General features: G+C 45.7%; 4 protein-coding genes and 3 long non-coding RNA genes across 19 annotated transcripts; 5 read left to right on the top strand and 2 right to left on the bottom strand.

The window, feature by feature from the left end:
- The first annotated feature begins 49,777 nt into the window (after window positions 1-49,777).
- GGTA1 (glycoprotein alpha-galactosyltransferase 1 (inactive)) lies at window positions 49,778-107,068 on the top strand. Of its 5 annotated transcripts, none has more exons than XM_019453972.2 (8): window positions 49,788-50,185; window positions 78,973-79,089; window positions 85,563-85,651; window positions 90,195-90,230; window positions 92,690-92,755; window positions 93,300-93,398; window positions 99,964-100,101; window positions 104,007-107,068. In XM_019453972.2, the coding sequence occupies exons 3-8, from the start codon at window positions 85,572-85,574 to the stop codon at window positions 104,698-104,700; spliced, it is 1,113 nt and encodes a 370-aa protein (XP_019309517.1). In that variant the 5' UTR covers window positions 49,788-50,185; window positions 78,973-79,089; window positions 85,563-85,571; the 3' UTR covers window positions 104,701-107,068. The 5 variants fall into 5 exon arrangements, with proteins under 5 accessions (XP_019309518.1, XP_019309517.1, XP_019309513.1 ...); XM_019453968.2 differs by lacking the exon at window positions 49,788-50,185 and adding an exon at window positions 51,077-51,202; XM_019453973.2 differs by lacking the exon at window positions 90,195-90,230 and having other exon boundaries at window positions 49,778-50,185.
- On the bottom strand, window positions 101,675-174,422 carry LOC109269872 (uncharacterized). 2 transcript variants are annotated; one of them, XR_002081297.2, is made up of 6 exons: window positions 170,123-174,422; window positions 169,481-169,569; window positions 146,000-146,087; window positions 120,890-121,012; window positions 119,209-119,325; window positions 101,675-103,904 (listed from the first exon to the last, which is right to left on the bottom strand). It is a non-coding gene; the product is annotated as an uncharacterized LOC109269872 (long non-coding RNA). The 2 variants fall into 2 exon arrangements; XR_002081298.2 differs by lacking the exon at window positions 146,000-146,087 and having other exon boundaries at window positions 170,123-174,420.
- On the top strand, window positions 118,670-134,147 carry LOC109269869 (N-acetyllactosaminide alpha-1,3-galactosyltransferase-like). Of its 3 annotated transcripts, XM_019453974.2 has the most exons (6): window positions 118,670-118,898; window positions 119,608-119,693; window positions 120,787-120,819; window positions 123,449-123,502; window positions 130,535-130,669; window positions 133,143-134,147. In XM_019453974.2, exons 1-6 carry the CDS (start codon window positions 118,878-118,880, stop codon window positions 133,834-133,836), a joined length of 1,023 nt encoding a protein of 340 aa, XP_019309519.1. In that variant the 5' UTR covers window positions 118,670-118,877; the 3' UTR covers window positions 133,837-134,147. The 3 variants fall into 3 exon arrangements, with proteins under 3 accessions (XP_019309519.1, XP_019309520.1, XP_019309521.1); XM_019453975.2 differs by lacking the exon at window positions 120,787-120,819; XM_019453976.2 differs by lacking the exons at window positions 118,670-118,898; window positions 119,608-119,693; window positions 120,787-120,819 and adding an exon at window positions 121,009-121,864.
- LOC109269871 (glycosyltransferase 6 domain-containing protein 1-like) lies at window positions 137,068-161,938 on the top strand. 2 transcript variants are annotated; one of them, XM_053908247.1, is made up of 7 exons: window positions 137,068-137,456; window positions 138,347-138,481; window positions 145,725-145,804; window positions 146,969-147,004; window positions 150,476-150,520; window positions 160,502-160,639; window positions 161,072-161,938. In XM_053908247.1, the coding sequence occupies exons 3-7, from the start codon at window positions 145,731-145,733 to the stop codon at window positions 161,736-161,738; spliced, it is 960 nt and encodes a 319-aa protein (XP_053764222.1). In that variant the 5' UTR covers window positions 137,068-137,456; window positions 138,347-138,481; window positions 145,725-145,730; the 3' UTR covers window positions 161,739-161,938. The 2 variants fall into 2 exon arrangements, with proteins under 2 accessions (XP_053764222.1, XP_019309523.1); XM_019453978.2 differs by lacking the exons at window positions 137,068-137,456; window positions 138,347-138,481 and adding an exon at window positions 144,450-144,701.
- A 20,591-nt stretch (window positions 174,423-195,013) lies between the features above and the next one.
- LOC109269877 (uncharacterized) lies at window positions 195,014-199,235 on the bottom strand. 5 transcript variants are annotated; one of them, XR_008424329.1, is made up of 4 exons: window positions 199,064-199,235; window positions 198,569-198,632; window positions 196,555-196,648; window positions 195,014-196,214 (listed from the first exon to the last, which is right to left on the bottom strand). It is a non-coding gene; the product is annotated as an uncharacterized LOC109269877 (long non-coding RNA). The 5 variants fall into 5 exon arrangements; XR_008424330.1 differs by lacking the exon at window positions 199,064-199,235 and adding an exon at window positions 198,871-199,056; XR_008424328.1 differs by lacking the exon at window positions 198,569-198,632 and having other exon boundaries at window positions 196,555-196,661.
- Window positions 199,236-199,547: 312 nt separating this feature from the next.
- Window positions 199,548-230,940, top strand: STOM (stomatin). Its single transcript, XM_019453984.2, has 7 exons — window positions 199,548-199,689; window positions 212,695-212,798; window positions 214,596-214,668; window positions 215,725-215,807; window positions 220,051-220,254; window positions 221,243-221,377; window positions 228,847-230,940. The coding sequence occupies exons 1-7, from the start codon at window positions 199,629-199,631 to the stop codon at window positions 229,039-229,041; spliced, it is 855 nt and encodes a 284-aa protein (XP_019309529.1). The 5' UTR covers window positions 199,548-199,628; the 3' UTR covers window positions 229,042-230,940.
- On the top strand, window positions 201,466-204,590 carry LOC128778640 (uncharacterized). Its single transcript, XR_008424331.1, has 2 exons — window positions 201,466-202,728; window positions 204,307-204,590. It is a non-coding gene; the product is annotated as an uncharacterized LOC128778640 (long non-coding RNA).
- Window positions 230,941-233,026: the final 2,086 nt, after the last annotated feature.

The following is a 233,026-nucleotide window of genomic DNA, read 5'->3' as shown; positions in this document are numbered from 1 at the left end:
CGCCAGGTTTGGCGACACAGTGCGGCCCCGGGCAGAGACAGGAAAGCCCAGGTAGCCGTGGGAGCCCTAAGGAAGGGAACTGGATCTGGGAGGGCTTCCTGGAGGAAGGGGTGCCTCGGCAGGAACTTGAGTGACACAGACACGTTTGCCAGGGAGAAAGCGGATGTCCAGGCTGAGGAGTCAGCACAAGGTCAAGGGGAGAGAGTAGTCAGCTTATTTGGGGAACTAAAGTAAGAAAGTCTGGCTGTAACGCGAGTGTGGGAGGGGTGAGGGCCAGATGGGGAGGGAGTGCTGTCCTCGCAGGACCCTGGAGAGATCAGCAAAGCAGCTGGTGGGGTCCTTGATTAGAGACCAGGCTTTCGGGATGGGTGAGTGGTGGGGACGCGGCTGGGGGAGTGAGGAAGCAGCAGGAGAAGCGATCTGGAGAAGGATGATGAATTCAGATGAGTTTAGGGCGCTGAGGGCGGTCAGGGGGGATTCCGACATCAGTGTGGCACGTGGGCCGGACCTCGGGGTCTGGGGGGGACCGCATGTGCAGGGGGGATGGTGGGAGAGCTGGGTGGAGCTGAGCCACTCACCCACCTCCTTCTCTGGTGCAGCTCGAGGCCAGCCTGTGGCCAGCTACCAGCTGCGGGCTGGGGAGGGGCGCTGGCAGCCTCCGGCCATTGCGGTCTGTCTTGCCAGGCAGCAGGAGCCCGAAGCCCAGTGGTTCCCCTAAATGGGCTGTTGTCACCGTGCCCGTCCCTCCCATCTCCGTCCCATCCACAGCCCACAGAGTGCCTTTGCCACACTCTCAGGCACCTCCAAAGGAAGGGGCGCCCACCATTCCATGCGTGCTCACGAACATTCAAGGAGCAGTGATTCATGGAGCACCTCGCAGATGCCGTCCTGACCTTGGGAGAGCAATGATGACCGAGGTTGACAGCCTTCTGCCCTCAAGGGGCTCACCATCCACTAGGGGAGGCAAACAATAGATGTATATAATTAGAGTCAAGTGTAGTGTTTGGAGAGAGAAGCCTGGGGGGCCATTTGGGATCTGAGGGGCTTCTAGGAGGGGGTCCAGAGGATGATGAGTCAGAGTTAGACAAGACGAAATGGGGGTGGAAAAGTATTTGAGTGAAGGGGAACAGCACGCCGAAGGCTCAGAGGTGAGAGAGCATGCCAGGGAGGAGGGAATGAAAAGATTGAGGGTAGTGGAGCACGGGGCACCTCCAGATGGTGGGGGTTTGAGGGATATGGTGGTGGTAAAGAACCTCAGGAGTCAGGCTTAGGAGCTGGGACTTTCTCCTGAGGGCAATGGGGAGCCATGGAGTGTCTTAAACAGGCGGTGACATGCTCAGATTTACACATGGGAGAATTCAGAGACAGAGATCTGAGACACCCAATCTGAGCTCAGAGAGACCCAGGGTCGTCTCATCCAAGGCAAGATCCCCTCCACCCTCTCCTAGCTCCCTTGACAGGGGAGATGGGTCAGTATGGCTTGCACACCTCCAGGGGCCTAGAACTCACTACCTCTGGAGATAGGCCCCAACGACGATTTAACAAGCCCTGTGAGGGCCCCACAGGCGTGCTCTGGGAACCCAGTCTTGTCACTGGGATACGCGAGGGCATTTAACACGCGCGGCGAGGTGGCTTGGGCGGCACCGCGGCGTGGATAATGGCCTGGCAGCTGGCGCTGGAATGCTCCTGAGCCACCTACGGGGGCGACTGACTTGTTGCGTGCGCTCCGGATGCCACCTGGTAAGGCTGTCGGCGGGATGCTGAAGAAATAAATCTGTTCATGAAGATGCGCCGCCCCCTCCCCACCGCGGCATCACCCCACTCCCTCCCATCACCACCCCCGCCCCTGCCGGGAGCCGCTGAGCCTGCCCCGCAGCGCCACCGTGTGGGTGAGACGGGTCACGACAGAAGGCCGGTCACTCAACTCCAGGTACTAACCGCCGGGCCAGGGACGGAAACCAGCATTGTAACTGGCCTTTCCAGGCTGCAAGGCACGGCGGGTCCTAGTCTCATTACATTTTTTAAACTTATCTTTCAGAATGGAAATATATTTTCAGACTGTTTGTAATTATTTAAGTAATATATGCTTACTGAAAAAAAATATGTGCAAATTCCATACATTGTATATAAGGCAGCGTTCAAGCTCCCGCCCCTACAGACCCTCGCTGATTGCATTTTGGCCAACAAGCTTCGAGATTTTCCTCTACAGGAAAAATACACGTATAGATTTCTGTTCATCCTACCTGCTTCCTGTTTCCTTTCTGTTTTCTATGTATACATGTACAAATGAGATCGTATCATACGTGCCTCGTGTTCTGACAGTTGCTTTGTTTTTCAAATTTATTTGTATTAACCGTAGAGACAAAAAAAATATTTACCTAATATATGTAAAGCACGTGAATCAGGTTGAAGTGACACTATGTGCCCCCACCCAATTTAAGAACATTTTTATGACCTCTGGATTTTCCTGTGTATGTTACTTTATTTTTCAGTTAAAAACAGATTTTTCTCTCCTTTCTCACCTAACTCTGGATGGATTTGGTGTGGGTTTTTTTTATTAATACGTGTTATCTCTTTATTAGCTTTCCATTCTCTTAGTGCTTACCCTAGAGAGGACAATACGTATCTTTGACTTATTAAAGTCTAGTACAAATTAGTATTCTTACCACTTGCGGGAAAATGCAGGAAACTTAGGCCACTTAAAACTCCATTTACCCCCTCCTGACTTATATGCTACCGTCATCTGGTGCCATCTGGTATTTTAATTCTTTAAATATTCAAACTCCACAAGAGGATATTATTATTGTTTTATACAGACAATATTTGTTTAGATTAACCACATATTTTCTCTCTCCTTTGGCCTTCATTTCTTCCTGCATCTCCAAGTTTTCATCTGGGATCCATTTTCTCCCGCCTGAAAACCATCTTTTCCTAATTCCTTTTAGGAATTAGGGGGTGAGCTGGCGACGAATTATTACAGTTGTTATTTGCCTGGACTACCTCTGTCTCACTTTCATTTTCAAAGGGTATTTTTTTTTTGCTGAGTATATAGTTTCAGGTTGGCAGGAGAGAGCAAGAAAAAGGGAAAAGTAACAAACAGAAAACAAACCGGAAGATGGGAAACCAAAAGCCAAATATGTCAGCAATTATATTAAATGTAAGCAGATTAAATACTTCAGTTGAAAGATGAGCATGAATACATTGGATAAAAAGTGAATAAAATTCAATCATATGATGCTTATAAAATAGACATGTCCAATATAAGAATATAGAAATGAAGAGTGTAGAAGGATGGAAAGTTATAACATAAAATACCAAAAGTAAACTGGTGTAGTTACCTTAATATCAGCAAAAGTAGAGTTTACAGTGAAAAAAAGCAATGCTAAAGATTAAAAGAGCTATTCACAATGGGGAAAAAAAGGTCTAATTTATCAAGCAGATACAAAAATTCTAAACTTGTATGCAACTAATAAGGTAGCCTCAAAATATATAAAGCAAAATTCAAGAAAACTGAAAGGAGAAGCGGACAAATCCACAACCCCTGTTTCAGTATTTGATAGCACAGGCAGATAAAAAATTAGTAAAAACTTCAAATACCTACAGGAACATTATGGGGTGATACTTCATTCCTTTTACTGCATCCTATCAGGTGGCTCAGGATTCTTGTTTGTCTCATTTCTGATAGCTTGATTAAGATGGTGTCTGCTAGGGGGCACCTGGGTGGCTCAGTCGGCTGAGCGTCTGACTTTGGCTCAGGTCATGATCTCATAGTTTGTGAGTTCGAGCCCCACATCGGGCTCTGTGCTGACAGCTTGGAGCCTGGAGCCTGCTTCGGATTCTGTGTCTTTCTCTCTCTCTGCCCATCCCTCACTAGTACTCTGTCTCTCTCTCTCTCTCTCTCAAAAATAAATAAAAGCATTACAAATTTTTTTTTTAAAAAGATGGTGTCTGTTAGGCTTCCCCACTGTAAAATTACTCTTTTCCCATTTTTATTCATGGGCATTTTGGGGGGGAGTTACCTTGAAACTCTTTATCAAACTTCCATTTATTTATTGCTATCAGTGGAGACTCATGGATTCCTGGTTTATTCAGCAGGTTCTATCAATATGACCAATATCGGTTTATTACTGTCAATATTTTGATGCTCAGATATTTTCAGATGTGGCCAGGGGGGTGCTCCTTTTGGTCCATTCCCTCATTCTTTGCGCACTTGCTTATTTTTGGGTACAGTATGATGTTTCAGTTTCATTTTGTATTTTCTCTGCCCTGAAATCAGTCATTTTCTTAAGGAATCTTGATTCTTTTTAGTGGGATATTTAAAAACCCACTAAGTGTGCCCACCACTTTTGGAGTGTCACTGTTCTGAGGTCCTCTGAGTGGACAGAGTTGGGAGAATATGTGTGTTTATACATGTGTATATACACATCCCTACACACACACACATTCACCTGTATATCTATTCAACATCTATGTATAGATATGGACAACCAAGAGGTCTAATTTCTATCCAACAGCTCAAGGCTCACTCCAATTTTCTCCCTTTCTGTATTTGAAATTCCTTTTTCCTATGGTGAGAAATCTGGCTTCCATTATTTTGTAATATCTTCATTTCTCTCTGTGTATCTGGTCAATCCCTATCTATTAGCTTTCTGTGTTGTTGCTGTGTAACAAATTATCCCAAAACTTTGTGACTTAAAACAACAAAAGCCACTTAGGATTCCACTGTTCCTGTGGGCCAGGAATTTGGGAGCAGCTTAGCTGGGGATTCTGGCTTGGGGGTCTCACCTGACTATGCAATCAGGTCTCAGCCAGGCTGTAGTCTGGGGCTGGAGGATTTGCTTCTGTGATGGCTCACTCACTCCACAACCCTTCTTTCAGTAATTGACAGAATAAGATTTTAAAAAATTAGTGAAAGCTTCAAGTTTGTGCAGGCTGCTGGCAGGAGGGCTCAGTTTAGTATCATGCAGGCTTCTCCACAGAGCTGCTCGAGTATGGAGCTGGCTTCCCCAGAGTGAGTGATCCAAGAGAGAGTAAGGGGGACACAAGCATTTACTCCAGAGCAATGGGCTTTTATTGATTATTTTTTAATGTTTACTTTTGAGGGAGAAAGAGCACGAGTGGGGAAGGAGCAGAGACAGAGGGGGACAGAGGATCCGAAGTGGGGTCTGCACTGACCATGGCGAGCTCGATGTGGGGCTCAAACTCACAAACGGTGAGATCATGACCTAAGCCGAAGGCGGACGCTCAACCTACTGAGCCACCCAGGTGCCCCAGCAATGGGGTTTTAGGTCCCTCCCAGGCCTGGGTTCTTGGATCTCCTCCCTCAGGACTCCCAGCCTTCTCCGTCTTCCCCAGCGGAGCCAGAAGTGGGGAGGGCCCACATGCCCATGACACTCAAAGGGCCTTGATGTTCATTTACTTTTTTATTCCAAGTCAGTCTTCCCACTAAATTGTGAGCTCGTGGGCCTGGGTCTGCATCCCTGGGGTCTGGCAGGGGGCCAAGCACGGAGCGGATGCTCAGTAGGTATGAGTGGATGGGAAGGATGAGCGAATGCCTTGGGGTGGAGGCCAGGCAAGGGGTGTCCAAGACCTTGACCTTGGTAGGCTGCACCCTCCCTCTCCACCCCCACCCAGGTGGAAAGAATTCAAACCTCAGTAAATGCCTGCCTCTCTCTCAGCTTCAGCCGCCCTTAAAGGGGTAACCGGAACTGCTTTCCAAAGCTGTTGTGAAGGGCAACAGGCAGGGGCTGGAGCAGAAAAGGGTGGGGTAAGAGTGGGCCCTGTGTGTGAGCAGACACTCATTGGGGTCACGTTCTCCAGGGCCTAAAGACCCAGAGCCAGGGTGGGGGCTGGGGGGCGGAACAGACTCCCTCTCCCTCTCCAGCTGAGGGAGCCTTGGCCATGGAGTTAAAAGAGCCCTTGGAAGCATCCTTGCAGAGTCTTTAGGGAGGAAAGCAGAGAGTTGCCATGGAAACCATCCCACAACAACCCACTCCACTTGGAGCTCATGAAGGTTCCCTGAATAAGAATTCTTATCTCAGGGTGCCTGGCGGACTGTCAACTCTTGATCTTGGGGTCCAGGCCCCGTGTTGAGTGTAGACCTTACTTAAAAAAAAATAATTCTCATCTTTTTTAGGTTGCTGCCTTTTACACACATCTGCACCTTACGGTGTGTGCACTGGCTGGCGTGTTTGTGTGTTTGCTTTGTGTGTCTGTGTGCGGCCCCTCACTGCACACGTTACCTCAGTAAGCCTGGCTTTCTCTTCTCCGGGCCTTTGCACATGCCACTTCTTCTGTCTGGAACACCCTTTCCCTTCCCCACCATCCCCTTTGCCTGGAGTTCTCTTGCCCCTTCACTGCCCGCCCCCACCCATGTCTGGCCAGGAGCCCTTCTGGTGTTCCCACAACCCCCACCCTGGGTTTTTTTCTCCCCCAGCACTGGTCACGTGGGGCTGTAATCTGTGGTTTTTGTGTCCATCCATGAGTTCCTCAAGTGCAGGACTGGGCCCAGAAAGTGTTTGCTGAAGGAAGGAAGGAAGGAAGGAAGGAAGGAAGGAAGGAAGGAAGGAAGGAAGGAAGGAAAAAAAGAAGGAAGGAAAGAAGGAAAGAAGGAAGGAAAGAAGGAAGGAAGGAAGGAAGGAAGGAAGGAAGGAAGGAAGGAAGGAAGGAAGGAGTGAATGAACACATAAACAGCCACTCCCGCAGAAGGGCTTGGAACACTGGCAAATCTTACCTGCTCAACTCAAATGAACAGTCAGGGTTGCTGGCTGGCTCAGCTGGAAGAAGAGCTTGCAACTCTGGGTCTTGGGGTTGTGAGTTCAAGCCCCACGCTGGGTGTAGAGATTACTTAAAAATAAAATCTTAAGAAAAAAAAAAAGAAGAACTTTCATCAGAGTTGACAGGTCTTAGAGATAAATTCAAGAGCCAGCAGCCTGGGCACACCCTCAAGCTTGTTAGAAATGCAGCTTCCCGGGCCCCACCCCAGATCCAGTGATTCAGAATCTGCCTTTTAAAGATTCCCAGATGACTCACACACACGTTAAAAGTTGATAGGTGTGCTCTTGTGAATCCCACCTCCAATTTTATGGACTAGGAAAATGGGAGGTTACCGATGTAACTGAGAGAAACTGAGACCTACAGAGGGGAGGGGCCTTGCAAGGCAGTGGCGGCGATGGGACTTCAAGCTAGGTGGCCTTGTCCCAGGTGTCAGGCTCCTGTCCCCCCCATCCCCCACTTCAGCCCATCCGTCTTGAAAACATCACCTTTCTGGCTGGGTGGGCCTCAGATTCTAGACCCTTCCCTTTTGGCCTCTTGAGGTGTTTGCAAGGAGCTCGTGCTCCCCCTAATGGTAGCTGGCCAGAGCGGCCAAGGAGGCTTGGCTCCGGGTTCAACTCTAAGAAATGGAGACAGAGGTTATGAGGGTATATTATGTGCCAGGCTCTGTGCTAAGTGTTCTTTTTTTTTTTTTTTATAAGATAACATTTTTTTCACTTAAAACTTGTTTTAAATTTACCATTTTAACCATTTGCAAGTGTACAATTCAGGGGCATTAAGTATATTCACAACGTTGTGCAATCATCACCACGATGCACTTCCAGAATTTTTCATCATCTCAAACAGAAACTCTTCTCACGCAATGTAAGTCTCCATTTCTCTCTCCCCCTCCACCCCTGATAAACTCTATTCTACTCTCTGTCTCAATCAGTTTGCCGATTCTAGGGACCTCATAGACGTGGAATCATACACTATTTGTCCTTTTGTGTCGGGCTTATTTCACTTGACGTGATGACTCCAAGGTTCACCCAGGTTGTCACACGTCAAAATTTTATTCCATTTTAATGAAGGCTGAACAGTACCCCCTTGTATAGATACAGCACATTTTGTCTATACGTTCATCTGCTGGGGGACCCTTGGGTTATTTCCGATTATTGTGAATAATGCTACTGTGAACTTTGCGATTCTTTGGGGTGCCCCCCTACGAGTGGAATTGCTGAGTCATGTGGAAATTCTGTTTACCTTTTTGAGGAACTACCAGACTGTTTTCCACACCTGCTTGTGCTGAGTATTCTTAGCGCCTTATCTCACGAAGCTCTGGCAGCACAACCTGGGAGGCTGGCCCTGCCACTGGCCCTTGGTCACAGGGGAGGACACTGAGATCCAGACAGATGAAGCGAAGTGTCCCATGTCCCTCAGCTAATAAGTGCAGAGCCACAATTAAAGCCCGGACTGGATGGAGCACGACGTTTCATGAGGTGGTTCGTGGGGAAGCTGTCACACAGAACATCACTCAACTTCACTCTGTCTTCTTCCCCTGGGACCCCTCACTCAGCCAGAGAGCGACTCATTCCCATTCAGTACCAAAGTCATGCTTCTCCTGAGCGATTGGTTTGTCTTCATTCATAGACTTTGGGGTTTTCTAAGTGGCTGGGATTTCCTTTTGTGCCACCTGCTAGGAAGCTCAGAGCCAAGGTGTGGCCCTCCATGAGTATAGTATGGGGGAACCCAGCCCTCTCATAGCAAAAGCGCTTCCTACCATGTATCCCAAAAGTTAGAAACTCAACTAACAGAAAATATCTTTAATGCTTATTCCCTGAAGACTATTCTGCCTTTGTTATTTGGTCAAGAATACTGTCTTTTCAAGTGCATACCTGGATTTTTTTCATGTGAATACCTCATTTTATGTACCGTAACTCTCCTTGTTTTCAAAATGTATACCTTGAATCACTTCTCAAATCTACATTATAAGGGTCTCTCTCCCCTGTGCAGCCCAACAGGATTTCTGGAAGGGTGTGTGTGTGTGTGTGTGTGCACGCAAAATCATGCACTGTACCCAGGTGTAAGGAACCTGTAAACTAATGGGATGGGAACAAAGAGGAGTTATCACTCAGCCATGGCTGGTGGATGCTTCCTGCATTTCTCTGTGCTTTCAGGAGATGACAAAAGCCACCTTCCAAATTTTCTGAGCCTGTGTCTTATTTCCAGAACAGTAGATCCTTATGGTCTGTATTTTAACTTCACTCCTGCCTCCCCCGTGTTCCCATCCTTGTGTTTCTTTCTTCTTTTCCCACACCCTTATTTTCTGCTCTGATGGTGCCTTATGCATCCTTGGAAGTTGCCCCAGATCTTTTCTGCAACAAGGCGGAGAGGAAATCAACCAGCAGACGGCCTACCTGCTTTAGGGCTGCTGGATTCCTGGGCCTGGCTCCTTGTTCTTCCGGCACTAGCCAGAAGGTGGCACCAGGGTGCTCCCAAACTTCATACCAGGGTCAGGGCCTGGCAACCTCAGGTATAGGGTTGACAGTGGAAGCCTTGGGGACTGTAGAGGGAAGGGGCTGGGGAAGAAGAGAGCTGAGAAGCAGCAGCATCAGCACCCCAGCACCCTAGCAGGCTGGGGTAATCTTCGGGCCTCCCAGGCTAATTATGTCAGGGAAGTATTTCAAGTCAATGTCGGGGGAGAATGAAAGAATAGATGGGAATGTGCTCAGTGCCTGGAACACAGTAGGTGCTCAGCACATGTTCAGACCCTCCTGGATGAATGGGTAGCTTTGCTCCTTAAAGGACCAACCCAGGACCGTGCTGCCACCCTGTATTTGTCCCTTGGGATTGGGAGCCCCTCTCTCTGCGGGACAGACCCCTCCTTCCATGGTGAAACTCAGGGGGTGGAGAGAGATGCTAAGAATAGCTGTAGCCTGCCCCACTTCCCCTTGTCCTGGTTCTTCTCCCAGAAGAGGAAGCCAGCGGGAAGGGCACTGTGCCAGCAGCCTGCGCGTCCCCAGCAATGAGCCTCAGGGGAAGGAAAGAACAACAGACAGAATTTGAAAACTCGAGTTTACAACCGGGACTTTGGCGTCGGTCGGAGCCCAGACCAGAGCTGGCATCCAGATGTTGCTGCTAACTGACTTTCTGGCCTGGGGCAAATGACTTAATCTCTCCACGCCTCAGTTTCCTCACCTGTAAAATGGAGAGAGCAATAGTTGTGATGATTCGGTGAATTAGTGTAAGTAAGGGGCTCGGCCTGGCACCTAGGCCACCGGTCTGGTCAATGCTGCCTGTCACTGTGGCCGCTTTTCAAGGAGTGACCCTAGGCAACTCGGAGAAATGGGGCTGTGGGGCGTCTGGGGGGTTCAGTCGGTTAAATGTCCAACTCTTGATTTCGGCTCGGGTTGTGATCTCACGGTTTGTGGGTTCGAGCCCCACATTAGGCTCTGCACTGACCGTGTGGAGTCTGCTTAATAAATAAATAAACTTAAAAAAAAAAAAACAACAACACAGAAAAATGAGACTGTAGATCACTCCCTGTGTTGTTGGGAGAACGAAGGGAGCCAGCGTGTATATATGGCCCCTTGGACAGTGGCCAGTACCCAGAAGATGCCCTGTCACTGTGGCCTGGATTGGAATCCCAAGAATCCAGGAAGAAAAGCAAGCACGCATTCTAATCCTTACTAAATGTCCCCTCTTAAGTGTGTGCCTTAGGTCTGCTTGCATGCTTCCAGTGGTGGAAGGCTCACCACCTCTGAGGAAGCTCTGCCTCCTCTATCTCGGTTACGCTCTGGCCATGACAACGCCCTTCTTTCTGTAGGGCTGGACCCATCTCCCAGTAGTTTTCCAGCCAGGAGTTGAACGTATTCCAGACCCTGATCTCCGGGGGCCAACGCTAACCCTTCACTTCCCTTCCCCATGACTTCTGCTAAATGGATTAGTCCGCCAGCCTTTACAAAATTAGATTCTGGATCTGGCAAGCAGGAGAGGGGGTGGGGTGCAGCTGAAGCCTTCCTGTAGTTTAGGAGGGCAATTAACCGCTTCCACGCCAGGCCTGGATCCTCGTGTGCAGAGTTGGTGACCGACGTGAGAGGCTGCTTCTGCTGGGACTAGAGACGTCCACAGTCAGCGTTCGTGTTCACGGAGCCATTGTGCGTGTTGCTGTGGCCGCCCGACGCCCAGGGCAGCACCCACTGGCTGCAGATGGGGAAACTGAGGCTCAGAGGACAAGTGGTCAGCCTGGGAGCTCTGTCTGTGGATGAGTTTATTTGTTTGCTCAAATGTGCTCCGAGCCCTCACTCTATACCAGGCCCTGTGCTGGGTACTAGGGATACGCACAAGACCAAGATGATTTTGTGCGAGGCTAGTGTAAGGATAAATAGAGAGGGAGATACAGACAGGCAAATAATTTCTTCTTTCTGGAAGCTAGAAAGCTGCCTTCATCCATCCGTCTGTCTGTCTGTCTCTCCATTCATTCAGCCATTCATCACAAACGTGCATTGAGTGCCTAGGACCGGGGGTTCCCAGAAAGATGACCCAGTAACAGATAGACACATCAGCTGCTTCTGCCACTTAGCATCCTGTCTTCTTGGGACGACAGTTCCCTGATTTGCCTTTGGGGGACTTTGTGCCCCAGCTGATGGGTTTCATAGTAGCAAACCCCATTTCCCATCTCGGGGGTGAAGCACATGATCTGGGCTAAACCCATCAGTGCCGTCCATGATTCCGGCCACGATGATCAGCTGAGGGATGGACCCGTGACCTAGGTCAGGACAATCAGGACCAACAGGGCTCTATCCCAGGACGCTGGTTTGAGACAAGGGGAAAGAGCACTGTCCCTCCCGCTGGACTTGGTGTTGAGGTCGTGGGGGCTGCTGGGGGTCACCTCAGGGAGCTGGAGAATGGGGCCGACTCCGGTAAAGCAGATAGAGGCCACAACTCTGGGGATATTGTTTGAGTCCTGAATCCACTTATGCTGAAGCCAGACATACACATGACGTGAGCCGGTTTTCATTTAAGCCAGTCTGGGTTCTATATCATTTACAGAAGAAGAGGCTTCCTGATTCAGGCACAGTTGTCCTCCGAGATGACCCTGGGAGGGCATCATTGTCCTCACTCTCTGTGGCCATGTCTCCACCTCGTCTCCCCAACAGCTCCTGGCTCTGACCACCCCTCCACCCCCTGCTGGCTCCCCAAGATGAAGGACACCCTCTCTCAGCCAGCCTCCAGGAGCTAGGGTTCTCAGCCAAGTTCAGTTCTCCTTGGGGCCCTCATGGCACCTTAGTTCCATCCTCTGCTCTCACCTCTGCCCCCAGGCTGGGAACAAACCCCTCGTCACTGAAGAATTCTTTTTTGGGCTGTTCCCCTGAGGATCCTGCCTGTGAAGATGCTTTCTGTGCTGGAAAATGGTCCCTCTGTCCTCACATGTCCCTCTCTCTCTCTCTCTCTCTCTCTCTCTCTCTCAGTCATCCCACCCTCTCAACCCCTTGCAAACTTTGCCTCCTAAATATCCCCAGGCTCCCCCCACTCTTGCTGCTGCAGCTGCCTGTGCTCAGACCCCAAGCCCTGTCGCCCGGACCTTCCATCGGCCTCCTCCTACAGGCATCCTGGCTTCCAGACACTGTCATGAATAGATGTCCATCGTTTGGGGACTTAGTCACTTCAGAGACCAGTCTTCGCATCTCTCACTTAGGGTAAGGCATGGTGACTACACTCCTGGTGATTGGCGTTCTGGGAGCCGGCAGGAGGAGAGCACTAGAAGTCTCATTGTTCAGGACGGATGCCCCTTAATCCCTGGGCTCAGTCTTATTCTCTGCTGTGCCTGGTACTTATGAGTCTTTGTGGTTCAAATCCTCCCAGGAAGAACAGACGCTCTTGCCCCCGTGGCTACAGCCATCTATGAAACCTGGGAACAGCTGCTCTGTGTCCGGACTTCCAACCACAGCTGGTCCCTCCAGGACCTGGGCCTCTCGGATTCTTCAGGACAAACTGGCTCCGTCACGCGGGCACTTTAGACTGTAGTCCCAAATGCCCTCGCCGCTTCTCGGTTAGCCTGCCATCTCCCAACGTGTTGTCCAAATCTTTTTTTCTGCTGGTGCCTCCTGTCCCGGCTTCTTTGCCATCGCAGGTGGGTTAGAGCTGCTTTATTCCTTCATCGTGGGTTTGGTGGGGGGCTGAGCGGGGACAGGACACCCATGGCTGCGGCCAATCCACCACGTCCAAGTTCGGGAGAGTTACCTCTGCTTCCCACTCTCTCCTGAACCTTCCCCACTGGCTTCTCCCAGCACCATTCCACTGAAACATTGTTCGTCAGGTCACTGGCAGCCAAACACTGGACGTGTCGGTAAGCACGTCACACGTCGAGGGCCACACAGTGTCCTAAAGACCCATCCTGTGTTTCTCCAACCCCTGGCCTTGGCCTCTGGGTCTAAGTTGCCAGCTTCTCTTCTTTCCATGTTCTCTGACCTGTTATATTTCCCAGGGTTCCAGCCTCCGTCTCCCTCTCTTCCCACCTTGGACAGGCTCCCTGATCGTGTTCCGCCCTTCCTATAGCCTCAGTGGTCTCACGCCAAAAGCTGGTCTATGCCAACCTCCAGCCCCGGCCCCCTACCTGAATTCCAGACCCCTAACTCCAGCGGCCTCCTGGACACCTCTTCTAGAAGGACCCTCAGGCCACTCGGGCTCCCCGCATTCAAAGCTCCTCCCAAAAGCGCCCCTCCTTCTACGGTCCCAGCCCAGGAAAGGTCACCACCATCTGTCTAGTTGCCCTGACATGTGGATGTCAACCTTGACTGCCCCATTTTCTCAATTTCCACACTCGGTTGATCACCAAGGCCCCTTGACTTGACCTCTGTGATAAATCCCCATCTGCCTATCCCCTCTTCATCCCCACAGCTTCTCTCTTGGCAGGCGTCCTTGCCTTCAGTCTGGTCCCCTTCAGGCCACATGCTGCCAGTCTCCTTAGAAGGCGAAGCTCATCACATCACCCCCTCCTGAAGAGCCTCTGATGGCTCCCCACTACCTAGGAATTAAGTCCAAATGCACCCATCCCTCCAAGGCTAGAGATGCCAGATTTAGCCAATAAAAATACAGAATGTTCAGTTAAATTGAATTTTCAGATAAGCAATTTTATATATATATATAAAATTCACTTCCTGCTATGCTGTGTTTCACATGTGACACTCAGGAGACACTGAACTGCTTGAAAGTGAACTTCCCCAAATGGGTTACACCTGTTCTTATCAACAGACTCCCTTTACCTGTGCCCAGAGGCTCCGGTGTTTCCCTGGATGCCAGGGATGTGTTTGCCCCCTGGATTGTCATTCAGTTTGCTCTTTGTCTCTCTCCCCTGCAGGCAAGGACTGGCCAGCAGCCTTCCTGGGCCCACATCTGGCCCGGCCCACACGGCCCCAACCAGCTGGATGCTCCCAAGGGCCCAGAGCCTTGGCCAAGCCTCAGCTTTCTTCTTGCTATCTTGGCCTGGGTCCTAGCCTGATGGTTCACACTCTCTGCTCGCCTCAGTTCCCACGAAAAGTGGCCTCCACCCCTAGCCCCCTGCCCAGGCCAGATTACAAAATGCTGAGACAATGGAGGCTCCAAGCCAAATTTCCAAGAGGCCTGCTGTTAAATCCCCCACAGCATCTGCCTATATATCTGGGGACAGATGCTGGCAGCCGAGGCCACAGCCTGACTCTCTCACACTGGTTATGCCTTGGGCCCTCGTGGGAGGTGGAGGGGAGGGAACTTAGACCTGAAGTCAGGACACTTGGGTTTGAATCCCAGCCCCGCATCTTTCTAGCGGCCTGGAGACCGGGCAAATGAGGACCCCCTTGAGTCTCAGTTTTCTCGTCTGTAAAATGGGGCCAATAATGCTTATCTCACAGGATAGGCTGTCAAGGAAGAGAGGCTGACACGTACAAGGACATAGAGCAACAAACAGGATGCTAGCTCTGACCTCTTGCCTTTCTCAAGGCTGGTGGGAGCCGTACCGGGGTAGGCTTCTTCTCCCAGAATCAGTCACCTGCCCTCCCCGGTGCAGCTTTATTCAGAGAAGAGGGGAGGAGCGTTATCAGACCCCGCCCTCCACGCCCAGCACGGGCTCTGGACCGCAGCTCCGCTGGGAAAACTTCCCCCAAATCAACGGTCCAGGTGAAAGCCGTAGAACAAGACAAAGCTAGCTGAAGGCGAGAGTGAGAGGGGGTGGGGGAGAGCTAAGGATGGAGGACAAGGCAGTGGGCCTGCCCCCTCCTCAAGGCCGTCCCCTCCTGCCTCTCCCCTGCCCAAACACCCTTCAGACCCCAGCTGGACGGGCACTGCAGCAGGAGAGGCTTTGCTGGCCCAGCCTCCACCTGCGTAGGTCAGGTTCCCTCGTAGACCTTCCTGGGGCGCTTCTCAGCCCTCGTCACCATTTAGATGGTTTACTTCCCGATGCCCGTATTTACGTCCCAAACTGAGATGCAGAGACAAAAAGAACGCAAAAATTTTTAAAAAGGAACAACATATGAAAAACAACGGGACAATTGAAAGGTGCAACATACATATGTGTCATGGGAATACCGAAGGAGAAGAAACAGGAAGGAGCAGAAGACATTTTGGAAGCAACAATGGCCGAGAATTTTCCCAAATTAATGACAGCGTCTCCCTGCCTCACTCTCCAAATTGCAAGTGCCCCAAGGGCAGGAGTCTGTCAGCTTGCTAATAACAATAACCGGAAGTGTCTAGGATGACAGTTACTAAATGTTTAAGACAATCACGTATATATCTGCACACACACACAGACTTCCGTTCCAGTTCCAACACGCGAACAGCCCAGAAGTCATCCCTTCCCCTCCTCGCATTAAGAAAAAGCCGGAACAAACTGCAAATCTCAGATCCATCAGAGAGCTGAGGTCACAGGGCAAACCCTAAACACTGGAGAGACAAGGGGTGCAGAGAATCACACGCAGATTAGCTTCTCAGGGGAGCAGAAACCACTGCGGACACTGGAGCCGTAACTGGCAGGAACACTTCTGGGTAACTGTTGCTGGCTGGATGCTCAGTGTAGACCAAGTGGAGAGTTAAAAACTCCTAGGGGCCCAGTCTTTTTTTTTTTTTTTTTTAATATATTTTAAAGTTTATTTATTTATTTTGAGAGAGAGAGAGAGAGAGAGGCAGAGAGAGAGAGACAGAGAGAGACAGAGAGAGAGGGGCGGGGGGAGAGACAGAATCCCAAGCAGGCTCCGCACTGTCAGCAAAGAGCCCTGATGCGGGGCTTGAACCCACGAACCGTGAGATCATGACCTGGTCCGAGATCAAGAGCCAGATGCTCAACTGACAGCACCACCCAGGTGACTAGGGCCCCGGTCTTCAAGTCCTCACGTGTTTGTGCATTTTAGCTCCAGGACTTGACCAGGGGCTCACAGTGAAGAATGGAGAGAAATCCCCCCATGCCTCTAGCAGAGTGCAACAGAAGAGTAACCATTTTGAAATCCATCCAAACGGCTGTCTGTAACAAAGGCCTGCCCCCAAGGAAAACTGCTTTACCAGAGTCTTATCTGATGTGGGCAAAGGGCAATTGGACAACTCCAGCCTCTTCCAGCCTTCCGGTCGCACATGGGAAGGGTAGGGGCAGCTAAGAAATGTTTCTGAAGGTCACAGTTCCTCAGCAGGGACTCAGGCCCGCTAAAACAAAACAAAGCAAAACAAAAAGCAAATGAGATTTGGGGCGCCTGGGTGGCTCAGTCGGTTGAGCGTCCGACTTCGGCTCAGGTCACGATCTCGCGGTCCATGAGTTCGAGCCCCGCGTCGGGCTCTGGGCTGATGGCTCAGAGCCTGGAGCCTGCTTCCGATTCTGTGTCTCCCTCTCTCTCTGCCCCTCCCCCATTCATGCTCTGTCTCTCTCTGTCTCAAAAATAAATAAACTTAAAAAAAAAAAAAAAACTTAAAAAAAAAAAAAAGCAAATGAGATTCAATCATGTAAGATTATAGAATGCTTCCCCTCCCCAACACCTTCCCAACCCATCAACGGGTATAGTCACAGTAGACCACAGGCTAGGAAGCTATAAGATAAAGACACTATTTAAGAAAGACTTCTCTCTTAAGGGGGACACCTGGCTGATTCAGTCAGTAGAGCATGTGACTTTTGATCTCGGGGTTTGGGGTTGGAGCCCCACACTGGGCGTACAGATTACTTAAAAATAAAATCTTCTAAAAAGAAAAGAGAGTGGGGCGCCTGGGTGGCTCAGTCGGCTAAGCGTCCGACTTCAGCTCAGGTCATGATCTCGAGGTCCGTGAGTTCAAGCCCCGCGTCGGGCTCTGTGCTGACCACTCAGAGCCTGGAGCCTGTTTCAGATTCTGTGTCTCCCTCTCTCTGACCCTCCCCCATTCATGCTCTGTCTCTTTCTGTCTCAAAAATAAATAAATGTTAAAAAAAAATTTAAAAAAAAAAAAAAAGAAAAGAGAAAGAAAGACGTCGTAAGGAAAACCAAAGACAACTGGAGAGAAAAGAGCAAGGACCTGGAAAAAAAAAAACCCCAAAGCCTCTGGCCCCTATAGCTACAACAAACATCAAAGACAACCCTGCTCCTAGCCAGCTTGACATTGAACCTCACCCTAAAAGCCTGATTAGCTCAGTTTCTAGTACCAGATACATCAGAGTCGGCTTTCAACCAAAAGTTACAAGGCATCCTAAAGACAAAAAAAAAAAAAAAGTGTGAAGAGACAAATCAGGCATCAGAAGAACACTCAGATATGATACAGATTTTAGAATTATCAGATAAAGAATGTGAAATAACTGTGAATAATATGTTCAGGGCCCTAATGGAAAAAGTGTCCAGCATGCGAGAACAGATGGGCAATAGCACAGAGATAGATAGAAACTCTAAGGAAAAATCAAAAGAAAATGCTAGAAATCAAAAACACTGTAACCAAAAATGAAGACTGCCTTTGACGGTCTCATTAGCGGACGAGACACAGCCACGGAAGGAGTCAGTGAGCTCAAAGACAGGTCAGTGGCACCATCCCAAACGGAAATGCAAAGAGTAAAGAGAATGGAAACAGACCAGGAACAGATTGTCAAACACTGTGGGACAATTAAAACGGTATAACATATGTGTTATACCTGGAAAGAACACTGAAAAGAGGACTGGAAAGAGGGGAAAGAGGGGAAGCAGCAGAAGAAAATTTGGAAGTAGCAATGGCTGAGAATTTTCCCAGTTAATGACATGCCCTAAACCACAGATCCGGGAAGCTCGGAGAACATTGATCAGATAAATGCCAAAAAACCAAAACAAAAACGAAAAACAACAACAACAACAAAACCCCCAACAACAACAACGAACAAACAAAAACAAAAACATGACAGCAGAAACCTAGAGACAAGAGAAAATCTTAGAAAGCGGCCAGAGGCCAGAAATGAAAACCACCTTACTTACCTACGGAGCAACAACGATGAGAATTATACCCAATTACAGTGGACTTCTTGTCAGAAACCACACAAGAGAGAAGAGGTCGGAGTGAAATAGTTACAATGTTGAAAGAAAGCAGACACCCACCCCCCAACTAGAGTTCTGTCCACAGGGAGACTATCCTTTAGAAGGGAAAGAGAAATAAAGGTTTTCTCAGACTGACAAAACGGGGAATTTGTCGCCAGTATACCTGCTTTGCAAGAAACGGTACGGCAAGTTCTTCAGAGAGAAGGTTGATGATGCAAGTGAAACTTGAATCTGTATAAAGACAGAAGGTCAGGGAAGGTGTTGTGTCATCTTTTATGGGGTCAGCCAGGTGTGGCTGCAAGAGGAGACACAGGAGAAGTCAAAAGAGCAAAGTTCATTACATTCTCAGATGCTAGAGACAGGAGACACAGAGCACATGGCTCGCAGGGCCCCTTGGGAGGGACACCAGCATGGTCAGGTGGGAGAAGGCAAGTGAGGGCAGTGCTCCGTGCATGGCCTTCATCGGGGGGTTCCACGGGCGGAGTGAGCAGCTTATGATTGACTGGTTCGAATAATTGGGGGAGGGGGCTTCAGGCTGAAGGGATGGCCTTTAATTGCCTGGCATCTGGCCCTGGGATGATTAAAGCAGAGGAGTGTTGTCTCCTCGGGTATATGGGGGAGACAGGGAGGGGGCTCTCCGAATTCCAGTGTTGTAGGGTAACTTCACTGCCCTGTGTTATTGGAAAGCCGATTTAGATTAATTGTGAATGTATGTTGCAATCTCTAGGGTAGCCGCCAAAGAAATTATTTTTTAAAGTATAACTGATAGGCTAAGAGAAGATGGACAATGGAAGCATAATAAATGCTCAATTAAAACTAGAGAAGTAAGGGCATCTGGGTAGCTCAGTCAGTTAAGCGTCTAACTTCAGCTCAGGTCATGATCTCGCAGTTGGTGAGTTCAAGCCCCGTGTCAAGCTCTGTGCTGACAGCTCAGAGCCTGGAGCCTGCTTCGGATTCTGTGTTCCCCCCCCCCCCCCCTGCCCCTCTACCATTCACGCTCTTGTCTCTCTTTCTCTCAAAAATAAATAAGCATTAAAAAAAATTTGTAAACTAGAGAAGTAATGTATATACATATATATACAAAGAATATATATACTTGTATATTATACAAATAACATATATACAAAGAAATGTAAAGAAGAAAATTAAAATAGCCTATAATCCTATCTTCAGGCAATCAATGTTGAAATCATATTTAAAAAATCAGCTTAGAAAATGCAAACAGTGTGGACAGGGGCAGAATGAAAACCAAGCTCTCTCTCTTCGATGATCTCTGTTCCATTGTTAGTTTCATCATGATTCTTTCCGGGGATGGGGAAGGGAGGAAAGGCTTTATGCACATCAATAAATATTGCTTACTGATGACCTCTCTTGTTTACAGTTTTTCACTGCTGCAAATAACGCTGCAGAGAACATTCTTCTTGATCTCTTTAAAAACGGTTTTTTTGGGGCGCCTGGGTGGCTCAGTCGGTTAAGCGTCCGACTTCAGCTCAGGTCACAATCTCACGGTCCGTGACTTCGAGCCCCGCGTCGGGCTCTGGGCTGATGGCTCAGAGCCTGGAGCCTGCTTCTGATTCTGTGTCTCCCTCTCTCTCTGCCCCTCCCCTGTTCATGCCCTGTCTCTCTCTGTCTCAAAAATAAATAAACGTTAAAAACGGTTTCTTTTGCAATAAGTGTAGACTTACAGAAAAGTTGCCAAAAAATAGTCCGGTCTTCACGGAGCTTCCCCTAATCTTACAGGGTCATAGTCCAATTACCCAACTTAGGAAATTAACATCACACACGCAGTACAACCCACAGTTTTCCCATCAATGTCTTTTCTCTAGTAGGATCCAACCCAAGATCCCACATGGCATTTAGTTGTCCTGCCTCCTTGGTCTCCTCCCATCTGTGACAATACCTCAGTCTTTGTCTTTCATGACCTTGACACCTTTGCAGAGTTTTAGCCAGTGATTTTGTAGAATGTACCTCCATGTGTATTTATTTGATGTTCCGTCATGATTAAATTGTGAGGTTTTTTTTGGCAAGACTACCACGGGAGCGATGCTGGGTCCTTCTCAGTGCCTCATATCAGAAAGTTCATCATGTCCCTATTACTGGTGATGTCAGTTTTGCTCACTTGAGTCAGGAGGCATCTGTCGTGTTTCTCCCCCATAAAATTACTATTTATCATTTGTGATTAGTAAGTGTCTTGTGGAGAGATACTTTAATAGGATGCAAATGTATATTTATACACACACACATGCACACACACATTGATGCCTCTGATTCCAATCCAACACCACAAAATTCATTTCAGCCTTTCTTCTCTACTTGTTTCTGTCTCTTTCCTCCATTAGCGTGAAGCCTGGCCCCACGACGCATTGCCTCACTCGCTCAATCCCAGTATATGCATAAAGCAGTTTCAGAATGGCTAACCCACACTGCTGTGAAAAAATAGATTTACTAACGTGAATACAATCTTGGTGCACCGTTCTCTGTGTTTCGTCTCACAGACAGTATGTCTATATCCGGTCAGAATCACCGGTTTCCAAAGTGGCTAAAGTTCATACTTTTCGTCCACATGGCTTCCAGTGTGGTGGCATTATTCATGTGTCATACTGTTAGGTTCATCTGTTGGCACCGCATTTGGGGGTCCCCCCTCCATCCTGGTTGCTTTTATTTAGTCAGTTTGGGGAGTTGTGGAACATTACCGTGGCCCTAAGAGGCAGAACTATACAAAATAGACACAGAGAAATGACACTCGCCCTTATCTCTCCCAAACTGTTTTCCTTTCCCCTTCTTTCCACCCTATCTTCACCTACGCCCTGCAGATAACCAATCCCATTAGGGCTCGTTTAGCCTTACTGTGTTTCTTTTGCTCCAATGAATAGATGCATGTGTATTTTCTTATGCTCCCTAAAAAAAAAAAAAAAATACATTTATCTTAAAAACATTTGGCAAAAGTTTCTTTGAGGGAAATTCCAAGCATGAGATTTCTGGCGTGGGCTGTATTTGTTTCTTGGATTATGCAAATTGCTTCCACACATAGAGTAGGTGCTCAGTAAATAGCCGAGGGATGAATGAATTCTTGGCTTGAGACTAACTCGGGGTGTGATGGGGGCGGGGAGTCACTTGAGTTGTCTAAACTTCATGAGCAAGAGAAGGCTCTTCCAGCCCGGATGCTGGAAGACACATAACAAAGGCAGCGAGTTATATGTGCGTTTGACCTTCTCCCTCGTCACCGTCCAGGATTCCTTCCCCTTCTTGCTACCTACGTCTCCCTTCCATGTCCACAAACAACAATAAGCAAACACAGCAACAACAATAATGGCCACAACCACTCACCAGTCACTTGCCATGCGCATTAGCTCATTGTCCTTACAAAACCACCTGCCGTGGGAACCTTTATCTTTCTTACTTTACGGATGAACTAGTCTGGGAAGCCTGGTTGTTGCCCAAGGCTGCGAGGTCCTAAACTGTGAAGCAAGATTGGAACTCGGGGCTGTGTAACATCTGAGTCTCCACATGGCTATGCACTTGGCAGAACTTTCTCCCTGCTCCCCTGGTCTGCTCCTGTGAGCCTGGTTGTGAATGGATTGTTGACCACATCTCCAATGTCCAGTATATCCCATAGCTGTTTTATGTTCAAATCGGTCAAAGCCTCTCTCCCTCAGGACTTCAGCACTGTCATGTGCTCCGTGACTTTCCACAGAGCATCTGGGGGATGCTGAGTTGCCCAAACTTAGGCAAGCATGGAACCGTTTTTTTTCTTGCACCATCTGCTAACACCCCATGTATTAATTCTTTGGGCCATACCTGAATGTTGCCCTTGGGTTTTCAGGGACAGTGTGACCCAGAGGGTTTTTCTTTTGAGGGGTAATTACATCTTCCTGGGAGGCTTGCAGCCTGGAAACCATCCACGGGCCAAAAGGGTGACTCTGGCAGTGGGGACTTCAGAGCCTGGGAGGGCTACCAGGAGAGTAGGCAATGGCATAGGAGCTGCCTGGCCCCTGCAGGTCAAAGTCAGTCAATGCCACTTCTTTCGCTTCGTGTGGCTGATTCTGGTTGGAGAGGCAAGATCATGCTCGTCCTGTTTTACATGACATGGGTGGAGTTTGGCCTCAGCTGCTTTTGCTCTGATTCCCCTGCAATCAGAAAATGTCCCCTGCACAGCATTATGGGAACCATACCAAAGGCCCCAGAGATAAGGATACTCTATAAGAACACCTCTTTTTTTTTTTTTTTTTTTTAATGTTTCTTTATTTTAGAGAGAGAGAGGCAGACACAGCGTGAGTCGGGGAGGGACAGAGAGAGAGAGGGAGAGACAGAATCTGAAGCAGACTCCAGGCTCTGAGCTGTCAGCACAGAGCCCGATGTGGGGCTCGAACTCACAAACCACGAGATCATGACCTGAGCTGAAGTCGGACGCCCAACCAACTGAGCCACCCAGGTGTCCCTAAGAACACCTCTTTTGGGGGCACCTGGGTGGCTTAGTCAGTTAAGTGTCCAACTCTTGATTTTGGCTCAGGTCATGGTCTCATGGTGTGTGGGATCCAGCCCTGCGTCAGGCTTTGTATTGACAGCTCAGAACCTGCCTGGGATCCTCATTCTCTCTCTCTCTCTCTCTCTCAAAAATATATAAATAAACATTTTTTAAAAAGGACGCCTTTTTTTTTTTTAAACGTTTATTTATTTTTGAGACAGAGAGAGACAGAGCATGAACAGGGGAGGGGCAGAGAGAGAGGGAGTCACAGAATCTGAAACAGGCTCCAGGCTCTGAGCTGTCAGCACAGAGCCCAATGCGGGGCTCGAACTCAACGACCGTGAGATCATGACCTGAGCCGAAGTCGGACGCTTAACCGACCAAGCCACCCAGGTGCCCCAAGGACGCCTTTTTTTATGAGAAATGCTGCCCAGGGCTGTTACCTCACACAATTCCAAGAGGCACTGTTCTTAGAATTTGTGAAATACCAGATATGCTCCTTCCCTGGATTCCATGCTAGTAGAGTCCCCTGAAATTGTGCAACTGAGTGATACTGATGTTGCCTCTTTCCATTTCCTAAGCCAAAAATTAAGGCTTCGTTCTGCTGAAAATAAGGCAAAGGGTGAGTTTTAAGCAACATTATGCTTCCGAATTCTTGAAATTCCAACATTTCCCAAAATGTCCTTTTTAAAAAAATGTACATTTTAAAGTTGGATTCTTTAAAATTTATTTTGAGATAGAGAGTGCGGGAGGGGCAGAGAGAGAGAGGGAGAGAGAAAATCCCAAGCAGGCTCAGCTCTGTCAGCACAGAGCCCGACGTGGGCCTTGAACTCACCAACCGAGAGATCATGATCTAAGCCAAAATCAAGGGTCGAATGCTTAACCGGCTGAGCCACCAAGGTGCCCCCCAATAAATTATTTTTAAAAATGAGAACGAAAGTCCCAATCAGATATTTTCAGGAAATTCCAGGTTAAGTAAAATGTAGCAGGTTCTTCTGCTCCAGGACTTGTCAGAGCCTTTAATATACTGAAGGCTCCGTAAATCTAAGAGGCAGAAATGAGCTGTGGCCGTGTTTCAAATTTCTTTCACTATAGAATTTCCTTTTTCCCTTTTGTTGAAAGTAATGTCTCAGGAAACACCCTTTGGGAAACTGGCACAAAAGAGTGTGTCCCCCTCCCCCACCTCCCCGCCCCCAGAGCCAACTTTCCCCAAGGATGTATAGACAACAGCTTGGTCCCCATCCTGTCCCTCCCAGCTTAAATCACTGTTCCATCCCTGAGACTGTGGGGATCCCGGTGCAGCTCGGGCCACCAGCCTGTGGGCCCTGGAATGAACTGTGGTATTTGTTGAAGCCCTAAGATGTATGGTTGCTGAGCCCTGGAATGCTACTTGGCACCTCTCATCTTTCTCCATCCCCGGCAACCTCCTGTATTTTTGCTCAGGCTTTAGCATTACACAGAAGTAGCTTCCCCCTTTGAATCTGCCACTTCCCCATGCTGTGAATCCGGATGAGTTATAAGACCCCTTTTTGGGTTAACTAAGCCCTCATCGTAAGGAAGTTACAAGACGTAGACGAGATGAAGTAGGTAATGAGCTTAGCCCAGGGCCAGGCACATAGTAGGTCTTCATGCTCTCTGGTGAGCTGATCCCAGCTGTGCTGCTAACTGTGTGAACTTGTGCAATAGACTTCTTGACCCCGAACTGCAGTTTTCCAGTTCCCAAAGTAAGAATAATCATGCATATTTCAGCCAGTCATTGGGAAATGGAAGAAGATAATGCATGAAAATGCTCTCTGGGAGCCGAGAAGCCCTATGTAGTTACAGTAACCATGGTAACAACAAGTTAGCGAAATGTAAAGCGAGGCGCCAGCCACCAGGAACCCATTCTCAATCCCTGAGGAATTCTGTGTAGTTGGTAGCAATTCCTACAGGATTGACAACCATTCATCCCACAGATATTTTGGGCGGCTAACTCTATGCCAGATTCCAAGCTCAGCCTGGGGATACCTATCAAGAGCTGGGAAGGGGTATGACATTTTGTCCTACTTGTTAACTAATTTGGATGCTGGCAGGAAACACGGGACTCTAGGGTCAGAGACAAAGGACTTCCATTATTCGCGGGACCCGCATCAGGATATTCGTACCAATTCCTTTTCCCCCTGAGTCCCATGGCGGGTAGGGTCGCCCAGCTTAGAGAACAAACACGTAGGGCACCCAGTGAAAGTTGAATTTCAGAGAAGCAACCAATGCTTTTTTGTGTATGTCTCAAATAGTGCATGGGACATACTTATATCTAAAAAGTATTCATTGTTCTCCTGACATCCAAGTGTAACCGGGTGTCCTATATTTTAATAGGAGATTAATAGGGTCCATCTGGATGCCTCACAGGCAGTGGGTGGTAATACAAGAGACGATCCCTGAACGGAGAGAAACTGAAGTTTTTATAAAGGGCAGTAAGCATGCCTGCCTTTTGATTCAGAGGAAAGTCCATCTGCCAAGGCTGTTCGATATACAAACATCCTTGGAAAAATGGTCTAAACAAGGGGCAGTCAGGGTCTCCGCTTGCAAGACTTGAAAATGACTCCCGGCAATATCCTGGTGAACAGGTGGAGGGGAGAGGAGAGGGCCCTGATTTCTGTCCCCTGGAGTCTAATCAGTGGGGGTGAGTTGCATCCGTGTCCCGCCCCCAACCCCCTCCCCCTCCCCCTCCCCATTAGAGTCCACCTCCTTTGCGGGGAGGGGATTGTATGGCAACCCAGGTGCAATTCTGCCAACACAAGAGACGGATGAGAATACATACCTTCCCCCTTGCGGTTCATTCGGCAAATGTTTCTCTGGTGCCTACCATGGTCCAGGCACCAGGCCTGGCACCGACGCTGCAGCAGGGGAGACCACAGACCTAGTCCTTGCCCTCGTGAGGCTGGTAGTCTGATGGATTTGTCCCAGAGAAAAACGACTGCTCCTTTCTGTAAAGAAAAGGCTCCAGTTGTGACGCCCCCACCAGGTTCTCTGCCTGGAGGCCTCAGCTGCAGCCACATGGTCTACCTGTCCCCCTCTGTCTGCCTCGTGTCTCTACTCTCCTGCCTTTGCTCCAACTGTGGGGGCGGCCTGGCAGCGCCTCCCCCCTCCCCACCCCTTTCCTCCTGCTCATACCCCACTTTTCCTTAGAAAATTTTGGCTCCCATCCTGCCCCCTCCAGAAACCTTTCTAGGAACGTCACCTCCTTTTCTTCACACTCCTGCTGTAGGTTTCAGCCTCACTCTGAGCACCAGTGACAACCAGCTTTATATTCGAAGTATGGGAACAGACCACCCAGGGTCTGGATGCTGGGGTCAGACTACCCGGGTTTCAGGCCAGGCACGGCCACTTTATTTATTTATTTATTTATTTATTTATTTATTAAAAAACTTTTTTTACACTTATTTATTTTTGAGACACAGAGAGAGACAAAGTGTGAGCAGGGGAGGGGCAGAGAGAGCGGGAGACACAGAATCAGAAGCAGGCTCCAGGCTCTGAGCTGTCAGCACAGAGCCCGACGCGGGGCTCGAACCCACGAACAGTGAGATCAGAACCTGAGCCGAAGTCGGACGCTTAACCCACTGAGCCACCCAGGTGCCCCCAGGCGTGGCCACTTTAAAGCTGAGGGATGCTGGGGAAAATCACTCGGTCTCTCTGGGCTCTGGTGTTCTCATTTGTCAAGAGGTGTCACAGAGAGGACTGAATGAGATAATTCGGGGAAAGGGCCCGTCACGGAGCAAAGGCTTACTTTTTAAGTCACAGTGAGCACGACCGTGACAGTTTGCTCTCCTATTCTATTTCTGCTGATTTCCGCCAACGGCCCTACTGGGTCAGTATCATAATCCCCATTGTGTAGATGTGGAAACTGAGACTCAGAGAGGTGACGCACTTTGCCCAAGCCGTGCTAGTAAGTGAAAGAGCTGGGCCTCAGCTCCTGGCTGGCCCGACTCCAGGGCCTGTGTTCTTCCAACAGAAGACCTATGCGGCCTGGGAGCCAAGTTCCCCGGGAACGCTGGCTGTGCCTTCCGGGAGGCCGGGAATCACGGGAGGTGCCGATTTTCCATTCCGAGCTTCTTTGTACAGCACTTGGGTTGTCTCTCCCAGCATCTTTGCATGCTGCTGCTCGTCATTTCGCACTGGACGGGAACGAGCTTGTCTGCAAGGAGAGTGCGCCTGGTGGATGTTTAAGCCCTGGGTCATCTTGGCGATGTTAGTCGCGCACACACCCCTCTCCCCCATCCCAGGACTTTCCCTTAATAATGAGCCTTCACCAAACAGGGAAGCTCATTTCCTTCCACTGTTGCTCTGCCTCCCCTCCCCCCCGCTCCCACCGCCTGCTCAGTGTTCGGGGCCCAGGATGCTCTTCCGGGGGGCCCAGGCCTGCCCTGGGCTCCTACTCACCTGGGCTGCTTTGCTCGCGGACAGTCAGACAGTCCCCGAGGTTCCTGAGATGCCAGGAGGTGCTGAGAGCCTCAGCTTGGAGCAGCACTGGGCAGAGGAAAGGTTGCTTGGCTTGGGCCGGTGGACCCAGCCTGCCCCTGGTCCCCCAGCTGTCACCAGAGACCAGTGGCCCTCTCTTCTGCTAAGTTCTGGTGACACGTAGGGACTCTTCCACCTCTGACCGCAAATCCGTACCCCATCTCTGTTCTTCAAGCTCAGTTGCACCCCCTCTGAACGGAAGTCTGGATCACACTCGTGGGGAGGGGACTCCCGGATGCAGCTGGGTGTCTTGCTCCTGCTGCCGGTGAAGCCGTGGTCACTGCCACATGGTGCTGCTTGGGTGCTGGTCCTCGACGTCTGTCTGCTGTACCTGGCTCGTGTCGCCCAGTTTCTGGCCCAGGCCGCCCTGACCCTCCCAAAGACAGGGTGCAACTCCCTCCCCACTGGGCCGAGTTCAGCCGCCAGTGCTCCTCAGAGCCTCAGCATCCACACCACACAAGGCCTCGGGGGCAGCGGGAGGGGCAGCGAGGGGACCTTCAGGGGCCTTCTCAGAGGCAGGGTGCTATCCGTTTCTAGGGTGCCATCCAGCAGTCTAGAAACATTACAGGCATGCTCTGCCCCTTTCTCTTTCGTGGGGCTTCGCGACTTCTCAGGGAGGCCAAGAACTTAGAAATGCACAGGCTGGTCTACCGTCCCTGATGGGGAGGCTGCTCAGGCCTCCCAGAGGGTGAGAACCACTTTCATTCGTTCCGGAGCCAAACAATCTGTGCTCCCGCCACACACACTAGCTCCCCCCAACTCGGTGAAGGAGATTTCTTCCCCTGGCTTCCAGAAAACAGAACTCAAGTTAAGCTCCCTCTGGACCGTTTTCTCATGCCAATGACACTATCCACTAGCCCAAAGCAGCCCCCCAACGTGCCTGAGAGGTGGGGTTTATGGATCTATTTTAGGGATAGACAGCTCTTCCGATGAACATCATCATGATCAGAACGGCTGTCACTTGTGGAGTGCACACAAACCACTTGAGATATGGAACCCACCTACCCGTTGGCATTGCCCGTCCCAGAGAGCTGCTGAAACGCGTCCGGCACCCTCCACCCTGATTTCATAGTCCCTGGAATTCTAAAGCCTTCTGCAAGTTTATCGCTTTGGGTCAGCTATAAATTTCTTTAATAATCAGACCCAGAATGCAATGACCTAACACAATAGAAGTTTGTTTTTCTCTCCTGATAAGATCTAGGAGGTCCCAGGTTGGTTGGAGCGGGGGTGGGGCCCAGGCCTACGGCAGATCTGCCATTGTCAACACACGGCCCCCACGGCCTAAGGCAGGAAGGAGAGGCAGGGAGGGGCTGGAGCGGGAGGTTTTCTGGGCCAGGCCTGGAAGTGGCACTAATCGCTTCCATACACAAGCCCCTGGCCCCAGCTCCATAGTTAGGCCACACCTAACAGCAAGGGAGGCTGGGGAAGACCGCAGAGCTGTGAGCCCAGGAAGCGGGGGGGGGGGGGCGGCTTCGCACCGATAGCTGGTGATCTCTGTCAAACCAAACTTTCTCAAACCCTTGGCTTTGTCTCCCTTATGTGTGGTCTCTGTTTCTCATTGCCTTGACTTGGACGGGAAATTTAGCTCTCTTCGATTTACACACACGCGCACACACACACACAGAGTTTGGATAAGCACTGTGGGACTGGCAGACGTTCCTGATGATTTGAGGACGCAGAAGGGATGGGGCAGTGTTATAGCTTCTGGGGAAGAGGGGCAGGCAGTGCTCTCTTTTAGTGCCCCACGGCTGCCTGGAGGTCTAGCTGGTGCCCCATCCCTGGTGCTGGCTCTTTCCATCATACTGGCTCTTCTGCCTGCCCCTTCCTTTCCTTTATCTCACCCCATCTCTTTCTTTTCCTTCTTTAAAAAGTTTACTTTTAAGTCTAGTATGATTAACACACAGTGTTATATCAGATTCAGGTGCACAATATAGGGATTCAATTCTTTACACGACGCAACGCTCATCACGGTAAGTGTGCCCTTAATCCCCATTGCCTGTGTCACCCATCCACCCACCCACCTCCCTTCTGCTAACCCTCAGTTTGTTCTCTATAGGTAAGAGTCTGTTTCTCCGTTTGTCTCTTTTTTCCTTTGTGTCACTTGTTTTGTTTCTTAAATTCCACATATGAGTGGAGTCATACGATATTTGTCTTTCTCCGACTAAGTTATTTCAATTTGCATTATACCCTCTAGGTCCATCCATGTTGTACAAATGGCAAGATTTCATTCTTTTCATGGCTGAGTAGTATTCCCTTATATCAGTATCTGTATCTATATCTACATCTATCTCACATCTTCTTTATCCATTCATCTACTGATGGATACTTGGGTTACTTCCATATCTTGGCTATTGTAAATAATGCTGCAATAAACATAGGGATGCATGTATCTTTTCGAATTAGTGGTTATGTATTCTTTTTTTTTAAGTTTATTTATTTATTCGAGAGAGAGAGAGAGAGAGTGAGCAGGGGAAGGGGCAGAGAGAGAGGGAGACAGAGGACACAAAGCAGGCTCTGTGCTGACAGCAGAGAGCCCAAAGTCAGACTTGAACTCATGAATCACGAGATCATGACCTGAGCTGAAGTTGGAAGCTTAACCGACTGAGCCACCCGGGGGCCCCAGTGTTTTTGTGTTCTTTGGGTAAATACCCAGGAATGGAATTACTGGGTCATATGGTACTTCTATCTTTAATTTTTTTAATGTTTATTTTTTTTGAGAGAGAGAACGTGTGAGGGTGCATGTGCGTATGGGCAGGGGAGCGGCAGAGAGAGAGAGAGGGAGACAGAGAATCCCAAGTAGGCTCCGTGCTGTCAGCACAGGGCCGGATGAGGGCCTCAAACCCATGAACCATGAGATGGTGACCAGAGCTGAAACCAAGAGTCAGATGCTTAACCGACTGAGCCACCCAGGTGTCCTCCTATTTTTAATATCCGAAGAAACTCCATTCTGTTTTCCACACCTCCCGCCCCATTGCTTATTCTCCCTTTCAAGAGCTCCCTGCCCCCCACAGAGCCTGGCAGTGTGCCACGCTGGAGAGGTCCCACTGTGCCACACCCAGCCGGTGTTGATAAGCCAAGAAGCTGATCAAGGTGTTTAGGTCGAACAAAGACAGTCCCCAGCTGTTAAGATGAGAGGCGCCAGCTGTTAGAACTACTTTCTTTGTTCGTGTTCTTAGTAACTCTGGGAGTAGGCATGGCTACCCCACTTTCTGCGGGAGAAAACTGGCACTAAAGAGAAGGAAAAACTTGCTGAATTGCACAGCCGGTAATTCACAGAATCTTGGTTCGAGAACCCTAGGCTGCAGCCCTAGGTGCAGCTGGAGAAGGGTGTTGACGTTCTCAGGAGCTCTGCAGGGTTCCAGGGCTGTGACTTTCTTCTTCTTTGACCTGGAAGTTCTCTCCTTATTTTACAGATGAAGAAAAGGAGCAAGAGGGACAGAGAAGCTAACTGCCTCAAGTTGGCAGTGTGCCAGGCCACTGTCCCCTGCCCAAGTGGTCTCCCCACTTGGGAGCAGAAGCCTAGAAACCAGGGGCTTAGTTCCAGCTCTGCTCCTGATGACTCTGTGACCTTGGATAAATCCTTTCCCAGGGCTGAACCAATGGGTTGGATGGAACAATTCCTTCCAATGCTGATGGCTAGGAGGCTGGACTTTGATCTTCACCTAGCCTGCTGGTGCTCTTTTAGCCATCGCTGGAGGGCAGGATCCAGGGAGGATTCCCACCACCGCCCCCCCCCCCCATCCCAGTCCTGAGCCCCCCAGCCCCTGCAGACTCCGTGCGTCTGTTTTGACTCCCTGTCCACAGATTCCTGGTGGATTTTGCGGGAAGGGAGACATATTTCCTGCTACCCCCTTCCCCACATCTCCCCCAACCACAGTCTACACACAACTAGCAAACATCAAACTACAATGGCCCGAAATTGCTTTCCAGACAACCAAGAGGGCTGAGTTTCCGAGAAAGGAAGAGTTTGGATGACAAAGCCAATCCCAAAACTCTCCTCTTGTTCTGCTCTTGGGGTGACACAAGGTCAGTGCTTCAGGGTGGCCCCTCCCCAGGGCGTTCCCTCTCTCACCTTTGAACAGCCGGACCACTTTCTCCTGGAGTGACCAGCTCATCCTCATTTGGCCGGGACGACCCCGGTTCTCAGCGGAAAGCCCAGCACTCCAGGAACGCACCTTGGTTCCACGCAAACGGGGCCAGTTGGTCACCCCGCTCTCACCATACTTTTAGGATTTTCTACCTTAACGGTTGCTCGGTGATTAAGAATTTTGGCTCTGGAGTCAGATAGTTGGGCCCTGCCTCTGCCCCTTGTGGTCTGTGCAGCACTGAGCAGGTGACCACTCCTTCTGGAGTCTGTTTCCGCGGCTGTAACGTGGAGACAATAAAAACATTTTGCCTCAGAGGATTGGTGTGAAGATTGACTGAGGTACGCTTAGTGTTATCTCGTCCCTTGGGTCACGGAGATGACACAGATCCAGGCTCACGTGCGAGAACAGCTCTCTGAAACGTGATGGGTTAACGGTCCAATGGAGGTTGGTTCTGACAGGTGCCAGCCGCGCAAGGAGGGGCTGAATGCGGGCGCTCGGGGATGATAAGGGACACTTGAGGGATGGACAGCCATTTGTATGGAGCCCTGGCAGATGAGTAGGAGTTATTCAGGAGGAGAATGAGGAAGCACATTCTAGGCAAAGGAAACAGACTGGGGAAGTATGTGGCTGGTCAAATTCAGCTGAGTTGGAACTACGTCTTCTGGAATTTCCTCTGGGTTGGGCTTGGCCATGAGAAAAATCTGCATGAGGTTTGGAAAGTAGAAGTGAACGCGGCCGTGTCGTGCTTCCGCTTAGACCATCAGTGGAGGTACTTGTAGCCCATCCATGTTGGGATAGATGTGCTGGCTCTTCGTGTCTGTGTCTGGCGGGGGGAGGGGGGGATGTGACAACAGCCTGCACCTGCTCCAGCTCTCGCTGGATCTTCTCCTTCAGTTTCCTTATCTCTTGGGCCAATTTCACCGACAGAGTCTCCAGCTTCTCCCCGCAGGTCAATCCCAGGATGGAAGCTGGAGACGTGGGCACAATGAGAAACCGGTGCGGGTTCCAGTTTGTTCTCATGGGCTCCAGCGTGGCCTGGCTCTCCCCAGCTCCTGGCCACTTTCCTTCTCCATTGCCTGCCCTGCTGGCCTCAGACCTGGCACCGGATGGGGAGGCCACAGCTGTGCATGAGCGGTTCACGCGGCTGCTATGCTCCTGTAATTGCATAAGGTCGACTCCCTATCATACATCCCCATTCTCTACCACTCCTAGTGGTTCTGTTTCTCCAAAGAACCCCAGCGGATGCCCTGACTCCTCGTGTGTGACTGGGGACTGGAGAACTGGGAACGTGGGGGTGTGTGATGAAACATGAGGATAGAGAGGTGGGCTGGGACCCCAGGAGCTGAAAGTCATGAATGTCCAGCCAAGGGCTTACAATTCATCCTGGCATTAATGAGGAGCCAGGGAAGGTTTCTGAGCAGGGAGGAGACACGGCCAGGTCCCAGATGGTTTTTCCTTCCCCAACGCTCTGGATTCCTATGATTATGTGTTTATTATGAGCCTAGCCCCAGGCTGGGTCCTGGGAGAGATACAGAGAGTCAAACATGGATCCTGCCTTCCAGGGGTCCATGAGCACATATGAGTTAAGTCTCTCACGTAAAGAAGGGACTCCAAGGCAGAGACTGTAAGAACCACAGAAAGAGAGCTGGCAAAACACTGCATTTCCTCAGATGGAATATGACTTTCTTAAACCACGTTTCTTCTATACTTCCCGCACTCGGGGCTGAGTATATAGCCCTCACTTTTTGGATTGACGATTTTTTTTTTAAGTTTATTTATTTTGAGATAGACAGAGAGAGTGGAGGAGAGGCAGAGAGAGAGGGAGAGAATCCCAAGCAGGCTCTGCACCATCAGCACAGAGCCCGATGTGGGGCTCGAACTCACAAACTGTGAGATCACGACCTGAGCTGACATCAAGAGTCTGACACTTAACCGACTGAGCCACCCAGGCGCCCCTTGGATTGACTATTTTCAAGTCAGTGCTAATCTCTCTTCATCAGAAGGAGATGGAAAACTCTTAGGGGCTTATACCAAACAAACGGAAGTTTCAAAAACTGTCTTTTCTCCTCTTGTCTTCATTTACCCAAAAGTGTGGGCTCATCCAGTTATTAGCAGGGGATAGGACAGGGACACCATCATCCCTGTGTCCCAGGTGTCCTAGCTGTTCAGAGTTGAGATTCTGACACCTTTGTACCTGTGCCCCATCCAGCCTTGTGCTATTTACACCCATGGATTTACACGAGGGCTGAGGAGGTACCTGGGAGGAGACCCGTGGCCACAATCAAGGCTCAGCCACCATCAGTTGCACGGTGGCAGAGTAGGGTGGAGGAGGAGGGAGGGACCAGTGGGTCAGGTGCTCAAGGGTTTCTTCCAGAGGGCAAGGGATTCGGTGTGGAACGGCGCACTCAGCCACAAGGCCGGGAAGGGGGACGCAGGGCCTGAGTGGCGGCTGTCAGAACCCGCCTTCATCCTGGTGGTCCTCGTGGGAACCACAGGACCTGCCTCACCAAACTCTAATACGGCCTTGCCGCGGGGCTCCCAGACAGCGCCTGGCCCCAGAGAGAAGGGAGCCTTCTCTTCTGCGGTCACATGACAAGCCGTGGCAGTGCTGTGAGGTCTGCGAGTGTAAGTGGCGGTGCTACCGGCTGAATCTTGATGGCAGAGCCTCTCAGAGAGGCAGAGGGACGCCTGTGGCAGGCGATGTCTCCTGCTCGGTCAGCAGCCATGACGCCACCAGCATCCCTCGCTTTCTAACTGCGAGAGCATTGACCGTGGCTGTGGCGGGAAGTGGACGCCAAGGCTGACTCAAGAGTGATTCTATCACACTCCTCGGGGATGGGATTCCTGTGTGAGCAGGTGGGAGGTTTCCAGCTCTCAGCATTGAAGGTTAACTATCAGCGGGACGTTATCCATTTCCATAGCTGGCAAGACCTGAGCACATTGGATCACATCAAAATAAGATCGGAGCTGATACAAGATAGCAATCAGATGGGTAGAGAACTGGAAATTCTGTCTTGTGTGAGGATAGGGTGTAAGATTTGGTGGAGCCTGGGGAGGGGTAGGGGTGGGGGGGAGTGCAATGCTGGGGGCGGGAGAGAAAGATTACTCTCCTCTGTATGGCTGTCAAGGTGCAGAAGGTGGAGACATCGTACAGCCTCAGGGCAGTTGGGGGCAGGGGGTGGAATTCAGGACCAGTGGGAGAAAGCCACAGGGAGGCGGATTCTCCTTCAACCCAAGAAAGAACTTTCTAGAGCCAGAGCCCTTCAGGAAATAGTGAGAACCTGGCCCTATAGGATAAACGACGAGGTTGCTGAAGATTTGTGGACTCCAGGCTCTGAGTCTCACGAACCACTAAAATAAAAATTTAAAAAAAAAAAAAAATCTGCTGGGATCAAAGTAAGTTTAACACCAAACAAGGAAGGAAGAACATACTCACAGCCCTTCCCAAGAGAGGATTTAGCAATCACATTTCAAGAAGGAAAAAAAAAAAATCCAGAATAGATCACAATTTATGTCTCCAGTTTCTGTTCCCATAATGGGTAGTGGATATGAAGGAATCACATCTGGAAACAAGGAGGTGGATGAACCTTAGAAACATAGTATGGGGCGGGGGGGGGGGGGGGGTACGTGGGTGGCTCAGCCCGTTGAGCCTCCGACTTTGGCTCCCTCTCCCCACCCATGCTGTGTCTCTCTCTGTCTCTCAAAAGTGAATAAAGATTTTTAAAAAAAAAATTTTTTAAAGAAACATAGTACCGAGGGAAAGAGACAAATCACAGAAGGTGTAAGCCACCATACTATGTGTATGAAAGCTTCAACATCAAGCACAACCAGAGAATACATTGTTTAGGGGCAGATAGATCTGTGGTCAAACTATTCTTGAAAAATGAGAGAATCGGAAACACGGTTTTAGGTGGTGGTTACAGCTGCAGGGAGGTCAGGGGCAGGCTGCGGGAGGATCCCGGTGGCTCTGACAGCATTGGTCACTCCTGGGGTCCGGCACAGGTGGCTGAAATGCAGGTGTTTGTCTCGTGACTTCATAACGTGACATTTATTTTTGTCTGTATAAACTATGCAATACAAATTCAAAAAACCCGAAGGACATATGCAGATTTATATGTATCTATTTATAAATTTTCTTTTGGGGAATTTCACGGTTGTATCATTGTTTTCTATCCAGCATCCTTTCCTTTTGGGCACCCACATCGACGGTAACACAGAAGTAAAGCTCGTATGGCCAGCTTGTTCCAGAAGCTCCACTTCTGTCAGTCTTTTTCATCAATCTAGTGTCACATGGGTGTTTGAATGCCATTCTGTCACTTGTACAAATATAGGAAGCTGAGGAACAGTGGCCCCGGGGGGGGGGGGTGGGGGGAGGACAGGGCTTGGGGACAGCGGCAGCCAGGCTGGCTGGGAATGCTGTGGAAAGTGAAAATATGGATGCAGTGTGGAATTTGGAAGTCGTGGCAGTAGGCAGGAAGAATGTGATGTGGATGAACTGCTGTCAGGGTCTTTGAGAAGGTGGGAGACCCCTGTGGTGCTGCTCTTAGACCACAGATTACCCTTCAGTCCAGCCGTGCCCTCTCAGTGCACTGAGGAGTCCTGGGTCCACAGGGACATATCTTCTTATCTTGCATTGTCCTCTTCCTGGACCCACGCCCTGGAAGCCCAGAATTCTCTGCCCGGTGGTCCTGGGCTTGCCTCGTGAGGACAGCCCACACCGACCCACGTGCCTGGAGTCACTGTGCACGGGGAGAGTGTGGACCAGTGTCGACAAATGGAGGGTCTCCCTGCAGGTGTGCAAGGCCCCTGTTGTGGCGTGCATTCGATTCCGAAACAACTGTGCCTTTCATCTGAAGGGCTCTCTCTCGGTCTCTCACCTCTTACTCTGGGGGAAACCAGTTGCCTTGTGGAGGGGCCCGTGAGGCCCAGGAGCTCGGGAAGCACCACCCCCCCCCCCCCCCCCCCCCAGCAACAAGCAGGGAGGAGCTAAGACCCTCGGTCCACAGCTCCGGAGCAAATGAATCCTGCCAACAAGCACCTGAGTGAGCTTCAAACCGGGTCCTCCCCAAGGGAGGCTGCAGTGGAAATTGCAGCTTGGTGCCAGCCTCAGGGGACATCTGAGCCCGAGGCACCCCACCTGAGCCGTGCCCAGCTTTCTGCCCCCAGAAACGGGGAGATAATTACCGTTTGTTATTTTAAGCCACTAAGTGTTGGTATAACTCGTCAAGCAACAGGAGAGAACTCATCCAGTGGCGACCCCCCTTCCCTCACCAGCCCTGGTGCTCCCTGGCTCCTAGGTCTTCTGCTTTGCTTGCAGTCAGTAGGTCTGGTCCCCAACCCCCTGTCCGTCAATTTTCTAGGCTCTTCTGGAGCAGGGCAGCACGTGTCCATCCGACAGGGTCTCCTGCCATCCTCTGACTCTGGGACATCTCCCTTGGATGGAGGGTGACAGCCCAGCTGAGAGTTGAGTCCTCGAGGGTGCCGATGCTGGAAACCTCTGCGGATTTGCTGTAACTCTGGGTGGCCATTTGAGCCCCCTCCTGCTACCTCCGTCTGGGGACAGGATTCCCCGGGGATGCTGAGCGCTCTCTCAGGGCCGTTGCTGCAAACCATGGAACAGTGTCTACAGCTTCGCCTCCCTGGAAAGGAGCTTCTGGCTCGCTGGTCTCCAGGGCCGGCTGCTTCTACCGTTGCCATGGTAAGTGAGGATTGCCAAGGGAAGCTCAGAGAAGCAGTCAAGTTGTGGGGCTGAGAGTGAGACAGCCAGGCCTCAGCCTCCCGCTTTGGGCCCAAACACGAGCTCAGAGCTGAGTGCCTGTTCCTCATTTCCTCTATCCCTTCCTCCGCTTCTCTGTGGAGAAAGTGCAGGGTCTCCCCCTGAGCAGATGCTCCCGAAGGGCCTTTGGAAAGAATGGAGAGATGATACTGGGAGAATAGGGCTCTGGATTTAGAGTCAGACCTGGGTTCAAATCCCAACTCGGCTTTTCTTTAACCACCGCCATGCTGGGCAAGTCAATTAATCTCTTCGAGCCTCAGTTTCCTCATCTGTAAAATGGGGCCAATCATCTCCACTTTAGAGAGTTTCAAAAAATGTTGGCTGTGGAGGGGTGCCTGGGTGGCTCAGTCGGCCAAGTGTCTGACTTCTGTTCAGGTCATGATACTGCAGTGTGTGGGTTCGAGCCCCGCGTCGGGCTCTGTGCTGACAGCTCGGAGCCTGGAGCCTGCTTCGGATTCTGTGTCTCCTTCTCCCTCTGCCCTTCCTCCGCTCGCACTGTCTCTGTCTCTCTCAAAAATAAATAAACACTAAACTTTTTAAAAATGTTTACTGCGGTAAAATGTAACAGAAAATTTACCGCTGTAACATTTTGGGTATTCGGTGACATTAGTACATGTGCGACTATCTCCACCATCCATCTCCAGAACATTTGTATCCCCCCAAACCAAACTCTGTACCCATTAAGTAATCACTCCCCATTTCCCCTCCCGTTGCGCCCGATTACCCCTATTCTCCTCTCCAGCTCTTTGAACTTGACCACTCTGAGTCCTCCTGGCAGTGCATTCACATGATAGTTGTGCTGCGTCTGGTCTGGTTCACGGAAGCGCTTTAGGGTGTTTGAGGAATAATTGGAAATGTGCCTGCGCGACAGCTCCAGCCGGAGGGGAGCATGTAGTCGGTGCTTAGACATGTTTGTGGACGAGCAGCCATCAGGACAGCCCCACCTGTCTCCTGCAATTCAGGGCAGAAAGAGGAGGACAGAAAGAGGGAGGGGGGGTCCACTCTCACGTGGGGAATCCAAGCTCCGGGAAGGAAGCAGCTTGTCCGGGTTACACAAGACCGGACTCCGGCTTGTCCTGTCTCAAAGCAGGCCATGTGGTTTACGTAGGAAGGTCCCCTGTGCCTCCAGCACCCTCTGCCTCTGCCCGGGCTGGAGAGTCCTAGTCCTACAGCCCAGCCTGGCACTTCCCAGACCATGCACCAGAATTGCCAGGACCCTGTGTGTTAGTTTTCTACTCGCGGCTGTGACAACTACCCGACACTGAGCGGCTTAAAACACGTGCTTTTATGATCCCACCGTTCCGAGGTCAGAAGTCTGACGCAGTCTCACTGGCCTAAAATCAAGGCGTCGGCAGGGCTGTGTTCCTCTCTGGAGGCTCGAGAGGAGCATCCGTTTCCTGGCCTTTTCCGGTTCCAGAGGCTGCTTGTGGTGCCTTGGTCCTCAAAGCCGACAGGGAATGGCTGAGTCCTGGCATCACACCCCTCCAACCGCTGCTCCTTCCTGGATCCTTCTGCCTCCGTCTTTCACTGGTAAAGACTCTTGGGCTCACCCTGATGGTCCAGGTTTTCACATTTTATTATTTATTTATTTATGTTTGAGACAAAGCGTGAGTGGGGGAGGAGCAGAGAGAGGGAGACACAGAATCCAAACCAGGCTCCAGGCTCCGACCTGTCAGCACAGAGCCCAACACGGGGCTCAAACCCACAGACCGTGAGATCATGACCGGAGCCGAAGTCAGACGCTTAACTGCCTGAGCCACCCAGGCGCCCCATTTTATTTTTGAGGTCAGCTGACTAGAAACCTTAATTCCACCCATGGCCCTGGTTCTAACATAACATACTCAGGTTTGGGGAGGGGGGACAATTCAGATGTGGATGTTTTGGGGGGCGAGTATTCTGCTTCCACGCCTTGTTGTGATGGACCCCCCCTGCAGATGTGGGTGGAATAACTCTCTCTGTGGCTCAGGCGTCTGCATTTTACAGCGGGGCAGAGGGGAGGCAGAAAGTGGGGACCAAGAGAAAGCAAGGCTGGGGGTGCTCCTGATCAGTGCTCCACACACCCATTTGCTTCCAAAGGACCTCCTTCCCCTGCAGCCTCCACGACCCTGTCCCCCTCCTCCTGCTCAGAGAAGCCGGATACCGCAGAGCAGGGCCAGGGCGGGTGGCCCAATTCATGGCAGGTGATTTAAAAGCCAGGGCTGAAGTGTGGGTATGTGTTTGCATAAGGAAGGCAGGGAGTGGGGAGGCAGGCTGGTTGCCCCCAGGAGAGAGCCCCCAGGCTTCTGAGGTGGGTTCTCCTGACTCCCAGAAACTCTCCTTTCTGTTCCCACAGTCCTGTACCACCCTGGTCGCCTGCAGGCCGTGGACGAGACCCTGGTCATGGGTGCAACTCGTGGGGACAACAGATGTTTCTACGTGTGTCTCCTTGAGGTCCTGAAATGCCTGCATCCTGAGTCACTCAAGGGCACGTAGGGGGCCTGCTGAAGCACGCAGAGGAACCCCGTGGGAGAGCGATGTCGCAATCATTTGGAGAGGAGTCATTTTGTCAGGAGAAGAATTGGAAAGCAAGACCCTGAAGACCCAGACGGGGAGGCCCCTGCCTAAAACTGCCAGCCTCTACTGCTCTTGGGGAAACAATGAGTTTGAGCCCCACCCCGCCTCTCAGCCGCTTCCCAGCCTGCTCTCCCCTTGCCTGCGTCTGACCTGCCTCGTCAGTTTGCATTCAGCGCCACCCGTGTGCCCTTCTCTCCCGGCCCACCTCAGGGCTTTGCACATGCTGTTCCCTCCCTCTCGAACACCCTTCCCTCTCCCAGCCCCTGGTTACCTTTTACTCATCCTCCAGGAGCCAGCATAGTGATCATGCCCTCAAGAAAGCCTCCCCCCGCCTCCCTACAGGAGTCTAGACTTCCCCCACGCAGAGCCCCTCCCGGACACCCTGTACCGGGTCTCACACCGCCTTTCCTGGTTGCAGTTCCTACTTCTGTGGTCGTTTGTGCTCGGTTCTCTCTCCCAACAGTCTGTAAGCTCCCTGAGGGCAGGCACGTGCTGCTGTGCTGGCTTTTGCTCACCCCTGCATCCTCAGTGCTGAGCATCGTGCCCGGCACACTGTAGGTCCTTAAAAATATCTGCCCAACGGCAAATGGACAGTTGCACCATTCAAAAGCCGAAGGCACTTCTTTGGAGGGAGTGAGCCCTCCATCAGTGAGGAGCATTCAAATGCAACTGGACATTTGCCTGAAAAGAACATCTGTCTCGGGGGGAGTCGCACATGGGAGAAGTGTCTCAGACGAGCTTTCACGTTCCCTTTGATCCCAAGACGCGAGAGGGAAAACGGGATAAAGCAGCCAGTTGGCTGTTGTCTGAGAGGCCCGAGCTGACTACTCAACTCTGAACATTTTGTTCTTTATTTTTTCATTTTTTTTCCTCCACTAACCTCCACCTTCCTACCTTCAAATGGGACGATAATAGCTAACTCATACCCCAGCTCGTGGAGCTTTCATGTGTATGAAATGAATCTGGTAAAAGTGCTTTCTACAGGGCTTCTCAGCCCTGCAGAGCGTTGGAGGGGCTTCTTGTGAAAGCAGCTTGTTGGGGGCCTGTTCTGGGGCTCAGGGGTTAAAGGCTGCAGGGTGGAAGCCAGGAAAGAAAGCTAGGGAAGGCTGTGGTCTTGGCTGGTGATCAGCTTAACCTGATCCCATGGGAGCTCTAGAGTGTGGACCGTATCATGGAGCGGCTTCCACCTTGAGGCAAGAGGGCGAACTTTCTATAGCCCATTGGAGTCGGTAGTCATGGGCTGCTGGGCGCTCTGGAGGAGGGACTTAGCCTCCCCGGCAAACTACATCTGTTTGGCTGAGGTCAAGAAGATGGCAGCTGGGACCTGAGAAGCCAGGATTCCCAGAGGCCGGAGCTGGGTGCCTCGGTAGGATCCGCTGCTCGTGTTCACCGTCTCGGTTCAGACCCGCTGAAATCAGCAGGGATCACCCTTGTTATCAGGCACCCCATTTTGTCAGTGAGGCAGTGAAATCTCAGAGAATTTCAGCTTCTTGTCCAAAGCCTCCCACTTCACCGGAGGGTGCGATCAGGACTTGAACCCAGGTTGTCTGCCTCCAGATCTCCCGTCCTGCTCATTCCCACTGGCGCTGAGGCTCACCGGCCCGGGGAAGGGCCTCACCCTGTCGTCCAGCAGGGGATCTGAGAGCGACACGGGAGAGGGGTACAACAGGGGCTCCCTCTCTGGGGCCAGAGCTGTTGTGTTTCCTCCAGACCCTCAGTGCTGGGGCCTGGGGAGCAGCTTCAGTTGAACTCTTGCAAATTGGTCCTTTCTGCTTCCCACAAAGGAAGCAGAAATAACTGAGTGGGTGAGAGGCTTTCAGGGGGCCCTTCTGGCTCCCGCAGGTGTGAAAGGGGAACTGACCGATCGTGTAAACCACAGGCACTTCCTGACTTAGGGAAAGGGCAAGAAACCCAGGACTGGCAGGCTCACCCGCAGGTGCCCAGGCGCACACTCTCACAGCACACTCGTGTGCACACACACACTCACACACACACACCACCCTTGCAGACAGGCTCTCAGATGCACGCAAACACCTACTCCCTCACGCTCAGTCATGAAGCCGCACGAACCCGTGAGATCATGACCTGAGCGGAAATCAAGAGTCGGACGCTTAACCGACTGAGCCGCACATGCACCCTTGAAACGATCACTCACACTCACACACGTCACACACACTCACACACTCACGATCACACACACTCCCACACGTCAAAAACACATACAACTGCTCTCCCGGCACACGCCCAGTTTTTTTCTTCCAGTTTTACCGAGATATAATTGACCACACACCCAGTCTGATTCCTTGGGAGGTGAATATGGCAGAGGGGCATTGTTTCCAGAGAGATCTTGTCTTGGCCACCTCTCCCTGCAACCCTTCCCACATCCTTTTCCCGCTGTCCCCTCCCCTTTTATCTCTCCCCCTCCCCCACATCTCCTGTTGGCCTCCTATCTTTCTCAGGGAAGGGGTGGCCACGATGCGGTTACATTTGTACGAAATTACACCTGCAAATCTCCTGCGCCTGGGTTTCTGTCTTCCCCTGTGTTGCTCCAACCTGTTTTCTTTTGTTCAGATCAACCCGACGGCCCGTTAGAAGGCAGGGCCAGACTCTGCAGACCCGATGAAGTCTTTCCTGGAACCCCAGATTGGAAGAATTTGGTTGGCAATCTTGAGGGACAAGAAAAGGATCTAGTCTTTGGCCGCAGGGTGCATCCCTCGCCCCAACTATCAGGCCCAAGCCCCTCACCTTAGGAAGAAAAGATTGAGGCAAGGGAAGAGGCAAAAACTTGCTCGAGCAAGGGCTTGTATCCAGGTGTCTGTCTCTCCTGTGCTGGGCAGTTTTCCCCAGCCCAGCCACGCTGATCGATAGCCTAATGGCTAATGATGATAATGATGATGGTGGTGGTGATGTTGGTAATAATGGTGACAGTCATGGGGTTAATGATGAGGGTAGCAGCTCACATATCGTGCCAAGCTCTGTTCTAAACTCTTTACTAAACAATTACTCTCAGTTTGCACATGAGGTATCGGAGGCATTCAGAGGTGATACCTCACTGGCTTAAGATCACATAACTAGTAATGGTGCCTGGCAAACTCAGAGAAGACATTGCACAGATTCACAGACACCCCCCTGGGCAGGAAGCTGGCGCAGGGAGGACCTGGGGAGATCCTTCCACTTTCTGGGTCACTGTACAGATATGGAACATCTGAGCCCCAAGGAAGGGACTTGCTCAGCTCAGACAGCAAAGATGGCAGCATGATCTCTTCTAGGGAGAGCTCCAAAGCTCACGCGCCATCCAGCTAGGGCTCTCCAAGATGGAGGGAGACAGTCAGAGAATGTACATGAAATGCTACTTGCCCAGCTTATGGCACAAAGATGAGCACCCAGCAGGGGCTCAGGCATGCTGGTAGCCCCACTGTCCCGGAAAGGAGACAGAACCCAAGGCTTCAGAAAGAGGTCAAGTGCCCTCAACATGCAGATTGCCCACCCATTGCACACAGGCGTGTGAACTTGTATCCCAGGCGTAGGGGGTGGCATAGAGTAGGTGCACAGTAAGCGTTTGGAATGAACTGTGCCACCTTACAGAGAGAAAAAAGTCAGGGTCAGCTCTAAGATGGACAAAAACAGCGACGTCCTTTAGAAACGATCTGTGCTCAAGGCAGCCGTTTGCTTTTGTCCAGGACCCCAGCAGGTGCCATGCCCGGGGGGGGGGGTGGTGGGGGGAGAGACCAGCTGCCACGTTGAGCAGCCAAAATGGAAGTTGTCCCCCCACCTTCTGTGCAAAGAGAGACACCGGACTGGATTCCTGGGTACCACCGGTTGGTTGTTGCCCAGAGTTACAATTTGAGATGGCCCAAGAACGCCCATCCACCCCGCCCCCCGCCGCAGTGTCTTCCCAATTGCCTCTTCCAATTCCTGACATTCTACCGCTTTGAGGCTCATTCCTCGGTGTCCTGATAACCATCAAAGCTATCACTTTGTACGGCCAAGTGCCTCACACACCTCAGCTCAGGGGATCCTGTGAGGGGGGAGACTGAGTTTCTGGAAAAGGCAGCATCTTGCCTGAAACCCCAGCTAGTCACGATCGAACCAAGATGGGGTCCAACTGTGTTAGAATTCAGGACTTTCTCTCTTTACCGGGACTACCGCTGGCAGCTCTGGCTTCCTCCACCCAGTGACTTCCGCCTCCAGGACTGGGGTAGCACAGGGCTCTCCTGTGGGACGCCTCCAGGGAGCCAGGTATGTGAGCCTAGGGCACTGCAGGTGGTAAGACAGAAGGTGAAGATGTGGAGGGGGACGATGACGCTTAACGAGGACATGCAAACCCAGGCACAGAGCTTCTAAGCGGGGACTTCCCAATGGGCTTCCAGTGCAGAAAAACAGAACCGGCTGTCTGCACATGTTTTCTTGACAGCCTCATAGATCAAGGACCCGCAGATTTCAATACACCTTCTTAGTCTAAGAAGGTTTCTTGCTTGTTTTTAAGTTCAAAAAACATCTAAGAAGTACATGCTTATAATAAGTAGAGAAATGACTTTGGCAGGGGTGCGAGAGCATCCCAGGAACCCCCTCCCCCCCCCCCCCCCAGGTTCTCTGCAACGGGAGGTACAAAGAAAGGCCCAGGTTTGGATTGTGCTTGACCTGTTCGAGGGATGGAGAGTGTGCCTGGAGCCCAGGAGCCGGGGAGAGTGGGGGGAGATGTGGGGCCAGAAAGCCAGGTTGTGCCCGGGGCTGAGATCTGCAGGGTGAGGACTGAGGATGAGGTAGCCAGGAGCAGAGGGAACAGGAGGAGGGGTAGGGTGGCCCCGTTCCTGCAGGGGTTAGTGACTGAAGAATCCAAAGAATCTCTTCAATATACTCCATGATAACAGCACCCATTGACTGGGTGCCCTGTTGTACTTAAGGCCCCTTTTGCAAGAACATACCTTATCTCATCTTTTGCCTTTACAAAATCCCTGAGAGATAGAGGTAAGTATCCCATTTAAGATAGCTGAGGCTCAGAGAGGCTGAGTGATTTTTTTTCCCCTCAAGGTCACACAGCTTGTGGAATTGTAGGAACAGAATCTGAGCCCAGACTATTCCAGGCTTGTTGTACTAGTTTGATTTCTAAAGCCCCGAAGACAGCATTCAGACTCTTAAAGACCCAGTATTTTCAGCTTATTTTTAGTTGTGTTTTTATTTTATTTATGTGAGAGCACTGAAATACTTGGCTTTCTCCCTGTTTCTGCCTCTTAAAATTAAATATATATATAAGTGTCAGAGGCAGAATTTAATATCATTGGAAAACAAATGACTTCCAAATACAAAACCCAGAGAAAAGATAGGATATATCCCTCTGCAGAAATGATGATTTTTAACAGCATCTCCTTGGTTCAATAAGGACGGAGAGGTTGATGGGCCTCTAAGGAGCCAAGTCTCCTGGGCTTGTCAATTCCTTCCAGCTTATTTATCATCAAGCTGGAAGAAAGAAATTATCCGATGCTAGCCTCAAGTCAGAAAGTCCTTCCTTCCTCCCTTCCTTCCCTCCCTTGCCTTCCTCCTTTCATTCCTTCCTGGCTCTCACTTTCTCCCTCTTTTCCTTCTTCCCTTCCTTCTCTATTTCCTTCCCTTGTAACTTTGTTTTTCAGAGGTGACCGTGATACCGGGGGTGGGAGTAATCCCTCAAACACAACCTCCATCATACCTTCTCTGGAAGGATCCTCCAAAGGCTTCCTTCTCTGGGAAGGAGGAACTGAATCCTGGCCTTCCACTTCAAGCCTCCCTGATATGACTCCAGCTTGACCTCCGAGCCCCAGAGGGCTGATGGCCCAGTGCCCTCCTGCGTGGGGACCTCACTTGTCCTGTCCTCTGAGCCTATGCCCTTGTGGGAAGGGCTCATCAAACTCTGGGGACCTCGGTCCTCCCCCCAAACCCACCCTTGTCGACATTTCTCTTACCCCCTCCCCCCAAGGCCTCAAGGCAATTTTCTCTGCCCAGAGTTTTCTGATTCACATTCCAAACTCTGACTGCCGGGGTCAACTCACTTCTGGGTTTTGGACCTGGAGAATCTGAGGAAGGAGGGACCTTGTTAAGACAGGGGTAGATGAGCGGGTGAAGGCTAGCTCAGTGTCTAGAACCTTAGGACGCTTTCTTCATCCATCTATGCACACCTTTCTCCATTCAGTCAATACATTTTCCCCACAAGTCTCTCGTGTGCCAGGCATGTGCTGGGTATGCCGTGTGGCAGGATAGATATGGCCATTGACTTAATGGGGCATGCTGCTACAGTAGATTATTCCATACGCTTAGGCTAAGTGCCGTGAAGGGGACGTACAAGGACCCTGACCCACTGACATTTCACGCAGGACGTGAGTCAGGTGTGAAGACAGAAGAATATTTGTCTTTTCCTGTTTATTTGCAGGACTTCCTTGGATATTCTGGATACCAGTCCTCTGTCAGTTATCTAGATTGTAAACATCTCCCAACCTCTGGTTTGTCCATTAATGTGTTGGGGTATCTTTCCTGTATGATTTGCATTTTAATGTAGTTGAATTTATCCATATTTTTCTTGACGGTCAGTGCTGTGCACGTGTGTTTAAAAAACCCTTAACTTTTTTTTTTCTTTTTGAATTTGAGAGAGAGAGTGTGTGTGAGTAGGGGAGAAGGGCGGAGGGAGAGAGAGAGAGAGAGAGAGAGAGAGAGAGAGAGAGAACCTCAAGCAGGCTCCACGCTCAGCGTGGAGCCCAATGCGGGGCCCGATCCCACCACCCTGGGATCATGACCTGAGCCCAAATCAAGAGTTGGACGCTCAACCGACTGAACCACCCAGGTTCCCCAAACCCTTACCTTTTTTTTGAGGTAATAATGATTGAAGTAAAATAACGATGTTTTCCTCTAAAGGTTTTGAAGATTTTCTTTGGGTTGGCCCGTCTGTTACGGGGTGTGTATGTGTGTGTTAGGAATCTAATTTTATAACATAAAATCCACATCTAAAATGGTTAGGTTGAGCGTAAGTGCACTGCTCAGTAGCACGTAGGACGTTCACCGTGTTTTGCCTCCACTGGCACATGTAGTTCCACAGTGTTGTTCATCAGCCCGAAAGGAAACCGTGAGCCCATTCAACAGTCCCTCCCGCTTCCCCCAACAGCAGCCCATGGCAGCCCCTTATCTGCTTTCCGGCTGGATAAATGTGCCTGTTTGGGGGATTTCACACCAATCACATCGTACAACACGCGGCCTTTGGCGTCTGGCTTTTTTCACTTCGCATTTCACCAGGTTCGTCCAGGTGGCGACACGAACCAGGATCTCCCTCCTTTTGATGCCGAATAATATTCCACTGCGAGGATGTATCACATTTTGCCTGTCCATTCATCCGTCGATGGACACTCGGGCTGTTTCCACTTCTTCACGATTATAAATGGTAATGCTGGGAACATCCCCATACACATTTTTGTCTGCATACCTGTTTTCAATTCTTTGGGGTCTGGCAACACTTTCTGAACAGTTTGGGTCCCCCACCCCCCGCCATTGATCTGTAGCTCCACCTGTCAGACACCGTGTTTCCGCACAGGGGGGTCTCTTGCTAGGCTACTTATTTCGTTCCATCGGTCCGATAATCCACCCCCATACCAGCGTCCGTTGTCAGAGCCTCACGGTACATCGTGATATCTGGTCGAGCAAGTGTTCAACTCCTCCCTCCCTGCTTTGTCAAAACCGTCTCGGTTTAAACCCGGCCCTTGGCCTGGGGAGCAGCTTGTCAAGTTCCACGAAAACTCTGTCGAGCTTTGTTGTGGATCGAGAGGTTGGTTTGAAGAGAATAAATCGCCATTTACAATGATGAAGCTTCCCAGCACACACATGGGTCCTTTTCTTCCCACCTCAGGACTTTTGCGCGTGACTGTTTGGGTCCCTCTCCCCGAACCCTTCACCTAGCAAACTCCTCCTCCCCCCAGTCTCAAGGTCCTCTATATCTGCATTTCCCCCTCAGAGCCCGGATCGTTTGCCCGGAAATCATTAACTGGGCATGTCATTGTCTGGGCCGTTGACTCCCCCAGCCTTGTTTGCTTGGTGTCCTTCCACTTGAAGAGGAGGGGCTGACACGTAGTAGGGTTCTGATAAATATTTGTTACAAGAAAGAAGGAGGTAAAGAGAAGAGGGTCTTCGGGCCCCGGAGCGCTCTGGCCATATGTGGAGAGATGGTGAATAGTCACATCACTTGTCTGTGCCTCTGCTTTCTTCCCTGGAAAATGGGGACGTGATCAGGGTGTGCCGAAAATTATGTGGGCTCAGGTACAGGTAAAGCACTTGGAGCCAACCCCGGCAAGTGATGGGAGCTGGCGCCTCCCTGACCCACCCTTCCTCTCCATGAACATTCAGCCTCACACTCTTGTGATGTGGCAGCAGGCTCCACAGCCCCGTCACCAACAACTATCTACTTTTGACTTTACCTTCCCCGTGAACTAGTCATCTTATCTCATTTTGCATATAAGGCAAATGAATCTCAGAAGGGAAGAATGACTAATCCTTAAACCTAGAACTCCTGACCCCCAGACAAAGTGAGTATGGTCTTTAAGGTGTTTTCCGGCTCAGATGTTCCGTCAGCAAGACTGAAGTTAAATTTTGAGCACCACGTGGATCCTCTCAAAGCAAAACAAGAAAACTTCCAGACCCACAGTGTGGAATTAAGTTATATTTATCTTATTGTTACTGAAATATGTATAAACCTAAAATTAAGGACGAACTCCTCATGCTCACAGCTCTATAAACCAACCATAAAGCCCACACAAATCTTCTAAGAAAACAGAAACACAACCACGAAAGCAAGAACATCCAAATTAAATGAATAGGGCTGAAGATGCGTTGCTGAAATCAGAGATCGGACACCAGGTGTTAACAGTAGCAGAGTAATGTTTTCACATGTTTTATGTTTCCGGTGTCCTCGTCTTTTGATTTGGATCACGGTGAACCACCACTTGGGCCACTGTCAGAGTTACTGTCATCGTTTTCTTAAAACACACACACGCACAAAACTCGTTTATAATCCAGTTTGATGGGCGAGCAATTTAAACAATGCATTCTCAAATGCAATAATGAAAAATGGGAAATAATGCCCTGAGTATAACATCGCTCATTGTATGTTTACGGTGATACTGACTACACTACTGATGAGTGACTACAAGTTCACCAAAGACAATAATGGCCCCGTTTATACTCTAGCAAAGGACCCATTGTGGTCATTGCCATGGAGCTCCTCATTCCTGAGCTGCTGTGTGGGGCTGATGATTCAATTCTCCCACCGCTTTACTCCACTGGACCCATTGGGAAACTTCATTCTCCCAAGCTCCAAGGCGTCACCTGGCCCACTTCGTGGCCTCTGTGCATGCTTCAAGTATTCAATCAGCCCTCTGTTCCTTTCTCATTGGAATGAAACAATTAAAAAATTATACACCACACTCATGTTTTGTGCCGCTTTCATCAAAGTATAGTTCCAATGCATTAAAATACTTCAGAAGCTAATTTCTCAGTCTCTCAAGTTGACGTTCAATGACAAATGACCCTGGAAAAAGGATGTTTTGAGTTTCCACCGGCAAAATACCCGGCCGTGAGCCCGAGTGTGGGAGTAAGATGCCTGTTGTCGGTTATCAGCGCAGGGCAAGGGCCGCCGGATGTGCCTACATCAACTCACCAGAAGTGAATCGCCGTCATGCTGGGCGCAGAACTCTCAAGTACATTTTGGGGGGTTCTCTTTTAAATAATTCCAGTGGAGAAGCCCGGGGGGTGTGTAGGGAAACTCGGGCTCAAGTCTGCGAACATGCGCGGGCAGGACCCGCGCTGGGTGCCCGGTGACCAGCCCCCACTTCCGGAGCTTTGGACTTGGGGGGACCCCAGCAGGGCGGCTCAGGCTCCGGCCCGCCCGCCTGTCGCTGTCTCCATCTGCACTCTTCCTTCCCCAGGAAACAAATGGTGGATCAGACCTCCCAGGCTCTCCGCCTCCCCAGTGTCTGGCGACGCGCCAGGGCCCCGAGGCCCCTCCCTGCACCACTGGGTGACAGACCCCACCCCACCCTCCAAAGCTCCGGGTCCCCCCACCCCACCCCACCCCACCCCCACCCCCACCACGTGCAGCCCGAGAAGGCAAAGAGGCCCAGCCGCCCTCACCAGGGATTTTCTTTTCTTTTTTTGCTGGTTGCAGGCTTTTTTCTGCCTGAGTGAAAATGAAACAGACACCCCCTCCGCCTCCCCGCCGGCAGACACACGCACCCGCACTCACGCACTCGCGCGGCCGGCCTCCCGGCCGCCAGTGTCCGGGGCGGGCCCGGCTCTGCACACACAGCAGCGGGCGGCGCAGAGCGGGGAGCGCCGCCGCTGTCTGTCGAGCGCTCGCCGGCTCCCGCGCGCCCCTGCCCGCCGCCCGCCGCCCGGGAGCAGCGCCCCGCGGCCGGCCCGGCCCGGAGCGCAGGCTGCACACCCCGCCCCGGCGCGCCCCGCGGGGCTCGGGCAGAGGCGGCGCGGCCACCGTGCGGGCCGCCGAGGGCGCCGCCGGGCCGGGGGCCGAGGCGCGGTCCGGCCCCGAGTGCGCCCAGGCTCTGCGGATCAGGTGGGTCCCGCGGGGCGCCGCCCGAGCCCCGGGAGGTGGGAGCTGGGCCCGGCCCGGGGGCTGCGGGCGTGGCTTGGGGGGCGGCGGGGAAGAGGAGCGGGGCCACCGCTCCGGCCCTGCCCTGTTTCTGCCCTGCCTGTGTCCCCGCTTTTGTTCTTGTCGCTCTCTCTCTCTCTGCCCCGGTCCCTGTCCCCATCCTGTCCCTGTCGCTGCCTGTGCCCAGCCTGCAGACTCGCCGGAGGGGCGGCGGGCCGAGGTCTCCCCACGGGGCCGACGGGGTGCGGGCGGGAGAGAGGAGCCCCGGGGGGTGCGCGGTGGGACCCCCGCCCCTGGGGGAATCTCGAAAGGAGTGAGGGGTCTGTCCTCGCCCGGGGGGCAGGACAGAGGGAGGGCTCTCGCCCTGGACTACTTGGGAAGAGGATGCCCCTGAGAAGGGGGAGCCTGAGAGGGTGACGAGAGGGGGCGCCGGAGCCCCTGAAAGCTGGGGCACGGAGGAGGAGTGGTCCGAGAGCGCGGACCCAGCCAAACTCGGCACAGCGAAAGTTTCAAACATTTGTAACTTTGGCAGCAAAAGGGCCTGCTGCACTGGGGTGAAGGGAGGAGACAGGGTCCCTTCAACTTTACAAACAGCCCCGTTCCTGCTCGAAAGGGACACCACCCCGCCGTTGAAAATGGCAGAAAAACAGCTAAACAGAATGATTGCACAAACTCTTGAAAGGCATCCAAAAAACAGTAAAGTGGAAAAAATTGTTAGCGCTGGAGGAGAGAAAGCAGAGCGACTTGAGATTTCCCAATCTGCCCGCTGGCCGGGCCGGGGAGGAGGAGGAAGGCGAGGAGGGTGTCAGCGCCTCTCCTCCTCCCCGCCACCATCCCCTCCCCCGCCGCCCCTGCACCTCTCCCATCCCGCCCCCGGAAGGAACCGGGACCAGGCGGCTGCTTCTGTGGCTTTGCTCGCCGTTTGCACTCCTTCTGGATCTGGCGCAGGCCTCGTTGCCTTCTTCATTTACCTGGAAATAGGTATGTCTCAGGAGGCAGGAGATGCTGGGGACCCCAGGCCTCACTGCTTCTTAGCTGGGAGACGCTATCCCCGGGAAGCCTGTTTCTGCAACTATGAAATGGGGGTGCTGCTCTGAGTAAGAAAATGCCAGCGTGTGTGACCTGCGGTGGGGACATGGTTATTCTGTTGCACTTCTGTGCCTCTTTGGCTGCACTAAGCAAGCACTTTCTCCCTGGTTCTGAGTTATTGCTGGGTGTACCGTGTCTCTCCTACCAGATGGCAGGGGAGGGGGGGCAGGTGCAGATCTCAATTGTTGTTGGAAGTGGCAGGTATTCAATGACTTAATAAAGCAGAGCTGGGAATGCCCCTGGGGTTTACCTTGGTCCAGGAGATTGCAGACTGTGCTCCTGGGAGTCTTGAGATCCTGGCTCTGGAGCCACCGTAGTGGGGGAGGGGGGCCTACAGGGCAGGGCTTTGACCCCTCCTTCCTTCTTTCAGAAGGAACAAGCTCCCTTCTGCCTTTATCTCTCCTATGTATATTGGGAAACCCCAGGGGCTGTTTTTGTTATCAGATTCCTCAGATCCAGTCTGCTTTGGAGAAACTGAGTCAAGAGGTATGCAAAGTGGTTTGTGTAAGATTCTCTGGTGGCCAAGCCTTGCCAGGAAGCCTGTCTCCTGAGTCATGGGCCACGAGCACCTTTCCCTTGGCCATGGTGGCTCCGAGCAGCCATTTCTCCAGCTGTTAGCACCAGCTCACCTGGATCCTAACTCCAAGGCCTCTGGTTCACCTTCTTACCCTTCTGGGAGAAGAAGCCATGAATCACATCCTCTGAGATGTTTTCGGACTTTTGTGGGACCTTTAGATGTGAGTAGAACTAACAGTTTGTTCATAGGCTAAGATCAAAAAGAATTAGGTTCCCCAGGAGCTAGTCAGCACACTGCCCTTATCATAGCCCAACACAACAGGGTGGGGGATCTTGTTGCCTCATTTTATAGTAAAGGAAATGAAGTTCAGAGAGGCCAAGTAACTCACCCACGGATGCTCAGCTTCTAACTCAAGGCTGGGATTTGAATGCAGCCCTGTCTGACTCTAAGGCTTGTGCTCTTTATATTACATCATCTCTCCTAATGGTTAGAAAACAGCTAATGGACAGACATCATTAAGATGGGAGCAAGAGTGAGCGAGAATAGCTGAAAGGGGACAGCATTAAGCCGGAGACTGGGCATTCATATAGGGACATTCACACTATAAATATAATTGTATTTGAAATGACTGTGTTTTCTGCCCTGTACGTTCTTTTTATTTTAGTGGGTTTTGGTAGATCCTTACAAATTATTTTTCTAATTTTTAATTAAAGTATCATCTAGATACAATAGTATCCACAAATCTTCAGTTCAAACATGTTTTGACAATTGTTCACACCTATGCAACCACCACCCAAAGTGACAGGTAAATATTTGCAACATCCTGGAAAGTTTCCATTTCCAACTAATTTTCCTTCTGTCCCTCCCAGACAACCATTTCCTGATTTTATTACCATTGATTAATTTTGCCTGCTCTTGTACTTCGTGTAAATAGAATCATACTGTATATCTCTGGTTTATTTCACTTGACGTTGTGGTTTCCAAATTCACCTGTATTGCTGCATATATGAGTAGTCTGTTCCTTTTTATTGCTTGAGTAGTAGTTTATTCTGTTGTATGGGTATACCACGGTTTGCTTATTTATTCCCTTACTGAGGAACGCGTTGGGTTATTTCCAGTTTGAGCTCTTATTTCTTGTAGAATTCTTTTGTGGACATTGGTCTTCATGTAGGACTGAAATTCGTGGGTCATAGGGTATACCATTTTACCTTCCCACAGCAACGTAAGGCTCTTGCAATTATTCCACATGCTTGATGATATTTGGTGTTGCTTTTATTTTAGTCGTTTTGATTTTAGCCATTTTAGTGGCAGGGTGATGGTATCTTATACCTTCTATTTTTATGATGCAATTTTAAGGGCTGTTGGAGAAGACAGCATGAACAGGGGGCAGAATATAAAATAAGATGGTGGTGTGGAGGCCACCAGAAGCCATGCCTCCGGAGGGAAGGAACCTAATGGAATTGTTGGAATTGTGACATTAGGAATAGGAAATTCTGGGCTTAGGAGAGCTCTCTGTGTATCACCTGCAATTTAAGACCTGGTACTTTTACTCTATAAACTAAGCAAGTTTGTCCACGCTTATGGCTTTTTTTTTTTTTAATTGTTTTTAAAGTCTATTTATTTATTTTGAGAAAGGGGGGGGGGGAGGGGCAAGAGAGAGGGAGAGAGAAAGAATCCCAAGCAGGGTCCGTGCTGTCAGCACAGAGTGCAATGGGGGCTCGAACTCATGAACTGTGAGATCATGATCTGACCTGGAAAGCAAGAGCCAGACACTTAACTGACTCAGCCACCCAGGTGCCCCCATGCCAATGACTTTAAATGCTACCTCCAGAGCAGTCATCTTTATCTCCAGTTCACATCTCTGTTTCGGGTCCCCGATTCACATGTTTCACTGCCCACTGGGCATCTCTTCTTGGATGTCTCAAAGATGCTACAAACTTGGCAAGGCCGGACACAACTCATTATCTCGTATTGGCTTTCTGTCATGGGTCACTGGATGAATGATGGCACCACTAGCTGAGAGAATACATAACGAGGAACATTTGGGTCAAGGGCAGAGATAATGTATTTGGTTCCACGCTAAATGGTGTGGAGCAGCCTGGGAAGATAAGGGCAGGAAGATGCACTGGGCAGTTAGGAGATTACTGAAATCTGCTGGGAGTAATTTTGGTGGGATGGAGGACAGACAAGCTAGATTGCTGAGATATGAGAGGGAAAGAAGTGGAGATGGTGAGTACAGGCAATACTTTCAAGAAATTTGTGTGAAAAGGCCAGAGGGAGATTGAGCTACAGTTGTAGGAAGGTGAAGGTGAAGGGAAGGATTTTAGGACGGAAAAGACAAGGGAGATACAGGCCAGGGGAAGGACTCAGTCTAAGAGAGGTAAGAGATGGCCAATAGGGCAAAATTCTAGAGGAGCAGAAGGATGGATGTCTCCACCTCTGTGACTGGGTGTGAGTGAATGAAGGTTCCAATGTGTATCGACTACAGAATTCTCTATTGACCTTCCATGTGCACAACTCTTAATCATGACGTGGAAAGTTCTTCACCATCTGCTCCCTTTGTGTCTCATATAGTGTGCATCACATGATACTATCATAGAGTATCACTATATGAGACATGCTATAGTATGTCTCATGGAGGGTGTATCAGCTAGCTTTTGCTGCAGCTATGCTGCATAACAAACAACCCCCAATCTTAACGTCTGACCACAGAAGTTTATTGTTCACCTTACATGACGGCTGGAGAGCCATTGTGATACATGGTTTTGTGGCTGTGCTGCAGGTGCCAGCCAGCCAGAAGATCTGCCCATGTGTCTTCTCATTGCAGGACATAGGCTGAAAGAGCTGCTTCTATCTGGTATATGTCATGTTCATGGTTAGAGTTGGAGGAAGAAGGAAATGATGTAATGCCTCTTAAAGCCTTTACTCTAAACTGGCACACTGTCACTTCTACCCACATGCTGCTGGTCAAAGCCAGTAATATGTCCATGCCCAGAGGCAATGGGACAGATGTATATACAGGCACGTTTTGTTTTATTGTGCTTTGCAGACATTGCATTTATTTATTTATTTATTTATTTATTTATTTAATTTATTTATTTTTTTTACAAATTGAAGGTTTGTGGCAACCCTGGGTCCAGAAAGTCTAGGTGCGCCATTTATGGCAACAGCATTTGCTCACGGCACCTTTTGGTCATTCTTGCAATTTCTTCATGATTTCAACAAACGCTTTCACTATTACTGTATTTGCATTGCTGCAATCTCATGAGAGAACCTTGGCAGATGAGAAGCTGCTTCTTATGGATGAGCAAAGAAAGCGGTTCCTCGAGATAGCATCTACTGGTGAAGAGGCCGTGAAGATGGTTGAAATGACAACAAAAGATTAAGCATATCACATCAGCTTGGTTGATGGAGCAGCGGCAGGGCTTGAGAGGACCGGCCTCAATTTTAAAAGAAGTCCTAATGTGGGTAAAATGCTATCGAACAGTATCACATGCTACCGAGAAATCATTCTCGTAAGGGAGAGTCAATTGATGGAGCTCGCTGCACCGGTGTCTTATTTTCAGAAATTGCCAGAGCCACCCCACCCTTCAGCAACCAACGTCAAGGCAGCCCTTGACAGCCCTCTGCCTTTGCTGTCTGGCAGAGAATGATGCTCGGGAACAGTAATCCAAATGACCACATATATTTGTTAAGAACTCCCCGATACGAGTCTCCATTTATTCTTTTCTCTCTGAACTAATCCCCCCCCGCACGGCCGGCCTACTCCTTGGTACCGTGGCTCTCTCTTCAAGCATGGCGGTGTGCTTTCAAATCGCTGTATTTCTGCACACACGATCCCTCTGTCTGGGAGTCTCCCCCCCCGCCCCGCCCCCAAATCTATGATCTAGGCAGTCCTACCTCTTTGTTGTCCTTTTACTTCCGTCCCTCTGCTCCTGCTTAGTTGAGGTGCACCTGCACCCCTCTCCAGCCCGGAGAGGCTGGGCTGCTGTGACCTCCAGTACATCTTGTCCCCGCAGCCTAAGCCTTCCCAGACACCACACTGACTGGGTTTTGGATCGCTCCCAGGCTCCACTCTGCCCTCAGAGTAAGTTACATGTTCCTTTACGTGACATCCAAGATCCCGCACGAGCCGCTCTCTGAACAGCTTTCTTCCCATCACCCTATCCCTTCGACTTTCTGCTCCAGCTTCAGGGATCTCCTACAGTCCCTGACACCCTCTCCTGGCTTTATGCCCCTGGGCTTTTTCCCATGCTGCCCCCTCTGCCTGGAACCCCTTCCTCCCTTCCTCCCCAAATCCACCTGCAGACTCCTACTCATCCTTCAAGACCCAGCTCAATCATCATCCTCTCGGTGAAAAGGCAGTTTCTTCATCCTGCCTCCCGGAAATTCGGCCCTCCCCCGCCCCCCGCTCCCCCTCCCCCGCCACCCTGGGCATCCTGAACTTAACATTCCGTCAAGTGTGGTCCTTTCTTCCTTTCTCTGTGAGCCGCAGGAGCCAGAGGGCACGCTGCACACGACCACCGCCCTCTTAACTGACCTGCTCCGGTGGTTAAGTGTGGCCTCCGGAGGCCCCCTGCTGAGTGTGCACCCTTAGTAGCTGTCAGGCCCGAAGCAAGACCCCTCACCTCTCTGCCTGGGCTGAACGGTCGGCTCACAGGAGCTTCGTCGCGCCCCTCGGAGAGGGAGGCCAGGTGGGTTAGTTTGGGAAGTCACACTGATAGAGAGTCCGGTCCGTGTACTAAAAGCAAAGGGGTCATCATTTAGTATACTCAACCCAGAATAACTTCGAAAAGGCCTTTCCGTTCGAAAAAGAGGAAGTAAAAAAATGTCGTTTAAGTCTCCAGCCAGAGAGCTACTCTCCGCTCGGCTTGTCCAAACCCAGCGTGGAGGCCGCAGAGGTCGGCTGCATGCAATCAGACCCAGCCGGGGGGAGGGGGGGGGGAGGGAGCTGCCAGGACGCGGGCGCCAGCAGCCACTGTGCTCATTTTTATTGCCACATAGAGTTTCCGTGAGGGAGAGGTGGTGATGGCTGGTGGCGGGATGGAGACCCCACGCCGTGCGCTCACGTTTCTGGGCGCCGGGGAAAGCCCGCGCAGGCATTCCCCGAGGGAGCTGGGTGGTGGGCATGTGCTTCCTGTGGCTCCTCTCTGAAGCCACGTGTGCTTGGCAGATGGCAATGGCAGGAGAGAGTGTGGTGCTGCCCCTTGAGGCAGGTCCCAACTCAGGGGAGTGAGTGATCTGAGAGGGAGGAGGAGGGCCCAGGCAGAGCATGTCTGGGAAGCCGGGGGCAGAGCGGGGTTCCCGGGAGGATGTTGGCAAGAGGGTTGAATGGCACTGAGAGGCTGGGTGGGGAGAATGAGCCCTGGAAGGAGGTCAGCTGGCTATGGGTTGACAGCAAAACCCCGGGGAAACAGAAAAATAAGTATGGAATTATTATAATTGGGGTTGTCTACGCGAGTCGGCAGTTTGAAGAGTGAGGTCGTGTTTCCATCTTGTTTGAGCATCACAAAAGCACTGTGAGGGTCAGAAAATTAGAAATAATTCCCCTGCGTTATGTGGGGGGAAACCGAAGGATGGACTTCTAATGTTTTGGCCAAAGTCTCTCAAGAATGAATGGCAGAACGAGGGCACGGAAGCCAGGTCCGGACTCCAAATATAGTATGGCCTGGAGACCCTGGCAGGGGGCAGGCAGGGAGAGCAAAGGTGGTTCCGAAGGCTCAGGGATGCTGGGCCCCAGATCCATGTCTCGCCCAGGACAGGGCTCCTGCCTGGTGCTGCTCAGACAGAAATCAACCAGAGGGTGAAAGGCAGCTTCTGGAAGAGGCTAGGAGAGGGAGGCCAGGTCTTGTGATTAGTTCTTAAGGAAAGTTCTTAATTCCATCCCTGCTCTTGTCTTCAGGACCCTTGCTTTAAATGTCCACTGACGGGCAGGACACTGAAAAGAGTCTGGGCTGAAAGTGAGCTGGCCCAGCCCCATCCTGTACTGGTGCTCCCAGCGGTCGGAGCCGCTGGGGCCTCAGTTTCCCTGTCAGCAAAATGGCCCCGAGGCCGTGATCTAGCAAACTTCTCTCTGAGCAACTCCTGCTGTTAAAACAGCAAGTCCAAACCCCCAGGAAATGAACACTCGAACTAAAAGCCAAAGGGGAGGAGGAGCTGTTGTGCCCGGAGGGAGCCCGAGGTTGTGGCTCCCATTTGCCAGATGGGACACCGGGGACGTGGTTCTGGGAGATGCACCTGTTCCAGAGACTCATGCTTTGAAATTAGCTATTCATTCAGCATTCACTGAGCCACCAGAAATTCACTCACTCATTTACTGACACACCCAGAATACGTTGGGCAGCTGCCGTGTGCTATGCTAGATACCTGAAGGTAGCAGTGAACAGAGACACAGTCCCCGCCCACGGGGACGCTGGGATTCTCTTGGGAGATAGTCGTAAAAAAAAAAAAAAAAAAAAAAAAACAACCGCACAGCCAGAGCCATGAAGAAGAGCAGGGTGGGTGTCACGGGGGCCTGAACCTGTCGGGGGAGGTAGTCAGCTAGGACTTCCTTGAGGAAGCACCCTGTACGTTGAGCCCTGTGGGAGTTAGGGGGTAAAGAGGGAAGAGGGTTTCAGGCAGAGGGAAGAAGCTGTGAGAACCAATCATCCTGATATCCCTCTGGCTGTTCCAGAGCCCAGACAGCCTTGGTGGCCAGAGGAGCACAGAGGAGGAAGCAAGCCCGGGACAACGGGCCAGGTGCCCAGAGGGATGACGTTGTTGGGGTTGGTAGCATCTGTGTGCAAAAGCACTGCTGCCCCCCCTCCCTTCTCAGGGAACCACGAGTCCTCAAGTGGCCGGCAGGCTGTCCCTGAGAACGACTTGCCTGGCATCTGTGGGGAAGGCAAAGAAACTGCTCAGAATCAGTGGCAGGGGTTCCTGGAAGGGGGGCATGGCTCCCTGAATGCAAGGACTGGTCTTCGTTTGCTCGGTTGACTAACTCTTTCGTGGTCTACACGGTGGTATTTTGCATAGCAAATTCTGTTTTCAGATGTTAGCCAGAGCTGTGCAAAGGAAGGGAAAATTAATGTTCTTATGTGCAAATTTAATTGAGAGCTTGGGAATTCGTTCCTTGGCGTGCAAGTGCTCAGTAAATGTTTGGGGCTGATGTATTGAGTAGCACATGGACCGTGTACTGGTCAGAGATCAGGGTTGCAAGCAACAGATGGAGATTCTAGCTCGCTGTGGCAGAAAAGGCACGCATTGGAAGGATTTCTTTTATTGCTCATAGTATCCCTGGGAAGGCTAGAAAACCAAGCTGGCAAGAATCAGTAGAAGTTGGGCCGTAGATAACACAGAGTCTTGTATGGCAATTAATTCTAATTTCTTAAAATGTTTATTCATTTCTGTGAGACAGAGAGACAGAGCACGAGCGAGGGAGGGGCAGAGAGAGATGGAGACACAGAATCCGAAGCAGGCTCCAGACTCGGAGCTGTCAGCACAGAGCCCGACGCGGGGCTCGAACTCACAGACCGCGAGATCATGACCTGAGCCAAAGTCGGACGCCCGACCGACTGAGCCACCCAGGCGCCCCGCATAGCAGCTAATTCTAGCTCTCGCTGCCCCTGAGGCCGCTGTAACATTTCATGGGCGTCCGAACCTTCGTGCCATTTCTTTAGGATGTAACACCACTAACTGGTCAGGCCTAGGTGACTCACGTGCATTCCAGGTGCATATGGACAAACAGGAAAGTGTCTGGCCTGTTCTGCTCCGGTGGCAGGAGGGGATTCCTGATGCTAAGCTGAGAAGCTGCAGAATTCGCCAAAGCCATGAGAGTTGGGGCTCCCTTAGGGCCATAGAATCCTGCAGGTCTAAGGAGGGCCACACAGCTGTAACTGCGGGCAGGAGAAGGCTTCTGGGGAACTCTCGGAAGGGCAGCCTGGCCTTGGTCAAGTTATTGAACCTCCGGACCTCAACGTTCCCAGGTGTAAGATGGGTTGGTGTGGATTTCAGAGACAAATGTGTCTCGTGACGTGATGCTATTAAATGGCAGCTACCCTTATGATTATTATCAGTGGAAGTCTAGTATCTTCACTCAGCTGTTATCAGAACAGTTATGTATTTAAAGGAAGGAAACCTAACATGAAAATCCAGAAGTAAGACACACACTTCTACAGATTCTCTGCAGGAGTTCCTTTAAATTTTTACCTTCTGGGGCAGCTGGGTGGCTCAGTCGGGTAAGCATCCAACCCTTGATTTTGGCTCAGGTCGGGGCCTTACGGCTTGTGAGATCGAGCCCCGTCTCGGGTTCTCCGCTGACAGAGCGGAGCCTGCTGGGGATTCACTCTCTCTCTCTCTCTCTCTCTGCCCCTTCCTTGCTCCCACTCGTGCTCTTCCTCTCAAAATAAATAAACACTTAAAAACAAACAAACAAACAAACAATCAATAAAAATTTTTACCTCCTCGGGACACTTACCACGGGACTTAATTGTATCAAAACCAAATAAACAAATGAACGAATGAATCACCATCTTAGAGACCCTTGATGAATATTGTTGACCAGAGCCGCGGTTTTGCAGAAGCAGACAGATCCGTTTACAGATCCCAGTCTTGCTTCCTCACCGTGGAAACCTTAAAAAGGGAAGAGAAAGTTCAGGCCATGTGACTGGAAGCTCCCCGCACCCCCCGCCCCCACAACCCCAGGGGAGTTGGGGCTACACCGCACACCCTCTGGCCGGAAGAACACAGACTCCCACGAACACAGAAGGCCCGGATTAGATCTAGACAGTGTGACTAGCTCCCGGAGAATTGAAAGCCCTGCTATGTGGTGTTTGCCAGTCTCTTAAGTGTAAATATTTACACCATGACCACGTTCAAGCCGCCACTTGAGGGAGCCTACTTTTCTATAGCATTTTCCGCTATGTCTCAACACAATTGGTGCACATAACCTCAGGAGCATACCATGTAATGAAACAATTAGGAAGCGATGGGTTTTGATGGATACTTTCGTTCTTAATAGGACTCATTTAATTATAAGCTTATACAATTGAATTTTTAATGACGGCTGTATTTAACGGCTCACTTGCCAAATTCCTAAAAATTGAACGGTTGGCCCTTGCAAGCCAACGTGAGCCAACTACAGCACACTACTGGCTTGGGAGGTCCCTGGGGACCCCAGAGAGAGGCTGGCGCAAGGAGGATCCCCAGACAGCAGCTCCCTCACCCCCGAGTCAGTCTCCAACACGTCGACATCTTTTATTTGCTTTATAACCCTTTCCACCGCCGAGTTTATATTATATTAATATATTAATTAATTTTGATACTATTACCAAACAATAATATTTAATGAGTAATGTATTAATATATTCTATGTAATATATGTTATATTTCCACTGAAACTATATATCCTTAATTATTTGTTAATTACAACTATTAATTTTATCTGCTTACCAACTGGAAGGTGAGCTCTGTGGGAATAGAGTACTTACCTCTTTGGTTCGCTGTCGAGTCCTGAGTGCATCGATGTAGCAGGCCTTCAGTAACCATGGGTCCGTTGAACAAATGGAAGTAAGTCAAGGAGCCTTCAAGGGTTCAAATCCTGCCTCTGCTATAAGAGTCATCTTTTCTTGAACCTTTTCCTTCATCTGTGAAAGAAAAGGATTTGGGCGGAGGCCCCTAAGGTTCCCTTCAGCTATAAAAAGGCTCGATCCCTGAGAAAGACATCCCTTCCGAACATGGCTGCCAAACAGAGGTTCGCAACTGAGCATCTTCAAGGGTAGGAGCTAGTGCCTGGGTTTTGAGGACCGTCGGTTTTATTCTTTTCCTCTGTGGACAGCTTTTTAAAACACTGAGTGCCAGTGACTCTCCTTGAGCAGCCATGACTGGTCCCTGCCCAGCCCTCTGGGCTCTGCTGAGAGCCAGTCGCTGCCTATTCAGTGGCAACAGATATTTCGAGACCCATTGCATTTGCCACTGGGTGAAATGCTCTCGGGTCAAGACGGGCAGTCTGCCTGGGTGAGTCGTTCTAGAAAGATAGGAGCCCAGAACTCCACCTTGGACACAGAGCCCACTGGAGCCAAGTTGGGCAGCTGCAGGAGACAGAGCAATGACCCTGTGTCTCCTGCACCATGCCTGATGCCTTGATGTGGAAGAACCATCCTTCTTTGTGACTAATCCTCCACGGATGATATTTTGTTAAAATACAGCCAATTGAACATACTCTCAACTTCTCTGCCTCCTCACAGAGGAAAAAACGGCATCCTTCTGCGGGCCACGCTTTGAGAGCCACAGCCCTGGGGGACGTAGGTCAAGGCTCCTTTTCGTTCCCACAGCGGCTGGCAGAAGCAGGTATTTTGTGTCCTGCCCGTGCTGGGGAGGACACTGAGGCTGGGCCGGGTTCTGGGATCTGCTTCCTCTGAGGGACGGGGCTGCCGCCGTGGTCCTCACGGCCGGCCTGGTCCGTGTATGGGCAGGGCGAGAAAGGGAAGTGATCCAGAAGCCAGGGTGATGATAAAAAAAACAGCTCACACTTACTGGCCACTTATTCACGTCAGATGCCGTCTAGGAGCTCTACAGGAGCCCTGCCTGTTCCTCATCGAGAAACCCCAGTTTTACAAATGAGGAAACTGAGGCACAGAAAGATTAAGAAATTTCCCAGGGCCACCCGGTGAAGGAGAGATTTGATTCTCAGATATGGGCAGGGGGCGATGGCCTTCATCATGGCACCACACCGCCTCCTGGAAGAAAAAACAGAGTGGGCAGGGACGTGGCACAGTCCCGAATTCAGTCCCCTTACTCGACAGATGGGGAAACCCAGGCCCAGAGAGGGGCATGAGCCAGAGCCTAGGTGTCCTGCCCTCCACCTTCTACTCCGTCCCGGGATTCAGTGCCTTCAGAGGAACGGTCACAGGGACGCCCTCAAGACTGTTAATCTGCTCATTCTGGGTTGCACGGCCCCTGCGAATGCACCAGGGTGGGGTTGATGTAGGGGGCCCAGGTAGACACCAGCAGTGCCCTCCGCCTACACTGTTGGAGAAATGTCTTTGGCACGGACTCTCAGCTTCGGTAGAAGGTTCAGAAACTCGTCGTTCCCCCAGTCACCCGCCCAGGCTTCAGAGAAACAAGCCGCTCATCAGCTCCTGGATGTCACGTTTCCTGTTTGTGTGCCCGGAATGAGGTACAGCTCTTGGTGAAAGGCAAGGGGAGGGGGGAGCCTTGTTACTGGAATTACCATTGTCAGTGATGAGAAGAGCCTAGAAGGCTGTACCTGAATGCTTCGTTCTGTAGCTAGGGACACTGAGGCCCGAGAGTGTAAGAACCTGTTCTACGAACTTGTCCAGAGAGCTGGAATCACAATGGTTGTAGGTTTGGGTTTGGTTTGTCCCTTGTTCGTTTGTCTGTTGAGGTGATAAAATCATAGAATGTGTGAGCTGGCAGAAATCTAAGAGGTGCCCCATCCACCTCCCTATGTTTTGCAGATGAGAGCCTGAGGAGGGGGTGGGGATGGGAGGGCACTTTCTGAAGAACAGAGCCCTGAGGAGAACTCGCTTTTTGAGTCAACATACAACAAATGCCATTGACTGCCGCCTCTCTGCCAGCTAATTAATCTCCGTCTCATGGAGAGATGTATGTCAATCAAAGAATCACACCTAGGTGTCCAAATAGGGGTCAGTGCCCCAACGGAAGGACGTAGGGTGCTACAAAGGAGCGTAAGAATAGAACGGGGAAGCCTTCCCTTGGGGGGTGACATTGTCATTGAAGCTTAAGGACCGGAAGGAGGGTGCATGGGTGTGAGGGGGCCGGGAAAGGTGTCTCAGGCGGAGGGGAGAGCCGGTGGCAATGTCTTGAGGCAGGAAGTGCCTTATTTTGTACATGAGAACGCCAAAGCCCAGAGATTGGAAGTGAACCTAGTGTAGTGCCTCAAAGAATTTTTCTTCCTGTCCCCTCCTCACCTTTTCTTTAAAAAAAAATTTTTTTTCTTTTAAGGAGAGAGGCAAGAGACTAACACCTAACTAAACAAAGGACTTTGTGGCAGAGCTGGAATTATCAGCCCCCCCTCTGCCATTTCACGCCAAGGGAGTTTGAGAAAACCCTGTATCTGGTTATTCCCCAACTGTGTGCCTTTGAAAAAGACAGACAGCCTCTTTGAGCTTCTGTTTCTTCATCCGTGAAATGGAGCCCGTCTTCCTTCTCTGAGGATTTCACCCAGACTCCCACGAAAGAGCTTTATGCTGGCCAATGTGGGAGCTAGAGCTGGGCTCCATGGGGCTGCTGGGCTCCCTTCGCCTGCCTTCCAGGGCCATCCTTGAACCCCAGGTCTGAAAGAGCCTCTCTTCTCCCTACTGTTTTACCGTGATTCTAAAACCTGCCACTTGGCATTAGCTACCTTTGGCACTACTCTTCAACATCCCACCGAGACACGCGTGAATCTTGAACAGTGAACTAGGGTGCAAAGGAAGAAGCTTGTGAGCACCTACCATGCACCCAACACCTCAGTGACACTTTACACAGGCGACATCGTTTAACCCCTACCATAGCCCTACAAGGTGGGTGCCTTTCTTCCCATTGGTTGGGTAAAGACACTGCCTGAGGTCACATGGCCAGTGAGGAAGCACTCTGTGGGCAGGCAGAGGGCCCAAGAGCCAGGAAAAGTGGACCCAGGCGGTCTAGGGCGGAGGGCACCCTGGCAGGTAGACACATTGGCTGCCTTTCCAACCATTAATATCCTTGGAATATTTGGTCAACATTTATGTGGGGGGGGGGGAGATGATGGAGGGGGTGGATTTGCAGTGAACACAAAGGGCCTCTTCTGGATTCTGAATCCTTTCTACCCAAGGACATCTTCCAGAAGCAGACAGGATAGAAATTCACTGACGAAGTCACTTCCCCAGCTGCAGTGCCTTACTGTCCTGGGGAAAACGTTGGCTGTCTCCCACTTTTCTGCAGCTTTCTTTCTCTCTTCAGTTTGCATTTGAGTATCTCCAAGCCAGACAGCTTCTTGGGAAGCTCATTAGAAGATTTATTTGGGTTCCGTTTTTATTTGAAACTTATTTAAATATAGATGAGGACAACTAGTCTTAAAAAGGGGAGGCAGTCTGCCTGTCATTTATTTTGACTGAGCAGCTTGGTGTATACTTGAGTTGGCATCCTTGAACTTGGCTCCTTGTATTAAGTACATAAAGTATTGCTCCCATTTACGTAAAGGACAACAAGGCATTTTTGGGAAGTGTCAGAGAACCACCAGAATTGTTTAATTAAGTAGCTGTGTGTCCGGTTTCGGGAGTAATTTATTCTCGTTGTAGAACATTTGAAAATGCAGAGAAGTGGAAAGAATAAAGTGATCAGTCTGCCACAACCTCGTCGCACACAATTCACCATTGTCACCATGCCAATCTAGTTCTGGCTGGTATTTTTTTTTTATTGTGGTGAAATATACATGACATAAAATTTACCATTATAACATTTTTTGAGTGTACCATTCAGTAGCATTAAATACACTTGCATTATTGTGCAACCATCCGTACTGTCCACCTCTGGAACATTTCCATCATCCAAAACAGACGCTCTGTCCCCCGGAAGCAATAAACTGCTCATTCCCTCCACACCCCAGGCCGTGGTATCCCCCACTCTACTTTCCACCTCCAGGAATTTGACTACACACCTCATCTAAGTAACATCATCCAGTGTTCGTCCTTTTGTGTCTGGCTTATTTCACTTGGCACGTTTTCAAGGTTTATCGCCGTTGAAGCGGGTGTCAGAATCTCGTTCCTTTTCAAGGCTAAATAATACTCCGTTGTATGTATACACCATATTTTGTTTATCCACGCATTCGTCAGTGGACTTCTGAGTTGTTTCTACCTTTTTGGCTATTGTGAATAATGCTGCCTAGACATTGGTGTACAAATCTCAATTTGAGGAGTCTCCGTCCTCAATTCTTTTGGGTATAGAGAATTCCATGTTTAATTTTTTGAGGAACCACCATACTTGTCCAGTAATTCTGATGTATTAGATCCAGAGCTGAGATCATAGCCTTTGTGCAGTTTGGTATCTGGCTTTCTCATTTAACGTTCCATTTTATTACCTATTCTTCAAAAACATTTTTTTAAGTTTGTGTAATATTCTATTGCATTGCTATCCACATTTCCCCCCTCCACTCATTGATTTCTGGACCACACCAGAAGATTTTAAATCGTGATGGTCAAATAAAGAGCCTGGTAAGCAGGCTCCATGCTGTGTCCACACCTGTTTGAGAAATATTCAACAAAGGTAGGTTAACTGCCTTTAAGGAATTTAAAAATTTCTCTTCGGGGATTCTTGGATGATCAGCCAATTCAGTGGTTTTAAAAGTTTTTTCTACTCCAGGTAGCCAGAGTGCCTGGGTGGCTCAGTTGGTTAAGTATCCGACTTTGGCTCAGGTCACGATCTCACGGTCTGTGGGTTCGATCCACACGTCAGGCTCTGTGCTGACAGCTCAGAGCCTGGAGCCTGCTTCAGATTCTGTGCCTCCCTCTCTCTCTTTTCCTACCCCGCTTGTGTTCTATCAAAAAATAAATAAGCATAAAAAAAAAATTTTTTTTAAAGTTCTTTGTAGCCACAGTGCCTGGGTGGCTCAGTTGGTTAAGCGTCCAACTTTGGCTTGGGTCATGATCTCGCAGTTCATGAGTTCGAGCCCCGCGTCGGGCTCTGTGCTGACAGTGCGGAGCCTGGAGCCTGCTTCGGATTTATCTCCCTCTCTCCCTACCCCTCCCCTGCTCACGCTCTGACTCTGTCTCTCAAAAATAATAAATTAAAAAAAAAAAAGTTCTTTGTAGCCAAGGAAACTTTACTACAAACAAAATGGTGCATAGAAGCACAGCATATAATAGCAAACAGATAAAAGGGAAGATGAACTAAAGAAGTGTGGATGGGGGCTCAGAGTTCTGCTCTCTCGGCACCCCATCTCCCCCTCTGTGGTGTCTGAGGCACTTTGGGAGATTCACGGGTTCTCCAGAACAAAATTTGAAAAACCACCAGGCTGACCCGGCGCCTTTATTTTAAAGAAGGGATGACATCTCGGGACTGGAAGGGACTTACCTGAGGTCAAGTTCATTCTTGTACTCATTCATTTTTTTTTTTTTTTTCTCAACATGTAGCACCTACTGCCTGCATGTTGGAATCACTCAAGAAGCTTGTAAAAATAAGGTTCCGGGGAGTCTTCTGGACTCCAAGGCAGTAGATGTAGGGAGACACCAGGACTGGATTCCTTGCTCCGCAGTCCACACTGGGCAATGTGGGGTGCTCACATTCCAGCCCCCTGCATTGTCGCTTGCTTGTCCTTCAACCCTGAATGCTGTTCCCCACCCACTCACCCTTTGAGGCCCAGTTCAAACGGAGCCCCTTCCTCTTTGAAGCCTGGCTGCCCAGCCCCATGCAGACGGCTTACTCCTTCCCCTATGGCCCTAGAACAGAACACATCACTTCCATCCTTACTCGCACTGACTTCTTTTTGTCGCAGGTAACAAATAGTTCATTGCTTCCAGCACCGGCTCCCCGACCAGTATGTAAGCTTGTATGGTCTCTGCATCCCCCACAGTTCTGGGCACACACTGGGTGCTTTGTGATTATTGACTGGAATTGGATCTGATACACACCCCGTATTTGGAGGATAAAAAAATCAGCTAGCAACTTATGGAAGGTCATGTAGCCCATCAGAGCAGTGTCTGGACTGGCACCATGTGTCCTGAGGCTCAGCACTCGGCACGGGCCAGCTGGCAAAGAGGACAGCTGTCTGGTCTGGGCAGGGAGCGTTGGCTCCGGCTGCCTTATCCCCGAGTCCGATAATAGCCCGGATTTTCTGAAATCTAGCAAGTTCTGCCTGGCTTGTGATTCAGTGTGCCTGTTTGGACGCCTGCAATTTACTTTATAAACCGTAAGCATATAGAGGATGGGATATCACGTTAGTGCTATTTAGACTGAGCCAGTGCCCAGATGCTAAGAAAACAAGTCTAACGGGGGAAGGCCAGCTAGTCAACCCTCAAGGAGGCATAGTCTGGGCCTAAGGTCAGCCAGCATTATATCCAGAGGCAGCTGCTACAAACCCTCCTATGATCCCCATTTGTGATCCACAGCTGATGCTTTTCTAATGAGCACACTGGACACTAAAAACTACGGTGTTTTTTTTGGGCGGGGGGAACAAGTGACTTGTTTATTACGATGAACGTTATCCAGGGGCTCATGCTGCTGACATCAGAGTATTTATGCTAGTTAGGTATTTATGATGTGCGGATGGGCTAAAGTATCGATTATTCTCTCCCTAACCTTGGGTGAAGATGTCGTAGGGTCCCTTACCCAGCCAGGAGCTCTGGGTTCTGCGGGATCGCTGGGGACAGAAGCCTGCCTCTGGAATCCTGGCAGCCACCTTTGCCATGGGCGCCTTTGGCATCCGGAGAAGTCCATAGACTCCTTCTGAGAATGTTTGAAAATATAAGAAATAAAATAAAATAAATGAGATTATAGAAGAAATGAGTCGAGTTGAACTCTAGTTATGAAAATATTAATAGTCGGGGTTGAATTTCAGCCCAGCCCAACGGAGATCTTTTCTCATCTGCAAGATGGGGATGATTTTGGCCCCTGTCTTCACAGAGGGCCGTGGGAATTGAGTGGTGGGTGTCCCGTGCTCAGAACACAGCTTGGCACGTTGTGTGCGTTCAGCACAAAGAGTAGTGTTTGTGGTTGCTACTACTGCTGTTATGAACTATTATATAAAATACAGATTCCTGCCCTTCAGGAGCTCACAGTCTGGATTGGGAGAGTAGGTCTGTGTGAACTAGTAATTAAAAGGAGACGTTAAGGTGTAGACGAAAAGCCCGATGAAGGGCTAAGAGGAGCCCAAAAGGGAGTGACGTGGCTTCTGGCTAAAAGAGTACCAGGTAGCGGCCAAGCTTTGGGGCCGGCCAGGCTTCGGTTGGTTCTGGCTCTGACCTTTAGCTGTCGGAGCTGGGCAAGCGGTACCGTCTCTCTGGGCCTCAGTTGTCCTTCTCTGTAAAATGTAACAGGAGAATCTACTGTACAGGATGTTGTGAGTTCCACCTCCTCTCCTCCAATGATGGATTGGTTAAGTCACATGTCCTTTACTGCATGGACCACATCCCCCTGCTCGTCTTTCTGGCCCACCCGCCCCGGCCGGTTCAATCCCTGACTGCAACGAATCAGGCAAGTTTCCATCTCTGCCACTGTCCCCGGGCTGGTGAATGGGACCGGGTGGCTGGCTCAGTGCCAACCCCAGCAGGCTTACAGTGCTGCTTGGCACCCTGTGCCCTTACCTCCCAGCCAGTGTCCCCTCCCAGTGTCCACGGCACCTGCTGCTAACCCGGAGGGCTCTCAGGCTACACCCCCACTTGCTCTTATCAAGTGATCAGCTTCTTCATAGGAAAGGAAGGCCTTAGAGAACAGCACTCTCAACTTCCTTCTCATTCTTTTCAAATGTAGCTGAATGCTCACCTGTCTTCGGGTCTTAAGGAGAAAATCTCCCCAGGACATTAGAGAAATGTTCTTGCCTCCATTTTACTTGCCTTTGTTCATGCATGGCCCTCACTGATGAGGACAGTGAAGGTTTCCCAGAGAAGAAGGTAGACCTAGAGAAGCTCCTGCTCTGTGTGAGATGGGCAGTGTATCAGTCAGGATGGAGCAGGTTATACTGCAGTAACAAACAGCCCCTAGATCCTAAGGCCCAAACCCATAAAGGTTGATTTCCTACTCTCATGGATATGAGCATCCTGGGCCAGCTGATGGCTGTGCCCTTCACTCACAGACCCAGCCTGATGGAACACCTTCTTTTTTTTTTTTTTTTTTTAAGTTTATTTATTTATTTTGAGGGAGAGAAAGAAAGCATGAGCAGGGGAGGGGGCAGAGAGAGAGGGAGAGAGAGAGTCCCTAGCAGGCCTTGCATTGTCAACGCAGAGCCTGCCATGGGGCTCGATCCTATGAACCCTGGGACTGTGACCTGAGTCCACATCAGGAGTCAATGCTTAACCAACTGAGCCACCCAGACGCCCCTGATGGAACACCTTCTTGTATGTACTCCGGAGCACAGAGAAAAAAGAGCCCTAGGAGGTCTTGGCAATTGAATAGCCCACTCTTATTATACTGGTCAGACTAGTCACTAGTCCCTGACCCCAAGGGCCCCAGGAAATGAAATCCTATGGTGAAGGGGGAAAGCTGGACATATTTGGTGGAACAGCATTAATGACTACCTCAGTGGGATATTCCCTTCTGTGCCTGAGGTTAGCAGCCTGGGTCATGCAGACAGAGCCTTGTGAGTGCAAGGAAACCACACCCAGAGCAAAAACCCCAAAGCCACTTCTCAGCCGGCTGCAAAACTGACAACATCTCGCGGGGAACAAAAGCAGAAGCTCAGAGAAGAAGCTGTGGCCACAAAGAGGGCAGGTGATGCTTCCCTGAGGGCTCTGGGCCTTAAATTCGTGGGGAAGGCAAAGGCAACAGGGTCGGATTGGGGAATTGATGCCACATTTGTCGTAACAGACCCATGCGATGCTTCTTAAGTGGAGCTCGTAGTCAGGTGGTTTTGCTCCATTTCTGAGCTCTTTTTACGTTTATGCTTCGGTGAGGATGTTTTTTCTAAATCGGATGCCTCGCTAGCTTCAGGCCATCCGGTGCTCACCTCTTCCCAGCACCGTCTCTGTGCTCACATCAGCAAGCCCACCATGGCCTCCCCGAATCGTTCAAGAACAGTGGAGCCGGGGAAAGGGAAGGACAGTGATGTGGCCATTCCTGGCAGAGTCTTCTGGGGTTTTCTTGGCCACAGATAAGGAAACTTGGGAAGAAGACGGTTGAGTGCAGCCTCCAGCCCCTCCCTCAGCCCTTCGATTTCCTGTGCTGTGGTTACAAGGCATCTCATCCTGGAGAGATGCCAGACACCTGGGTACCAGCTTTGGTCGCCTTACTTCATTGCCAGGTGGCCCTGGATCAGTCATTTATCACCCTTGGAGCCTCAGTTTTCTCGTCTAGAAAATAAAGCAGCTCGGGGTGGCTGGGTGGCTCAGCCGGTTAAGCATCGGACTTCAGCTCAGGTCATGATCTCACGATTTGTGGGTCCGAGCCCCACGTCGGGCTCTGTGCTGACGGATCCGAGCCTGGAGCCTGCTGGGGATTCTGTGTCTCCCTCTCTCTCTGCCTGTCCCCGGCTTGCACTCTGTCTCCCTCTGTCTCTCAAAAATAAATACATGTTAAAAAGAAAAGAGAAAAATGAAGCAGCCCAGAAGACTTGGGGGGCATGCTTGAGAGTAGAGTGACCCTGGTCAGTAAGGATGTTCCTGCAGCCACATGGGAAAGGTGGCCCGTGAGATTGTTTTTTCTGATTCCGCTGGAAATCCACGCAGCTCAGAGTAAGGGAGTGACTGAATGTTGGGGGGCTCCTGTGTCTTTTCTGTCTCAGGACATTCCCCTCAGTTGCAGAATGCCTTTCGTGGCATGACGCTTGGTTTCTGGGCTCAGCCTTGCACTGGCGATCCATGACAGAGAGGCCATATTGGCTAATCCTTGTAGACCTAGTGGGCCGAACAGTGCCTGGCACGCGGTAGGTGCCAATATTGGCACGAAATAAATGCTTATTTAATGAACGAATAAGCAAGCGGATACACAATTCCCTTCCACTTTGACTGAATCAGTGACTTTCAGACTTCCTACGGGGAGGAAGGAGGTTGGAGACGGCCTTGGCTCCACCCAAAACCAGCTTCCAGGACAGTCACCTTGGCCAAGTCACCTGCCTCCTCCTCTGCCGGTGGAAAGAGCAACGCTTACCCTGCTTCGTGGGCTGGGGAGGCTCCAGCAGGTGGGAAGATTTGAAAATGCCCCACGCAAAGGAAGGGCTGGTGGTTTTTAGGACACGGGAACATGGTACACTCTTTGGGGACACAGAGCAGGTGATGCCAGAGCCTGTGAGGGGGAAGTTTCTGGAATAATCATTATTAGGAGTGGAGTAGCTGCCATTTACTGGGCACCTATTCCAACGTCAGGCCCTATGCCTGGCGCTTTATGCGCGCCATCCCGTTCACCGTGGTTGAAGAGAAAGGCAATGTTACTCTCATTTTACAGAGGAGAGAGACCAAGTCTCAGAAGGCTCGTATGATTTGCACAAGGTCACCCATTTAGTCAATGCCGGGCCTGTCTCTCTCAAATGCAGGCTTTCACCTCTGTGCCACGCTGCCTCCTACCACTATGACGAGGCTGAGACAGACCTTGTGTCTTAGACATCAGTGATGATAACACGAGCTCCCTCTTCCTAAGTACCTGCAAGGAACCAGGAGCTTTACACACATCGTTGCTCATCCTTTCAACAACCCAAGGAGCAAGGAATCGTCCCTGTTTTACAGATGAGGAAGCTGAGGCTCATAGAGTGTAAGTGATTTATCCAGGGCCAAAATAGCAAAAAAAAAGTCAACAGGGCTGGGATTTGAGTCCAGACCTGTCTCATTCCAAGAACAGGAGAAGAAAAAGCCACCTCAACTAAAAGTTGTTTTGTTTCATTTTTTAGCTTATGGCTAGAGTTCCTGGAACCGCACCTTTTGAGATTCATTCTTGGAAGTTTCAAGCCAATTTATTACAAGAGACCTAAGAAAACCTAATGTTGGGGCGGGGGCGGGGGGTGGAATAAGGCAAAACAACCTCAGGATTTTCCAGTAAATTCTTAGCCTCTGAATACCTCCTGGCCTGCACAGAGGAAGGAGGGAGCAGTCGAGGTGATCCCAGCCAAGGCACCGAGCAGGACAGGTTGAGGGCAGGGGTGGAGCAGAGGGGCACCTGGAAGGACTCGGCTTGTACCACCTCTGAGCAGCTGCAGGAAAGACTCTGGGCGCCGGAGAGGGGCATCCTAAGAGACCAGCAGGTGGTAAACACAAGCCCCGGATCCTAGCTGGAAAGGATCTTGAAGAGGACGTCATTGAACTCTCTTTATTCTATTGAACACGCGTTACATCATAGTGACCCTATGATTTATCCTCCAGACTGGCACACTTTTGAAAGTGCGAGGGGACACTAAAACATCGACCTGTTAACTGCTCCCCGACGGATATAAACCAGAACCATCCTAGGGAAAGCAGTGTGAATGGTCACCCTGATTTTGCAGGGCCTTTCTTGCCCACACCAGGCAAAGGCAAAGGCTGCAGAAAGGCAAAGCACAGGTAGTGGAAATAGGAGGACGGTAAAAACAGAATAAAGCAACAGGAGAGGGACCCTGGTGTGGTCAGGAGCCCTGACTTCGGCCGGTGGACGTGTGTGAGGGCCAGCCTGGGTAGTCTGATGGCAGTAGCTGACGCCTACAGATGGCATCTGGGCATTTGTGGACACACATGTCCCTCTCAGCAGACTCGGACTTGAAAAGTGGAGGCAGTGGGTCTCATTCATTCTGTGCGGCGTGTGTCCCCATCCCAACGCGGTGCCTGGTACCAAAGAAGTGCCCCCAAATGTCTATTGATGGAATAAATGCTGGTGGCATGGCCAGGGGAGAGGGGGTGTGCGGAGGAAAGGGTCGGCAGCCCTGTCTCTGAGGACCCGTCAGGCTCAGCGGGGAAGACGGGGCTGCACGGACAGGCAGAGCTTATTGGCTGCGTGATCTTGTCCGGGTTCCTCAACCTCGGAGCCTCGGCTCCCTGGCCGAGATGGAGAGGATCGTCGCTGACCACAGAAAGGGTCCAGTGAAATGGTGTATGTAAATGAATGGTGGCCTTTATTGCTGTGATAACGTTCTGGGAAGCAGGGATCAGTTCCACACTGAAAAGATGTGCCTTCGAATCAGGGAAGCGTAGAGATGGGGCAGAGTTCCCGCCACTAGAAGCCTCCAAGCAGAGGCTGCCTGGCGTGGATGCCATAAATGGGTGGCCACCTTTCGGAGGTAGGCTGGGCTAGCTGGACACAGCAGGGCTGGGACTCAAGCCGGCCCCCTGAGAGACAGGCTCTGCCCTGGGAGCGAGAACAGGACCCAGGCAGAGACAGGCCTGCAAACATTCCCTTCTCTGCCTGTGAAATGCTTCCTTGCTGGTTCCAGGGCCTCCCGTGGTGGCCGAGGGAGGAGAAGGCCGAGTGGAACTTGCCTCTCAGCGGTTCTGATGCTCTGATCGCAGCCAGATAAAGCCTTGGATTAGGCACACCTGTTGGCTCTGGCCTCCTACCCAGAGGGCCCCTCCTCCACCCACAGGCTGGGGCCTCCCCTTCTGTGTCCCCTTCTGTCTGAAAGCACCAGCCACCCCTGTGCAGAGGCCTGCAGCCAGGGTCCGTGGCAGGCCTTGAGGGGTGCCGAGACCCCCCAGAGCTGGGGTGCAATGCAGAGTAAGAGACACTAGCCCAAGCTTTTCATCTGCCAGGAGGCGGAGGGCGGGGGGAGGCGGGAGCTGGCGTGGGAAACAACCGTGTACACTCCAGGAGAGCTGCCTGGAGTCGGAGGCGGAGCCGGGAACGGAACCTCCCTGCCTGGCACTCCCTGGAAGCCTTGGAGAGCAGCAGCTTTGCCCACGCACATGTTTGTGGCCATCTCCTCCCTAGGTGGGGGGGGGGGGGGCTCAGAGGCGGTCAGATGGGAGCGTGGCGCCGAGCTGAGAATCCAGACGGGCTCCCCAGACTCAGCTCGCAGCCCTCACGCTGCTCTCTTGACTGTACTTGGTCTTGTCTGGCTTTCGTGATTCCTTTTTTTTTTTTTTTTTAAGTTTATTTATTTACTTAGAGAGAGAGGGAGGGAGAGGGGCAGAGAGAAAGAGGGAGAGAGAGAATCCCAAGCAGACTCTGCACCGTCAGTGCTGAGCCTGACGCGGGGCTCAAAGTCACGAACTCATGAGATCATGACCTGAGCTGAAATCAAGAGTCAGACGCTCAACCGACTGAGCCACCCAGGCGCCCCCATGATTCCTTTTGTTCCTGGCTCCACCCCCTACCTCCTTGCGGTGCCCCCCCCCACCCTGGCTTCAGGGCAGTGCCTGTTAGGGACGCCCCCTTTGTCCTCTGTGCTTCCCCTGCCTCAGCACCCAGCGGACCTGCCCGCTCTTGCCTGCGTACTGACAACTCCCAAATCAGACTCCTCCCAGCCTCGCCGCTGAGCTGGTTCCAGCGGGTTCTTCGAACCCAATGCGTCTAGAACGGGGTTCACCAGTTCCCCCCACTCCCAACCTTACACACCATTCTTTAGTAGGAACATCGTTTCACTCCGCCATTTACCCAGAACTTGCAGAGCTTTGCAACGTCAGCCAGCACCCGGAACACCAGATTCCTCGTGCAGACACTCATCCTGGGCCCGCACTGCCCACCGCAGGGTCCACGCCTGGAGGGGCATGAACGACACCCACGTCTGCCTCGCTCTCTTCACCCTACTGCTCACTGCGATTATTGCTCTCATCACTGCCTTCCATTTTTGGAATAGTTAACATTTATTGAACACACAGGTGCCCAGCGCGTGGACCAGGCATGCGTCGTAGCCTACAGGGCCGCGTTGAACATGGGCTGATGTCATAGGCACTTTCACTTTGGGCCAAAACATACGGAAGTATCTGCGCATGGACTTGACATTCTGGGAGGAGAAGAACGATATTTAAAAGATAAATAAGGAACCTATGAGAAGAAGGTCATTTTAAATCTGGGAGTTGCTCACCGACAAGGCTGACACTTAAGAGAAGTTGAGGGAGAATTTACTTCATGTAATCCAAGCCCTCAAGGTGCCCTTTCCTTCATTTATCTCAGACAGCTGGTGCTTTCTTATCTTCCAGCAACTTCCACTGTCTAGGTCTCCGATCTCACCAGGACATGGGCCAGCAGCCTCCCCGTGGGTCTCCCTGGCTGGAGATTTTCCTTCTCCCACCCACCCTCGCCCTGCAGCCCAAGTAACTCTGCAGAGCAAATCAGTAACTCTCTTGCCTAATGTCATTCAAGGGTTCCCCAGAACCCTCAGATTCCTCGGTGTGGTGAGGCTCCGACTCCTGGTGATAAGACTCTGTGTGGCCGTCCAGCTCCTTTCTCCCCACCCACCCACTCCGTCCTCCACCCTTAGCCACTCCGGATTGGAGCTTGTCAGTTTCCCAACTGCCCGTGTCCCCCAAACTTATCCCCAGCCCACGCATCCTGTCTCCTTTGCTTTTGCACAAACGGAAGCACCTCTGCCTGTCCTAGGGGCACCCCTCGATCCTCCCACAGGGATGCTCTTCCACACTTGTCCTGCCCCCTTTCTGAATCTTCAAACCCTCTCTCTCCTCAGCTCTGTCCCAGGAAGGTTTTCCATCCTCAGCCGGCCCCACCAGCTGGCACCCTCTCTCCATCCCTTCCCGGGCAGGCTGCTGGAGAGAGGTCCTTACACTTACTGTTTCATTCCCTCGCCTGTGGTTCATTTCATGGTGCCTGGCTACAGATATAGAAATGGAGGCACAGAGAAGTTAAGCCAGTCGCCCAGGATTGCACAGCATAGGGGGCGGAGCTAGGACTCAAAGCCAGGACTCAAAGCCACCACTCTCTACAGCCCCTCACCCACCCCACGAGGTGAGGGAGGATGATTATCCTTGACACGGAGGGAGAAACCAGCCAATTGGCTCTGTCGCTTACAAGCAAGAATGTCTTTTGTGACAAATTTGGGATGAATCAAACGCTGACAACCCGCAGCCTTTTTGTTCTTTGTCAAGAATACCTCATCCTCAAGGTCAGGATCTTGACCTTCATTGTTTTTCCCAACCGGAAGTGGTCTTGGATGCAAAGCCAGGGATTCCCACACCTGGGCTTACAGCCACCTTGGCCACAACTCTGAGGCCCTGCCATCCTGCCTTGAGGTGTGGCCAGTGGACAGGTACTGAATGCTGGCCGCTAACTGATAGATTCATGGGCTGCCGGGACTGGAAGGAGCCCTAGCGACCATCGGATGATGAGATTAGCCAGCCCAGCCGGCCCGGTGGTGAGCCCTTACCCATGCAGCCCCATGCAGCCTCTGACCTCCTCTGATTAGCGCGTCCGAGGCTCATTTGCTAGGTTCTCTGCCTCTCGATTAAGGAATGACCGCAAGTGTGTGCCCCTTTGTTTTGAGGGTCTGAGCATGACTGTGTCAGGGAAGGAGGAAAACCATGTTGGATCTTTAGAAGTTAAACGTTCTGCCTTCTAGGTTTGCACACTGTGTCGAGCTGTGGTTAACCAGGCTGGAGACTCTAACTCCACCAGCCTGCTGAGTGTTCCCCCCTGGAGGCAGCTTAGGGGAGAAAGCACAGCTCCTCGGACTCGCCCGCTGTGGACCTTGAGCAAATCACTGAGACTCCCAGAGCCTCCTTCTGCTCCCCGACCGCTTTGTGGGTGACCCCGAGGATCACCGAGAGAGGCTGATTTTGCAAATCGTGAAGTGGGAGCCCCTTCTGACCTGTGGGAGGTGTTTGCTTGTGAAAAGGACCGGCTTATCTTAGCGTCTAGGCTCTGCTATCTTTCCCTTTCGCACTGACAATCGCCCCAGATTTCTAGATCGTGTAATGCAGCAAATCCTCCCTGGACCCGTAGGGAGGTGCTCGGTGATGCTTGGTATTTGTGGCGGGGAACCCAAAAGAAGGAAAAAGTAGGGCCTGTGGCCCTCAAGCCAGGGTCAGGGGAAGACAGAATAAGGCAGATAAGGCAGTTTTCAGCAGAAAGTTTTCTGTTGGTTTCTGTTCTTAGCATTCACACAGAAAAGGCACATTTGTGATGAATTTTCACCAAGTGGACACCCCTGTGTATCCACTACCCGACTTAAGCAGCAGCATGGCCGGCCCCACAGGAGCTTCTCTGGGCCCCTTCCGAATCTCAGCATCACAGACGGATTTGCCTGTTCTCGAGCTTTACATAAATGGACTCATCCAAGACTTCTTTCTCTGCACGTGACGGGTGTGAGATCCATCCCGTGGCTGCTAACAGCTACAGCTGGCTCATTCTTATTGCTGTGCCTGGAATCCCGCTCTAGGACCTTACCGATCTGCTCTGATGATCGTCTTTGGGGTTGTTTCCAGTTTTTGCTCTGCCGTGAACGTTCCGGTCTGGGTCTCTTGGTGGGCTTATGCGCATTTGCCGTGGTGTCCAGACCGACAGTGCAGTGATGGGTTGCCAGGTGCACTTTTGTTCAGCTTTACTAGATTTAAGCATGTTGTTGGAACTTCAGGTGCTGAACGCTGTGGTCAAACAACTCAGGCCCCCGGAGGAGGGGCTGTGAGATTTTGTTAAGAACAGCAAGCTGCAAGTGGCTAGATGAGGCATCGCTTGGTGGGGCTCCTGGACTTTGGCCCCCTCTCCTAAGTCTGGGGTTGCCAGACTATCCTCGCGGGAGGTGAGGGGTGTGGGGCCCCTCGGGAGGGCTGGGGTTGGGGCGGGGGGCTCTTTGCGCTTCCTTTCCCCGCTTAGGCCAAGGCAGTTTGTACGCTCCATCTTGCACGGTGGGGTTCTGAGAATGACTTCCTGTGGGTTTTTTTCTTTTTCTTTTTTTTTTTTTAATAAAAGTTTTAGCTGTTTTGACGTTTGAGAAATCCACTGTTCTAAGGTCCTTTCCAGCCGGAAAATTCTATTTTAGGAGCAGGAGGTGGGTGTGGGAAGGGTTAAGCATTATTCAGCCAAAGCGCAGGGTTGGGCCTCCGTGACCTTTTAAAGTTCTTATAGCTCGGTTTTCGATGCGGGAGATCTCATAACATTCTATAAAAATAGTGTTCAAACAAAACAACTTCCGAGGTTCAAAAGATGTGGAGGAGAGGCTCAACCTTGAGGAACATTCAGGTGGCATTTCGACTAGAGTCTTGAGGACTCTCTCCTTCACCCACCCCACCCCTGCATTTTTTTTTTTTTTTTTTTAGACCTCTCATTGGCTGTTCCTTATAGTAGTTACTTGGGGTTGTTTGGATTCAGAACAGTTCCCATTTCTGCCAAGGAGTGGGTGACGTGGGCGGCCTGTGTGTCCCTCTGAAGGGTGGTGGCCTTGCCTCCTCCAACGCCAGGCCTAGTTTGGGCCTGTAGTTTCGCTCGGGGAGGGAGGCCGGGCCGTTCGTGGGCCCAGAGAGAGACGTCTCTGCCTTGGCATGTACCTCGGAGTCAACAGGCCTGATAAACAGCCCACTTCCCGGGGCCAGCGAGGAACAAAGCCCCTGGCTGCTGCGGGATCTGTCTCCCCCCACCCCCTTCCTGAAACAGCTGTTTATTCTTTTGACAGGAGTTGGAACACAGCACCTTCCCCTTCCTCCCGGCCCTGCCTCCTTCTGCAGAGCGAAGCTCAATAGAACTTTGTTGTTCTGCCTTTTACTCTGCGGGGAGAGAAGCAGACGATGAGGTATGTCGAGATGCTGGAATGATTTACTTCTGCCTTGTCGGGGTCCATGGGGGAGTTGCGAGCAGGGTCTGGCAGGGAGGAACCTCGCTCTCCCCTGCCCCTCTTGCTGGTGCCCTCAGTAGTTCTGGAAGAAGATAAAGCCCTTCTCTCCCCCGTCTAGAAGCAGGAGCTGGTGGGATGCTGGCTCAGAGGTTTCACTGTAAGTTCTGCTTTATTTTGCTCCCCCCCGCCCCGGCAGGACCTCACGGGGCTGTGGCTGGCTGGTGTGGCCACGGCCTGGGGTTTTCTCTACAGGATTCAGAGTGACAATGCGGAGGCAGGAGGGCTCTGGGCTGATGTTGAGGCAGAGCCCCCTCAGGGCAGTGCAGACACTTCGTTTACCTTATTTCTCTTGGAAAAAAACCCTTGCACAGTAACTCCGGAGCCAGGCAGTAAGGAAAAGCTGGCTGGATACAAGCTTCAGATTTCCTGGAGGGGATTCAAGAAAAGGCACCACAAGATGGACTTCAGAGAACAGGTTGTTCCGTTTGTGATGGCTGGAGCGACAATTAGCTGTGTATTTAGTCTGAGACCTGACTCTTTGTTTCCTCCGTCTGTGTTTACTCTGACCCTCATAATGGAAAACATCGCTGGAAGCAGCTTTCTACATATATATTTTTTTTTCCCACAAATTGCACCATGTTTCTTCCAATGGGGAGCTCTTCCCTGTGATGCCCACCATTTTAGCAGGGGGTGCAGAGAAAGTGGCACTCCCCTCCAGAACCCCCCAGCACCACCCCCTTCCAAGAGCTGGGCCTGCGAGGCCAAGGGTCTGCTTTTCAAAGTCAGCACCGCCCCTCCCCCCAGTTCTTCTGGGTGAACGCAGTAACCTCAGTCTGTGTTAAACCTCAGTCTCCGCCACCAAAAGCCACGACTCTGGACTCTGGCCTTGATGAGGGATGAACAAGGGGGGGCAGGGGGGCGAGGAAGGCCCCAGCCAACACACAGCAGGCGCCTGCCGAGGCTCAAGCTGGTCCGGGGAAGCTAGTCCCTCAGCGAGTCTAGCCTGTGAGTGGCCAGCTTGGGGTCAGTTGTGACCCAAGCGACTCTCACGTGATAATCAAGAAAGGCAAAATGAGAGGATGTGCCAGAGAGGCCCAGGTGGTTAGTCCACGGGTGAGCCTTCATGCTTATTGAGAAAAGAGTGTTCACAAGGGTGGGCACTGAAGCCCAGCTCCCGGGACTGGAATCCCATCTCCACCGAGTTATGCTGTGTGACATTGGGCACGTTACTTAACCTTTCTGAGCCTCTATTTCCCTATCTTTTTTTAAAATTTGTTTTTAATGTTTCTTTATTTTCGAGAGAGACAGACAGAGTGTGAGCAGGGGAGGGGCACAGAGAGAGGGAGACACAGAATCCGAAGCAGGCTCCAGGCTCCGAGCTGTCAGCAACAGAGCCTGACATGGGGCTTGAACCCACGGACCGCGAGATCATGACCTGAGCTGAAGTCGGACATGTAACCGACTGAGCCACCCAGGCGCCCCTCTGTTTTCCTATCTTTAAAACGGGGATGACACTAGAGTAACTTCACAGGGTAACCGTGGGGCTTAGCGGAGAGACTACTGGGAAAACATTTGGCCCGGGGCCTGGCCTAGTTCCTCTGGGGAGCGTCCAAGGGCCTGAAGTTTATTCCATTTTCAGAGCCGTCTTCAAGAAACAGAAGGCAGAGTTGCACCCACAGTATTAGGCATGGAAGTGAATACTAGGATATGAGAAGAGATACCACAGCAAATAACAAAAACTGACAAATACTTCAAACAGGAAAAGACCCAGGAAAACGACATCATAATAAAATGACATGAAAACACTATAAAAATCATTAGTAGTGCTTAGCTGTCTAATGCACCTGTCATAGTTTGGCTGCATAGTCTTGGATGGCCTCTTTGTGTTAGGATGATTCTGCAGTATCATTTTCAATAGAGACCAAAGGGGGACGAATCCGTCTGGCCTCTGGCCTGGTGAATCGACCTTCCTTCTTATCACTGAGACTTTAGAAATGTCTCTTCTAGCTTCACAACTTAGTGTTGGTGGTGCCGCATCTGTAAATCTTTCGGCTGTTTCTCACCCATAGAACCCAGCTCTTTGATCCTAGATGGGGCAGGGGTAGGGCGCGAGGTGGCCCCTCAGCTGGGCACAGAGCGGCATGGGGTTCGAGCCCTTCCTCTTGGGACCCAAGGGGGGCGCTCCTGGGTGCCCAACAGGGCGCCTCTGGGGCAGGTTGTTACTGGGACCCAGGTGGGCGGGCAGGTAGTGGGTTCAGTCCCCCGGCCCCACCCGCAGCCCCAGGACAGGCCCCAAGGCTGGAATGATCCCCTCAGACAGCGGCAGCACTCTTTGCCTCTAGGAGGCCTTCCTGACCCACCCCCCACCCGCAACAGAAGGTCAGGCCCAGGCTCGCAAGGGGGCAGGACGCCCAGGCTTCATCAGCTTCTGAGTAAGTCAGCCTCGGTGCTCAACGCATGCGGGTTGGTGCTCCCGCCATGCTGTCATCGAGTCAAGGAATCCACACGGGCCACGGCACCAGGAGCTCCCGGTGGGTCTCAGTGAACCGCCTTCGTAAACCGAGGCTTCCAGCTCTCTGCTTGATTTCTCTTGCACGTCCCGGGTCCATCGACGGAAAGCCCGTCGTGGGAAGTTAAGTCCACAGAACTGGTTTCACAGATGGGGAGATGGAGGCCAGAGAAACTCGTGATCCTGGGTTACAAAGCCGGCTTTGTGGAGGGGCTGGGGCTGACCCGTAGGTCCTACACCTACGAACCTCCCCTTCCTCGCCTGCCCGCCTGCCTCGAGCACCAGGCAGGGGGGGCAGACGCGAGGAACAGCTGGGTCCCAGGCTGCAGGCAGTGGGGAGGGAGCGCTGAGGACAGTCACAGTTCGCGGTGGGGGGTGAGCTCACCCTTGACTCTTCTGGGGGACCCAGACTCCCTCAGGTACAGCACGGCTCTGCTCTAGAGCCACGCATTTTAGAAACTCTCCCATTAGAAAGCATCAGCGTCCTGACGGCTGCCAGGTGTGGAGCATTTGCTGACCACCAGGCACCACGTGCTTCGTATACACGATCTCCTTCAGTCCTTTCTAGAACCCCGGAGGAGGGTGTTTCAAGCTCCATTTTGTATATGTAATTAGGGGCTCAGACTACTCACCCAAGGCAGACATCCAGGACCGCTGACTCCAGAGTCTCAGTGCTGGTCTAGTTTCCTCCCGGGTCTGAGCGTCCCCGAGGGGGGTGTGGAGAACTCGAGTTCCGTCCAAGGTCATGAACACCCAGTTGGTGCCTGTGCCCCTCCCCTGTCCCCTTACCTGAGTTGTGTTCTTGTGCAACACTTGTCACTACCTGACCTGGATCCTTTTGAGTCTCTTGACTTCAGTGTAGTATTCCAGAAGCTACTAGGCTCGCAGAAGCAGCTTCGCAGGGAGGAGGGCTTGGGTTCCCTGGGCCGGGGGAGGAATCGGAGGCAGAGAGGAGGATTTGTTAACCTGTGGGAAGGTTTGCTTTCCTCCAGCACCGCTTTCTCCCTGCCCAATTCCCGTTCTCCCGAAATAATGGCTTTTCCAGAGCTTCTGAGTGCTCTGTTATTCAGCTGAGACGTCTACCTTTTCCCCTGACACGAGATGGAGAAAACATGGTTCACCAGAATTCCTTTCAGAGAGGAATTCAGTTTGGAAGGAATACCTTGACTTAGCCCAGTTGGGGTGTAATTCTGAGATTCTCTGAAGGGTGCGTGTGTGTGTGGTTGTTGTTGGGGTGGGGGGCACAGGATGGGGTGGGTACGGAAGAATTAATTTATGGGTCACACTTCATGTGGGAGCCGTTGTGAGGGTCACTGTCTAGGGTTGGCCCTGGGGCAGCCCGTGCCTGGGGTAGGACAGACTTAGGGAAAAATCACATGTGTGACAAGAAGGCCTGGGGAGGTGGCGGCGGGGGGGGGGGGTTCTGGCAGAACTGGCTAAATCTTGGGAAAGGAGGCAGTCAGGTGACCTAGACCTACACTCTCCCGTGTGAGACTCAGTGTCAGTTTTCAGCAGGTCCCAGTTCGGTGCTCTACCCCTTACACGAAGGAATGTAGAAGCCATCCCACATTTCCTGCTTGGTGGGTCAGATAGCCAACCACCAATTTTCAGAATTATACAGTTTTGAAAATTCTGAGACAGAAACATAAGAGAAGGACTTTTAGACCGTGCTGACTGCCAAATGCCTCATTTGTGTCCAGAGAGAGAAATTAAAATGTTTTAAAAGCTCTGTTGGCCACCCTGCCAACCCTTCCTTCCCTGGGGACTTGGATTCCAGATCCCAGGAAGCATGGATACACCCATTTCTAGTGGCTTGCTAAAACACGCAGTATTGGGGGGGCGGGGGTGGCGCCTGGGTGACTCAGTCGGTTGAGCATCCGACTCTTGGTTTCGGCTCAGGTCATGATCTCACAAGTTCATGAGTTCGAGCCCTGCATCAGGCTCTGTGCTGACAGCGACAGTGTGGAGCCAGCTTGGGATGCTCCCTCTTTCTCTCTCTCTGCCCCTCCCCTGCTCGCTCTCTCTGTCTCTCTCAGAATAAAGAAAGTTAACAAACAACAACAAAAAAAGATCCGGTATTGGCTCACCCACCTGGCCTCCAGGCGTAAGTCTCCAGCAAAACATAAGCAGGTTCAAGCGATCTCCAGAAAGATACGGGCTTCGAGAGTTGCCTCTGATGCTGGTTTCTGGAATTAAAAAGTTATGCGCATACTGGGAGAGGGGGTTGGGAGGTGTGTCTGATTTGGGCGCTGCCCAGCGTGTCGGTGTTCTCCACGCCGGGAGTCGGGGTGTTTCTCGGTTTAGCGTTCAGTGTTTCTTCCACCGGGAAGCAGTTGGTGTTGGATCCTCAGCAGGTGGCATTGATAAAGCTCGGGATGCAACGTTGTCACCTCCTCCGCACACACAGGGTATTGTAGCAGGACTGTAACAGGGCCCTGGGCTCGATCGGAGAAACTCCGGGTGCCTCCCGCTTCCCAGGAGCTCTTAATCAGGCTGTGGCACCGAACAGATGGATAAACCGTTACAGTCCCCGATCTGCATTTATTTGCACCTCGTTGTTTAACACGTTCTTACTCCTTTTCCTCATATACGTTTTGAGCTCTTAACGAGTACCAGGCACCGTGCTGCCCCATTGGAGCCTCCCAACAGCCCATTTTATGGACACCGGTAACCAGAACTAGCATTTTGGGGCGCATGTATATAGTGTGAGGCACAATGTGAAGCATTTTGTGGACGTTACCTCTTGCAGTCATCACCACTTCCGTCCCCGTTTTAGAGACGAAGGAACCAATTCAGTTAGCGATCCACAATCCCTTTTCTGAAACTCTGGGGCCAGGTATGTTGGAATTCAGAATTTTGGGGGGGCGCAGATAATATATCGTGTATTATGTAACGCCCATAATTGTGTATTATGCTGCACGACGTAATGAAATCCATCAATATTTCTGCAAAGAAACATGTAAACAGCATCACTAAGTGGGATAAGGATTATAAATAGCCTCATATCAGTTAGGATCTTGGTGCCAATTAAATTATAAAAAGGCCTTTGGTCCTCGGAGCTTTCTGGAGCTGTGGAGGAGGACCCGAGGACCTGCCCCATGTTCAAGGTCCCCCAGCTCTGTGTGTATGAGGGCTGGCACCCAAATCCACCCTTCTCTGGGAGTGAAGACATCTCATCATTATGACGGGTGGGCACAGTCCCGATCTAGATCTGTTTGCTCCCCAGTGTGGGACTTGCCTTGCACTTCTCGTCCTTTTGCCTTCTGTCTTCATCCCTTGGGAAGCTTTAGTCACCTCCCCAGCAAGGTCTTCCCTCACCGCCCAAATTAAAGTACTTTGCAACCTGTCGTTCCCCACCTGGCACCCAGCCCCTCTCCAACCATGACTTCATGCAGCAATCAAGACATATTTAAGTACCTACTATGCGCCGCTTGATTGATTGATTGATTGATCGTGGGTGTGGTGGGGAAAAGCCGGATGGGGCTGAGAATGGGAGAGCCTAGACTTTAAGGGACCAGGGCTGTCTTCCCCTCCGAGGATGGGGCCTGTGGTCAGTATGTCAACGGCAGCAGAGCCAGGGAAAGGATGGTTTCCCATAATCTGGGTCAGGAGCCAGCGAGGGTCCATGGGAACGGTTTCTAGCTACACCCTCGCCCACCCACATCCATGGCGGACCGGGATCAGTTGCAATACCTTCCCTCTCAGCGCCAGAGCGACCTTAGCCCCCTTCCCACCCGGGCGGCCCTGCCAACTCATTGAATTACTACTTTGCCATTGAGCTAGCTAATGGCACTCCTTCGCGCTAGCTAAATATTTATGAGCTTTTCCTCTCTGAAAGTGACAGCCTTTCTTAGAAAACCATACCTCACTTTGTGTTTATTTAATCTGCTTTTTCCTTTCTCCTTTTTTTTTGTCTCCCCAGGAGAAAATAATGAATGTCAAAGGAAAAGTGATTCTGTCAATGCTGGTTGTCTCGACTGTAATTGTTGTGTTTTGGGAATATATCAACAGGTAATTGTGGAGTGTGACACCCACCTTGGACTCGAGTCTCCTCGTGTCAGCCACGTGACCAGGTTGAAATTAAAACTGAGATTAACAATGAAGAAGAGATTCCACCCTTCCTGTATCCCTGAGCCCTGGACTATATTTAAAATCATTAGATCGACAAGTACCTTCTGGCTAATTAATCCCCTTCCTTCCTGTCACATTCCTAATGTCTTGGCTTTTGTACCTTTGCCGTTCTGGGTGGGTTATATGCAGAAACAGCGAGGCCATCCTAAGCCCAAATGTAACTTTCATTATTGGTACGACGAGCTGTGGAAATTACCTTCAGAAATTTCAGACAGGAATGCCATGAGAAATCCACCCCACGTCTTGCAATTCTAAGATATTTTCAGAGTTTGAAAGGCATAACTTAAGTTGTTGACTTTCGCTATACGATACACTCTGAGTGGCTGGTGATTCATTTGTGCCTGGCTAACAGGCTTGGGTGTCTTGTTTGGTTTGGTTTTGTTTTGTTGTAACTCTGGAAAGCAAAATGAATGAAACACTTCTGAGTTTTCAAATGCATCAGTGGACTCCCCCCCAAATATGCGTGCTTCTGTGCTTTTGGAAAATCCAGTGTCTCAGAGATTCCGGCTGGAGAGGCTCCTGACAGAAAGCAGTCTGTGCAAACAGCTACAAAAATGCATGATCCCTTTGACTTAGGAGGCGCTTTATCCAAGAAGCCCACAACACAACTCTGGGGGGGGGAGCTGTCCTGACACCACTAATATTTTCATGATGAAGTCCTTCAGTAGCCCCGAAGTTAAAGGTGACAGCCTGGATTGACAGTTACATTCCTTCTGCTCTTAAAGCTTAAGCCTGCAGGACCATCTTGGCTACTAAAAAAGGGATCTGTACCTTTAAGTACATCGGCAGAAGGAAGACTCCAGAGCGTGGGAGCTGTTACTCCCGGGAGTGCAGAGTAGATCTAACCCCTTCTGGAGCCTTATTCTGTTTCATTCCGAACAACTCATTTTAACAAAATCGAGACAAGCTAGGGTGTGGTCAGATTCAAGGAGCCTACAAACCACGTCTGTCTTTTGAATTGAGGAAACTGGACGTACTCAGTCCTGAGGCAAGGTAATTCAGAGTCAGGTGCAGGGACCCTGGGATCCCTTGGGTACTTGAGGGCAGAGGAAATGTCTTGTCTGGAGTCTGGAGCTGGGCTGCCTGGAACTGGTTCTGTGACACCATTCACCTCCTCTGTGGCCTTGGGCAAGTTACTCAGCAACTCTGTTCCTCAGTTTCCCTCTCTTTAAAAATGAGGGGATAATAATAGTACCTGCTTCGTAGGTACCTCATTGGGAGGATTCAGTAAGTTATTGTATATAAAACATTTAGGGCAATGCCTGGGAGTTAATAAGCACTTAGTGAATGCTGACTGTCATCCTCTCCCTCCTCCTTCTCCTCCTCCTCTTCCTCTCCCTGCCCCTCCTTCTCCTCCTCCTCTTCCTCTCCCTGCCCCTCCTTCTCCTCCTCCTCTCCCTCCTCCTCCTCCTCTCCCTCCTCCTCCTCTCCCTCCTCCTCCTCCTCTCCCTCCTCCTCCTCCTCTCCCTCCTCCTCCTCCTCTCCCTCCTCCTTCTTTTCCTCCTTCTCCTCCTCTCCCTCCTCCTCCTCCTCTCCCTCCTCCTTCTTTTCTTCCTTCTCCTCCTCTCCCTCCTCCTCCTCCTCCTTCTCCTCATCCTTCTTCTCCTCCTCTTTCTTCTTCTCCTCCTCTTTCTTCTTCTCCTCCTCCTCCTCCTTCTTTTTCTCCTTCTTTTCTTTTTCTTTTTCTCCTTCTTTTTCTCCTCCTCCTCCTCCTCTTCCTCCTCCTCTTCCTCCTCTTCCTCTGCTCCAGAGGGCAGAACAAGACAGGGGGTTTTGACAAGTAGAAGGAAGAGCTCTAGTGGTTGGAAGAATCCAACTGAAGAACAAACAGTCTTTGGAGTCCCTGCCCTGAGTTGATTGAGATCCTTGTGCTGATAACCTACAAGCTCTGAATGCTTGATTGTTTAAGCTTGGTGTTTGGAATCTCAGCCAGAGTCGTACTTCCATATTTTGGGTGGTTCACAAAATTAAAAGATGGGAGCCAAAGGCCCCAGTGTGCATGTTGGCACTGACCTCCCATAACGAGGGTGATTTTGCAGTGCTGGGCACTCTCCACATGGTAGCTGGAGCAGGTTCTGGCCGCTCTCTGGGGCCATGGTTTGGCACCCAGACTCCGGGCATGCATTTTTCAACGTGAGGAATCTACTGAATGTCTGCAAGAGGCATAAAAGGCAGCAGATCCTGTGGCACCTTGTGAATTGGCCATGTGATGGCCTGAGGTGAGCTGAGGGCACTAGCCTTAGACAGGTGGACAGCACCGAGCTAAAAAGGATTTCAAAATAACTAAATGGAGCCCATCAACCGATTAGGGATACAAGTGCAAGTCCTACCCTCAGGGGGTTATGATCTAGACGGAGCAAGAAGATAGGCATATAAATAACCAGCAGTAGAAGAGGAAGACTGTCAGGGTAGAGAAAAGGAAGTGTCAGAGTTAAGGAGACTAAGATTATGTTTGGCTTTGGAGGGGGATCTACTGTTTGCACTTATGTACAACTGTTTCTTGAGCACCTACTATGTGCCAGGCTAGGATCGTATCAAGAAAGGCACAGAAGAGATGGCATGTGAGCCCTGAAGGATGAATATGTTATTGCTGTGACCACTGAGATGTGGAAGGATTCTGGGAGAGGAGGGGACGAAGGACAGGTTAGTAAAGAGACGTGACAAGGTCGCAAAGCTGAATCTAGAAGCTAGTGCCCTGAGTGCCAGGATGGCCATCTGAGCAATGGGTGGCAGCAGACCCTCCCCCTCTTCCTCTCCGTTCTCCTCCCCCTTCCACTTCTTGTAGGACCTGGAGTCTGATCCCCCAGGTTCAAATACTGGCTCTACTCCTCACCAGCAGTAGGACCTTGGGCAAATCGCTTAATGCTTCTGTGCATCAGCTTCCGCCTCTGTAGGATGATAAGATTGGATCGTGAGGTTTCGATGAGCTGATCTATGTCAGTTGCTTAGAAGGGTACCCGGCTAAGGGTTAGCTCTGATGGATATTGTCAGAATCAGTATAGGAACAAGAAATTTTCGAGCGTGGTCCTTGAGTCTTGGGCTCAGAGGAGAAACCATAGGTGGTGACAAAGCATGCATTTTATTCCTACAAGGAGATGCAGGACCCCCCCCCCCCCCCACCGCCCCGCCATGAGGAGAAGGCAGGAGGAGGGGATAAGAGACTACAGAGTGTGAAACAACTGTGAGCCACTTTTTTTTCTTCAGGGTCGAGAAAACTGGGGCCAGGCAGGAATTGAGCCATGGCAGGTGCCTGAGCTCAAGTGTAGAACTCTTCCTACCAGGCTGTACCCCCATTTATTCACAGGGAGGAGAAGGGGGCACAAGGCTTAGCTCTGGGGCACAGCTTCCCTGCACAGAGCAGTGGAGTGATGCCATATGACAAGTCCTGCCACTCTACCTCCCAAAATGCCTCTCAAGTCCTTCTCTCCATCTGGTTGACCGCCTTGCTTTGTGCCTGGGTGACAGCCATCACCTCCGAACGGGTCACCCACATTCACTCCTCACCCCTGCCATCTCATCTCCGGTGACCTTCTTCAGTTGCCTGCAAGACCCTGTCCCTCCCCTGCTCAAAACCCTTCCAGGGCAGAGTCCCCAGTAGGCCCCAGCAAGGTCTGGCTTCCGGTGACTTCTCTGCCACTTTCTTGCACATTTAAATGCCTCCTTTTTTCCTCACCGTCTTTGTGTATCTTTTCACTCTTGTCTGGAACACTCTTCCCACATCCCCTTCACCTGGACTCCATTTATCCTTCAGATCTCAGCTCAAACATTCCCACCTCCTCCAGGAAGCCTTCCAGGTCTTCCTGTTAACTGCTTGGAGTACATATGCTTTTTTTTTTTTCAATAGCTTGGAGTTTGAGGTCGTGTAGCCGTGTGATTGCCTGAATAGGGTCTGCCTTCCCTGCTAGCTTGAGTGTAGCACAAGGACGCATGGACATAGGTCTTGTGTCTGTCTTAGCCAGTGCTGTGTGCCCAGTACTCGGCACGTAATTATGCTCAGCAAGTATCTGCTGAATGAGTGGAGATGGCTCAACGGAGGAGTCATGTATTCCCTGGCCCAGCCTTGTAGGTCCCTGCAGACGAACTCACTGCCTCCACTAGCTTCAGAGATGGAACCCCTCCCTCAGTGAAGCCACCTCTAGCCAATGGAGAGGTGTCACCTTTTTCTTATTTTTTTTATGAAGATTTGAGATACTCCAGTAACCTCTTTCCCACCCCTTGCTCTGAACAACCCTGAAGGGACTGCCACTGAAAATACCCAGTCCCTCGATACCTTTGGCTGTACCTCAAAGACAAGTAGAAACCTAGGAGTAGACAAAACCCAGGCTCTCAGCTCAGCCCGGGGCATCAATGGTAATGATTGCAAAATAGCTTTTCTCGGAATTAAAAGTAACATGATATGTTTTTATTTCTCATTTGCTTTCAGCCCCGAAGGCTCTTTCTTGTGGATATATCACTCAAAGTAAGTGCTTTGAATTCTAGAGATGTATGGGATGTCTCCCGTGTCCACCCTGGCACCCCCTACAGCCCGTTTTTAGCACCGCGGCAAGTAGGGGAGCTCCGGTCAAGGGCAGAGGGGAAGGGTGGTTTCCCAGGGATCTGAACCACATGCCTCCCATTCCCTAGGCAGGCCTTTATACAAGAACTGTGACTTGTATTTTGCCCTTGATTCTCATCATGGGTTTAAGTGGTGTCATTTGGAGAACATTCTGCCTTGCTGATGAAAAGAATCAGGATAGATATTTTTCATTATGCTGCCCAGTATGTGTTCTATAAAGACCCTTGCAAGAAATTCCTTTGAGACAAAGGACCAGGAAAGAAGTTAAGGTCTCCTGATGAACTAGTATTTATTATTATTATTATTATTGCCAAAGGCAGTGAGAACTATGTAAGCCTTCTTTTTTTTTTTTTTGGGGAGAGAGAGAGAGAGAGAGAGAGAGAGGGGGTATAAGTGAGGGGCAGGAAGAGAATCCCACAGTACGATGTGAGGGGCAGAGAGAGAATCCCAGGAAGGGCAGGGAGAAGAGAGGGAGAGAAAGAGAGAGAGATTGAAGGAGAAGTGGGGCTCACCTGAAGCGGGGCTCGAGCATACCCGATGCGGGACTCGAACTCACAAACCGTGAGATCATGACCTGAGTCGAAGTCAGATGCCTAACGACTGAGCCACTCAGAGCCCAAGCCTTCATTTCTCGATCTTTGGCTTGGCTGCCAGGAAGCTCAGAGCAAAGTCTTGTGCTTAACTGCTTATACTTTCGTCAGCCTTCATTTCTGATATAATTTATTCCCAGGTGTTAATTCCTGGCTTTTGCGCTTACATTCTATGGGATCTTAACAATTTGCCCAACCCCACTTGGCCCAATTCTCAGCTATAAAATGAACATAAAGATGAAACCTTTACTCTCCCGAGTAGTTGGGGGTGACCAGGCTCATAAGAAAATACCTACACGAGTAATTAAATATTTCCCTTTCTGTTCCCTTTTATTTATTAAGTCTTCTGTTGTCTCCCTGCATATGGTGACCACTCCTTTTTAATAGTCAACCATCTGAGACACCTCCTGAAAGTAGATGAGCTTTAAAACAGGTTTCTTTTTTTTTTTTTTAATGTTTATTTATTTTGGGGTGGGGAGGGGCAGAGAGAGAGGGAGACACAGGGTCCGAAGCAGGCTCCAGGCTCCGAGCTGTCAGCACAGAGCCCGTCACAGGCCTCGAACTCACGAACCGCGAGACTATGACCTGAGCTTAACTGACTGAGCCACCCAGGTGCCCCTAAGACATGTTTCTTAATATTATTAAGCCTGTTCGTGGCTCTCTGTCTTATTTGTCCAACCACAGGCCACTGCACCCCTGCCTTCCCCCTCTTTCCCCTTCTCCAGAAAGTCCCCTCCCTGGAGAGACTCTCACAATGAGAGAGTCTGGAAATTTCCACATGTGGGTGGTGAGGGTGGCTTCTGATTACAGTTTCCTGAGTTTCTGCTTCAGAGACCCTCAGATTTCCTGAGGCTGTCACTGCTGACCTTTGTAGCAACTTGAATTCTAGTTTAGCAAAAGAGAGCATTCTTGGAAATATACACTGGTCTTTTTTTTTCTTTTTTTTTTTAATTAAGATCACAACTTTTTACAGCAATTTTCAACTTTGATAAAGCTCTTTGATGTATGCTATTTCGTTTATGTTTCAAAGCCACCTCCATGTTCGGTTTATTATCACTGTGATTGTCACCTTCCTTATTATGATCACATATCTGACTTTTCAGAGGAAAAAAACCAAGATTCAGTGAGGGAAAATGTCCGTCACAATTACACCACTAGTTAGTGGCAGACCCATGTCCCAGGCTTATGGATCAGTGTTCCCCGACTTGTTATTTCCTCTTGCCTCCTCTCTCCCTGCCGGGGCTCCCTGGATGAGCTGAGCACCAGGGGCTGCACCACGGAGGAGAGGTCCAGGCGGTATTGGGGTATCTTTCCCTCATTCAGCTAGAGCAGCTTGACTTCTTTTCTTCTTTTTTTTTTAGTGTTTAATTCCAGTTAGTTAACAGACAGCGTTATATTTGTTTCAGGTGTACAATATAGTGATTCAACACTTCCATTCATCACCCGGTAGAGAATAGCTTCACTTCTGTTTTATGAACTGAAGTTCTGTTTTCTGAACTGAAAGAAAGAGAGAGAGAGAGAGAAACCAACCAACAAACAAACAAAAGAGAGAAAAGAAGAGAGGGAGAAAGAAAGAAAAAGAAAGAACAAAAGAAAGAAAGAAAAAAGAAAAAGAAAGAAAGAAAGAAAGAGAAAGAAAGAAAGAAGGAAGGAAATTTAAGTAATTTTCTGCCATGAAGAGTTTGGAAACCCCACCCCACCCCCACCCTGCCTCCACCCAGTCTGGGACTGCCTCATCTTCTAAAAATGTTTGTCATCTCTTTCATTTCTTAGAAACCCAGAGGTGGGTGATAGCAGCACTCAGAAGGGCTGGTGGTTTCCAAGCTGGTTTAACAATAGGTAAGGTGATGGATGGGGTGACCCTCTGTGTTTGTCCACCCACCTGATGCTTATAGAGTCAAAACAAAATGGTCTCGTGGTCATGACCTTCACGGTCACTCGTCTTTTTGGCCTGTTGAAGTCATACAAGGAATCTATTCCCTGGTTGGGACGAGTATATTGAAGCTTGGGGGTTATGGTCACGTTTGTCCATTTAATTCGGGGGTGAGTGGGGCTTGGGCTGAAGTTTCGGCTGCGGGAAAGACGATCACAGGAGGACTGTTCCAGCAAGTTCCCTTGCCCCCTGAAATAACCTGAAGGTTCTAGGTCACTAAATTGCTAACTGCGCTGACTCGGAAGAAAAATAGAAAAGGGGAGACCTGAGCCTGTTCACCAACAGTGTGTGTTTACGAATAAACGTTTCGTATCATGAAGCTTTCTCCAGACATTTTTTCACTGCACATGTTCTCCTCCTTGGAGCGCGTTTTCACGAGCCATTCGCGGGCTGTCCCGACGCCATAGATCCGCCTCTGTCTCACTCTGCTTGCTTTCCCTTTGTACGTAGGACCCACAGTTACCCAGAAGAGGAAGACGTAGACAAGGGAGATGAACAAAGAAAGGAAAACAGCGAAGAACTTCAGCTGTCAGACTGGTTTAATCCACAGTAAGAAAAGAAGCGTCTCGCCACGTGCAATAAATCCATTAGCCCCCGTCGGGGGTGGCGGGGACTGTGTAGGCAACAATGCCATTGAGAACACTCCTGATTGGGGATACAGAGTCTTAGCATCTGCCAGACGTTCACCATAGATTAGATGAGAATCCCAGAGTCTGGATGTTTTGACTCAGATGCTTGAGCAGAGGCACAGTGATTATGACAGCAGTTGTCGAAAGGCGGCAGCTGAATCACAAAATCCTGAGGCTGGAAGGGGTCTCACTGACCACGAGGTGTTGTGGAAAACGACAGCATGTAGGGTCGGAGCAGGAAAATCCTCTCTGAGATTCAGCTAACTCATCTGAAAACATGGCAATGATGATGAAAACTCTCGTGGGGCCGTGCATACATCATTAGGCGATCATACGACAAATGTTTATCAAACACCTATGATCTGCCAGCTGGCATTTTTCAAACTACCAGTCACTATCCATTAATATGTTCAGGAAACTAGCTTCATGGGACAAAATGGGCTTTTTAAAAAAAAAATTGAAACCAAGTAGAAAATCAGAGGGCATCACATGAAGTGGAAGGATAAACACTGTTTGGCTGAATTACTGTTTCTGTATCTATGTGTATGTGTATGCATTTTGTTGCGATGTAAAATGCATTTTTCACTGGGAGTCGTGGTCAAAAATACTGTACTAGATGTCGTGTGAGGCACAGGAGATAGGAGGAATCAATCCATATGGTTATGTTCAAGAAGTTCCTGGTCTTGTAGGGGCAGGAGATGTGTAAGTAGTATTTGCCAAAACCGGGAAGGAGGCGTGGTTGATCGGACTTAGAAGAATGCGTCTGGGGAGTACGGAGGCGGGAGCTGTCCAGGATCATCAGATGACCGTGAAGCCTGAGAGACTTGTGGGGGGTGGTGCCATTGACCAGGATAGGGACCGGAGAAAGGCAGCCAGGTCTAGGAGTCGGAGTAGGGGATGAGCTCTACGAGGGATGTATGTGGGCTCAGGTACTTGTGGGGCGTTGGGACAGAAATTCACAGAGTGCCTGTCTTAGTCTGTTCGGGCTGTTATAACAAAACGCCACAGACTGGATGGCTTGTAAACAATAGAAGTGTATTTCTCAGAGTTCTGGAGGCTGGGAAGTCCAAGATCAAAGCACCAGCAGCTCTGGTGACTGGTGAGAGCCCACTTCCTGGGTCACAGACAGCCATCTTCTCTGTCCTCACACAGTGGAAGGGGCGGGGAGCTCTCTGAGACCCCTTTCATAAGGGCACTAATCCCATTAGTGAGGGCTCCACCCCCATGAACGAAGTACCTCCCAAAGGCCCCACCTCCAAATACCATCACACCCGGGATTGGGTTTCAACGTAGGAATTCTGGAGGGCGGGCACAGATGGTCAGTCTATAGCGGTGCCCTTGAGCTCCTTGGAAGATGTGTGGTAGAGATGTGGGGTGAAGAGCCATCAGAGTGAGGGGGTCACCCAGGCAGGGGACTAGAACCACATCCTGATGTCAGCACTTAAGGGGCCAGTGAAGGAAGAGGAGTCCGAAAGGGGGCAGGAGGAGCTATAGAGGAGGAGGACAGGGAGAGAATAGCAACTATTCCGGTAAGAGGGGAGTGAGCTCTGGAAAGACTGAGTATGTTCTGGAAAGCTCTCTTTTTGTTTGGGGGGAGGGGGGTCACACTAGTGTGGAAGGATGGGAATTTTGCCCTCCCACCACCACCCCCTGCCCATGTGTCATTCAATGAGCTAGGCACCAGGGTGGCCGTCTGTGAGATGCTAAACCATTGCTGGAAACACAAGAACATGGAGGCATTGTCGCTTTGATGAGCCCCTTAATGTGTGTGTGTTTGGGGCAGGGGGACAGGGAGGCCTCCACCAAAAGGTGGGCTAGATGAGTAAGAGGTAGTCGCCAAGCTCCTTTCTCAGGAGGCTGGTACACTTTAACCGTGGCATTTGTGCTCCGGGAGCGGGACTTGGGAGGTGGGGTGAGGGCTGAGACAAAGAGGAGAGAGAGCCCGATCGTGGCCACCAGCTGTCGCTCCCCACTCTCCCCCGTGCATGGCTCAGCTTTTCCTCCACACAAATGGTGAGCAGATACTTAAAGACTATTGGTTTGAAGAGGCTCCAAATTTAAGCCTTCCCAGGGCACCAAAGTATATTTCTTAGATGAGTGAACGATTAGATACACAATTGAATGAACAAATAAATATATCCATATAAATGTATCCTCTCATGTAGACGACCTACAATACATTACCATGTATCGTGCACACATTTCCACATCAAGCTCTCTTAGCTTCTGTGACAACACATCCTCTGACTTTCCCTCCTCCTTCTCTATTCTCCCTTCTTGGTCTCCTCCATAAGGGCCTCTCCCTCGTCATATAGTAGAGTTTCTGGAGACGACATCCAGTACTCTCGTCTCTTTTCTTTATACACCATCTTCCACTGTGCTCTCATCCATTTCCATGGCCGTAGACACCGGGGCGTGTGACTCTCCACATTCCGATCTTCGGCCCGAAGATTTCCTGAGCCCTGACTTGTATCTAACTGCCCGCCTGACATCTCTGTACACGTCTCACCTGACATCTCTGTACACGTCTCCCGTGACCCAAGTGGGTTTCCGCCTTCTACCCCACCCTCGTCCTCATTTCCCACCTCAAGCCAGAGTCCGGAATACCTCTCTGGTTCGTCCTTTTCCTCCACCCACCCCACAGTCTAATTGATTAATGTGTTCTGTTAATCCTTCCTCCAAAATCCTTCCCACATCGGCTCCTTCTCTGCATTCCACAGCCCCACCCTCCTTCCATCGGCTCTTTGCCGGCTCATCCCCTGGCATGCCGATGCCTATCGAGAGTTCAGTAAAGAACACGCTGAACACATCTTTTTTGACCTGGTTCACGTTGATAGAATTTTAACGCTTTCTCTACCCGACGCTTGGGGCCCATCCTGTACCCGTTAATAAGTACGTAAGATTCAAAAGCTAGCAGTGACCTCGGTAGGTGTGTGTTTTGGTGATAGAGGCCGTTTTATTCCGTGGAAGCTTTTGCCCTGTAGTGGAGTCACACAGGCTGACGCGGTGGGTGTCGTGCGTGGAAGAAAGGCGTTTGGGCAGCTCGGAGTCTGTCCTGGCACCTTTCCTTCTTTCTAGAGCCCCATCTTTGTGACTTTGGACGCTTCTGGCACTTGATGGTAGCAAGGACTAGCTCTCACGCGTGGGTGGCCTGCCCTGTGTCACGTCGTTTGCGGGAGGCAGTGGGTGATGTTGCTGACTGAGACTCCTTGAGACAGAGGCTCATCCCAGCTGATCTGGTGCTCAGCCTCGCTCCTCCCCTGCCCCCCCGCCTGCGTTTTCAGGCTGTCATCTGGCTCCTTAGGGTCAATGACATGTGGGGACTGCCAGTGAGACTTAATAATTAACAGCTAGGAAATAGAACATTTTAATTTTGAAGTAAACATTAATTTTTAATATCGCTACCTTTTTTTTCCCCCCCCTGGAAGGAATCTTCCCGGCCAAGCAAACCAAAGTGGGTACTGCTTTTCTGACTCAGTCTTTCTAGGAGATGTGGACTGAGCGGTGGGGCTGTTGCATAGCAGGCTGGCCACCGGTTGGGACTGTGAGATTCTCCAGGGGTCGGACGGGGCCTCCTTTCTCCCGTCATGCTCCGCAGCCAGTCTGGTGTGCACGACAGCGACTTAGTAGCCGTGTGGTGAGGCCTTGAGTGCCCTGGTCTGGCCCTTCTATAAATCAAATGGCTGAAGGTGCAGCTCCCTTCTGTTCGCCTCCCCCTGCTTCCTTTATTTGTAAAACGCAGGTGAGGATAGCATCCACTTTATAAGGTGAATGTGAGGGTTAAATGAGAGAGTGAAAGTCTGGTACTGAGCCCCCGTGCACCATGAATATTAAATAAGTACATCTGGTCAGCTGCTGCTTTCCTTCTCTCCCTTTCCTTTTTTTTATTAAAAAAAATTTTTTTTTAATGTTTATTTTTGAGAGAGAGAGAGACAGAGTGAGAAAAGCAGGGGAGGGGCAGAGAGAGAGGGAGACACAGAATCCGAAGCAGACTCCAGGCCCTGAGCTGTCAGCACAGAGCCTGATGTGGGGCTCGAACCCACAAACCGTGAGATCATGACCTGAGCCGAAGTCGGTCGCTTAACCGACTGAGACACCCCGGCACCCTGTTTTTTGTTTCTTGTTTTTTAATAGTATTACCCGCTTACAATGTGTCCAGCTCATACACAGCTGTAAGACTTAGCTAGCGGGCTGGGTCAGAACTACTCAAGTATCCTCAACGGGCTAAAACTAAGGACGACAATGAATGAGGCAGTGATACAGGGGAGAATTTAAGTTCAGAAACGTTGGTTATAGATGTATAAGTCATGCGTGTGTGTGTGTATGTGTGTGTGTGGTGTTTTGTGGTTTGAAATCCTGCCATTCAACAAAGCGGTGGCGGGGGGGGGGGGGTGTTATATGACTAAAAACATAACAAAACAGAAGCTCGCTCTTTCTCACTGCACACTGGTAAGAATGCCAGAGTCGCTAAGTTCAGTGAAACCTTAGCTTAAAGTTAAAACATGACATACGTGGGTTTTACCCCCAGCTTCGTCAGCACAGGGAGTAAGTGTCCATAGAAGCCGCAATGTAGGGTGATAGCTCAGAGCATGGACTCCAGAGTGGGACCACCTGGGTTCCAAAACCGGCTTTGCCCCTTACTAGCTGTGTGACTTTGGACAAGTTAATTAACCTCTCTGTGCCACTCGTGGATAAAATGGGGATCAGCATAGCACCTCTGGAGGGTGACGCCCTTAGCACGACGGTGCCTGGTCTCACAGGAAGTGCTCAGCGGATCTTAGTTACCATCAGCGGCAGCCAGCTGTGTGACCTTGGACCAGCCTTGGTTTTCTTACCTGCACAACGGACATATGTGGCAGGACCGTTGCAAGCACTAAACGAGAAAGTGTAGGTGAAGGTGCTTTCATTTCACGATTGAAGGAAACCAAGAACAGCTGTTCTCTGTGCAGCCGGCACACGCGGGGTGCGAGGGCCGAGCTGAGACTGCAGACAGATGGGGGAGGGCCAGGACAGCAGCCTCGGAGTGCCCCCCTCCCACCTCTGGGGGCGATTCAGCTGTGCAGGAGGAGGGAGGAGGCCGGAAGCGGGGCACGGGCTCCAGAAGGGAGGGATTATCATCTCAAGAATTAGAGCAAAGAGCTTGGTGACAGATGGACAGGAGGATGAGTTTCCCGGGGCTCTTTTCCACTCTGGGGCCGGGGCTGGGGCCAGATGGGGGTCGACCCAGCCTTGCCCAACCTCACTGTGGAAACCCCAGCTTTGCTGAGGCGATAGGAGCAGTTTTGTGCAAACCCTCCCCCCACTGATGTGCAGGACTGGGGCGGGCGGGGTGGGGGGAGTTCTCATCGCTCCATCGATTTGCTGACATCTCCCCAACAGCCTCGCCAGGGCCACATGCATGCTGCCAGCAGGGACCCAGCAGGGACCAGCAGGACTTTGCCCCAGTCACTGGCCATCTCCCCTCCGTGGACGAAGTATAAGCAAATGCCTACCGGGGACGGGCAGGACGGGGCTGTTCGCACTGGGGATTGAGTCTCATGACTGTGTTGCAGTCTCTGCCTCCCAGCAGGGGAAATGCAGCCACTTCCTGAGCAAATGGGGGTCAGAGCTGAGTCTGTGTCACCCCCTCCCGCTGAGCCCCAGCGGCTACTCAGCCTTTCCGCGTGTCTACCCTCTGCAGTCGGTCAGTTTGCTGATGCTCTTGTGTTGCTTCCTGTGTTTTTTTTATTGGCTTTGCCAAGTCCCTTGCAAGCATTCTGAGTGCAGAAAACATGCCTCTCCTTCCCCCCCACCCCCACCCCGCTCTCCTACCAAAGAGGCAATGTGGTCTAAGCAGAGGGTCTGTGCTAGAGCCCCATGTTCTGGCCTTGGCCTTGGGGGCCCTCTGTTGAATCCCTTCTATTCGGGGTGACTCTGACTCCTTGTTTGTAAAACAAATGATAACACCGGAATCCCCTTCAATCTGGGGCCCTTTCTGGCCTATCACCAAGTTTTTACCCAGAAATCCCTTTCCGGCAAAAGGCAGAGTAGACTAGGTTGCTCTCTTTTGGCCCCAGTGTCACTCTGCCGTTCTCCCGAGTCAAGAATTAGGACCTCCTTAGGTGCAGGTGGCACCCACAGGGATAAATGACACCCACAGATGCCACAGGCAGTTTAGAAAGGGGCCGGGAGATAGCAGAAGGGATCCAGAAGGACGAAGAGGGCTAGGAAACCAGGAAAAGAGGACAGAGGGAATGAGAGATACTGGTAAGATCCCCCCATAAGGGCCCAAGACAGCCCTCAAAGGCACCTGAGAGCCTCCTGTCCCTCACTCAGAAGATGCTGCCCCTGCAAATGTCCCACCACCCGGCCAACTGCCTGGGGCTCAGTCCAGATCCAGGGACAATCTCAGCATATCATAGCTGACCCCAGTTTTTCCTTGGATAGCCTCTGCCCCACCTTAGGAAAGCTGTCCTGCCTCATGGGGCCCTATGTTTTGTCACCAGGAAACGTCCCGATGTTGTGACGGTGACCGAATGGAAGGCGCCGGTCGTGTGGGAAGGCACTTACAACAAAGCCATCTTAGAAAATTATTACGCCAGACAGAAAATTACCGTGGGTTTAACGGTCTTTGCTGTCGGAAGGTAAGTGTCCCTAATAAAGTCGACCTCCGTCTTTTCTTGTTTCATTGTCCAGATGTTTGTGAGGCGCCCCCTGGGCTTACGGAGCGCTTCCTGCCTTGTCTGAATTATTAGATAGGAGAATGTTAGAACAGGACCGTTTTAGTCTTGTTTCTGCTGAGGCCCCCAAAAGGCTGACAGAGCAAAACAATAGTAGGTGAGTCGACTCCTTCCCACCTCAAAGTCAGGGTCTCGGGTTGCGGGTAAAAATGTCTGCTACACCCACCGAGCCTAGAGTCCGCAGTCCACCCACAACCTCCTTCCTGACCTCCATGGCTTTCTCTGGAGGTTCCAAAAATGGCAGCTGTGGGCCCAAACACGTGTCACTCTTTGCCCTACACTCTCAAGACCAGGACCGAGGACTGGAGGATTTACAGCAAGCTCTGGATCCAGACTGACCCAAGAGGGGTGGTTCTCCACGTTGGATCATGGCTGACCGCTCTTCCTTGGGTTCCTCGGGCCTTCCTTGGCTCCCAGAGATTCAGCCAGCCAGAACATCCCCCCCTAGAGGTTGGGGAGGTTCGTGATTCAGATTCCATTTCCTCGTTTAGAACCCCCCTTCCAAAGCTGCAATCATTCTTACTCGAAATTAGTAGCCGTAATATTAGTTTTAAAATGTAACCCATTTTGCTCTCTTGGAGAGTTTCTGTGGGTTTTTTTCCCCCAAACAAAAGCAAGAGTTCGATTTGCCTCTTCCCCAACTCCCGCTGTGAGCCTTTCCTCCGGTTCCTCTCCTGAAAACCACACAGGAAGTTGATCCCTCGGCCTGTACAGAGTGTCAAAGGCCTCAGCTGATCTGAGCTTGGGCTCTGCCCACGGTAGGGCCTGAAGGAGAGCTCCGTGAAGCTCCTGAGACCTCCAACCCAGAGGCCAGAAGCCACTGCTGTTGCAATACTAATCAGGTACGGTGACCTGGTTAGTCACCTGGGCGGCATCTCTAATAGAGACAGCTGACTCTGGCGTTTTGACATTTTCCTCGGGAGAATCTGTACCGTTCTGAGTCAGGAGGCGATACTCAGCTCCCCTAAGCCCGCAGCACGAATGTTGTAGAGGGATTCGATGTGGGTGTTCCCAAAAAGCACAGAACACTCCACAATGGCTTCACCGTCCAGTTTGCAACTCTGCAGAACCAAGCCGTAAATCGCATATCCCGGAGAAAGCCCTATTTGTAAATCCCGTATCCTGGGGAAAGCCCTATGCTCTCGGCTGTGAGGCATGAGAGGTGCTCAGCAGCAATAAATCCTCACAAGAGTGGATCTGGACTTTTAGGAGGTGTGATGTTTGGTTTGTTTTCAAATAACAATGCAGGAAGCCAACAGCAGTGTTTTAATCCCTAAACAATGTTAAACCTCCAGGGGCTCCCTCCCTTGCCCCTGGATTGTCTCCCAAGCTTCAGAACACAATAGATTTTTCTTAAAGTTCCAGAGTGCCCAAGAATTTCCTGGCAACCGGCCACAGAGCCGTGTTAAACTCCCTGTTTGTACTGCTCAGATCTCTTCTTTCCATTTAAATGAATCAGTACCGTAAACTCTCGGGCTTCTAGAGGGCGGCATTAAAAGCACACTTTATTTTGGTAGTAAAGAAAGGAAATCCAGGCAGCAACCAAAAAGCAAAACAGAGTGCCGGTTATAATGGCTCACAAGACATCTTGATTGGCTGCTGGCATGATCAGCAAATTAAAGTCAGTCCACATTCACTGAGCTGGGCCTGAGTCTGGGGTCTGCATGAGTCGCGTTAAGCTGTCTGACTACTACTGCGTAGCCTGGGTCGCGGGAGACACCAACACGATGTGTCTTGAATGAATACATACATAGCTAAAAATCGCCACCCACCCATTAGAATGGCCCAAATCCAAAACACTGACAATACCAAATGCTGGCAAGGGTGTGGAGCGACAGAGACGCTCATTCATTACTGGTAGGAACGTAAAACGGTGCAACCATTTGGAAGATGGTTTGGCAGATTCTTACAAAACTAAACATTAATGGTACCACGCAATCCAGCAAAGGCCCTCCTTGGTGTTCAGCCAAAGGAGTTGGAAACTTATGTCTACAAAACAACCCTACACACAGATGTTTACGGCAGCTTTATTCCTAATGGCCAAAACTTGCAGGCCACCAAGACGTCCTTCGGTAGGTGAGTGGATAAATAAACTGTAACATCTAGAATATTATCAGTGCTAAAAAGAAATAAGCTATCAAACCAGGCAAAGATACGAAGGAACCTTAAATGCGTGTTACTTGGTGACAGAAACCAATCTAAAGGAGCTGTATACTGTATGGTTCCAACTCTGTGACATTCTGGAAAAGGCAACACTCTGGAGACAGTGAAAGATCAGTAGTTGCCGGGGGTGGATGAACAGGCAGCACACGGGATTTTTGGGGCAGTGAAAATACTCCATATAATACCATACACAGTGACGGATACATGTTACTGTACATTTGTCCAAATCCATAGAATGTACAACACCAAGAGTGGATCTTAGTGTAAACCAGGAGGTGATAAGGACATGTCAGCGTAGGCTCATGGATTGCAAGGCACGTATCACCCTGATGCTAGATATTGATAGTGGGGGGGAAGCCATGGAGGGGGGGCAGGGAAGGTACATGGGAACTTTCTGTGCTTTCAGCTCAGTTTTGCTGTGAACCTAAAAATGCGCCGAGAAATAAAATGTATTGTGAAAAACAAGGAAAAGATAGTTAAACCAAGCTTAAATCAGGGGTTGTTTGCTCTGGTGTTTGGATGAGTCTTACGATGGTGGTGTCTTAACAGTGGATTGGCGTTTGGGGTGAGCAGTGGGAGGCTCACGGGGTGAATATGTAATATAGAGGGATATCCCCATCCCATAACCCATTCTCTGGGTCCCAGAGGAGGATATAAGAATGGTGATGGTTAGGCTTAATACATCCCCAAAGGACCCAGATGTCACTCTTGCATCTGGTAGGGCAGGAGCAACATTGGGTATAGTTTGAGGGAGAAGTAGTGTCCCCTGCTGTTGGGCAGAGGATACACAAATTTCCAGTTATAAGATGAGTAAGTTCGAGGGATCTAGTGTATATCCTGGTGATTATAGCTAATAAAACCATATTATACACTTGAAAGTTGTTGAGAGAATAGACCTCCAATGTTCTCACCACAAAAAAGAGACGGTAGTTATGTGACACGATGGAGGTATCAGCTAAGGCTATAGTGGTAATCGTTGCGTAATATGTGAGCATGTCAGATCAACACTTTGGACGCCCGACACTCCCACGTTGTTCTATGTCAATTCTATCTCAGTAAAGCTGGGGGAAAAAATAACTAGCACCCACTTTGCCTGCCCTCAGTCTGGCCCAACTGATAAACAAGACAAAAGGCTAAATAAGGTAGATGATAGTGAACATCACCTTTATCACAGTTAAAGCTGGTAGTGGAGAAAGTGGCTTCTGTTTGCAGACCCTAGGTCTCCTGCTACTGAATCACACGATCTGAAAGATTAGGTACCCAGGCTTCCAGATGTGGAGTAGGGCCTGTCTCACTAGGGCTCACTTTAAGGGCCCCGAGCTGTTCGGAGCACAGACTCTCCCCACCTGGCTGGTGGCCATTTCCAAGAGGCAGAGTGGTGGGGGCAGGGCTGCAGAGGCCCTGTCACTCTTCCAAAATCAGCAGGTAAGTCACTCCTCTTCCCCAAAGTGGAGCGAATGAATGGTGGAAGGCAGCCAGGAATGTTACACTATCAGATGTGGAAAACACATGTCTGGGATAGGGGAAACCATGCCTCCCCTAAGCTGCAAAACAAAACAAAACAAAACAAAAAGATGATTAGAATAGCACGCAGCCTCCTGCACAAATCCCAGTGGTTAAATTTGTCCCCTTCTCCTTTGTTTCAGATACATTGAGCATTACTTGGAGGAGTTCTTAATATCTGCTAATAGGTACTTCATGGTTGGCCACAAAGTCATATTTTACATCATGGTGGATGATGTCTCCAAGATGCCCTTGATAGAGCTGGGTCCTCTGCGTTCCTTCAAAGTGTTTGAGATCAAGCCTGAGAAGAGGTGGCAGGACGTCAGCATGATGCGCATGAAGATCATTGGGGAGCACATTGTGGCCCACATCCAGCATGAGGTGGACTTCCTCTTCTGCATGGACGTGGACCAGGTCTTCCAAGATAGCTTTGGAGTGGAGACCCTGGGCCAGTCGGTGGCTCAGCTACAGGCCTGGTGGTACAAGGCAGATCCTGACGAGTTTACCTATGAGAGGCGGAAGGAATCCGCAGCATACATTCCGTTCGGCGAGGGAGATTTTTATTACCACGCTGCCATTTTTGGAGGAACGCCCACTCAGGTCCTAAACATCACCCAGGAGTGCTTCAAGGGAATTCTCCAGGACAAGAAAAATGACATAGAAGCCGAGTGGCATGATGAAAGCCACCTAAATAAGTATTTCCTTCTCAACAAACCCACTAAAATTTTATCCCCAGAATATTGTTGGGATTATCATATAGGCTTGCCTTCAGATATTAAGATTGTCAAGATATCTTGGCAGACGAAAGAGTATAATTTGGTTAGAAATAATGTCTGATTTTAAATTGTGCCGGTAGGTTTCTGAATTTGAGAGAGTAGTATTCTGGCTACTTCCTCAGAAAAGTAACACTTAATTTTAACTTTTAAACAATACTAACAAAACGCCAACTTCTCTTCTTCCTGGTAACTTTGAACCTTGCATTATGGGAGGATGAAACCTACAGGAATCAGATGTAAATTCCCAGTGATTTCTGATCTCTTCTGGGTTTGGGGGAAATACTCACTGGACCAACCAAATACTCAACTGGACCAAACGCTCACCAAAAAATTGACACAGGCAAAGAAAAAGCCAGAAACACTCTACATGTGCCAGATAATGTACTGGAGAAAAGGGTGTTAAGGGAAGTGTTTGGCAGCAAGATACGATTGTGGGGGGAGGGGGTCATCCCCTTGACTTCAGTGTCTCTGCTGAGTCCCAAGCATCATCGAGTTGCTTGGCGACAGAAGAACCCTGAGTAAGGGCACGGTCCACCTTGGCAATCCTCACATGGTTTCACTGGCAGACTGCTTCAGGCCATTTGCCACCCATGTTCTTTTCCCATCGGGAAAATGTTGTTTGGCTCCCGTGCAGAATCTTCCTGGTGGAGATTCCCAAGGGAGATCATGGTGGCGCGTGTTTGGAGTCACGGGGAATCTGAATGAGCCAGTGGTTGCTCAGCATGGAGTGAAAACAGACTCAGAGTTGGGTTTGCCATGGAAAAGCAAAGAGAGTGGAAAAAGAGGAGGCTGATATCTGTGGGCCACCTCGGAGGGGCCCAGGGCACGGGGCTGGTCCTTAAACACAGCATGGATCCGGGCGCTGAGTGGGGGGCAGGGTGGGTAGTCTCTGGCTTCCTCAGACCCGCGACGACCAGCACTGCGGGGACTCGAGTGGAGGATGTTTCTTGTCTTGCCCAAGGCGCATTCACTCCGCCAGACTCCGGTCTTCAGTTCCTTGGCCGGAGAAGTGGACGGTGTCAGAGAAGGCAACGGCCCGCAGTGGACTGAAGAGGCTTGCAAGGAGTTACGTTTCCCAAAGCCGGGCTTCATGACGATAAGTCATCAACATGCCCTGCTGCCACCTGCTCTAACCCTCAGGGTCCCCGCAGCCCGTCACGCCCCAACCTGGAGGGCCGACATCAAGGAGTTTGGAAGGCCCTCGGGTCAAGTAACTTTTCGTTTTCCCCTGCCCTGTCAGCACTACTGAAGTGTGACAACCAGATACGTTTAATAAAATGGCTAATTGATTTTATATCGAAAGCAGAGGGGATGGCGGTGAGAGACCCAGTCCTCATGAATGAACAGCTTAACATACAATTCCCTTCTCTAAGAGAAGCTATGGAATCCTACGCGTTACTTCAAGTTGAGCAATTCGATGTACAGGAGTTAGGAGGCAGCATTTACATATGCAGGTGTATTTATAGTTTGCTCGTGTTCCAGTTTTGGTCATTTGTTTCCACTTTTAAGTGATTTATTTGAAGAGCCACCGCACTTGGTGTTCAGCACAATGGGCTTCTTTGATACAGTGAAACCTACATTTTTTTCTACCATGTCACTGTGCCTCCTACTCTTCAATCCGTGCCAGAAAATCTCACAACCCAGCAAAATGAAGCAAAACCAACAACGACAACAACAACAAAAATTCTGAAGAAATGGGCTTTGTAAAAGAAAACGGAGACCGCATGTCAGGACGCTGCCTCTCCAGAACTGACCTTTCCTGGGATCCATCCATTCTGGAGTAGAGACAGTTAAGCATTTAAATCCTAAACCAAAGAAATGATCTCTCTTAAAAGATTAGGGAAGAGGGTCGATGTTTACTTTTGAGGGAATCTGGGTATTTTTTTTACTCATTTAAATTTAAATCCCCAAACAAACTCCAGATCTCATTGATAGTTATTCTTAAACATTAAAAAAAAATAAAATTCACAATTCACAATTGAATAAATTATTTTCTCAATAGATCCTGGTCTGGTCATGGATTGTGCATTTTCTCCCAAAGATGGTCAGGATCGTCAGTTGTAACATTTTAAATTCTTAGACTCCAAAAAGTCCTGATGTCCTCTTAAAAATGTGTTCATTATTACAAAGATAGAACATGGTTGAGAGTCCCAAGCTTTCAAAACAATAAGTGCTCATGGAGAGTTTTCCAAAGTGGTGCATTGAAATAATTAACTGCCAGTGGAGGAACCAGAAAGAAAAAGGCTTGCCCCTCAACCCCAGGGTGGGGCGCCAGCACAGAGGGAGAAAACAATGTCATAACTACATCTGGGGATTATTAGTCCTGACCTCTGGGGAATATATGTGGCCAAGGAGGCTCTGGAAAAAGGCTGGATCTCCAGCAAAGTCAGGGCGGGTGTATTTGTAATAAATGGAAAGATGAAAACCGACCAGACTGATGTAGTGTGGCACACTGGATATACAACAGGACATCATTCCCTCATTGGAGAGAATTATTTTCATTTTATAGATAAGCAGAGTGATATTCAGCAAGGTTAGCCACCCAGCTAGCAAATGACTGAGCTGAAGCTCAAACCAGAGAAGCTGGCAAGGATAAATGTGTTAACATACACATACGAAGGGCTGCATGTGTTTCATATCAAGGAAAATGCAACTTTATTTGTTTTTTAGTTTATTTATTTTGAGAGAGAGAGCACAAGTGGGGGAGGAACAGAGAGAGAGAAGGGGAGAGAGAGAATCCCAAGCAGGCTTCACGCTGTCAGCACCAGACCCCGACTCGGGGCTCAAACCTACGAACCATGAGACCATGACCTGAGCCAAAATCAATAGCAGCCTAACCGACTGAGCCACTCAGACGTCCCGGAAGATGCAACTTTATAGAAGTATCTTATAAAGGGGCGTTTTTCCATAAGAATATTTTAAAAATTAGGTGTGTAAGGGGCACCTGGGTGGCTCAGTCGGTTAAGCATCCAACTTCTGCTCAGGTCATGATCTGGTGGCTCGTGGGTTCGAGCCCCGCGTCAGGCTCTGTGCTGGCAGCTCAGAGCCTGGAGCCTGCTTCGGATTCCGTGTCTCCCTCTCTCTCTGCCCCTTCCCCACTTGCTCTCTGTCTCTCTCTCTCTCTCTAAAAAATAAATAAACATTAAAAAAATTTTTTAAATAAAAACTAAGTGTGTCCCCAAGCCTGTTGTACTATTTCCCACTTTTTCTGCATGAAACCTCCCCAAATGCATTAAATTATTTAAAATGGATCATATAAAAAATAAATAAATAAAAGACTGTGATCATTCTCTTTAAAAAATAAAACATTTTTCTTTTTAAATTTTATTTTGAGAGAGAGAGAGAGAGAACTAGCAGGGAAGGGGCAGAGAGAGAAGGAGAGAGAGAATTCCCAATAGACTCCATACAGGCAGCGCAGAGCCCAAAGCAGGGCTCAAACTTACGAACTGTGAGATCAGGCCTGAGCTGAAATCAAGTTGGATGCTTAACCAACTGAGCCACCCAGGCGCCCCTGTGATAATTCTTATCTTTACTTTGTGCATGCGGGGCTGATGCAATCCCTGTGGACACACACTGCGCTGTTATGCCAAGGCAGTGCCTTGGACGGCATGATTGGGCAGAGGGGGCAGGTGGAAGGGACAGCCATGCCTCCTCCTTCCACTCCTTCTCTAACCTGGGGGTCCCATGCAGCTGGAAGGGGACAGGTTTCTTCAAGCCCTGAAGGGCCTCTTATCCTTGGAATGACACCATCTTCGATGTCTTCCAGCCAAAGTCACCATGTGATTTACTGATAAGGGAATCATAGTTATGGCAACACTTACAGTTAACAAGTATTTATTAAATGCACTATTTGTTAAATGTACCTTACATAAATGAATATGCATAAATGAACATAGGCACAATAGCAAACCAACAGGGGTGAAGCCTCATAGAAAGTGAATGCGTAACATGCGATGCATACTTTTTAAGGAGAGAAAGCAGAGTTAAGTGAGGATCCAGCCGTCAAAGCCTCAGATCTGTAAGGGCACAGACTAGGATTCAAACCCAGGACTGTCTAAAGCCTTTGCTCTTTCCACAGCTCCCATCTGCTTCCCCCACTCTCTCTTTCACATATGTGCATGCAAACGTATGCACACACACACACACATTTTAACCATCTTGTTTTTGAAACTGGAGGACACCAAAGGAATCACCACCAAAAGCTCTCAATTCCTTTATGAGGCATTCAAGAGAGAATTTAGTAGACCAAAAACTCTTAGAATGTAGGTCTAAAGCCATCATAGAGCCAAGCTGGAGAAGCAGACAAATGATACATGAGCAATACAGGGCCCAGGGAAGCATGGAGAAAGGGAGGAGGAGACTGCGTCAGAGGGGCTGACTCTGAACTGAGCTTTGAGAGAAGAGAAGGGGGTGACTGAGGAGTGGAGACGGAATGGGTTCCAGGGGGAAGAGCAGCAGATGTGAAGCACAGAGGACTACCAGGAGACCTTCGCGGAGACCCACACAAATGGTGCCGGGGCCTTGGTACTGGACGAAATCACCTGACAGAGCCTGCGTGGAATGTGGTAAAGAACATGTGAGCGCTTTGGCTGGATGAGGACTCCACATATGTGTAGCATTTGTGGCTCTCTTTCTCCCCTCCCAGCAATGCCTGGGCTCCTTTATGGAGTCTCCATGATTTCTATGGAGCAAAGGATCCAGACTAAGCCGATCAGCACTTCCCATGCCCTTGGTGGCAATGGTTGATTCAGTGGTGGGCAGGTGACCTAAAAATTGGTCCAATGAAAGCGAATCTCAGGTTCTCTTGGGAAATGAGGACACATGTTGTATTGGGAGCTTGACCACAGGGAGGTCAGAGTTAGGATGAAACGGACAATAGGACACGAGAAACAGGGACGCTGAAGGAAATGCAGTCCTTGACGACAACCTGAGTCCCTGGCTCCAGCCTTACCTGAAGCCTGCACTGCTTGTGGGCTTTTCAAATGTGTGAGTCCCATTATTAAGTCAGATGGAAATGGGCTTTCTCTTATAACTGAAGATATCCCCGTTGAACCCTTCTAGAATTGTTAGCTGCTTAAAGCAGGTCCATAGTTTGCCTTTGCATCAGTTCCAGCCCTTATTACATCACCTACCTCAGAGACACTGCTTAATGCATAGCTACTAAATGAATGAATGAATGAATGAGTGAATGAATCATCACACCCACTCCCGTCATGCCTAATAAGAAATGATTGTTTTTAATTTAAACATTTTAAATTTTGATTGTGGACTCTATGTCCTACCACAAAGCAGATGCTTTCACATCTGGCACCTGGAACTTTCTATCCTATATGTCGTACACATTATGGGGACCTGTGCTTCGGGCTCTAACCTGGGGCCATAACCTGCTAGGTTCAGTGCTGCTTAAGTTCAGTGCTGCTGGGTCAAATTGGGTTCATCAGTGTGGAGCAGTGGTTCTCAACCAAGATGATTTTATTTTATTTTGTTTTATTTTATTTTATTTTTTAATGTCTATTTATTTTGGAGAGACAGAGTACAAGCAGGGGAGGGGCAGAGAGAGAAGCTAGACACAGAATCGGAAGCAGGCTCCAGGCTTTGAGCTATCAACACAGAGCCCAACATGGGGCCTGAACTCACGAACAGTGAGATCATGACCTGAGCCAAAGTCAGATGGTTAACCTACTGAGTCACTCAGGCACCTCTCAGCCAGACAACCAGGATCATTTTACAGGACCACCATCCCCCCTGCCCTGACCCCAGGGATGTTTGGCAATGTCGAAGATATCGTTGGTTAACTTGGGGGCTGGGGATGCTATTCATATTTAGTGGGTAGAGGCCAGGGATGTTGCTAAACCTCCTACAATGCACAGGACAGCCCCCCGCCCCCTGCACACACACCCAATAATTATCTGGCTCCAAATGTCAATAGTGACAAGGTTGAGAAACCATGGTGTAAAATTTCCTTTGGACTTCATTAACTAAGAAACACCGGGGAGTCAATATGCACAATACCTAATGGCCTATACCCTAGGAATAGTCCCTGATGAGTGTCAAGAGCCTCGAACTCACCTCTTCTTACTCCTGTAACATTCCACAGCTAAGACAGAAGTAGTTCTGTATACTGGACACTGGAGGGCAAGAATTTCCAAAGTTAACACTTAGCCTAAGCCACTGCAGCCATTAAAAATATTCTAGGGCGCCCGGCTGGCTCAGTCAGTTGAGCTTCCAAATCCAAATCTTGGCTCAGGTCATGATCCCAGGGTTATGGGATCAAGCCCCGTATGGAGTCCCACATCTAGCCCTGCAGTGGGCTCCGTGGAGCCTGTTTGGGATTCTCTTTCTCCCTCTTTCTCTGTCCCTTCTCTGCTCACGTTCTCTCTCAAAATAAATAAATAAACTTTCAAAAAAAAAACAAAAAAACAAACAAACCACATTCCTCTCTAGATGTGGTGAAGACTGCACAATTGTAGAAAAAGATATGAATAAATGAAAATAGCTAAAAACATCTAAAGAATGTGCCTGTGAAAAACCAGCCAAAATCAGAAGATACTTTGAGTGAATTGACTAACTGTTCAGAATGAAACGTGGTTACGCTAGCTAGGTATTTTAGGGAAAAATATTTTTATTGCAAGGAACAGACATCCCCCTTGAGCTGTCTAAATCTGAAAGGGAGATTTGGGGGAGGTTATTTTTTGGTAGGGAAAGTTCCACTGAATACAAGAAAGAGTTGACCACTGTAGCATACCTCCTTGCCCCCCAACTCCCTGTGTGGTGACCTCACCGTGGGAGCTTGATATGGGCCCCAGTGGGCATGTTTACACCATGGGGGTCAACAAACATTGCAGGCTTCTTGTTTCCTTTGATTCCTCTTCCATTTTTCTTTTTTAGGAGTTGGTTGTATAAAAATTTCCCGGCCCATCACTATAACCGGGCCATGAGCAAGAGCCAGGGAAGTTCGAAGAGCTTCAACAGCTAAAACTTGTGAACTTTCCCTAGGGGTCTGTCAGCATAGCTTGGCCCCCCTCTATTTCCAGACTCAGGGTTTCTTCCTTCAAAACTTTAAATTCCTGGGGCACCTGGGTGGCTCAGTCGGTTGAGCGTCCGACTGCAGCTTGGGTCATGATCACGAGGTTCGTGGGTTCGATCCCTGCATGGGGCTCACTGGTGTCAGTGCAGAGCCTGCTTTGGATCCTCTGTTCCCCCCCTCCCCCCACTGGTGCCCCTCCCCCCACTGGTGCTTTCTCTCTCAAAAATAAATAAAACATTGGGGCGCCTGGGTGGCTCAGTTGGTTAAGCATCTGACTTCACCTCAGGTCACGATCTCGCGGTTTATGAGTTCCAGCCCCGCGTCGGGCTCTGGGCTGATGGCTCAGAGCCTGGAGCCTGCTTCCGATTCTGTGTCTCCCTCTCTCTCTCTGCCCCTCCCCCGTTCATGCTCTCTCTCTGTCCCAAAAATAAATAAACGTTAAAAAAAAAAATTAAAAAATAAATAAATAAATAAAATAAATAAAACATTAAAAAAAAAAAATCCAACCTTTAAATTCCTGGAAAAGAAAACCCAAACAGCACAGCATCGACCCTGCTCCCAGCGGCTGTGGATCACACTGCAGGGCAGTTCGAAGGACATATTGTTGTGAGCTGGGGAGATGCCTCTCCGAGTGTCTCCCACATTCCACTTACAGCTGTCTAGCTGTCAATCACTTCTAAAATAGGTATCTAAAATATCTAAAACATTCCCTGCTACCGTGATCCAAAAATGTTATGTACCACCTGAGCACAGTCCCCTCTCCTAATACCAGACCACAGAATCCACAGATAACATCGGAAGGCCGGGCTTCTCAGAGTCTACGGACCCCAGGTCATAACTATTTCCCCCCTTTGGCTCCTTAGAGAACCCATCGGACTATCAGCAATCTGTAAAATAAGGGGTAAACATAGCTCACACCCACATACACTAGAGTCAGTGGTGAATCACAATGAAGGAAAAAGGAAAAATTATAGCAACACCGTTTAAAAGAAGGACACGATGCTTATGTGCTCCAGAGGCATTTCCTCACCTTGGAATTCAATGGGCCTCTGCTCTAAGTTTTCCATCAAGGCTTCACAGTCTTCATCCATCATCCCATTCTACAGATTCTTTGAACTATGTAAGATAGGATTGGCCCTAAGAGTTCAGTAGCAGGGCAACTGGCCCGCAAGCTGGACCAGCTGGAGAACTTTCTCTTGTCCCGGATCTCACTGAAGGTTACTGCTTTTATATTATCAGGCAAATGCGAGGCAGCTGGATATCCTCATGCGCAGGGCACCTGATTCCAAAATCCAAAATAGCCCATAGGAATTATGCCACTCTCGTGGCTGTAGGGAGTATAAAGCCCTGGTTCTCAAACCTGGCTGCATCCTGGAATTACCTGGAGAACTAATATTGATGCCTGGTTCCAGCCCCCAAAATTCTGATTCAATTGGATGGGTGTTAGGACTTTTAAAAACTTCCCAGGTAAAGATGATTCAGGGAACGTGGTGGAATAGGAAACACCAGGGATCTGTCTCCCCACCTAGACAATAATTGCACTGGCAGAATGTGTCTGACGTAACCATTTTGGAACTCTGGAGTCTATTGAAAGCTTGCAACTTCCAAGGGAGGGCTTGGATGGTAGATTAAGATTAATTTTGGTCAATTTCAGCTCTTAGCACAGTAGCGGCCACCTATTCTCCACCCCCAGCCATGTGGCAGGCAGTTGTGCACATGTTCCTGGCAGCTTATGGGAGCCAGAATGGGCTCTGATCACTAATTGCTGCTTAGGATCACAGAGGTGCAGACAAAGAGGCGGGCATCTATTGTTGCCCCTTCCGCATTGTTGCTGGCCCCTCCCCCTTCAGCTGAAGTGACAGCCAGGGGATTTAAAGGGCCAGCACTCCTTTTCGCTCTTCTCATTTTTCCCTTTTCCTCTTTGGGAAGCCAGATACTAAAGACTAGGAGACTCGATAAAGACTACATATACAGGAAAATTAGTAAGTGACCATGCATACCCAAGGAAATACTCAGAAAAGACCTAGAAGATGTTAAATTTACAACTTATCCTGATCCTTGGCACAGAGACAGCCTATAATTAAAAAGAAAAAAAAAAAGCAAAAACAATAAATGAAAACAATAACAAAAAACAGCTAACCCTGGGGAAAGAGGAAAATCTAACTTCCAGAGGTATCACAGTATTGGATTTAAATGTCCAGTTTTCAAGAAAAAAATCACAAAGCATACAAGGAAACAGAAAAGTATGGCTCATTCAAAGGAAAAAAATAAACAGAAATTGTTCCTGAAAAAGGCCTGATGGCCAATATACTAGACAAAGACAACTGTCAAAGATACTCAGAGAATGAAAAGAAGATGTGGGAGAAGTCAAGAAAATGATGTATGAACAAAATGGAAGTAATAAAATAAAGAGACAGAAAGCCTAAAGAGCAACCAAAAAGAAATCCTAGAGCTGAAAATGACAATAACTAAAATGAAATATTCACTAGAGGGATTTAAAGGCAGATTTAAGCAGGCAAAAGGAAGAATCAGTGAGCTTGAAGACAGGACAATAAATATCGAGTTTGAGGAATGAAAAGTAAAAAGATTGAAGAAAAGTGAACAGAGCCTAAGAAACATGGGACATCATTGAGCAGAGCAACATATGCATTGGGGGCATCCCAGAAGAAGAGAAAGAGAGAATATGTCAAGAAATAATGCATGAAAACATCCCAAGTTTGATGAAAGAGATGAATATAAACATCCACGAAGCTCAATCAACTCCAAGTAAGACGAACCGAAAAAGACCCTACACTGAGACACATTATAACCAAACTTTTGAAAAATTAAGATAAAGACAAAGAGAAACTTGAAAACAGCAAGAGAGAAATGACTCATCACATACAAGGGATCCTTAATAAGATTACTGGCAGATTTCTCATTAGAAACTAAAAGTCAGAAGAGAGTCTTGCAGGGTGAAATGAAAGGACATAAGATAGTAACTCAAAGCTATATGAAAAGTAAAGATATGCATCAAAGTAAACACATGGGCAGGGCACCTGGTTGGCTCAGCTGGTTGCATCTGACTCCGGCTCAGGTCATGATCTCTCAGTTTGTGAGTTTGAGCCCTGCATCAGGCTCTCCACTGTTGGTGCAGAGCCCTCTTCAGTTCCTCTGTCCCCCCTCTCTCTCTGCCCCTCCCCTGCTAGTGCTCCCTCTTCTCTCTCAAAAATAAACATTAAAAATATATACATTAAAAAAATAAAAAATAGTGTTGCCTGGGTGGCTCAGTAAGTTAAGCATCTGACTTCAGCTCAGGTCATGATCTCATGCTTTGTGGGTTTGAGTCCTACATCACCTCTGCACTGACAGTGTGGAGCCTACTTGGGATTCTCTCTCTCGCCCTCTCTCTCTTCCCCCTCTCCTTCCCCCCCTTTCTCTCTCTCTCTCTCTCTCTCTCTCTCTCTCTTTCTCAAAATAAATAATAGATAAACTTAAAAAAATAAAAAAATAAACAAAATAAAATACATGGGCAATTATAAAAGCCAGTATTGTAACGACAGTGTACAACTCTAGTTTCTGTTTCCTATGTTACTTTAGAGACTAATAGAGTCTTAAAAATTACTAGTCTAAAGGCTAGTATTATTATAACTTTGGTTTGTAACTCCAAATTTTGTTTGCTACATAATTTAAGAGGCTAATGGATTTCAAAGAGTTATTTGTTTATGGTTTTTGGATACACCATGTATAAAGATGTAATTTTGTGACATCAACAATCAAGAAAGGTGGGGACAGGGGTGTGAAGGAACAGTTTCGGTATGTTATTGAAGTTAAGGTGGTAGAAATTCTAACTTGAGTGTTATAACTTCAGGAATTGAAATGTAATCCCCATAATAACCATGAAGAAAATAGCCACAGAACACACACAAAAGGAAATGCAAAAAGAATTTAAATACTTCACCACAAAAAAAAAAAAAACTAAACATGAAAGAAGACAGTAATGCAGAAAATAAGGAACAAAAAAAAGGTACAAGGCATATAGAAAACAAATAGCTCAATGATAGAAGTAAGTCCCTCCTTACAGTACTTACATGAAGGTTAAACCTTCATTCTGATGAAGTGGCAAGGACGCCCAAGGTCATGTGAAAACACCTACCTAGGTGACTAAATAAATGTTTCTTTTTCTGTTGCCTTAAAAAAAAATGCTTGTGTTGTATCCCTGCTTATACCTTCTTAATAGTAAGCCATCTCAAACACCTCCTGAAAGTGGATGGGCTTTAAAACAGGTTTTGAACATTCTTATGCCGGCTCATGCCTCGCCATCCTATTTGCTGAACCACCAGACACTGTTTCCCCTTCTTTTTCCCTCCTCCAGAAGGCCCTCATCCTGGAGAGACTATCATAATGAGAGAGTGTGGAAATTTCTGCATATGGATGGCTAAGGTGGCTTCTGATTGCAGAGTAAATGTAAATGGATTTTCATTTCCTCTCTTTTTCACAGAAGATGGTTAACATTGATCTGTCTTTCATTTCACTGACCTTTTCTTCTACTGTATACAATCCATTTGTAAACCCATCCCCTGACATCCTCATTTCAAATATAGTACTTTTAAAGTTCTAGAATGTCCATTTTTCTTAGATTTCTTTAAAATGTTGATTAATTTTTTGGGGCGCCTGGGTGGCTCAGTCGGTTAAGCCTCCGACTTTGGCTCAGGTCATGATCTCGCAGTTGGTGAGTTCAAGCCCCGCGTTGGGCTCTGTGCTGACAGCTCAGAGCCTGGAGCCTGTTTCCAGATTCTGTGTCTCCCTCTCTCTCTCTGACCCTCCCCCGTTCATGCTCTGTCTCTCTCTGTCTCAAAAATAAATAAACGTTTAAAAAAAAATGTTGATTAATTTTTGAGAGAGGGAGCGTGAGCAGGGGAGGGGCAGAGAGAGAGGGGGAACACAGGATTCCATGCGGGTTCTGCACTGACAGCAGGGAGCCCGACATGGGGCTTGATCCCACGAACCATGAGATCATGACCTGAGCCGAAATCAAGAGTCAGACATTTAACTGACTGAGCCACCCAAGTGTCCCTAGAATGTCTGTTTTTAAATAGCTTCCATTTCTTTGCTGAGAAATTCCTGTATGTTCATTTGTTTTAGCCAAGTTTTCCAATAAATCCTCAAAAATTTTTATAATTGTTGCTTTAAGGTCTGTGTTTACCATTTCTAACACCTGAGTTATATTGGGATCTCTTTCTCTTCACTATGGGTCACGTGTTTCTGTTCCTTTGCATGTCTGTCAACTTTTCCAAAATGTATGCCTGACATTATAGATGACACGTAGAGACTCGGGATTCTCTCATTTTCCTCTGAAGAGTGTTAATTTTTGTGTGAACAGATAGCTACCTGGGCTGGACTCAAATTCCAAACTCCATTTATTCTGCAGGGGGCGTAAGTGGAAATTGCTCAATTTCCAATGTTGCTATTTCCTGGGGAAACTGTAGTTTTCCCTCTTCATGGACAGTTTAGTTGTCATCCAGGATTTAAGTCAGTTTCTATGCAGATTTTGGGGTACTCCATTCTGTGTTCCTCTTTCTGGGATTTTCTTTATTACTTTTCAGCCTCCTTTACATCTACCAGTTTCATCCTGACTCAAGTCTTTCTCTGAGTTCTAGCTACCCACTTCTGTGTAAATTGGGAGATAACCTCAAAATGAAGTTGTATAAATGTAAACTTTACCCAACACATTTCCCTCCTTTCAAGGAGCAGCCTGGTTTCGGTCCATCTCTTTTGCCTTCAAATAGTTTTATTTAATTTTTATTTTATTTTCCCTTCTAGAATTCATGACTGTCATCTCTGGGGGCATTGGACTGTATAATTTACTTTCCTATGAGTCAAAACATTCTAATTCTGTATTAATTTAACTTTGTTATCATCCTTCACCACCCTCCTTTTTTTCTAGGATTAATGGAGATCAACAGAAAACTTCTAACATTAGGGGCACCTGGGTGGCTCAGTCTGTTGAGCTGCTGACTCTTGATTTTGGTACAGGTCATGATCTCATGGTTCATGGGTTTAAGCCCCTCGTTAGGCTCTGTGTCGTCAGCACAGCTTAGGATTCTCTCTCCCCTACCCCCCTCTCTGCCCTTCCCCTGCTCACACTCTCTCTCCCTCTCTAAATAAAAAAACAATAAACAAACAAACAAACAAACCTTCTAACATTAATACGGATTTTATTTCCTGAATGAATCATGTATTGGTATGTATCATTTAGTTTACTATAAACCATTTGTGAGTAGTAATGGATCATTATTAATTTCTTAATGGTGTCTTTTGATAAGCAAAAGTCTTCTAATTATAATGAGGTAATAACTTATCATTTTTTTAGTTATTGTCTTCTGTCACCTCCTAAGAGACCTTTATCTATCCCCAAGTTAGAAAGATATCCTCCTATGTTTTTCTCTAAAAGCTTGTGGCTTTAGCTTGTACGGTTAGATCTATAATTTGTTTTGAATTAACTTTTTGGTATGTATAAGATACACACAACATACATGAGGTGCAAAACCATGAGTGAAAAAAAACCAAATGCAGAGTACCCGTCATACAACACTGTTTATGTGACCTTCCATAGCAGGAATAACTCAGCTGTAGTCATAGAAATCAGAACACTGATTTCCTGGGCGGGGAGACGGTACTGACTCAAAGGTGCACAGGAAAAAAATACTGGGGTCATGGAGACGTTCTGTGTCTTAATTAATAGTTTTTACATATACATGTACATGTGTAAAAAAACACAATAAACTGTACGCTTAAATTGCATGTGTTTTACTTTATGTAAATCGTACTTCAGTTGAAAATGTAGTAGAAGGCTTAAAAAACCTCAAGTAAAGAAAAGAACTTCAATGATCCTATGTTTGTTTGTTTCCTAAATGGGAGAAAAATCTAGTCCCTTGGTCATGTCAAAGAGAAGCTACTGGCTTATGAATTGTTATGATTGTAAGTATCTAATTCTTTCATCATCAAAAGAGAATGTGATGACATCATCATTCCCAGAAGACTGAAATAATAAGCAGGCCAACTGGGGAGTGCTGAAGAACCACTACCAGGGTATCCGATTCATGATTTTTCAAAGGTCTCAGAAGGTCTTGCTTGAAAACTGTCTGCCCACTTGAGATTTTCCATGTCTTCCCAAACCACCATGCCATAAGTCTTGAGTCTCCAAGGAAGAAACCGTGTAAAAGTCCTATATGATCTTAGGGAAACAAAAGGTAAGAGTTTGTCCTTCATTTCAACCAAATCGAGACACATTCAACTCCTTCTCTGCACACAATTTCATATTGCATAGACGAAATATCACAAAGGAGCTTCACAAACCGGATGGCTAAAATATCAAGTCAATGTACAAATAATCTAAACTTTATAGTTTAGCCCCTAGCCCATGCTTGGAATCAATTTTATATTCAAATACTTTTGAGAAGGAGCATCTATTTTATGCTGTTATCAGTCCTATCATCTGTCTTGGGATGATGAACTTTATAATAGTATTTCACTAAAAATAGTTCCTTCATAACTACATACCTCTTTGAAGTCCAAGTATTTTCTCAATTTTCTCTTTTCTCTGACACCACGCTCTGTGAGTTAGTCTGGGAAGTGGCATTTGTATTTTTCTTTTCTGCCGGAAAAGCCTTGTGTACTCTAGAAAAGACAAATGAAGGTTATCAAATCTCTTGCATCAAGGCCAGCTTAGACAAGCTAATGTCCTGGCTTCGGGCAGCTGGCTCCCATAAAAAGTGTCTCCGCAGGCTTAACTCTATTTTCATATAGAGAGACATCCAAGGACCAGAGGTGCCTTAATTCCTAGCCAATATGTATTAAATCAGCTAGTTAAAGTCATGGAGAGTCACAATTCAACATAGCTTACTCTGTATTCATTGTACTATATTTAATCTATTTTTATCTGTTTCTTTTTCCTCTTAGGAAAGGATGAAATACAGAAGAAAAACAAGTCAACTGCTATTACTTTTATTGTTTTTATGGGCTTTGTACAGACAGTATCATGTCAGGTAATTTTTAAAAAGTAATGTATATTTTATTCTGGGGTTTGATAAAGATCTAGTATGTCAGAAAGGTGATAGGTTCACCCTCTGAATAAAATCAGCATCCAAATATGCCCCCATATATATACCAATCCAATATACCCCAAAATATCCAAATGGCATTCAAATATATCAGCATAAACATAACCCTCAGCATAAAAGTTCTTAGTTTCTAATGGGATCAGGGCTGACCACAATTTTTGTAGGCCCGTTTGTGTGAGAACAAGGAATGTTAAGCTACCAACACAGTAACCACGTAATTAAGGCAGTTAGTAAGTGTTGGAGAAAGTGCCATTTTTAAATAGGCGGCATCTTTTTAAAGAGACATCCCTAATATTGGTGGCTTCTGGGACTAGGTATGGTATTTGCAGTCCACATATGTACACAAGTAGAAAGATTTCATTGGCCATCAGCAAGTTCCATCGTTTCAAGTATTAAGTTTTTCTTTCGTTTGTAACTCAAAGAATTAGGTTTTCTGTTTTAAGATCTAGTGTGTGAAGTCCTTCACTGTGGTGATTTTTTTATCATGCTCATTACTGTATGTCTGCAACCAATAATGTCCTTGGCACATGGTACATGTCTTAGTCCGTTCGAGCTGCTATAACAGAATACCATGGACAGGATGGCTTATGAACACCAGAAATTTATTCCTCACAGTTCTGGAGGCTGAGAGGTCCAAGATCAAGGTGCTGGCAGACTTGGTGTCCTGGTTCATAGACAGCCACTTTCTTGCTGTGTCCTCACATGGTTGAAGGGACAAGGGAGTTCTCTGGTTTCACTTTTGTAAGGCCACTAATCCCACTCATGAGGGCTCCAACCTCATAACCCAATCATGTCCCAAAGGCCCCACTTCCTAATGCCATCATGTTGGGGGTTAGGATGTCAACCTTCAAATTTGAGGGGGACACAAATATTTTGTCCATATTATGTGTTCGTTGAATATTTGGTAATGTTAGGGAATAAAATGAATGGACTGCTGGAGTATAACTCTAGTCATCTTAAATATGGAAACATCTTATGTAAGTTTAAAAGTAATGTAATGTTTTTTGTTTATCCTAAGCACAAAGAAACTACAGAAGATATATCGGTGCTGGTAAGTCCTATTTACAAATATGCTATGACCTCTTCTTTGAGGACGAAACCCGTTGGGGGCAGTGGAGTACCTGCAAGTCCTTGGTTCCTCCAGGCAACAGTAAACCAAAGCAATTTTACTGACGTATGTTGGAGATGCTCCTTTAGGGTCAGGGTACTAGGAGTCAAAGTAGAGCAGACTAGCGGGGTGCCATCTGTAATGGAGGAGTTAGAACAGGTTAGAAGAAACGTGTTACAGGAAACAGAACCCAGCTTCCAGGAATCTTGGGTCTTTTAAAGCTCTGGGAAATCACACAGGAGAAAAGTTTCAGCCAAAAGACTCTTGGGAGGTTGTATTAACCACAAGCGCCCTACAAAATCACACTATCAGAATGTACGCGGAGAGGAAAACTTCCCCCAAGATTGTGTAAGACCCAAATTCCTAATGAAGTGCAAGAATCTTCCTTTCTGATGCTTGTTGTGTCCAAGGGCCTTGTCTCAGTTGGTTCTATGCGGTCCAACACTCCCGCTAAGACCATGACTCTACATGCAGGTGAGCTGCTTGTGCATGAAAATAATGTAGTAAGATGGTTTTCATGGGAGAGTATGTTTCCCCCAGACGGAGCCGTGGCTCACAGTCAACCACCTGAAAACAGCAGGAAAACCTGTAGACAAAGGTGGGAACTTGTAAGGAAGGTCTGCTGCAGCAGAGGCTGGGGAAAAAAATGAATTAAAGTGTTTTCTGATAAAATGTACACAATGCAACACAATCTGACAATCATTCCATCATTAATATTAGGTCTTCTTCGCATCATGATTCTAAAGCCTTAACACACCGATACTCAGTAACCAAAGGCCTTGCTGTCGATAAGGCGGGTGCCTGCGTAGAAGGCCACGTCTCAGTCACACCCTGGACGCCGCAGTGCTCCTATCTGTGTACACAGGCACAAAGACGGACTTGTGACGTACGACTCAGCTCCACAGCTGCCCCTCGTTAACTCAGCCCAGGATCAACTCTCCAAAGATGTGTTAGCCGGGGTGCCATTAGAGTGTATAGCAAGGAGGAAGTAAGGACCCCGGCCCAACTTCTGGTCTTTCCACCTGCTGTGTGACTATGGACAAGAGAATAATAGGTCCACGTGCCTCAGTTTCCTTGTCTAGTAAATTGAGGATGATAATAATAGCAGTACCTATCTCATAGGGGTGGATTCAATTAGATAATACTCAGGAAAGTATTCCATAAGTATTAGCTATTAATGAAGGGAATCTAACCTCCTCTAGCTGGCTAGGGAATACTTCCTTTAGGTGAGGATATTTAAAATAAGACCTAAAGGCTGTGTGAGAATTAGCTGGTTGAAGCGTGGAGTGTTTAAGGAAACTTAAAAAGGCCAGTGAGTCTGGAACATTCTAATTGTGGGGCCCCGTAGGAGATGTGGCTAGAACAAGGTGAAGGGTCAGATTATGCAGAATGTTATGACCATATAAGGAGTGTGAACATGATCCTTAGGCCAATGGGAAGCCACTGAACACTGTTAAACAGAATAATAACATGGGAGCAACTGGAGCTTCAGGAACATGATAGAGGAAGCAGAGTGGACATATGGAGAATGGGTTGCAAAGGGCCAGGACAAGGACAGGCAGAGAGGGTATCACAGTGTTAATTTGGGGGGATCGGAATATGGAGGGTCATTATACTATTCTCTTTCAGTTTGCACACCTTTAACATTTTTCATACTGCAAAGTCTTGATTAAAGTGCACAGACGATGAGACCAATTAGAAGGCTACTGCAATAGCCCGAATAAGAGATGGTGGTGACTTGGAGTCATGCGGTGGCAGAGAATGAAGATAGGGAATGGATTTGAGAGATGTTTTGGAGATAAAACCAGCAGAGTTTAAAGATGGATGTGGGGCTGGGATTTAGGGAATGCTCTGAGTGTAGAATGATTCTCACACTTCTGCCTTGCTAATCCAAGTGGAGCCAGTGAGATAAAGCAACATTTGAAGGGTTCCTACTGTGGGGGAGACATGATGACTTTCACATTAAGCATCTTCTTCTCATGGTATCTGTGCGAACTTCAAGCAGCAGACTTCAGAATGCAGTTGGATGTCTGAGCCTTAAATTCCCGAGAGAAGTCTAGTTGCACATACAAATTTGAAGCCACAGGAAAATGCTTGCAAGCATGTCAATCGATCAAATAGAAAGCCTAGGAAAAACCTTTCTGAGAATGACTCTCAAATCAGGGCTTCTAAGCAGACAGGATATTTAAGGCTAACCTTAGACAGATAGTAGGGATCTATTTCCATTGCAATAGAGGGGGGAAAAATCAGTACTCTAGATGAATTTGGAGGCGAGGTGGCTGAAAATTGAAGGAGATTTCATGTGATGACTGCTATTTATCAGTGAGAAGAAGGAGAATGAGCACTGTAGAAACACATAAAGATTTCTGAGCAGCACAGAGCCTCAGTCAAGGTTAGAAATCATGATTTTCCATGCCACTACCATCAAAGTTCATCACTGCTTTTTCTTACTGCTTCATGCTTATCTCGCATTTTACATCATATCATAATATAACCCTTGATTTGGTAGACATTCGATTATCTCAAGCTCAACTAGATATAGTGTGATTCTTTGCATTATTTCTTCTGATAGGTCTATGAACAGTCCATCAAAGGAATTAAAGCTTTCAGACTGGTTTTCTCCCAGGTAAGAACTCCAAGTCAAACATATGTGAGATTAATACATAGATTGCCCAGTAGAAACTAACACTGTGTCAATAATACTTACAACTGGCCTTCCAACTGTTGGGCGGGAGATTGATCTTTGATTACATTACAAAAAATAACCAGTGTCCCAGTGGACATTAAGGCCCACATCCTTCATAAATGAGAGTATAGATGACAGAAACCCAATGGCCCTAACATTATGGCAGGTCAAAATGTGAAGGGTCCACGTTTGATCATTTGCTTGATTCTCCTCATTTCGCCAACGAGGGAACCAAAGTCCAAGTCAGATAGATGGGTCGTCTGTGCACTTCACACTTTAATACAGCAGCTTTCCTCCAGCCTCTCTGCCTCCCTCTCCTTACTGTACCCACGTGTCTTTCTCCTTGGTGGTGCAAGGCTTCAGGACTTGTCTGAATTAAAACTTTGAAAGGAGATGTCCAGCTAAGATCATGATTGGATAATGGTCCATGAACCATCCTCCTATGATATTACAACTTTTGTCAGATCTAACAAGGACACATAAAGCACACCGGTTATTTTAAAAAAGCATTTCATACAAAGAACTGTTAACTAGTATAAAGCTACCTAGTTAGTTGTTAACTAGTATAAGTGACTGGAAAGTCTGAAAAGAGAATTCTAAGGTGTCATGGGGGGAACAACCACAGGAAGTAACTATTTTCCCCAGGAAAAGGGCTGAAGAAACAGAAGGAAGAGGCCAAAATTGTTAAACCCTAGAAACTTGGAGAGCTTAAACTCAGTGAGTTTAAGACCCACTCAACTGGTGCTGGTACTACCAGGCTCCAGGAAGGCCTCTTGGGACAAGGAGCCAGACCTCTACGGAGGGGCACAATGAGGCTGGGTTCGACAGTGTTGGAAAAGCTGAAATCTGGATCCAGATGGAACTATATCTCGGTGGTGGAGACTTGGCAGGAGGAGGAGGCAGATAAGGAGCCCCCTGGAAACAGGAAAGAGCAAGTTCCTTCTTCCCCCAGGCTTGTAATTTTCCTCCAGTGCCCTCTATTAGCAGAGCCTAACAGGGTGCCTGCTGGCAAAGAAGAGATGTGGTTTGTGGAGTCCTGGCTCAATATAAGAAAGCCCAGCATAGTGCGGTGGGTTTAGTTATGAAAGATGTTAGCTTAATAACTGGCACAGGATCCCATTCACAAGACAAGTAAGGCATATCCTTGTAAGTCAGCGTGATGATTCATCACAACAATTGAACAAAGGAGAAAACCATATAATCATTTACACAGATTCCAAATTGACTACCAATAAAATTCAGTTTTCACTGCATTTTCTTTTTTGGCTTAAACAATATAAATTTATTTCTTCCCACTTCTGGAGGCTAGAAGTGGATGGTCAAGGTGTGGGAAGTTCGGTTTCCCCTGAGGCCTCTCTGTTGGGCTTTCTTGTCCTCACCGGGACTTTTTTTCTGTGTGCCATCATCCACAAGCATCCATGGTGTCTCTTCTTTTAAGGACACCAGTCCTATTGAATTTGGGCCCCACCCTTATGACCTCATTTAACCTGAATTACCTCCCTGAAGGCCCTGTCTCTAAATAGCCACAATGGGGATTAGGGTTTCAACATATGAATTTGGAGGAGACAGTGTTCAGTCCATAACAGGTTCTGAAATAGTTAATAGAATCTTTTTTTAAAAATATATTTATTTATTTTGACAGAGACAGAGACAGCATGAGTTGGGGAGGGACAGAGAGGGAGAGGGAGACAGAGAATCCCAAGCAGGCTCCACACTGTCAGCACGGAGCCAGATGCGAGGCTCAAACCCATGAAACCAAGAGATCATGACCTGAGCTGAAACCAAGAGTTGGACACTTAACTGACTGACTCACCCAGACACCCCAATAGAATCTTTTTCTTCCAACTGTACAACAATTCTTATTCTGTTTTCATTCTTTTCCTTGATGACCATCAAGGTTGAACACCTTTTCCCATGAATATTGGCCACTTGGATATTCACTTTTGTAAAATACCAGTTTCTATCTGTGGGTCTCCTTTCTGCTTTCTTGTTAGTGTCCTTGGATGCACAAAATTTTGTTTTCTGCGGAAGTGTAATTTATCTAATTTTTTTTCTTTTGATGCCCATGCTTTTGGTGTCACATCTAAGAAATGATTACCAAATCTAAGATCATGAAAATTTACTGTAGTTTTCTTCTAAGAGTTTTATAACTTTTGCTCTTACATTTAAGTCTTTGATCCATTTTGCATTAACATTTATCCATGGTGGGAGATAAGTGCAACTTCATTTTTTTTAAATGTAGATATCCAGTGGTCTCAGCACAATTTGTTAAAAAGACTATTTTCTCCCATTGAATGGTCTTGGCACCCTTTATTTAAAATTAACTAATCATAGTTGTATGGGCTTTTTACAGACTCAGTTCTATTCCATTGACCTATATATGTCTATCCTTATGTCAATAACACACTGGTTTGATTATTGTATCTTTGCAGTAAGCTTTGAAATCGGGAAGTGTGAGTCCTCCAATTTTGTTCTTCTTTTTCAAGATTGTTTTGGCTATTTGAGGTTCCTTACAATTCCTTATGAATTTTAGGCTCAGTTTGTTCATTTCAGCAAAAATAATTAATTAAATTAAATTAAAATTAAATTAAATTAAATTAAATTAAATTAAATTAGCAGTTAGAAAAGTGATAGTGTATTACCTTCCCAGGGTTGCTATAACAAATCACAACAAACTACATGACTTCAAACAACATAAATTAATTTCTTCACAACTCTGGAATCCAGAAATCCAAAATCAAGGTGTTAGCAGGGCCACGTTCCCTCTAAAGCCCAAAAGAAGAATTCTTCCTATCTCTTGAAGACTCTGGTGGCCCCAGGCATTCTTTGGCTTGTGAAAGCATAGCTCCAGTCTCTGCCTCAGTCTCTACATGGCCTTATCTGTATCTCTCCTCTATGTGCCCTTTCATCTTAAAAGAACACCTGTCATTGGATTCACAAGCCCAACCTAATTCAGAATGATGTCATCATAATTAATTACATCTGCAAAGACACTATTTCTAAATAAGGTAACATTCTGAAGTTCCAAGTGGATTTGAATTGGGGGGAGGGTTACTATTCAATGCAGTACATGTAGGAATGACATTGAATCTGTAGCTCACTTTGGGGCGTATTACCATCTTAACAATATGAAGTCTCCAATCCATAAACATGGATGTCTTTCCATTTATTTAGGCCTTCTTTAATCTTTTTCAACAATGTCTTATAGTTTTCATTGTATCAGTCTTGCACCTCCTTTGGTTGTGTGTATTCCTAAATATTTTATTCTTTTTGTTCCTGTTATAAATGAAAATGTTTTCTTAATTTTATTTTCAGATGGTTCGTTTCTAGTGTATGGAAATATAAATGATTTTTGCATGTTGATCTTGTATCCTGCAACAATTACTGGTTCTAATAGATTTTTTTGGAAGACTGCTTAGAATCTTCTCTATTAGTAGAGATAGTTTTACTTCTTTCTTTCCAATTTGGATGCCTTTTATTTCCTTTTCTTGCCCAACTTCCCTAAACCTCCAGTACAATGTTGAAAGGAAGTGGATAAAACAGACAGCCTTGTCTTGTTCCTGATTTTAGGGGAAAAGTTTTCAGTCTCTCAAAAATAAGTATGATGTCAACTGTGAGTTTTACATAAGATGCCCTTTATCATGTAGAGGAATTTCCCTTCTGTTCCTAGTTTGTTGGGTATTTTTATCATCCAGGATTGTGGGAATTTTGTCAAATGCCTTTTCTACATCACTTAAGATGATCATGTGGGTTTTTTTGTCCATTTTATTAATATGGTGTTTTACATAGATTGGTATTTGTTTGTTTTTTGTTTTGTTTTGTTTGTTTTTGGTATTTATAGGTTGAACCAGCCTGCATTCCTGGAATAAATCTCACTTCAGATTTTAATATACTGTTGGGTTCAGTTTACAAATATTTTGTTGAGGATTTTTGCATTTTTATTCATAATGGATATTAGTCTACAGTTTTCCTGAGGTGTTTTTTCCTGGCTTTTGTATCAGTAATTCTGGCCACATAAGAATGAGTTAGAAAATGCTCTCTCTTCTTCAATTTCTTTGGAAGACTTTGAGAACGATTGGTGTTAATCTGTTAAATGTTTGGTAGAATTCACCAATGAAGCCATCTGGTCCTGGGCTTTTCTTTGTTGGGAGATTTTTGATTACCAATCCAATTATTTTTATTAGTTCTGTTGCCTTGTTCCAGGTCTATTAAATTTTTCTATTTCTTCTTCAACTAGTTTTGGTAGTTCGTGTGTTTCTAGGAATTTGTCCATTTCGTCTATTTATCTAATAAGTTCATGTACAATTGCTCATAGTATTCTCTTATAATGCTTTTTCTATCTGTAAGGTCTGTAGTAGTGTCTCCATTTCCACTCCTGATTTTAATAATTGGAGTCATTTCTGGATTTTTGGTTTCAGTCAGTCTAGTTAAAAATTGGTCAATTTTATCGATATTCTCAAAGAACCAATTATTGGCTTCATTAATTCTGTCATGTTTTTCTTTTCCTCCATGTCCACTGTCTCTGCTCCAGTCCTTATTATTTCTTCCTTCTTCTTGCTTTGGGTTTAGTTTGCTATTTTTTTCTAGGCCCTTAAGGTGGAAGGTTAGGTTATCAATATGGTATCTTTCTTCTTGTTTAATACAGATGTTTACAGCTATACACTTCCTTCTAAGTACTGCTTTTCACTGCATCCCATAAGTTTTAGTATGTTGTATTTTCATTTTTATTCATCTCAATGTATTTTCTAATTCCCTTTGTGATTTTTTTCTTTGACCCATTGGTTGTTTCAGAGTGTTTTGTTTAATTTCCATTTATTTATGAACTTTACAGGTTTCTTTCTGTTGTTAATTTCATTCCACTGTCAATGGAAAAGATAGTTTGTATGTTTCCAACCATTTTAAGTTTATTGAGATTTGTTTTATGGACTAACATATGATCTATCCTGGAAAATGTCCCATGTGTATTTGAGAAGAATATGTATTCTGTTGTTGATTAAAATGTTCTATGTATGTCTGCTCAGGTCTGCTGTTGAAATCCTATGGCAAGTTTTTTTTATTTCAGCTATTATACTTCTCAGCTTCAGAACTTCTATTTGGTTCCTTTTTATAGTTCTATCTCTTTATTCACATTCTCTGCTTGTTAAGCCTTCGTTCTCCTGATTTCCTTTAGTTCTTTTTCCATGGTTTTCTTTGGCTCTTTCAGCATATTTAAAATAGTTGATTTAAAGTCTTGTTATAGTAAGCCCAATGTATAGCTTCCCCAGGGACAGTTTTTGTTAATTCTTTCCTCTCATCAATGGACCACACATTCTTGTTTCCTTGTATGCCTCATAATTTTTAGTTGAAAACAGGCATTTTGTATATTATAATGTCGTTACTTTGGAATTCAGATTCTTTTGCCTCCTCAGAGTTTGTTGTTCTTGCTTGCTGTGGATTGTAGTTATTTGTCTGTTTGGTGACTTTTCCAGACTATTTTTAAAGACTGTATTCTTTGTCTTGTTTGGTCTGAGAGGTCTCTGTTCCTTTAGCTTATGGTCAGCTACTGGTTTGTTAAAGATATCCTTAAATACCTAGAGCCATAGTGGTGGTGGTTGTGGTGGTGGTTGGAGGATAATTGGAGGAGTAAGAGGAGGATGAGGAGATGATGAAGAAGAAGAAGAAGAAGAAGAAGAAGAAGAAGAAGAAGATGACGGCGGCAGAGGAGGAGGAGAATTCCAAGGGGGAGGAGGAAGAGGAGGAGGGGAAGGAGAAAAAGGAAAGGAAAGGAAAGGAAAGGAAAGGAAAGGAAAGGAAAGGAAAGGAAAGGAAAGGAAAGGAAAGGAGGAAATGGAAGGGAAGAGAAGGGAAAGGAAAAGAAAGAGGGAAAAAAATAACCCTCCTACAGTCTTTGAAGATTGGCTCTGTGTTTGGGCCCTCCTTCAACACAGCCCAGTTGTTTACAACTCTGCATTAGTCTTCACTTCCTGCTTACACTGAGCCTAAATATCAGCCAGAGGTGAAATCTTAGGATCTTCAGGGATCTTTTCTGAGCATGTAATCCTGAACACGTGTATGGATTTCTTAATTCCTCGTTATACAAGGGGTCTTGTTAAAGCCTTTACTTTTCAAAGAACTCTCTCCCAATTTTCTCCTCCCAGGATTTCAGCATATCTAGTGTTTATTCCAACTGTAATTTCTTGCCTCAGATGGCAGGGGCTTGTTTCTTTTTAAAATGTTTTCAAGAATTGCCCTCTACTTAGTCACTTTTCCATTTTGAGAGAGTTCTGAGTTGAATGAAATAAAAGGAAGCACTAGGAGTCCAGTCCTTTGGGGACTTCTAGGGTCAAAATGGACAAACACATTTCCTTTGGAATTAGATCCACTCTTCTCCATCCCAAAGCAGATACTCAAACTGAGAACATGCTTTGCTGTTTTCAACACCAATGCCATACTGGGAGTGAGTTGGTGCAAAGGCTAAGTTAAAATACCACAAACCTTTCCTTCTATTGTGTTGAGTCGTCCTTTTCTTGATTTAACTCTTGCTTGATTGCTCTAAACTTTTGGCTACCTTCTAGAGTTCTGACAAAGTTGATTCTGACAGTATGCAGTAATATTAGCACTGGCAGCATTTTAGATTATGAACCTAGGAAGGTCATTTTTCAAAATATGGTCTCTGAAAGTAATTAATGTCAAAAAGCCTAAGACCAGGAGATTTTGTCCAAATATAAGAGTTATTGTTACTTTATACTTAGGGTGACGTTTTAAATGTGTCCTCAAAGATCTTGGAATCACAGTGTAACTAACCTGTACACGTACTTTTGTAATGATCTGGCCGTTTCTGACAAGCTGTTTCTCCGGGTTGTCATAACCATCAAGGCTTTGGATTAGGAGTAAGGAAATGCTGCAACCAGACACAGGCTCTATATATTAGTAACACCTACCACAGTTTTATTAAAAGGTATCTTGTTCACAATTCTTATGTCTTTCTTACAGTCAATCCATGAACCTGACCACCACCAACTGGTCAGCTCCAGTTGTGTGGCATGGCACTTTCAATGAAGAAGTTTTGGAACAGTATTATGCCAAACATAAAATTACCGTGGGGCTGACTGTGTTTGCCGTAGGAAGGTAGGTAATGCCAAATGTCCTTTACATTCAAGCTTTTTACTATAGAAAATAGGAGATTATCAATAATCCCACCTCAAAAATCTAGAAAAAGTGGAACGGAATAAAGCCAAAGTAAACAGAAGTAAGGAAATAGTAAAGATGAGAACAGAAATCCATGAAACTGAAAACAGAAAATCCATAGAGTAAAATCGAAGAATCAAAAAGCTGGTTCTTTGAAAAAAAATCAATAAAATTCACAATCATCCAGGGATGAGCAAATAAGCCAATATGATAAAACAGAAACACCCATGCAAATGTGAAAGACCATGGCTATGACATTGTGGAACTGTAGGGAAAGACTTTCATAAATGATGCTGGAGAAAGTTGATGTCGGCATGGAAAATCACAATTGCACCTTTCTACAGCATTCCATATACAAACATATACACACATACTTCCCAAGTAGTTTAAAGACCAAAAGTTAAAGGGCAAACCGCAGTGTATCTGAATGAAATCAAGACATAAAAGGATTTCTTCATCAAGATACAGAAGATACTAATCATCAAGGAAGAGGTTGACAAATGTGACTGTATTGAAATTATCTCTACCTAAGAAAATATCAGAAAAACCCAAATTGAGGGCCTTTCTACAAAATACCTGATCAGTACTCTTCAAAATGGTCAGGGTTATAAACAACAAGGAGAGAAATGGAGACAGATTGGAGGAGCCTAACAAGACATAATGACTAAATGCAATGTGTATTCTGGATTGGATCTTGCAAACTAGAAGCCCATGAGGGGCAAAACAGGTGAAAAAAACCAAAATCTGTGGTTAAGTTATAGTATTTAACCACTGATAATTTCTTAGTTTTGACAAATGTACTATGATTATATAAGATACTAACATTAGGGGAAGATGCATAGAGTGTATATGGGAACTCTGTATAATACAGTTACACCTGTTACATAAATCTAATATCATTCCAAAATAGAAAGTTTTCAAAAAATTTAAAAAAATAAGTTCACCATAGTAGTGAAAGTGCCTGATGATAACCTTTTTTTGTCTTGTGAATGCCTGACATTACACTTTTGATTACTGAGGCACTCATTTCAAAGACATCCAACTCGAATAAACATACTGCGGGCTATACCATGGTTGGTCACTAACTAAACAACTGGGTAAAGAGGCAGGTCGGCCCTCCTGTGAAATTCCCCTTTTAGAAAGGCCTGGGTAACCTATGTAACTGACCACCTGAGTGACCCCGCACTTTCCTTCCTGCGCTTTCATTCCTGCTCTTACGTTTCAATTTCTGCAATAAAGAGTGAAGCTGTGAAAGCCTTGGCACCCCATCCCCCAGCCAAATAAAGGCAGAATCCCCAAGGATCGCCCCCTTCTCTCCCTTTACCTAAGACCTCGTTCTGTGGCCCTGGGCCTACCTTGTACCCTCCAGGACTTGTGAGGAACGAACTCTGTTTTTTCAAAGTTCTCTGATGGTTGCTGCTGAGAAGTATCTTGTAAGTGTGGGCTGGTCCAGCCACAACATTGGCTGGTAAGGGAAATGTCTGTGGGGGTCTCACCACAAGTAGCAGGGGCCTAGGTGAGTCCCAGGCATTCTTGGCCAATAGGATTTACTATCGAAGGCAAAGACCAATACCAAAGAGCCCTGTATTATACCATACACAGAAATTAATTCAAATGGATAACTGACTTAAATGTGAAAGTGAAAACTATAAAGCAACTAAAAGAAAATATAGAAGAATACTTTCACTACCTTGAGGAGGCAAGGATTTCTGGAACACAGTACAAAAGCATTAACCATAAAAAAAATGCGGATAAATGGTATCTCTTTGTATTTGGGTTGCTAGCTTCCAACTCAGTAGAATATTTTAAGAGGTATTTGTCATAATTTATCTTGCCTTAATTATTAAATTACCATAACTTCAGATACTCCAAACTAGAAAGTTTTCTCCCGACTCCATCTACTATGTTTCTTAAAACTTAGATCAATATCCAGAACTTATTTTTAATGATTATATAAACATTATCTGAAGCTGAGGCATGTATGTCTGCATTATTGACTCCTCATAAATTCCTCCTCATAAAGCAAGCCACCGACATCAATCGCTGCTCGTGCAAGGACCCAAGACCTTCTTGCCTACAATCCCCAACACAAGCTCCTTCCTCCCAGACAACCCTAAAGACTCTGGCTCTCATCTTGCGACAGGGCTCTGTGCCATTTACTGATCTCACCATGTTTCATTCCCCCTCGTAAGGAAGTCCTCTTTTCTCATGATCCACAGAACCCCATCAGGGAGAGGAAAGGCAGATAATTTCACTTTCTTTTACGCTACTTAAATATAACTCAAGAAGCGTATCTAATATTTAGTTTGCCTACTAGTATTTCTGGACAAACTACGACCAGTGTAACTTAAGTAGTATGCATTTCACTGCAATAGAAGACAAAGAACTTAATCATTTCTTGTTTACTTCACAGATATATCGACCACTATTTGAGGAAATTTATACTGTCTGCAGATATGTTTTTTATGGTTGGCCATAAAGTCATAATTTATGTCCTGATAGATGACTTCTCCAGGATGCCTTGGATACAGCTGAGTCCCCTCCGTACAATCAAAGTGTTTGAAATCAAGCGAGAGAAGAGATGGCAAGATGTCAGCATGATGCGCATGAAGACTATTAGTGAACATGTTGTAGATCATATCCAGCGTGAAGTCGACTTTCTCTTCTGCATGGATGTAGATCAAGTCTTCGTAAGGAAATATGGAGTGGAGACTCTGGGGGAGTCAGTGGCTCAGTTACATGCTTACTGGTACAAGGCAGATCTGATAAAGGTGCCATATGAAAGAAGTGAGTTATCAGAAGCATATATACCTACTGGCATGGGAGATTTTTATTACCATGCTGCTGTATTTGGTGGCACTCCTACCCAAGTTCTCAATATTGCCAGGGAGTGCTTGAAAGGAATCATGAATGACAAGAAAAACAGCATTGAAGCAGTATGGCATGATGAAAGCCACTTAAATAAGTATTTCTTTCTCCACAAACCTGCTAAGCTCTTATCACCGGAATATTGCTGGGATTTTACTAGAACGGATATCATTAATATTCGTAATATCAAACTCTCTTGGGCTAAAAAGGATTATAAACATCTTAGGGTGAAATTGTAGTTTTATAGCACTTCCTTCAGATTTCTGAAAATAAGAGCATCATTTTTGTCTTATTCCTTAGGAAATTAGCACTTGATAAATTTTAGCACTAAAAAAAAATCACTAGCAAAATGGCAAGACCACCAATATGGAATACTCATACTTCTCCTCATATTCATTGTGAATTGTATAAAATGGGATACAGCAATTGCAGAATGAATGTACTGACGTCAGATGGAGATACAATGATTTCATATCCTGTGTGAATATTGAGGAGATATTATTTGTTGGATTACGTTGAACAAAATAGAATCTGTCACAAGAAAATGAAACCTGAAATATTTCTATTGATCCATGTAGATACACATTTCTCGTACTGCTTAAGAAAGGGGGTTGTCAGGGTGCCTGGGTGGCTCAGCCGGTCCAACTCTTGATTTTGGCTCAGGTCAGGATTCCAGGGTTGTTGGATCAAGGCTCCCGTCAAGCTCTGTGCTGAGCATGGAGCCTGCTTAAGATTCTCTGTGTGTGTGTGTGTGTCTCTCTCTCTTTACCTCTCTCTCTCTCTCTCTCTCTCCCTCTGCCTCTTCCCCCATCTCTCTCTCAAATAAGATTAAATCTAAAAAATTAACAAAATAAAATAAAAATAAAAAAGAAAGGGGATTGTCTGGAGGTGTGGATAAGAAGTCACTGCAACTATAGTAATATCCTGTCTATGCAAAACATTAAAGATGTTAAAGCTGCCATCAGATGGACGGATCATTACTTAGGAAACTGAGTCACGCAAAAAGAACTAGGCGTTTTAAAACTATGAGATTGATTGTTATAAAAACTAAAAGAAAACGGAATAGATACAGAGAAAATTGAAAGCCCCTCCTTTACTCTCCCTTTGAAAACCTATCCCTCACTATTCCTTTTATATGCATTTATATACCCACCACATGAATACCCACACACACAGTGACACTTGTATTTTACACAAATTGATTCATATCACACACATGCACACATACAGGCACACACAAGGATTTTACCACTAGTCGGGGCCCAGTTAGGAAAACAGATAATGCTATCCTCAGTATTTAACAGTGGAGATTTAACACAGGGAACTGGACATACAAGAGCTCATAACAGAGCTGAAGTGCACACAAGACAAAGTGAAGCAACCCATAATTAAAAAAAAATTTTTTTTAATGTTTATTTTGGAGAGAGAGAGAGAAAGAGAGAGAGTGGGGAAGGGGCAGAGAGAGAGGGAAACACAGAATCCGAAGCAGGCTCCAGGCTCTGAGCTGTCAGCACAGAGCCCGACGCAGGGCTCAAATCCACAAACTGTGAGATCATGACCTGAGCTGAAGTGAGACACAACCAACAGAGCCACCCAGGCGCCCCTAATTTTTATTTTAATGAAGGCAATAGCACTCCTAAGGCTGAAGGGAAAATTGTAGAATGTCCACAAAGAGCCAGAACCTAGCATGAGCTGCCTGGCATGGGTGGGGACAACAAAGAGAGGAGTCTAGTCACTGCTAAGGATGTCACCCAAAGGAGACAGAGACAGAGACAAGAGAGAAATGTACAGACTTTTCTCCTTCTCCTGTCCTGTCTGCCTTTGTTTCCACTGGCCAGTGCCATCCAGTAGTCGGATGCAGTGGAGTCTGGGAAATGGAGGTCCCTGCCACACCGAGCAGAGTGTGGGGAAAATGAGATCGAAATCTGAGAGTAAACAGACAAATGGCTACCACAGTCCACCCATGTTGCCACAAAGCACTCATCCTCTTCCTCCTAACTCCCATAAAATGACTGCATGTTTCTACCATGCAAAACGCAACCAGCTTTTGTGTAAATAATCACACCCAGAAGGGTGAAATCCGAAGTAATGCCTGACATAGTTTCCCTCATTATGTCCAAGAATCCAGGATGATATGAGGTCCTCTCCCTCAGGACTCTATGTGGCTCTTCATTGTTTGGTGAGCTCTGATCCAAATTGTAAAGAATAACTAATATTACTCATTTAGAAAAAAAAAATTGTAAGAGAAGGAAAAGGGGAAAATAATTGGTTAACACATAAAAAGGTACATATATATGATAATGTATACTTATGCTTATAATATAAATGTAAGAAAAATATACATGCCTTCTGTGGTCCTCATTTCTGTAGCTGGTTCCAAGGTCAAGTTCATATTGATCACTCCTTTCTTTCACCACCCATTCCACATTCTTTACTTTCTGCTGGAAGCTCAGATGAATAGGGTTCCTTACTAGGAAGATGATATAAAGCTTCTCCTTTATAATCTGAGTCTTACAATCTTTAGAATCTGAGTCTTTAGTGGGTCTTTATCAGATTGCCACAGCTTTCCCTTAACAAGGACTGTTGGATAAAGTAGTTTAAGAGGCTCCCAGGGAACACCTTGAACTCTAGATACAGCCCTCATGCCACCATTGTGGTGTAGCAACCGATTTTCATCTTGATAATCAGTTCCCTGATCCAGTACAGAGACCCCTTCTCTGGCTGCTGATCCAGCACAATGAGAATGCAAAATGGCCGGGGGGGAGTCTCAGATGCCCATTCAACAGGACCATCATTTTGTTTCCTTGTACACGAGAACCTTCAAACTCATCGAGCCCAAGGTTGCAGAGAAGAAAGTAAAAATGGTTCCAGCAGGGGCGCCTGGGTGGCTCAGTCGGTTAAGCGTCCAACTTCGGCTCAGGTCATGATCTCACGGTCCGTGGGTTCGAGCCCCGCGTCGGGCTCTGTGCTGACAGCTCAGAGCCTGGAGCCTGTTTCAGATTCTGTGTCTCCCTCTCTCTGTGACCCTCCCCTGTTCATGCTCTGTCTCTCTCTGTCTCAAAAATAAACGTTAAAAAAAAATTTTTTTTTTAAATGGTTCCAGCAGATTATCTGATGTAATTGTAAAACAAAGCCTCACATCTCTACTTCTTGGTTCCAGGACCCATGCATTGTGGCTTTGAGGAAGACGATATGACCTAGTGACTACTATTTAATTCCTTTAGAACATTCCTTTAGAATGGCATCCCAACCTCACCAGGTGTTGTCTTAGAGCTGATACTGTGACTGAGGCTTCAGTAGGCTGCTTCACAAAGTTAGCTGCTTCTGGGTCATGAGTTATAAGGTAAGACCAGTGAATTCCATGGACAGAAGCCCACTGTTGCACTTAGTTGCCAATAAACTCTCTCTCTTTGGCAGAGGCAATGAAGAAAACATTCTGTAAGTCCACATGTGGTAGTGCTGGAAGAAGCACTATGGGAAAGGAAGGTATATCTGTACCCAGAATATGTTTGGGGACAAATTTCTTCTCCTTCCCTTGTGGAAAAGCTCCAAGGTTACCAATATGCTGCCAGGGGCCAGACAGTCCCTCAGAAGAAAGGTGTCATATGATGTACTCAGGGAGGCCTCTGCCGCCGGGTGGTTGCACGTTTAGCAGCAGAGAAAGCCAGATCGTCACTGATGAGAGGAAGTCTATCTTACTGAGCCACTGGATAGCCTCTGTCTCTGCCACCAAGGCCACTTTGTACATGGGCCATCAAGAAAGCACTGTGATGGCTGCAGAAAGAGGCTGGCTGACATCACGGAACAGATTTTTCTCTACTTGATTATTGAGAGTCTCATCTACCAAGATTGCTCTTTGGTGAGTATTTTCATGGGACACTCACATCCTTACACTCTGTACCTATTTCAGAAGCCCATAAAGAACTTCAGACTTTCTTGTCACTGAGTTTTCAATCTGCCTGAGTCCAATGTCACAGAAATGACTTCCACTGTAATGGGTTACAGCTGCATACACCCAAGCTTTTTGTTGGATCAGAAAGCATTAAGTTCACAATGGGTAGGAGAGGTCATAGTTCAGGTAAATTTAGAATCCCATGTGCCTAGTATTCTCTACCTGGCTGTGGAAAATGCCCTATCCAGTATCTATATTTGCCACATGAACTGTTCAGGGTCACAGAACCTTTCTTGGCAGACAATGCCTGACATAGGGCCTTCTCTCACCCTGGGTCTCACTCAAAATTGGCAGGGTATTGGTTTCTCAACACGCAGGTCTGAGTGGCACTCAAGTACAATACACCTTGCTTTTAATATCCAAAAAGTCCCACTGAGCATATTTACGCCTCTGATTTGGTGATATGTAGTTCAAGGTGCAGTAATTTGCCTAGAACCAACAACCCTACATGCTCCTCAGAAACGTCACTGATGTGTGTCAGGCCACTGAATTTTTATGGGGTTTCTCTTCCACCTCCTGGCACACATTTGTATTAGCATGACATCTGACAGTCTTGCTCCTTTCTGCTCAAAATGCTCAGCATGATGTTAATAATGGTATCCTGTGAGATGTCCACATGGTCGAGGATGCTGTGGATAATATTATGACAACACAGGAGAGTTCACATAACTTGGAGGTTTACTGATGTCTCTGCCAGGTAAAAGCAAACTGCTTTTGATAATCCACACTAACTGATATAAGGAAAAGCATCTGTCACCTGTAGACCACACAAGAGGGACTGTGTTCATTTGCTCTAGCAAACATACGACACCAGGAGAAGTTACTGTGATTGAAGTCACCACTTGAGTAACTTTACAGTGGTTCCCAGCCATTCAATCAATGAATCTGTCTCTTATACCGGCCAAACAAGCAAAGGTAGCAAACAATCTCAGGTAAGTGTACCTGTTTCAATAGCTTCAGAACTTCAGCTCAATCCAATTCCATTCGTCTTAATCTAATATTATTAGATATTAAACAAGGATGTGATAGGAATCAACAGCCTGCAGTGTTTGAGTTTTTAATGATAACACTAATCTTTACAATCTCCACAGGGAGGTGTTATATAACTTCTTTCTTAAATGTTTGTTTATTTTTGAGAGAGAGAGACAGACAGAGCATGAACAGGGGCGTTTATTTTTGAGAAAGGGAGACACAGAATCTGAAGCAGGCTCCAGGCTCTGAGCTGTCAGCGCAGAGGCCGACGTGGGGCTCAAACACACACCGTGAGATCATGACCTGAACCGGAGTCGGACGCTTCAGGTCCGAGCCTGAGCCACCCAGATGCCCCGGGGTTATATAACTTTTGATTTACCATTTTAGTGGATTTACCACTAAAGTGAGTGGAAATGGATTTCTACTCACTCTGTTAAGTAGATCACCATGCTACTTCTTGCCTCTAGAAATTATTGTCAACTCAGACCTAATGTCCATTCTGCATTTTCCTCCAAGGACACAGTCATCCTACTATACGACCACAGGTCCTCCCTTGGGGTGACATAGACTCCTCTTCAGTCGAGGGACTCCAGGTCTGTAAACTGGCTTAAGTGTGGGAACATGAGACACCATAACCTGTTACCATGGCAACTGAAGTCAAGTTTCTGCTCACCGGGTCTAGAGGTTCCCCAGTAATGTAAACCCCACAATTCTCATTGAAATCTGAGAGTCCATTTCAATGTCAGTATTTGATGGTTTCCTATCTCACATTTAGGTTTTTCATCCATTTTGAATTTATTTTTGTGTATGGTGTAAGGAAGTGGTCCAGTTTCATTCTTTTGCATGTTGCTGTCCAATTTTCCCAGCACCATTTGTTGAAGAGACTGTCTTTTTCCCATTGTATATTCATTCCTCCTTTGTCAAAGATTAATTGACCGTATATATAGTTGTGGGTCCATTTCTGGGCTTTCTATTCTGTTCCATAGATCTGTGTGTCTGTTTTTTGTGTCAAAACCATACTGTCTTCATGACTACAGCTTTGTAATATAGCTTAAAGCAAAAGTGAATATTATTATCCTCTCTCTGTATCCATGCCCATTTTATATAGCCCCAGTAGGTGTTCTCCAACAGCCAGACATGTGAATATAGAACAGCAAGCTCTCAACCAACTGACCAGAGTACTGTAGCTACATGAGTACTCTGAGATGAGATCAGCTAAGCCTGGCCCAGAACGGCAGCAAAGGACCCTAGACTCATGAGCAAAAATAAAGCATCATTGCTTTAAGCTATTAAGGTTTGGGTGGGTTGTTATACAGCAAAAATTAATTGATATCAGAGCACTTCTAGTCTTGGGAACTATTATTGTCAGTCAGGGTCCAATCAGGAAAATCTGGGTATTTCAAATGGGGGATTTTGAGAACTGGTTACACAAGTGATAGAATTGCTAAGGAGCTAGATGGGATAGTAAGGAAACTGAGAAGCTGCGGCCATCCCAAGAGCCAGAAGGGCACAGGAAGGTGGTGGGACCAAAGGCCAGAAGCCAGGGTCATCAGTGGGGGCTGGAACCCACTGCAACCACGAAGGGCACAGCTATCTGGTGGCAGGTGCAGTCACAAAGTAGACTTTAACTTTGGCTTTATATTTTTTCTTTAAGCTCACTAGTGCCATTAAATACAGCCATTTCACCTGCTTGTTGAGCAAGTTAACATTTAACTTATTTCATTAAATAAGTTAATGTACGTGCATAGTTCAGTGTCTGGTGCATAAGTGTTATAAAGCATCATTATCATATATTTTTATGGCAAAAACTATCATTGCCCCAAAGCCTTTGCCTTTGATGAGCACCTCATTCAATGAGAGCCCAGGGACAATGTAACTGTTTACTGCTATATTACACAGGCTGCCAGAAACCTATCTCTGAATACTAACGTGGTGTTTTTATTTTTTTAATTGACTTTAGACCCAAACAAGGCCTGAAAACAAATTCTAGATTCCCCCTATTTTCCTGAGTGTAGTTGCCTACAAACCAATCCTCTCTTTGGTACTAAAACCTAATTCTAATTCATCTAAACAGAGAAAGAATTTATGAAATGGCATGTTGGGTAAGAAAATTGAACCCTCAAATCTTAGTAGTCTTAACACAAAAACAAGTTTCTCACTCACCCTACATTTCCAGTGAGGGTGGGAACCAGGAAGTCTCCTCCATATTGTCACTTGGGGACCCAGAACGATGAAGGGTCCACTATCTGTGACATTCCTAGTCACAATGTCAGGGGAAGACACTAGAGAATCATGCAGGGGCTTTTCAGTGCTTCAGCCTGGACTTATCCCCTGCCCTGGGCTAGAAGATAGAGTCTTCTCTGCAAAGGAAGGGAGAACCAGATAGTGTTGACCAGCAACAACGTTTACCACAGAAACAGCGCCCAGTCCTTAGCCAATAGCTGCTAATATAAAGGGGCAAAGGGAGGGAATACACAGACAAGATCCTGCCACAGGGGTAATCTGTTTGAATACCAATCCTGATCCCATCACTCATTATCTCCCTGCTGATCTCCATACCCTTGAAAACATCTTCCAGAACATTAGTCCTTGATTCTATTACAAATAATTTCAAATTGAACCCCCCTAAGGTTCAAAATCCCAGGTAAGAGAATCTGATTAGCATGCCAGGTAGTTTAGGTCATGTGCCCATGGTTTAGTTGTAAAGGGCAGGAAGAGGAAATTTCTGCCTATTTCAGCTTTCACACTTGGCAGAAGGATGCTGTTGCTTCTTGAATTTAAGATTCCCTGTAAATGAGGGGTGTTCAGGTTTCTGGGCAGCCCAAACAAAAATGTGCCCTGTATCGTTTCAATGATTTGCATATTTACGAATTTTATATAAACAGATTTATACAGTATGTGCCCCTTTTTGGCCTGGCTTCTTTCACAGTATCATTATGCAAAGGTCCATTTAAGTTGTTGCACATATCAGTGCTGAGTACTATTCCATTGTAAGGACATGCCACATTTGCTTATCCATTCCCTTGTTGACGAACATTTGTTGTCTCTACCTTTTGGCTACTACCAAGAAAGCTACCAAGAGCAGTCATGAACAGCTCTTTTTCTGGACATGTGCTTCTATTTCTCTTGGGTAAATATCTAGGAGTGGAATTGCTGGATTGTCCGGTAAGTGTGTGCTTGAACTGTTAAGAAACTGCCAAACTCTTTTCCAAAGTGGTTGTGCCATTTTACGTTCCCACCAACCATGGATGAGAGCTCCAATTCTCCAATTGTCATAATGCTTGGTATGGCCAGTTTTCTTAATTTTAGCCATTCTAATAGGTATGTGGTGGTATATTATTGAGGCTTTAATTTCCATTTGCCTGAAGACTAATAGGATTTTTTCATATACTTATTTGCCTTCCGAATGCGTTTTGTTTTGCAAAATGTCTGCTCAAATACTTTGCCATTTTTTAATGTATTTCTTGCAATCTGAAGTTTCCTTTTCATTGTCTTAACTGTTTCTGCTCCTGTTTTCTACTATACATTTTATTCTTTTAGATTTTACATTTAGGTCAGTCATCCATTTGGGGTTAATTTTTATACCTGGTGCAAAGTACTGATCAAAGTTTGTTTTGTTTTGTTTTTTCTTTTGTTTGTTTGGGGTTTTTTTTTTTTTTTTTGGCATATGGATATCCAATTGTCCTAGACCCATTTTTTTTAAAGACTATCCATTCACTACTGAATTACCTTTTCTTATTTGTCAAAAATCAATCATCCATATATGTGTAGATCTATTTCTAGACTCCTGAGTTTGTCCCAATGATCTGTATGTCTATCTTAAACCATATGGTATTAATTACTGTATCTTCAGATCTAAAATTATGCCAAAATAGAAAGCTTATTAAAAAATGCAAAAAGATAGAGACCTAACAGAAAATGAACAAAAGCTATGGTCAGTTTACAGAGAAGGAATTACAATGGCTCTTAAACGTGCAAGAAGATTCTCAACACCAGCCATAATAAAACAAACACAAATTAAGGCTGCGCTAAGATACAATTCACACCCTCAAATTTTCAAATACCAAAAACTTTAACAACACACTTTATATTGATAAGGATGTATGAAAATGGGTCCTTTTACCCACTGGTGGCATGAGTTAAATTGGAACGACCCCTGTGGAAAACAATTGGGCAACATTTACTCATTTGTTAAATGGGTATAACCTTTGACCCAGCAAGTCTGTTTCTAGAAATTTATCCTGCAATATAGTTCAATAAGTGTTCACAGATCATGTTCAACTATTTCCACTGTGGCATTTCTTATAATGGCAAAGACAATAAACAACCAAAATGTCCAGCAATAGAGAACTGGTTACATAAATGATAAAGTCCTATAATAAACCACATTTCACTAGAAAAAGAATAAGATGTATGAAATGTAATGGAATGACCTTCAAAATATACTGATAAGTGAGATATTCAAAGTGCTGAAGAATTATTTTAGGATGCTGCCATTTGTGTGAAAAGGAAACCTATACACATTAAAAAATACATATGCCCTTATAGGTGCATAATAGTTATGGAATATAAAACTGAAGAGTGGCTGTCCTTGGGGATGAGATAATGGAGTCAGTGCTGAGGGAGAAGATACACATTATATAACTTCTCCTCTGTTTGAATTTTTTTGCTGTGTGTGTGTGTGTGTGTGTGTGTGTGTCTTGTTCAATTAGAAAATCTATTTTAAAAGAAGTGTATACTAGGGGTGCCTGGGTGGCTCAGTCGGTTAAGCATCTGACTTCAGTTCAGGTCTGATCTCACGGTTCGTGAGTTCGAGCCCCGCATCAGGCTCTGTGCTGACAGCTCAGAGCCTGGAGCCTGCTTCCGATTCTGTGTCTCCCTCTCTCTCTGCGCCTCTCCCACTCATGTTCTGTCTCTTTCTCTCAAAAATAGATGCTAAAGTTAAAAAAAAAAAAAGAAGTATATACTAAAGGTATGCCATCTTAAAACAAGAGTGATAATCTCAGGAGAGGGTGATTATATTTGATTATCATTTTCTTCTTTATGCTTTTAAGCACTTAACCAATTTTATAACATGAAAATGTGCTATTTCTATAATCAGAAAACTAAGTACTCTTAAAACATTCTAAAAAAGGGTAAGAAGGGATTAACTTTACCTAATTGGACAATGGCTAAAAGAGGATGAAGAAAAAGATGGTGTACTTTTTTTTTGGTCATTCATTTACACATATATACACACAGCACACAATTCAAAATATATTTCTGCAAGTAAAAATCAGTCATCAAGAAAGGTAAGGAAAGGGTGCCTGGCTGCCTCAGTCGGTAGAGCATGCAACTTTTTTTTTTTAATAATTTTTTTAAAATGTTTATTTAGTTTTTGAGAGAGAAAGAGAGCACATGTGCAAGTGGGGGAGGGGAAGAAAGAGAGGGAGACACAGAATCCGAAGCAGGCTCCAGGCTCCAAGTTGTCGGCACAGAGCCTGACAGCTGCAAGATCATGACCTGACCCAAAGTTGGACGCTTAACCAACTGAGCCACCCAGGCACCCCAGCATGCAACTCTTGATCTCGGGGTTGTAAGTTGGAGCCCCACACTGGGTGTAGAGATTATTTAAAAATAAAATCTTTAAGGGGTGTCTAGGTGGCTCAGTTGGTTAAATGCCTCTTGATTTTGGCTCAGGTTTTGATCTCACAGTTGGTGAGATTGAGTCCCACATTGGGCTCCATGTTAGTACGGAGCTGCTTGGGATTCTCTCTCTCTCCCCCCTCTCTCTGCCTCTCCCTCTCTCTCCCAAAATAAAGAAACTAAATTTAAGAAAGAAAGAAAGAAAGAAAGAAAGAAAGAAAGAAAGAAAGAAAAAAAGGAAAAAAGGAAAAAAGGTGGGTAAGGAAGTACAACAAAAGAAACTAAAAGCAAGCCATCTTTTACAATCCTTTTTCAAATGGGACAAAGTTCTACCATCTGGTAGCAATGCAAACTTGCAACCACATGAATCATTATGACAGTATCATTGTGACTTTTGGACGCTTTCATCATCAAAAGAGTCTGGTGACATCACCATCAGCAAAAGATTCAAACACCAGGAGAGTATTTTACAATATCTGATTTTTTTTTTATGAAGACCCAAAAATATGATGATTGGGAAACATCCTAGGACTTCTAACATCACGAAAACTAATGGTAAGGCTCTTAGGAAGAAACTATGAAAGGTTGGGTGATCTGGTAAAATCATACGTAGGGGTCATCCCCAAACCTTGGCCTTGAAAGTATATTGTGCAAAATAGATGACACTTCAATATGGGGCTCAAAGTCACGACCCCAAGGTCAAGAGTCACATGCTCCACTAACTGAACCAGCCAGGTGCCCCATGGGTAAACAGAAATCCTATTTAACACCTTTAACATAAGCTCAGTGCATTGGCTAGAGCCAAATATTCCATGTTAGTGCTTAATGCCTTTAATTTAGATTTTTTTTTTTAATTTTTTTTTAATGTTTTATTCATTTTTGAGACAGAGAGAGACAGAGCATGAACGGGGGAGGGGCAGAGAGAGAGGGAGACACAGAATTGGAAGCAGGCTCCAGGCTCTGAGCCATCAGCCCAGAGCCCGACGCGGGGCTCGAACTCACGGACCGCGAGATCGTGACCTGAGCCGAAGTCGGCCGCCCAACTGACTGAGCCACCCAGGCGCCCCTAATTTAGATTTTTAATCACTGTTTAAACACAAGAATATACCTTTCAGAGAGCTCGTATATATTTTTAGTATACTTGACCTATAGTCTTTGAGTAAATTATTAGTCTCAATATCTTTGTGAGGAAAAACTATATAAAAATCAACTTTGGAGGTAGAATGTATTCCAATACATAAAAACATCTTCATAAGGACCTCATTTTCTTTTCACAGAAGCACAAATGAAATAGAATGAGAGTTTTATTGAATTTCCTTATTCAGGGTGATAAATACAAAAGGCACATCACACTGTACCTAATCTAAAAAGTATCAGTTGGCATACTAAAAGAGATCTTTGCAAGCACTTCACACAAAACTTAGGTTTCCCTAAATCTGCCTTCTTCCTTAGGCCAAGCATTCTAGACTCAGCCAAATTTCCATAAATTAATTTTATAATTAATTAGTTATTAGAAGATGGCAAGGAAGTTGCTTCTTACTTTCCAAAAAACTCCTTTTCTTCTCTTTTTTTTTCTAGGAGAGAATGAATTCTAAGTGGAAAATGCTGTTATTAACTTCATTTGCTTTATTGCTGATGTTGATTAAGCATCGCTCCCGGTAAATATACAAGATTGATGAATCATCATCATTAATGATTGGCAGAGTTGACCTAAAATGCTGAGTTTTGTCCAAAAAAGGTTAATAAACACTCCCTAAGTTAATCAGAGAATATCTCCTCTTTGAGGAACTGATTAAATTATAAATATATTAATACTTTCATTTTTCAACATTCAATAAATATTTATTGAGTACCTTTTTGGTGCCAGGTCCTGTCCTAGGTGCTGGGAACTTATGCAGCTTTACATTCCAGGTCGAGAAGATGGACGATAAGCAAAGAAATCTATAATACAATGTTAGGAGCTTTGTATTGGTTTTAATGTTTATTTTTGAGATAGAGAGACAGAGCATGAGTGGGGGAGAGACAGAGAGAGAGAGGGAGACAGAATCTGAAGCAGGCTCCAGGCTCCGAGCTGTCAGCCCAGAGCCCAACGTGGGGCGGAACCCATGAACCACGAGATCATGACCTGAACCGAAGTCAGACTCTCAACTGACTGAGCCACCGAGGCACCCCAGGAGCTTTGTATTTTATATAATAAGGCTACGAAGAAAGAAATAAAGCAAGATAAGAGAATAGAGAGTGTTGGGGGACTATTTTAGATACATCTTAAGCTATGACAATAGGAACACGACTCAAAGAAAACTGCTATCGAAATATAACTGTACTGGAGAACAAATCTGTTAACCTGCTAAAGTTCTCTTATAGAAAAATTCAAATTCTTACCTCCTCCATGCCTCCCTCATCTTTATGGTCTTTTTAAATAAGCAATGCAATGTTACCGAATGCTATTTGAAAATCAACTATATTGTGGGAGCTAATGTCTTTAAAAATTAACCGTATTGTTTTGGTATCATGTTCTACATGTTATTTGTCCTCCTAGGGTGTTATGCCTTAATAGAAAGGTCTATCTTAGTCAAAAAGGAGATAATAGACCAGAAGCTCATTGCAGGCCCGGATTCCAGAACTGGAATGTCCCATCAGAACCAGATGCTATTCATTCCAGAACTGTAGCATTATGCCTGGCATGTAGTAGGTGTTTAGTAATCACTTGGCTAACAAATGAGTAAATGAATGGAACTGAATTCTAGATTTTTTGTTATTCCAATTGCAATAGGCGTTTGTTCAAGTTTAACACTAAAATGTCTCTTTTTATTTATGTGAAGAATAAAGAACCACCTAGAGAAGATAGATCTCTGCTGGTAAGAATCTGTTCTATAAATATTCTACAAACTGTATTGAGGGCAAACTGGCTGGAGTCGAGTGCGTTCTAATGGTAATGGCAATCGGAAGGCACATAAAACTGAATTCTCCAGAGACAACCACTGACAAATTTCTCGGGTATCAGTTCAGAAATAATTGGTGCATGTGCATATATACATGTATGTGAGTTTGTATGGACATGCATATGTGCACATCTCCAAATTTTGCTCCTTCAACACACTTACCTGCTTACACCAGATAAATTTTAGACATTTGCTATATTTGAAGGCCCTCTGTCCAGGGTATTTTTCTTTAGATTGACAGCCATCTGTCGTCTACCACATTTTCTACCATCGACCATTGTGTAGGACCCAAAAAATTATTAAAACCAAACCTCAAAAAAAAAAAAAAAAGAAAAAACCTGTTCTTAAAAGTTCTCCTTTTGTCACTATACATGTTTATGCAGTTAGGCATGGAAAATTTGGATTTTGAAAGAGTATGAGTCTTGAGCAATCCTATATTAAAATATCTTTGGTTAAAAACACCTCCGAAATGTCAAGATGGGATGCACTTTCAAAGTCATTTTTTAATATTTGATTTTGAAATAATTACAGATTCAAAGGAAGTTGCAAAGATAGTACAAAGAGGTCACATGTACCTTTCACTCAATTTCCCCCAGAGTTACATCTTACGTAACTGTCATGCAATATCAAAATAGGAAATTGATGCTGGGACAATGTATGGATATAATTGTATAACATTTTATCACATGTGTAGATTTGTAGATCACCAAGGTAATCAAGATACAAAATGATTCCATCACCACAAAGATCTCCTCTGAGCTACCATTTATACGCACCCCAACCTCCTCTCCTCAACCCTTCTAATCACTAGTACCATTAATCTATTTTTATCTTTACAATTTTGTCATTTTGAGAATGTTTTATAAATGGAATCATACAGTGTATGATCTATTGAGATGAGCTTTTTTCACTCAGGATAATGCTCTTGAGATCCAACCACCTTGTAGTGTATCTCAATAAATCACTCCTTTTTTATTGCTGTGTAGTATTCCGTAAAGGGACGTACCAAAGTTTGCTTAACCCTTCACCTACTGGGGGACATTTTGGGTGACAATTCTTTTCTTCCAGCACCTGGAAAATATTTTTCCACTTCATTTTGGGTCCATAGTTTCTAATTAAAAACATCCATTTCATTCAAATTATTTTTCCCCTCTAGGTGAATCATTTCTTTCTGCTTCTTTTCAAGATTCTTTTCACCTTCAGCTTTCAGAAAATTGGCGATCATGTGCCTTAGCATGGATTCTTTTTGAAGTACGCTTCACACCCAGCATGGAGTCCAACATGGGGCTTAAACTCATGACCCTGAGATCAAGACCTGACCTGAGGTCAAGAGTCAGATACTTCACTGACTGAGCCATTCGGGCACTCCAGCATGGATTCTTTTATTTTAGGTTTATCCTGTTTGGGGTTCATTCAGCTTCTTGAATCTGTATGTTTACGTCTTTTGCCAAATTTGGGGGCATGTTCAGCCATATTTTTAATTGTTTTTCAGCCCCATTCTCTTGCTTTCCTTCTGGGGTTCCAGTTACATGAATGTTAGATCTTTTGTTTTTGTTCCACGTGTCCCCGAGGCTTGTTCTTTTTTTTTTTTTTTCAATTTTTTCTGTTATTCAGATTGAGCGATTTCTGTTATTCAGTCTGCAAGTTCACTGATTCTTTCTCCATCCTCTCCATTCTGCTGTGAAGACTATTTATTGAGTTTTTATTTCAGTGTTATATTTTTAAGTTCTAAAATTTCCATTTGGTTCTTCTTTATATCTTCCATATCTTTAATAAGACTATTTCTTTACTGTGACTTCCTATTTTTTCATACATTTCAAGTGTTTGTAATTGCTCATTGAACCCTGCCTTTGTCAGATATCCTTGTTTGACAATTCTAGTATCTGTGTTATCATGGCATCTGTAGATTATCCTTTCTCATTCAAGTTGAGATCTTTTCTTGGACAATTTGGGGGTATTATGAGACTGGATCTTATTTAAATCTTGTGTTTTCATAGGCATCCTCTAACACGGTGCTAGCTGGGAAATAGGGTGGCACCCCTGCATTACTGTCGGTTGAGGGATGAAATTTTAGGTTCTTGACTCTGCCTCCCTTGAAACCCAGTGGGGAAGGGCTCCTTGTTACTAATGAGCAGGGATGGGAGTTTGGGATCCCCATGTGCTCTCCATTGACACAACCACAGGGGGATTGGGTAGTGGTGACTGTTTTAATACCCACTAATCCCCTCTAACTCCACACCAGTGAGGAAGGGACGGAATCCCCATTATGGCCTGGTGAGAGTACACGTCTAGGCTCCCTACTTGGCCTTTGCTGGAGGGATGGAAATAGAGCCACGGATTTTCCTGTGGTATTGGGTTGGAGAACAGTGAGTAGTGTCTACAGATTCTTTGCCTTGCTAGGTTGCCCTATTCCTGGCCCTTTGGCTATTAAGAGCAGCTTTTTCTCAGGGCTCTTTTTTTGTCCGTACCCATTGGCATTTCTGAGTCGCACCTAATCTGAGATACATGTGGCAGAAAACCCAGGGAACCCACTGCCATGTCGGTCCTTGAGTCCCAGTGCACCTACCTGATCTGCCTTCTTCTCTTTGCCTTTCACTCTTTTGTTTACTTCACATATAATGTCCTGGGTTTTTAGCTATACTTAGTGGTAGGATAGGGAAAATGAGTACCTAGCCCATCTTTCTGGAAGTACAAATCACTTAAAGTTATTCTTATTTTACAAAATATCCCCATCTTATGAAAGAGAAGCCCCCTTATAACCTTGTTAATAGTTAACTTAAAAGCAAACAAAAACTTAGGTGGGTCCTATTTTTAAACGAAAATCAAAGACAAACATCTAGACCCCCTACTCCAACCCCTTTATTTTGACATGTAATAAAGTGTCTATCACATAGTAAGCTACTAATACTTGATAAATGAATTACATAAATCTGTATTTTTGTCTGAATACACATTATTTTTCCTGCTTCGTTAATTTTTAAAATATATCCCCCACTCAAGAACCATACTGTTCCCTGCCTTCCCACCTTTGGCTATGACCTCTTCACCCCACATCTCTTTCCTGAAATAACCCTTATCCTTCCAGACCCAGTTTACATATTTCATCTCCAAGTAGCTTCCCTTAACCCCACATTTAGGTTGGATGCCCCATCTATATGCTCCCATGGAGATCTGTGTTTTCCTATTAGCAGTTACCACTCTGCACTATAATCATCTATTTAATGTTGTCTTTTCGGCTAGTCTATTGGCTTTTAGAGGGCAGGAACTGATCTAAATGTTCACAGTCCTACAACCAGCATCAAACAGTGCCTGCCGTGTTACAGGGACACAATAATTATTTGCTGAGTAAATGGATTACTCTTAACTTGACTTTCTCTTTGTACCCAGGGAAAATGAAAAAGAACTTCGGCTCTCAGACTGGTTTAATCCCAAGTAAGAAAGAATATTCTACACAAACACACACTAATGATAACAACAACAACAACTCAATTTAAATGGGGGAGGATTTTTTTCCATCATCAAATTGTACCTATCCTGGGAGCTTTCCAGGCCTTGGCAGTTTTTAAAGTCTTTTATATATAAACCTAGTGTCTATTTATCTAGAATCAGGCAGTTGAGGGTCATAATGAGAAAACTGTTATCTAGTTTAATGTTCCTGGTTTTATTAGGAGAAAGAAAAAAAATCTTTTTAGTAACAGCCCAAAAATGCCATTAATGACTCCTCTTGATTTTGGCATTAATACTTGGGGGAAAATCTCATTCTTTTTTTTTTTTTTTTCTTTTTTCTTTTTTGAGGTGGGGGAGGGGCAGAGGGAGAGGGAAAGAGAGAATCTTTATTTTTTTTTTAAATTTTTTATGTTTATTTATTTTTGAGAGAGAGGGAGAGACAGAGCGTGAGCAGGGGAGGGGCAGAGAGGGAGACACAGAATCCGAAGCAGGCTCCAGGCTCTGAGCTGTCAGCACAGAGCCCGACGTGGGGCTCAAACTCACGAACCGCGAGATCGTGACCTGAGCCGAAGCAGACGCTCAGCTGACTGAGCCACCCAGGCGCTCCAGGGAAAGAGAGAATCTTAAGCAAGCTCCACACCCAGTGTAGAATCCAACACAGAGCTTGACACAGGGCTCAATCCCACAACCCTGGAATCATGACCTGAGCCAAAATCAGGAATTGAATGCTTAACCTAACCAACTAAGCTACCCAGGTGCCCCAGAGAATCTTATTCTTTATAATGGCTATCTAGTATTCTATTTTATGGCTACATACCATAATTTATTTAGTCAGTTCCCTATTGGTTTTGAACCATTTGCAGTTTGAAGGCTATCGTAAATAACGTTTTGATGAATATCTTTGTACATATATTTTTGTACACTCTTGTGTGAACTTATCCATATGATAAATTCCTATTGTAGCATCATTAGATTAAGAGATATAGACATTTTAGGAGCACTTGGGTGGCTTAGTTGGGTAAGCATCCAACTGTTGATTTCTGCTCAGGTCGTGATTTCACAGTTTGTGATTCAAGCCCCCTAGTAGGCTCTGCACGGATAGTGTGGAACCTGCTTGGGATTCTCTCTCTCCCTCTTTCTCTGCCCCACTCTCTCCCACCTCCCCTCCCCTCTCTATCTCTCAAAATAAATAAATAAGCTTTAAAAAAAAGATTTAAAAATTTTAAAAAATGAGATGCAGACATTTTAAATTTTTACTCAGGTTGCTAAATTGCCTTTTAATAATTATACCATTTATTTTCTAATCTATAGTGGGTGAATGTTAATTTTATTTGTTTTATAAATTTCCATTTTATTTTAGTTGTAGCAAACATTTTTTATTGGCAAAAGTATTAGTTAAAATATCTCAATTCAATTTGCACTTCCATAATTATTGTTCAATTTGATCATCTTTTATATGTGTTATTTATATTTCATCTTCTGTGAATTCCTTTTTCATATTTATATTTTTTAAATAACCTTAAGTGCACACAATTAGATTAATAACAATCTTTGTGGGGTGCCTGGGTGGCTCAGTTGGTTGGGCATCCGACTTCAGCTCAGGTCATGATCTCACAGGTTCATGGGTTTGAGCCCCGCATGAGACTCTGTGCTGACAGCTCAGAGCCTGGAGTCTGTTTCAGATTCTGTGTCTCCCTCTCTCTCTGTCCTCCCTGGCTTGTGCTCTGTCTCTCTCTGTCTCAAAAATAAACATTTTTTTAATAATGATTTTTTAAAAAAAATTTTTAATAAAAAATTTAAATAATAATCTTTGCTACATGACTCACTCTCATCATTAGGTTTTTCAAAATCCAGTCATTATTTATTTGTGTGCTTTCTCACTTATTTCTGTTTTCTTTTAAGTTTATTTGTTTTGAGAAAAACAGAGCAAGCAGGGGAGGGGCAGAGAGAGAGAGGGAGAGAGAGAAAAACAAGCAGGCTCCGCACTGTCAGCACAGAGCCCGCCTCGGGGCTCAAACTCAGGAACCATGAGATCATGACCTGAGCCGAGACCAAGAGTCAGATGCTTAACTGACTGAGCCACCCAGGTGCCTCTCTTGCTTATTTTTAACGAAACAAAACCTCAACATTCAATAACTTCAACATCCAGCTATCCACCTCTGTCTTTCCTAGGACCCCCATTCTGTCTCCTCACCCTCTAGCCTTGAAACAACCTCCATCCCGAATCCTGCTTCATCATCCCCTTGCTTTCTCTTGTTTTAATATAAGTGTATATCTTCCATTTGTATTCTGGAACAAGTATATTTTAAAATTATAGCTGTTTGTAATTTTTTAAAGAAGATCTAATACCACGTGTAATCTCCAGGGACTCATTTTGACCCTTAATATTAGATTGCTAAGATTCATCCGAATTGCATATGACTGTCATTCATTTTGATGGCGGCGTTACAGTTAACTGTAGAAATATACCACAGTTTGCTCATCCCCTGCCTTATCAGTGGGCACTTGGACTGCGTCTAGGTTTTCGTTATTTTGAGCCTTAAGAGGTAACACTCTTGGGGCGCCTGGGTGGCTCAGTCGGTTGGGCGTCCGACTTCGGCTCAGGTCATGATCTCACGTTCTGTGAGTTCGAGCCCTGCATTGGGCTCTGGGCTGACAGCTCAGAGCCTGGAGCCTGCTTCAGATTCTGTGTCTCCCTCTCTCTCTGACCCTCCCCCGTTCATGCTCTGTCTCTCTCTGTCTCAAAAATAAAAACAAACATTAAAAAAAAATTTTTTTTTAAAAAGAGGTAACACTCTTGTAAGAGGCCTTTCCAAAGAATGTGTTTACGATAGGAGAAAAAAATACGTAGATAAAATAGCTGCCCGATTCTTTCTCTGACCTCATCTTCAACCATTGTGTCCCTCACCCACTCCTCCAATCATACTGGCTCCTTGTTGTTCCTCAGAAACACCAAGCAAGCTCTCACCTCAGGACTTTGCACCTTCTGTGCTCTCTGCACGGACTGCTTACCCTCCAAGCAGCCAAATGGCTCATTCTCCCACTCCCTTCAAACGCTGTTTTATCAGTGAGGTCTTCTCTAGCTACTCCCTTTCTCCCTTACCCAGATTTATTGTTCTCAGTTGCTCTCCCCAACATCTGACATACTGTATATTTGCTTGCTTATTCATTTACTATCTGCCTTTCCCACAAGAGTGTGCCTAGAAAAAAAAAAAAAAAAAGCCTAGATATAGTAGGGGTTCGATATTTGTAGAATAGATAAATACATGAGATCTTCTGTCTAATTGAAGTGATAGCACCTCCATAACAATGTAAAAGTAGTGGTAGAAGGCATTGCACTTTATTATTAAGCATCATATTGGCTTTTAGTTTAGAATGAAATGACCTCTGCATTATGGAGATATGAGGGAAGAAGCTCATTTTTGGTTCTTATTAAGTACAAAAAACTATAAGCTTAAAGTAAATATGTGGGAATAAATGTCTCAGAATAGCCAAGAAAGTGTCAAAAAATAAGAAAGTTAAAAGGATTTTGCCTAGGGGCACCTGAGTGGCTCAGTTGGCTAAATGTCCGACTCTTGATTTCAGCCAAGGTCACGATCTCATGATCATGAGATCAAGCCCCACACTGGGCTCCACACTGGGGGTGGAGTCTGCTTAAGATTCTCTTTCCCCCTCTGCCCCACCCTGCTCATGCTCTGTCTCTCATGCTCTCTCTCTCTGTCTCAAAAATAAAATTTTTAAAAGAGAGGGTTTTGCCTCAAATAGTCAAACATATTTTGACATCATTGTGATCAAATCAACATGGAATAGATCAAAGGAGTAGTAAATCCAGAATTAGGTCACGGTATGTATCAAAGTTGATATATAACAAAAATGGCATCTTAAAAATCAGTGAGAAAAGGACAGATTAGTTCATAAATTATACTGACACTATTGGTGATCTAAGTGGGGGCAAAATGGGGCATTAATCCTATGGCATAAAGATAAATTCCTGATAGACTACAGATTTAAGTGTAAAAAATAAAGCAATAAAAAAAATCTTGCTAGAAAATCAATAAGACAGGGGCACCTGAGTGGCTCAGTCGGTTAAGCGTCCGACTTCGGCTCAGGTCATGATCTCGTGGTCCGTGAGTTCGAGCCCCGCGTCGGGCTCTGTGCTGACTGCTCAGAGCCTGGAGCCTGTTTCAGATTCTGTGTCTCCCTCTCTCTCTGACCCTCCCCCATTCATGCTCTGTCTCTCTCTGTCTCAAAAATAAATAAACGTTAAAAAAAGATTACGAAAAAAAAGAAAATCAGTAAGACAACATGTAAAGTCTAGGTAAGAAGGAAATCCTCTTAATCCATGCTGAAAACCTACCACCTATTTAAAAAGATGTATTTCACTATATACAAATTTTAAACTTTTATTTGGTTTAAAAACAAATCAACAATTCAATAGAAAAACATGAAACTCACATTAGAGGGAGCCAGCGTGTATAAGAAAAGATACTCAAGTTCACTAGAAATTAGAGAAATGTAAATAATGTAGTAATGAGGTACTGGAATCTTTTTAAAGCCATAATCTAATAGTATAGGGAAAATGCTGGTGGGAAGGTGAAGTATTTCAGCCTTTTAAAAAATAATTGGGTAAAAACTATGAAAGATGAACACATGGAGGTTCCTGGGTGGCTCAGTCAGTTAAGTGTCTGACTCTTGATTTCGGCTCAGGTCATGATCTTGCAGTTTGTGAGTTAGAGCCCCACATCAGGCTCTGCACTGTCACTGTGGAGCCTGCTTGGGATTCTCTCTCTCTCCCTTTCTTTCTGCCCCTCCCCTGCTCACACGTGTGCACGCATGTGCTTGCACTCTCTCTTTAAAAAAAATTTTTTTAAATGAACATACATACACAGCAATCCTATTCCTGGGACTAGCCATTAAAAATAACAGCAACAAGGGGAGCGTGGGTGGCTCAGTCGGTCGAGCATCCAACTTCAGCTCAGGTCATGATCCCACGGTTCGTGGGTTCAAGCCCCACATTGGGCTCTGTGCTGACAGCTCAGAACCTGCAGCCCGCTTCTGATTCTGTGTCTCCCTCTCTGTACCTCCCCTTCCCATGCTCTGTCTCTCTCTCTCTCTCTCTCAAGAATAAATAAACATTAAAAAATTTTTTTAAAGATAATAGCAACAATACCTAAGGACATAAGATTAAGGTTTGTTGCATCAGTTTTTATAATGACAGAAATTCCAGGAATAAAATGTATACCTAGTCATAAGAAAATGGCTAAACAAACTGTCCACACCTTGGAATATTATGCAGCCATTACAAAGAGTGAATAAGAACTAGTCCAGATAACCTGGAAGGATTTCCACAAGGTCGTGATGAGTAGAAAGACAAGCTGCAGGAAAGTATGCGTTATCTCATCATAATAAACAAGATTAAAAAAAATTCATTTACTTATTTTTGAGAGAGGGAAAGAGAGAATGCGTGCATGAGCGAGGGAGGAGCAGAGAGAGGGAAAGAGAGAACCCCAAGCAGGCTCCATGCTGTTAGCCCAGAGCCTGACTCTGGGCTCGATCTCACCAACCGTGAGATTATGACCCGAGCCAAAATCGCGAATTGGACGCTCAACCTACTGAGCCACCCAGGCGCTCCAAAATAAACAAGATTTTTAAAGCCTGCATCTGTGTGTGTACTTATGTATGTGTGCATATTGTACACATGTTATCTATACAATTGGATATGAATATGGAGGGAAAAAGAAAAGAGCACGGATGAGGCTGCAAATATGGCAGGCCAGCAGCTACGAAGAGGAAAGTGGAAAGCCACATGACGTGGTGCAGGGGTAGATGTGGGAAACATACACCCTGGAAATGCTCTAGTACTCTCATGGTTCTGTCTGCTTATGGTATATTTATCTCTGCTATATCACTTTAGCTTCTTACGCTTTTTAGACTCATGCGCAGTTCCTTAAAACTGTATATAGGTCAATATAGCCTTGATTTACAGGAAGAGTCCCCACCCTCTCTCTCTCCAGATCTATTTTTCGAACAAATTATAACCTCCCATATTACTGTCATGAATCCCATCTCAGCAAATCTTAGGAACACCTTCTGGCATTGAAATCACTTCTAATTCAGTGTAGTACCTATTCTCTTTTTATTACGAATGTGGATATCTTAGCCCATATATATGATTTCCCTCCTTCGTTAGTATACTTCTTTGTAAGTCACACCTATGATAGTCTACGGTACTATGACACTTGAGCATACTATCTGTGTACCTTCCTAAGCAATATACTTATGAGCAGGTCATTTTGTATCCTGTTGAACACCCTCTGCTTGGGCATGGTGAGGTATTTTCTAAGCTCCTCAGATACTGAATCTATCAGGGTATGAGAGAAACAACTCAACTAAGATGAAGTAACTTTAGTGAAGGAATGGTTGGCAGAGATTGGAACAAGGTTAAGAGACCCAACAAAGGACATGGAAGCATCCAGAGGCTTCAACAGTAAGAAGCTCTTATCACCCTTGGCCTAAAGGGACAAGGGAAGGGATGGTGCTCCTGGAGACCAGAGATTTCTGGAACCATGAAAGAGCTGCCCAACAGAAGCTGTAGCTGCATATGGACACAGCCACTGGCAAGATCTCAACAAAGCTGGGAGAGAAAAGAGGAAAAGAGACAACTTGTTTTCCTGCCCTCTGATCTTATGTGGGTACCTCCCATTAGCAGAACCCACTGCAAGCCACAGGGCAGGGAACATTGGGTGATCAGTCTGCTCCCAAGGCAGGCCAGGTAGAGAAGGCTAAGGATGGACAGGGGAATTGTAAATGGAGAATAACTAACACAATCCACCTTTTTGACTTAGATGGAGAAGCTCATGTTCCCCAAACACGAGAAACAAAGTCACATCAGCTAGCGGGTATCATCGAGGTGATGGAAATCTAGCTATATTCCCACTTGAAACCTAGATCGTAACATCTTCCATCTCTAGTATTCTTCATGGAAGGTGGCAAAGGGGAGAAAATAATTAACATAGCAGATCACGACTACAGTCCTACCTCTGTAGCTGTTCAGGAGGCTGGCAATAAAAGGAGGCAGTTAATAATCACCATCCCATGGTTTCTTTATCCTCTGCTAATCCCTTTGATGGTCAGAGTTTCTATTCGATAGGGTTACTCAAACCTCCATCCCTGGAGAGTCTGGTTCCCTCAGTGGTCTGACCTTATTGAGTTGCCCCAATTTCCCACTGACCATTATTACTGGAAATGAGGTAGCTGGGGGAACTCCCAGAGAGTCCTTTGCATTCCATATGAAGCCCTGCTTGCCATCCTTGAATAACCTCATCTTCCTATCTTCTCGGTGATGAAGATCAGTCATGCCAACCAGTACAGTAATGCCATTTTCTGCCTGTTAGCTCAGCAGCATGGGGAACCACAAGTGCTCTGCCATCAGTTTCACAGAACCATGACTTTCTCCCTAGAGCAAAGACTCCTCCCTTGGGAACTGAGAACTCTAAACACACTGGACCCAAAGTCACAACAACAGCAAGCAAACATTCTATAAGTGAATTATTGGATGTAATCGTGAGCAGGGACATCCTCACATCCACCTTGTTTTGTGCACTGTGATTCTAGCTTTGGAAGGTACAGTATCTCACACTGCTCATTGAGTCAAAGCGGGAATGGCGAACTACTACAGAAAAGTACCTCGGCCTTTTCAGGGAGTTATCTCGGAACTAACACTGAAAATGAGATTTCCCTGGCTAGTCCACTTTCTAGCAGGCCAGGTGCCTCAACACAGGGAGGCACACAGACCAGAGAACTTTGTGGAAGTGGCCAACTGCCACACTACTCTCACCATGAAACGGGTAGCTTAGATGGAGGCAAAGTTATGTGTGATACGAAGGCATCTAATAAGATATTCTGCAAGTCAACAAAGCTGGCAGATTTGTAGGCATGAACAGCAAATCCCTACCCAGAACATAAAACGTTCCCCTGAGGGAAAAGTGTTGCCCCTTTCTTTATGGGGTCTAATATAATCAACCAGCCGTCATTTGGCTGGCTGGTTCCCATGGGAAATGGTGTCACCCTGTGGGCTCCAATTGGCCCCTGCTGTTGGCAAGCTGGGTGCTCAGCACTGGCTCTAGCTTGGTCTTAGCAATGGGATGTCCATGTTACTGAGGCCGTGCATAATCCCCATTGGACTCCAAGTAGCTGGGGCCACTTTATACAGAGACACTAAGTCAGTCACAAGGGAGACCCGGCAAGGGGTCTGACTGACACCCAGAGGGCAGATTATCTTATCCCCCTGATTGCTGAGCATGTCCTTTGCAAAGAATGCCCCCTGGGCAGCATTAACCTTCCAGGTAAAGAGTTTTGTACCTGTAAGAGAAACCTAATGACTCTAAAGCTCTTCTACTCCTTCCTCTTCTGTTTTATCAAATAATTTGTAACACAAGTTTTTAACTGCCTTCTGCTTTCAGAGACTTTTTCTTTAATTCTAATAGCAAATCTTTAATCTTCAGACCCTTTCACATTCTCAAATAGATACTGATTAGCCTCTGTGATGTGCCTAATTTATAAGCATCATCACTGTGATAAGGGTACATCTGTCCAATATTAAAGTGGAATCTGAGACTTTTGAGTCAAATACAAGTGTATGGCCATAAATTCTAAGTATAAGAAGGGTTTAAAAGTAAATATATGAAAAAAAACAAATGTGTAAGTTTGAAAAATCCTTAAAATAGTAAAAGGGGGTACTTTTCAAGAATTTTGTTATTATTATTAATGTAGTATTAAGGGTTGCCAAATTCTACCCTTGTCTGGGTCTAGATTTGTAATTAAAACCTGTCATTACCAAAAGCAAAATGGCTTCACACTTTGTGTTCAATTCCTTCCAAAATGAAGGCCTTAAGTTGCTTTATTTTTATTTTTATTAAAAATTAAAAAAAAAAAACTTTAACGTTTATTTATTTCTGAGAGAGAGAGAGAGCATGAGCAGGGGAGGGGCAGAGGGAGAGCGAGATACAGAATGTGAAGCAGGCTCCAGGCTCTGAGCTGTCAGCACAGAGCCTGATGTGGGTCTCGAACCCACAAACCATGAGATCATGACCTGAGCTGAAGTCGAAAGCTTAACCTACTGAGCCACCCAGGCACCCTGGCCTTAATTTGCTTAAATAGTTTAATGTCCTCCCTCCAACCAAACTGTTTATTATTACTTTTGTTTCTTTATTTTGTTTTTTGGGGGGTTGTTTATTATTCCTAATTCTGCTTCTGCTGTTATTTTGTTATTATTAGAAGCAAATGTAATATCATCTCCCTTTTTGGACTAATCTTATTTTCTTCCAGGTTGCACTGATGGGCCTACAGCATTAGGAAGGATAGAAAGAAGGTACTCTAGGAAAAGAAAAAGGAAGAGAAAGATGAGAAAGGGGTAAAAAGAAAGGAAGACATAAGCAGACAGTAGTGTTTTCTGTTTTAGGCAATAATCAGAGAAATGTTCAGACAATGAGCTGTCGGTTTAAGCTATAGTCAGAGCTCAAGGAAAAAAATCCCTGGGCTCAAAAGGCAAGGTTTTTTTGTGATCTCTACACCCAACATGGGGCTCAAACCTACAACTCCATGCTCTACTGACTGAGCCGGCCATGCGCCCCTCAAAAGGCAGTTTGGTATAATGACCAAAGCACAGATTTGGAAAGCCAACTGGCTGATTATGAATCCTGATTCTGCCATTTATTAGCTGTGTGACACGAAGTAATTTACTCAACCAATCTGCGCCCAAGTTTCTTCATATGAAAAATAGAGATAATGATGGAATTTATATTATAGGACATTGCAAGGATTAAATAAATAGTGTAAAGCACTTAGTCACCATGCCTGGCACATAGTTAAGTACTTTATAATGATTGGCTACTATCACTTGGAGAACAACATTTGCTGTCATAATAAGTGGTACTCTCTTAATCGTTTTTCTTGTTTGTTCAACAGAAAACGTCCTGATGTGAAAACGACAACTGATTGGTTTGCGCCGATCATCTGGGAAGGAACTTACAACAGACAAGTCCTGGAAAAGTATTACAAAAGGCTGAACATTACCATAGGCTTGGCTGTATTTGCTACTGGAAAGTAGGTGCTACTAACATTCATCCTTTTTTATTTTGGAAACATATGGATAAGCACCCGTGAACTCTCTACATCCAAACAGCCACTCATAATTAACCCTAATCATGATTTCTGGCTGGTCTGCATAATTATTTGTAGTGGTTATTTTCTCCAGCCATGGCTGATTTCTTAACACGACTTGGAATCTTTCTATTAATATCCATTTAGCTCACTTTTCCTTTCTTCTCAATAAATTTTATGGCTTTTCTCTGCCCCCGCTCCCCAAGCTCACTACACCCTCTTTCACTAACCAACACAGTTAAGCTCTAAATGCAATTTCTACCCACCTACCTACTGGTAGTTCTTTAGCAACAACGTTCTCCTGCATGTTTAAGTGACATGTCTTCTCCTGATGAGTTTTAGCAAAGTGAATGTTTAGTCTTCCGTGTTTCACAGGTTTGTGGATCAGTACCTGGAACAGTTCCTCCAGTCTGCTAATAAGCACTTCATGATTGGCTACAATGTTATCTTTTACATCTTGATGGATGACTTCTCCAAACTACCTCCCATAGAGTTAGGGCCCCTTCGAACATTTAAACTATGTACTGTACTCAAACAACATGTGTGGAAAGACTTCAATTACATATACATGAAAAACTTGGATATGTACATCATAGAACATATCCAACATGAAGTCGACTTTCTCTTCAGTATGACTGTAAACCAGATCTTCAAGAATGACTTTGGGGTGGAAACCCTGGGCAAGTCTGTAGCTCAACTCCATGCATGGTGGTATTTTAGACATGCTGAAAATTTCCCCTATGAGAGAAGACCTAAATCAGCAGCTTTCATCCCTTTTGGAGAGGGAGATTTCTATTACCAGAGTGCAGTTTTTGGTGGCACACCCCATGAGGTTTTAGCCTTCATTAAAGAATATCAAAAAGGAGTTACCAGTGACAACAGAAATGGACTCAAGAGCATATATGAACATTATTTAAACAAATATTTGTTTATCAATAAACCCACTAAGTTGTTATCACCAGAATACAATTGGGATCCAAATTTTAGAACTCCCCCACAAATTAAACATGTGAAGATAGCATGGCATTCAAAGAGCATTTGATGGTTGTATCATTAGGTTTATGGATTAATAAGTGAATCACAATAATTCCTCAATTACGAAACATTAAACGTCTCTGTGTTTTTGGAAACTTACAAAAATGTGCAATCTTCCAAAATAAATTGTTTTTCTCCTTGCAGTTTTAAACCATCTAAATCTACCTAAATTGGAGTAAGAATAAATGGATGTTAATTTAATATTAATGCACAGTGGTGTTATTAGCTACATATTATAAATAATGTGGACATACTTTTGGAGGCACAAAATGAAGAAACACACCAGACTCTCCTGGTTCAGAAAATAAAGATGGATGGATGGATAGATAGATACACGTGTACACACACACACACGCACGCACACACACAATGTCAAAGGGATATATGTAAAGGGAAAAAATATTCATCAACTCACTCATTAAAAACTCTGTTTTTCAGTGTTGGGAGATACAGTGCTTGTAAGTATTCTCAATTAGCATTTAATCTGTCTAGTATCTGATTGAACTTAGGTGAACTAGAGACATTCTACCAAATACACATCTTACTTTTATGGTTGCAGTGATGTTGGGTGCATGGTTTTTAATGCTACAGGAATTTATTTATTTATTTATTTATTTATTTATTTATTTATTTATTTATATTTGAGAGAGAGAGCGCGCGCAAGTGGGGGAGAGGGGCAGAAGGAAAGAGAGAGAGAATCCCAAGCAGGCTCCATGCTCAGCAGAGTCTGATGAGGTGCTTGATCCCACGACCCTGGGATCATGACCTGAGCCGAAATCAGGAGTTAGACACTCAACTAACTGGGCCACCCGGGAGCCCCAGGGACTCTTTTGTAAACAGCTATCAACTTAACTCCATGGTAAATATATTCTTTTAGGTGCAGTTGGGGATAGAAAAAATGCTAAGATATATAGAGAGAGACTATACATTTTATAAAATTTACCTCAAGCAGCCTACGGTCCAGCAGGGGAGATAAAACTATAAATATCTCTTTTGGAAATTTAGAAGTGCTAAAACGTAAGGAAGACATGGCCAAACTGCCGTAGTGGTTCAAGAAAGGAAGCAACTACCTCAGAAGAACCTTTACTATGCAGTCACATCAACATGTTTCCACAAATGAGTGAAGCATTATAGCATAGTTATAATAACTGGAGGTTCTAAAGTCACAACAAGTTATTATTTTGATCCTTTTTTGTTGGCTAAAAACTAAGGTTTAGTAAGTGTTCCATAAAAGATAAAGATTATTGGCTATTAAAACACTAAAATTGGGGCACCTGGGTGGATCAGTGGTTAAGTGTCCAACTTCCACTCAGGTCATGATCTTGCGGTTCCTAAGTTCGAGCCCCACATCAGGTTCTGTGCTGACAGCTCAGAGCCTGGAGCCTGTTTCAGATTCTGGGTCTCCCTCTCTCTGTCACTTCCCCACTCATGCTGTCTTTCTCTCTCTCAAAATAAATAAACATTAAAAAACATTTTAAAGAACACTAAAATTATAAAGGAATATTTTTAAAGTAATTTTTAAATGTTTATTTTTGAGAGTGAGAAAGTGCACGTGCATGAGTAGGGAGGGGCAGAGAGAGAGAGAGAGAGACAGATGATCTAATAGCACAGAGGCCGATGTGGGGTTCCAAACTCACAAACCATGAGGTCGTGACCTGAGCTGCAGTTGGACACTTAACCGACTGAGCCATCCAGGTGCCCCTGTAAGTAATATTGGTAACAACTATGGCAGGCAGATGTTACGATGGTCCCCAATAACCCACCTACCCTGGTGTTCCTGTCCACCCCCTACCACCCTTACCTTCAGTATGAGCTGAATATAGTGACTTGCTTCTAACCAACAGAATATGACAAAGGTAATGGACTGTCACTTTCATGATTAGGTTACATAAGATTGTCACCTCTGTCTTACTAGCTGACTCTATTTATTACTGCCTTTGACTAAGCAAGTTGAAATGTTGGAGAATCCTCACAACAAGGAACTGAGGGCCGTCCTCAGACAATAGCCAGAAAGGAAGTGAGGCAATAGCCAGAACAGTCAGTCCAACAACCCCCAAGGAACTACATGCTGCCAACAACCACGTACATGAGCTTGAAAGATCTTTCCCTAGTTGAGTCTTCAGATGAGACCTTATCTCCGGCCAACACCTTGATTGCAGCCTTGTGAGAGAGCCACAAGTAGAAGCTCCAGCTAAGTCATGCCCAGATTCCTGGACCACAGACATTGAGAGATAATGAACATGTGCTGTTTTAAGTTTGTTACGTTGTTTTAATTTGTTATGGATAAATAGCTAACTCATACAGATTTTGAAAGTGGGGTGGTGACATAAAAAATACCTACAATTGGAGTGGTTTTGGAATTGGGCAGTGGGTGGAAGCCGGAAGGATTTTTTAGAGCATGACAGAGAAAGCCTGAATTGCTTTGAACAGATGGTTGATAGAAATCTGGACTTGGAGGACACTGCCAGGGGCAGCTCAAAAGGAAGTGAGGAACATATTTCTGGAAACTGGAGGAAGGGGGATCTTTGTGACAACACTGCCTACACCAGTTACATGGAAAACAGAATGTGTACCCATGAGCTTGGTGATATAAAGAGATTTCTAAGCTTTCATCTTGCTGTTTGTAGTAAAATGTGAGAGGAGAGGGGGATTGAGGAAAGAACTATAAAATAAAATGGGCTTCTTTCTTTGAGACTTTTGGTCCTAGACAAGAGACATAGACCCACTTTTCCCTGTTATTCACCTCCAAATACAACTAAAAACTCCTGGAAATAATTACAGACAACCATAAGAGGATCTGAGAGGTAGAGGGAAGATAGCAGATTGGCTAGGGACCTTCGGACTTGAGAAGCAATGCCCCATTCCCTGAGATTTCTTTCCTCTCCCATGTACCTCAGAGTGGGCACTGGAAAGGCACACAGCTCAGAACCACCAAAAGCATAGACAGAAAAAAGCTGTAGGAAAAGCCAGCTTTTTTCTGGCTGAAGGCCCAGGAAAGAGGCAGCTCATCAGAGACTTAGTGGCGAACCCCATCTCCACGCCATATCTGGCCGGCCTACTCTATCTACACCAGCGGCACCCGCAAAGAGCAGGCAGAGAATTCCTCCCAGAAGCACCGAGAGGCCCAGTGTCTCCCGGCCCTCCACAGAGCAGTAGAGGGAGACCCATTCCGGCATCTCCTGGCCTCCACCCAGTGAAAGATGACCCCCACCACTACCACCAGAGGCAGAAGGAGGCCCAGGTGCATGCTGCTCTCCCTCAGGGGCACTGACAGAGATAGAATAAGAAGCTTATCAGCACCAGATGACCTAGAGAGAAGGTCCTGGAAAACAACACCCTGTCCCACATGCCCAGCATCCTCCACCCACCACCCGGAGGCACTGGGGAGCCCAGGAAAGCACCTTCCACTCCCTCAGACAATACAGCAGCGATGAGGCAGGCATTGGGTGGCTCGGAGAGCAGGCTCAGGGAAGCACCCACAGCCCCTTAGCCTAGTATCTCCCACACTCCCCTTAGCAGGACCTGTCTGGGGAAGTACCCTCCACCCTACAGACGGCACCTGCACGATCAAGCAGGAGCCCTGATGGTGCCAGGTGAATGAAATGGGCCAGAGCTGGGGCGCCCGGGGGGCTCAGTCATTTAAGCGTCTGACTTTTGGTTTCAGCTCAGGTCATGATCTCACAATTTCATGAGTTTGAGCCCTGCATCAGGTTCTATGCTGGCAGTGTGGAGCCTGCTTGGGATTCTCTCTCTCCCTCCCTCTCCCTCTCCCTCTCTGCTCCTGCTCCACTCATACTGTCTCTGTCTCTTTCAAAATAAGTAAATAAACTTAAAAAGGGTGTGGGGGTGGGGGGCAGAACAGCACTATATAGGCTCTGAATTCTATGTTATCATTGGAACCACAGCCCAGAAAAGAAAGCCAGGGACTGTGCACTAAACATAAACAGGGTGACTGCCTGCTGAAATAAAAGACTTAAAGAGGATCCAGGATTTCAAAACTTAATATTCAAAATTTCCAGGATACAAAAAAAAAAACAAATTCATACCAAGGACAGGAAAGCCACAACCCAAACGAGAAAAGGTAATCAACTGATGCCAATATAGAGGTAAATCAGATGCTGGAATTATCGGACAAGGATTTTAGAGCAGCCATCATAAAAAATGCTTCAACGGGTGCCTGGCTGGTTCAGTTGGTGGAGCACACGACTCGAGATCTCAGGGTTGGGAGTATGAGCCCTACGTTAGGCACGGAGATCACTTTAACAAAAAAAGCTTCAACAAGCAATTCCAAATTATCTCAAAAGAAATTAAAAAAAAATAGAAAACTTCAGCAAAAATGTTTATTAAATGAATAATATTTAGCAAAAACTATCCGTGGGAGAACACATACCGTGTACTATCATTTATATATCACTTTACAGAATGCAAAGTAACAGTACATACTGCTTAGGGATATATACATATAGGCAAAAATATAAAAACATGATTTGCAAAGACAATCACCAAATTGGTGATTTGGTGATAGAAAGGAAATGCAATCAGAAAGGGACACACAGTATATTTCATCGGTATGTGAAACGTTTTATTTCCTAAGCTTGGTTATCAGTACTAGGGTGTTCATTATAACAGTCTTTACATTTTTATGTGTGAAATATAATTTAAAAAATGACTTTATTGAAAAACTCTGAGTGACCTCTGTCTCCTGTAGTTCAAAAATTTTCACTCAATACGTTAAACAAAGCTTTAGAGCTTCATGTTAATCTTTGCTGTAGCCTTTAAAGCTTTTAAGTTATGAAATCTATTGTCCCTACCAAAGACTATACAAAATGAATATATTTCAAAAAAGAACGAATACATATATATGTATAAATACATACATATGTATACATATGTATATACGTATATTTATACATATATATGTAAAGTCACTATCTATGATAAAATCTAAAACACAACCAGTACCTTAGAAGAAAGATTGTCAACGTTCTATTTCTTTTTTTTTTTAACGTTCTATTTCTTAACTGAGGTAGCAATTTCTATTTAAAAAGAGTAATAAAAGTGACACTCACAAAGTTAGACAAGAAAAAAAAGAGAAAACACAAATATCCAGTGTCATAAGTAAGAAGAGAGACATTATTACCAATACAGATATTTCAAATATAATAAAAGGATACCATGAAACAAACATTTCTAATAAATTTGAATATATGGAAGAAATGTAAATTGTTAAAGAAAAATATAAAATTACAAAGGACACAAGAAGAAACAGAAAAATAAAATATCTTAAAGAAATTGAGTAGAGAAGGGAAACGAGTTGTTCCTCAAAAATAACTGGGCCCTGGGAGGAACGTGAAAGGGATTAAGAGTACACTTATATGTACATTGAGTCGTGTACAGAATTGTTGAATCACCATATTGCACACTTGAAACCTATATAACACAGTATGTTCATGAGACTGGAATTAAAATTTTAAAAAATATGTAACATTAGAAAAATGGGCCCTTACCTCATACCATTAACAAAAATTAACTCAAAATGGATCAAAAATCTAAATGTAAGAGCTAGGGGCACCTGGGTAGCTCAGTCGGTTAAGCATCTGACTCTTGGTTTCGGCTTAGGTCATGATTTCATGATTCGTGGGTTTGAGCCCCACATCAGGATTTGTGCTGACAGTGTGGAGCCTGCTTGGGATTTTCTCTCTCCCTCTCTCTCTGCCCCTCCCCTGCTTGTGCTCGCTCTCTCAAAATAAATAAATAAACTAAAAAAAAAAAAATAAATGTAAGAACTAAAACTACAAAATTCTTAGAAGAAAACATAGGGACAAATTATGGCCTTGGATTTGGCAATGGTTTTCTATGTACGACATGAAAAACACAAGCAAAAGAAAAAATAAATTGAACTTCACCAAAGTACAAAACTTGTACATCAAAGGACATGATCAAGAAAGTGAAAGGACAACCACAGAATGGGAAAAAAATATTTGCAGATCATTTATCTGTGAAGTCTAGTATCTAGACTTACCTGTATAAAGAATTCTTATGGTTTGGGGCACCTGGGTGGCTTAGTCAGTTGGGCGACCAACTTCAGCTCAGGTCATGATCTCAAGGTTTGTGAGTTCAAGTCCCACATCAGGCTCTGTGCTGACAGCTCAGAGCTTGAAACCTGCTTAGGATTCTCTGTCTCACTTGCTCTCTCTACCCCTCCCCCACTCATGTTCTATCTCTCTCTCTTTCTCTCTCAAAAATAAACAAACATTAAAAAAATTTTTTTTAAACAATTCTTACAGCTCAAAAAAAAAAAAAAAAGGACAAACAACCCAATTTAAAAATGGAATGGGTATTTTTCTAAAACTGTATATACAAGTGGCCAACAAGCACATGAAAACATGCTTAATATCATTTGTCATTGAAGAAATGAAATTCCAAACACTGAAATATAAGTTCACACCCACTAGGATGGCTGTAATTTTAAAAGATGGAATAGAATGATTGTCAAAAAGAGTGTGGAGAAGTCAGGACCCTTGTACATTGCTCTGAGAATGTAAAATTGTGCAGCTGCTATGGAAAACATTGTAGCAATTCCTCAAAAAGTTACATATAGAATTACCATATGGCCCAGAAACTCCACTCCTGGGTATATATCCAAAAGAACTGAAAACAGGTGTTCACACAAAAACTTGTACATGAATGTTCATAGCAGCGCTATTCAGAATAGCCAAAAAGTGAAAACAACCCAAATGTCCATCAGTGGATGAACAATAAACGGAATGTGGTTTATGCACACGCGCGCGCGCCCACACACACACACACACACACACACACACACAGAATATTTTTCAGCCATTACCAGAATGAGGGACGGATACCTGCTCTAGAGTGGATGAACTTGAAAATGTTATGGTAAGTGAAAGAAGCCAGTTACAAAAGACTGCCTATCATACGATTCCATTTACATGAGATGTCCAGAATAGGCACACATATAAGACAGAAGATAGGTCAGTGGTAGCTTAGGGCTGGGGTTTTACAGAGGCCGAAGGGCTGACAGCTAAATGGTACATGGCCTCCCTTTGTGGTGATGAAAATGTTCTAGAGGTGTCTGTAGTGATGGTTCCACATATTTGTAACTATACCAAAAAGCCATTGAGTTGTATGCTTGAAATGGGTAAACTCTCTGATTTGTGAACTATATCTTAATAAAGTTAAGACAAATTAATTAATATTAAAAATAACTCCAAGCTCTGATGTGTGCTCCAGCAAATTCAAAGAAGAAATAATGCCATAATTACACAAACTCTGGAATGGCAAAAAGAGATTGATCAAGTTGCTTTAGGAAGCTGGCAAACTCTGATACCAAAACCTGACAGTGCTATCGGACTTCCTTGAGTTGACAGAGACAACGAAAGTTACAGGCCAATCTCCTTCACAGACATAAATGCAAAAAGTGTTAAAGAAAATTCTAGGAACCCAAATTGAGAAATATATTAAAAGATAATCCATCATGACCAAGGTAGATTTATCTCAGGAATATAAGGTCAGTTTAGCACTAGGAAATCAAACAGTGAGATCTACCACATTAAAAAATAAAAGCAGGGGGAAAAAAATCATAGCATTTCTACATAGATGTAAATTTTTAAAAAGCTTTTGATAAAAGTCAACACTCATTCATGACTTTATTTAAAACTTTCCAAAAAAAATTGGAATTTCCTTAATCCAATCAAGAATATCTATTAAAAACCAAAGTAAACTTACCATTTGCTCAATGTTGAATGTTGAAAACTTTTCCTCTGAAAAGAACAATTAAAGGTTTCCTGATATCACTACTTTTGTGCTGCGTTGTGCTAGAGATTCCAGCCAGTACATGAAGGTCAAGGAAAACAAATAAAAGGTGTAATTATCTACAGATGCTATATTATGTACATAGAAACCTCCCTCCAAAAGATGAGCCAGTAGAATTAATAAGAGCATTTAGTAAAATTTCTAGATGAAGAATTACTATACCACCATCAACTGCATTTCCAAATACCAACGATAAATTGTTAAAAGATGTCTTTTTACAAGCGCATAAAAAATCAAGTATTTAGAAATAAACCTATCAAAAGATATGCAACACCTCTGTATCTATTGAAAGACACTAAATAGACTAAAATAAATGGTGAATTGGAAGACTTGATAGGGCTAAAAATGTCAATTCACTCAAAAACCATTTGCCAATTCAAATCAATACTAATTAAAATTCCCAACAGGTTTAGTTTGTTGCTTTTGGTTTTGAGGTGGTGGTGTTGTTATTGTTGTTGTTTTTAGAATTTGACAAGCCCACTTAAAACTTTATGGAAACTTTAAGGACCAAGAATATCCAGAACACTTAAAAAAAAAAAAAAGCTATTGGGGCACCTGGGTGGCTCAGTCAGTCGAGCGTCCGGCTTCAGCTCAGGTCATGATCCCGCGGTCTGTGAGTTCGAGCCCCACGTCGGGCTCTGTGCTGACAGCTCGGAGCCTGGAGGCTGCTTCAGATTCTGTGTTTCCCTCTCTGTCTGCCCCTTCCCCGCTCATGCTCTGTCTCTCTCTGCCTCAGAAATAAATAAACATTTAAAAAAATTTAAAAAAAAATAAGCTGAGAGGTCCTGCTGTATCAAATATTAAGACTGATTATAAAGTAAAAAAAATAATAATAAAGACATCCTAATATTGTTAAAGAAATTGACAAATCAGTGGAACACAACTAAGATATGCAATGACTCACACATAAATGAACACTTCATACATGACAGGCATGGTTATTTGAAAAAAAAAATATGATCTTTTCAGTAAATGGTGCTGGGAAAACAGAATATTCCTCTGGAAAAAAAGGAAACTGTGCTCTTTCTCTCCAAACACAGAAACCAATTCCAGGTGAATTAAAAACCAATTCTAGGACTACAAGTGTCCCCTTCCTTCCTTTTCCTTATTTTCCTGAATAAGTCCTAGAGTCTTGAGGTAGGGCAAAGCAACATAGGCATCAACAACCTCACACCCACTCCACTCCTTCAGTGTCAGCCCTCTGGCTCAAGCTGTAATCTCTCACCTGGATTATTAAAATAGCATCTTACTGCCCTCCCTGCTTCTGCCCCTGCCTCCTTCCAATCTGTTCTTAACACAGCAGCCAGGGGGATCCTATTAAATGGTACATGAGACCATGTCCCTGCTCGAAACTCTGTTATGATTTCCAATCTCAAAATAAATGTGATAGTACTTACTGTGATCCTTAAAGGCTCTTATCTCCTAATACTCTCCCCCTCTATCTCTGTGTGTTCCTTCTCGCTGTTCCTTGAACTCGCCAGGCATGTTTCCACCTCAGGGCTTTTGCACTGACTATTTCCTCTGCCTGAAATGCTATCTCACTATCTGTTTTTTACTCAGAGGCCTCCCTGACCACCTGATTTAAAATTATAGACCTATGCCCACAAAACTTTTAACTTAATTCTTCCTTTATTTATTTTTTTCTCCTTCATGTTTATAGCTATACAGCTTCTGATACAATTTTACCTATTCATTGTCTTTATTCTCACAAGAATGAAGCTTCCATAAATCCAGGGCTTTTGTCACAGCTTTAATTTCAATCCCTCGAAAAGTAATTTGCATATAGAGAGTATTCAATCAGTATTTGTTAAATGAAAAAACAAACAAATGAGTGATGACTTTGGAAACTGTTCTCAGATTCTTAGTTCATCTGCTTTCTTTTCATTAGTTAGAACTAGGACAAAAGAAATACATTAAAACTAACACTAGATGGCGAAATATTACAAGGAAAGTAACCCTAATCAACGCATCCTTTCCAGAAAAGCCAGTGTTTCCTCTGGCCTCCCCACTTCCCAGGCTGTTGATGTTGTTTGCTGTAATAATTCAAATTTCACTGATGTATGCCCCACCTGCATAAATGTTATTCTGCATTTCAGTTCTTCCATATGTGCTAGTACAGAACATGTCAATACGTTACCCAGTTCCTCCCCGCCATCCCTTCCAATCCCCAACCTATCTTCAATTGAAGTCACCACTCACTAAAGCCCTCAGGTTTCCAGAGCTGTAGGGTGGTCTGTGGAGAGAAAGAATCTGTCTCCTCTAGGTTACACTCAGCTAGATTTCACAGATTTTACTCCCACCTCCTCTCTCCCCCTAGAGCCCACATTGGACCCATGGGGTCTATGGGTTAGGGATGGTTTGAATGACAGCTACCAGGGGATTAGTAAGAATCACTGTTTCCCTGAACTACTAATGGCCTCTTACCCGGCCAAGTTTAAGGCTTCTTGACTGCTCACTCCCTAAGGACTGGTTATCCCACAAGGTGACGCGACTCAGTGTTCCTGCCAAGAAGCTGCTGTCACTAATCTGCCCTGCCAGTTCATACCAGGCCAGGGTGACCGACTTGTCCAGGTTGCCAGGGACTTTCCCAGTTTTAGCATAGGAAGTCTCCGGTTCCAGGAAATCCCTCCATCCGGGGTAAACTAGGACAGTTGGTAACTTTACAGACGACAGATCTGTCTGCTCTCCCTTCAAACTCAGATCAGAACTGTCACATGAGTGCAAAATTTTTAGCACACATGTAGATTTTTATTCTCTCTTCCTGTTTCACACAGGGTCATCACCTAGTCTGTCTATTCTGTCTCCTTTGTGTCACCTATATTCATTTTCCCCTCAACGTGCTCACTGTAAAAGTTAGTGGAAAACTACAGTGATCAAGAAGAGACAGGACCACTGAAGATTCAGAGCCTTCAGAAATGAAGCTTTGGTTCACATCACCCAGTATAGGCGCTGTCTCAGAGCAAAGGGAAGATGAAATGAATTAGGGCTTGAGGAAGGAAGTTATAAACATTAACTACAGGCTCATGACCAGATAGAGAAAAGGACTAATATCTGGTCATTCTTTTCTTCTTTGCTTAATGTGTGTGTACGTATGTGTATGTTTATGTATTTTGGTATATATTAGCTAGTTTTTTTCCCCTTCTCCTTTCCCATTGTAATTTTAAGAATTAATGGCAGTGGTTAGCTTTACAATTTCATTTTTAGGTTACAGAATATTCAAGAGGGATTCCCACTGAACTTGAGTAATTCACATCATCCAGAGATTAATGTAATGACATTTTGGACCCTTCCTTTTTGGAGAAAAGGTGAGAGGGCCTATTTCTACAAAGGATAGTTGGATCTTGCCAAAGAAATGGCTGGAATTTGTTATTGCTGCCTCAGAAGTTGAAATATATGTAGGAAGTTGTAAATGGCTATGGAGTAGGCAACATCATGAGCTGTCCCAGTCATTAAACCATTCCCTCTCAGTCCAAACCTACTTTTACGTTCTGCTTTGCAATGCCAGGGGTGGGATTATGAGAACTCTGTGTCTATGTTGTCAGTCGACTGGCTATTCAATTCTGCAAGGCAGGAGGCGGGAAAAGGAAAGCACTCCTTTCCTGACAAGTGGTTAGTGATGATAACACTCAACTTTTGGGGAGGCACTTCTAGAACCAGCCTCAGCATGCCTAATCAAAGACATCAGTGACAGTTAGGCCATGGCCCCTGCCCAGCAGCCTGATGGCCTCTCCTTGGGGCTTCCTGTTGTCTCCCCAAGCCTAGAGCACAGCTTCATCCTGGAGTTCCTCTCTCTGGGTTAAGCTCAGTATCTCCTTCTTTGCCTTTTCAGTTCTCCAAAACTGCTTAACAAATTTCCTATATTAAATTCTGTTGAAATGCCAAGGTGTGTTTTCTGTTGTCCTGAATGTATCCTGACCAATACAGTCACCCTGCTAAGTAAAGAACCCTAACCACCTGCAGTGCTAGCTAAAAACAAAGGAAATATGAAATAAGTGGTAGCAAAGGGAAATGATAAATATTGACTATGACCTATGACCAGCTAGGACTTTTTACAGCAACAAAGACTATACCATTAAGGCATGTTTTTGTCACGTACATATTAAACAATGATTTGTATGTTTTTCCCCTCCCCTTTACAGTTTTGTATGGAGTATGGGTGGAACTTAATTTACAATTTTGTTCATAGGTCACCAGGCCACAAAAACTCACCTCTGGACTCTCTGGAGAGGAATGAGGATCACCAGTAGATCCTGAACTTGAGAAGGATACGAGGACTAATGGGATTCTGAGCCTCTCTTCTTCTTCGGGAAGAAGGAGAGAGTGTCTTTGTATGACAGGCAGTAGGAGGAAAGTATTAAACAGGAGTAGGAGAGTGAACTTAAATGCTAAGTAGTAAAAAGGGTGGGCTATATAGATGCTGAGTCCATTTGCTCTCAAATTCATGTCTGTCCTTCTGGTGCTTTGCAACGTATGACGGGAGTGCTGACTTCTCTCAAATGTGGTGCCCAGGCTCACTATCAGCTGGTTTCTGAAGGACTAGAGGAAAAGGGCAAGAAGGGCTAAGCCAGTCTCCCTTTCTCCCTTTCTCTTCTTTTAAGTTTATTTATTTTGAGACGGCAAGGCTGAGAGAGAGAGACAGAGACAGAGAATTCCAAGCAGGCTCCACACTGTCAGTAGAGAGCCCAATGCGGGGCTCGAACCCACGAACTGCCAGATCATGACCTGAGCCAAGATCAAGAGTTGGACGCTCAACTGACTGGGCCAGCCAGGCGCCCCTCTCCCTCTCTCTTCTATCTCAGGCACTTCTCTGGCAGGGACTGTAACTCCTTAGGGGCCCCAGTACTCACTAGACAGGTCTTTGAGTAACACAGCTTTCTCACTTTTGTCTCTTCGGGATACAAGCAGTGGTTCTTCCACTGTTACTAACCTTTGAGTTGCTTCATTTTCTCAGTTAGGTGCTCAGTTCTATAGGGTAGCCATTTCCTTGTATTATATTTTCTCTGTTGTAAATACTAAAACATGGTTGCTATTTTCCTGGTTGTCCCTGACTATTAAAACGGATGACCGCTAATCCCACTCCCATACATTATGATGCTATACATTGTCACGTATAATCCCATCCATTATAATGCCATCAATATGCTGAAACTTTCCCCCTTCTGGGAATTTATATAAAAATATATCTACACACTTACAAAATGAGGTTTGTAAGAGGTGATTCACTGCAGGATTGTTTGCGAAGCCAAAATTGAGAAACAAACACATCACTTTCTGTAAGGGAACTGGTTCAATAAATACTGGGACGTCTACAGAGCTGTGAAAAAGAACAAGGAAAACCCCTATGAACGAACACAAATTACTCAGTGAAGAGAGCACGGAACAGAAGTTGTGTGTTATCTTTTGTGTAAGAAGAGAAAGAGTAAGAATATAAGTTTGTACTCGCATAGAGAAACACACACACAGAAGTAATACAAGTGGTTACCTACAGTGGGTAGGGGTGAAGGAGAACAAGGTAGACAGAGGTAGGAGGGAGGATTCTTAGTATACACTCTGTGTTGTTTGGCTTTTGAGCCATAGAGTCACATTACCCATAGAAAAAGTAACAGAAACTATAAAAATGCACAAAAAAAGAAACAAGTGCAACCTAGTCGCTAAATGACAAACAAAACCAATATCAAAATACTTCGTTTAAAGTTGTAGGAAAGTAAAAGATGAACAAAGACTACATACTGTATGATTTCGACTCGATGACATTCCGAAAAAGGCAAAACTATGGAGACAATAAAAAGATCAGTGGTTGTCAAGGGATTGGAGGAGGGATAAACAGGCAGAGCACAGAGGATTTTTAGGGCAGTGAAAATACTTTCTACGATATTATAATGATAGACATGTGTCATTACACATTTGTCCAAACCCATGAAATGTACAACACCAAAAGTGAACCCTGAGGCAAACTACAGACTTTGGGTGATTATGGTATGTCAGTATGGGTGCATCCTTGGTAATTAATTGATTGATTGATTGATTAATTAATTAAAATAAAAATGTACCATTCTAGTGATTGGGGGAGGCTATGCATGTGTGGGGGTAGGGAATATGTGGGAAATCTCTGTACCTTCCTCTCAATTGTGCTGTAAACCTAACACTGTTCTAGAAACATAAAGATGAAAGACCAGGGAGAGGAAAAGAAAGACAGCAAAGGACTCCAGTCCTCATTTCTGCTACTGTTAAAGAAGCCATTGTGGGTATTTTAACTCCCTTCCTCTACCCATTCAAGTTTTGGTTGCCCTTGGCTAGCATAAGCCAGTTAAGGTTCTTTGCCAAGTTGAATAACTCAAACTTAGATTCCTGAGGTATCCAAGTCTGTCTTGTTTTTTGTTAGATTTAATAACTGGGCATGTTAAAAGAAGCATTCCATACTCTGCATAAGCCTGGCTTTACAGCAGTAACCCTAATTTACCTTTGATAATCAGGGCCAATCATGCCAACCAACATTAGAAGCCTTACTTCTCTAGCTGTGAACTGAGTTTCTTTCTTCTTCTTCTTTTTTTAATGTTTATTTATTTTTGAGAGAGACAGAGAGACAGAATGCGAACAGAGGAGGGGCAGAGAGACAGGGAGACACGGAATCTGATGCAGGGCTCAAACCCACAAACCGTGAGATCATGACCTGAGCAGAAGTTGGACCCTTAACCAACTGAGCCACCCAGGTGCCTCAAACTGAGTTTCGTGACGATCACAGTGTTTCATGAAATGCAACAATGATACCAAAAAAAGCATTCAGTGATTTCATGGATTATATTAATGGTAGAATTATAACAAATAGAAATGGCAAATCCAAACAGATTAAATGTCAATTTTGATGATTAAAAAATGTTTCCCCCAAGGCTTCCAGATAAAGATGGAAGATTGAACATACTAATTCAATTTCACTTCCTCTGAAAGCTCACTAAAACTACCGTAAAGGGATTTTTTTTAAAGCCCATAAAACCGTAAGTACAAAGAGGAGAGGAGACAATAGCAACAAAATTTTGGAAGCCGGGATGCAGACAAGTGACTTGGGATATAGTGCAGAAAGCCAAGAACTGAACTGAAATGCATCACAGAATCTTCCAAAGCTTTGCTCAGGAACAGAGTGGACTTTTGGAAGTGGGAGGTAAAAAGGGATATTAGATAAGGGTTGATAGAATGCAGTTTTAAAATACACACCCCCCCCCCGCCCCGACCTCGAGCGTGAACTGGATTTAGTGACTCTCTTCTAAAGAACAGTGCATGGAAAGAGAAACAGTAAGTAGAGGAACCTGAGATACTACCCCAGCCAAACGCTTAAGGTTAACATCACCAATCCTAAGTCATATTGATGCCATGTACCCCTAATATGATGCAGTGAAAAGGGCAGTTTGCCTGTGTGGTAGTCTTCCCCCAAATCCGTACTCCCGATGTAGCCACAGCAAACCCAACCAGCAGGCAAACCCAAACTGAGGGACAGCCCACAAAATACCTGACCAGCACTCTTTGAAACTGTTATGGTCAGGAAAGATCAAACAATGGCCACAGAATGGAGACGAATGGAACACGATGACTGAATGCAATCTGATATCCTGAAACAGAAAAAGGGCATCATGGAAAAACGGGTGAAATCCAAATAAAGTCTGTGGTTTAGTTAACACTATTATCCTCACGTTAATTTCTGTTTTGGTAAGTGCAGCTTGATCATAAGAGACGTTAACATGAGAAGCCCTGGGAACAATATACAGGAACTCCATACTGTCTTTGCAACTTTTTTTGTAAATCTAAAATTATTTCCAAATAAAAAGATTTTAAAATACAAAAATCAGGAAATGAGATAGAGCCCGCATTCCCTTCCTGCACTGGTAACTACTCCCGCAGAAGACTAGAACTGGTGAATGGAGAAGGACAGAACAGCTGTGGGAAGAAGTATCCTACTAGAAAACAGGAGTATGACCTAAGTATGTGCATACTTTTTAAAGATTTTTTTTAATTTTTAATTTTATTTATTTATTTTAAAGATTAAAAAAAAATTTTTAATGTTTACTTCTGAGACAGAGAGAGACAGAGCATGAGTGGGGGAGGGGCAGAGAGAGAGAGAGAGAGAGAGAGAATGAGAGAGAGAGAGACACAGAATCTGAAGCAGGCTCCAGGTTCCGAGCTGTCAGCACAGACCCTGACGCAGGGCTCGAACTCACAAACCATGAGATCACGACCTGAGCCGAAGTCGGTCACTCAACCGACTGAGCCACCCAGGTGCCCCTAAGTATGTGCATACTTAATGCTAAGACCCAATATGCCTTAGAACCAGGCATCGGAGCCCTACAGGGTGGAGGCCCTACATATCAAAGAGAGAGGGAGAGAGAGAGGGAGCAAACACTGATGAAGGAATACATGGGTACCGTTATCACTCAACACCCAGCACTCAGTGCTGGCACAGTGCAATCTATAACCTTAGATATTTCATTTTGTGACACTAACTCCATTTAGGCTCAGGGAGATGCTTCTCCACTTCTCTTGCTCTTATCTTCCTTTCTGCTCAAAATAAAAGATGACTGTCCCTGAATGCAATGTAGGTGTGTGGGCTGTGCTTCTGCTGTCAGAGACACACTTTGCTACAGAGAGAGTTTGCACAGCAGAAGCACTTTGGTAAAAGAAAATACGAATTATCTAGTATGACAAATCCTTCCTCTCTGAGAGCATGAATGAAATAGATACTTGAATATTAAAGTCTCAGAGGGTGGAATATCCTTTTTTTTTTTAAATCTCATTTTGGATTCCATTTGGAGAATTCTAATAGAATTCTAATAGCGTTCTAATAGAATGCTAATTAGCATACTATTCAACACTGTTACACAGCTGAGAAACATTTTGTAATTTTAAATAATACTACATAATTCATATTATTCTTAAATCTGTGCATATGTCTAGAAGTAATATGTGGGAAGCAAGTATTCATATTTTATACTGATGGATACTAATTCTAGAATTGTAATTAGTTTTACTTTTTTTTTCATTTTAGTGATCTATATACTCCACGTCGGGCTCAAAGTCATGACCCTGAGATGAACAGTTGCATGCTCTTCTGACTGAGCCAGCCAGGCGCCCCAAGAATTAGTTTTACTTTTATAAAATGTTTAATATGATTTAATTAAAATGTCGAAATATTAAGTTGAAAATTCCAGCTTTAAAAAACATTGTATTTAAAATTTATATATTTGCTGATTATAATCAGAATCTTATCTTTTAGTTTTAATAGATTATCTTGAATGTTTTAAAAGAAAAATTAGTAAGGTCTACCATAACTCAAGAAAGGTCTAATATAGCATTATTGTCAATAAATCAAATTTTATGTGAAGTTTCAGGGTAACATTTTGCAGAAATTAAGAAAAACAAAATTTATAGAAAAGAACATAATGATTTATTCATTTGGCAAGCCTTTACTACTTATCCAAACATCACTAACACAGACATGTGCAATAAAAATTAAAATTCAGTTGTCTAATAATTCACAGGCATCATTATCTCAAAAACCACAGCTTGAGATAATTTTGTTTTGTTGTAAAGGTATATATGTCAAGTCTAGAGAAGAAAAGAGATTTTATTTAGTAGTTTGATTTACAGCTTTTGAACATTTAGACATGTGGTCTGTAGGTCTCCATTAGTATTTACCCTGGGACACATAAAATTATACTGAAAGGCAATTTAAATCAGTAACTGGCACAAAGAAACACAAGAAAAAAAATTTAAATGAGCAATTTTTAACCTCAGGAAAAGCACAAAATAAGAACTATGATCATAATATATTATGATGCTTGACTCTGCATAATATTTGCATAGGTGTCGTGTAAATACTGAATACTGACTCAATCAGAAGTTATGTTGAAAGGATACAGAAGGGAAGCAGAGAGGATGGCAGGATGAGATGACCCTCAGCTATCATAAAGGAAGTCATTACATAAGATCTAAAATTACTGCTCTCCACTCCCCACGCTGGAAGAGATCCACCGTAACATATTTGCCAACAGAGAACTGGCGAGGTGCCTGGAGGTGTAATGCTAAGTCCAGAAGTCCGAACTGGTCGCTGTTGCTGGCCACCTGAGCCCTCAGCCATTGCCTGGACCAGGGCAGCCTTGGAGACAGAAAGTCCAAGTTGTTGAAGCCCATGCAGAGCCTCTAGCACCGACACCATGGCCACTGTGTTGACAAGTCCCTTCAGCAAGCACCGGGCTGGCTGGAGACAAGAGAACCTGCATTTACAGAGTGAGCCATCTTGAACGTCTTAGTATCAAGAACCTCTTCTGCAGTGGAGAATTTCTGCTTGAGCATTTCATGAAAGTGAGAGGCACTAGAGGGAGGCATCTAGGGAGGCTTTGCTTTTTATCTATTTTCTTATTCATATCTTATGGATTCTTATTTTTTAAATTCTCTTTATTTTGTTTTAATTTTTAGCAATATAAAATAGTCACATATAGCTCCTACAATCAAAAATAAACTTTCATAAACTCACTATGGTAAGATTCCCCTGAGATTTGATCCTTGCATTTACCTTGCTATGTGATGACCATGCCCTCTACTTGTTCCTCTGTGTCATAGGACTCTGCCACCCCTACTGAGATTATGTGGCCCTATCCATCAGCATTCTCAGCCTAGAAAGGGCAGCCAGTCAAGTGCTTTTTAAAGATTCTGATACTTCCTTCACTAATCCATTCCTTGTGGCAAAATTAAACTGAGAGTCTTCTCGAATACATTAGGGCACCTCTGAGGGGTCCAGGGACAGATTGCACGACAGATCTAAACCCACACTGCTATCCCCTAAAATTTTTTATCCCTTCTTTTGGCCCAAATTATTCCCAGCTTTTCAGTGTTGTGGGGATTAACCAGCTCAGTACACTGTTAGAACTATAGCTGGCTACCCAGGCAACCACAGTGACAAGTGTGATCTTATTGATTAATTTGGCTTCATCTAAAAATTCCATTTCCATTTTCTTGGTCAAGAACCCTCAAATCCATCCCTGCAAATATTCTCCATATTTTCATGGCATAAGTGAGCATCCTCCTATAATTTTTGTGGATGTAACACTCAACTATGGATGTGCCACAATTGAGAACTGTTTTAGATAAACCTAGGAGTTTGGGGGTTCTCTAAGCCTTGGTTTCTGTCATATATCACTATTCCATTTGTCAAGACCCCTCTCTTCCCCAAGCGGGTTTAACCCAACATTCATATAAAATACTTGGCAAAGTATGTGAATTCATGTACTAACATAATTTACTAAACCATGGAATCAATCTCTGAATTTGGTTTTCAGATACCTCTGAAAACCCTATGACCGTACGAGATTTTTTTCAACACTATCTCATAAAGTTCTGACAGTCATTCCACTAAGGCAATATTTTTGCCAGCTGAGTACGTCACCTGCTTGCTTTATATCATCCCACGTCATTAAAGTTCATGGTTCAATCACTCCTCTCCCCTTTTAAATTGCTCTATGGCAAAAGTCATCTGGTTCCCCAGAACTTCCTCCTCAGTGAGTACACAGTCCAATACCACACAAGATAACTTGATTAGCTATTTTGTCATTTCACAGTATGAAATGCCACTTTACCATCATGAAATATGAAAGGAAGTCTCTGCCTCTTGCCTGATCTCTATGTAATTACTATTTCCCTGAAGACGTGTTACCTGCAGTCCACTGTCTGGAACCATTAGACAGTAAGCTCCATGGAGGAACCATGTCTGTTTTCACTGTATCCCCAGGACTTAGGCTATTCTTGACACATAGTAGGCATCTAGTTAATATTTACTGAGCAAATTAATAAAGCCAAATTTCAATGCCTCTAAGACACTTCATTATAGTGCTTATTACATGTTTTTCTTCATCTGTTTTTCCTTGACTGAGTCATTCAGGACAGAAACCTATCTTGATCTCAGGTTTGTAGGTTCGAGCCCCACGCTGAATGTAGAGATTACTTTTAAAAAAGACAGAAACCTAGTAACAAAGGCACTTAGTAAACTTGTAACCAAGGTATAGGAAAGAACTCAAACAACTCCTACAGTAAAACAAACATCCCCACTACCATCATCAAGGGTGAAATAACTGAGAGCTTGAAAACACACAGGCTTATATGCATAGGAATGTAAGGCTGTGGAAAAGCTGGAACAGCTTAGGTTGCTAACACATGTAGAACCGGTCTTCCAGGAGATAAACAAACTGCGTTCACCCCTCCCCTCCCCAAAAACGCCCTTTTTGGAAACTGCTTATATAACTTTATACATCATTATAATAAAAGAAATATCTTCAAATTTAAGCTAATTAGGTGTGAGTGGGTATTTTTCACAAAAATAATAATTATATCTGAAAATGTTAGGAGGTTGGCTATTAATAATCCATAGACTTGTCAGGGCAAATCAATTCAATGAAATTTCAATTCAATGAATTTTTCGAATATCAGAGACTCTCCGGGAGAGGAATGTAGGTAATTCTGGTGCAAAGAGAGCTTTGGAGGCAGAAAACATGCTTGGCTGGATTGGGGCAATGTGATGATTAGGGTAAGTTAGCACCACTGCACTATGAAGTAGAGGAAAAGCGGGGAAGAGCAGGGACAGGATGTCAAGGACAAAATGGCCCACTTTGCGAACTGCCTAGGGTTGCTTCAAAACTTAGAATAAAACATCCTTTTCTCTTGTTTCCACACCTCACCCCCTGCTCTCCAGTTAGTGCTATGGTTCATCTGTTTCTAAATTAAGGTTTACAGGAAGGACTCAGAGAGAAGGCGTCTTTCAAACAGGAACTCTGCTGAATACAACTACCACACTGCTCCCTTTCCTTGTGGTCACAAAACTGTGCACACCCAATGCTCTGACTGATACTGCTGAGGCAACAACGAACTTTCTGTCACTTTGGAAGGTCTAGAATGCTCAGAAAAATCTTGTGATGATTTCAACACTTGAATAAATTACCTTTTAATAGAGCTAGGAATGGTTCAGTGAGTGCCTATGGAACATGAAATGGATTAGCCTCACTCAAGGAGGAAGAAAATCACTGACACGACCGAACACTTTTATTACTTATTGTATTGCCACTCTATAAAAATATGGTAGCTTTTACAATTAAAAAAGGTAAAAGTTCAACTACACTGCATTATAATCACTTTGTTGAATTCTAAGAATAATTTAAATTCATTGCTTTTTGAGGAAATTTGTGTAAAATTACCCCTTAATTTTATGACATGCAAATTACAATGCAGATTGTTTGCCATGATTCAGTGCATGGCTTGCCTTTTTATTTTCCTTGTGGTGTATGCACATTTGGTTAATAAATAGTAAAAACAGAACTAAACACAGAAATAATTCTCAACTGCTTCTCTTCCGGTAGAAAAAGTCTCCTTTTCTCCATCAAGAAACCAATGTTTAGAGGAAATGTGCAGTAACAAAAATAGTTACTTTGTTCTTATATTTAAAAAAAAAAAAAGCTAAAAGGGAAAGGGAAAAAAAAGCAATCATTATTTCCTTAATTGCTCTATATGGTTTGGCTAACTTGTAGTAACCACAACTCCTACGTTCAGTACAGATTAAAATTAAACTTCGTATTTAGACCATTTTAACTTTTCAGGGGATGTAAATTCTATCAGGAACAAAATGTGGATTTATCTTTACTTGAATCTGAGGGTCTACCATAAAAAACCACAAGGCAGTGCGTAGAAGAAGACTTGAAGAAATGGAGAGATGCATCCTATTTGTGATCACAGAACTGACTCCTCAACCATTGTAGCTCCCCTGGCTCCCTCACCGAGTCAACTAGTATCTTCGAATTTCTTTCAACCTGAGCCACTTGCCATCACCGTTTATCACTTTCCAACTCCCGACGTCACATTCTCCTTTGAGTTTCCTTTGCCTGAAAAGGATCCTTTCTTCAGTGTGATCTCTTCTTGGTAAGACTCAGCGCTTCTTCTCCGATCACACAGCCCGACCCGTCTCTGCCACAGATTCTGCCTCTTCACGCGCGTTAAGAGCTCCAGTCTCTCTGCTTCATGGATGCTCTACAGAAAAATCCTCTTGGTTACCCTCTGGTTGGCACTATTTTGCTCCTCTGCTGGTGACCTTCCCTGCCGTTGCTAATGAACAAAACAGTGGCGTGCTGCCAAGCACACTGATGGCACTACAGCCACTGGGACTCACCAACTGGGACCGGTGCTCACAGAACCACCGCCGTCTGTGCCGTGGGTCCTGTCCTTTGACACTTCCAAAGCCTTGCCACTAATGCTGCCGACTTCTGTTTTCAGTGATACAGCCACTATCATTTCTACACCAGTTTTCGCTGCAGCTCACCATGGTTTACCATTCTGAGTCTGACAGTTGGGCGTAGAACTATATGCATACGCTTCTGCTATACTCAAATCATCTGTCTACTACAGTGCTGGCTGAGTGTTCTTAAATCAAATATAGGCTCCTGAAAAATCTTCCTTATTTTAAAGAAGCAAGCATTTACTCTGCCTTTTTAGGAAAAACTTAATTCATCTCCAGTTGATAAAGGAAAGCTCTTCTTTATTGAAGAATGCTAGATAATAAACATACACGGAATAACAAAATCAGAAAATCACTGTTTGGCAAACCCTGCCCCTCAATAAAATAATTGATTCAGGCAACAATTACCAGTGGATATCAAAAAATTAGCAAATAAAACAAATATAGCAAAATGCTAGTGCTGGTTGAATTAAGTAGTGGGTCAATGCATTCAACCTTCCATATGATTGAACTTTTTTCAATAAAAAGTTGGGGCAGGAGTAAAGTCTCCCTTGATTTATTATGTGGTAGGTCTTTTTCAATGAGGATTGGTATTCCCTTACGTACATGAAACGCTGGAGTCATCTAGGCTTGCCCAAGATACATGGACTTCTGCGGTGAACACAGTTAAGCCTGAGCTGAGAACCTTGCGGGATTGACTTATAATTTTTGTCCTGATGCCTTCTTCTTTCCACTCCTTTCAACTCTGTCTCAGAGCTGTTTTCACCTCCCATCTGTTTTAAGAGTAACCCCTGAAAATGAATATGAGTTTACAACTGCATAGTCACAACAGGGAGCAAACCAGAACCATCTGGGAAGGTTTCTCAAAAGACATGCATCCAGAGTTTGACTCTTCGATATTTCAATTCACTAGTCCTTGGGTGGGGCCTCTCTAAGAGAGGCATTTTTTGGAAACTATATTTAGGCTTTTACCGAAGAATTTACACACAGAAGAAGAGATGGGGGCAGGTTTAGAAATGGAAAAGATCAGTATCAAATCAGGAAGCTAAAAAGTTCAAATTATTGGTATAGTAGTCATTAATGCTGCTCACTGATGTCTAGTTCTCCTCTTCCCTGAACCCAGAAAACTATACTTTCCCCTGTCCATTTAAAGTTAGTTCCGGCCATAGGGGCGCCTGGGTGGCGCAGTCGGTTAAGCGTCCGACTTCAGCCAGGTCACGATCTCGCGGTCCGTGGGTTCGAGCCCCGCGTCAGGCTCTGGGCTGATGGCTCGGAGCATGGAGCCTGTTTCCGATTCTGTGTCTCCCTCTCTCTCTGCCCCTCCCCCGTTCATGCTCTGTCTCTCTCTGTCCCAAAAATAAATAATAATAAAAAAAAAAATGTTGGAAAAAAAAAATAAATAAATAAAAATAAAAAATAAAAATAAATAAAAAAAAAATAAAGTTAGTTCCGGCCATGATACTGGCTTGGCCAATGAAACAGAAGCAGCAGTGGCATGTGTCACTTCCAAGCAGACGTCTTCAAGAGACAGGGCACAAATCGCTACATAACCTTTTCCCTGGCTTGGTGATGGTGGAGACACGTCAAGACGGAGCCTCCGTCTGCCAAGATCCTTAGGGGACTATGACAAAAAGCCCCTGTCATCTCAGGTAGGACATGAAATGGGAATAAGAAATAATTTTTACGATAAATCATTAAAATATGAAAGTTGTTCAGGGCACCTGGCTGGCTCAGTTGGTAGAGCATGTGACTAATGATCTTAGGGTCATGAGTTGAAGCCCCATGTTGGGCATAGAATTTATGTAAAAATGAATGAAGGAATAAATAAATAAAATGTGAAGATATTTTTTTAAATATATGAAACTTGTTTATTAATGCAACATAATCTACTCCATCCTGACTTATAAACTGGCAAATCTTTTTTTTTTTTTTTTTTCACAGAATCTAAGCAACTGAAAGAGAATGAGTTCCATCTCTAAACATTTACAGAAATGGTGTTAAATTGAGGGAAATGAGGGAGCTTTAGGGTCAGAGAGACCTAAGTTTAAACCTGTGGTGTCACTTTTTTGTTCTAATAATAAAATCAATGCATGCCTGTGTAACATACAATTCCCTTAATAACTGCTAACACTTCTGAAGTACTTACTATATACCAGACACTGAGCTGAGACTACCACATGGATGATTTTATTTCCATTCTACAGATGAGAAACATGAAATTTAAAGAAGTTAAGTAAGTTGCCCAAGATCACAGAGCTAGGAAATGGTAGAGTAAGAAATCTAATGCAGGCAATAGAGCCACAAAGCCTGTGCTCTTAACCACTACTCATACTGCTCCCCCATGTGACTTTGACCAAGTTACTTGACTTCTTTGAATCTCAGTTTCCTCCGTTTAGAATGGGTTGAGAGCTACTAGGCAGTGTTTTCATAAGGATTAAAGGAGATAATTGGGTAAAGCAATTAACATGATTCCTGGCATATAGCAGGTATTTAAAATATGATAGCTATTATTTTTTAGTAGCAAATATGCCATTCCTTGGCCTCTTCTATAAACGAACACTAGTCAACATGGAAAAAAAATATTTGTCATGACCTACGTGAATTCAGTACTGAACAAAGATAGGTAACACAGATACAATAATCAACTTCTACATTACTATCCTTGCATTACTTAACGGCCAATATTGAAATGACCATTGCTGACTTCTTAAAATAGGTTTTTAAAAATAAAGATACAGTGTACTAACAAATACCACCCATAAAATTCCCAATGATTTAATAATTGCATTCAGCAGCTTCAAGGCCATTATGTCTGAGGGTCCAAGAAAAAAAAAGACTTCACAGGTAGTGAAAAATATTTTATGCTCAGCTAGTCACAAATGATATACTGGGATTGATATATTTCAATAACCTTATGTTCATATATTAGCTGATAAAACTACAACAAGATAATACCATATTTAATGTGAAACTATTTGCTCTGGGTCTTTTATTTATTTATGTAACTTCCCCTTTTCTTTTGCTTCCTTATGCAATAACATAGGCGTGCAAGTATAGATTTTCTACGTAGACAATAATGTCTTCTGCAAACAGAGTTTTATTTTCTCTCTTCCCAATCTGGATACTTTTACTTCCTCTGCTTGTCTTATTCCATTATCTGGGACTGCCAGTACGATGCTGAAAAGGAGTGGTGAGGAAGTCATCCTTGCCTTGTTCCTGATCTTAGCAGGAATGCTTCAAGTTTCCCACCATTAAGCATGCCGTTCACTGTAAGTTTTTGTACATGTTCTTTACTAAGTTGAGGAAGTTCTCTTCAATTCCTAGTTTACTAAGACTTTTTATGAGGAATGAGTATTGGGTTTTGTCAAATAATCTTTCCGCATCTATTGATATAACCATGTGATTTTTCTTAAGTCTGTTGACATGATGGATCACATTAACTGACTTCCAAATGTTGAACCATTTTACATGAAACAGTATATAATTTTTTTATACCTTCTGGGGGTTGATTTGCTAATATTTTGTGGAAGACCTTTACACTTGAAGACTTTATGTTCATGAGAGATATTGTTCTGTAGTTTTTTTTAATAATGTCTTTGTCTGATTTTGGTGTTAGAATAATACTAGCCTCATAGAATAAGTTAGAAAGTATTCCCTTTGCTTCTATCTTCTGGAAGAGATTGTAGAGAATTGGTGTAATTTGTTTCTTAAATGTTTGGGAGAATTCACCAGTGAACCCATCTGGGCCTGTGCTTTCCGTTTTAGACTATTCATTATCGATTCCATTTCTTTAATAATTATAGGCCTATTCAGATGGTCTATTACATGACCTTTGGTAGGAAGGGTTCATTCCACCCCGCTTGTTAAGATCTTCAAGAGGCTTCATGTTTGTCTTCTAAGTTTGGCATGTACCATTTAGTCCATGGTCATCTCTCATTGCTCAACTTCCTGTGTACCTTACTACTTGCATTTTCCCCCAAAATATCAAGCTCTGTCATATATCCATGCATGTACAGGGCTTTTCTGCATTCTTGAAGTATCCTTTTCTAACTTGTATTTACCCCACTAAACTCGGCTTTCCACAGAAGCCTTGCCTGATGTCTCCAGGCAATTTACCTGCCCTATTCATCATATACAAATGAAAAACAAAATTATTCTTTAAAATTATGAGAACAGATCCAATCAATATGGCAGAGAAGTAGGGGGACCCAAAGATCCCTTGTCCCTCAAACACAGCAGTGTTGAGACCAGAGGACTTGGAATTCCAAGTGTCTGGGATGCAGAGTGACACAGATGTCTCCAGGGGTCCACGGGGACAACTTAGCAGACCATAGGTGTGTGGCTGCACTAGGAAAGATAAAATGGGCAGCATAGGAATGGAGGAGAGGGAGCCCCTTCTGTGGAGAGACAAAAGGAAGAGAAAGAGAGGCTGTGGAAGTGTAGGGTTGTATTTGGACAAGGAAAAAACCACAGACGGGGGAACAGATAAAAACAGAGAAAGATCCAATTTCTAACTGCGGGGCTTTCTCCGGACTGGCAGGCTGCCCTGTTCCTGTGCCTGGAGAGGGAGAGGGCCAGCCCCGGGCTCGGTACCTAGCTCAGAGGTGCAGTCCACAGTCAGAGAAAGCAATCCCCTCCCGTGAGTGCTATGGGAAGATGGCAAAGAGCTGCTCCAAGGACAAAAGACCCTGCTTGCGTGCCAGCCAGAGACCCTTTGTCAGCTGGCTGAGTGGAGTGGCTCTACCCCAGAACTGCAGCATAGGATCAGGATCCTTTAAGATATCGGGGTTTGAATCCCAGCTGAGTGCCTGGGAGGTGTGGTGGAGTGGAAAAAAACGGTCCGCTAGCACCCAGCAGCACAGTGAAGATGGCCTGAACAGAGTGGGTTGGGTCCCTGGTCTGGGGAGGAGAGACTGGGGTGTTGTCATTTTTCTCCCCATCACCAACAAGGTGGGGCTTCAAGGAAGGGACAAGGGGCTACCATGGAGGCGGGACCCATCCACACCAAACCACACCCCTCGTGCCTGGTAACTGTGTATCTGAGGGAGCAAGACTGACACTGAATGAGCCAGACAGCCCCTCCTTCAGACCAGTGCAGCCAGCGGTTTTGCATTTTCTGATGTAATTAATTCTTGGTCAATTCGTAGTGTGTGTGTGTGTGTGTGTGTGTGTGTGTGTGTGTATTTTTTTCTTCTTTTTCTTCCTCTTATTTCTTCCCTTCTATAGTCTGGTTGTTCTGGCTGTTGGTTTGTTTAAGCAGACATATTTAATCTATTCTTTTTATACCTCTTTTGTATTCTTTTTATACCTCTTCTGTATCTCCTTCTTCTTTATTTTCTTCTCTCTCTGGATTAAGCCATATAGTTTCTCTGCCTTTCAATTTTCTTTTCTTTTCCTTTTCCCCACCCCTGTCATTTCTCTCTTTGTATGAGATAAGGCTTCTTCTACCACCACCACCCTCTTTTTTTAATTTTTTTTCCAAAGTTACTTCAATGAACAAATCAAAGCACACCTGGTGCAGGGTCCAAAACATCAATATGAGTAGGGATAGAGCAACCAGAGTCACAACAACAGAGAGCATGTAACACACTCCAAAAACACTTCCTGGAGGGCCAGGCTCTGGGCTCTGTATGACCCCTTTTTAATATAGTAGTGCTAGGGGTGCCTGGGTGGCTCAGTCGGTTAAGCGTCCGACTTCGGCTCAGGTCATGATCTCATGGTCCGTGAGTTCGAGCCCCGCATCGGGCTCTGTGCTGACAGCTCAGAGCCTGGAGCCTGTTTCAGATTCTGTGTCTCCCTCTCTCTCTGCCCCTCCCCTGTTCATGCTCTGTCTCTCTCTGTCTCAAAAATAAATAAACGTTAAAAAAAAAAATTTTAATATAGTAGTGCTCACAGGTGCAAGACACAATTATTAAAACACATAAGGGACAGATTACTAGCCAAAATGACAAAATGGAAGAATTCTCCTCAAAAGAAATTACACAAAGAAATGACAGCTAAAGAAATGCTGAAAACAGATATATCTGATCATATATATCTTGATCAAGATCAAACAGATAATATCTGATCAAGTCTTATGACTTACAATAGTCATAAGATTAATCGCTGAGCTTGAAAAAAGCATAGATGACAGCAGAGAATCTATTGCTGCAGAGATCAAGGAACTAAAAAATAGTCACAATGAATTAAGAAATGTTGTAAATGAGGTGCAAAATAAACTAGATGCAGTGACCACAAGGATGGAAGAGGCAGAGGAAAGAATAAGTGAAATAGAAGATAAAATTATGGAAAATGATGAAGCCAAGAAAGAGAGAGATAAAAAAATACTAGACCATGAGGGGAGAATTAGAGAACTAAGTGACTCAATGAAATGGAATAATATCTGTATGATAGGAGTTCCAGAAGAAGAAGAGAGAAAGGGGCAGAAAGTTTACTTGAACAAAGTATAGTTGAGAACTTCCCTAATCTGGGGAAGGAAGCACACATCCAAATCCAGGAGGGACAGAGAACTCCCTTCAGACGTAACAGGAATAGGTCTTCTCCATGGCATATCATAGTGAAACTGGCAAAATACAAAGATACAGAGAGAATTCTGAAAGGAGCTAGAGACAAGTGGACCTTAACCTACAAGGGTAGACACATAAGGGTAGTAGCAGACCTGTCCACTGAAACTTGGCAGGCCAGAAAGGAGTGGCAGGAAATATTCAATGTGATGAATAGGAAAAATATGCAGCCAAGAATCCTTTATCCAGCAAGCCTATCTTTCAGAATAGAAGACAAACAAAAACTGAAGGAGCTAAAACAGCCCTGCAAGAGATCCTAAGAGGCACTCTGTGAGTGGAATGTTGCGAAACTACAAAAAACCAGAGACATCACCACAAATATGAAGGCTACAGATAACACAATGACACTAAATCCATATCTTTCAATAATAATGCTGAACGGAAATGGACTAAATACTCCAATCAAAAGACACAGGGTATCAGAATGGATAAAAAAAACAAGATCCATCTATATACTGTCTACAAGAGACCCATTTTAGACCTGAGGACACCTTCAGAGTGAAAGTGAGGGGATGGAGAACTACCTATCATGCTACTGGATATCAAAAGAAAGCTGGAGTAGCCATACTTGTATCAGACAAACTAGACTGTAAACTAAAGGCTCTAACAAGAGATGAAGAAGGGCATTATATAATAATTACAGGGTCTATCCATCAGGAAGAACTAAGTTATAAATGTTTATGCCCCAATTTGGAAGCACCCAAATATATAAATCAATTAATCACAAACATAAACAATCTTATTGATAAGAATATGGTAATTGCAGGTGACTTTAAAACTCCACTTACAAAAATGGACAGATTATCTACACAGAAAATCTATAAAGAAGCAATGGCCCTGAATGACACATTGGCCCAGGTGGACTGGACAGGTATATTCAGAACTTTTCATCCAAAAGCAGCGGGATAAACATTCTTCTTAAGTGCAAATGGAACATTCTCCAAGGCAGATCACATACTGGGTCACAAAACAGCCTTCAATAAATACAAAAGAGATCATACCAAGCATATTTTCAGATCACAATGCTATGAAACTTGAAATCAACCACAAGAAAAAGTTTGGAAAACCTCCAAATGCATGGAGGTTAAAGAATATCCTACTAAAGAATGAATGGGTCAACCAGGCAATTAAAGAAGAAATTAAAAAATATATAGAAGCAAATGAAAATGAAAACATGACAGTCCAAACCCTTGGAATGCAGCAAAGGCAGTCCTAAGAGGAAAATACATTGCAATCCAGGCCTATCTCAAGAAATGTTTTTTTATTTTTGAGAGAGACATAGAGAGAGCACTCACAGGGGAGGGGCAGAGAGTGAGGGAGACAGAAGACCCAAGCAGGCTCTGGGGCTCGAACTCACAAACTGTGAGGTCATGACCTGAGCTGAAGTCAGATGCGCAACTGACTGAGCCACCCAGGTGCCCCCTTGGCCTATCTCAAGAAACAAGAATAGTCCCAGATACGAAATCTAACAGCACACCTAAAGAAACTAGAAGCAGAACAGCAAAGAAACCCCAAGGGCAGCAGAAGAGAAATGATAAAGATGAGAGCAGAAATAAACAATATAGAATCCCCCCCCCCAAAAAAAACCCAGTAGAACAGATCAATGAACCTAAGGCCTGGGTTTTTGAAAAAATAAACAAAATTGATAAACTTCTAGCCAGACTTCTCAAAAAGAAAACAGAGAGGACCCAAACAGATAAAATCATGAATGAAAGAGAATATATCACAACCAACACCACAGAAATACAAGCAATTATCAGAGAATACTATGAAAAATTATATGCCAACAAACTAGACAATCTGGAAGAAATGGACATCTTCCTAGACACACACACACACATTACCAACACTCAAACGGGAAGAAATGGAAAATCTGAACAGACCCATAACCAGCAAAGAAACTGAAACAGTTATCAAAAATCTCCCAACAAATAAGAGTCCTGGTCCAGGTGGCTTCCCAGGGGAATTCTACCAGATGTTTAAAGCAGAGTTAACACCTATCTTTCTCAAGCTGCTCCAAAAAATAGAAACGGGAGGAAAACTTCTGGACTCATTCTATGAAGCCAGCATTACCTTGATTCCCAAACCAGACAGAGACCCCACAAAAAAAGGCAAATTACACGCCAATATCCCTGATGAACATGGATGCAAAAATTCTCAACAAGATACTAGCAAATCAAATTCAACAGTATATTAACACAATTATTCACCATGATCAAGTGGGATTCATTCCTGGGCTGCAAAGCTGGTTCAATATTCACAAATCAATGTGATACATCATATTAACAGAAGAAAGGATAAGAACCATATGATCCTGTCAACAGATGCAGAAAAAGAAGTTGACAAAATACAGCATCCTCTCTTAATAAAAACCCTCAAGACAGTTGGGATAGAAGGAACATACCTTAATATCATAAAAGCCATATATGAAAAGTCCACAGCTAATATCATCCTCAATGGGGAAAAACTGAGAGCTTTCCCCCTGAGATCAGGAACATGACAGTGATGTCCACTCTCACCACTGTTGTTTAACATAGCGTTGGAAGTCCTAGCCTCAGCAATCAGACAACAAAATGAAATAAAAGGCATCCAAATTGGCAAAGAAGAAGTCAAACTTTCACTTTTCACAGATGGCATGATACTCTACATGGAAAACCCAAAAGACTCCACCAAAAAGAGGCTAGAACTGATACATGAATTCAGCAAAGTCGCAGGATACAAAATCAATTTACGGAAATCGGTTGCATTTCTATACACCAATAATGAAGCAACAGAAAGAGAAATCAAGAAATCAGTCCCACTCACAATTGCACCAAGAACCATAAAATACCTAGGAATAAACCTAACCAAAGATGTAAAAGATCTGTATGCTGAAAACTATAGAAAACTTATAAAAGAAACTGAAGAAGACACAAAGAAACAGAAAAACATTCCATGCTCATGGATTGGAAGAACAAATATTGTTAAAATATTGACATTTTAACAATACTACCCAAAGCAATCTACACATTCAATACAATAACAATCACAACTGCACCGGCATTCTTCTCAAAGCTAGAACAAACAATCCTAAAATTTGTATGAAACCACGAAAGACCCTGAATAGCCAAAGTAATGTTGAAAAAGAAAACCAAAGTGAGAGAAATCACAATCCTGGACTTTAGCCTCTACTACAAAGCTGTAATCATCAAGACAGCATGGTACTGGCATAAAACCAGAGACATAGACCAATGGAATAGAATAGAGAACCCAGAAGTGGACTCACAAATGAATGGCCAACTGATCTTTGATAAAGCAGGAAAGAGCATCCAATGGAAAAAAGTTTCTTTAGCAAATGGTGCTGGGAGAACTGGACAGCAACATGCAGGAGAATGAAACTGGACCACTTTCTTACAGCATACACAAAAATAAACTCAAAATGGGTGGAAGACCTAAGTGTGAGACAGGAGACCATCAAAACCCTAGCGGAGAAAACAGGCAACAACCTCTTTGACCTCAGCCGCAGCAATTTCTTGCTCGACACGTCTCTGAAGGCAAGGGAAATAAAAGCAAAAATGAACTACTGGGACCTCATCAAGATAAAAAGCTTCTGCACAGTGAAGGAAACAATCAGCAAAACTAAAACGCAACTGACAGAATGGGAAAAGATATTTGCAAATGACATATCGGATAAAGTGTTAGAATCCATAATCTATAAAGAACCAAACCCAACACCCAAAAAACAAATAATCCAGTGAAGAAATGGGCAAAAGACATGAATAGACACTTTTTCAAAAAGACATCCAGATGGCCAACAGACACATGAAAAGATGCTCAACGTCACTCATCATCAGGGAAATACAAATCAAAACCACACTGAGATACCACCTCACACTGATCAGAGTGGCCAAAAATGACAACTCATGAAACAACAGACGCTGGTGCGGATGTGGAGAAATGGGAACCCTCTTGCACTGTTGGTGGGAATGCAAACTGGTGCAGTCGCTCTGGAAAACAGTGTAGGCGTTCCTCAAAAAATGAAAAATAGAACTGCCCTATGACCCAGCAATAGCACTACTAGGAATTTACCCAAAGGACACAGGAGTGCTGATTCATAGGGGCACATGTACCTCAATGTTTATAGCAGCGCTTTCAACAATAGCCAAATTATGGAAAGGGCCCAAAGGTCCATGAATGAAAGTATCCTGATGAATGGATAAAGAACATGTGGTTTATGTATACAATGGAATACTACCTGACAATGAGAAAGAATAAAATCCTGCCATTTACAACAATGTGGATAGAACTGGAGGGTATTAAGTCAGTCAGAGAAAGACAGATATAATGTTTTCACTCATATGTGGAACTTGAGAAACTTAAGAGAAGACCATGGGGGAAGGGAAGGGGAAAAAAACAGTTTCAGAGAGGGAGGCAAACCATGAGACTCTTAAATACAGAGAACAAACTGAAGGTTGATGGGGGGGAGGGGGAAATGGGTGATGGACATTGAAGAGGGCACTAGTTGGGATGAGCACTGTGTGTCGTATGTAAGCGATGAATCACAGGAACCTACCCCCACTTGACAGTACACTCTACGTTCGCCAACTTGACAATAAATCATTTTAAAAATAATAATAATAAATAAAATTATAAGAAAAAAGCCAAACTTTTAAACAGTTATTTTAAATTTTCAATGTAATTCAAGATATACAATGAAATAAACTATAAAATACTGACCTGGTCGTGGGTTTTATCCTTTATAACTTCAATATCTAAGACAGACAGATGCATTTGACACAGGAAATCAACAATGATACAAACACTGAAAAAAAAGTATCATTTCAAGATATAAGTATATATTAAGATTGAAGGCAAACCGGAGTACTCATTTATGTATACTTAGATATATCGCCTCCTCAGAAGTGTATGTATAAGGAACATTTTAGTCTTTTTGTTTCTTTTTATTATTCTGAACGGTTAAGAGTTTAAACTCTGGAGTTATATAGACTTGGGGCAGACACCAGCTACAATCTGTGAGACCTTGGGCAAGTGAGTAAACCCTCTGTTTCCTCACAGGATAATAATAATTAGTAACTAGTGGGGATGGTAAATGATGGTAATGGTATTCCTTGAATTACCAAAAATAATGTCATTATATAGGCCTCTCTTTTCCCTCATATACAGTGTTTGAAAAAAATTTTTTTTACCATGAATCCTAGTAACCTCCAAACAATAACCTGTCAAACCCCTTCTTCAACATAGTCCCTCTTTATTCTATTTATATCTTTGCCAAAATAGTAGACTACGGGCTAGATGGAACAACATTTCAAGTAGAGACATCCTTCTGAACGAAGAACTTTCCTTATAATATTTACTAAAAATATATCATGTCCAGAAAAATAATTGCTCCTAATTACAGGTCACCTGGACACATTTTGCAGGGAAACATAAACGGTTTTGAATATCTCAGAGATGTGGATATGAGAAAGACAAAAATTTGGATCACCATAGTCATATGGGATATTATGGGCTATCCCCCTAAAATTCATATGTTGAAATCCTAACCCCCAGAACCTCAGAATGTGACTGTATTTGAAGACAAGGTCTTGAAAGAGGTACTTAAGGCAAAATGAGATCATTAGGGTGGGCCCTAATCCAGATGGCTGGCATCCTTGTAAGAAGAGTAAATGTGGTCATAGACACATACAGAGAAGAGACAGTGTGAAGACACAGGAGGAGACGGCCACCTAAAAGTCAAGGAGAGAGACCTGGAACAGATTCTTCCCTCAGGCTCCTTAGAAGAAACCAACTCTGCTCACTCTTGATCTTGGACTTCTCACCTCTAGACCTGTAAGAAAAATAAACTTCTGTTATTTAAGCCATCCAGCCTGTGGTACCTTGTTGTGTAAGCCCTAGCAAACTAACAAAATTAGAAAGGAATACTAGAATGTAAGCTCCAGGAGGATAGGATTTTTCATCTTTTTTTTGTTCATTAATGTATCCCAAGTACCTAGAGCGATGCCTGGCACATAATAGGTGCTCAACAAATATTTGCTAAAGGAGCTTCTTAATAAATAAAGCAGAGTAATAAAAGCCTTCCTATAGATGCTCTATTAAATACCATCAATGTTTCAGTAATGCTTTTTATACTCCTAAGACCTGAGAACCTGGACTCTCGCTGCTCTTACCAGCTCTGTGGTTTAATTGGTCTGCTGCCACAGCCCAAATGTATAAAATCCTCCGGTGAAATTCTTGGTATGATTCAATTCCAGGAGTAATTTCCTAAAGAGAAGAGCTAATAAGATTAAAATGCTGCTGTAATACAATAAATGTGAATTAATCCACATAGACAAACAGATCAAACTTGTTCGTCCCATCCTGAGGAAAATGCCACAAACAGATGTAACTTGTTGGTATTGATGTTCCCTCAAAAGTGTTTGGCTGGCTGATGTCACTAACGGCATTGAGAACGGCCTGGATTCACAATTTAAAGGAAAAAAATAAACAATGATTCTCCTGTTGTTATTAAAGCATTTCTTGAGTGGACACAGGAAAAAGACAGACTAAATTTCCTTCTGACTTATTCAATTACATGGCTTCATGGTGCATGTATTTCTTTAAGCCAAATCCATGTCTTAATATCATCACTATCACCATCAATCAATACTTAATTTGGTTCCCTAAATATGCTAGGGAAATAAGAGCAAAATAAAACATAAAAGAATCATGGAAACATGATTTTAACTTACATGCAAATATCCTTTAAGCAACTGCTAGAGCAAAAAATTCACCAAAATTATAACAGTTCTGTTAGAGGTGATAAGATTGTAAATAATTCTCTCTTCCAATTATTTTTAATTTTATATAAGTTCTTATAAGCCATTTTTACAACATAAAGTTCTCAAAAACCATTCTAACTTCTAATCATTCCTGGAAGAAAATTTAGCATTAAGAATTCTCCCAAAGGAAGAGGATGATATTTATTTTTAAAGTATATTTAATTAATACATTTTTACAGGAATACACGTGAGAAAACCAGAATACACCAGTTTCACGGGCAAGCAAAATTTGGCATTTTAAAATCAAGATCTGGAAATATCATCCTGAAAGTAATTTAGAAATCAAGTCAAAGCTTGTTCTTGGTCTGGGGCCTGGAATGAGTTCCCTGAACTGATGCAATCTGAAACCCTAGCCAACAAGTGTTTATCAAAGTCTTTGTCCCAAAGGGAGAAGTCTCTAATTCTCCAGGAGTCATGCTGCTGGGATTGCTTTGAGACTTGAGCAAAGAGAGCGAGTAGGAGTACAAACATCCAAATCATTTGGAAACATTTTCTTTTCCAGCAAAATGAAAGCTGGTTTTTCATGATATGCAATTTGTAATCAAGCCCTCCTTTACTGAAGCGTTTTGTCAGCTACTGGTGCCTTTGCTCCTTTTTCCTGGGAACCACATCATAAACAGGAAGTACATGCCTCTGGGGCTTATTCATTGCAGAATGGAAAAAATGAAGCTGTGGATTTTCTCAAGGATGATTTAGAGAGGACGGATCATTAATTACTGTACACCCCTCCTTATCTTCACCAGGAGCCTTATAAACCAAACGACTGCACAAGCTGTGCTCCACACCCAGGAAAATACAGAGTTCTCTGCCCATACGTGACGGGAAGTCAACTTTACAGCTCTGCATCAGGCTTTGATCACATACTGGCAAAGAGGATCAGCCCCTGTCTTAACAACCTGTTAGAACCCTGCCTGCTTCACCTTCCATCCTGACAGCCACAAGCCTCCAGAGCTAAGATCCGAAAGTCTACCATTTCATATTAACCAAATACCACAAGCGTTGGGTATGAAGCAACCCAATACTGAGCAGACTAAAAAGAAGAAAAATGTACTCCTCACAAGGGACATCTCGGTGGTGATGGCATAGCTCTGGAACTTGGTTGCAGTGGTGGTTACACCAATCTAAGCACGGGATAGAAGGGCACAGAACTACACACACACACACACACACACACACACACACACACACACACACACACACACACCTTGTGCCACTGTCAATTTCCATACTCTGATACCTACCAGGTAAGTAAGGTGTAACCATTGGGGGAAAGTGGATAGAGAGAGTACACACAACCTCTCCGTACACTCCCTGCAACTTGTGATATATTTATTTCAAAATAAAATGGTTTTTAAAAGTGCACATTCTTGTGTACATCCACGTTCTTTGACCGTCTGGCATCGGGACAAGTCACGGAGAAACACAGCCTGGTTTTCGAGTGGAAGGTTTCAGCCGCCACCCAACACAAAACTTGAGGTTGGGAACACCCCTGCAGCTGCTGTGCCTGGGGTTTCCTTTCTGACCTCTAACCCTGCCTGACGCCCCCCTCCCCCCCCCCCCCCCCCCCGTCTCAAATTCAGGTCACACCTCAATGTCCCCTCTTTACGGAGAGCCCTTCCCTGCGCTCCCTAACCAAGCAGACGCCCTCTGCTATTCTCCGAGTACCTCGGTCCCTTCGCCGCATTCTTCGCTCGTGTCAAGAGCTGGTTAGTTTACTTGTTTGCGGCCCGTCCCGCCGCCGGCCTATAAGCTCCAAGAGCGCGGGCACCGCGTCTGCCCCTCGCCCACCCTACCCCACCGCCACGAGCCCGCCGCGGGGCGCGGGCCACGTGTTCTACAGCCTGTGGAATAAACGCACCTCCCTGAGATTCACTCCCTCCGGCTCCAGGGCGTCGCGTCGGTTCCTCCCCCTCGCACCTCGTCCTCTCCGCCACACCCGGGCCCCTCCGCCTCCTCGCCTCCACGCGGACCCCACCCGGCCAGGGAGGGCGCCATTTTCCTCTAACTCGTCTGCCCAGAGGGCTGCTCTCCCCCCGTTGGCTCCTTTTCCTCAGGCTCCCCCCAACTCAGCCCCCTCCCCAATATCTCCAGCCACCGCCCCGCGCTCTGCGCCGCCCTCCCCTCCCTTCCGGTGCCGCCCCTGGGCCCGGACCCCAGCCCGCAGCCGGCGCGCCCCTCACACCACGCCCCTCAGTCCACGGACCGCGTGGGAGGCACCCACTCAGCCGCTGTGCGGGAGGGGAGGGAAGACGGGCGGGGCGCGGGGGCGTGGCCTCTTCCGTACTGAGCTTGGATTGGCCAGTCCCGCGGGGGCGGGACTACAGCCTGGGTCTTGTCCTCGGGTCTCCGCCGGGCATTCTTCGCGGCTGCGGCTCCAGCTTCGGCGACCAGGACGGGACAGCGTCGTCTGCGGCTCCGGCAGCATGTCTGAGAAGCGGCACACAGGGGATGCCGAAGCCCGGAGGCTCCCCGACTCCTTCAGGGGTGAGCCCCGCGCCGTCTCCGCCGCCCCCCGCCGCCCCCCCAACCTTTCCCTCGCGAACGAGACCCAGCCTGGGAGCCCCAGGCTCGTCTCCGCCGCTTTAAGCCGTGCGACCGTTGCTTTAAGCTTCGGTGACGCTGAGAATAGCGAACCCTGCTTCGCGGGCTGGGGGTCAGGTTTAGGGATGTTAGGGTGCAGAGTGCACAGCGGCGTGCCTGGCACACAGAGGATGCACCCACTGCAGGGCACGTTTCCAATACCAAAGCCATAGCAGAGGCTCGAGTGCTCCAGCGGTTGCCAGATGCCTGGCCCTGTGCCAGCGCTTTGCGTTCATTATCTCGTGGCACGCATGCGGGCAAGGAAATGCTTAAGTGACTCGGGGCCAGCGAGTGGTGAAGCCGGGGCGCAAATCTGCACCCCACACTCAGGATCCCGCGTCTCCTGTCTCCCGACTCCCCTTTCCTTCCCACCCCTCGGAGGTCATCTCCTCCAGCTAGCCTTCGGCTAACCCCATGAGTGAGCCCCCCTTCTCCGGAGCTGGAAGGAACTCCTGCTCCCCCAGCCCCACCCCTGGCCAATTTCATATCAAGAAGCAAGACCCACCTGTGAGATTTTCCCCTAACCCCTCACATATATTTGCTATATTTGTGAAGAAAAGAAAGTCTCTTTTTGACATTCTTCCCCTCTCTTTCTAGCTTCACTTTCTGCCCTATCTTGCCCCCTCTTTACTCCAGTTGTCCTGGGGGCCTCGCCTTTGCGGCTTTTGTTTCTCACAAGGAACTCATAAGTACCCCCACCCTACTGGGGCCTTCCCTGTCTTGAGTGGCTCAATCTTGTTCCCCTGTGAAGGAACTAATACTCTTGAGAGGGGTGTCACCTTGAACCTTTATTGGCTAACTCCTTGGGGGTGGGGGTTCCAACAGAGGTGACAAACCTCCAGGGGTGCTGGTTCCCTCCCTGGAGCTGGCTCATAGCAATCCGAAGGAATTATTTCTAAGGATGGAATTTCAGGCAGGATGACATGGTGAAAGACAGTTTAGGGGGCTGGGTGGGCTTTTCCAGCACCCCACAGAGAACCCTGTAATGGACTTAACTTATTCTGATTATTTGTAAAGCCAGCCTTGTCCACCCATCTAATTTAAGTCCCATTTCCTCTGCCCAGTGATCCTTCCCAGGAGCATCAACAGAATTATCCCTCACTTTCCTCTGCTAAGCACCTCGGAGAGTTATCTTCCCAAATCAGTAGTGTAACAGGAAGGCCGTATTTGAAGAAACTGATACTCAAAGAGGTTGTTACTTCAGAGTCACATAGTTGATAAGTAATGGAGCCGTATTTTAAATCTGAGTTTGACTCTACAACCTGCTGTCCACCTCTTTCATAGCTGGTTGTCTTTTCCTAGATAGGAAGGTGGGTGGGATCCCTTCCTCTGTGCCCTGACCTTCTGGTGGGAGACAGAAGGACTGTGAGGACAGCTTTAGCAGTTTGGTGAAACTGCAGCGAGATATCTGTTTATAGAGGTTCTTTGGGAATACACGTGATTTTTATTTATACTTCATATCCCCCTTTTTTAGTTGTTTTTCATCGTCACAGACTAGTTTCCATTTCTAATTTCTTTTTCTTGGTTCTATGATTAACTTTTTTTTTTTTTTTTAAGACATGTTTTTCGGAATCTAACGAAAACTCCTCAGAAAATTATACATACCAAAAAAATTTTGCATAGTCTAGGTTGCCTTTTTAATATATATATATATATATATATATATATATGTAAATATAAATATATATGTGCGTGTGTCTGTGTGTGTGTGTGTAAACACAGGTACAAAAGCCATTACTAGAATTTATTAAATAGATTTGATTGAGTGCTTGCCATGTGTCAAACACAGCCTAAGTGCTTTACAAACATTATCTAATTGCAATCCTCTTAACGGCTCCACAAGGAAGACATTATCCACCATTTTACAGCAAGAAAACCGGGGCTCAGAGTAGGAAAATCACACGTGTGTGATTCAGAGCTAGGTTTCAAACCTGGGCTCTGCGATTTCTCCAAACCATTTTCCCTATCCTAGAGCTACCTCCAAAATGTGTACCCAAACAGGAGCACCTGGGTGGCTCAGTCGGGTTAAGTGTCCCACTTCAGCTAAGGTCATGATCTCATGGCTGTGAGTTCAAGCCACACGTCGGACTCTGTGCTGACAGCTCAGAGCCTGGAGCCTGCTTTGCATTCTGCGTCTCCCTCTCTCTCTGCCCCTCCTCCACTTGCTCTCTCTCTCTCCAAAAATAAACATTAAAAAAATTTTAAATGTGTACCTGAACAGAGGACCTTGTCAAACACCAGTACTTCACTAAAGGTGAGGGAGAACAAAGAAAGCCCAGAAGAATCTAGCTTCAATACAGACCTCTTGAATAAGACATCCCCAGAAGGCTGCTTCTGAAGGAAACAGTGGAATATAAAAGCCCAAACTCTATCCTGTTATGATTTTGCTGACAATTAGTCTTAGGAATGTAAATATGACCAAACCCAGGGCAAAATTACTTTTTCTTAAAGCCAGTGCATTCACTTTGTAATGGAATAATGCAGGTGGATCACAAAGAAATGTATTATTATAATTAAGAGACATGTCAACAGAACATATCCCTTTGGGAGAATGCCTGAAAATAAGCAGAATCAAGGGACTTATTTGTTTATTTCAGTTGTTACAGCTGATCAGATTGGGGAGAACTTTGTAACTTCTTTAATAATTAAGCCGAGTTAAACCATCAATGGTCATAAATTAACTCAAACCAGTGACCAAGTCTACTAAAGCCGGCGTGTGTGTGTATATACATGTATGTATATTGGGTTGCCGTGATAGTAGATTGTGAAGTGTGGAAAGAGAAAAGGTAGAAATTCTAGTCAATAGCAAAAAGGAAGTATGTGTCAATTCTTCTTCCCCCATTCTTTCTGAATCGTTGTCTGTCTTCCGGGGCTAGTAAAGAAACTTAAACCCCAAGCATTTGGCCTGCCATTTCCGTAGATTAGCCTTTGAAGATGTGAGCGGTAAAGTATCTGTTGCAAAATATCACACAATAAAAATTATACCAACCTTGCCCAGTTGTGAATGCACTTATGGTACGATGGCATAGTGTAGTGAAATGGGAGTGGAATTCAGAATTCAAGGATCGGAACTGAGCTCTCAATACCATCCCTTACCACCTGGGTCACCTTGGGCAAATCTCAGCCTCCGGAGTCAATTCCTCATCTCTGTCTTGGGCATAATCTTACCACAGTAACTGTCGCCCAAGGTTTCAAGAATCAAATGAGAAAATTTAACAGTGACTGTTCAGAAAACCTGGTCATTATGCAGGAAACTAAAATTTATGGGCAAAGAGTGTTTATGAAAGATGGTCCAAGAAAGCTTAGAGCTCTGATTTACCTGCCCAAATGTGGTCTGTTTCTCCTCCAGAGACAGAGTCCCCAGGCAGATTGTTAGCCTTGGTATTTTCTTTGGGGTGTGCAGGTCCCAGAAGGCAATTCACTTACTAAAAAGTTTATTCCTGTAAGCTGTATCAGTGTGATCTTAAAGTTGTGATAAAAGTAACAGCTGCTATTTAGTGAGTACTGCCTGAGTGTCAAGCTCTTTACGTTTGTTTTTATATGGGATGAGTGTTCTTTTCCCTCCTTTTTCTGGTGAGAAAAGTTAGTGGTAGAATTGGAATCTGACACCCAAATCCTGAACTCTTAGCCGCTGCTTAGCTTTTTGACCTCAGTTGAGAATGGGGAACCTTATGATTTAGTTTCCTTATGCAACCGTTCCCCATTTTGTTTTTAACGTAAGCTCTATGCCCAGTGTGGAGCTTGAATTCATGACCCCAAGATCAAGAGTTTCAATGTTCTGCTGACTGAGCGAGCCAGGAGCCCCTGGTTTCTCACTCTGTAGTTAAAATGATGTTGCCCTCCAAAGACTTTTATGGGAAAAACTTAATTCTAGATGCTTTTAAGATGTCCAAGAAAAGGAGCTGGGAAAAACAAAACAACAGCAGAAGTAGGAGCATTTTGTTCTCTTAATGGATCTCAGGACTAGTCTAAATGTAATTAACTTAATACCATTATGAAATTGTTTTTCTCTCCAGTTTTTCTGGAAATGGCTCTTTTTATCTTGCCAGCTGTGGGCCATATTCAGGTCACACGTATTCATTCTGACAACTGCTTTGGGACAGAGGATGGTCTGCACTGTATTCTTGGGTCTTGTCTGCTGACGTGTAGATCAAGTTTGTCTCATGTAAAGGCTTTCCTTTCCCCCGAAGAAACAGCGGAATCCCTCAGCGCATTCAGCAATTATTTACTTGACAAATGTTTTTTGAGTACCTGTTATGCTCTAGATGTCTATTGTATTAGCTCATTTACTCTTCACGATAACCCTCTGAGGAGGTACTCTTATTAGCTCTATTTTTAAGCAAGTAGACTGAAGTGCAGAGAAGTCAGATACTTTCACAAAATCACACAGCTAATAACTGGCAAAGCCAGCTTTGAAGCCATCATGCTCTACTGTTTTAAGAAGACCAAAATCTGTGAAGAAGATGGACCTTGAAAAGAATAATTATAAATGTGATTTTTTTTTTTTTTTTTTTTAAATAGGCGCCACATCCAATGTGGAGCTTGAACTCATGACCCTGGGATCAAGAGTCGCACGCTCTACCCTACTGAGCCAGCCAGGCGCCCTCACCTTTTTAGAGAGGGTGAAGTGTAATAGGCAATTAGGAGGGGGGGGGGGGCCCTATTTAAGACTCAGAAGGTTCAAATTTAAAATTATTCATGACACTCAACCTCTTTTTCCTCCTGCTTTATGGCTGGAAATAGTCAAATGAAGGAAAGCTACAGAAAATCCCCAAGATGCTTGGGAAATAAAATATTTACACATATTTAAGTTCCTTACTCTTTTTTGAGCGAAGCAAAAGACTCCCTTTATTTCAACTTGTACTGGAAATCTTTCTTAAAAGGAATTGTCCATTCCCTTTTTCTAATATCTCATGGTAAATACAGTTTAAGATTTGTGATTCAGATCCCATAATGGTTCACCAGTATTGGTTCTTTTTTGTTTTGTTTTTCTTTTTTTATGTTTATTTATTTATTTTGAGAGAGACAGGAAGAGAGGATCCCAAGAAGGCTCTGCTCTGTATGCACGCAGCCCAAAGCAGGGCTCCATCCCACAGACCGTGAAATCATGACCTGAACCGAAGCGAAGAGTAGGACACTTAACTGACTGAGCCACACAGGCGCCCCCGTGTCGGTTCTTTTCATCCAGTATTTGTAGCCATGGATGGTTTATAATAAGGAAGAAAAAGTAGGATCTCCAGTCATGGCTCTTAACTTGATATCATCTGGCCTGTAGCCACTCCGGCCCAGAGAATAATTTCTTCCCTAGAGGCTTCAGGATTAGGGCATTCGAAGAACTGTAATTAAAATAATCATTTGAAAGGCGGGTTACAGTGTGTGCACTCCTTTGCTTTGAAAGCCTCCAACTAAATACCATTGTTTCTTTAACATGAATTTATTGAGCCCCTATTATGTGCTAAGCTCTGCCCCTCTCCCACCCCACCTGGTGTAATGTTTCTCTCTGTAGAGTCCTGCCTTCATTTTTGTTTTTTCTTCACTTTATTTTCCTCCATTTCTCTTCTTGTCCTTTTCTTCTGTGGTTTCCTTCCCTTCTTTGTCTTTCTTTGTAAATTCCAGGCATTTGAAAAACTCAGTCATAGTAAAATTTTGATTAATTGGTATATGTCATCATTAATGAAATATGTCTTATATTGACATTTGCATATTTCCCTGCCCTTTGGCCTATTTGGCCTACCTTGAATTTTTACTTCATCACGTCTTTTAAAGCCCTTGTTTCAAAACAAAGGAGAGAGAAACAGGATTTGAATGAAAACTGTAGCCTTACTTGAAAACCTGAAAGATCAAATAGATTATTTAACTCATGATGTTCTCCTCAAATACATAGCTGTAGGACTTGGACCAGGGATGGGCCATATAGCCTGTGGACCAGATCTGGCTGATTGCCTGTTTTTGATTGCCAGGCTGATTGCCTGGCTATTGCCTGTGGGCCATAGCCCACAAGCTAAGAATAGTTTTTATATTTTTAAGTGGTTTTTTCAGGGGTGCCTGGGTGGCTCAGTCGGTTGAGCGTCAGTCGGTTGAGCGTCCGACTTCAGCTCAGGTCATGATCTCACAGCTTGTGAGTTCAAGCCCCGCGTCAGGCTCTGTGCTGACAGCTCAGAGCCTGGAGCCTGCTTCGGATTCTGTGCCTCCCCCTCTCTCTGCCCCAACCCACTCGCATTCTGTCTCTGTCTCTCTCAAAAATAAATGAACATTAAAAAAAAAATTTATAGGTGGTCTTTTCAAAAAAGAATATTGGGGCACCCTAGTGGTGCAGTCAGTTGAGCATCTGATTCTTGCTCTCGGCTCAGGTCATGATCTCACAGTTCTAGAGATCAAGCCTGCATTAACAGTACGGAGCCTGCTCGGGGATTCTGTCTCTCCCTCTCTCTGCCGCTCCCCTGCATGCGTGCACACGCTCTCTCTCTCTTAAAATAAATAAACTTTTTTTTTAAAAAAAAAGGAGAATATTTTGTTATCCATGAAAATTATATGAGATTCAGATTTCCATATCCATGAGTTTCACTTGAGCACAGCCTGCCCACCCATGGGCATGTTGCCTGTGACTGCTTCTGGGGTGCACAGTAATTGCAACAGACCTTATGGCCTACAAAGCCTAACGTTTCTGGTCCTTTACAGAAAAGTGTGGCAAATCCTGATGTAGAATCTCTGGTGGGGGTTAGTGGTGGCCAAAAAGAACACTTATATCCTGAATATTTATGCTTTTAAGAAAAATGAAAAATTGTCCAGACCTTTCACTTCCACCAACTGTTGCCCCTTAAAAAAGTGCTGTTAAGACCATGCTGTTAGTGTGTGTTTTTGAGGCCAACCGCCTAGCCCTCTTATCTCTCCCCACCCAAACTGCACTGTTCTTGGCATTCGACAACACGAAGTGAAGTGTTTCTCTTGCATTCCGGGAAAGGGGAAGGAAAAGATTGTCCTTGAAATGCTGCTTTTCAGGCATTGCAACAATCCTTGGGCTGGTTCTTTTCTTTTTTGTGTATAATGATACAAATGACCCTGAGTTAGATTTTCAGATATTGTGGAAGACTTTTCTGGCCTTTCCCTGAAGAGGACATCTAATCTTTTGAACTTTAGAATAAAATATCAAAGATAAATGGAATTTATCATTAATCCACACGATCTCCAGCAATGCCAAGTTCCGTAGATCTTAAAGTGAATCAGCTGATACAGTATCATTAACAACATGGAGTGCTCTGAAATTATGCCTGCGTCATGCTCTTGAAAAGCTTATTTTACTGCTTTTTTGGGAGCCAACCCAACAAAAATTACTGTGCAACTTTTGTTTGTTTGTTTCGTGATTTTGTTTGTTTCCTTCTGTCTCTTCCCAGAAAGTCTTTTGCTTTTATTTCTTTGGGAGTCCAGGAGGAGTATTTCATACCTACTTTAGAAATTTTTGTAAATGTTAGAAAGAAGGTATGTGAGGAACCTGCTTGTGGCCGACATGTGATAAACATTCAACAAATGGTTATTATTATTAATTATAAAATATAACTCCAGAATGAGAAGAATTTAAGAATTGTGTGATTTTATCTTTTCAACAAAATTCGTTTACACAGGGAAGATGCGTGGAAGTTTTGCTAAGCATATATGCATTGCAGCAAGTTTCTATTTGAGAAAATTGGAACCTAATTGTTCATTAGATGGAACAATGGAATATTATTCAACCTTTAATAATAAAGAATATGTACTGACATGAAAAGATACTCACAATTGGGGGGAAAGCAGGTTTAAAATAATTATGTATACCATTATTTTATTTTATTTTATTTTATTTTATTTTATCTTATTTTTTTAAAAAAGCAGATAGGAAAGGTTTAAAAGACAAATAGCAAGGTAGAAAATAATCGCCATCTAGAGAAAATGAAGGTATAGATAATTTTTCTTTTAAAATAAGAGAAAAAAAATGATGTTTTTAAAAATTCATGTTAGTCCCCTGGAGATAAGCCCCATTTGAATATTCAGTTAAACAGTGTTGATGTATAAACTTATATCCATTTTCAAAACCTTGCTTTGATTAGTTAAAATTTTATTTTGGGGCACCTGGGTGGCTCAGTCAGTTGAGCATCCAACTTCAGCTCAGGTCGTGATCTCACCGTTGGGTTCATGTGGGTTGTGGGTTCGAGCCCCACATCGGGCTCGCTGCGGTTGGCACGGAGCCTGCTTCGGATCCTCAGTCCCCCTTTCTCTTTGCCCCTCCCCCCTCTCAAAAATAAATAAAGATTACAAAAATTACTTTAATGCAGTTTTCAGAAGAGTTTTGTAGTAAAAGAAAAGATAAAAACTATGGCCAAGTAGTATTTACAACCGAGTGTCATGGGGTCACCAATCTTTACGAATATTCCCACCCAGCCAAGTACCAACAAGTATATCAACCAAAATATCTCAGGAATACTGACTGCTCATCATTTATCTTTTACCTCCTACAGCTGGGAGGTATTCAGTCTTCAAGCTAATGAATGAGGGACTTGAAGGAAATGAATTTCATGAAATTTGGGGGAGTAACTGAGAATTTCTATTCCTCTTTGGCCTGTGAATGGTAGATGACTAAGAACTCATTAGTACCTTGGTGAAGGATAAGCCTCACCTCTCTGAGGAATGTGACTATGTACCTTTATGAGCTATAACCAGATAAGGAAGAATTTCAAGGGTTGAGAATGAGATAGTTCTAGAGGCACCAGAATAATCTGAAATGGTGCCATTTCCCCAGCGTATAAAGAGAATATTTTTTATTGGTTTTTTAAAGTTTATTTATTTTGAGTGAGAGTGAGCAGGGGAGGGGCAGAGAGGGAGAGAGAGAATCCCAAGCAGGCTCCTGCACTGCCAGCTTAGAGCCCCACACGGGGCTCGAACTCACGAACAGTGAGATCATGACGGGAGCTGGGATCAAGAGTGAGGCACTTAGCCAACGGAGCCACCCAGGTGCCCCTACGTGAATTGCTTCTAGCTGAGCCTTTGAAATGTGAAAGTCCAAGTCCAGTTTTCCAGCTACGCACTTCATTTCTTACTGCTCTTGGTCTGTAATCTCGTATATTCATTTGAGGATTTCAAGAATAATGTCACGACAGAAACAGAGTGCATGCACACATGTCCATACAAAAAGACTGGGCGAGAATAAGAATAAACATCCCATCCTTCCAAAAGTTTCTAGTCTTATATATTCAGGATGCAGAGGTTTGTACTTTGCCTGGAGATAGGAGGTTTGGGGCAGTATTTTAGAAAGCACCAGATGCTGTCAGAGAAGTATTTGGCCAGTGTGTTCCTTATTTGCAATCCATTTCACTTTGGAAACCTAGACCTGAGCCTGGCAGAGAACCTTGAGACCATTTCGCTATAAATAGGCACAGCTGGAATTAAGAGGCCTTCCTCTGTAGGGACATCAGATTTCATTCTCAGAACTCCTACCATGCTTTCCAAGTTTGCATACTCTCTTGAGAAAGTGCTCCAGACACAAAAATGTCTTTGATGAGAATTTTTTTTATTATTTAAAAAAATTGTTTTTAATGTTTATTTCTGAGACAGAGAGACACAGAGTGCAAGTGGGGAGGGTCAGAGAGAGGGAGACACAGAATCCGAAGCAGGTTCCAGGCTCTGAGCTGTCAGCACAGCCCGATGCGGGGCTCGAACTCACAAACTGTGAGATCATGACCTGAGCCGAAGCCGGCCGCTTAACCGACTGAGCCACCCAGGCGCCCCAGAATTCTTTTTGATTTTTTTTTTTTTTTTTTAATTCAGAGTCAAAGGACCAAAGGAGTGAATGGACTTAGAACAGGAGCTCTGGAGCAAGATGTCCTATGTTTGAATCCCAGATCTTCCTCCCTCATGTGACCTTGGGAAAGCTTTGTTGTTTCAGTTACCTCCTTTGTAAAATGAAATTAAAAATACTTAACTTCAGGGGCGCCTGGGTGGTTCAATCGGTTGAGCGTCCAACTCTTGATTCCGACTCAGGTCATGATCTTGTGGTTGGTGAGTTCCAGACCCACGTTGGGCTCTGTGCTGACAGCTCAGAGCCTGCTTGGGACTCTGTCTCTCACTCTGTCCCTCCCCTGCTTGAGCTCTCTCTCTCTCTCTCTCTCTCAAAATAAACAAACAAACATACATACATTAAACAATATCTTAGGGGCACCTGGCTGGCTTAGTCGGTTGCACAACTGACCGGCTCAGGTCATGATCTCGCAGTTTGTGGGTTTGAACCCCGTGTCGGGCTCTGTGCTGACAGCTCAGAGCCTGGAGCCAGCTTCAGATTCTGTGTCTCCCCCTCTCTCCGCCCCTCCCCCACTTGCACCCTGTGTCTGTCTCTCTCAAAAACAATAAATAAAACATTAAAAATATATAACTTCACAGGACTTGGAAAGAGTACAATGAGATACACATCTAAAGTAATTGAATACGGTGCCTATAACAAACCACCTAAAAATGGCCACTCTGATTATTGACAGTTGTGATAATGCCTGATGGAGCCTTCTGCACAGGCAGCATTGTGGCCTTGCTTGGCGTATCCTCTCAGTGAATATGTCTACGACCCCACAAATTTTAACTTAGAAACTTCCAGGAGATTAACTTAGAGCACTTTTATTCAAGTATGCATAGGACGTTTGTTTATCTCCCACTGTGACACAGAATCAGAAAACTACAAAGAATATATAATGTCTATTCCTGGTCTTTCATTCTGTGTTTCAGAGCACTTGACCTGGATGCCGTCTTGTGTCTCTTCTCTCCTAAGGTCTCAGCCTGAACTCTGCTTATTTCTTGGCCCACCATTTGTTCAAAGGCCCGTCTCACTGTCATCTTTGCCCTTCTGAGCCGTAACAGGTCCCTGGTCTGCCTCTTGCCCTGTTGCCAGTCTCCCTCTCATTATTAAAACAGCTCCTAGAAATAGAACAGACGCTTTCAGTGGTCGATAAGAAAAGTGATAGTATCCCTTGGCCTTCAAAGTCCCTCTGCCCTCCACAAAGAGGAAAAACAAACTAAAAATGAGGAAGACTCTGGATACAGAAAGTGGAAAAACACAAGCCAGGAAGTGAAAGGGGTTTTCCCGGATGGTAGTGAAAGCCAGTCACTGGGACAGCTGTTCACAACACCCAAGAGAGCAAGTCCAGACATGGCTCCAAGAAAGACTCTCTTGGAGGATGAAATTGGTAGAGTACCTGACCTTGAGAGAGGAGGTTGAGATCATTGATGAGCGGTTTGAGGCTGAATCAGTGAGTACATTAAAAACTAAGCAAAGGTGAGGGGTGGCCTGGGTGTCTCCGTCGGGTAAGTGTCCGACTTGATTTCAGCTCAGGTCGTGATCTCATGGTTCGTGAGTTCGAACCCCGCATCGGGCTCTGTGCTGACAATGCAGAGCCTGCTTGGGATTCTTTCTCTCTCTCTGCCCCTCTCCTGCTCTCTCCCTCTCAAAATAAATAAATAAAATAAACTTAAAAAAAAAAAAAAAAGAAAACCTAAGCAAAGGGAAAAAGCAAGACAGTGAAGAAAAACAAAAAGTTGTGTGGTACAGAAAAATGAATTAGACGTCCCTGCGTGGCTTAGCTTTGAATTGCATTGACGTATACATGAAATATAAAATGCTATAATGACCACACAAAAAGTACGATGTAATTAGAAGGATGGGTATATTTATGGGCGGAGGAAAAGCTAAATCCCCTTCCACAGTGGAAAGTCAATAAGGAATGCTCAAAACGAAGAGAGCCACAAGGAACAAAATCAGCATGTTATTTAGAAACATGGAGTGTATACCAAAATACTCCGCCAACAGAGCAGCTGCCTTTGAGGAAAGAAACGCTGAAAGAGGTAAGCAGGGGACCGCTCTCTTTTTGTAGTAGTCTTCTAGAACTTTGGGACTTTTTAAACTTTGTGCAAGTATAGCTGCTAAAAAACAATTTAGAAAAAGCACAGGTGCATAGCAACAAAGGCTGAAAAAGGAGGTGAGAATAATAGAAGGGAGAAAAATAGGTTACACATTTTATTTACTCATAAAATGCAGGTGTACAAGAGAAAGGTTTGGAAACATACTCACCATGTGTGGATTGAGTACGTTTCCCCTTCTTTTCCATACTTTTCTGAATTTCTTGCAGCAGGGCGTGTATTACCTTTATAACAAGACGAAAAGCTATTTCGTGTTACAGGAAAGGAAACAATTAGAAAAGTGGGAGGAAAACTGTCCACCCATCCGAGCCCCACTCTGTCCCACCGGTGTGAGTTACCCCTATTCCGTGTTTTCAAAATGTTCTGAACAGAGTGCTCTATGTCTGCACTCACCACCCAGTGTTCTAACGATCTGTTTGTCTGTCCTGCCCGCTGAACTTGCCTGATAGCCGGGATTGGGTCTTACTCCCTTTTACCCCTTCAGTGCAAAGCACGAACCCTAATAAATATTAGGTGCCTAATAAACATCTGCAGGATAGAAAATAACATAGACAGCCTTTGTCATGTTAAGGAGATTAGAAAAAGTAGCACCGGGGCATGTGGGTGGCTCAGTCAGGTAATCAGGTAAGCATCTAACTCTGGATCTGGGCTCAGGTCAAGATCGTGTGGTTCGTGAGTTCGAGCCCCACATCAGGCTCTGCACTGGCAGCACGGAGCCTACTTAGGATTTTCTCTCTCCCTCTCTCTCTGCCCCTCCCCAACTCGTGGGCTCTGATTCTCTCTCTCTCTCAAAATAAATAAACTTAAAAAAAAGAAAAAAGTAGCACCCTGCACTTCAGCGTTGTTGTAAGGATTGCATGGGAAAATCCATGTAAACCAGCTCCAGACTCCAAGCATAAGTGTGTTCAGTGAACAGAGGCTGAAGATGGTCAGAGTGTGCTAATCACCATGATAAGAGTTGCATATTTTTTGTTTTCACAGATAGCCCTAATACGGGCCTTGGACCTTGTGGCTGGATTTTGGTGGCTGTCTCGTTCTTGTTCACAGTTATAACCTTCCCAATATCGGTATGGATGTGCATAAAGGTAAAGAATATTTCACTTGCGTCTGGAAAGGGGTCAAGCCCTAACTACATAAACCCCCTTTGTGTGTGTGTGTGTGTGTGTGTGTGTGTGTGTGTGTGTGTGTGTGTAAAAGAGACAGACACCTGCTGGCCTGTAGTTCTTTTTCCTTCATGGCTCCTTTAGAAGATTCACTCTAGTCTATTGTGATGGAACTTTAGAACTTCTTTTCAGGCGGTCTTTCTTACAGGTAAGAAATACCTATAGTAAGGATCACCATTGGGGTGCCTGGGTGGCTCAGTTGGTTGAGCGTCCAACTTCAGCTCAGGTCATGATCTCAAGGTCCGGGAGTTCGACCCCCACATCGGTCTTTGCTGCTGTCATCCTGTCAGCACAGAGCCCTCTTCAGGTTCTCTGTCCTCCTCTCTCTCTGCCCCTTTCCAGCTCACTCTCTCTCTCTCAAAAAAACCTCCTCAAAACACGTGGGTATGTTCAAGCTCTCCCACCGCCAAAACAAAAGTAAGGCTCACCATCGAAGTTCGGGATGTGGGACGCTCCTGTCCAGATTCAGGAGGCCGAGGTTTGGTTGCTGGCTCCATTGTTCACCATGTGACCTTTGCCATGTTTCCTTCCTGTGAAATGGGAGGAAGTAACAACACCCACTTCCTAGGGCCAATGTGAGGATTAAAATAATGTATCTAAACATGTGTATCCCAATGCCTGGCACATGGTAAATGCCCCCTAAATGCTGGTTATTTTTTCCATGAAGTTATTAATACTGTGACAAATGACTATCATTTACATATTCCTAAAGAGATAAAATATGCTCTATAATTTTCAGATAAGTTTATTGTTACGATTTAAGATATCAGGAGACAAACTATGGGGAATTTAGTTTTTTTCTTTCTTTCTTTTCTTTTTTTTTCTGTATTCACAATGCATGAGTAACTGAATGATGATGTTAACAGCTGAGGAGTGAAGTTATGGATTTGCTCCTGTATACTATTCTATACTTCCCAAATTTTATACCATGAATATGTATTACTTTTATAATAACTTAAAAAAATAGTAAATACATATCATGCTTGGTGGGGGTAATAAAATATTGGACATGTGATTTATAGATACTGTTTGGATTTTATTTATTTATTTTTAATTGTTTTTTTTAATGTGTATTTATTTTTGAGAGAGAGGGAGAGAGAGAGTATCCCAGCACAGAGCCCGACATGGGGCTCAAACCCATGCACCGTGAGATCATGACCTGAGCCAAAATCGAGAGTCAGATGTTTAACCAACTGAGCCACCCAGGAAGTCCATTTATGTATTTATGTATTTATTTATTTAAGTTTTATGTATTTAAGTAACCTCTACACCCAACGTGGGGCTCAAACTCATGACCTCAAGATTAAGGGTCCCATGCCCTTCCAATTGAGCCATCCAGGCACCCTGATACTATCTGGATTTTAGAGAAAAAAACAAAATAGAGGCATCTAATCTGTTTAGGGCAGAAATACATATTTGAGAAGCTGTTTATGTTGGGGCACCTAGGTAGATCTGTCAGATAAGCATCCACCTGCTGGTTTTAGCTCAGGTCGTGATCTCACAGTTCGTGAATTCAAGCCCCGCATCAGGCTCCAAGTTGATGGTGCAGAGCCTGCTTAGGATTTTCTCTCTCCCTGTCTCTACCCCTCTCCTACTTGTGCTCGTTCTCTCTCAAAATAAACAAACTTAAAAAAAAAGAAGCTGTGTATAAAATAAATAGTGGATATAAATATTTGCACTCCTCATGTTAAATTATTATTATTTGTGTTTTTAACCTAGATCATAAAAGAATATGAAAGAGCCATCATCTTTAGATTGGGTCGCATTTTACAAGGAGGAGCCAAAGGACCTGGTCAGTATAAGGGTTCTGGGTGGTTGTCTGGAGACTGGAATTCTTCCTCCTGTTGATGTGAATTCCCTTCCAAGGGCCCTTTCTCTGTTGGCTTAGAAAAGAGTGCATGTGTAACAATAGCAGTGGCACGAGCCAGTCTTGCCACAATCACCCTTTCCTTCCCTTAGCTCCCCTCCCCTTCCCATCCAAGCTGATAACATTATTTTAGGCCAAGAATAGTGGCAGCCATGGAAGTCTGAGCATGAGAATTCCTATTACGCTAAAGGCTTTCAGTCATCGCTTTTGGCAAACTTCACTTAAGCCCCTACTGCATTCCAGGCTCTGGGAATTCAAGGGAGACTAAAATATGGTTTGTGCCCTCAAGGATCTTGCTGTCTAATGGACACCAAAAAGGAAAACAGTTACAACCCCGTGTGATAATTATTAGGATCAAGTAATTGCAGATAGCTGTGGAAACCCAGAGACAAGTCACTGACCCGAATTAGTAGGAGGAGACCATCTGGGCTGAAGGTGACATCTCGGCTGAGTCTTGAGGCCTGGAGAGGTGTTAGCCAGAGGGGAGGTGTTCCCCGCAGAAACGGCAACAGGCGCGGAGCGATGTAGAAGGGAGCACGGCAGACCCAGGGAACTGCAGGGAACAGCCCAGCAAGAGCATAGAGCACGAGGACAGGAGAAGGGCTGCAGAGGGGCCTGGGCAGGTTGGGCTGGACCTCGTGTGACGGGTTCAGGGCTTTGCAGTTCAGGAAAGACTTGTGCTTGTGGCTGAGAAAACGGGGGCCATAGGAGAGAAACTGAAAGATACAGAAAGACTTGGGGAAGGATTGCATTGGTCTAAGTGAAAACAAGACGGCCAGTGACAGCGGAGTAAGGAAATGAAATCACAGGCCTCAGTGGCAACAGTTTGGTGGGGGAAGTAAGCAAGAGGATAGCATTCCTGGCGTCTGGCTCAGGCACTGAGACGAACTGGCTTCTTTCAGTTGCCTAAGTGGATTCTCTGACGGTGAACGGATTCGGCACTGGCGTCTCTCCGTAACATTCTGTGTTTCTTTGTTGCAGGTTTATTTTTTATTCTGCCGTGCACGGACAGCTTCATCAAAGTGGACATGAGAACGATTTCATTTGACATCCCCCCTCAGGAGGTAAGGTTGTCTTTTGCCATGAGTAACAGATGTCACATGTGAAAGTACTTAGCAATGAGAGAGGCAGAGGAGAGCGGCGAGAGCACAGGTGGAGAGCCTGTCGGCCGTCACCGTTTTCCAGCTGTGTGACTTTGAGCAAGTTCCTCAACTTCTCTGTGCCTTAGTTTCCTCAGCTGTGAAATAGAGGTTGTGACAGTAGGACCTACTTTATAACGTTCTCGTGGGGACTACGTGAGATGTTATGTGTAGAGTGCTTAGAACAGGGGCTAAGTTAGTAAGTGCTATGTAACTGCTTCTTACTACGAAGTGTAACACAATGTTAACTCAAGTGTAATTTTAGCTTTTCATACTTGTCATCACTTTTACTACCACATTTCTCTGCTGCTGGCTTCTGATAGAAAATCCAGCTTAGGGGGCACCTGAGTGGCTCAGTCGGGTAAGCAACTGACTTCGGCTCAGGTCATGATCTCACAGGTCACGGGTTCGAGCCCCATGTCGGGCTCTGTGCTGACAGCTCAGAGCCTGGAGCCTGCTTCGGATTCCGTGTCTCCCTCTCTCTCTCTTCCCCTCCCCTACTCGCATACACTCTGTCTCTCAAAAATAAGACATTTAAAAAAAAAAAGAAAATCCAGCTTGGTATAATATTCTTCTTAAGGTTTTTTTTTTTTTTATGAAATTTATTGTCAAATTGGTTTCCATACATCACCCAGTGCTCATCCCAACAGGTGCCCTCCTCAATACCTATCACCCACCCACCCCTCCCTCCCACCCCCCATCAACCCTCAGTTCTCAGTTTTTAAGAGTCTCTTATGGTTTGGCTCCCTCCCTCTCTAACCTTTTTCTTCTTAAGGTTCTTGATTATACTCTAGATTAATTGGTTAGAAGCCCCGAAATTAGGAACTGCTCATTCGGCATTTTAGATAAAGCCTATAATGTTTTAGAATAGTAACTACTTCATGCTATTTCAAACTGTTTCGCAAGTAATATCACTGTTGAAACTCACAGCAGAATCCCTGGAAAGCTTGTAGCTGCCGTGGGGCAAAGGGATCCCTCCAGGCCACAGTGGCAGAGCCAGACCAATATCTAGCTTTTTGGGGTCCTCGCCTCATGCTTCTCCCACCGCTGCATGCTAAATGCAATCCACATTAGCTCCATCCTGGCCCGTGACCTAGTGATAGCCAGCCTGGTCCACATGTCCAGGGAGGCATCCTAACCTTTGCAGACAGAAAGCCTGCAAGTAGGATGAAGGGAGGGATAGAAGAATATGTCAAGTGTCTCCTGGCCAAAGGCCAGCTACTCAGCAGGGCGGTGGAGCCCGGCCTCATTGCTTTCTCTTTTTCCCAAATCCAGAGACCAGCCCAGGAACCTCCTTGCTGGTACTGATCCAAGTAGTGGGTGAGGTCAGACTTTGTAATCCACACGTACGTAGGAACACCAGGAATCGCTTTTACCCACCAGAACAAGGCTGGGAGCTGTGCTGTATTCTCTGCACGGATTCCCATGTCTCAGGGAGGATCGGCTCTCAGAAGGAGCCCCTTTCAGGGTAGCTGGGAGTCCTGGCATTTTCCTCTGTAAACATCACGGGCAGCTGGCCGGCTTGCTGTAAGCCTCTGCCTTCCAGCTGCTGTCTTCTCTCTTGCGAGCTGCTGAATGCAGAGCAGATTGGAACTTGGCGAGCAGTCCTTTTTCCGATCCCCTGTGAACTTCATGTGAAGGAAGATAAATACTCTGCCTACAATAAACAGTAGGAAGAGAGGCGGCAGCTTTAGAAAGCTCTGGCTGTGGCAGAGTCACGAGGGCAAGAAATGGTTTAGAAATGATACACATTTTCCCATCACATCATGGGAACTGATTAATTTTCATGCAAGATGGTAATATACTATTAGAAGTATTTTTAGATTATCAGAAAAAGGATTACCGCTTTCCTGCCTAGCAGGGACTAAACAGCTATATAATACCGTTAGTTGTTATCACTTGCCGTTTACATAGCTCTTTGCACTTTTTTTTTGTAAGTTTATGTATTTATTTTTGATAGAGAGAGAGAGCAGGGGAGGGGCAGAGAGAGAGAGAGGGGTGGGGGGCGGGTGGGGGGAGAGAGAGAGAATTCCAAGCAGACTCCAGAGCTGTCAGCCCAGAGACCGAGGCGGGGCCCGGACTCCTGAACCTTGAGATCATGACCTGAGCCAGAATCGAATCGGGAGCTTAACAGACAGAGGTACGCAGACTCCCCCCTTTACACTTTCCAAAGAGCTTCATTCACAAACATCTTACCAGCTCTTCAAAGAAACTTGCACAGAATTGGGCAGTGTAATTAGCCCCATCTCACAAATGAGGAATCTCTAGGTCAAGCAGTTTAAGAGCCTCACTAGGGTCACAAAGCAAAGCGGGGTAGAGCCCCGGCACCAATCACTAAATTCCCAGGATCACGTTTCAGGTCATCTCGCATTTATTGACCCCCTGCCGTGGATCCATCCCTCTGCCAGTGCTTGGAATACAAAGACAGACTACTCTTAAGAAACGCCTAGTCCAGCAGAGAAGCGGTGGTGTAGGTCAGCAATACTGGCCGCTGCAAAGGGGCAGTATTTGCAAAGCGCTTTGCAAAGCGCAAAGGGGAAAGTGTTTAAGTCTGCCCCGTCTGGCAAGGTTCACAGAGGAGAAGACACTTGAGCTGTGTCTTGAGTGATGAGTAACAATGTGCCAGTCTCATGGCATGCGGGAGAGAGAGGGGAGAGGACATCCAAGCAGAGGGGACACCTGCACGAAGGCCCTGGGACATGCAACGTGGCGCATGTGGGACGCACACCTTGTCCTGTGTAGGGTGTGCAGGGGGGCGTGGGACGGAGTGAGGCCAAAGGGCCAGCAGTCAGAGGACGCCTACACCAAACTAAGGCGCTGAAGGTGGTAGGAAGGAGCATTGGCAAATTCTGTGCTTGTAAGCATCTTCATGGAGTGTGCTACAAAGTGGGTCTGTACCCTGATCTCCCCCTGTAACAACGTCCCCCATTCACTTTTTGTTCTGGCAATGCTGTGCTACTTGTATATATATAGCTCAGCAAACCTAGGCTGTGCCATGGCTCTGTGCCGTTTCATGCATTATTGTCTCTGCCTTGGATGCTCTCATGCCACCCTCAGAAAATTGTTATTTCAGGTTGCCTGGGTGGCTCAGTCAGTTGAGCGTCCGTCTCATGATTTTGGCTCGATTCCAGGGTCGTGAGATTGAACCCTGTATTGGCACTGAGTGTGGGGCCTGCTTGGGATTCTGTCTCCCTCTCTCTCTCTCTCTCTCCCTCCCCCCCTTCTCTCTCCCTCCCCCTGCCCTCCACTCCTCTCCCCTGCTCATATACTCTCTCTCTCTCTCTCTCTCTCTCTCAAATAAAAAATGTAAAGGGTGCCTCGGTGGCTCAGTCGGTTAAGCATCCAACTTCGGCTCAGGTCATGATCTCACGGTTCGTGAGTTCGAGCCCCACATCGGGCTCTGTGCCGACAGCTCGGACCCTGGAGCCCGCTTCAGATTCTGCGTCTCCCTCTCTCTCTGCCCCTCGCCTGCTCACATTCTGTCTCTCTCTCAAAAATAAATAAACATTAAAACAATTTTATAAAATAAAAAAATTTTTCTAATTTAAAAATTAAAAAAAAAAATGTTATTTCTTCCTTGAAGACACAGCTCACACACCACCCCGGCCACCTACAAGTGTCCTTCCTTTGTCCCATAAAGTCTCCCTTCATTCCCCGTCCGCTTTGAAGGAACAGTGCCTGCTGCTGAGCGGTATCTCAGCATTTGTTGACTAACTGAATGAATTAATGGAATTAAGGAATAAGTGAATGTATTTTATTAAAATTCTAAATACACACTCCACTTCCTGACGCTCTGTTGTCTTAGTCCATCCGGCTGCTCCAACCAAACCCCACAGATTGGTGGCTCAGGAGCAGCAGGATTTCTTACTCACAGTCCTGGAGGCTGGACTCGGGGGCTGAGGAGTGTCCACTTCCTAGATCCTAGATGGCCGTGAGGGTTCAACCCTCGTGACCTGATGGGCGTCCCGAAGGCCCCGCCTCCTAATGCCATCATGTTGGGGCTGGGGCCTCCGCGTCTGAATGATGAGGGAACACAGACATTGAGTCGATAGGGCTTACTAAAGAAAATCGGCCAGTGTTCAAGATGTTCCATAGAACAACATTCCTTGCGGTCATCTTAAAGAAGGAGTTGGTCGGCCGGTGTGCAACCGCTCCCTTTCTGTTACAGATCCTCACTAAGGATTCCGTGACCATTAGTGTGGATGGCGTGGTCTATTACCGCGTTCAGAACGCAACTCTGGCCGTGGCAAATATCACCAACGCCGACTCCGCAACCCGTCTTTTGGCACAAACGACTCTGAGGAACGTTCTGGGCACCAAGAACCTCTCTCAGATCCTGTCTGACAGGGAAGAAATTGCACACAACATGCAGGTGAGGCGTGTGCCGGGGCTGATACCCACCAGAAATCAAAAGATGAAGCAAAGGGTCATTGGTTGTTTGACAGCTTTTTACTCATTCCAACTGGGGGATCACTGGCCTGCCTTCCTCCCTTCGTAGAAAGGTTTTCTCAAACTTGATTTGGTGGAAGGGAATATTTTTCACACAGAAAGCTCATGGGTTAATAGCTCAGATGCATGCATCGTTTTTTTTTTTATTCCCTTCAGTGTAGTTTTGTTTTGTTTCCCGAGAATTAGTCTTTAACCTTTGTCTTGAGCATAATAATCCAGAGGCCGTTCTGCAAGACAGTGCGGGTATTGTTAAATTCTCGTGTGGGTCCCATGACTTCCCTTGGAACTCCTGTGCTTTCCAGTCTTACTTGGGTAATAGATTACAAATTAAACCTGACTTGCTCAACAAAGATAAAGCACTCTAACCTGAGATCTTGTCACTTGTATCAGTGTCATGGTGTGTAAAATCTGTGACCTTACCTGATGTCCACAGCCACCATATGAGACAGGAAGTAGGATTTCATTCCACCCATGGTAAAGGGACCAAGTTGAAGCAGGAGGAAGTAATGTGGCTTACGTGGAGTCCTATTAGATCAGGAGCCAGCTGGCCACCTGTTTCTATCAGTAAAGTTTTATTGGGATACAGCCACTCCCATTGGCTTAGGTATTGTCCACAGCTGTTTTTGACCTACATCGGCACAGTTCACAGTTGCAACAGACACTGAAAGTAACCGATCACTGTCTGGCCCTGGTAGGAAAAGTTCGCCAACCTCTGCATGAGCTTCTTAGGCATAGAATCAGGATCAGCTCCCTGGGACCCAGCCCCTGGCTCAGCCTTCCATCCAGCGCAGGAGAAGTAAGCTCTCTCCCGGCTCTCCCCCAGCGCCGTGTCTGCTCTAGACCCCAGTGCTCTACCGTAGGCCTCTGGGCTGGGCTGAGCATTCCCGGCTTGCCTTCTCTCTTCCTGACAGTGTACCCTGGATGACGCCACGGACGACTGGGGAATAAAGGTGGAGCGCGTGGAAATTAAGGACGTGAAGCTGCCTGTGCAGCTCCAGAGGGCGATGGCTGCAGAGGCGGAGGCATCTCGGGAGGCCCGAGCCAAGGTAACCGCCCTTTCCTTTTCTTTCCTTTTCTTCTCTTCTCTTTTCTTCTCTTTTCTTTTCTTTTCTCTTTTTTTCTTTTCCTTTGTTTTTCTCTTTTCTTTTCTTTCTTTCTCTTTTTTTCTTTCAGTTTGCTTTGCCTGTGGAGTTTTCTTTTTAAGGAAAGCATGGTTGTTATAAAAATGGAAATAATCTTAACGGGTTTAGCCAAGTTGAAAGCCTCCCTATCACTTCAAGCCACAAGCCCCCCCCAAGGGGCCACCGCTCATGACAGCTTAGCATATACACCCGGGTTTTATTTGACTAGGGTGTTAGATTGCCGGCTTATTTTGCATAAGCATGGTCACACCCACGTATCGTTCTGTTCCTTGATCCTTTCACTTAACATCATCCTGTGAGCCCATCAGTGTGTACAGAGCCATGTCATTCTTCTGTGACTGCGTGTCCCCCCCCCCCCCCCCGCCCTGCCATGTCTCATACTTCATGCTCCGAGTCCCCCACTAAGGACAAAGGAACAGTTCTGGCTTAGAGCAAGTAGACAGTCCGGTCCATGTGCCTACCATTTGTTCCTTCCCTGTCTTCGTTTTTGAAGTTTATTTATTTTGAGAGAGAGAGTGACAGTGCATGCGGGATAGGGGTAGAGAGAGAGGGAGAGAGAGAGAATCCCAAGCAGCGTGGAACCCAACGTAGGGCTTGAACTCACGAACCGTGAGATCGTGGCCTGAGCTAATCCTTGCCTATTTTTGTCTTCTCTTTCATTCTGTCTTTTCTCAGGACCTTCTTCCTTCTTACTGTTCCCTCTTCCTCTCTGTCCTCTTCTTTTTTTCACTCCTCTCATGTCTGCTTTTCCCCCTCCTTCTTGTCATCGCCATCCCTGCCTGCTTCTTGAGCCCACATGGGTGCGTGCCCCATAGGAGAAGTGTTGAGGAAATATCTATTAATCTAACCTAGGAAAGAGGGTCTCTGGAGCTAATTCATAAGGACACAGGGATATCTCGCCAAACCCAAGGATGGGAAGTAGAGTCAAGTCCCATCAGAAATGGAGCCAGGGACTGCAGTGTGGTCAAGACCAAAGGGAGCTAATCATTCCATCTCCTGGGCCTCATCTCACTGCTGACAGCTGGAGGGCAGAGTCAACTCTCAAGTTCACACACCTCCCTCAGCTGAACACTAAAGGGGACAGACCCGCCTTGATTCCAGATTCATAGCAGAGAGATTCTCTTTGGCCCAAGTTTGGTCAAAAGGGCAAATTCAGGGGGCGCCTGGGTGGCTCAGTCAGTTAAGTGTCTGACTTCAGCTCAGGTCATGATCTCACGGTTTGTGGGTTCGAGCCCCACGTCAGGCTCTGTGCTGATGGCTCAGAGCCTACTACTTCGGACTCTGTCTCTTTCTCTCTCTGCGCTCCTGGCGGTCTCTCTCTCTCTCAAAAATAAATAAACATTAAGAACACTTTTTTAAAAAAAGGGCAAACTCAGATATTAAGTTCCACAGCCCTTTGCCTGTGAATGGGTGAAGGAAGAGGGCCAGTCTTCATCGGAGGGGTTGCTGTGGACTTGACAGATCTCCCAAGACACAAGGGGCAGACCAAGCCATTGTTGTTGTTAGGAAATAGTAATAAGGGCACCTGGGGGGCTCAGTCAGTTAACTGTCCCAACTTCAGCTCAGGTCACGATCTTACAGTTCATGAGTTTGAGCCCCACGTGGGGCCCCGTGCTGAAAGCTCAGAGCCTGGAGTCTGCTTTGGATTCTGTGGCTCCCTCTCTCTCTGCCCCTCCCCCCGCCTCAAAAATAAATAAACATTAAAAAAAATTTTTTTTTAAGAAAGAAAATAGTAGTAGCTGGTGATAATTGACTAAGCACAGAGCCCTGCCCTTCTAGTAGGATGCCCTTTAAGCCACACATTGGGGACTATAATTTCTTAGCCAGCATCAAATACAACAGCAGCTCCTTTGACACTATACCCAGAATTTTCTACTAACCAGAATTGTTAGCTTTTCCTAATGTGATAATTGATGCTCATGAGGGCAACCTGGTAATTCTGTGGAACCTCCAGTACTGCCATCACATTGAGAAGACTCAGTGGTATTTCTGGTAACATTAAATACACCCTACTATAATCGAACTGGTATTTTGAAAAACAGGAATCGCTTTTATCTAGATTACGTCATTAACCAACAGCCCCATTCCAAGCCATACTGAAGAGACTACTTAGAATGTCAGGGCCTGAAGGGTCCTTAGAGATTATCTTCTGAAGCTGACAGATAACCTGGTCCAGAGGCTGCCGGGAAGCAAGCCTTCCTGTTCCCCTGCCGGGAAGCAAGCACAGCACTGTTTTCCGCTGAGCTTAGGCTTGACCTCAGAACCCTTCTGTTGCCCTTCAGGTAACAGTCCTCAACTGCTTGGCCTTGGCCCTAAAAATGAAACTTATTTGCCATCCCACTATTCAGATGAAAAGATTGAGCCCAGAAAATTCATGTGATTTTCCTCAAGGTCACACAGTCGATTAGTGGCAGTGGAAATCAGAATGCCCCTCTGGCTCCTCTGGACTTTCCACGACGGACTAAGCCCCTTGGGCAAGTGCTTTCACCAGTTAGGAAAGAAAAGTCCTTATAACAATGGGAAGAGATGAAGGAAGCCGGTTAGAATTCTGAATGACTGTGCTCCACCTGGATGAGACTGTAGGGATCGTCTGGAACAGTCTCGTGGACCTGGGCAGTATCTGTCTTTAAGATTAGGGTGAACACATCGAATCACAAGGAGTCTATCCTTTCTGTAAAACACAGTAACCCTGCAACAACCATAAGGCTTATATATTCAAAATGGTACAGTCAGGTTCTCGTGGAAAGTAGGGAGTCCATTTCTTCAACAAATAAATTGTGAAAGAAAAGGGTAAGAGAGCCTATCGATTAAGAGCCTTCAGAGAGAAATTCCTCTCTGAAGGAATTTCCGTTACATAGCCATCAGGGAAATGCAAATTCAAATCACAAGCAGACGCCACACTAGACATCTACCAGGATGGCTAAAAAGAAAAGAGCCAAGTGTGGACGAGGGAAGAACTCATACTCCTGTTTTGTTAGTGAGACCACAGATTTGGTACCACCATTTTGGAAAACTGTCTGGCAGTGTGTATCCAACAGAAATGCACTTGTGTGTTTACCAAAACACACAAGGCGTGTACTAGAATGTTCACAGCAGCACTTTGTATTACCTCAACCTGGAAACTGCCCACAGGTCCCTTGTGGTTGAATGCATAAAGTGTGCTTTGTTCACACGAAGGAACACCATGCCCTGAAGAGAATGAACATGAAAGTGCTGGCAAACATGGTTTGAGAGAAAGGAGCACAAAAGATTCTCCCACAAGCTTGACCGTGTGTTAGTCGGACCTCCTATTCAATGTTTTAGACCAGCTCTTAATGACTTGAAATGTGATACCTTTTACACTTGCGTCCATCCTGATTTCCTCGCTCAGAACTCTCAGAAAAATGCCTGCCACGTGCTTTCGGGTGCACATTCCTGGGTCTCATCCTCTATTCGTTGAGAAGGTGGAGTAGAGGGATGCAGATCCCCTTTCTCTGCCCTTCGCGGGCCAGCCCGCCTGGGCTACAGAAGGAGACAACAGTACCAACCTCACAGGCCTGAAAATGGCTGGTTGTCAAGGGACGGTCTGTAAACATGGAAGTGGGGATCAACATGGGGTTGCTGGGCATTGGCAGAAGCCCCACACCGCCACAGGCATCTTGCTTTGCCTTCTGAGGGCCGATTCATGGCATCTACGTGGCCTGTGTTCAGACCGAGCCGGTGGTTACTGCCTTCACATCTTGGGCAGCGTCCTCAGACCAGCTTTCCTGTTAACAGCCCGTGTGCCTCGTCTGGTGGGTCTGGCTTCTCGGCCAAGAGCTCGTATATTGACAGTAGTGGGAGATTAGATATCTCTGCAGCCGGTCCATCGCCAGACCAAAAACAAAGTGCCTAATTGGACCTCTGAGATGACGTGGAAAAAGCCAGAGCCTGCCGTTCTCGGGCAGGAGCTTGTTTTGCATTCCGTACGTACAGGGTTTGCCTTGGAGCACACGGTTACGTGCATCTTTTTGAGGGCACCTGGAGTGCCCCCTCTCACAGACCTAGGTAGGACATTCTGGGTATCTTGACAAACTAAGGTTTTTATCCTCTAAACTGAGTGCCTTCTCTCGGTGACACCATATCCTGTATCACCCGTCTCACCTAATGGCACCCCCCAGGCAACCGAAACCTAGAAACCCACGGCTCAGCCTCTGTTCCTCTTCCTCCCCATACCCAGCCAGCCTCCAAACTGCTGACTCTCCTGAAAAGCACCGCCCCCGGCCCGTTTCCCCCTCCAACCCCACATCCCCATTACCAGCCAGTCGCACCAGTCACTCTGAGGCCGTCCTGTTAGCAGCTCTCAGTGTCTCCTCTTCTCATCCATCCTCTGACGTCTGTCTGTGTGTTTTCTCCAACTGGATCTGATGAGGTTCCTTGCTCAAAACTGTTCAGCAGCTTCCCTCTGCCTCCAGACTGCAGACGAAACACCCCAGCCTCTCCTCTGCCTCACACTGCATTCGGCCACTTAGATTTTTCTGGAATATACCAGCTTTTTAAAACCTTGGTACCTTGACGTGTGTGCTGCCTGAAGTATTCTTCTTCATCTGTGGCCAAACGACAAAGCTTTCATCCTGTCCTATTCAACTTCCATAATCTCATCAGCTCGTGTTCTGCAAAGCCTGCTTTGCTGAGTGCTGGCCCTGTGCCTTGTACCTGTCTGTCTACATTTCTCACACTGGAATGAAGTGATCCGTTCCCATGTCTATCTCCCCTGCTTGACCGGGAGCCAAAGGAGGCAAGGGGGTCCACTCTCTTCCCTAGCTACTGCACAGGGCTCGACCCCTAGGCGGCTCCCAGCATTTACTCTAGAAGTGAATGAAACTCCACTGGTTGGGAGACTATCGTGTTCAACTCGGATATTCATGGGAGTATTCTGAACCATGAATATTTTGAGATCCCTGTGAAAACAACCCAGTTGGAACTGCGCCGTTAAGCTTAGTGAGCATGGTATCTTCACGCCCTCTTCTAGGATTATGGAGAAAGAGTGACTCACCGCCTTGATTGGCTTCTGAATCCTTTATACATTAAGGCATAGCTGGATTCAAAAACCAGGTCTTGACTTCCCACATGCCTTTCCTATACGATAGCCTCCGTTTATACATTTCACACTTAACGTACCTTTCTGTCTTCCTCACAATGGCCCTAAAAGACAGATACTATCCCGTTTTAAGAGTAAGAAACCAGAGCTCAGAATGTTAAATAACCTCTCTGAGGACACTCAGCTGGTGAGGGTTAGGTTTGGAATTTGAGTACAAGCCTGTCCCACTCTAAAGCCCCTGCTTTTCTCCCCGACCCCAGTGATGTTCACACTTTTATGCCCATGTAACCTCAAGAGGAATTTAGACAAACTATATGTCCCATCACACATTTTAAGTAGACATGTGAAAATTTTCATTTGAATTTATATACTTGGCTAAGCGTATAATCTGACATGTTTTAAATATTGACATTTTATTTTAAGTGTTTATTTTTGAGAGAGAGAGAGAGTGAGCAGGGGAGGGGCAGAGAGAGAGGGGGAGAGAGAGAGAGAGAGAGAGAGAGAGAGAGAAAATCCCAAGCAGGCTCTGCACTGTCAGCAAGGAGCCCAACGTGGGGCTCAAACTCACGAATTGTGAGATCGTGACCTGAGCCGAAATCAAGAGTCAGATGCTTAACTGACTGGGGCACCTGGCTGGCTCGGTTGGAGGAACACGCAACTCCTGATCTTGGGGTCATGAGTTTGAGCCCCAGGTTGGGTACAGAGATTACTAAAAAAATAAATAAACTTAAAAAAAATTAATTAATTAATTAAAACTTGACATCACTCATTTCAATGTATCCAGTGAAATTCAAACAACATAATGATTCCATCATCTTTTTAAAATACGTAAATAAGCTCTTTCGATAGGCATGTTTCATTGTCCCTTTTCTTTTCTCCTTGAACTTGTATTTCCACTCTGCCTCCTCATGGATTCTTTTCCTAATACAATATATTTTGTCATGAATTACTTTATTACTCCTACCGCAACACATTTAGCATTGAAGTGGGTTTTTTTTTAAGTTTATTTATTTTGAGAGAGAGAGAGAGTGAGCACGTTCAGGGGAGGGGTAGAGAGGGAGAGAGAGAATCCCCAGCAGGCCCCTTGCCGTCATCACAAAGCCCTTGATGGGGCTCAAGCCCACCAACCGTGAGATCATGACCTGAGCCAAAATCAAGAGTCGGACGCTTAACTGACTGAGCCACCCAGGCATCCCTAGTACTGAAGTTAAAATTAATATTTTAAACATTTCCTGTGACTACAAATAAGGCATTTAAATGTTGCAGAATTTCTCCCAAATAATTTTTTTCTTTAACTAGAAATGCTTATCTTTTATTTATTTATTTATTTATTTATTTATGGTAAGCTGGAAAGAAAGAAAGAAAGAAAGAAAGAAAGAAAGAAAGAAAGAAAGAAAGGAAGGAAGAAGATAGAAAGAAAGAAGAAAGAAAGAAAGAAAGAAAGAAAGAAAGAAAGAAAGAAAGAAAGAAAGAAAGAAGAAATGCTTATCTTAACAAGATAAAGAATTCCTGTGTTTGCAGCTGGCCCTCACGTATTGCCAGAATGAGACAAGATTAACCATCAGTTCTAGTGTTAACCTTTCATTGTTGTACCTCTAAGGACTGAGAACTTTTGTTTACATAAATAAGTAGGTGGAGATCAAAGTTGTGTTTAAAGTCATGCCATGCAGTCCTTCATACTGTGTCTGAATTACGTGCTACAAATCGTACAGTGATCTTTCATTTAAAAATATGTTTAATGGTCATCAGCTTTCAGTTCCATAAGGTCCTCTGTCCTTTCTTTAAAATCAAACAACTGGAAATTGAACGCCTGGGTGGCTCAGTCGGTTGAGCGTCTGATTCTTGATTTTGGCTCAGGTCATGAGCTCACAGTGTTGAGATCAAGCCCCGTGTTGGGCACTGGGCTGGGTGTAGAGCCTGCTGAAGATTCTCTCTCTGTGTCTCTGTCTCTGTCTCTCTCTGTCTCTCTCTCTATCTAAATAAATAACTGGAAATTCATGTGACTTGCAAAAGGATTTGTGTCCATTCACTAGTCACTTTCTCAACCCCTATTTTGAGTTGCCCCTCTGTTCGGTCCCCTGAAGCATGCAAGAAAAGCCACAGTAAAAGACGATGTCTCGATCTCAGGCACATAGTCAGGCAAATCAGACATAGGAAAAAGGACATAGGGAAATGGGGTAACTGGAAATGGATTTCCTTAAAACTATTCTGGCGCATTCCTGGAGAAGGCTTTGTGTGCACACCCTGGTTTGAAGACTGCCCCTTGACACCTGTGTTTTCTCCAGTCTGACCACTCCCTCCTCCTGTTCCTTAGGTCATTGCAGCCGAGGGAGAAATGAACGCATCCAGGGCTCTGAAAGAAGCCTCCATGGTCATCACTGAGTCTCCCGCGGCCCTTCAGCTGCGGTACCTCCAGACACTGACCACCATTGCTGCTGAGAAAAACTCCACGATCGTCTTCCCCCTGCCCATAGACATGTTGCAAGGCATCGTGGGGGCAAAGAAGTGAGCCACAGAGGCCAACGCAGAGACGCGCCCTTCCCTTCCAGGGTAGAGTGGGGACCAAATCAGCCTTTAACCTGTAAGGAGAGAGTAGGGCGGGACCTTGACTATTCCTCCTTCCTTTCCTTTTCCGTACGTTGACTGCAAGGTGCTTAGAATGTGTAGTGATCCTAGCAACAGATACAGATGAGGATTGTTAGCTTGTAAATACTGAGAAAGAGAAGGGGTGTGGGGAGGGGGTTGGCGATTGGTGATCTGTAAGATCATTTTGATCATTTCTTAACTCTTTTAAAATATTTAAAGTTCATACGTTTAGATCATTAGGTAATAGGCTAAATCCCCCTTCTTTTGACTTTCCCTGGGTCGTTCTGCAGCCAGACCAAAGGCAAGAAAACAGGTTATAACCACCACTCGGCACCCTGGCTGGACAAATGCTTTGCAGAAAGCAGTGACCTTAGGCTACAACCAGCTTCTCTGGGCCATATGTGCCTTACCTCCGGGGAATCTTAAGGAAATGTTCCTAACATCCGTTTACTTTCTAAGCCCAGACCACGTTTCAAAATAATCCTCACTTGAGAGTTGGCATTTTCGTGCCTATACGTGTCAACACTGGAGGAAATGGTCAAGGTCAGTGAAAAAGATGATCTTAACCCTTGAAAGACTTCTAAATCTACTATCACAAAGATCCTTTAAGAATAATAAGAATAGTTCTCCCTTTCTTTTAAACTTCTTTTAGCCTCTTTATGACTCAGTGATTCCTCTGTGGTCTTTCAAACAAGCTAAATACTTGTCACAAAAGTGCTTTTTCCTCACTTTTGCCTATTTTCATATTTCAAGTTCTAAATAGTTCTGATTTTTAAATAAAATGTTCTCTAAGTTCTATACACAATTCTTTGTATACCCATTTGAATGGCTTAAGGACTAATCCTTTTTTTAAAAAATAGGTAAAGCAATTCTCTTTTATTGTCTGCATGCTATTAACTATCGTACACTGTGAAATATCTTGGTTACCAGGCCCATTCATTAAATATTATGAGGAATTCACAATATATTGGGCACATAATAACCAATGAGCTTGGGAAGACACTGTCAGACTTAAGATATATAGATGGAGGGTTTTTTTGTTTTTTTTTTTAGTTTGCCGAGTCCTCCTTTTCTATCACGTGTGGTCAGTGCCCAGAGAGGAAGTGGGCGGCCCCTCCTACCCAGTTCCTTGTTCCACAATGGTAGGAAGCCTTTTGCAAACGCCTGTGAATTTTGCAAATGCCCGTGAATCTGAGCAACCTGGCATTCTTCCTGTTGGTCCGACAACCTGGCTGGTGACACTTAAACCACTTTCTCCTCGTGGCTCTGAGTTCACCTAGAGAGGTCTTGGGAATGGCAGCTTCCTTACCCAGAGCCACCCTTCATATTGGTCCTTAGCTGCATCCCTCTGTCTGTCCCAGACTGTGAATGTCCCCTCCCCGATCGCCCATTTCCAAGCTTATTTTAGAAAACCTTGAACCGTGCATCCATGTTCTCAGCTGCGTTTATTACATGTATATGGAGCATTTTGACTTGGAACTCAAGTTACGTTTCTATTTATAATTTTTTAACTAATGCTTCTCTCTCTTTCGTGCGGTGACTCACCCTCGACCAGTGAGGACCAGGAAACAGCCCCATATCCTGGCTGAAAACCTCTTCTCAGGCTTAGAGTAACAGTGCTTTCTGCTCCTTTGAGTGTCCCTATGTCCAGATACCAGTCTTCGCCTCTCTGCCTTGTGGATTCATAGCCCAACAGGTTGGGATTAGATTGCTTGAGAGGGAGGAAGCATGAAAGGGGTCCAGGATGAGCGCTGGTGCAAGAGTGTTCTCCACGTGGCCTCCCTTTCCAATGCTGTACATAATAAAGTGTGCACTTTTACTCGTTTTCTTTGGGTGAGGGTCTGTTTCTGCCTGGATTTAGTGTCTGTGGATTTCATTTTTCAGAAATGGCACATGTGATCCTCCGGTCCCGGGCTGGCTGCATTGGCTTCTTGGTGTGCTTTATGTGGGCCAAAAAATGCGGAGAGGTTAAAGTTGCCCAACTGCCGCCTAGGCCCCTTCTGGAGCACCTGCCCATACATTTTCCCTGGGGAGTTCGAGATCCATGGACACCCTGAATCCTTTGCTAGTTTAATCACCCTTTGCCCGAATCCAAGCAGGATAGGAACTCACTTCTGTCACCCCGTGGTCTGTTACAGCTCCAATGCCTTGCAGGCTGCCTGGCCCAAGGCACACAACAGGTACCTATTGACCAGCCCAAAGTCAGACACAGGATCCAAGCCCAGGCCGGCCTTTTCGTCGCCTGTCATGGCGCCTCACGATGACTTCTATATGGTAGACGACAAAATCCAAGGTCATGTTTTGGGGGGAAAAAGTTGTTAGGAGAAACTACGTGGTTGAACTTTGAGAGAAAAATATGAAGTCCGAGCAACTCTTGCCCCGGGCAACTAACTTTTTCGGAGCACTGTAGAGTTATGAGGCCACAGCCACCAATGAACTGAAATTGGCTAATAAACCACCTTGCGTGCCAGTAGAAGAAATGAAGAATTCAGGGGTAGGTCCCCTGCAATTTGACCTCCCACAGGTTTGCAGGAGGGGAGCTGGCTTGTCCAGACAGGACTCCGTCTGCCTTGAGGGAAGGCCCTTGGAAGCTCTAGGCTGTAAATGCTGCTTTTGTCCCAGGACTTTGCATCTGTCAAAGTGATTGCTTTGACTGCAAGTAACCCTTTGGGGTAAGTGAGGTGGGAGTTACAGGATCCCGTCCAAATCTCTCAGCGTGGCAGTTGAGGTGGGCCCGGCCTACCTCTCACGATGTGAGGCCTAGCACTCCCCACCTGCTCCCCCACGACCCCCTCTGTACTTGCTGCACACTCTGAGATGACTCCCTGCCCCTCCGGCCCCCATGTCTCACCTGGAAAATTCCTTCTCCTCTCCCCTCATCACCTCTGCAATGAATCACAATCTCTAGACGTAGGGCCCCTGGGGCATAAAAAGCTCCCTGGGCAATCCGAGTGATCAGCAGCTTTGGAAATAGCAGTGTAAACAGACATGCACACCCTTCCCAGCATCTACACCTTCACACTGGCTTCTGTTCTACAGTCCTATGCACGGGAGTCTCTTACGGTTGGAGATCGGGTTGGGGGAGGTGGTGCAGAACAAAAGCAGGGGCAACATGAGAAAAGACCAGAAGACGAGAGGGGAGGAAAGGGGGTCTGTCCCGCAGCAGTTCCTTGCTCTGGTTGGTACATCCATGGAGAAAAGGTTTAGGAGAAGTTCGCGGGAAAGGCTAAGAGGGACTTTGTGACGCCCTGAGTATGAACAGATTCAGGGTGCCGGGGGCACAAAGCGGGGCACAGAGGAAGTCCCTCTCCCACAACTTTGGGAACATTCAGGGGCACCTCTCGTGACGGTAACTGCAGGAGCAGATTTCTGCAAAGAGTTCGGGGCAGCAGAATGACTCAACGGAATACAGGGGAAGCCAGGGAGGTGTGGGCAGATTAGTTACAGGGTATGGCAGCTGTGAGGACGTGCCTTGCCCAGACTTCTACTGCAGGGGACTATAAATGACTAGGGGCCCCAGCTGCTGGGTTTGAGTGCTGGTCCCCACAGGTGCACCAAAGCCACACCTCCCGACAACTGAATGCAGTGGGGAGACAAGACACGCTGTACCTGCTCCTGGGAGGCACACAGCGCCTTCACTGGCTGATTGGACTGTGGCTCAAAAACTCTTTGAATCAAAGAGCTGTTTGCGCCCCAGTGTTCACAGCAGCCTGGTTCACAATAGCCAAAAGGTGGAAATGACCTGAGTGCCCGCCGCTGGATGAATGGTTAAGCAAAATGTGTATACGCACAATGGAGTATTATTCGGCCACAAAAAGGAAATTTTGATATTTGCTATAAAATGTATGAGTCTTGAGAAAACATTATGCTAAGTGAAATAAGCCCGACACAGAGGACAAATACTGTAT

The sequence above is a fragment of the Panthera pardus genome, unplaced genomic scaffold (genome assembly GCF_024362965.1).
Source record: "Panthera pardus isolate Hobbes unplaced genomic scaffold, ASM2436296v1 HiC_scaffold_20, whole genome shotgun sequence".
NCBI lineage: Eukaryota > Metazoa > Chordata > Mammalia > Carnivora > Felidae > Panthera > Panthera pardus.
The sequence above is the reverse complement of the archived record's forward strand: the minus strand, read 5'-3'. Positions and strand labels throughout refer to the sequence as shown.

What these genes read in the sequence shown, in the direction of transcription:
- LOC109269869 (XM_019453974.2), top strand. Translation starts at nt 118,878, where the DNA reads ATGATCTTAGGGAAACAAAAG. An exon ending in TACAGACAGTATCATGTCAG is followed by an intron (nt 119,694 to 120,786) that starts GTAATTTTTAAA and finishes GTTTATCCTAAG; the next exon opens with CACAAAGAAACTACAGAAGA. An exon ending in TCAGACTGGTTTTCTCCCAG is followed by an intron (nt 123,503 to 130,534) that starts GTAAGAACTCCA and finishes TCTTTCTTACAG; the next exon opens with TCAATCCATGAACCTGACCA.
- LOC109269871 (XM_019453978.2), top strand. An exon ending in TTGATTAAGCATCGCTCCCG is followed by an intron (nt 145,805 to 146,968) that starts GTAAATATACAA and finishes ATTTATGTGAAG; the next exon opens with AATAAAGAACCACCTAGAGA. An exon ending in GAGAAGATAGATCTCTGCTG is followed by an intron (nt 147,005 to 150,475) that starts GTAAGAATCTGT and finishes CTTTGTACCCAG; the next exon opens with GGAAAATGAAAAAGAACTTC.
- GGTA1 (XM_019453972.2), top strand. Translation starts at nt 85,572, where the DNA reads ATGAATGTCAAAGGAAAAGTGATTCTGTCAATGCTGGTTGTCTCGACT. An exon ending in TTTTGGGAATATATCAACAG is followed by an intron (nt 85,652 to 90,194) that starts GTAATTGTGGAG and finishes ATTTGCTTTCAG; the next exon opens with CCCCGAAGGCTCTTTCTTGT. An exon ending in TTGTGGATATATCACTCAAA is followed by an intron (nt 90,231 to 92,689) that starts GTAAGTGCTTTG and finishes TTCATTTCTTAG; the next exon opens with AAACCCAGAGGTGGGTGATA.
- STOM (XM_019453984.2), top strand. Translation starts at nt 199,629, where the DNA reads ATGTCTGAGAAGCGGCACACAGGGGATGCCGAAGCCCGGAGGCTCCCC. An exon ending in AGGAGGAGCCAAAGGACCTG is followed by an intron (nt 214,669 to 215,724) that starts GTCAGTATAAGG and finishes TCTTTGTTGCAG; the next exon opens with GTTTATTTTTTATTCTGCCG. An exon ending in AAATTGCACACAACATGCAG is followed by an intron (nt 220,255 to 221,242) that starts GTGAGGCGTGTG and finishes TCTTCCTGACAG; the next exon opens with TGTACCCTGGATGACGCCAC.